The 202,660-nt window shown below is 40.3% G+C and overlaps 1 protein-coding gene and 4 pseudogenes across 3 annotated transcripts, besides 4 other annotated features; 4 read left to right on the forward strand and 1 right to left on the reverse strand.

Moving 5' to 3' along the window:
• TRPM6 (transient receptor potential cation channel subfamily M member 6) lies at window positions 368-165,794 on the reverse strand. 3 transcript variants are annotated; one of them, NM_017662.5, is made up of 39 exons: window positions 165,697-165,794; window positions 136,542-136,621; window positions 133,400-133,438; window positions 120,039-120,216; window positions 117,897-118,110; window positions 111,871-111,995; window positions 105,651-105,822; window positions 99,542-99,710; window positions 98,177-98,300; window positions 94,765-94,837; window positions 94,542-94,642; window positions 90,172-90,306; window positions 88,688-88,741; window positions 85,907-86,047; window positions 81,667-81,759; window positions 79,771-80,048; window positions 78,127-78,355; window positions 74,614-74,766; window positions 70,497-70,643; window positions 66,487-66,615; window positions 63,747-63,998; window positions 60,552-60,726; window positions 60,235-60,349; window positions 53,756-53,949; window positions 49,576-49,708; window positions 39,872-41,007; window positions 39,569-39,681; window positions 33,226-33,346; window positions 30,150-30,241; window positions 28,537-28,595; window positions 25,762-25,787; window positions 21,968-22,018; window positions 20,434-20,499; window positions 17,596-17,882; window positions 17,240-17,322; window positions 16,280-16,485; window positions 10,558-10,609; window positions 6,112-6,218; window positions 368-2,619 (listed from the first exon to the last, which is right to left on the reverse strand). In NM_017662.5, exons 1-39 carry the CDS (start codon window positions 165,727-165,729, stop codon window positions 2,486-2,488), a joined length of 6,069 nt encoding a protein of 2,022 aa, NP_060132.3. In that variant the 5' UTR covers window positions 165,730-165,794; the 3' UTR covers window positions 368-2,485. The 3 variants fall into 3 exon arrangements, with proteins under 3 accessions (NP_060132.3, NP_001170781.1, NP_001170782.1); NM_001177310.2 differs by lacking the exon at window positions 165,697-165,794 and adding an exon at window positions 165,504-165,593; NM_001177311.2 differs by lacking the exon at window positions 165,697-165,794 and adding an exon at window positions 165,104-165,220.
• Window positions 49,048-49,097: an enhancer, noted in NCBI's record as "active region_28467". NCBI's record gives its function as "activates an Ori minimal core promoter by ATAC-STARR-seq in GM12878 lymphoblastoid cells {active_cell/tissue: GM12878}" and the evidence as "EXISTENCE:reporter gene assay evidence [ECO:0000049][PMID:35858748]".
• On the forward strand, window positions 77,768-78,014 carry RN7SKP47 (RN7SK pseudogene 47; annotated as a pseudogene).
• RPSAP75 (ribosomal protein SA pseudogene 75) lies at window positions 82,337-82,716 on the forward strand (annotated as a pseudogene).
• Window positions 116,266-116,560: a silencer, noted in NCBI's record as "tiled region #9148; HepG2 Repressive non-DNase unmatched - State 24:Quies, and K562 Repressive non-DNase unmatched - State 22:ReprW". NCBI's record gives its function as "represses a minimal TATA promoter and a strong SV40 promoter by Sharpr-MPRA in HepG2 and K562 cells {active_cell/tissue: HepG2 | K562}" and the evidence as "EXISTENCE:reporter gene assay evidence [ECO:0000049][PMID:27701403]".
• On the forward strand, window positions 125,379-125,472 carry RNY4P1 (RNY4 pseudogene 1; annotated as a pseudogene).
• Window positions 135,550-135,649, forward strand: RNU6-445P (RNA, U6 small nuclear 445, pseudogene; annotated as a pseudogene).
• Window positions 153,454-153,955: an enhancer, noted in NCBI's record as "NANOG hESC enhancer chr9:77490497-77490998 (GRCh37/hg19 assembly coordinates)". NCBI's record gives its function as "activates a minimal SCP1, AML or CMV promoter by ChIP-STARR-seq in primed H9 embryonic stem cells {active_cell/tissue: H9 hESC(primed)}" and the evidence as "EXISTENCE:reporter gene assay evidence [ECO:0000049][PMID:30033119]".
• Window positions 164,886-165,180: an enhancer, noted in NCBI's record as "tiled region #214; HepG2 Activating DNase unmatched - State 4:PromP". NCBI's record gives its function as "activates a minimal TATA promoter and a strong SV40 promoter by Sharpr-MPRA in HepG2 cells {active_cell/tissue: HepG2}" and the evidence as "EXISTENCE:reporter gene assay evidence [ECO:0000049][PMID:27701403]".

Consider the following 202,660-nt stretch of genomic DNA (forward strand, 5'->3'; position numbering starts at 1 on the left):
CTGAATTTGACATTTGGCCAGAAGTTAAATTTCTTTAGCATTAGCTAGAAATCCAAACGTGGAACAAAACAAACAAACAAAAAGAAACATGAGACAAAGCTTTCTGAGGGCAAAAACATGCCATGTGCACCACTACATCCTCATCACTAACGCAGTTCAGAGAAGGCACTTAATATCTGTTGAATAAAATCAACCTACTGAATGAACACTCCACCCTTTTGTGGTCATGGTTCACTCAAAGTCAAGACTGCCACACTGGTATTTGCATGCAAGTATTCCCACAACGACTTTTGCTCAGCAGTTCATCTTTTTAAAATGTTATTCTGTTGATTTTTCTTAAAACAAACAAAAGAAAAGGCACACCACAGAAATTTGAAATCCAAATGTATTTGCTTTCAAGTTCCATTCCAGGTAACAAATATTTGACCAATGAACTGATGTCTTTAGTTTGGCAATTGGGCAAGCAAACTCTGCCTCTTTCCATAGTTGAGTGCAGCACTGAGGTGAGTACCAATTGTTCCTTTACTGACTTGTAGAATAGGATAAAGTTGTTAAGTCCCCAAAAAAGTATTAACATTTTATCCTCATTGCCAATCAACAAATCACCCAAATTTCCCGCTTTCCACCACCCCAAAACCCAAGTAAAAGGGGAATAAATTAGCCCTTGTGGAACTCAAACTTACAAGAATCAGAGGCAATCATTGGCAAACTAAATTCTTGGTTTTCCACCTTCCTTTTCAACATTTCCCCTGTATGCCTAAGAATGCAAGAGTGTAGATTTTTAAAGCAAGCTCACTAGCAAGTCAGCTAATGTCAGGATTAAAGATAAAAATAAGTTGGAATTTTTCAAACCCAGGAGGTTTGCTGCCTGTGAACTGGAACAGCTTATAATAAGAAAGGAGATGCAATAGGATGGGGAGAGGACTCCCAGCCCCACATCTCTCCTTGTGTGAAAAGCTGGTGCTTGTTCGAGGTAGGGCAACCAGGCCCAGCATACAAGAGGGATGACTGATCCCTCAAATACACTACACAGTGTGGCTGCCAGGAGTGCTTCACCTTAGGCCTCACAAACCAATGACATGTTCTCAGCCATATTTCAAAATATATATACATTCTTTATGCCAGGGGAATAGGGAACTCTGCTCTGGAAGGAAGCAAACACCTGTGAAACATGTTTTCAGTCTGAAACCGTATCTTTCTTCATAGGACCTGACATAAAGTAATTTAACCTGCAATATTATATATACAACTTTGGAAGGAGGAGTGGTGTTTTACAGGTTGAGTTAGTCAACTCCTAACTAATAGTACCCCTGAGCTTTAAGGAAGGGAAACCCTTTCTTAATGATTTCCAGTTCTTCATATTCTTGTTCTCGTTTAAAAAAAAAAAAAAAAAGGCCAGGCGCAGTGGCTCACGCCTGTAATCCCAGCACTTTGGGAAGCCAAGGCAGGTGGATCATCTGAGGTCAGGAGTTTGAGACCAGCCTGGCCAACATGGTGAAACCCCATCTCTACTAAAAATACAAAATTAGCCAGGCATAGTGGTGCACACCTGTAGTCCCAGCTACCCGGAAGACTGAGACACAAGAATCGCTCAAGCCCGGGAGGCAGAGGTTGCAGTGAGATCGCATCATTGCACTCCAGCCTGGGTAAAAAGAGTGAAACTCCATCTCAAAAATAAAAATATATATATATATATATAAAATATATATATTCCATATGTATTTTATATATATAATATATATATTCCATATATATTATATATATAAAAATATATATAATATACATATTCCATATATATTATATATGGAAGGGTATTTGTTTTAGGTTTCCCTTTCTTTTACAGAAACCTGAAATATCCAGGCATCATATGATTCACTGACAATATCTGAAACCCATCGAGATTTCACCAGTATACTTGGTAGTTTGTGCAGGAATGTGCTCCAATCTGTGCAAACCCACCCTTGTTCCATTGTTTTTCCTATCATTGCTATTCAAAGTCCTATGTTGTGGAAAAGACAGAGGAGGAAATCACATAACTTTTTATGAACATATATATAGACATAAATACAATCTGTGGGTGAGGTGACAAATAGTAGTAGGGGGTCCAGTCTGCATACATAGTGAGAAAATAAAATAAATGTATCCCCCCCAACCCCATCCTTTAATGTGCAGGATTCTGCTCCAAAGTTCCAAGTGACCAGCTAAAGCAATGAGGTACACAAGAACAATATTCCCAGCTGACTCATCCAAGCATCTTCGTGTGGAACTTGAGGATGGAGCTGCAAAGTGCCCTGGACAGAGGTCAGTGTCTAGGAGAACCCATTGATCATATACCAATGAGGCCTTTGAACAGAAGGAGATGTGAGGCTCAGAAGGCGTGTCCCAAGGAGACGCTGATGTAATCAACATCACGTTGATCAATCTATGTTATCACAGAGTTCCTGGCAGGCAGGGCAAGCACTGGGATCTTCTTGCTCCTCCCTTTTTATAGTTGCATATCATCTTCTGGGGAATTTCTACCCGTCTCCCTTGCTGGAGGCTCCTCAGCTGATTCTATTTTTATCTCAAGTCCAAAGGTGGAATTTATCCTTTCAGGGGAATAGTCATTTCTTTTTAAATCTGCAAGGAGGACAAGTAAAAAGGTTATAGTGGAACCCCAAGAACCTACTGTTCATGAAGACAAATGGGACTTTAGGCTTTGCCAAGTGTTCAGAGAGATCTCCTCTTCCTCAGACCATAGATATGTGGAACTCAAACCCTCAACCATGTCTAGATTAAGCCTCCTTTCCCACCCCAATACCCCCCTTCCTTCCCTATGCTGTTTGGGTGCTGTTTATGGGAGCAGGGAAGAAAGACTTGGTTGCTTGCTTCAATACACAGTGCCCTATAAGGCATAATCTGGCCAGAGTTAAGTAAGACCAAATGGGAAATGGGGCATTTTACTACTGAATGACAGGCAGAGGCAGAGAGGTCAGCCAAGAAGGCTGACTCCTCATCTCAGTGGTCAGTTTTCTGTGACAAAAGCTCCACCTCAGGTTTGGTACAGCCAATAAAAGCTCCATCCAGTTATCAGATCCTATGCTTCCTAAGCCCTCCTTCCATTTGAAAAGAAAAAAGTTAAAAGAAAATATTAATAGGCATAACCTTTGTAAGACATGTACGGAGGAAAATGGAGTTAAAATGTTTGTGACCTTTTTGTGCTGTACTTATTGTATTTGCTAGCCTAGAACATGTATTTCTTATTTTTTTAATGTTAAATGAGGATTATGTGGAAATAAAACTAATACATATTATATATTAATAATAAAACAATCAACATTTATTGAACATGTAAATTGATATGGTTTGGCTGTGTCCCCACCCCAAATTTCATCTTGAATTGTAACTCCCACAATTCCCACGTGTCATGGGGGGAATCCAGTGGGAGGTGACTGAATTATGGGGGTGGATCTTTCTTGCACTGTTCTTGTGATAGTGAATGAGTCTCACAAGATCTGATAGTTTTAAAAACGAGAGTTTCCCTACACAAGCTCTCTCTTTGCCTGCTGCCATCCAGGTAAGACGTGACTTGCTCCTCCTTGCCTTCTGCCATGATTGTGAGGCCTCCCCAGCCATGTGGAACTGTAAGCTCATTAAACCTCTTTTTTAAATAAATTGCCCAGTCTCAGGTATTTTCTTTATCAGCAGCATGAAAACAGACTAATACATATACTACCTAATTCAATCTTCACACAAACTTTATGAAACAGGTGCTATTATGCCTGGTTTACAGACAAGGAAACTGAAGCCCAAGGTCATATAGCTGGTAAAAAGCAGAATTAAAATGTTTGAGTTCAGCCTCTCTGGCTACAGAGCCTATGCCCTTTATACTATCCTAAACTGCCTCTCATATAAAAAAATATGAAGGGAAACGTAGTCAAACAAAAATGAAAAATCACCTCTAATCCTATTTTCCAGACAAAACTCTTTTTTTATTTAGATTACCAAATGTCTGAATAAACAAGGATATTTCTTATTTCCACTTAAATGTTGGTCAAAAACTAAGGTTTTGAAAGAAAACATGAATTAGGACTAGATGTGGTGGAATTATTGAATTACTCAAAACCTACCAGTGTATCACACCTGTAATCCCAGCACTTTGGGAGACCAAGGCAGGTGGATAACCTGAGGTCAAGAGTTCGAGACCAGGCTGGCCGATGTGGTGAAACCCTATCTCTACTAAAAATACAAAAATTAGCTGGGCGTGGTGGCGGGCGCCTGTAATCCCAGCTATTAGGGAGGCTGAGGCAGGAGAATCACTTGAACCCGGGAGACGGAGGTTGCAGTGAGCCGAGATTGCCCCACTACACTCCAGCCTGGATGACAAGAGCAAAACTCTGTCTCAAAAAAACAAACAAATAAACAAAAAACACCTACCAGTGTAGTATAAAAAAATTATCTCAACCTTAATCATACAGGACCACTAACTGAGCTCAAGGATTGGAAGTAGTGAGTTCTGTCTCAAGTCTCCCTGTGTCCTGGCTCCTTAGATGTAGTACTTGTGTCTTCAAGAATGCAGGCTGCCCTTCCAGGGTAGGAATGAATCAGACCTGGGAAAAGGACAGTATCGGAGGATGTTGAGTGAATGAGCCGGACTCCAGCCTGCCATCATGGAATGACTCTGATCGTTGTCAGCTCCTGCCTTCCAGAGGGCCCTTACCTGGAGGTCCTGATGACTCACAGTCCAGTCCCAGCCCCTTCCTGAGCTCCTTTTGACCAGAGAAGCCAGTGGGCAGCTTGGCTGTGCACTAATCTCTTTGCTCACATCAGGTATGTGATTTGTGAGAGTGAGTCCTGGCCAGTTGTGAGAGTTATGGCCCTCTGCTCTCTGACTGCTGCATTTTGATCTCCCCACCCCTGGCTGACCACTATATTCCCAGTGGAACTGGAAGCCTGCTCCAACTCTGTCTTTCTATGCCTTCACCACAAGAGCTCCCCCTACCTCTAACTCCAACCTGTAATCCCAGCACTTTGGGGAGGCCGAGGTGGGTGGATCATGAGGTCAGGAGATCAAGACCATCCTGGCCAACATGGTGAAACCCTGTCTCTACAAAAAATACAAAAAATTAGCTGGGCATGGTGGTGAGCACTTGTAATCCCAGCTACTCAGGAGGCTGAGGCAGGAGAATCGCTTGAACCCGGTAGGCGGAGGTTGTAGTGAGCTGAAATTGCGCCACTGTGCTCCAGCCTGGGCGACAGAGTGAGACTCCGTCTCAAAAAAAAAAAAAAAAAAAAAAAGAAATCTCCTTCGTTTGTTATAAGTTTACACCTGTCCCATCCCAGGTTACGATGGATGGTGCTCTTTTACTGACTTCAAATTCGGGGTATGATCATTTATTATAAGGCAAGAAGAGCTACTCAGCTTAAGATACGTGAAATCCCACTGTAAGGACAAGTCCGGTGTGACCAAAAGTAGTGGGCAAGCTGAGGCACACATGATGCTTCCCTTCTGGGACAAAAGAAAGGAATGAAACAGAGCCAGGACTGCCCATTTGGAGGGCACAGGCCTCCAGCTGCTTGCTTTTATAGTAGGAATTTTTAAGTATGTCATATTATCAAATCAGATTTAAAAAAATATATGTTGCAATGTGTGTTCAAAGTAGCAGATTTTTACAGTGAAAAGCACTACTTTAATTGAGGGTGTCATTTCCCTCCATACCACACCCTCCCAAGTACCCAATGGCGAAATTAGAATAGAATAGAAATGCGGTGGCCAACACCCTGTGGCCATCCGCAGCTGGCAGGACCCAAATGTGGGGGGTGGGGCGGGGGCAAAGACCAGCCTCGGTCAGATTTCATCCCATTTAAGTCGGTGGAACTTTTCTTTTGGAGTGACTGTGACAAGTATTGGGCCCCAAGTTGTTTTATCACATTTTGGCAGAACCTAAAGTAAATCCCTGTCCTTTTAATCCCTTTAGAGACTTGAAAATTTTGCAGTCAGAGAGTCAGGCTCTGCGAATGACGGTGAATGAGATAAAAATGTGATTACGATTTTCTACTTTATCCCAGGTTACAAAGGATGTTGTTCTATGAGAGATTTACTTAGAGAAAAAAGAACTGTTAGTGGCATACCCGGGAGTTTGAGCTTCCGGCAGCAGGAGTTACAATGATGTTTTGCAATGAAGTTTCTAATTGCATCTTCCCCCAAATTGGCCGGTCCAAACACCATTCCTCTTGATCTAGAGGAAATATCAGAATATCAATTAGATCACAGCTAAGAAAAAGGAGCTCAACTAGGATTCTCCGAGATACCGAACAGTATCCCATAGTAACCCAGTAAACTTGAAGGAGCCAACAAAAAACAGAGCACTTTGGGGAAACAACAATGTTAGGTTTGCAAATTTAAAATTCAAATGCACTTAAATCTTTGCTCCCAACTCCAAGACCTACTGTGAAACGCATTTCAACGGCATTTCAACGCTAATCTGATAGAAGAGTGAATTTTCTATGTACCACATTAAAACAAAATACAGCGAAATCCTTTTTAATGCATATGGGGTGAAAGAGTGACATTCATTACCAAATGTTCTACTAGAATACCCCAAAGGTAAGATATAAAGTAAAATACATTTGCTTTTGGGACACGCCTTCTAAAACGATGCATAGACATTGTTTCAAACCCAAATACTTTTCTGAAAATAACCGTCCTCAAAAACAAATTCCTGACTAAACCCTAGATCCTTACTCATGGCTCTTTCAAAGCCACTTGCTCTCCTGCAAACTGCTAGAGCTGGGCTTTTTGTGGAAAGACAAGACTATGACACAATGTGTTGGTGGAAGTAAAGTACATATGCTCGATGTAGGTGACAGAGTTACAAATAGAATCAGTATATATAAGGCACCTTTTGAATACTCTATAATCATAACAAATCCCTAGCAGATTCTAAGATCAGTGTTCATCCGTTATCATATCAAAGGCGACCATCATTCTTTGGATTTTGACACTGCACACCACAGAGCAGAGCACACCAGAAACATTTCCCAAGAAACTTTATGAAAGCTAATATTTTATTTTAATGACATGCAGAGTGGAAACAGCACATTTTAAAATCTGAACTCAATTACCGCTCTTAAATACCACGTCTTAAGAAAAAAGAAAAGCAAACTATCACAAAAGGAAACAATAAACTTCGCTTCTAAGGAATGCGGTTTTTCAAAAGGGACGTGGTGTAAAAATGGACTTTTTTCCATCCAAGGATTGAAACATTTATCTCAATTTCCACTTCCTTTTGGCAGAATAACAGTAGCTGCTCTGAAGATGTGCCAAGCTCAGAATGAGGGCTGATGTCAGTTTGATCTCAGATTGCCTCTTTGCTCCGAGGCGAGTAGGTGGAGGAAATCTCTTGGGAAGACAAAGTGAACAGACACACAGGATTAACTTTCCTGGTCACTCAATCGCTCTTACAGAGTACAGCTCTGGGGGTATTTACCCGGCTGCCTAAGCTGCCTCTTGTTAACTATTCCTCTCTCTTTGTGTCCATCTGGTAAGGAACCACTTCAATAAGGTGAAACTGAAGGTGGCAAAAAAAGTCGAAGCACTCAGCATTTAGACCAGGATTCTACGATGCCAATAAAGTGAAACACAGTGTTTATTTTAGTCGTTTAAATTGAAGAATGCCTTTTCATAGTCTCTCCAACATGACCCTGTTAGACTATTTCACTCATTTGCTTTCCATACCTGCCATTTCTTCCTCCCAGTAAAACATAAAAACCCCCAACTTAGAGATGCAACACTGAATCTCAGATAAAACCTGTAAGTTAAATGATTTCCCTCTATGAGCTTTGGGAAAGTTAAGACAAAAGAATCAAAATTAATACCAAATGCATATAGCAGGAGTTCGACCACTCCCAGTGTAGGGGAGAATGAAGGAGAGTTGTAAGGAAATTCATTTGCATCTACCCGCTACAGCACGCCTAGAGCCTTGCAGTCTTAGATAACCAGGTTTTAAAAAAAATACAAGTAGCTGTTTTCCAGATTTTTCACAACACAGGAAAAGCAGGTGGTAGCTTGGTTCCACATGCGAGGAAACGCTAATTAGTGCCATCTATACATAGATCTACTAAAGAACATCTCATCATCGTTTCATACTTGTCAAATGCCCAAAACTATCAAAGCAGCAAGCTAAAAAACTGTAATCCCAAATGACCAATAACCAAGGCAGAAGGTTAGGGAAAGTTAAGAGACAGTAAGCATTAGAAACAATATGAGAATTTATACCACAAGAATATCTTCTCTTTTGGTAGAGGGTTATCCTTTCATTGACCCCTTCTCCTCATAGGAACGTTACCATCTTCACTGAGCCTAAGTTTTCTCATTTTTGAACTGGGATTGAAAATGCTTCCTTTCATTGTTGTTGCAAAGGCTAAAATAAATAACCCGTGAAAGCACTTGCTTAAATCAGTGCTTCCCAAACTTTAATTTACACCGGATCACCTGAGGATCTTGTGGAAATTCAGATTTTGGTTCAGTATTTCTGGGGAGGGTCCTGAGATTTTGCATGTCTAACCATCTTCCCGGTGATGCTGACCTTGTTGGTCCACGTCCCATGCTTCGTGTAGCAAGTGCTTCAGACACGTAAGGCATTCGAAATGTGAGCCCCATTGAACTAATCAGACGTAATTCCCCATGATCATGGGAAAATAGTGCTTCTTGTTATCTTGACCATGAAGGCCAACTGCATCCAAAATTGGGTAACCCCACAAAACCAGGAAGGCCACAATGAAACCATCCTATCAGTTTCCAGAGTTCCTATCCTTAAGTCATAAGAAAATAAAGTTGCCCTAAGACAGAGTTTCTCAACCCTGGTTGCCCATAGAATCACATGAGAAACTTTAAAAAAATACAGATATCAGGGCCCTATCTTCAGAGATTCCAATTTGATGCCAATCCTTGGCTTTTGTTTTTAAGTTCCCTAGGTGACTTTAATAGAAATTGAGGCCCACTGGCCTACAGCATGCAATTAAATACCTACCTGTCAAGTGGGATAATATAATCTTAGAATTCTAAATGATAGAATATTCAGGTCATATTAAGTGACATATGCCAAGGTCAAAATTTAATAAATGATAGATGGGGTATACATAAACTTGGTTCATTATATATGCAAAAAATTTCCACTGCAAAATTATAAAGTACTTTTAGTACAAGATTCCTACTACTAACCCTTAGGCACACAGGACTACTGAAGAAATAATATTCTTAGCTAAAAACACTTTAGCAGAGCTAAAGTGAAACATAATAAAGTCTTTATGTATATAAGAGTGGTAACACGGTCTCCACAGTCAAATAAATATCATAGGAATTAGATGTGTATGTTCAATATGGATCACCTTTATTTTCTCTAGTTCACCTAGTCCAATTAAATATCTAATACACTTTTAGATGGGCCTCTTTGCATAGAAGCCTACATGTTTAGATTAAATCACTCAGTAAAATAACACAGCACTAAAGCAGTGAATATTTATGAGTTCTTGGGGAGGGAAAGTAAAAATTTCAGATTTTATTGATTGCCCACTTATGTAGTTATACATATAATATATATAATATATATAATATATATATAAAACTACCACCCAGGGGTCAAGTATAGACAATTATGACAATTAAGAAGTAAAAATGTATGCTGGCAGTTCTCAAGAGTGGTCTCTGGACCAGCAGCATCATAATTCCCTGGGAACTTGTAAGAAATGCAGATTATTTGGCCCTACCCCAAACCTACTGAAGCAGAAACTCTGGGAGTGGGGCCCAGCAATCTGTGTTTTAACAGGCTCTCCTGGTGATTGTGATGTAAGCTCTTATTTGAGAACCATTTTTGCCAGCCATATTGATCAGTGTTTAACCCTCACTATCACTTCTTTCTACCCCACCTTTAATAGAAGAATACAACCTGAGATCCTTTACTGCCAAGTCTTCCCAAAAACCTGCTTCTGGGATAAAATATCCATGGGAATTCAAGGGGCAGGTTGATGAGTCATCTCTCTATAGAATTTAAACTTCAGCTCTTATTTAAGTCAGATAATCTGATGCTTCATATTTAAGCTCCATTGTTTTGTCCTCTCATAAGATTTGCTGTTACTAAATAGCACACTTTATGCCCCTAGCTTTCATTTTATAAGCATATGATGGAAGATGCTGCCCATGATAAGATGCAATGACTCCATTGTGAAGACAAAAAAGGAAACTGTGCTTCTCCTATGACACTGCTCTCATATCAAAGCCACAGAGGCTAAACTTACACATTGGGAACTCAGTCAAATTTGCATTAGTCCTTATAATTTCCATTTATGTGTATAAATCTAACTGCAGATTTAATATCATTTTACATATTTCCATATTTTCCCCCCATTTCCTAACCTATGCTTTTTTATAATCTTATTGTTTTTGGTCTATATACATAAGCTACCTAAAAACCTTTCTAGGATCTAGGCAGGGAACATATATGTTTGTAAATTATTTTTAAAACCATTTACTATATGTTAAATGCAATTTTCTAAATGATAACACATAAATTAACTTACTGTTTGACTTCAGGTTTTATAACAGATGGATCTGTCAAATTTTCTCCAACACCTCAAAAGAAGAAACAAAATTCGTTTAGCAAATGGAGATTTCATTTTCTTAGAAATTCAAGAAAATAATAATTAAATTCTAATTTCTTAATTTAAAACTCACAGTCACTCTGTAGTAAATTAAACATCATGAGCCCATACTTCACCACTAAGCAATACTGGCAAGTAAAAAATCTGGCTGGGCGCGGTGGCTCACGCCTGTAATCCCAGCTCTTTGGGGGGTGGAGGTGGGCAGATGACCTGAGATTAAGAGTTCGAGACCAGCCTGGCCAACACGGTGAAATCCCATCTCTACTAAAAATGCAAAAATTAGCCGGGTTTGGTGGTGCATGCCTGTAATCTCAGCTACTCGGGAGGCTGAGGCAGAAGAATCGTTTGAACCATTGAATCGTTGAGGCAGAGGTTGCAGTGAGCCGAGATCACGCCACTGCATTCAAGCCTGGGCAACAGAGCTTAACTCTATCTCAAAGAAAAAAAAAAAGCACGTAAAAAAAATCTGTACTTGTACCCCCAAATATATGAAGATACATAAAAACTAAATATAAAAAATTAAATATTTTAATTCTCAAAAATTCATGTAAATTAAATGCACTATAAAAATTGTTCAGAAATGTTTGAAAATTTTAGTTAATGCACTGTTTCCCACAAACCCTCTGTTATAATAAACTTCTAGGCCTCAAATGATTGTTTTAGTGGTGTGTTCACAGTTACTGATAGTGGCATCTGTCATTCATTTACCACTTGTATATAGCAGATATTCTAATTTTATTTTCTGTAATTCTCAGCAATTATAAAAGAAAAGTGTTATCCTCGTAGCCTCGTTTTACATTTTATCCTCATTTACATCAATGAGTACACTGATGTTCAAACCAATTATGTCATCTGTCAGAGTTTGCACAGTCCATACATGGTCAAAACAGGATTAATGCTGAGCCAAAGTTTGTGTTCCTACTAGCTGGACTACAGGCATGTGCCACCATGCCCGGCTAATTTTGCACTTTTAGTAGAGACCAGGTTTCTCCATGTTGGTCAGGCTGGTCTCCATCTCCCGACCTTAGATGATCTGCCCACCTCAGCCTCCCAAAGTGCTGGGATTACAGGCGTGAGCCACCATGCCCGGCCACATACTTATACTTTCATTCTACTTATAAACAGTAGAATAGAAACCACCAAATTCTTGATCTGGGTGATGGTTACACCTGTGTATTCAGTTGTGAAAATTCTTTGAGATGTATGCTTATGGTATGTGAATTTTCTAAACGTATATAAGTCTTCAATAAAATTTACCTTTGAAAAAAAGATGACACTAAAGCCTAAAAAGGTAACATAGGTGCAATGTAAAGCTAAAATTTATCAAAACAGGAATCAGCACCTAAAGTGAATCTCTTATAAAATACAAGTGGTGAGGAGGCTGATTTCCACTGATGGAAATGTTCCAGGCCAGCCAGTAAGATTTGGGCACAATCCAGCGATTTCTGAGATCATTCTCTAATCAACCATGCTTCTGTTTGCTTGAAAGCAACTAACCTTGTGGGAAGATTATTTTAAAATTATATAAAATTTGTAAATTTTAGTGTATTTCTACTTGTTGAGAAAACTCATGTTTTCTAGCTGGTATGTTTTAAAAAGATTTTTGCTATCGTCTGTAGGTTTTACAATATGCTAAACCTTTCATAAGAAAATGTAATCCTTATAGACTTTCACCCTATGAAACTGACTTCCTTAGAAAAATAACCTAGAGCTTGAAATTGGGTGACCTGGATACCTCCCTTAATCTCTTTGAACCTCAGTTTTATCATCTGAAATTGTGAATAATAATGGGCCTAATCTTACAGGGTTACTGGGAGGATTAAATTAACTACTGGACACAAACTGCTTAGCAAAGTGTCTGCCCCCTAGGAAGCTGAAAAAATGTTCAGTTACTTGTATTATTTTTCTCCTATCAAGAACTTCTTGTGAAGTGAAATTTTATTTCCTTATCACTAGTAAAATCATGTTTCTGATTGATTATCTCATTTCCCTAAAGTGCTATGCTCCCTAAGGAACAGAACTCCTTATAAGAATGAGGGTAAAGAGTATCCACAAAACTTTATACCCCTAAACCCAATCTGACAATCCAAAGATTAACTAATAAATACATATTTTGGGGCACACAAATGGCAGAAGGACCTTTCAGTGTGTGAAAATAGAGAATAGGCCAGGCACGGTGGCTCACACCTATAATCCCAGCACTTTGGGAGGCCGAGGTAGGCGGATCTCTTGAGCCCAGGAGTTTGAGACTGGCCTGGCCAACATGGTGAAACCCCATCACTATCACTACAAACAAATACAAAAATTAGCCAGGTGTGGTGGCGTGTGCCTGTGGTCCCAGTTAACTCGGGAAGCTGAGGTAGGAGGATCGTTAGAGCCCAGGAGGTTGAGGCTGCAGTGAGCCATGACTGCCACTGCATTCCAGCCAGCCTTGGCTACACAGTGAGACCTTGTCTCAAAAAAAAAAACAAAAAAGGAAGAATTGGAGAGGAGAGGAGAGCAGAGGAGAGGGAAAAGAAAAGAAGAGGAGAAAAGAGCAGCCCCAAGTACCAATCTGACTTCAAGAGAGTAAATGCTCATGTCAGGTAATATGCAGCAACCCTTTATGAGGAACTCAAGATTGACATTCTGATCCCAACCATCATTGAGTACATCAATGAACTTGTACATTGGTGGAAAGAAGCTACCAATTTATGTAGCTTGGTGGAAATTTTTTTATGTAGTAGCAGAATTGATGATGATGATGATGTCGATGCCAATGCTGACATTCTGGAATCTGCTTTGTTGAATAAAAAAATTAATATCTCTAAAAATTAATATTAATATCTCCAAATTAATGTTGAAAAATACAATGAGCTAAAAAAATGCTATAAACCACTGTAATTTGAAATACAATTGTTTTTAATTCCTGTTGCTGGGAACTAAAGGTTGGATTTTAATGATGATGATTCAGGCCCTCACATGTAGGATTTTTTAAGTGGAAAGAGAGCAAAAAACTTCAGCATAATTACAAGTGATTGGAAATTGGTCAGGTCTCTCCTTAGAGTACAGTTTCTGACCTGGTGTGGCAGCTTCTGGGGTTAGTTATTGGCACTCCCTTGGAAGAAAGCAAAGAGAAGAAGAAAAGAAACTGAAAGAATAAACTGCTCGAGTATTTCACACTCCTTCTTTCTCTCAAAGCGGTAGGGAACCACAGCACACTGAGCAGGGCCTTCTTCTATAGAAGCTGAAGCTGCAGTCTCTCTGCAGCACCAACAGGACCACACAGCTGAGGGCGGACTCCCTGCAACTGCAGATTAACCTCCATATTAAAGAGTCACACAGAGATTAATGCTTACAGCAACAATTACTAACATTTACTGAAGGCGGTGTATCAGGAACTTGTCTCAATTCTTGCCCTTAACAACTCTATGGCTTAAGTGCCTAATACTATTTTCCCCATTTACAAATGAGGGAAGTGGGACTCAAGGTGGTTGCTCCTCCGTGTTATGCAGCTAATTCACAGTGGAACCAGAAGTCAGACTCCGGCATTGCAACTCCAGAGCTCCTCCTCCTAACTGCTGCTGGTGAGCCTCTGTCTCCACTTCCACCACCCAGACAATGTGCATTATCTCTCCAAAGACTAGAAATACAAATAAATTAAATACAATATAAAACTGAACTAAAACCATTAAGAGATTTTAAAAATACATTCTATTTTCCCTTTCCAACATGGTTTGGATTAAATATAATAATGCACGTAAACCTTTAGCCAAGTGCCTGGCACAAACGTAGTAAATGTTAGCTAGTAGTAGTGGTGTAACTGTTCATAATTACTATTATAGGATTCACATTCTTCCATACATCCAGGTCTAACCAATTGGCCAAAACTCTCTGATAAATATCTCAAATTTCATAACATTCATTCTATGATGTCCACTCTTTCCTTCTTTGAAGGTCAATGTTTTGACATCGTTTATTTGGAGCGGCCTATTTCTGCAATTCACATAATTGCCCATTAAAAGAATAAAGTTAATTCTCTTTTTCCCTCAAGACTGTCAACGCAGCATTTGTTCTGTTTAATGTTACTTTGGATTACTAAGAGACATAAAAATCCCCAAACATAAACATCATTAAACAAAAACCTATTCAAGTGGAATACAAAACACACTGAAGAGTCATCATTAATTCCTTAAAGTTTTTCTTTCGTTGTTTTTTTTTGTGTGTGTGTTTCTGTTTTTCCTTTTTAAACAACTCCACCCAAAACTCAAAGCACAAACAGTCAAATACAGATGAAAACAATCAACCTCTCTCCAATTTGAGCTACAAAAATAGATGCCTTGGGCATCAATGCTCTGGGTTTATAGGGATCAGGTACTTGCTGGTCTAAAAGCTGAATCAACTTGGTCATTTTAACTTTGTTTATATTGTTTCCTAAAATATTGGGTTTGAATTGAATTAAATATAATTCAACTGTGAGCAGCATAAATCTGAAAGGACAGAAGCACCTATATGTCATTTAAAAAATGCACTTATATGTAGTTTAAAAATTTGTGTCACATCCTTGAGCATGTGACACAAGTTTCAATCAAAGTACTTTGCAGTCTTACCGGACATTGCTCATGATGCCCCAGGACTGTCTGCTTATCTCTACATTCTCCAACCTCCAAGCCTGGCTTTCAGCATAGAATCCCAGAACCAGAGAGCTGGGAAAGTCAGACAGGACAAGAAAAAGGCCCAAGTTGTTTAAACAAACCATAAGATGGTTATACCCTCTACATATGAAACTCTTAAAAGAAATAAAAGAACAGTGAAAAGAAAAGAACAGGGATGTCTTAAGAACAGCTTAAGTCTGCATCCTGGCTCCCCCTTAAGCAGCTGTGCAACTCTGGGCAAGTTATTAAACTTTCTGGGCCCAAATTCCTATAATATTTACCTCAAGGTGCTGCTTCTAGGATTAAATGAGGTAACTTCTATGAACTTCCTGGACTAAATCTCTTATTTAAAACCAAAGCCCTAGTCAGTGAGCCTAAGGACTAAACGTTGACCTCAATACATATTTTGTTCTGTCCCTGCAAGGAAAGCCTGCTGGAGATACTCTGTTTTGTGCCGCAGGATTATAAGTCACATGTGAGGTATTGATAGCCAGGAGATGTGCTGACCAAAGGCTTCCATTAAATAAGAGTGTGCTGTGTTGCCTCTCTCAGTCTGTGTATTTTCATGAACTGTTGTAACAAGGGACACAGCAAAGAGAGCAAGCTAAATTATAAATTGCTAAAGCAATGAGCTCAAAATCATGAAAAACACCCAGAATTTAAATGTTCCTATGTGTATAAATGCATGCCTAAATATTAACATAAGGCTAAGTGAAGTCATAAAACTGAAAAATTTGTTACAAAAATCATTCCCCATTTTGCTCAAAAATTTAGATGTCTTTACATTTTAAATAGATAATCATCTGCCTACATTTTTCCCCCTACCTAAGTGGGAAATAACATAGCAGATTCCATGATTATCACTGTACAATGTCTCTGAAATAAATGTGCCCACCTCCCTTCAAAGCTAAATAGAGCAACTCCATATATTACCCATCCTGGTTCTTGCAAGATCTCTTTACACTTTGCCTCATGCTTGTTGTATCAAATCCTACATCATCAATCACCTTGCAAATCTAAAACCAGCAGCTCTCCCCGAGTGTACTCATAGGTCCAGTGAGAGAAAGCCAACATCAGCTCCTCCAGGGTGTTGGTGGGGGTGATTTCATCACCATTGTTGTTGTTATACTTCCGGAACTCCCCTGTCATATACTTCTCAATGGTCAACCACTGGTTGGCTGAATGGCAGTAGATTAAGAAAACTTCCAGGAACCTGTTAGGGAAAAAGAGGCCATTGATCCCCCACAATACAGCAAAAGTGGGACTTACCTTACTGAGCAGTCATCAGCAGGGAAGATTACCTAACTCTGGTATGATGCAGCCTCAATGCACATGCCCTTGCCCTTTCTATGGAAGGGATAGGATGCAAATATTGGGAATTTTTCTTTCCATGCTTACCCACCTCCCTTTGCTTTGAGGTAACTTTCCAACTCTTTTATGAGTACCAGACCCAACTCTTCTTGCTGTGCTCTATAAAGTTCCTTGTAAATGAAAGAATGAAGCTTTACTCTGTCCAGCACCAAATTATGATCTGTGTCTCAATAAATGAATGCAAGTGTATGAAGACACTCAAGTGAAAGTAACATGAGTTTATTCTTACAAAATTCCTACTTTCTATAAGATATTGGGGGAAGAGACCATGCTTACAATAAGAATAATTTTTCTACCATAATGCCCCTGGACATTAATAACACCCAAGATCTGTCTGTTTCCCATAACTGAAATCTTAGTTACAGCCTCTGAACCTCTTTTTTCCACTCATGTTTAAGTCCAGTGATTAACACCAAGGTATCTCTGGGGTCTCTAATTCTCCTTTTGCCAGTCTCCGAAATTATGGAAGGAAGAATCCAAAAATAAGATCATGGGGAATTTCCCCATGGATAAGATTTCTCATGAGTAATGGGCTGAGAAGACGTGATAGAAATTCCTACTTGAAACAAAGGGCCAAGGTGCCAAGATTTTCTTACCTTGGTGTGTAGGGTATGGTTTGTGGTTTCACTTGGTTGAAGGTATAGATCAATTTTTGAGCAGCTCTTTGTTGTTGAATTTCCTACAAAATAGGGAGCACTGATAAAAATACTGATTTACTGTTGTACAGCTATGATCATGAAATTACTATAGGCTACCCCAATGTGATTTTTAGCCTTATTCAACTCCCACCACTGCCTGCCCCAAAAGCAAAAGTCCTACAAAGCAATACTACCTCTAAAAAATAATAGGCTCCCCTTTGGGTTGAGGATAATGGCCTTAGATAAGGATGTAGCCAGATCTCTTTTCTTTGACTTGTCCCTCTGGGCTATGGGTCTCTGAGTTTCAGACTTACCCTGAGGCAAAGATGAAGCACAGTGCTCTCCTGGAAGATTTTATGCCATGTCCGCACAACCTCAGGAAGAAAGGACTTGACAATGAAAACTTGTCCCGGCTTGAGAATGTCATCCTCAGACCAAGTGCTGACGACTCTCATAGCTTTACGGAGGCCCCCATCCATCTCCTCTCGGGACAATACCTGGATCATTGCCGCTCTCCCACGCTGAGACCAAGAGGACATGCTTTTATCAAGGTTTAAAGGGGAACTCTCCTCCAACCTGTAGACAGTTATTTCTTCTCCTGCTGCAAAGAGAAGTGAAGGCTAGGAATTCAATAAGATTGCCATGTCTGTGACATGAATAGTATCCTAAATATCAATGCAGAATCAGTTCAGTTACCCAAATGACCAGAGGAGAATGGGACTAGCAGGGAACAGAACAGAATAAGGACATGTATCAGGCTGGCCATGTTTCCATGTTATTTATTGTCTAGTAGATGTGGGGAAGGGGAGAAGGGACAAATATCAGAGGATACAAAAGAATTAAGCTGTTCTTACTGTAGACTATAACTGGACAAAAACAAAGTGGTAAGGATATGCTTCTTTTGTTAAAGACAAATACTTCTAAAGAGACGGTTTAACCTGATGGTGTTGCTTATTATCATCCTCCTAAGGAGCCTAATTAGACATTCTTTTCTAATTGTTCTTCTCACAACCTATTAATACAGGTTGCATATCCCTTATCCAAAATGCTTAGGACCAGAAGTGTTTCAAATTTTAGATTTTTTCAGATTTTTGGAATATGTGCATATACATAATGACATATCTTGGGGATGGGACCCAAGCGCAAACACAAAATTCATCTTTTTCATATACACCTTATACATATAGCCTCATAGTAATTGTATACAATATTTTTAATAATCTTGTGCACAAAACAAAGTTTTGACAGTGTCTTGACTCTGACCTGTCACATGAGGTCAGTTGTGGGAGTTTTCCACTTGTGGCATCACATTAGCACTCAAATAGTTTCAGCCTTTGGAGCATTTTGGATTTCAGGTGGATTTCAGCTTGAATTTAATACAAGCTCAACTTGTATTAAAAATATTCTGTATATCTGTTTATGTGTACTCTGTAGATCTGTGCTTTATATCATAAAAAAACTTATTTTTTTCTAGGGGTGATATTACTTCATTGAAAATGCATGGTTTAACTCAGCTGGAGTCAAACAGTACCAATGTCATACCCCAGAGCCTCTCCTTCCTTCCCTTGTGCCTTTGGACGAGTTACTTAAAGCCTCAATTTCCCCATCAGAAAAATGGGGATGAAAATACTGTTCTCATTGGGCTGTTGTAAAGGTTAAATAGGCTAACATGTCTAAAGTGAATTACAACCTCAGATACAAACTCAATCCCACTTAAAGGATTTTAGACACAAAATACTACTTAACTGCTACATAGCTTCCACTTTTAGGCTGTTGAAGAGGGAAAAATTCCTGTTGAACCTAAACACTACCAAGTCAGTGTTTAATGTTTCTTAACAGAGCAACATAATCTATATACAACTTCTGTCCAGCCCCAGCTGGTGTTTCATTTCCCCCTTACACCTTTGCTTCTATATATATATAGAAGCATATATATATATATGAACACGGTACTGGTTTACCAAGAAAGGAATCCATTCTCTCCCTCTTGCATCTAATTCCTCACCAATAAACACATCTAGGTAATGCTCAGTAACAACTTTTCAAACCTTTCAAATATTTATTCTTGGTGCCCAGATAAATGCCACTGAAGATCTCTTTGGAGTTCTAAATCCCTAGAGGCTTTAGAGCAGAGCTATTGATTTGCAAAGCCAGCCATGGGGCCAAATGGAAGGGGAAGGCATCTGCATTAACAATCAGAAGCCAGGCCGGTGCGGTGATTCTGTAATCCCAGCACTTTGGGAGTCTGGGGCGGGTAGATCACCTGAGGTTAGGAGTTTGAGACCAGCCTTAGTAACATGGTGAAACCCCATCTCTACTAAAAATACAAAAATTAGCTGGGCGTGGTGGTGCACGCCTGTAATCCCAGCTGCATGAGAGGCTGAGGCAGGAGAATCACTTGAACCCAGGAGGCAGAGGTTAGAGTGAGCCAAGATCCCGCCATTGCACTCCAGCCTGGGCAACGAGAGTGAAACTCCATCTCAAAAAAAAAATAAAAATAAAAATAAATAAATAAAAACAATCAGAAGCCAACCTGGTCTGCCCCCATGTGAACAGTGTGAGAAGAATCAAGATCAAGGACACTTTGGGGACCCTTGCTATATTGTCAACTTGCTCATGTCTTATCCTGCCAGACAGAGAAATTTTGATAGCTTTAGCCAGGGTGAGATTGTTTTTCTTTACTACTCCAGACTTTTAAAATGACATTTGCAGTCTGAGATAAGAGCAATTAGTGTACACAAAACAAAATAAACAAAAAACAATACACAAAGCATTTCTCTTCAGATGCCTGTTGGCTTTCACCATATTGACATTTATCGCTTTCTCCTGTGCTTATTATAAATGGTTGGTTTGTTCTTTTCTTTCCTACTTACTTCCAGCCTTGAGTCAGTGAATGCCAGGTGCAATATTATTGCTTTCTTCCCAACTGCTGCTCATTATAGGTCTTATTCCCATAGTATTAGCTTTTGTCCCTGAATGCTGGCCATGACAGTTAACAAGAATTTCCATTTTAGGAAATGAATCTCACTAAACTACAACTATCAACAAAACAAAATTTTCAACTAAAATAATGCAATGTGGTTTCCTTTGATTCACTCAGATTTTATGCCTCTGTCCTGGCATAAACTCAAGAAGGTAGAAATGCTACTCACCAAACAGTTGGACTGGTGTAAATGGTATGGTCTGAGAAAGCCTCATTAAATTATTCCTTTCAATGGCTGCAAACAAAAACAGATTTTCTATTTTAAGTATGCATCAGTGGCTGAATTTACAGAAAGCCTCTCCACATCAATATATTCATATAATGCTATTTAATTTCAAAGACCTCTTATTTTTGCCATTATCAAAAATATAATCTATAATACAGTCTTAAAAATAAACTATGCCTTAAACAGGAAAGAAATCCCAATTTTAGAGGCATTTAATATGAGATTATGTCACATGGTCTGAGGTAGGACTATCACCTCCACTCTCCTGAATACCAAATCACATACTAATCCATACATATGTGGAACTTTCTTTTAAATGGCATTTTAATCCGTGGACTTTGGTTTTCCTTTCCGAAGCAAATCCAAAGCACGGTGGGCTGTGGGGACACCTACTGTTCACTTTGCACAGTTCATCTTCTTTTTCCAGAGAGAGCCGAAGACCGATTTTAATTAGAAGCGAGTGATCTGCATTTTCCTGTTAAGAGCTATAGCCTAACAGATCAGAGTCAATATGAGTTACAGTATTCCTCACTAGAGACTTTCTTAAGTTGACAGCTGGAGTCAAAATAATAGATTACTGCCGAGCTGAAAGACTCAGTTGTAAGAGCCTGGGTTGAGGAGTCTGGAATCCACTGCAACTCTATTCACTACAAAGGAGAATTCAGGATAAGGCAATCTATTACTAGACCCTGAACAAACAACCTTATATAATTATAACAGTAATTATCGCACCAATAAGCTCTTACTCATGTATTGAGCTTTAGATTTGTAAAAGGCTTGCCCATGTATTATCTCATCCAATGCTGAGAGCAATGACTCCCAAGAAACCATCCAATGGCACAAGTCCAGTTGGTTTTTATATTGCTTTGCATTTCAAAGTGTTTTCCTCTTAATTCTCAACTAGCCCTTTGGCAGACTGTTCCTCAGGAAGGGCAAGTACAATTATTCCCACTTTGAAAGAAAGACAACTGAAGCACTGTGAAGTGATGTTGCTTAAGAGAGTCAAGACCCTTGACATCTTTGTTTAATAACATCTTTGTTGAACTCACTTTGTGGGGTTGGCCTTCATTCAGTGATCATACTCACTGAGGCCCCATTGAGGGTACAAAACCCTCCCTCAAGGAACTACTTTCAGGTCTGCCTTTTCCCCAGTCCAAAACATTGAGATCTCTGGCTTGGGGCTGCTTTGAGCGTGCAAAGAATTTTTAGATTTCAAGGTCATCTTTCTACTTTGCAATCTGGAACTTGAGAATGCAAACATTTTGCAAAAATGCAAATTCTCTTAAATTCTGAAAACTTGTTTTCCCAAGTCAATGGCAAAGTTAGAAATTGGAATGTTCTTCCCATCAAAGTGAACAATAACTTTTCAAGTCGCGAGCCATGTCAGTAACACAGAATTTGTCAGTGTTTCTGTTTACAAATGCAGAAGCACAGACATTTAGCTCAGCTGACATGTCTATGTGCATATGCATCCTACCTGAATAATGATGGTGAGGCTCTTGAGGGCTTTTTAAGGAGGCTGAGATCTCTGAAATTAGAGAGGAGATTGGCATTTTAATTACATGGCTGGAGATAAATACATGTTTATGAATATATTGCCTTCAAAGTTATTATTGAACAGGTTAATCAGAATGGCTTCTCAGTATTCGAAAAAGCTTGCCTAATATTTTTTAACCACAGTATTGCGCATGGTATCCTGACAGCTTCCAATCATCAATGTAATATCTCCAAACATATTTATATAGGGAATTGAAGAAAGGCAGGTAATATTAGCCTCAAAGATGTATTTCCTCTGAATCAATTACACCTCTGGGTTGCAGAAGGCACTCAGCTGCCCATCATACTTCACGACATCCCAGAAGCATGATTCTCTGAGCTCCCTACCAAGATGCAGTGCCCGTAGAAAGACAGTATTAATACCAAGTTATTAACAGACTACTTCACTGACCTAAAATAACAACAAAATGCTGAAAACACATTAAAAGCTATATACTGGAAACAAAGAAGAGGGTGGATAATATAGCACCAAGAGATTTGTTTGGTTATACAAGGACTATGTGTTGGGAACACCTCTTCCAAGTTTAACTCATTCTCTTCTGTCTGCTCCAGTCCTAAATTACAAGGCTCTAGAGAAATCCCTTGCAACAGTTTTGCTATTTCATAAAATCAAAATTAAAGTGGAGAACTTTGGTCTCATGATGGCAACTGTTTTATACCTCGCAGAGTAAGCAGCATAATGAGCCCAATTTCGCAGATCTCTCTGGGTTTTTGTTGCTGGATAAGGAAAGGAACGAGAATCACTTCCTTTAGGGAGTGTTGGCAAAAAGTAAGATCAGCAGAAAAGACTGTTTCTTTCTGAAGTCATCAATAAAAACAAAAAGTATTCCTCTCCCACTATGGATCATACTAGGCATGAGAGATATGGGTAAGGTGTGGTTCCCACCCTACCGAAAAGCAAATGTATTAGGAGAGAGAGACAGGTAACTATAATCACAATACAGTTAAAGTAATATACGTAATAAAGGTATATACAGAGGTTTATGGAACACATTAATTCCACCTGGAAGGTAGGGCCTTCATAAACAGTGTGAAATGCTTAAAGTGTATGGGCATCTGAGTCTGATAAAACTGAGTTTCAGTCCTGGCTTCACTGCTTAAGGAGCTGTGAGACCACATTGGTATTTATTCAATATACATTTATTGAGTACCTACTATGTGCCAGGCACTGGTCTATGCTCAAGAGGAAGAGCAGTAATCAAAACAGATAAAGTCTCTAGTTCCATTCTAGTAAAAGGAAATAGAAAATAAATATATAGTGCATATAGTATAGTGTGTGTGTGTGTGCGTGTGTGTGTGTGTGTGTGTGTATGCATCAACTTAAGAGAGTTAGAAAGCATGGGGAAAGGAAAGTTGCTGTTTTATATAGGGTGGTTAGGCAAAGCCTCTCTCATAAGGTGAAATTTGAGCACAGAGTTGAAGGAAGAGAGGGGCAGCAATATGTATAAATGAAGAGTATTCCAGTGATAAGTAACAGCAAGTGTGAATGCCCTGGGGCAGGTCCATGCTTGTCATGTTTAAGGAGAGTGTAGCCACAGTGAAATGCACTGACAGAAATGAGGTTGAGGGGTGGCTGGAAAGCAGAACAGAGTATTGTAGACTCTGTTTGGACTTTGCTTTTGCAAAGTGAGGAGGAATGCCATTTGAGCAAGAGTGACTCAGTTCAACTTTCAGTTTAAAAGGATTATTCTGGCTGTTTCTGGAAAAAAGACTACTAGAGAACAATAGTTTGGAGGCCATACTATAATCCAAGGAAGAGATTACAACTGCTTAAAAATGGTATTATGGCCAGGCGCGGGGGCCCACGCCTGTAATCCCAAAACTTTGGGAGGCCGAGGCGAGCAGATCACGAGGTCAGAAGATTGAGACCATCCTGGCTAACACGGTGAAACCCCATCTCCACTAAAGATACAAAAAATTAGCCGGGCGTGGTGGGTTCCTGTAGTCCCAGCTACTCGGGAGGCTGAGGCAGGAGAATGGCATGAACCCAGGAGGCAGAGCTTGCAGTGAGCTGAGATCGCGCCACTGCACTGCAGCCTGGGCGACAAAGTGAGACTCCATCTCAAAAAAAAAAAAAATGGTGTTATGTGGAAATGGCAAAACATTATCAGAGTCTTGATATATTTTGAAAGATTTACTGATAGATGGGATGTAGGGATGTGAAAAAATGGAAGACAAGTATTCCAAGACTTTGGCCTGAGGAACTGGGAGGATAGAGTTGCCATTTCCTGAGATGAGAGAGGACAGTGCTGGAACATTTTGTTTGAGACACCTTTTAGACCTCCACATGGAGATGTTACTATGTGGTCAGTCATATTCTGCAAGGCAGAAATAATGAATGAAAGGGATCATGCCTATGGGCCTGGAAATTTGAATTGAGATCCAGCTTTCAAGAGCATTGAGGAAAAACTCAGGGGTTTGCAGTCTACCTTTGGGTAACAGGGAGCCATTGAAGGCTTCTACCTGAGTGATGATTTAGCATTCATAAAGATAATTCTGATAGAAACATAGGAAAGTTTAAAAGGAGACAAACCAATCAGACTAAGACAAACTCAAGGGCAAACGAAAGCATACACTTCTGTTTTGGAAAATAAATAATGGTGGCTTTAAGGCAGGAGCAGTAGGGTAGACCAAACAGATCACTCTGAAGATGAGGGGGTGGGGAGTGGCGGGGGAGGGACGGAGTTAGAAGGCAAGGTTAATAGCTAAGAGCAATGGGGTGGGAAGGAGATTGTAAATGACTTAAGATTTCCAGCTTGCACGAAGGAACAAGAGGCTCTCAGAAAGACCAAAATAAGTCGACAAAGAAGTAGAACAGCCAAAGAAGAAGAGCCTCAAGGAAACATAGAAAAGAGAGGGTGCCATGAAGGAAAAATGGCCAATATCAAATGCCATGAGTTCAACAAGAACTGAGAAGAGTCAAGTGAGTTAGCAGTTGTAGTGGAGTTTCAGAAAAGTGATGGGGCACACCCCATGGGCTAAAGATCAAATGTTAATTGCTCTTTCAATTAATTTGGAGGTGAAGGGTTGGAGTGGTAGCTTGAAAGCTAGGTAAATCAAGAAAAAGACTATTTGTTTCCTTTGTATAGAAACAACCTAAATTTGTTAGTAGGCTGAGGAGAAGGAATCAACTGCAAAGGAGGTGGGGGAGTACTGGAAACCCAAGAAAGTGTGATGGAACAAGAACACAGAAGATGAAGGTGCCTTTACATCAAGGAGTCAAGAATATGGAAAGGAGTTTGTAAATTGTAGTCAAGTTTGAGAGTAATTATAGTGGCTTTACCAGGGAGCTGTCTCACATGACCTAATCCTATTTAGCCATTTGGGGCCCCAGATCTTACTAAAACCCTACAGGAAAAGGCACCCATATAACAATCTTATAAATGGCTCTTAATGAGTAATGTGTGAAAAAACAAAAGGACAGTAAGAGTTGGTGAGCAAAATGAGCTCAGTGGTTATACTCTCATTCACACAGAAAATGGAGAAATAACAGTCAGAAACAGTCATTCAAAAAGTTTTAAACCAGACATCAATCCCAATTTGTCTGAAGAAAGATATTCAACTTTCTACTCTTCTACTGAACTTTCTACATTGCATGATGGACAAAAATCATAAATACAATTTCAAGAATGACAAAAATATCAGCAGGACAGTGAACCTCGCATTAAAAAGATGAAAAAATAAAAAATAAAATGTTTAAACAGAAAAACTTACTGTCAACTCCAATTGAACTTTTCAGCCTGTTTGAAAAAAAAATGAAGTTGTTTAGATAATGCTGCCTTAAATCTTACAGTTATCAAAAAAAGGAAACAGCACATGGAACAGTAACAACACAAAGTATATATTTTATATACATGTGAAATACATATACAGTCATGTACTGCCTAATGATGTTTTGGTCAACAACAGACAGCATATATTACAATGGTCCCATAGATTATAACAGAGCTGAAAAATTCCCAACACCTAGTGATGTCTTAGCCATCATAATGTCACAGCGCAATGCATTACTTATGTGTTTGTAATTATGCTGGTGTAAGTAAGCCTACTGTGCTGCCAGTCATATAAAAATATAGTACATACAACTATGTACAGCACATAATACTTGATGATCATGATGGATGACTATGTTACAGGTTTATGTATTTATTATATTATGCTCTTTTTCATTCTTTTAGCATGTACTCCTTATATTTATGTTTTCTTTTTAAGTTAACTGTAAACAGCCTCTGGCAGGTCATTCAGGAGGTATCCAGAAGAAGGCATTGTTATCATAGGAGGTGACAGCTCCATGTGTGTTATTGCCCCTGAACACCTTCCAGTGGGACAAGATGAGGAGGCAGGAGACAGTGATATTGATGATCCTGATCCTGTGTAGGTCTAGGCTAATGTGTGTATTTGTGTCTTCATATTTTTAAAAAGTGTAAGAAGTGAAAATAAATAAATAATTTAAAATCAGAAAATGGCTTCTAGAATAAGGATATAAAGAAAGAACATATTTTTGTACAACCATACAATGTATTTGTGTTTTAAGTGTTATTGTAAAAGAGTCAAAAAGATTTTTAAATGTTTTACAGTTTATCAAGTAAAAAAGTTACGGTAAAGCTAAGGTTAATTGGTTATTTTAAAAAGAAAAAAATTATAGAAATTTAGTGTAGCCTAAGTGTACACATAAAGTCTCCGCTTGTGTAGAGTAATGTCCTGGGCCTTCACATTCTTTCAGCACTCACTCACTCTGACACCCAGAGCAAGCTTCCAGTCCTGCAAGCTCCATTCATTGTAAGCATCCTATACAGGTGTACCATTTTTTATCTTCTATACTGTATTTTTACTGTACTTTTTTTGTGTTTAGTTACACAAATACCATAGCTTACAGTAGTCAGTACAGTAACATACTGTACAGGTTTGTAGCTTAGGAACAATAAGCTAAACCATATAGCCTAGGTGTGTAGTAGGTTAGACCATCTAGGTGTGTGTAAATGCACTCTACGATATTTGCACAACGATGAAATCACCTAATGACACATTTCTCAGAATGTATCCTGTCGTTAATTGATGCATGACTGTATATATATTTGAAAGAGAAGTATTAGTTACATCTAATCCCTATAGTATCAATAAAGAAGTAACTTTTCAGCGCTGCAAGTGTTTTTATAGAAAAATGAGCACCAGATATGTATGTAAGTCATTTACTGTGTACATCCTAAGCTAATTGAAAAGCAGTTGTTGTTTTTTAATTAGCTTTGTGATCACACAATATATATAAGATGTAACTGTGTTTGTGTTCTTCTGGATCAATTAAACTAAAGGATTCCTGAACTATGCAAAGCAGATGCCTACAAATGAGTCTGTGAATGTCTCTGGACAAGCCTACAAATCAGTTTCATTAGCCCACGTGGCTGCTAAATGTTCACAGGCTGAAATTAGTTCTCTTTAAACTGTTACTTGCCCTGCTCAAATGCACAAGTGGCCACAGGCGAGTCTGAATAAATACATTCAAATAATATCTTCAGCATTTAAGGTCCTTAAGAAAGAAAGTACAATTACGATTATTGTTCAATTTCATGCTGCAATAAACCCCTACTCTGCATGAGCACAAACTACTGAACCTTTGGGAGAAGAAAGTCATGTGTCCTTTAAGTCTGGAGGCAGGCTTGCACAGGGTCCATGATGGGAGCCCTAGAGAAAGACCATCTCTAAACAGAGCTGACTGCAAACTGAAAGTCACCTTCTACCTGCTGGGTATCAACTGGCACTTCCATAGAGTAGATGGTTTTGAATTCTACCTGTATGAATAGTTAATGTGATGATGCAACTAGGAAAGTCCAGAAAATACTACAAATAAAATAGAATTATCTTTGCTTGGTTGATTTACAACTTTTATTTCTCTAGATATATACTAATAAAATTCCAGGAAGACACTCAAGTGAGTTCTCTATCTTCTTTCTCTCTCCAACCAGTCTTCCTCTCCCTCTCTGTCTCAATCTTTCTCAGAGTTATTGCTTTGATGATTAGCATGCTACTGAGAAACCAAAAACAAAAAAGATATGCCTTATAAACTAAAAGGAAAAAATAATTATTTTTAAAATTAAAGAATAAACGTAATCAGGTGTTCAGTCTAAGTCTGTTTCTTTAAGCAAGACAGACTGATTTCTACTCTTTTATGCAAATTCACAATCTTATCTATCCAAAAAGATATGATAATCATTATTCTATGTGTGTTTTGACACTGAAAAGGCAAATGTTTAATTTGTTGTAGGAGTATGTGTTTCGTTATATTCTTAAAAGGAACTCAGGTGAGATCTTGTTGCCAGAAACAGGAAAACTTGGAGAAGAAATCATTTTCATTCTGCTAACAAGAGAAAAGTATTGTCATTTGACACACACTTCTTTTCTCTCCCTTTCTGACTAAATTAAACCTTTGCTCCTAACCAAGTTAAAAAAATGGAAGCCAAAGATTCTTAAACATAAACATTTAGAAATACTCACAGGGAGTTCCTATTGAGGTTGGTGCTCCTGGAATTCCACAAAGAGTTTTTGCTGAGATCCTGAGCAGAAGGGAAAGGCCGTTACGTGTGTGCTCAACATAGTCCCACCCCAAGTTTCTAGGAATGATCTGCCAAACACGCTCCTTGGAGAATCCTTCTTTTTTCTTCATCTACCTGAATATTCTTCTTTTAAAAAACATACTAAACCCAAGCTAGAAAGATGCATAATGTTAGAGCAATGTCAGAGTTACTCAGTGTGTTGATGGACTTTAACAGAATGAAATTACCTTTAAGGAGATATCAAACAGAAAATGTAATATATGAAATTTTTTACAGACTGAACATAGAAAATCAGGACTAAACATACACAATCAGTTAATCAGGACTGAACATACACAATCAGCTAATGACATGGAGAAAAATGAAAGTACAAGTTGACAGACAACACGGATCATCACATTGTTATGTCTTATGAAAAGATTCTCATCTCAGGTCATGATGATTATTTAAAATAACATTACCTTGGATTTACCTCATTTGATTTCCTACTCAAATTCAATTATTTCCTGAGACTTAGTATACTCCAGGCATTACTCTAGGTAGGCCTTTTCATAGTTGTTATTTTTGCTGTCCATTAGCAATAATCTTATAAGGATGGCATTAGTCCCACTTTAGAGATACAGGTAATGAAGCTCATAGGTTAACTGATGTACATAGCTTTGAAACGTAGAAAGTGGCAGAGCCAGAATTTGAACACAGGTCCCTGCTTCCAATTACCCTCAAGTAGTCTGACACTTTACTTTGAAAATCTTTCACAGATGCTATTCCTACAAGAATATCTGAGGTTGTTAGCCATAAAGGTCATGTCTCAACAGTTCTCAAGTTCAAACAGGTAATATTCAAACAAAGACTTAAAATTAGGTTTCTTGGGTTAAGCTAACTATTCACACTTCCCACGTGGCGGATGGCACAAAACAAGGCCCATATTTTTAGACAGCAAGAAAAACAGACTGCAAAACCGGAGAATCTCAGCATTGAAGAAACACTAAGGGTCTTTACCCTGCAAGGCTTGAATCCCCTCCATCATGCCTGCAAAGAGGTTTGTTCAGCCTATGCTTGACTGATCGCACTAGTGAGGGACTCACTACTTCCAGAAATAAATCATTCCATGCTTGGAAAGCTCCAATTGCTAAAAATTTCTTCTCAGATTGGGCTGAAATCTGTCTCCCAGTAGCTTCTATATGTTGATTCTAGATCTACCTCTTAAAAGTGTATAGAAAATAGCTTATTTTTCTTCCACATGACAACTTTCATATATTTGAAAACAGTTTCGAAAACTCCTGAATTCTTTCTCTCTCATGCTGAACATCCCCAGGATAAATTATTGAGTGGATAGGTAAATTGCATAAAGAAAAATGTCAAAGAAAGAATAATGTGGAGGGGATTGAAAAAATAGAACAGAAATTCAACTGAGCATAGCTTCAAAACAAAGATTAAGCAGACTGTCAATAAAAAGTAGAAGCCAATTAAGGGACATAAAGGTAAAATGGGCGTAGTCAAGAGTAGCACTGCATGCTCGAATGCTTTTTTTTTTAACTCCTAAAATATTTTTACCTCTTGAGACTGCTTTAGGTAATCACTGATTTGTATAGCACATTGTCCAATTTCTTTAGTTTTCATTTTCTGATGTATGTAAGGTTCTACACCTTGTAAAGAGGAAGAGAAAGATTAGAAAATACATGAAAATGTGTTACATTCAAATCACAGTTCCCAAATAGAAAAATCTGAACACAGTACATTCATTTAAACTTGGATATAGTTTTCCCTTTCTGTTTTTAGCAAGTTTTACCAAGTTTCCTTTATCCTTTTTTTCTCAAGAGGTTGAAAACTATATATTCTATTTCTATTCTTCTATAGTTACTTTCACATTTATAACAACTTACACTTCTCTATTGAAGTCAAGAATTAAATGATCCATAAACTGTCCTCTTATAGGACAACACCTTTAGCAATTTTTATATCTACCTTATCCTGCACACTATTGCACATGCTTTATTTAAAATATGTGAAATTTAATTCCATTCCTAGTCTAGTTAGGAATCCTTCCTTAGCAACTGCATCAAACATCATAGTAGGCTACTTAAAAAGAACAATAAAAGAATAATAGAGGCCAGGCGCCGTGGCTCACACCTGTAATCCCAACACTTTGGGAGGCCAAGGCGGGTGGATCACCCGAGGTCAGGAGTTCAAAACCAGCCTGACCAACATGGAGAAACCCTGTCTCTACTAAAAATATAAAAATGAACCAGGTGTGGTGGTGCATACCTGTAATTCCAGCTACTCAGGAGGCTGAGGCAAGAGAATCGCTTGAACCCCGAAGGCGGAGGTTGCAGTGAGCCAAGACTGTGCCACTGCACTCCAGCCTGAGCGACAGAGTGAGACTGTCTCAAAAAAAAAAAAAAAAAAAGAAAGGAATGCCATCAAATAAATAGATTTAATTTTTAGCCTTTTATTAAAAAGGATGATGAGGTTCATTACTGTTATTCTTTTTGTAGCTGGTACCTACAGAGTTACTACATATAGTAGATGCATAATAAATATTTAGTGAATACTTGGTTGGATTAATTCTGAGAATAATACTTATTAGGAGTCCTGACTAAAAATAGGAGATAACGGTTGCATTTTTCCTAATGATTTTGTGCTGGAAAAAAAAAAGTATACAAGAAGTATAAAAAATACTATTTGAAGGCCAAGTGGAGTAGCCGGCTCATGCCTGTAATCCTAGCACTTTAGGAGGCCAAGACAGGAGCATCACTTGAGGACAGGAGTTTGAGACCAGCCTGGGTAACATAGTGAGACCCCCATCTCTACAAAAATAAACAAAATTAGCCAAGCATGGTGGCACATGCTATAGTCCCAGCTACTCGGGAGGCTGAGGTGGAAGGATCGCTTGAGCCCAGGAGGTCAAGGCTGCAGTGAGCTGTGATCACGTAACTATACTCCAGCTTGGGTGATGGAGCCAGACCCTGTCTTTAAAATAAAAACAGAGAGAGAGAATGCTACCTGACAGGGCATCTGCCTATTCACAGACTTTTATTTTTTTAATTCTTTTTCAATTAATTATTAACTCAGACACGTTTCAAAAAAACAAGCTTCTCAACTCTGGATGTGGTTCAAGAAAGACAGTGGGCCTCATTACTCACTCAGATTAGCCGGGCACTCGGATCAACCTATTTCCCTAGCTTTACCTCTCCCTCTGATCATCTGACTTAATGAGATTCTTTCCCAGAAACCTCCTGCCACTTGTATCTCTCGATGTTTGAAATTCGTTGGAAAGAACTTAAATGATTTAAGAATGATATATAACATCCTAAACATAAATTATACTATTTATAAAAAATATAATACCTAATATATATAATATAAATATATGACACTTATAAATAAAATCAATCTATTTATAATTGGTCCTGGAGTCATGTCTTTAGGTGTGGGATTTAATTTATCCAAATTTATGGTCTCTAGTAAATGGTATGATTAAAGTCAAGGTAAATTAAGCTCTCACGCTATATCTATAAATTGAGGGGGTGCTGACTAATTTAATCTCTAAATGTCTCTTTCAGCTTAGAGACCACTTGATTCTCAGTGATTTAACAGACAACTGAGTATTTTTAAACATAAAATCAGGGTTTCTCCACCTTAGCAATGACATTTTGGGCTGGATAATTGTCATGAGGACCTATCTATCCCGTTCATTGTAAGATGTTTAACAGCATCCCTGGCCTCTACTCACTAGGTGGCAAGAGCATTCCCCCCACTTTAGTTATGACAACAAAAATATCTCCAGATATTCCCAAGTGTCCCACGGGGAAAGTGAAGGGAACGTGTAAAATCACCCCTTGGTTGAGAACCATTTACCATATGAACAAGCAGATTTTTAGAAAAGTCTGACAGCCTAAATTTCAATACAATGTCTACCTGTACCTTAAACTTAGTATTTTAAATATTTTTAAAACCTTATGACTACTTAATCACTTAGTCCTTTCTGTTTAAAAATTGGTAAATGTCTCTTATCTAATGCAAGAAGTCCAAAGTTCCTATCATTGCTATCTTTTCTGTTCACAATCTGCCCTCATCTTACCTGTCCAGACCTATTTCACCGTCCAGGCCTAGCCCATAGTATTCATTCCTAGCTGGTTGATCCATCTTCTCTCCTCTACAAACACCATTATTAAGCTTATTAAGAGATAATTGCCCACAGAATAAACACTAAATGTAGACAGTAGTAAATAACCAAATATAACTTAACCCACTGAATTCTGTGTAGCAGTCCATATCAGTGTCATGTGTACTTTAAGAATTTATAAAATTAGACAATCCCCTATCCATAAATCAGACTAAATGAATGCTGTCTCGATAAAACACTCTGAGTCAGGTTCAACAGCTTTGAATACAAGAGACTATCTAAATCTTAATTTTTCTTTTCTGGAGTCCTTTAGACAAACAAAATTTTGTCCCTTTCATAAAAATGAAAAACAGAAAAATGCTATTTTCCTTACAGAGTGTAGCCATCTTCTCTTTCCCTCATCTCCATGTGAAAGAACAGGAGGAACCGCCAATGGTCTAAAGACCGTACCCTGAGAAAACCCCACCAGGGTTTTTGGGATCCAAAATTGTAGATGTTACATACCTGTGTGACTAAATTTGGACACTGTGAACCAGTTCTTGCTGTACTCCTCTTCAGAGATGCTGTTTTCTCCTGGCTCTGGATTCAACTGGTCACTCTGAGAGCAGGCATTGACTGTTATGATCTGGAGAGAAAGACACTTGTTGGAACACAGTGACATTAATTCAAAAGCACTGTGAGTCACACTAACAGAAGCACCATGGTGAAGGGCAGTGTCTGTTAACACTGGCTGCATATGACAATTGCCTGGGAAGTGCTGACAAATCCCATCACTTAGGCTGGCAGGACACAAGCATCCATGTGATTTCTCTTTGCAGTCATGACTGAGAACCCCTGCTCCACACCTTGGTTCTTAATCTTGAGTGCACATCAGAATCACCAAGGGCTTGGGGGCTGGTTTAAGCCACAGGTCACTGGGTCCCACCTCTGGAATCTCTAATGCAGCAGGTCTGGAAGGAGGAAGAATTTGAATCTCTATTAAGTTCCCAGGTGATGCTCATGCTGCCAATAGGAGATCATATTTTGAGAAAATATTAGAATCCAAAGAATTTGTGTTGGAATTCTAGCCCTGTCATTTAGAAGCCATGTGAATTTGGGAAAATCACTTAATGTCTCTGAGCCCCTTTTCCTTCATTACTAAAATAATAGATAGCCAATAATATGACCGTCCTATATACTTCCGAGCTGCAGAACAAATGCGGTAAATTGGTAACTCAAAAGCAATAAATAAATAAATCCAAGCTTGAATTATTGAACTCAGTTGCAATTTCTAGTTGAACTCTGGACATTTGAACTATTCCAAAAATAAATCTACTTAAGTGCATATTTCTTGGGATTCCAGAAACTCATGGCATTTTTCCTGAAAGAACAGCCTTTCTTATCTCTCCCCTAAAAGGTTCTTTTATGTAATTGTCTCAATACTAATCTCTTTGCTTCTGCTTCTCATTCTAAAAAAGGCTGAGGTATTTTTTTAATGCATCCAGATTATTATTTGGAAAAATAAGTGTAAACATTTTTTAAATAAGGCAGAGCATTAAGATCATGAAAGGTGAATTCTTACAGAATTGCTACTTGAGATCTAAAACTTCCAAACGAAATATAAAAAGACTCACTGAATGAAAATAAAAACAACACATCAAAATTTGTAGGAAAGAGCTAAAACAGTGGTTAGAGGGAATTTGATAGCACTAAATGACTACATTAGAAAAGAAGGCCAGGCACAGTGGTTCACACTTGTAATTCCAGCACTTTTGGGAGGCTGAGGCAGGTGAATAGCTTGAGCTTAGGAGTTTAAGAACCAGCCTGGACAACATGAAGAAACCCCGTCTCTACAAAAAAAAAAAAAAAAAAAAATAGCCAGGTGTGGTGGCACACCTGTGGTCCCAGGTACTCAAGGGGCTGAGGTGGGAGGATCACTTGAGACTGGGAGACAGAGGTTGCAATAAGCTGAGATGACAACTGCACTCCAGCCTGGGTGACAGAGTGAAACCCTGTCTCAAAAGAAAAAAAAAAATTAAGAAGGAAGTCTGAAATCAATGACCAAAGTTTCTACCTTAACAAACTAGAGGCTGGGCGTGGTGGTTCACATCTGTAATCTCAGTACTTTGGGAGGTGAGGTGGGCAGATCACCTGAGGTCAGGAGTTCAAGACTAGCCTGGCCAAAACTGAAAATACAAAAGTTAGCTGGGTGTGGTAGTGTATGCCTATAGTCCCAGCTACTTGGGAGGCTGAGGCAGGAGAATCACTTGAACCCGGGAGGCGGAGGATGCAGTGAGCCAACATGGTGCCACTGCACTCCAGCCTACACGACAGAGAAAGACTTTGTCTAAAAAAACAAACTAACTAACAAAAAAAAACCTAGAAAGAGAAGACCAGAGTTAAACCCAAAGTAAATAGAACAAAAGAAATAATAAAGATAAGAGCAAGCATGAATGAAACAGAAATCAGAGGCTGGGCATGGTGGCTTATGCCTGTAATCCCAGCACTTTGGGAGGCTGAGGCAGGCGGATCAATTGAGGCCAGCCTGGCCAACATGTCGAAAACCTGTCTCTACTAAAAATACAAAAATCAGCTGGGCGGGGTGGCACAGGCCTGTAATCCTAGCTACTCAGGAGCCTGAGGCAGGAGAATCACTTGACCCTGGGAAGTAGAGTTTGCAGTGAGCTGAGATTGCACCACTGCACTCCAGCCTGGGTGACAGAGAGAGACCCTGTCAAAAAAAAAAAAAAAAAAAGGAGGGGAGGGTAGGGGAAAACCCAAATTTAAAATGTTAGGAACAGGCCAGCCGGGCATGGTGGCTCATCCCTGTAATCCCAGCACTCGGGAAACCGAGGCGGGTGGGTCACCTGAGGTCAGGAGTTCGAGATCAGCCTGGTCAACATGGTCAAACTCCATCTCTATTAAAAATACAAAAATTAGCCAGGCATGGTGGTGGGCACCTGTAATCCCAGCTACTTGGGAGGCTGAGGTGGGAGAATCGCTTGAACCTGGGAGGCAGAGGTTGCAGTGATCCAAGATCAAGCCACTGCACTCCAGCCTAGGCGACAGAGCAATACTCCATCTCAAAAATAAATAAATGAATAAATAAAATAAAATGTTAGGAACAAAAGAAGTGATGTCACTAACCACAGATCTCAAAGACAATAAATGAATAATAAGAGAAGATTATGAACATTATGCCAATAAATTAAACAACTTAAACAAAATGAATAAATTCTTTGACATACACAAAAAAAGCTCATTCAAGAAGAATTACATAACCTAAATAGCTCTATATCTATTACAGAAATTGAATTTGTAGTTAAAAGCTTTCCCACAAAGATGGTTTCATTGGTTAATTCTACGAATACTTCAGACTGAAATAATATCAATTCCTTACAAATTCACCCAGAAAACTGAAGAGGAGGGAATACTTCCCAACTCACTAAATAAACCAAGCATCATCCTGATACCAAAACCAGACAAAGATATTACAATAAAAGTGAACTAAAGACAACTATCCCTCAATAATTCTGATGCAAAAAAACTAATGAAAAGTTTAGCAAAATGAATACAATATGAAAAAAAATACATCATGACCAAGTGGGGTTTATCCCAGTAAGGTAATTTAATATTCTAAGAATTCTAACATTATAAAATTAATGAATGAAATTCACTGTAAAATAACAAAATCAAAAGGAGAAATATCTGATCACCTAAGTAGATACAGAAAAAGCATTTGACAAAGGCTAATATCCATGAATGATAAAAATTCTCTGAAAACTAAAAACAGAAGGAAAGTTTTCACCCTGATAAGGGGCATCTATAGAAAAACCTATAGCTAACCTCATTCTTAATGGTAAAGGATTAAATGCTTTTCCCCTAAGAACAGACACAGGAAAAGATATCTGCTTTTATCACTTCTAGTCAATATTATACCAGAGGTTCTGTTCAGTGTAATCAGGCAAGAAAAGGAAATACAACATGTCCAGATTGAAAGGAAGAAGTAAAACTATCTATGTTTGTAGATGACATGGTCATGTATACAGAAAATTCTTAAAAAGCTACACAATATCTACTCAAGTAAAGAAGTTTAGCAAGGTTGCAAAATATAGGACCAGTATTAAAAAATTTCTATATACCATAAACAAATAATCAGATATTAAAATTGTTAACTAATGGCAGTTATAATAAAATTCAAAAATATGAAATAGGGATGCATTTAACAAAATATGTGCAAGATCAGTAGTCTAAAAGCTATAAAACATTACTTCAAGAAGTCAAAGAAGACCTAAATGGAGAAATACATCATGTTCGTGAATCAGAAGACTCATTATTGTTAAGATGTCAACTTTCCCCACATCGACATATAGATCTATGGCAATTCTATTCATAATCCCAGTCCACTTCTCTATAAAAATTGACAAGCTGATTCTAAATTTATATGGAAATGCAAAGAACACAAAATAGCCAAACTTTTGAAAAAGAAAGAAAAATTGACCTTTAATATATGACTCAAAATTTATTATAAAGTTGTATTCAAGATAACATAATATTGGCATAGAGATAGAAATTGATCCATACATATTGTGATCTATATGGTCAATTAATTTTTGACAAAGATGTCAAGGCAACAACAGAAAAAAGATATCTTCTATTATTGTTAATATGGTCAAGAACAGAATTGAAAAAGATATCTTTTTACCAAAAAATGGTAGAAAATTTTGATATTCATATTCAAGAAAGAAAGAGAAGGGCAGAAGAAACTCAATTCTTAGCTATCTTCATATACAAAAATTACCTCAAAATGGATTATAGACCTACAAGCAAGAGCTAAAACTATAAAATTCCTAGAAGAAAACATGAGAATAAGTCTTAGTGATCTTGGCAAAAATATTTTAAATGTGATACAAAAAATCATAGACTATAAAAGAAAAGAATCAAACACTTCATCAAAAAAATTATGGTTTCAAAGGACGTTTACGAAAATTAAAAGGCAAACCACTGAGACAAAATATTTGCAAAAACATCTACTCAAAAAAGGATTTATATCTAACATATATTTTAAAATGCTCACAACTTTATAATAAGACAACAACCCAATTTTTTAAATGGGCAAAGATCTGAACAAACATGTCACCAAAAATACCGTCATGCCCCGCATAACAATATTTCAGTCAATGACAGACCACTAATACAACGGTGGTCCCATAAGATTATAATGCAACTGAAAAATGCCTGTCACCTAGTGACATTACAGCTGTGATAACATCGTAGCACATTTTGTTTTTTATAAATTTAGTGTAGCCTAAATGTACAGTGTTTATAAAGTCTACAGTAGTATACAGTAATGCTCTAGGCCTTTGCATTCACTCACCGCTCACTCACTGACACTCCTAGAACAACTTCCAAGTCCTGCAAGTAAGTGCCCTATATAGGTGTACCAATTTTTATCTTTTATACTGTACTTTTACTGACCCTTTCTATGTTTAGATATGCTTAGATACACAAATACCATTGTGTTACAATTACCTAAAGTGTTCAGTACAGTAACATGCTGTACAAGTTTATAGCCTAGGAGCAACAGGCTACATCATACAGACTAGGCATGTGGTAGGTTAGACCATCTAGGTTTGTGTAAGTACATTCCATGATGTTTGTGCCATGATGAAATCACCTAATGACACATTTCTCAGAAAGTATCCCCATCATTAAGCAATGCATGACTGTACAGAGGGCAAATAAACATATGAAAAGATGCCTAGTAGCATTAGTCACTATGGAAATACAAATGAAATTGTACCATGAGATACCACTACACATTCATTAATATGGCTAAAATTTAAAAGATTGAGTATACTGAATTGGCGAGTGCTATGATTTGAACGTTTGTTCCTTCCAAAACTCATGTTAAAACTTAATTCCCAGTGTAATCATATTAAGAGATGGAGACTTTAAGAGGTGACTGGATCATGAGGGCTCTGGCTCATGAATACATTAATTCGTTCATGAGTTAATGGACTAATGGATTATGGAGGGGATAGGTTATTTATCATGAGAGTGGATCTGTTATGAAAGCCTGTTTGGCTCTCTCAGGAGCCTCCCTTGCCATGTGATGCCCTGTGCCACCTAGGATTTTGCAGAGAGTCTCTACCAGCAAGAAGTCCCTACCAGATATGTTCCCTCCACCCTGGACTTCCCAGCCTCCAGAACTGTAAGAAATAAACTTCTTTTCTTTATTAATCACCCAGTCTTAGATTTCTATTATAGCAACACAAAACAAACTAAGACAGTGAGGATGTAGAACAGCTGAAATGCTCATAAATTACTGGTGGGCATGTAAAATGTTACGATTACCTTGGAAAGCAGTTTGGAAGTTTCTTGAAAAATTAAAAAACACTTACCATATGACTCTGACATTCCGTTCCTAAGTATTTACCAAGGAGAAATTAAAACATATGTCCACAAAAAGACTTGTACACAAATGTTCATAACAGCTTTTTTGGAATAGCCAAAAATTGAAAACAACCCAAATGTCCTTCAACATGTTAGCAGATAAGTAAATTGCAGTATATCCACTCTAATGACTCTTAAATTTATATCTGGGTGTGGTTGTGTATGCCTGTAGTCCCAGCTACTTGGGAGGCTGAGGTGGTAGGACTACATGTGCCCAGAGGTTCAAGGTCAGCCTGGACAACATAGCAAGACCCCACCCATCTCTTAAAAAGAGGAACAAATTATATCTTCAATCCTTTCAACACAATGTTATTTTGTGTAGATGGCACTTTACAGTAAAGATAAATCAAACTAAGATAGGCCACTACCTTGACTGCTCAAAACCTAAAAGACAGAATAACAGTACACTTACTGGCACCTGGAGTCCTTGAGTATTCTTCTTTTTCTTTGACAGTCTCCTGTCTTTGGTTAGCATTTTCGCTTTGACCCATGCTCCCTGCCCTATTTCTGAAGAGCCTGAAAGATCTGCAAGGAAATGGTCTACATGAGAAAGTTGACAACAGTAAGTGGGGAACATTTTGTTTTACAGAAAAAGCTGAGAGAATGGGGAGAATGACAATGTGGTTAAGAGTCACAGATTTAAAAAACAAAACAAAACAAAACCAGTAGCAATGCAAAGGACTTAATGCTGATATTTTAAATGTTTATTCCTTACTTTTAATCTTACAGATCTTCATCAATTTCTCCTCCTTATGGAATCTAAAACTATGACTCCTAGCGAAGGGCCTGTATCTGCGGAGAGGATTGATCCAAAAGGATGTGTTTGGCTGAAGCCATGGTCCCACCTCTGAGCATTCACTACTCTGGGCCGATCTTGTTGAGTTATCAGATAGGGAGCTGTCCTGGGCCTGCTTCTGGTGCTGTTCACTCCGAGAGGAATCACTGTCACAAGTGGAGGGCAAGCAGGTTTGCCACTTTTTCTTGATGCTAAACACACCAGTTTCATCACCTTCTGAAAATGCCCAGTTTACATATCCACCTCCAGTTTGCATGATCTTGGCTTGGGAAAGAGGGGAGCTCATTGTCATGGGTTCAGGTGTGCAACTCAAAGTGGGTAGCACTTGCTCTGCCTTGTCTTGTCCATCCAGTAAGTGAGCAATAGGCTCGTGCTTTTCCTTGGGTTCATCCACTGATGCCCAGTCAGAGACAACTGGGGTCTGCCCAGTCAGATGAACAAGAACCTCAGTCTGGATGTCCTGTTCAGTTGCCAGCACATCTGGCACAGAGGGTCTGGACAGAGGCAAGACAGTTTCTGCTGAAAAAGGAACTCGCTTTAGATTAGAGGGGACCAGAAGAAACTGGCCATACTTTGAGTGTGCTTGCCTGTTAGGAGACACCCCAGAAACCACTATACTACTTTGTGTTTCTTGCCTTTCCTGGTCATTTCTTACATTTGTAGCCTCTCTTTTACTGTTTGTAATCTCAAGAAGTGCCCCCCTCTGCACTCTTGGGGGATGCCGGCCTCCAGCCAGGCTCCTCAGCAAAGAAGAGGGCATGCTATAATACTGGTATTTCTTCTCTCCAGCGATCTCCATGCTGCCTAGAACCTCTGCACAGATGACATTGCTCCAGCTGTGGGGAAGTTTTTTGCAAGTAGAATGCTTTCTCTTGGCCAGGAGAGCCTCATCCTCTTGCAAAGTGTCAACAGCAGAAAGGACTTTCAGGGTATCCACAGTCAGGGCAGAGAGATCCTGCAGGTGTCCCACCTGGCTGTCCAAAGACAGTAAGGAGTCCTTTATAAAAGACACCTTTTCATTCATTTCTTTCAGCTGGAAGTACATCTCTGTAACCCTAGTGGTGAAGGAAGGGAGAAAACCAACAAGCACATTAAGCCAGTGGGAATTTGCTCTCTTCCTACCCTACTTCCATCCTTAAATGGCTCCTGAGCCTCAGCTGCTTCCCTAGGTTAAGTCTGTCTTTTGCCTTCTTCTTCGCCCAATACATAACTCTCAACTCAGGTGATCTCATCCACTCCTATAATGCCCACTACTACCCATAGGAGAGGAAAAACTTACATATCTACATTTCCAGCCCTTATTTCTTTTTAATATTTCAGAACCACATTTCCAGTTCCAGCTAATGATTCCTTCAATTGTGTGATCAATCATCCCATTTTTACTCATTAATATATTTATTCATTTACATGACAAACACTTGAATACTTCCTAACAGCAAGCACCGTACAATTTTAATGCATGTAGGAGATCCTGAGGAAGAAATAAGAATGACAGAAACAGAATCAATAATCAAATATGTAATTAAGAAAAAGAAAAAAAACACAGATCTTTAAAATTAAAAAAAAAATCTCTAACTCTACTGTTCAAACAGGCTTCCCAAGTTTCAAACAAAATCCATTTTAGAAGACTTATATTCAGAAAAAGCCTAATGCAAATTTTTAAAGTTGTTTTGAATACTTTAACCCAAGATTATGATGTTCAGTCATTGATTCATGTAAAAGCAACACAACACATGTTCACCTTTCAAATGTAAATGTAAGTTGCAAGTAAATTGAATTAAATGTAACAATTAGTCCAAGTGCAATGGCTCAGGCCTGTAATCCCAGCACTGTGGGAGGCAGGTGGATCACTTGAAGTCAAGAGTTTGTGACCAACCTGGCCAACATGGTGAAATCCCATCTCTACTAAAAAATACAAAAATTAGCTGGGCATGGTGGCAGGCACCTGTAATCCCTGCTACTCAGGAGACTGACGCGGAGGTTGCAGTGAGCCAAGATCACGCCACTGCACTCCAGCCTGGGCGACAGAGTAAGACTCCATCTCAAAAAAAAAAAAAAAAAGTAAAAATTAATTTAATTGAGAGATGGCTACTATTTGTCTGTACATTTCTTTGTAATTATCTCTGTATGTGGATGAGGTTGGTTTTGTATCCCCCAAAAAGGATATGTTGAAGCCTTAACCCCAGAACCATAGAATGTGACCTGATTTGGAAATCAGATATTGATAGAGTAATCAAGTTAAAATGTGATCATCAGGCTGAATCCTAATCCAATATGACTGGTGTCCTTATAATGTGAAATCCTGATACACACACACAGAGGGAAGACGATATGAAGACACACAGGGACAAAATGGCCATTGACTAGAATGATGCATCTACAAGCCAAGGAACATCCACGGTTGCCAGCAAACACCAGAAGCTAGAAGAGGCAAGGAAGGATAGCAACATCGGAGAAAGCACGGCCCTGCCAACACCTTGATTTTGGACTTCTAGCTTCCAGAAGTCTGAGACAATAAAGTTCTGTTAGAAGACACATAGTTTTTGGTATTTTGCTGCAGCAGCCTGGGAAACTAATGCAGCTATCTAAACTTCATGAGTGATGGAATAAATTACAACATGTATGAGTTGATTACATAAAAAGAAACTTGTACGCAAAAATAGAATACAAAGGCTTAAAACAAAAATAAATTGGAAAACTGTGTTCTAATAAATTTGATGAGGCATTGATATCTCTTGATTAAGCAAAAACTTTCACAATTTATTGAGGAAAAAAAATTACAAAGACTCCCAAGGACATGAACAGATGAAAGGATACAATACAAAAGGTAAGGAAACCCAGTAAAATAGTCAACCTCATTATGTAATCAGAGATGAAAATTAAGATAATAATGAGTTCATCTATATCATAACAGCATTTGTTTTAACCTAGCAAATTAAAAAAAGAAAAAGTGAAACAACTCAGTGGTAGCAAGGATGGAACATAGGGACACAATATTATAAAGGAAACATAATCTTACTATGCTAAAGCAGACAGATATGTTTGTTATATTGTGAGATAGAATATTATGCATCCATTAAAAATCATACATTGTTGATAATTATTTTCTTGGGCTATTTCTAGTGGTAGAGGCAGGGCTGGGGATGTCTATTATGTTCGGCATTATGTTTTCAAATTTGGTATAAAATTTTAAGTTCAGAAACAATAGTTAAAATATATTTACAAAGTATATGTAATTAATTGGAGAAAATATTTTTGATGTGTTAAGAGCAAAAAAAAAAAAAACAGGATACAAAATAGTATCATTTTAACTGGAAATATGTGGAAGACTAAATTTTAAAAAGCCAAAATTTTCACAGTGAACTCTGGCATATCACATTGTTTTTTCTTTCTTTTCTTCCCTTGTTTCATTCTATTATTTGGGGGAGAGGAGGTATAGTTTCAGTTTCTCAATAATGAAAATCTTCAATAAACAAGATTAAAATAAAGAAACAGCATGGGAAGGAACCTAACCAATTGTGTCATGGCTGACGTGACCATTGCAGAAATGAAAAATGATTCCCGCTCTTATCTGGGGGCAGGGAGAAGTCGTGATTATGCCATGAAGAGTTTAACACTCAGCTGTAACAAGCACTTCCCAAAATAGTGTTAGACTTCCCATCAGGTTTAGAACACATCTCAAGTCACAGGGATTGAAAGAAAGATCTTCCACTTCCTCTTTCTGGGACCTTTGTAAATAGAAATTAAAGATAAAAAGAGTGGCACCTTCCATTTTTATTATATTCTATGTGAGTAGAACCCTCTCTTTCTTGCTTCTGCTATAGAATTCAACTTCTATAACTCAATAGAGGCTTAACAAATGCTTCCTGACCTTCTGGAATCTGCAAAATTAGAACTGGCAAGGATGATGTGGGAAACAGCACAAAATATATGTATACTCTCTTCCAAATATGCTTAATTAGAGCCTCTCCAACCAGTGAACTGTTTCATCTAATTCAAAAACAGTACAGTCTGAACACCAGTAATGGAGACTCATTAAGTTCCATTAGCAGCAGTCACATCGAATGGATACAATAGAAACCAGCAACTATTCACAGCCACAGGTAACATGCTACAATAGAAACCTGTTAGACAAACAACGTGGTCACCCTCAAATCAGGTCCCTTGCTTTTATAGACTTATTTTCTAAAACTTGATGTCCCGTGAAACATATTTTAATTATATTGCTGGACCACCAACGACATTAATTTAGCCTTTCAGTCATTCTGACACATAAAATTTATAATTTTAGTTTCCTCCATGCAAGGTACGAGGATGGAAGAAAGATGAGAATGGTAATTGTTTTATTATGGGCCTTTAGGCAAGATGCCTTAAAATGAGATAACGGCAAGTATAATTACAATCATCATGAAAATCACCATATTCACTGAGTGCTCACTATGTGCCAAGCATTTTATAAAGGTTCTACCTGTACTGTTTTATTTAATCCATGTAACAACCCTATAAGGTAGGAATTACTATTATCCTTTCATAGAAAAGAGCCTGGGTCAGCCGGGCACAGTGGCTCATGCCTGTAATCCCAGCACTTTGGGAGACTGAGGCAGGTGGATCATCTAAGGTCAGGAGTTCAAGACCAGCAGGGCCGATATGGTGAAACCCCATCTCTACTAAAAAAAAAAAAATAGCCGGGCGTGGTGGCAGGCACCTGTAATCCCAGCTACTGGGGAGGGTGAGGTAGGAGAATCACCTGAACCCAGGGAGCAGAGGTTGCAGTGAGCTGAGATCATGCCATTGCACTCCAGCCTAGGCAACAAGAGCGAAACTCCGTCTCAAAAAAAAAGAGAGGTTAGGTCACATAGCCAGAGTCACATGGCCCATGAAAATGTCAGGCATCAAACCTAGACAGGCCGACTCCATATTCAGTGGCATTGACCACTGCCTTCTGGTACCTCTCAGCAACTCACCTAGGATCCAGGCAATTTCTTTTGGGGTTTCCTAGAGTACCATGAAGTACTAAATGAACAACAATTCTCATGCTGGGAGGTGTCACAGATGTTCCTCAGTAAGGTTTCATGGTCAAATAGTGGTGGGACCTGCTTAAGCTATAACTGTACTGATGAATTACAATGCACATTATGTTAAATATTTTTTAAAACCACAGCATTTCCGAAATATAATGTACCAAACATGCTTAATGTGGAAAAACACCTAAAAGCATCTTACTCCACAGAACAGAGAAAGGGAAAAGCTGACTTACACTACTAGAATCAAAAAAGAAGTTAGAGTCCCAAATAGGGAAAGTAAGATTTAAAACAGCCTTGCTATGTTCTCTTTTTCCACTGTCGCAACTCACTTGATTCGAGAAGGATATAGCAATCTCTTCTTCAGAAGTAGGCTAATGTGCAAAATCCTCTGAATCTTTTTCCCTTCCCTCTTCAAACTATTGCTCAGTTACCTCAGGAAATATTCTCCCCTCTTTCCCATACCTCATTTATGAGGTCCATATAAATGACCTCAACAAAGATGACAGTATAAGAACAGTGCCACTGAGATAGCTCCATCAAGAGGGAAAATAGATTCTATTTTGAAGTTTAATTAGAGCTGCAGGCTCAGATGCGGTAACTCACGCCTGTAATCCCAGCACTTTGGGAGACTGAGGCAGAAGGGGTGCTTGAGGCCAGGAGTTCAAGACCAGCCTGGGCAACATTAGCAAGACCCTGCCTCTATAAAAATGAAAAAATTAAAAGTTAGCTCAGCATGGTAGCATGTGCCTGTAGTCCTAGCTACTTGTAAGGCTGAGGCAAGAGGATCGCTTGAGCCCAGGATTTCAAGGGTGCATGAGCTCTGATCACTCTATCTAAATAATAATAATAATAAATTAGAGCTTCATAACCAAATTCTAAATCTCTTGGAAGTACCCATAATTTTCAGACGGTACATATCCATTTAATTTCTAACCCTCTACTCAAATCCCAAGAAAAGAATCCAAGAGAAAGACAATGCTTTATGATGGTTAATGTTTTTAGGATTTTATCATTGAATTGTTTATGTCTGCTTCTCAATTTTCACTCTATATTCCCTTAGTTTATGATACCGCCTTCTTCTAGTTCTCTTTATACTCCTCTGAATGGTTATTTATGGTCTTCTCCATGAGTTTCTCTTTGCCCATTACAGGTGTTGGCACCTCCCAGGTTTTAACTCTCAGCTCACTAGGTTCCCTCACTCTTGCTTCCTGGGCATAATCGCTTCCTCTGTCATACTTTTAGTTTCCTACAATAGGCAGATGACTCCTACAGTTGACTGTCCCAATAAGCAGATGAGCTCCTCCACCAGTTCAAATGCTCCCCGGGGGCTTCAGATGCACACATCCAAAGCCTCCTGAACATCTCTGGCTAAATATACTACAAGAATCTCAAGCTCAAGAAATCTACAACTTATTGCTTTCTCTCACACCTCCTGTGCCTTCTTTATTTCGGTGGTGCCACCTTTCACCTGATTACCCCACTCTTTTCTGAAAGTCGTGCTGGACTCTATGCTCTCCCTTAGCTCCACATCTGATCCTTAACATGCCTAATGAATTGTTCTTTCTAAATGTCATATTCACCCCTTCTTTTCAATCCCACCACCACCAACCTTGGCGAGGCTGTGGACACATCAGTGCACTGCACTATTCTCTCAAATGGTCTTCGTGGTTCTTATTCTGACCCCCTCAAATCCACACCATTACTGAAGGTAAATCTGTCCATATCTTTGTCCACCTAAAATCCTTCCTTAGTTTATAGTTTAGAGTAAACGGCTCTCCATAAACTTATCCCAGTTCATAATCTTGGGGAGGCAGGGAGGCTATCCTGTCCACATCTCATCTGTTCATCCCCCTTTCCTTAAGGGTTGGAGGGGAATTTGTATTTAAAAAGAAATTATACTAACAATTTTGAGGGGCCCATTTTTACTTAATAATAGATAACTTTCATTGTACTCTTACTATGAGTCAGCACTCTGCCACACAGTTCATCTATATTATCTCATTTAATCCTCACAGCATCTCTAAGAAGCAGGGCTATTTCTGGGGTTTGTTTGTTTGCTTGAGACACAGTCTCATTCTCTTGCCCAGGCTGGAGTGCAGTGGTGCGATTTCAGCTCACTGCAACCTCTGCCTCCTGGGTTCATGTGATTCTTCTGCCTCAGCATCCTGAGCAGCTGGGACTACAGGCATGTGCCACCACTCCCAGCTAATTTTCTTTGTATTTTTAGTAGAGACGGGGTTTTGCCATGTTAGCCAGGCTAGTGTTGAGCTCCTGATGTCAAGTGATCCACTTGCCTCAGCCTCTAAAAGTGTTGGGATTACAGGAGTGAGCCACCTTGCCCGGCCTCCATGTCTATTTTACAAATAAGAAAACAGCCTGGCATGGTGGCTCATGCCTGTAATACCAGCACTGTGGGAGGTCGAGGGGGGCGGATCATGAGGTCAGGAGATCCAGAGCATCCTGGCTAACACGGTGAAACCCCGTCTCTACTAAAAATACAAAAAATTAGCCGGGTGTGGTGGCACACACCTGTAATCCCAGCTACTCGGGAGGCTGAGGCAGGAGAATTGCTTGAACCCGGGAGGCAGAAGTTGCAGTGAGCCAAGATCACGCCGTGGCACTCCAGCCTGGTGACAGAGTGAGACTCCGTTGAAATAAAGGAAGGAAGGAAGGAAGGAAGGACGGAAGGAAGGGAGGGAGGGAGGAAGGAAACCAAGGAGGTTCAGTAAATTTGCCTGTGTCCATATAACTAGTAAGTGCCTAAAGCAGGACTTCATCCCAGCTCCGTAAGCTCCTAATACGAGTCTATGCTTCATACAAAACGGAGAACCAAGCTTGCCCGTCGGACTCAATGAGCATAGCTATAAAGGGGCGCAGAACGTGTAGAAGAAGGAAAGAGAAATTCATATAACTATGGACTAAAGATATTATGTAGGTGAAATCAATTTTTGTGGACTCAATCTTTGATATTCAATTTTTTCTCCATATTAAATTTAATCTGAAATTCAATCAGGCACAGAAACACAGATTTATATAAATATGGTACCAATAGAGAAGTCCAGATTTATATAAACATGACTTATGCCCATAGTGAACCATTTAGAAAGTTCTTCATGTGATTCAGTTTAAGTAAAGCCATATTTAAGGATTCACATCTCTCTACCTGATATTTGACATCAGAAAAAAACATGCATAATTAGATATAATACATCATAGTCAGTTCCATATATGTTCAAAAATAGAGGAACACATTTAACTTCTGTCAATTTGCTTCCATTTACAAGAACAATTCTGTTTTAAAAAAATGCATTTCATCACATATAGCCTTCCATATTTTCACACGATGCCATGCACCCACAATTAGTAATAAATCCAACAGTAACTCAGATCACATTATAGCTTCCTAATATGTTCAGTCTCTCCAGTGTGTCTCCTCCTCTTTCCTCAAACTTCTGAATGTCCCCCATACCGCCTGCCTCCCTCAAAATCCCACACATAGGCACACCCAGCCGACGACTCTGCCTCGAGACCTGGGTCCCCACCAACCTTGTCTGCCTTCCCGTCTACTCTGGCCATATCCTGTCCCGTTCCCCTGCTTCGGGCAAAAAGCCAGACCCTCCATTTTCCCAGCTTCTTAGGGACTTCTCTTCAGCAAATGGCCTCCTCCCTCCACTCCTGAGTTTCTCCCTTGCTGGTGGATCATTTTCAGGACCATGCTGTTTTATTTATTGCCACATTACGCAAAATCCAACAAAAAAACCTTACCGTGTCCCCATACCAAGCTTCCCTGCACCGTAATACTTCTCCCAAAAGCCACCTGTAATTGCAGTCTCTGCTTCTCCTATTCTGTCTTCACCCACTTCAGTGAAGCAGCCGCCAACTCCACTGCACAACAACCGCCGGTCAGACGCCCTGAGAACCCCACTCCCCATCCAACCAGCACCCTCCATCTACCTCCTCCTCCCCTCTGGCTGCTGCCAGACACACCATGTGGCCTCAGGCGGCTGCGCTTGCTGTTCCTTCCGCCAGGGGCGCTATTCCACCAGACGCCCCTGCCTCGCCCACTGCCTCACTTCTTTCAGGCCTCCACTCAATGCCCTCAGAGCGACCTTCTAGAACCAGACCATCTAAACAGTCCACTCAACCCCCAGCTCCGCTAGATTTCACGCCACCATCATTTCCTGTTCTCTCCAGCTACTTTATTTTTCTTCATAGCTCTTTTACTGCCTGATAATAAATTACAAATCTATTTTTGTGGTTCCTTACTTAGGTTTTGTTCTCCATCCACTTCATTTCTCTCACCACCTACACACATGCGCACACACACACACGCGCGCGCGCATGAATGTAAGTCCCATGAGGACAAGGATTCTTATGTCTTATTAACCACTTATTCCTAGTAACTAAAAGAGTGCCTGGAATATAGTAGATGCTTAATAAATATACTTTGATTACATGAATATTATATGTTGTTAAATGTTTCAAATTATAAAGAACTCAAACCTCTGGGATTTGAAAGATCTTTCTACACCTTTAGATATTCTAGCAGAATCACGTTGTGTTAGTGGTTTCAGAATGGAAAAGATTTATATCTTTTACCTTTCTGATGTCACTCGGATTCGTTCCTCACAACTACAATTCACATCTTCCATCTTCTCATGGAAGTATTTTTCCACGCACTGCTCCTCAAAATCATGAAGTTTTTTCAGATCCTCCTTACTGAGGTAGAGTTCTATAGAAATAAGTATGAAACACAGAAAGAATCATTATTCACCTCAGGGCATGAGTGGCTTTTCTTCCACTTGTATTGAAAATGAGAAACTATAGCCTGTTGTGATAAGTTTGTCACCTTGTCAAACTATTTCTAATATTAATGCAGAAACAGCACCAATAAACAACTGGGAGCTGGGCGCAGTGGTTCACGCTTGTAATCCCAACACTTTTGGAGGCTGAGCAGGGGTGGATCGCTTGAGCTCAGGAATTAGAAACCAGCCTGGGCAACACAGGCAGACCCTCTCTCTACAAAAAAATTTCAATATTAGCTAGGCGCCTGTGGTCCCAGCTACACAGGAAACTGAGGCAGAAGGATGGCTTGAGCCTGGGAGGTCAAGGCTGCAGGAGCTGTGATCACGCCACTACACTCCAGCATGGGCTAAAAAGCGAGACCCTGTCTCAAAAAAGGAAAAGAAAAGAAAGAACTGGAAACACCAGCCTGGGTCTCTCCTACTCATTCTTTGAAAATGACTCATATATAGAATTCTTTCTCTTCAATATTTTCACAGGTTAGAATGCTTTCACATTTAAGAAAAATTCACTGCGTTTATATGAAAATGGGGAATCTGTCTTCTTTTCTCTCTGCCAACACTTTCTAAAATTAATTAAATTTTAATTGATTCATATTAGATGTACCTATTTTTGAGATACATGTGATAATTTGATACATTCATATAATCACATCAGGGCAATTGGTGGCACAAGCCTGTAGTCACAGCTACTCAGGAGGCTGAGGCAGATCTCCTTAAATATTTACCTGTCCTTTAAGATAGAAACATTTGAATTATTCTCTTCTAGCTATTTTGAAATGTATAATCAATTAATTTTAACTGTAGTCAACCTACTGATGGCAGGGCATGGTGGCTCACACCTGTAATCCCAGCACTTTGGGAGGCCGAGGCAGGTGGATCACTTGAGATCAGGAGTTCAAGACCAGCCTGGCCAACATGGTGAAACCCCACCTCTAGTAAAAATACAAAAATTGGGGGTTTCCTCTCTCGGCTTTGGAGCCCCCCTCCCTCTATCTCTGTACCGGGGAGCTTCTTCCTTCTTATTTGCCTATTAAACTCTCAGCTCCTTAAAACAAACAAACAAAAAAAATTAGCTGGGTGTGGTGGTCCATGCCTGTAATCCCAGCTACTCAGGAGGCTGAGGTGGGAGAAACATTTGAACCCAGGAGGCAGAGGCTACAGTGAGCCGAGATCGCTCCACTGCACTCCAGCCTGGGCAACAGAGCGAGACTCCATCTCAAACAACAACAACAACAACAACAACAAAAACCCTACCAATCTATTGAACACTAGGTCTTATTTCTTCTATCAAAGTGTATATTTGTGCTCATTAATCAACCTGTCTTCCAACTCTTTTAGCTATTACAATGACAGTAAATAACCAATAGGTTAAATGCAAGATTAGAAGAAGGCAGTCTATTGAAATTAATCCAGTAAGTATAAGAAAGTTTCACCTTGTTACGCAGAGTTTGTGCATACTAAATCCTTCTACTGAAGAATGAGATGTTATTATTACCATTCAATGGCCAATCACAGCTGTATACCTTCTCTGACACAATTATAAATAACTCATTAAAAAGACACATCACTAAGTGATATTATAAGGCTAACACAATTCTTCATCAAACTCCAGCATTCACATTTGGTCTATTACCTTGGCTTTCACTGTTGCCTAATAGAATAATATACCATCTTTTAAGCAAGTTTATAATACTTAGAAAATATATAATGAAGTGATGCTGCTAAAAGGATTAAATTGGAAAGTTCTCTTTCTTGAATGGTTTTGCTTACATTAGGAGAAAAAGAACTAATACAATTCTCCAGAATTTATTTAAAATGCAATTGTTACATTATTTTCTGTTAAAATTAATGACAAAAAATCTGAATTTTAAATTGAAAACATGGCTAAAAGTATTATTCAGCTGTAAAATGTATTCACAACTCAGGTATACAGTGCTTTCTGATTTAAATGGCAGGAAAAAAATTTTCAGACACTGAAAAGATTCGGTATCTCCCACCCCCTACCCAACTCTAATGTCTTCTTTCACTAAAGAATCTCCTATGAGCAAGAAACTTTACAGGTGTCATGATGTGAACCTTATGTGGATCCCTGAGAGCAAACAATCCAGAGTAATTCCAATGACAGGCGCAGCTTGCAGTATGTGGCGCTTTCCTGTAATTGTCCGCAAGGTGGCACTGCTGCCCCTTGTGTAAATGTCTTTATCCTCAATATAAAGGATCAGAAGCAATGTTATGAAAATTCAACAATGTTCCACAAAGCTCAGGGTGAATTCATTTTAAACTTTACTTGAGTTTTATATGAATCATCCTATAAGCACAGACCAAGGTGAACCCAGGAAACGTTCTTTCATGTGGTACTAGGAAGTCTGGGCAAATCCTAGTCAATTCCAGGATTTATCAAGTGATTCACATTCTGCTATTAGGTTGCAATGGTTCTGCAGCCAAAGCCTGGGACGTCTCTCTATTAGCGGCCTGAAATTTACAGTATAATTATAAGCCTTCAAGTTAACTTCAGGTATGCTTTGGCTTTCGTACAAAGGCTGAATCTCTTGGTCAGGGAGCAGGGTATGAAAAAGAAAAAAAAATCTTCAAAGTGACTTAGGAGGAGAAAAAATACTTCACAGAGTCACCTACCACCAGCAAAAGCATATCACCCTGTCAACCCCATAATATACTGCAGGGGATGACCTGTCCCCCTAAGGACCTACCTAAACACATAAATAGCCCGCTATCCCCTTAGCTGAAACTCCTGGAGTCCAGAGTATTTTAGAATTCAGAACTGTTTTTTTCTAGTTTCAGAAAATTAATATAGTGAGTATGTCATAAATGAAGTGAAATCCCTAGTTAAGATTAAAGCAATCCCTAAAATCAAACATATTGCTATTTTCTGCAGCCAACATCAATGAATATTCATACTACAAGAAATAAAGAGAATAAATGGCTTCGCATCAATTCTCATCAGCCTTTTTTGGCCAAATGAGTCTTTCCCCAATTTGTGAAGAAAAAAGGATTTCAGTTTTCAGAGGTATTTTAGATTTAGGAATTGGGAAGAGGATTGCGCATTTATGCCCCCTGCTTCCTGTATTTCTGGGAACTATCTAGAAATGGGCCTGGTACCAATTGTGGAACTGCTTGACAGGAACTACAGAATAAAACCACCAAACGCAATGTTCTCTGACAACAATTAGTACGATAGTCATATCATGCAGTGAAGATCTGGCTAAACAAGATGAATTAGGAAAACCTCAAAATATATAAGCTTATGAAAAAACACAAGTGAGAACCCCTATTTCCGCATCCTGACTCACAGTGTTGCCCAGGCCGAAGTGGCTATTCACAGGCATGATCATGGTGCACCCCAGCTTTAAACTTCTGAGCTCAAGCAATTCTTGTGCCTCAACCTCCTGAGTAGCTAGGACTACAGGCATGCACTACCGCACCCAGTTTCTGAGTTGAGGTTCTTGAAAATAAGAAACATCCATTTCAGAATCACCTCCATGCTCAGTAGATTAGAGAACCAGAGGATCGTGACTCTGGTTAAAGCCCAGCTTTGCTTATCTTTTCTCTTAGACCCCAAGGCCTTCTGTAACTCCATTCTGTCTGAATTCCATCTTCCACAACAAGGAGAACAGTACACGTCACATGACCACTCTCTAGGAGTTATTCTGATGAGTTCTCCGGTCAGCAGAGAAAACACAAGTTTTCCATGTGACATAAAGCCTTTACACAATCAAGCAGAGATTCTCTTCCTACCTATCCCTTTCTAAGTATCCGTTCATCTTGGCAAAAGGCACTGCGACCTCATAATGAGGTCAATATATTTACTCAGACCCAGAGCATCAGCTGATATTCTATTGTCAGGGAACTCCCAGAGCCCCACAGTGCCCTGAACTTAATTTATAATACTCCAGTGCATCTTTGCCTTGAATCCTACTTTTTGCTCTCTTTCTCCTGCCTCACATAGAACAACTTACTTAATCCAACGTCACCCTCTTCTTGGTCGTGAGGAGCTCGATGACAGCACAGGCGGCGGAGGAGAAGGCCCACGTGGCTCAGCAGGATGAGAGGTGGGGGCAGCCAGGGCTTCTCGTGGTAGGTCATGATGTAGCGATAGCGGTTGTATTTCCACAGGTTATTTGAAATGGATTCCATATCTAAGTAAACGTTGCTGTAAGATGAAGTAAGAGAGGGACAATGTTTTAATATGAAGTCTTGAAAGGTAACAGAGTCTATATTTTCCAACATTTATGATTGGCTCACCTGACATTACCGGCAGTTACCCAATACAAATACTATCCACGTGTTTACAATTCTTCTTCCACCAAACAAAATATATTAGCTACCTTCTACAATGAAACATGCTAATCAGAATAACAAGCAGAAGGCAGACATTACAATCAGAGAAAAGAAAATGCCAACATTTTCAGTGTAATGAACAGAAAATCCATTCTGGAACTCAACACTACTCTCAAGTCACCATCTCTTCTCACATAAGAAGCTCTTTTCAGTCCATAATTCATCGTTTATGGGAAACAGCTTTAATGTTCCTCTGTATCATCTACCTAATGTCAAATGTGAGAACTGCTAGAAAAATCCCAGTTAAAATATGCAAACAGTACAGTGTTAGTGAAGAAACGGAAGAAGAATCAATTCATCTTAAAAAACAGAGCTTCTATTAAAATCCAGACAAATTATTTACATTAACTTTACAATAAAAGTAACTCCTTATTGGTAGGTCACTTTGTAGTTGTAACATGGAGATAGGATGGTGAATGTTGATATTATAGAACTTGCCATGGGGGTAATGATTGGAGGTACAGTTATTCTGAAACAATATACCATCCTTAACTACTTAACTTTAAGTATATAATATGATATAAGAGGAACAAAATAAGATGTCCATCTTAATATTTTGCATAGACTAACAAAATTTAGTTTCTTTTTAAAACAATTCTTCTTCTTGCAGTGTCAAAATTTTAGTTTATTTAGAGAAAGATAGCAGAGTAGAACTGGAGGAAGGCAGCCAAATTTAGCAAATAAAAACACAGATAACCCATAACTTGAACAGTGATAAAGAAAAGGAACCAGGATTATCCTGGAGAAAGCCATCTTTGGGTAAGAATAGAAGTTTCTCAGAATCCATAAAGAAGGTGATTGAAACATAGATGACTGGGTTATATCAGGAGTTCTCAAGCATGTTTTCTGAACCAGCAGCAGCAGCATCACCTGAGAACATGTCAGAAATGCACATTTTTGGGGCCTGGTCAATGAGTGGGAAACTCTAGGGTTGCACATGCTATTAATAGCAGTTTCACTCCAACGTGACAACAGCCTTCCACCAGCAGGTGGCGACTTAACAGTGTATTTAAATTTTGGGGGTTGGTTGGTTGGTTTTTGTTTTTTTCAATTATTTTATAAAGAATTGTCTGTAACCAGCTCCTGGACAAGTAGTCAGATCTGGGGTTGGTCACTTTGTATGGTCTTCAGTGTGTTCATCTCTAACGTGAGAAATTTGTCCTATGCGAGGATTTCTCAACTTCTTTTTTGACACTGGACATTTGTTGTTGTTGTTGGCCAGGAGGCTCACAAAGAGGCCTTTATTTATCTAGCTCAAAGTATACACTACCACAGTCTTGTTTGCTACTCCTTCTACTAAAATAGTTCAAATCAATGTTTCTACCACACTATCAAAAAGTTATATTTCTTTTTGTCTCCCCACATCAGAGTGGTTGAATAGAAGGTAGAAACAGGCCAAGAGTCCATAGGCTCCCAGCTCTAAACCGTGCCAGGGCAGGAAGGGGTGGCTCCAGGTCTCACTGTGGCACCTTCTACAGAAAATAGACGTAGCTGCCAGGCCCGGGGACAGAAACCAGACATCCCAGTATATCTCCAAAAAGCAGCACAAATACTTTCCCCCACAGTATGAAAAATACACACCTCTAGCACTCTGCAGTCGTGCATTTAGTTTTCTTTAAGAACAAACAAATCAGTAGTTATGTATCCTGTTTCCTCAAGTTTCAAGAAAAAAAATGAAAGGTCACTCTTTTCTCTTTAAACACTGATGTGTAGCTAGCAACTTGGATAAAAAGGTGCCACCCTACAAAATGCCGCTCAGCATGTTCTGATGCCAGGATGGGCTTGGCCGCCTGGGCTGGGGCTAGAAAGGAGACCTCCAGCTGTCCCAGTGGAAACTGAAGCCGAGTGTCGGTGCTGCATTTGGCTTCAAGATCGAGAATCAGAGCCTTTGAAATGGAAAGGGGGCATCTGAAAGGGCACCCCCACCAGGGGCTTTTCAGAGCTAAGGCTCCAGAAGGAAGGGGTCGCCCTGCTAGTGACAGAGCTGGGAGTCACTCTGAGCTGCAGCCCCCACAGGATCCCCCTGTGGGAGGCCCCATCTGACCCTCTCCAGCCCATGGCTCTCTGCAACTGCCACCTATACTCAGGTATATGGCTTTGCTGCTGCTGGCTTTTAAAATCAGCTATTATGTTTGAGATGTGACTGTCACCAACAGAGTTCTGTCCTAAAAAGCCATCCCAGTGCCATGTTGGCTCAGGGGGCACCAGCTTTGTGCTGCCTCCATAATAGGCAGGAGAGTTCTCAAAGCAATGTTCCACTGATCCCTGGACGCCACTGCAGCATTAGGGACAGGGTCAGTCCCCTGGAAGGGAAAGGTGGCTTCAAGGCTGTTCTCTGGGCCGTTTGCAGGAGATCTGCAGGTACCAGGAGCCCATACTTATCACTTCTTTCAGTGGTGGCCAAGCCAACCAGACCCAAACATGATGCACACGGGCTCCCAGACTTGGCTCCCACTCAAAATTGACCCACACCCCTTGGGCTGCTCTACAGTTCTTTGGACTCCAAGATCCAGAAGGGCCTCTGCCCAGCTGCCTGCTTGGGCAAGACTCACTGGGTACCATGAGCAGCAGGTGTTCACCCAACCTCGAGTGTACACCCCTAGTGACTGGGAGTGCACCACCTCACCAGGCAACACTCCTTCCCAAAGAGTCCAAAGAGCCTCCTGGTGACACCCACAGCAGGAGCATCACACCATCCCATCAACAGCCCCCACTTACCTTCCTGGGGCTAAGATGCGGGGTGTGAGCCTTTCCCCTGAGAGCAAACGGGCAGTGAGACACTGGACATTTTTAATAAACAAAAATCTCAGACTACCAGCCTGGGCAACATGGTGAAACCCTGTCTCTACCAAAAATACAAAATTTAGCTGGACATAGTGGCATGCACCTGTGGTCCCAGCTACTCGGGAGGTTGAGGTGGGAGGATTGCTTGAACCAGGGAGGCGGAGGTTGCAGTGAACTGAGATCACACCACTGCACCACTCCAGCCTGAGTGACAGAGTGAATCCCTATCTCTCCCCATGCCCCCACAAAAAACTCAGATCCTTTTATTATCTGATCTATAAAAATAGCTATTATAACTAAACACCAGCAAATATTCCAAGTTCCTAAAATGGTTGGGCTAAGAGAGATGATGACTATCATATAACCAGCAGGAAGGTATGTCTTCCCCATGTTTAGGTAACAACACAGCAGTCACTTTTTTTTTAAAAGAATTTTGATTTACTTTGCTGACTCTCAACCCCTGTCTTCCCTACTTTTGTTACTTGTTATATTTTCCTCTTCAGTAAGATAAGCAAGGAATCAAATACCTAGCACAGTGCCTGACAGTTAAGAGGCATCTAGAAAATATGAGTTTCTTCCCATTACTTCACTTGGTTTCTTTTGTCTAGGAAACAAATATGTGTCAGGCACTCTTTTCAGTGTTTGAGGTAAATTGCTTGCTTCTGAGCAAGACGAGAAGAGGTGAGGAAGTGGCCCATACTGGTAGCTGCAGGAAAAGCATTCTAGGCAGAGGGAATAGCAAGTGCAAAGGCACCTGTATGGTCTGAAAAACTGAGGGGCCAATGTGGTTGGAGAGGAATGGGTCAGGGGAAGACTAGTGTGATGCATGATTTAAGAAGTGACGGCTGGGCGCAGTGGCTCACACCTGTAATCCCAGCACTTTGGGAGGCCAAGGTGGGCGGATCACAAGGTCAGGAGTTCAAGACCAGCCTGGCCAATATGGTGAAACTCTGTCTCTACTAAAAATACAAAAATTAGCCGGGTGTGGTGGCATGCACCTGTAGTCCCAGCTACTCGGGAGGCTGAGGCAGAAGAATCACTTGAACCCGGGAGGCAAAGGTTGCAGTGAGCCGAGATAACACCAGTGCAGTCCAGCCTGGACAACAGAGAGAGACTCAAAAAAAAAAAAGTGACAGGGGCCAGGCATGGTGGCTCACACCTGTAATCCCAGCACTTTGGGAGGCCGAGGTGGGTGCAGGAATTTGAGACCAGCCTGGCCAACAGGGTGAAACCCTGTCTCTACTAGAAATACAAAAATTAGCCAGGTGTGTGGCACACACCTGCAATCCCAGCCACTTGGGAGGCTGAGGTAGGACACCTGCTTGAACCTGGGAGGCAGAGGTTGCAGTGAGCTGAGATCGTGCCATTGCACTCTAGCCTGGGTGACAAAAGTGAAACTCCGTCTCAAAAAAAAAAAAACGAAGTGACAGAAAAGCCAACTCACATGGGGCCATATAAGTCATTGTAGTGACTTAAACTTTTACCCAGAAGTAAAATGGGAGGCACTGAAGAGTTTGGAGCAGAAGAGTAATATCCTCTGATGTCTGCTTTTAAAGGGTCATTTGGACTACTGTGTTGAGAAAAGAATATAGGGAGTCAAAGACAGAAGCAGAGAGATAAATTAGAGGCTCTGTGGTAACAGTGGGGTAGTGAGAGGTCATTAAATCAGTTATCTATTTGAAGGTTGAGTTAACAGAAGTTCCTGAGAGTTTAGAGGTAGAGGTTCAAGAGACATTAAGAATGACTCCATGTACAGAATCATGGTGTAGAGCAGAGAAAAAGTAAGAAGGACTACTTAGTTTTTGGTGTAAACAACTGAAAAGCTGGAACATCAACAAAAACTCGTGTTCTTCCTCACAGATTTGGGAAAGACTACATTAAATATTATAAATAAAAGTATGTTGGGAAAGAGGGGAGATGAAGAGTTTGGGTATTTTAAATTTTAGAAATCTATTAAATTTCTAACTGGTGAAGGAAGGGGCCAGTTGGATCTCCATGGCTGGAGTTTAAGAAAGAGAACTGGGCTGGGGATATAAATTGGGTGTGCTCAGGATATACAGGAAACTGAAAGAGATCACAAAAAGCATAAATAAAGGAAGAGGCAGGTCCGGGCTCAGGGACATTCCAATGTTAAAAGGTTGGGGAGAAGATGATCCAGAAAAGAAGATTGAGAAGTAGTGAGAAGTGACAGAGAAGAAAACAGAGGGCCTGGCACAGTGGCTCACTCCTATAATCCCAGCACTTAGGGAGGCAGAGGCAGGTGGATCACTTGAGGTCAGGAATTTGAGACCAGCCTGGTCAACACGGTGAAACCCCGTCTCTACTAAAAATACAAAAATTAGCCAGGCATGGTGGCAGGCGCCTGTAATCCCATCTACTTGGGAGGCTGAGGCAGGAGAATTGCTTGAACCCAGGAGGCAGAGGTTGCAGTGAGCTGGGGTCACACCAACTGCACTCCAGCCTGGGTAACAGAGCAAGACTCTATCTCAAAAAAAAAAAAAAAAAGAAGAAAAAGAAAGAAAGGAAAAGAAAAGAAAAGGAAACGAAAGAGAGGAAAGGAGAGGAGAGGAAAGGAGAGGAAGAAAGAGAGAGAGAGAAAGAGAGAAAACAGAGAACAGGGGAAGCTGGGAGCAAGTGAAGAAAGCATATCAAGAACTCCTTAACCAACTTGCAATTCCATCACTTGCTATCCTTTCATAATTCGAACTTACTGCCTAATCACAACTCAAGATCTCCTTGCATTTTGATGTTGTTACATTGTACTTTCCCCCCACAGTCAGTTCTCCATATCTGCGGGTTCCACATCTGTGGATTCAAATAACCACAGATTGAAAATATTTGGGGAAAAGAAAAGGATGATCGTGTCTGTGCTGAACATGCAGAGACGTTTTATCTTTGTCATTATTCCCTCAACAATACAGTATAGCAACCATTTACATCGCATTAATACTATATTAGGTATTATAGAGAATTTAGAGATGCTTTAAAGTATACAGGAGGATGTGCCTAGGTTATATGAAATACTACACCATTTTCTATAAGGGACTGGAGCATCCATAGAGTTTGGTATCTGCAGGGGGTCCTAGAACAAGTCCTCCACAGATAACGATGGATGACTGCATTTATTATTTCACTGTTTCCCATGCTCCATGTCCTTCTTATCAGTAGTTTTATGTGCATATTTCAAAACAATAATAATAAATATAGAACACACAAAAATCAAAGGTTACATACTCAAAGTACATGTGAATCTACTCAACATATCTGCCCACATTTCTTATTTAAATAATCATATTTAATTGAAATAACCTACTTGAAGAAAGCAATCAACAGGTTCACCATGATGATATATTGCACGAAGAGGTAGACAGCTTGCAAGAATGGAGTAAGAAAAGAACCAGGAGGGCAGGATGGCTGGCTTGAACAAACTACAAATAAAGAATTTTAAAAGAATGAAAGATAAGATGAATCACAGTCCTGCCACTCTAGACACACATTTAGCACATTAACTGCACAGAATACCATAAATTCAAACATTTTTAAGATTTAGATGATTGTTTTTCAGATGTATTTTACTCTTGTTAACTATGAAGGCACAATTTCTGCATGACGGTAAAATCCCATACACACCATCTATTTCTCCAGCATAGACTTCTCCGTATATCATCCAGTATGGCTCAAATACAATATCTCGAGCTAGACTCCAAGATGGTGGCTCTTTTGGCGAAAGGATGGCCTTGCGTGCCACTCCAAAGCTCAGCAGGACTATGGCCATGATGATCACAATATAGAACATGTTTGCTGTCTGCAAAAGAGCATAGTACAACCAGAATTTTACCACAGATTTGAAGTTCAAAAGAAACCAAACACCAGCAGCCATCATAACTATACCTGCAAATAATAAGATTGTCTAGTCATTGACTAAAACACCCTTGTGCAGGAACAGCTAGACTTTCTTTGGCTAAACTCTTGTTTTCTCACACAGTATGCATTTCAAGTCAACTTGGTCTATGGAATAATATAAATGTGCTGAGAGGAGAGAATCTGTGCTTCTTTGTTTAAGCAGTAATGAATTGTGAACACTTTTTGATTAGCTAATATCTAAGTTTGCCCCCAGTTGGACCATAGGTTAGGAAAATAAAAAAAAAAAAATAGGGTATTGTTGAATTAGTCCAATGGCTCCTTATTCCCAGAATTGTCTTCAGGAATTGATTAGAGTCTAAGAAACTGATCAAGCCAGTTTAATTCCATCTACTAAATGTACATCAACTCAGTCCATTAGTTTACTGTAACAGACAGAGCACTCACCACAATTCCCATCATTATTTCAAGAGCTACTCTACATCTCTTAGCTTTCCTTCCATTAGGCTGGGGCTGTGAAACGTATTCAAGCCAGTGGGCTGTGGTTTGATGGTGACTTGGGCACTTCTTGTCCAGAGCAGTTAAAAGCCATTAGACTTTCTCCATCCCTCTCACTCCCTACCATAGACCTTAGGAGCTAAATGTTCACATAGCTATGTCACAAGACAAAGGGATCCCAGATTCCTGAGTCACTGCATAGAGGACAGCCCCCATGAGCACTCACCAAACCTTGCATTAGGGAGAAATACCTTTGTGCTAAGTCATTGAAATATATTGGTTATCTCGGCATAGCCTATCTCATAAAGACTAATGTCACCAAGACAAGAGAAAACATTTCTGGTCTAAGAGAAAAATGTCAAATAGGAAAAATCTTTGGAGTCCTGGAGGTTGTCTCTTTTCTGTCCTCTTTGTTTGTTTGTCTCAGCACTACCCTTCAATCTCCAGAACTTGCCCCTTCCCTGCCAGTAAGTATCCTAGAAGGAAAAGCCAAAGATGATCTTGAGACACTGTACTTATTAAAGCGTAGGTCTTAGGTCCTTGTGAACAGCCAGATGGAAAAAGCCGGCCGGGCTCAGTAGCTCACGCCTGTAATCCCAGCACTTTGGGAGGCCGAGGCGAGCGGATCACTTGAGGTCAAGAGTTTGAGACTAGCTTGGCCAACATGGTGAAACCCCGTCTCTACTAAAAAATAAAAAATTAGCCGGGCATGGTGGCAAGTGCCTGTAGTCCCTACTATAGGCTACTCAGGAAGCTGAGGCAGGAGAATCGCTTGAACGCAGGAAGTGGAGGTTGCAGTGAGCAGAGATTGCGCCACTGCACTCCAGCCTGGACAACAGAGCAAGACTCCATCTCAGAAAAAAAAAAAAAAAGAAAGAAAAAGAAAAAAAGAAAAAGCTGACACAACTGTACGGCAAGCTCAGGTGACAGACTGGAGCTAGGTGGCCCAATTTTGAATCCTGGCTCCCCATATATTCCTTTGAGGAATTTGCTTAACCTCCATTTCCTTGTATGTAAATGTGTATAATAATACTACCTATCTCCTAAAGTTGTTACTAAGATTAAATGAGTTAATACATACTAATTACCTAGAACAGTGTGTGGCCTATAGTAAGCACGATTTAAGAGTGTGATGGTAGGGGAGAGTCAGTGAGTGATACAAGAATAAACGGATATTTTAGCAGAAAATATCATTGGTGGTAGCCTCACATGAATCTCGTCCTTGGGAATTACTGTGCTCAGAGACAGATTTGACTCAATCCCATACCATCTGGTCCTAATCAAAAGGGTAAGCTGAGTGTCCCAACAAACTAACTATGCAATATACTATCCAAGGTCATTTGCTAATACTAGTTTGTGGTTATATGGAAGGCAGTGGTGACATGATCTTGCTCGCTGTGCTTCTATAAATAATTCCAAGATAGCGAGGCACAATGGCTCATGCCTGTAATCCCAGCATTTTGGGAGGCTGAGGCAGGAGGATCATTTGAGCTCAGGAGTTTGAGACCAGCCTGGGCAACATAGTGGGACCCTGTCTATATAAATAATAAAAAATAATTAGCTTGGCATGATGGTGTGTGCCTGTGGTCCCAGTTACTCAGGTGGTTGAGGATTTCTTGAGCCTGGGAGGGTGAGGGTGCAGTGAGCCGTGATCGCACCACTGCACTCCAGCCTAGGTGACAGAGCAAGACCCTGTCTCACATAATGATGATAATAATAATAATAATTTCGAAAGTTAAACTATCGGATATAAACGATGAAGAACCATTAAAAAGAAGCCAGGCGTGATGGTGCATGCCTATAGTCCCAGCTACTCAGGACACTGAGATGGGAGGATCCCTTGAGCCCAACAGTTCAAATCTAGCCTGCACAACATAGCATCTTTACAAAGAACACTAGAACAACAGGGTGACTATAGTTAATAATAATTAAATGTACATTTAAAAATAACTAAAAGAGTATAAGTGAGTTGTTTGTAACACAAAGGATTAATGCTCGAGGTGATGAATACCCCATTTACCCTGATGTGATTATTATGCATTGTATGCCTATATCAAAATATTCCATATACCCCGTAAATACATACAGTTACTTATGTACCCACAAGAATTCTTTTGAAAACCTTTTTTTTTTGAGATGGAGTCTCGCTCTGTCGCTCAAGCTGGAGTGCAGTGGCGCAATCTCGGCTCACTGCAAGCTCCGCCTCCCGGGTTCGTGCTATTCTCCCGCCTCAGCCTCCTGAGTAGCTGGGACTACAGGTGCCCACCACCATGCCCGGCTAATTTTTTTGTATTTTTAGTAGAGACGGGGTTTCACCCTGTTAGCCAGGATGTTCTTGATCTCCTGACCTTGTGATCCGCCCGCCTTGGCCTCCCAAAGTGCTGGGATTACAGGTGTGAGCCACCACACCTGGCTAAAAATAATTTTAAAAAAGAATACCAGGATATAAAACTAGACTGTACTCACCATTTTTGCAATCATGGTCACATATGGACCTGCATGTTGATTCACAGCAAAGAAGTCCAGGAGCCGTGAGAACCAGAATATGATGTCTATGCAGTAGATCAGTCTTCCCGCTGTGTGAAAAGGAGGGTCACCCCATCGAAGGACGAAGCCAGCTGAAAACAGGCCAATGGCCACAGTTTCTGTTAAGTTCCAGTACTCACTAATCCATACCTTCACCTTTTGGGTAAACTTCCCAGGTTCTGAAATACAGATCTAAAAGAAGGAAGAAGGAAACTTTAAAAAGGAGGTACAACCAAAGAATCCCATCAATATGATCTTCTTAAATACACAAACCATTCACTGAAAGAGTAATCTAAAACCTGCCAAACCTTAAATCACTTGCGGATTTCAGAGACTTAAGTTATCATCAGTAATGAATTATTTAAACAATGCTATACAGATATAATTTAAGTCATTTGATAATACCAGATTGTCACTTGAAACTCCAACTAGAAGTCAAAAAAATAGAAAGCACTTTTTCTAGCTTTCAATAATCCTGAAATAGCATGAGAAAACACCAAGACATTTTAAAACTCAATACTGCAGGCTGGGCGCGGTGGCTCATGCCTGTAATCCCAGCACTTTGGGAGGCCGAGGCAGGTGGATCACGGAGGTCAGGAGATCGAGATCATCCTGGCTAAAACGGTGAAACCCCATCTCTACTAAAAATACAAAAAATTAGCCGGGCGTGGTTGCGGGTGCCTGTAGTCCCAGCTACTCGGGAGTCTGAGGCAGGAGAATGGCATGAACCCGGGAGGCGGAGCTTGCAGTGAGCTGAAATCGCACCACCGCACTCCAGCCTGGGTGACAGAGCGAGGCTCTGTCTCAAAATAAATAAACAAATAAATAAAACTCAATACTGCTGTGGATCTGTATAGCTACGATTTCATTTCAGGAGGCACAGCAGGGTGCAAAGAACACTGGATGGAGCAAGGAATCCTGTAATCCAGTCCGACTACTGCTATTTAGTGAGTTGTTGACAAACTACTAAGAATATGATATTGGGCCGGGTGCAGTGGCTCACGCCTGTAATCCCAACACTTTGGGAGGCCGAGGCAGGTGGATCACTTGAGGTCAGGAGTTCGAGACCAGCCTGGCCAACATGATGAAACCCCGTCTCTACTAAAAATACAAAAATTAGGCTGGGTGCAGTGGCTCACGCCTGTAATCCCGACACTTTGGGAGGCCGAGGCAGGTGGATCACTTGAGGTCAGGAGTTCAAGACCAGCCTGGCCAACATGGTGAAACCCTGTCTCTGCTAAAAATACAAAAATTAGCTGGGTGTGGTGGCAGGCACCTGTAATCCCAGCTACTCCGGAGGCTAAGGCAGGAGAACTGCTTGAACCTGGGAGGCAGAGGTTGCAGTGAGCCGAGATCTCACCACTGCACTCCAGCCTGGGTGACAGAGCAAGACTCTGTCTCAAAAGAAAAAAAAAAAGAAAAAAAAAGAATGTGATATTGGAACTCACTAAGATAAGAAAATACCCCTGAAACACCGTGTCAGACAAACAGAAATGTAAAATAGTACACCGATTTTCCCTGAAGCATTAAAAAAAAGGGTACAATTCAGATAACTATCTGTTTCTCTCCTGATTTTCTATAATCTATAAACTCCACATAGGAATTAGCAGGCAACATAGGTATAATTACAAAGAAGTATACAATGTTGGTTATATTACCTCTAAGACAAAATAAATATAGGTAAATACACAGACACAGAGGCATACATTGACATCTAAAACAGTCTGAGTCACAAATATTTATGATTACAGTTATAACTGATAGGAATGCTAGTTTTTGGTTTTGTTTTTGTTTTTGTTTGAGACGGAGTCTCGCTCTGTCACACAGGCTGGAGTGCAGTGGTGCGATCTTGGCTCACTGCAACCTCCACCTCCTGGATTCAAGCAATTCTCCTGCCTTAGCCTCCCAAGTAGCTGGGATTACAGGTGCATGCCACCATGCCCGGCTAATTTTTTGTATTTTTAGTAGAGACGGGGTTTCACCATGTTAGCCAAGATGGTCTCGATCTCCTGACCTCGTGATCTGCCTGCCTCGGCCTCCCAAAGTGCTGGGATTACAAACATAAGCCACCACGCCTGGCCCCCTCCTTTTTTTTTTAAAGTAACTCATTACGAACTAGAAATTTTTAAAAGTTTTGGTTTTTTGTTTCTTGGACTATTTGCCTCAGAGAGATTTCCAGCTTCAATTTTCAAAGTGTTTGGTAGGAGCTTTCAAAAACTATAAACATATTCCTTAGATATTGCACAACTTCAGCCATTTATGCCACTCATTAGATGAAATTGATAATATGAAAATAATGCTAGGCAACAAAAATCAACCCCACCAAACAAAAACAAACAAACAAAAAAACTTGGGGAAATCAAATAGTTGGAGGGTTTAATACAATTCTATGGCATCATCTATCCTTTAGGATTGGTAAACACACCAAGATATCCACTTCAAAGATAACTGCTTCCAAAGTGCACCAACCAGCAGAAAGCAGCTGACAAGGATAAAGGGCTGGAATCAAGGATTCTCCCCCAAATAACCTTTATGCAGCATGTAAGTCAAGGTCAGTGTGTCCTGTCTTCCCCCACCCTTGACATGTCCATTTTCATCACCAGAGCCAAGGAGTCTTTCAGTGGACACCTACAGAAGCTGAGGACATATGCAGAAGATAAAGGTAGATGGCATAACTCACCTCCCTGACCACCTCAATAGCATTGGTGAAGATGTAAATGCTAACAAGCCACTCCTGCACGCTGGGCTGGGGCTGCATCTCCACCAACACGGTGTAAGTGAACAGCATGAGGAATGCCAAATACGCCATCTGTGAGGGGGACACACATTCCCCAGATGTGAGTGAGAGCAAGCATGGAGCATGCCAAGGAGACGCAGATGGAGCAGAAACCCAGGCATGAACTTCAACATGATAACACGAACACAGAACTAGGACCACCTTCGGGTTATTGATGACCTACTATCAAGGAAAGCACAACAATCCATGGTGTTCTAGTCTAGGATTTAGAGGCAGGAATGAAATCACTGTTCTCAGATGCATGGAAGGACACATTGTGCCTTTCTGCTGGCTCGTGACTGGCATTTCCAGGACCCTGCACATCCAACAGGGGCACTGGCAAGCTAACAGCAAGCCCAGGAGGAATCACAGGTCTTCCCCTCCATCTTAAACACAGAAAGAAAACGTGTGAAGCATGCCAGATCCGCAGTGGCAATAGATGCTTATTTTCAAATACAATGAACTGTGGCATTTACCACTGCTGGGAGTTCTATTTTATGTTGATTAAAATACTCTGTTTAATAGAAAAGTTGTGTCCAACTGTGAGCCCTTTTAATTAAGGACCGTTTGTCAATATTTATATCTTCAGCACTCAGCACTCAGCACTCTGCTTGACACATGATAGACATTCAATAAATGTTTGTCTAATTACTGTGTATATATATGTATGCCTAGATTTCCAAAGTCTTGAAAGAATTAAGACATAGTGATCACACATATAGATACATAGTGATTAATAGCTTTGTAATCTTACCTAATATTCTTATCTTCTTAAGATATAGTCCCAGAAGCAGAATATCTGTCCATGCGCATTGAAAACTGTGACAAATATTACTAAATTTTCTGACAGAAGGGCTTTACCAAATTACACTATTATCAACAATGTATGAGACTGCAGTCCTCTAAATAGCCTCAGAGACAACACCCAGTGCTCACTGATCAATACTTGCATTTAAAAACCTTGTATCGGCTGGATGCGGTGGCTCATGCCTATAATCCCAGCCCTTTGGGAGGCCAAGGCGGGTGGATCACCTGAGGTTAGGAGTTCGAGACCAGCCTGGCCAGCATGGTGAAACCCCGTCTCTACTAAAAATACAAAAAATTAGCTAGGCATGGTGGTGCACACCTGTAATCCCAGTTACTCAGGAGACTGAGGCAAGAGCATCTCTTGAACCCAGAAGGCCGAGGTTGCAGTGAGCCGAGATTGCACCATTGCACTCCAGCCTGGGTGACAGAGCAAGACTCCATCTCAAAAAAAAAAAAAAAAAAAAAAAAAGAAAATCAGTTGAGAGAAAAATGTGTGTGTGTGTGTGTGTGTGTGTGTGTGGGTTCATTCTCACAAGTCATATTATTTTAACCTTGATTCCTATTTCTCATACATTTTTATCTACCTAAATGGATAAGTCTGCTTCTAACTTTAGTTCTGCACAGATAACATAGAGAATAGCTTAAACCATTTCTAACTATGTAAGAATGGTATTATTGGCAATAGGTGGTCTTTTAGGCAGTCATAATGGATATTAGTGCCTATGATTTAAGGAAGTGTAGAAGAGAAGCATATAAGAAAGTAAAGGTAAATTTCAATAATTCTATACTTCTCTTGGTCTATATCTCAAAGTCTGAGTTTTTTTGATGACTCCTTAGGGACACACTTTAAGTTAATTTGTTCTTTCAAGCAACTTAAAAGTTTTTTGTCATTGGTTTCAGCATAGTTAGACAATTTACTCCTTAACTTTTACTCCGAGGTTCAGACCTTAGCCCATTTGTCTGTATATATTTTATTATTTGTATTTTGTTATCTCCTTATACTGATTCCTTATACTGGACTCATTTACGTACATTAATGGTCTCCCCTACATAACTGTAAGCTGTTTGAGGTCAGTATTGATGTTTGGCAACGTCTTCTTCTCACCGCCCCTCTGCTGCCTAGTATACTATGTCTTAAAGACAGCAGTTAGGTCTCAGTAAAATCGAATTGAATGACCTGAATCTTAGGTTACCCTCAGCCATAACTTTCTTTCTATATAGTGTACAACTATACGAATCTGGAAGATTTATAAGCAAAAGACTACAAACATATTCGATAAGTAGATATTCAGATTGAGAAAGCAGCACAATTCCTCTACTTGAGAACAGGTTGGATTCCTAAAGGCTATGTTAAGTCCACTTACTCTTTAGTCCAAAGTGGCATCACATAAAGGCTACAAGCAACCAAAGTACTCACACCTAGGTAAAATTAAGCACTAAACACTCTGGACATTGGCAGTATTGCTTCTGACTCTATTTGTTTCTTTCCAATTATTAAAAACACCATGGTGGGCAGATCTGGCTGGTTTTGTGCTATTGCTTAGCTTTGTTCCTGTTTCTTAAAGCTCCTGAACTAGAAATTTCCAAGGGAAGAAATGCCTAAATACGCTTTTCCCAATGGTATGACTATGGTTAAAACTCTCCCAGCACTCCTGTCAGAGTCTTTCGTATATGTTGTTGCGCATTACAAAAATAGCAAAACCTCATTGTTTGAAAGCAGATGTGATTTTTGGAAACAGATAAAAATCATACACAGCTACGTACTTATTCAATAAGTATAGGAAATAAGTGTGTGGTTGGCCAGGTAAATATTTGGAAATACAACACATTTAGATAAATATCCTTTTACAGTCACACTTCAAATGTTTTAGATATACAAACTCTTGGCCATGAGCTATTTAAGTATAGATAAGCATTAGAAAAATAAATGCTATGGGAGCACATGTTCTCAGATCTCCTGAGGGCTGTGTTACGGAAAAAAATATTTAAAAAAAAAGAAAAGAAAATTCTATGAAATAAATGTGAAAAGCACCAAACACATCTAAAGCACAGCTCATGCTTTCTCTGTAGCTCTACTATCCATAATAGATTTAGTATTTGTTCACACAGTTCAGCTTCTAACATTTTTCATTTTCTCTCTATATTTATAAACATATACTACTGAAGGCAAAAAAACCAAACACTTGCATCATTTTCTACCTATATAACACATTCCTACAAACAAAAAGCTGATTCAATTGCTGATTTTCTTTTTTTTGAGATGGGGTCTCGCTCTGTTGCCCAGGCTGGAGTGTAGCGGCGCAATCTCGGCTCACTGCAGGCTCTGCCCCCTGGGGTTCTCGCCATTCTCCTGCCTCAGCCTCCTGAGTAGCTGGGACTACAGGCGCCCGCCATCACGCCCGGCTACTTTTTTTGTATTTTTAGTAGAGACGGGGTTTCACCATGTTACCCAGGATGGTCTCAATCTCCTGACCTTGTGATCTGCCCGCCTCGGCCTCCCAAAGTGCTGGAATTACAGGCGTGAGCCACCACGCCTGGCCTCAATTGCTGATTTTCTAAGAAGAATCCACCCACCTATTGCTTAATTCTACAAACACTGCTATTAATTTGGTTGTTCCACAAATCTTTGAATGCTGTCTCCCTTCAAATGGTGAGGTTTTACCACTTTTGTGGAATGTGCAACAACATACTTGAGGGACTCTGATAGGAGTGCCGAGAGAGTTTTAACCACAGTCACACTGTTAAGAAAAGAATATTCCAGTGTTTCTTTCCGTGGAAACTTCTCGCTCAGAGTTTTTAGAGACAGGAGCAAAGCTAAGCAATAGGGCAAAGCCAGCTAGATCTTCCCACAATAACAGTGCTAACTCTTAGCACTCAAAGAGAGAAGAAAATGCTTGTTCTCAAACTCCAAAAAGTAGGTGAGCTCCACCCTAACTTCTCCCTGCCTTCCTCCAGTCCTCTTTGCTACCTACTTTGTCATGCCCTCACTTTTTTTTAACTAGGTTTCTACATTTTTAATGCAAAGTGGCAAATCAGGCATATTATCAACATCATCACTAGCTATCAATCATCATTAATCCGACATATATTGTTGCAATGAGACCAACCGTATAAAACCAAAACTTGACAATTGGAGCACTGTAGAACTCATAGACTTTCCTGGTCCACGGAAGGTGTTGGTGCCCACTTTCCAAACCAAAATGCTGATTTTCATCCAGTTTCTCATCATGGCCCCTTTCCAAATCATACTCTTTCTATAAAATAAACAAATAATCATTTTCTTGTCAGCAGCTTAACTAAAATAGTGACAAGCATGAACATCCAAAAAATATCATAAATAATATATTAGAAATTAGTTGGCTGGGGGCGGTGGCTCACACCTGTAATCCCAGCACTTTGGGAGGCCAAGGTGGGCAGATCATCTGAGGTCAGGAGTTCGAGACCAGCCTGGCCAGCATGGAGAAACCCTGCCTCTACTAAAAATATAAAAATAAGTAGAGTGTGGTGGCACATATCTGCAATCCCAACTACTTGGGAGGCTGAGCAAAAGAATCGCTTGAACCCGGGAGGCAGAGGTTACAGTGAGCCGATATCATGCCACCGCACTCCAGCCTGGGTGACAGAGTGAGACTCTGTCTCAAAAAATAATAATAATTGGGCACCCACATGCCAAATTATAATCTTACCTTTGAAGGGAGAGAAAACTGCATGTACTGTATAAATTACTGACCAGTTAAAACACATGAGGTATTTCTGAAATACAAGCTGACTCTGTAGTAATCAAACCCAAAGTAAGAATAGTTCCAAGGATTTAAAAATTGGTCCCTGTTCCCAATATCCTTTTTTTTGAGATGAAGTCTTGCTCTTGTCGCCCAGGCTGGGGTGCAATGGCGTGGTCTCGGCTCCCTGCAACCAACCTCCGCCTCCCAGGTTCAAGAGATTCTCATACCTCAGCCTCCCAAGTAGCTGGGCTTACAGTCACCCGCCACCACACCTGGCTAATTTTTGTATGTTTTTAAATTTTGGAACCTAAGGATACTCCTAAAATCCCTGTGAAATCAGTAATGAACAATACAATTATTTCCTTAACACAGAAGAAATTGAGCATACATTGATGATGCATGGCCATTCCTTGTCATAGGAAATTCAGGCACTGCATTAGTTTTAGGATTCTGACCTTCGATAGCATCCCCACTGATTTATAGCAGAGGGTCTGTTTGCCTGCAGTTCATGTGCTCTCTGAGCTTCCAGAGTTCCTTGAACACCCTGCAACCATGTGCAAGTATTTGTGTTGTACATGCATTTTTCTGGGGAAAGAATCAGATTTTTCATCAACTACCAAAAAGGTATGTGTCAGTCCAAGGGAATTAACTCATGTAGAGAATTAGCAATGAGTATATGTAAGGCAGAGCAGGAGTTGCCTGAATGTGACTATACAAACACCCATGCAGAATGAGCTTTGAAAAGAGGAAGGAAAGGAAGAGAAAAGAAAAGAGAAAAAGGAAAAGAAGAGACAAGACAAGACAAGAAAAGAAGCATTTATAGCCTGGCTACCTTTAAGAAGCAGCAATGTAAGGGTAGCGAAAGGAAAGCAAAAGCGATATCACTCTACTGTGTAGATTTCTAGGTGGTTTTAGTTTTTTAATAGGAAACACATGTAATTTTTAATTTTTTAAAGTAATATTAAAAGAAAAGAATGTTCTCTGCTGCCTCTCAAACTAGTCCATTCTTGCAACGTAGCCACAAAAGTTATCTCTTTAATGTCAGACCTGCAAGATTAGCAAAATTTTTTAAGCCAAGGAATGAATCAAATTTTGCTTGAGTTGTCCATATAATTGCAGAAAAATGTGACTTTTAAGGCCTCGGGCATCTAGATGGGTTATCGTCAGTGCCTAATTAATTATTCAGTCATTTATTTCACTTTGGGCAGTGAGGTTAGGATTGACTTAGAAATGTAGGAATTGGCCCAATTCCTAGCAGGTTTGAACCAGGCTAGAATTAAAATGGTGTAAAACCAATTAGAAAAGTCATCATTTATGAGCTTTTAATGACATCAACACCACATCAGAAAGACCCCAGAAAGCAATTTAAGTAATGACTTTATTATTAAATAACTTCTCTTATTATTTTTCTAGGAGTGTTTCATTAGCTCTTAATTGCTCTTGACAGTTTGGAGTGAATTATAAAGTGCTGATCGGGCCTGTCTCTGAGTTGAATTCAAAGACACCAATTGCTATGATGAAGACAACCTGAGAACATAAATTCAGATTTTTTTTTACTGAGAAGAAGGTAAAGACAAAAACATGTGACTTGAATAACTTTTATTATATATATACAGCTCCCCTCACCCCCCACACCCCCTGACCACCCCACACTCTTTTTTTCTAATTGTAATCTGATACACAGATTAAAATTATGACTACAACAATAAGTCTTCCCCCCATATCTGTTTTGCAGTCATATTTCCCACTTAATTATGCTCTGATAGAATAGATTTTGTTATACAACTTTCTTAGTATTATTTCACTGTGATTTATCGACCTGTCTAAGACCGAGCTCATCTTTCCCCTTCCAAACCCACTCCTTCTCCAGTTATCCTTGTGTCCCTTCAAGACGGCCTTGTTTAAAAGACCCTCTTCCTCTCCACGTCCATTGCTACTGACTCTCGTTAAAGGACTTATTGCTTCTCACCTGGATGGCTACCCTGGCCTACCCTGCTTCCAGCCAGTCTTCTTGCTAAACCATCCTATGCCCTGGAGGCAGAATAATTTCTCTAATAGTCAGATCATCTCACTACTCTGGCATACACATTCACTGGCTGTCCGTAACCTACAGAATAAAAATCATACTCCTTCACAGGATATACAAGATTCTACATGATCTAGCCTCAATCTACTTTCCAGCCATTCCTACAAGTACTCCCAGCTTGTCACATAACCCTCATAACCTAGATTCCAGCTGAACCATACCACTTGCGATGCTTTACATATACCTTGCCACTTCCCAACTCCATGACCCTGTTGATAGTCTCCTTCTCACTGATATGCTCTTTTCCCTCACCACATCGTCAAGTCAGGCTCAAACACCAACCCAATCATAAAACTGTCACTAACCCCTAATCCTTACCTACTGACTCCTAATGGGAAGAGTCTTCTTCTGCTGTTGGTTAACCCATTCTGCCATCTTACTGTAATTTAGTCCTAAGAAAACTCAAGTCATCACAGGTCATGTTTTCAAGAGGTTATCAGCTAAAAAGATCTAAATTTCACATGGCAAAGTTATTCTGCCTGTAGAAATTTCAGTAAGGAGTTTTATAAAACCTCAGTGAGTAAATGCAGTATTTGATGCTATACAGCTTCAGCTCCAGAATAATGGCTTTCCTTCTCTAATTACCAGAAGTGCCTTCTTTATATTCATTATTACCCACTATTACCACAAGAAGACAACACAGTGACACTCTAAAGAGCATCTAAGTATCACCTGCCTTCAGTTTCCTGCCACAATACGTAATGCAAATTATGTTCCTCAACTAATAAATTGCATTACTTAATCAGTGTTATGAAATCTTATCTACCCCATCAAAAGTGCTGCCTCCACCCCTTACACCATGCCTAGAAAATTCTAAAAACATAGCAGCTTATTAATAATTACTGCTTAAGTTAAATTCAAAGACAAAAGAAAGATTGTTGTTATGATTATAAGCCATTTATAGTGAACAGACTTGAAACACTTTTTCAATACCTGTTTTAATTGAACAATGGTGAGATATTGTGGATATTCTGATTGTAAGCCCCACAGTTGAAAAGGCTGCATCTGCCTTAATTAATTCAGTGTCCACAGAACCTCTAGCACATGTAAAGTGGCCACAAATGAGTCATTGAATTAATAAATTGGTATATGGCTATGTCCAAACCACGTCTTTGATTTTGGCTTTGAAGTAGAAATAGAATATTTTGCTTAATTGTGTACAGGGCTTAATTAGTTCTATTGTACATAATATACCTGACCATAGCATAATATGATTAAGATTAAGAGAACTAAATGCTTGATTGGTCAGAGGCATTTTAAAATAATGTACCCCAGGACCATATGTCATCACAGGCCTGAAATATAGGCAACATAACTTTTGTTTAATAGATGGCTATATAAGTAAACTTTAAGGATGTGTATATTTGCGTGCAGTCAATACAATGAAAATTCAGTTCATTATGATTTTGCACTAACCACAGAAGCACTTTCTTTGGAACTGCTGGCGTTCTGGTCACTGTAATACCACATAAATTGGAAGTCCTGGGACTGGGGAACATGTGACATCTCAGCTTTGCTTTTAAATTCCAGTGTCAAAATGGTGGGTGGTAAAATAATGCTTATAATAATCTGTAAAAGAAAAAAAAGCAAAACAAAGTAGTAGGGACTACAAAAGCACATACTAGACAAATAACAAAATTAAGAATTTCAGTGTATATAAAATGCCAGACCCATCCCAGTCAATTTTCATCGCATTTCTATAAATAATTTTTTGACTCGGCAACTTCAGTTCTAGTGTTTCTCTCAGAAATACTCATGAGTACAAGCATTTGCAGATAAGAATGTTCATTGCAGGACTATTTGGAAAAGCAAAACACTGGTGTCAACCTAAATGTCTATCTAGAGAGGGACAGCTGGTCTGGAATAACCTAATAGTGGAATACTGTGCAACCATTAAAAAGACCAAGGCAATGTTGAATATAATGAAAAGGTAGCCACGCTATATTGTTAAGTGAAAAGATCAAATTACAGTTACCTCTTGGTGTCCAAAGGGGATTGGAGCCAGGACACCCCTGACCCCCGACCCCAAGGATACCAAAATCTGAGGCTGCTCAAGTCCCTGACATCAAATGGTGTTGTATTTCCATATAACCTATGCACATCCTACCCTATACTTTAAAGCATCTCTAAATTACTTATAATACCTAATACAATGTAAATGCTATATAAATAGTTGTACTATATTGATTTTTCATTTGTATAACTTTTATTGTATTGTTATTTATTTGGGGGTGTTTTTCCAAATATTTTTTATCTGAAGTTGATTAAATCTGCAGATGTGGAACCCATGGATATGAAGAGCCAACTGTATAGAAGAACATAGAGTGATCCCATTTTTGTTAAAAAATAAAATTAAAAATCTTAGCTATTTATATGCATATAAATATGTATTTAAACGTTTAAAAATATGTATACTACACTGTAATTATTTATCTCTAGGAGTGGCAGGACAGGGCAGTGACAGGTATTATTTTTCAATGAGCACACTGCTTTAATAATATTTTAAAGCCATTAAGTAGCTATTACCACATAAAACACATTAAAATTAGTTGATATTATAAAATCAAGAATCTAAAAGTATACCGTCACCTTCTGTTAGATCCATCTCCCATCCCACACGTATCTTTTCTCTACTAGTAAAACCCAAGGAGGGTATAGATCCAGACATCCACAAGTTTTTTTCATTATATTGCTATTATTCATTAATTACTAACAGTCTTTTCAAAAAAAATTTTTAAGTTCAACTTGTATGGCCTTCCAAGGTAAAGAGTTTAAAAGATTTACTAAATGCTCTGATATCAACTTGATGAACACTACTTCTTTCAAGCTAAAAGTAGGCCTTAGTATTCTGGTATTCAGTGATGAAAAAGAAGATTTAAATTGACTAGTTGGCATTCATTATTAAGTATGGTAAACCGAAGTCATATCCTTGTCAACCTTCTTTTTTTTTTTTTCATGATGAAATTATCTTTTGTCACCCTGTTTTAAAGCTTGATCTCCTAGGAAGATTCTCTGGACTTTCTCCAGTTCTAATAGGATTTTATTTGTGTGTTTGTTTTTTGTCCAGATGTACAACCCAAAATACGTGCAATCTTCTAGGTCTGGAAAAATCGCAGTTATCATGCCCAGTGGTAATATTGTACTAATTAATCTCTAGACAACTTCCTGAAGAGGCCCCACATTCTATTGCCCTTGTGCATTGCAGAACAGCTGGCTTATGAAATAGTATTTGACAACATCAGTATCCCATCTCTAAGGGATTTGATGGAGCATTACAATGAGTTTTCCCATCCACATCTCTCTACATGGTTTTCCTACAGTATTCTTCTACTTGGAATTAGCCTAGCCAGGACATCTCACAATTATTTGCAAATGTGTTTCTAAAACTCACCAACCAAGCACTGATAAAGTAGCATCTAAACACTGGAGAAGAATGTTTACTGCAGCTTAGAGACTTTAAGTAGCTAACTCAGCCTTTTTTATTATTAACTCACTCTATCTTTTGGGGCAAAACATTTAGTCTTACTTCACAAGTCTCCTTTTTGGTATGAAGTATATGAAGAACAAGAATTCATTAAGTTCTCAGAAATAAGGATTTCTAGTAAACTAGAGTATATACAGGACAGAAACATGAGGAAAATTATTTCTCAAACTACCAGCTATCTATATCTTATCTCACTCCCTGAACATTGAACTTATGTAGCTAGAGGTGAACCCATTCACATCTCTGATTCCTCAGTTCCAAGGGTGCAATCAAAGCAAATCATTGGAGAACTTCTGAAAACAATTATTGTTTCTGATATTTTCTTTAAAAGGATTTATGTTGAGATCCTTTTTGGTTGACATTTCTCTTATTTCTATAATTTCATCAGTGGAAAAATAGTCATGTTTGGGACACATCATATTTTTAAGAACTCTAGGAAAAATAAAATTAAAATATAAAATACAGACTTATGTAGTTCTTAATAGTCACTCTTTGTCTCTTTTTATTTATTTGGTTTCATAAGTATATGTACTCCTTAAGCTTGTCCATAACCTAAAGCCTTTAGACTTAGGTTTGATGTCAAAGATTAAATGTCCTTAGCAGTCAACTAAATTATTCTTGATAATTTAAGATAATAGATGAGGCTGAGAAATTTGAGATGGTTAGTCATATGAACAAATGTATTGGAGGGCAGCCTTATGAAACAGTCACTTATTCTCTCAAAAAAAAACACACACACATACACACACACACACACACACACATTGGGTAAGCAGAACAACAGAAGTTATTAATTCTATTTAGTTTATTATCTGTTAGTATTCTTACACCGAGAAAAAAATTCAGTAAAAAGTCTCATTTACTTTTGTTGTAATTATTGGAGGCAATAGCAACTAGTAATAATGAAATCTTGCATGTTTGTCTATGCTTTTAATGTGTAAGCACCCTCACCTTTGTGGTGGACAGGGCAGGTAAAATTATACCCATTTTTCAAAAGGAAACTGTGGCCATGGGAGATAAAAGTCGTCTTCACAGATTCCTCTGGGAAGACCCCAGATCTTCTGTGAGAATCAAATATATTAACTAGGATGTGAGGGCGATCTGGCTGTGACATCTGTCACCCCATTGATCGCCAGGGTTGATTCAGCTGATCTGGCTGGCTAGGCAGGTGTCCCCTTCCTCCCTCACCACTCCATGTGCATCCCTCCCAAAGCTGCACGCTCTGTCGCTCAGTCGCAGAAGACGACCATCCCCGATAGAGGAAGACCAATCTTCTGTCAAGGGTATACGAGTAGCTGCAGTCCCCTGCTAGAACCTCCAAATGAGCTCTCAAATATATTAACTGGTTTTCCTGAAGACACAATTCTGGAACAAAATGTAACTCGAGTACAGAATTTTATACAAGACTAACATTAAACTCCATAAGACAAGTAAAGTAAATTTACCTTTAACCAAGAGTTTTTCCTCATTTTCAGCCTCCCCATCCACATGTCTGTCAGTAGCATCTGGGTACAAGTATGTGAAACAAAGGGTCGTAATCCTCCCGACACGGCCAGTTTAAGGCAGGTCGAATTGCTCCAGTTCCTGAGTTCATACGTCAACAGCGTCATGGCCATGCGCTCATTCTGCTTGAATGCCTTCTCCAACAAGTCCAGAGCCAGCTGGCCAAACTGTCTGCCATGAGGGTGGCCAATTAAGAAAACAAAGGCAGGTGAGAGAGCTGCATTATTAGAAACATTTTAGAACATTTAGAAACATTGTAAAAGATTGGATGTGAGGCTCAGAAAATATCAATTCATAAGGCTTCCTTTAAAAAAAAAAAAAAAGCCAACAACACCAAACAGCAACTTAATAATCTTAGTTTCCAGAAACTATTTGAAAGGAATTACAGCTCAGGAAAGGGATTTTTCTCCCTTTCCTGAAGGAACAGAACTAGGAGGTTTACATTGTAGCATACAGAATTTAATTTACACCTGAGCTATTCATAGGGAGTAGCCACTCCACACTATTGGACATAGCTTGGTTTGGGACTTATACATAGGCTTATACATAGCTTGGTTTGTTTGGGACTCCCTGATAAGACCTAATAAAGTGTGTTTTTTTTTTTTTTTTTGACAAAAAAAACTATTCAGAACCCAACTAGCAAGTAAGGAAAGCTGTGGAGTCACTTGTTTTTTTAAGATTTTATAAAATATCTACATGACTTAAGAAAGCTATAGACCTAGACCTAGAGACACCCCCATGTGATTTTCGAGGAGAATGTTTCCTCTGAAAGGTAGACATTGTCATGCTCTGGAATTTGTCTTTTTGGTAGAGACAGGGTCTTGCTGTGTTGCCCAGGCTGGTCTTGAACTCCTAGCCTCAATCAATCCTCCCACCTTGGTGTCCCAAAGTGCTGAGATTAAAGGTGTGAGCCACTGCACCAAGCCTGGGAATTTTTTTTTTTTTTTTTTTTTTTTTTTTTTTTATTGACGGAGTCTCACTCTGTCGCCAGGCTGGAGTGCAGTGGCACGATCTCAGTTCACTGCAACCTCTGCCTCCAGCCTGGGAATTTTTACATCAAAATTATAAATTAGTTTCCATTGATTCTAGCTTTCATTCTTTCTTCATTACTATAACACTTTAGTAACTTCAAAACCAAAAGCATTTTTAACTTCTATTTTCCACCATTACTCTCTGGCTCTTTAAGACAATGCATTTATTTGTTTTCCCACCTGAGAGATACTTAATGAAAACAATGTCTTAATTTAATTTAGCATCAAAGACTTCTAGAGTTAGGGGGAGCTTTCAAAATCATTAATTGAACATTTCATAGTTAGGAAACTAAAGCCCCGAAATCTGGTCAACTGACTTGTCTAATTAGTCAACAGCTGGACTAGAACCCAAGTCCCCTGACTTGAAGGTCACCTCTCTTTTCTTTACTTCACAAAGCTCCTTAGAATACCTGAAGACCCTTTTAACAGGAGAGTCCATAAAATGCATGGCGGTAAGTCCATTTGTCCTACAAGTTTAAAGATGAGAGAGATAAAAGTGTCTAACCATTCTAAGAAGTGTTGATGTTTAGTATGAAGTGAAGAGAGAACACTTACTTTGAGTAATTCTTCAACTCTTCTGAGGCATCATCCACCATGTGACTCTCCTTAGCTTCATGGGCCATTGCCCGGTAGAGGATACACGCAATCACGGCTTTAACCGTGGCCTCCTCTCCATGCTGCCAGAAGAACATAGCCATCTTCTGCCTTTTCATCAGCACAGCCCAAACCAGCAGGTCATTGTAAGGGTAAAGAAAGCCAGTAGACTCAGGGTCATCTGATACATTTTGTTCTTTTGACTTCTTCCTTGATTTATGAAGGACTATAGACTTTTCCTGTTGGAAAATAAAATAGGAATGAGTTTTCAAATACTCAGATGTATGATGTTTTACCTAATTCAACACAGCAGGTGTCCTAGAGATTTTTTTTAATCACTACTAAAAAAGAGATGGAAATAATAATAAGATTTTACAAGCCAGCAAGCAAAATTTAGACCATAAAAGGTAATCTACTTCTTGTTGCATTTAACAGATCCAGAGTCCCTGAACTGATATATCTTAAGGTCATTTAGCATAACTTAAAGCAGTGCCTCTTTAGGATATACCCAGAGTGCTTAATTGAATTTGAAAGATGGGTGGGTAGGGGGAGACATAACAATGCCTGAGAAATGGTTCCATCTTCCTCAAAGTAATAACCACAGAGCAGTACGATGAGTGCTGAAATAGAGACTACATGACAACTTTTAGTTTCTCAAGGAAATGGGTCGAAATAGCGTATTGGATACATGGGAGTGATGTATTTTTAAAAAGCTCTAACCTCACTTAGCAAATAGATTCATTATCTTCCCTTTGGGAAAACATCCCTAGTGTAGCCAACATGTATCCAAATAGATTGATTTGAAGTTTCTTTTCCTTTATTCTGATTATATTTATCAGCAAAGGTAACAGGTGATCATGAAATACCATTCTCCACCTGATAAATCCCCATTCATCATGCCATTCTACCTCCTCACATAATCCTGTATCATCACTTTGTGTGTCTTTATCTCTGGGCTCATCATACTGCACTACGGTTATGACTTTGAGGAAGATGAGACCATTTCTCGGACACAATTATATCCTCCCCTCCCCACCCACCTTCCAAGTTCAACCAAGCACTCAGTATAATGCCTGGCAAATACTAAAGATTCAATAATTACTCCTTTTAATTTGAGAGGTCTTAGCAAAAAATTATAATCCATTTCCTCTATTTCTATAAATAAAAGGAATTCATGTTCATTGATGATGACCAAGAGTAATTTTATAAAATACCTCTTTCATACCAGGAGCTATGGAAAGCAAACCTCTTTCAGCTAACATAATAACCATTTGCATGGAAATTCTTGAGCAAAAGCATTTATTCTCAGAGTAAAGTGGGACTGGAGGAGTATGAGACTAGGAGGAATAACAATGTTGTACACACACACACACACACACACTCATCATCATTGTCATACTGTAATATTAGATTCATAATAATTTCAAGAAAGCCTCAAAAAGGAAAAAATTTTTAAAAAAAGATGCAAAAAGTCAATGCGGCAGAGAAGTGAAGAAAAGAAGGAAACAGACTTCACATCCAACTGGCCTTAGGGAACAGCACATAAGAGTATGGTGTTGGGTTAATGATCACATTTTTTAAGTACCATCCCATAGATCACCTGACTGAGTCACTGTCTAGACACAGCAGGGATAGCAGCAAGGAAGAGAGGCTAAAGTGCAAGTCCAGAGAATCACTGTGCCTTTGCTCACTGTTGTTACTGGACAGCTGTGTTATGCTTTTGACTTGCACCATCTGTTTATGGCACTTATAAATGGTCCCTCTATTTGCACCTCCCTTTCTTTGATGTAAATGAAGAAACAGTCTCGAGCTGCAAAAAACATTTTCCTTTCAAGTTGAAAAACAAGTAAATGGTACCTTGAATTTGTATGGCTGTGCAGTTCTAATGAACTGGGAGTGCAGCGTACTTTCTGCAGACTCATTTCTATTTCCTGAGGAGTGTCTCTGGTGCTGGGAAAGGTTTTGAACAAAGCTGGTCACTCTCTGGCACGTTATTATTTTATTTTTAAAATAAAACAAAAGGAGGGGAGATTATAGTGGTAACAATATTTTATTTCTAGACAATAATGAAAACCAAATATAATGTTGTGTCCTACCAAATATCCATGCCTCTGTTTCTCTCCATGATTAGCACCCAACAAGAGCCTCTAATGATCTCATTGTGCATTTTGTTATTTCCTAACATCTTAGAGAACACACTCTTTTGTTCCCTATTATATATCTGCATACCTTCACTACGTGGAAATTCCATTAGAATGAATGGATGTTCTCTCCCTGGAACGAGTTCAAAATAGGCAATAAAGATTTACAGTTCTGATAAGAAAAAATTCCCATTCACAAGCAGTTCCAAGGTTAAGGTTAAGTCAGAAAGTTATGGAATTTCTCAGGTATTATATAATATCTCCACTGGAACTCCAGTGGCCAGGCCCAATAACAACACAACTCATTGCCATTAGCAGGAAGTTTTCATCAACAAGATACAAAAACAAAAAGAAGCATTCTTAAAGGGACTAACATAAAATATGATAAAAACCATAAGCTTGCCTGATCTCTATTTCTACAGAGATCCTGAAGAGATTGAAAAAGAAGAGCAGGCTGCTGCTGCAAACGCGGTGACCAAGGAGGAATTTCAGGGTGAATGGACTGCTTCAGCTCCTGAGTTCACTGCTACTCAGCCTGAGGTTACAAACTGGTCTGAAGGCATGAAGGTGTCCTCTGTGACTATTCAGCAGTTCCCTACTGAAGACTGGAGCTCTCAGCCTGCCATGGAAGACCGGTCTGCAGCTCCCACTGCTCAGGCCACTGAATGGGTAGAAGCAACCACTGAATGGTCTTAAGCTGCCCTTGCACGGGCTCGTAAGCAACATGGAAATAAGCTTAATGTAAAATAAACATCAGTTTCTAAAAAAAGAAAAGTCCGAAGCACAAAAAATCCCAAAATATGCACATAGCAAATGAATGATTATAAATATTTATGGAAAATAAAGTTTAAAGAGGGAGAACTTTTTAATAGAAAAATAATAAAAATTTTGTTTGAAATGTCATCTTAAACAATTAAAGACTAATTAAAATTAGTTTAATTTTACATTAGCTGTAACAAAGGTTAAATGATCATTGCAACTGAGCACAACTCCTTCAAATGAGCAAAGACTGAATCAAGTAATTTTTCTAACATAATTGGATAAAATCTCCAATCCTAATTTGTGGTTAACTTTAGAGGCAAAACCATAAACAGGATGCTTTTGGCATGAATGTTTCCATTTTTCCTAAGGCCTCTGTTAGTTTTTGATACTTAAGTCATTCTCCTAGGAAGAAATACAGATTCATTTTCACCTTGCTATTGATTTGGAAGATCATCCGCAAACCTATGCTCTGTAATGCAATTTCTTAAAAAGGAATGTCTTCACTTGTTGAGGGAGAACGTTTACCACTAGATAATCTGCCCACACTAAGAGCCCACAGGTTCAGTAAAGAGTGGCTCTGGCCGCTAATCCCAGAAATTACTCCCTCATTACTGAGGAAACTTATAAAGAAAATAGAAACAATTTTCAGACAATGCTACTCCAGAACCAAATGAGGAGGCCATAGAACTGAGATGTTGCTTAAGTAACATGTCTCAGAATGTGACAAATACGTGCTATCTGTGAATGTGAATTTTTCACATTTTCACCTGGACGAAAATTTGAAAGTTGAAGTTTAAGATCATTGGTGTCCTTAAAGCAAACTATACCTGGGTGACTGTGGCAGGGATGCCCAGGAGCCCCAGGCAGGCATTAGGGTGGTATAATGACTTGGGGATGAGGAGGAGGTGAGGAGAGCCCTAGTTGGTTTTTCTTAAGTATCGAAAAGACGACTGGAAAAAAAAAAGTGCCTGCCTATTTTGAGGTTGGAAGTCTTAATACAGAAAACACAAAGAGTCAAATGCAAGCAAGCAGTAGTTAGACCAGTTCAGAAAAGCTGGAACTGCTTAAATTGAAACCCTCACAGCTGAATCAGAAAGCATTGTGAATGTTGATTGGATATTTCATTATATTAAGGAATTATTCATTGATTATATTAAGGAATTATTCATTTTTTATGTATGATAATGGCATCATAATTACATTTTCCTAAGTACATTTCATTTAGAGATATTCACAAGAATTTATGAATGAAATGATATGATGTAAGATTTGATCTTAAATAATCTGGGGGCAGGAGGTTGGCCATTGTTGCTATTATTGAAACTGAGTGATAGGTACATGTGGATTCATTATACTATTCTCTATTTTTGTATGTTTAAAATTTTCCATTAAAAAATACAACTGAGAAAAAAAAACCATAGGCTTTTTAAAAATTTATTGTATTTATTTATTTATTTATTTATTTATTTAGAGACTGGATCTCACCGTGTTGCCCAGGCTGGTCTCGAATTCCTGGGCTCAAGCAATCCTCCTGCCTTGGCCTCCCAAAGTCTTGGGATTACAGGCGTGAGCCACCATGCCCAGCCCAAACTACAGGCTTTGAACTGCTTTATTTAAGTTTCTGTTTTGTTGATAAAAATTGAACATAGAAATGATGAGGTGAAGACTTTTTAAAGGCAACACCCAAATTATTATTACTATTGTAATATGAATTAATAGTGTCATTATAGTAATTATCATAATGACCATTATTACTAACGATGACTCTGCACCCTCTGTGTATCAGGAACATGGATTTTTCATATATTATTTAATCCTTCTGACAAATTTATAAAAGGGTCATTACTATTCCCATTTATAGATGAGAAAACATGCACAGAGAAGTTAAGCTTATTGTTCAAGATTACACAGCTACTAAAGAGCAAAATTGGAGGCAGTCCTAGCCAGATGTCTCTTGACTCCAAAATCATGTGCTTGTAACTACTACAGTCTAGTTTAATATGACACACAATAAACTCTGCACTCCACTGGAAGACAATCCAAGAAATGGGTGACTTCGTACTGGCAGGCCATTTAAAGAAAGGGCACTAAGGGAACTTCCCTAGCAAGCTCCACACTGGGCTGCACCAGCGCCACAGTCAGTCCTCCTACTTGTCACTGGGAACCTCACAGCAATGTCTGTTCTGTTTAAATGAAGTAGCTGATACCTCCTTAAGTGTATCCTTATGCCTTTGAAATCTTAATAGAGAACATTTTTCTGTGTCAGATTTGGCTTTCCTGTTTTGCTTTTTCATTTCTGAAAGCCAAGCTGGGCTTTCACGTCACTTGATTCTTTATAAAGGATCCCAAGTAGCTTGATATTCTAGGCTGTTTATGGAATCTTACCCCAAACTGCCTTTCCAGTCTCCTCCCTTAAAACCATATGACACTGATTCTCCAGCAACAAAGGTCTCCTTGTCACAGCAGAAACATACCTGAATATCCAAAGGCTGTGCCCTTTACTGCTCCTTCTCTTCTCTCAACAAAAATACCCAAAACTACATTTTCTAATCCTCCCCTCATCTTCTAATAAGAATGAGTCTCCTCAGGTTGCTAATCCATAATGGCAATTTCAAGAAATAGGCAATGTTTCCTCTGCTAACTACTAACCAACAACTCTAATTTTACATTCCTAGATTCTCAAAACTATCATGGAAAATAAAATATGTATCACTTATGTTTTTAAGGATATTCTACACGCATCTTTCAATATAATCACTACATGCTTATACCAAGTTTGTTATCTCCAGACTATGGACTAGGATGAGTTTACATATCTAATCTGATTAAGCTTTTGATATCAGTATTTTCGGAAGAAAAAAAGAAAAGAAAAAAAAAGAACTAGTCATCTCTCCCTCTAACCTGCCTCATCACATTATTTCTATGTCACTATAGCATGTATTATATACTGTTTTGTATTATGGCTAGTTACTCATAAATCTGTTTAAGAGTTTCTAAACTTCTGATCCTTACGCATCCCAAGCCAACACTGCAACACTTAGTACAGTATACTTCACATACAGCAGATAACAAATGTCCATAAATAAAATGACCATTTTAGGAGCTATTTTTGTCTGAACTTCCAAGGCCATTTTTCCAAAACAACAATTCCTAATCATTCTCAATTTTACTTGGGCACTTTTCAATTACTCTACCTTGTATTTTCTGTAGAGGTTGTTGTAGAGGGCTCTGAAATGTTTTCTAGTGTAGTTGCTGCGATATGCTCTACCAATGAGGTATTCTACTACTAATCCAATGTCAATCAAGGTTATTCGGTAGCCTGAAAGAAGGGTATGCTGCAACAAAAACATGCAACGACTTTTAACTTTTAGTTATCTTCTTTCATTTCTCTTGCCATGCCATTAGAACATAATCAAATTAATTGCAAGAAGGTAGACATACCTTTTAAATATCTTTACAAACTGATTAATTTAAGTGACCAGCCATTGATACAATCTGCTAGTTCAGAAGGAAAAATATCTTAGCCTTAATGTTTTCTCATTTCATAGACATTAAATGTGTGCTTCCATCTATGCGTGCTCTCTCTCTCTTACTCTTGCTCTCACTCTCCTTATCATGCACACAAACATATATACACACACGTTTGAGTAAAATACATTTAAATATTTTTTATTCCATATTGAGTTCCTAATTGGAAGAGAAAAATATTAAACAAGTAGAAAAACAAATAAATATGTATATAGAGAGTTTTTTAACTAGAAATAATATAGCTACTCCAACAGAAGTAAAATCTTAAAGTCTACACTGAATGTGTGTGATCCAAAATTAACATTGGGTTAGCTTTTCAGCTTCTCTCTTTGTTGAAATGGATATAACACTTTGCACTGCGTTGACTACATCATATGTAAAACAAGAATATGGGAGGAAGTAGAACAAATGAAAACAAGGAATATAGAATGACAAAGTCAAATTCAATACCAAAACATGAGGCTTATGCAGCCACGTTCTTCCTTGAATTGAACTTAATCCAGTATAGACAGTATAGTGTTTTCTATATTTCAGGGCATATTTGGGGGTCTTTGTGTCTATAATCCACTTTGCCTATGGTCCAAAATCCCACAGGATATATTACAAGGGTATTGAAGTTGTCAGCTTGCATGTCTGTCTTCCTTTACAGACTATGTGAAAGGGTCTGTCTTTGTCTACCCAGAGTTTAGCATATGCACTTGGCCAAGCTGAGTAACTATCTGAAACTCCATACAGGCATACCTTAGAGATATTGCGGGTTCAGTTCGAGACCACCACAATAAAGAGAATATTGCAATAAAGCAAAACAAACAAACAAAACCATGAGGCTGTGCCAAGACAAGTGTTATGATTGGTTGGCAGGAGGGCTGAGTGGTAGATTTCCAAGTATGTGGGTCTTAGTCTAAATGAAAATTATTTTGACTACTTAAATTGCACCTTACTACCTCTTCATAACTGTTCACTTTTAAACTGCCCATTTATAGTAAATTTTTAAAGGCACACAGAGTGTTGAACAAGGTCTCCGAAATGAAGATTGTGACTAATATTCACAAAGCTTGGAACAAGAAATAAGGTTATATATGAATGAATGTAAATAATTTAATTTTTCTTTTTCACATGCATAATTTACTTTTTTCAAGGAATGCCAAAAGTAATGCTCTTATTGCTGCTAGTTAGAACATATTTAACCTAGTTCATCACTTTTTTTCAGTTTACTGTGGCACAGTTTAAAAAAAATAAATAAAATCATTTTTATATTGCATAAATCAATACAAACTAAATTTACATGAGCACGGACACTTTTGCTTACTGCTAATTTGCCAAGGAATAGGTGGAGCACGATGGACCATGCCTGTAATCCCAGCACTTTGGGAGACCAAGGCGGGTGGATCACCTGCGGTCAGGAGTTCGAGACCAGCCTGGCCAACATGGTGAAACCCCACGTCTACCAAAAATACAGAAAAGTTGCCGGGTGTGGTGGCAGGCATCTGTAGTCCCAGCTATTCAGGAGGCTGAGGCAGGAGAATCACTTGAACCAAGAGGCGGAGGTTGCAGTGAGCCAAGATCCCATCATTGCACTCCAGCCTGGGCAAGAGCAAAACTCCATCTCAAAAAAAAAAAAAAAAAAAAAAAAAACAAGGATATGTCTTCCTTTCACTCTGGCTCTCTCTCCACGTCAACATAAACTGAAAGCTCACATTCCTTCTAACAAGATATCAGACTTTGGAAAAACAAGAGAATTTTAAAAATGTGCCTTGGATTTTAACCATAGTGACAAATAAATAAAAAGTACTCCCAATTTTCAGGGGATGTGGATAAAAGTCACTGGTAATGGAAAGAAAAGAAACTGAGGTATAAAAGTTTGTTAAAGTTGGAAGGCTTTGGTAACTAATGGGAAATCAAATACTTTAAGTTTGACCTAACTCACAGTTCAGTGAGAACACCATGAGCAAAACATGACCAAGAGTATAGAACAGGGAGGGGAACCACCTGACTGCCTAGAACAATGCAGACTCACAAAAGCAGCAAGAGAGTGCCAGAACTATCACTGATATCAAAAACAATGGAAATCACATATTAGTCCTCCAATAAGGATAACACAACCACAAAGTTATTTATTTCCAGCTGGTATCATCATCATAGGCACCACCACGGTATCGGGGTAAGCTGAAGTTCTGATTAGAAGCATTGCATGTCTCTGATTCATGGCTTTTTATTAGCAAATATCACCTAACTGATGGATCAAGTCTTTTAAAACATAAAGTAAATTAAGGAAAAAAGTGTACGAATGTGGTTTGTTGATGAACTTGTTCAAATCAAGGTAAAGAAGATAGGTAATTAACAAAACAATCCAAATCTGCATTTTACAAAGCAAAATTCAGTGACTCCTCCAACACAAAGCTAAGGCAATACACAAAGACATGTTCACGCCTTCTTAATTAGGTTACCTGTTTCACATCTTGGACGAGATGATGCAAGAGTGTATTAGTAGGTCCTTGTTTCTGAAATAAAGAACAAAAGGAAGAATTATTCTCTTTAATTACCATGTGCTGGGGGGTAAAACCTTTACTTCAGAATGCATAAGTAACTGAGAATACTGAAAATTGTGTTCAATATTTTTAGTAACAATGCTTAAGCCAATTAATTCTAAAGAAGGTGTTTTCCAAGAGAAGATGTATTTATATGAAATATTTTTCAAAGCAAGATGCAAATATGTAGATAATAAAGACTTTATGTGATAAGAGATAGAAATGAATCTTAGGTAATTTATTACTATCCTTTATCATACAATTACAAATCCTATCACACGAGCACATTCCAGCAACAAATATTTATTGAATACTTACTATATTCAATTAGGGATTCAATGACAAATATAAGCACTATTTTCCTGGAGTGTTTATAATAATAGAAAAGAGTGGCTACTTACACTAAAAAATAACCAACAATATGTGTGGGCTCAAAAAGAGTTACAAATAATTGGTACTCTAGGAACAAATCACTGTGAACTAACTGCAGTAATCAAGAAGACAAGACTTGAATAAATCATTGAAGAAAGAATAAGATTTAAAGGACAAGGAAGGCTATTTCAAGAAGTGTCCATGGCTTGAGCAATTGGTGTTTTCACAGTGTGTAAGTCAGGCTAGTTTCAACAAAGGGTTTACATGGGAAAGGTACAGGAACAGTATTTTAATAGTGGCCTTAGGTTGAGATACTTCCAATAACTCAATAAAAGGTAATTTGTTCTTATTCACAATTTAGTCTTTAACTATGTTTTACTAGGATAAAATAGAATTGGTAAGAATGTTTCTCCTTTGGTTGAAGAGTCTATCTATAAACTATCTTTGTACAAGAATATTCAAGGAGATAAATAAGTCTTAAGCTGATCAATAAATAATTACCAGGCAAGGTGTCAGACCCCTGGCAATGGAAAGTGACTGGCTTGCAGGTAGTAAGAATAATTTACTGACAACAGTATAGATTTTGAAAAAGGAACGTTTTATTAGAAGGAAAGAATGCTGGAGAAGAGTGCAGAAGGGAGCTTCAGCAAGAGAGAACTGAGCTCACAGCAGTGGATTTTCCTCAGGAGTATTTATGGACCTTAAAGTGGGAGCTTAAGGGTAATTTGAACCATGTTAGCCATGTAGGTCATGATAAATGATTGCATTTGTAGCCATTTTGGTGCCTTCATGTCAGGAAGGGTTGCACAATGAGTTTTAACATGTATGCATTTTGAAGATGTACAGAAATTCTAGTTACTTATAAATGTTGGGGAAAGAAGCCTGGAACTAGATCCAGCTTCAGATAATAGGGAAGTCCAGCTACTTCTAATTTCCTCAGATAAGGAGTTTTGCCTCTGCATGGTCTGCTTGATGATCCTTGCTCTTCTTGAATCTGGAGGGAAATGATTGATGAAATGTTCCATACTCACTGTATTGTAGAGCTCTTCCAGTCGAGGGATGGTAAGAAAGCGATGGAGGTTCACTCCATATTCTATTAAGAGCTTCACAAAATCCACCCGATCCATCACTAAAGCATCTGACATTGCTTGTTCCAGGGCATCAGGCTTCAGAAAGCACAAATAAGAAATATAAAGACAATTAAGAAAGTAGAAATAACTAAAGAATTACATGTTTTTGAACTCAAAATTACACAAACACAATAATTTTAAAATAAAATCCTGCCATCAGTGGGTACAGAAAAAAAAAAAAAAGGAAAAAATTTAAATACAGTCTTACTAGGCCAGGCTCAGTGGCGCACACCTGTAATCCTAGCACCCTTGGAGGCTGAGGCAGGTGGATTGCTTGAGTTTAGGTGTTCCAAACCAGCCTTGGCAACACAGCAAAACCCTGTCTCTACGAAAAATACAAAAATTAGCCAGGCATAGTGGCATGCACCTGTGGTCCCAGCTAATTGGGAGGCTGAGGTGGGAGGACCAATTGAGCCCAAGGGGTCAAGGCTGCAGTAAGCCATGAATGCATCACTACACTCCAGCCTGGGCAACAGGGCAAGACCCTGTCTTGAATGAATGAATGAATGAATAAATAGTCTTACTAAGAAATGTGCAGGACTTAAGTGAAGACATCTTGAATAAATCAAAGAACATCCCATGTACTTGGATGGGAAAACTGATTATTGTAAAGATCTCGAAGCTTCCCAAATGAATGAATGTACAGGCTTAATGCAATTCTGATAGACATTCAAGGTTTCTTCTTCTTCTTTTGTTTTTGTTACTTGTCATGTGTCCATTTAGACTCTACCTGGCTTCTAGGCACAAATGGCAAGTTGAACATGCTCATCTAATTTTTCTCCCACTCAAAACTTCATTAAAACTACAGTAAAGGGATTTTTGTTACAAAATAAATCTACAAGGACAAGGAGGACAAGAGTGGAGACAAGAATGCAACATTTTGGAAGCTGGAAAGCAGATGGTCAAGTCATAATTGACTGAGCAGTCACCAGAAAGCCAAATAGTAGAAGTGGAAAATGTCAAGAGACAAACAGATTTATACTACAGAATTCCAACAAAAACAAAATACATGTATACATGCTGAATCCCTAATGTTGGGGTCTTTCCAGTCATCTTTCCCCTTTGAGTCCCATAACACTAGCAACAAGGCTTACACCTTCCAGTCAGGGAACTAGAGGATTCTTTTCTGATAATGTCACCAATACAAGAGAAAAGACATGAATATGTTGGTATCTGGGGGCCCCTGAACTAATGGCAGTCAGATCACCCTACTGTGAAACTCAAACCTATAGGCAACCTCCAACTACAGGCTCGGAATTTCCAAAGAGTTTTTTATCCGCTACACTTAAACAAAAAGACCAAAACAAACAGATCAAAAAACATCAACTAGCAGGAAGCAGACAATCCAAGAAGAAGAAAACTTCAAAAGAGCTCTCATTCATATCCTCAAAAAGGTAAAAGAAGATATCGTATTCTGGGCCGGGCACAGGGGCTCACGCCTATAATCCCAGCACTTTGGGAGGCTGAGGCAGGCATATCACCTGTGGTCAGGAGTTCGAAACCAGCCTGGCCAACATGGTGAAACTCCATCTCTACTAAAAATACAAAAATTAGCCAGGTGTGGTGGCAGGAACCTGTAATCCCAGCTACTCGGGAAGCTGAGGCAGGAGAATTGCTTGAATCTGAGAGGTGGACATTGCAATAAGCCAAGATTGTACCACTGCACTCCAGCCTGGGCCACAGAGTGAGACTCCATCTCAAAGAAAAAGAAAATATTGGATTCTGGATGCTAATGAAAAACATAGGGGAGGGTGCAATCAGGGAGCAAGTTTGCTGTCACAAATTAATAGACTGCCAGGCATAGAAAGACAAATTTACATGTGCTCAATAATTCGTAGGAGCTGAAAATGAAAACAATTGAATCCATGGAGATGGAGAGCAGAAGGATGGTTACCAGAAGCTGGGAAGAGTACTGAGGGGGATAAGGGGGATAATTAATAGGTACCAAAAAATAGTTAGAAAGAATGAATAAGATCTAGTATTTGATAGCACAACAGAATGACTATAGTCAATAATAATTTAATTGTACATTTTAAAATAATTAAGTATTATAATTGGATTGTTTGTAACAAAGGACAAATGCTTGAGGGGATGGATACCTCATTTACTTTGATGTGATTATTACACATTGTATGCCTGTATCAAAATATCCCAGACACCCCATAAATATATACACCCACTGTGAGCACACAAAAATTAAAAACTAAAAAAAGAAGAAATTAATAGATTCATAGTATGCTACCAGAAAAGAAAAGCTTCATAGAAGGCTTGAAAATTAAAGTTGAGGCTCAGCCTATAATCCCAGCACTTTGGGAGGCTGAGGCAGGTGGATTGCTTGAGCCTAGGAGTTCGACCAGCCTAGCCAACATGGCAAACCCCTGTCTCTACTAAAAATACAAAAATTAGCCTGGTGTAGTGGCACACACCTGTGGTCCCAGCTACTCAGGAGGCTGAGGTGGGAGGATTGCTTGGTGTGGGAGGTGGAGGTTGAAGTGAGCCGAGATCATGCAACTGCACTCCAGTATAGGTGACAGAGTGAGACCCTATCTCAAAAATAAATAAATTAGTTAATTGATTATTAAAATTAAAATAAAAAAATAAAGTCCAGCAAAGCTACCAAAGGAAAGATAGGGAACATGGGAGGAAAGAGATAAGAATATTAGAGGAGCAGTCCATAAGGTCCAATATTCAAATAATAGGAATTACAAAAGAGAACAAAGGTTGGGGGTGTTACGGAAGAGAAGGGAATGGAATGCAATGAAAACATATGATTGCCAAGTTGAAATCATGTGCCCAACAAAATGGATACAGAGACTCACAACAACACACAGCATAACACTGGAAAAGAAAGATTTTTTTAACTTCCAGATAGGAAAAAAAAATGGTGACAAAGAATCTGAAAACAAAAAAGAAGTGTTTACTTCTCAATAGAAATTCTGGGTGCTGGAAACTAGGCATTCAAATTTCTGTAGGAAAAAATAGTTTAAATCATGAATTAAAATACACCCAAACATGTAAGTCCTCAAAATATGTATCTCTCATACTCCCTTTCTCAGGAACTTATTGACACATGTATACCATCAAAATGAATGAGTAAACAAAGAGGAAGACAAGGACATAGAAGACATGCCCTCTAACATGGGAAAGAGGCAAGGGAATCCCCAAGATGATGAGGGTGCATCCCGGGATGACAGCTGTGCACCAGGAGGAGAAGGAAACTGGTCCACATTGCAGCCGTGAGGCCCACAAGACAGAAGTGTTGAAAAATTTCTGAAACTAAATGAACCAAAATATAGCAATATGACATTATTTAGAAATATGGAGATTTATAAGTGTTAGAAAAATCAAAAACATCTTAAGTACTAGCTCTTGTGATTAGCAGGGCAGAGAACTACCATCTTTTAAAATTGCCTTTTAATATCATTTGATATTTTAAACAATGTGCATGTATTAGCTTGGCCCAAAAATAATATACCTGTAATACAGCCACAACTATAATCTTTTAAAATGAATGTTAATAGTGATTATCATTAGCATTATGGGTAATCTTTCTTCTTTTTTATGTTTTCACTAATTTCTAATGTGAGCACCTACTACATTTTAAAGCAAAAAGTAAACTTTGAGTTTTAAATAACAAGATAGAAATCTACCCAAAAATAAATTAAAAATTGTACGCCAGGCACAGTGGCTCACGCCTGTAATTCTGGCACTTTGGGAGACCAAGGTAGCAAGATCATTTGAGGCCAGGAGTTCAAGACCAGCCTGGGCAATATAACAAGTCGTTGTCTCAAATAATAAAATAAAATACAATTTCCAAAGAAATTAGTTGGGCATGGTGGCATGCGCCTGTGGTCCCAGCTACTCAGGAGGCTAATGGGGGAGGATTACCTGACCCCAGGAGTTAAAGGTTACAGTGAGCTATGATCATACCATTGCATGACATCCTGGGCAACAGAGTGAGAACTTGTGTCTAAAAATAAAATAACATAAATATATTAAAATAAAAACCTTCCATTCTGTCTTTCACTCAACTTCCCTTTTCAGCTTCAGGTAGATTGCAGAGCCAGGAAAAAAAAAAAAAAAAAAAAAAAACAGATGGTTTTCAGGAAGGCAAAGTCGATGGGAAAAGTGTCTTAGCTATCCCAGCTACAGAGATGCTACCCCACACTTCTACCAAACCAATCAATATCTCCTCTCATTTTCTCTTTTGCCCCTTCCTAACAGACCATCACACAAAATATTTTTTCCGAATAACTTCATTTTCACTATACCTTCCAGTGTTGTTCATAAATTAGGATATGTTTCTTGGCAATGTCCACCCTGTCCCAAGCCATTGCCAGATTTAATTGCTCTGACGCTGATAAATTTGTGCCTAGGGTAAAAGAAAGGAACAATCATATATTCTTTTCAAGATATCTACGCAAGAAGCACAAAGTACTGTGGAACATGAGAAGCGTAAATGAGGAACAATTGCAACCCCATCCAGATACTCACCCTTCAGCAAAGCTGTTAGGATTGCTAAGTCCAGGTCTTGCTGCTCTTCAGAGTCAGCATCAAATATGGTAATCTACAACAGTGAAAAACAGAGAGCCATACATTTGGGGAACTACCAAATAAATGCTTTCAAAGAGTACCCACAGAATTCAGACTGGAGCTAATGAATTGAGGAAAACATTCTTCTTTAAAACCTTTTTTTACTTACAGGAGAGAAAACTTTTAAATAGGGTAACAAAGAATTATGGGCACTTGGGGGGGAAAAAACTAAAAATTCCACATATCCAGAGGAAACATTTATGAAAGAATGTTATTACATGAATTTACTATGTACATGCTACAACAAAAAGAACCTCAATGTTAATTTCTGATGTAAATAAAATCATGTCTCCTTTCAAAGAGACAACGAATGAAATCCTTCATTCACCTAGCCTTGGAAACTAAGACTTTTGCTTTTTTTTCTCTTTTCTTAATTTTTTGTAGAGACAAGGTCTCACTATATTGCCCAAGCTGGTCTTGAATTTCCTGGGCTCAGGCGATCCTCCGGTCTCAGCCTCCCAAAGTGCTGGGATTACAGGCGAGTCACCACGCCCAGCCAGACTTGCTTTTTTACGAGAAATGAATCCTCAAGGGTTTGTCATAAAATAACTGAGGTAATTACAGTGGACCCAATGAGCAAGTACCCTGGGCAACACAGACGGTCTTTGACTCTTTTAAAGACAAGTAAGTTCGTTACTTATGGTTCCAAAGGGTCACCTATGGGCCCTTGAGGCACTTGCTCACCCGTTCCCACCCTGTGGGGTGTGCTTTCATTTTCAATAAATCTCTGCTTTTGTTGCTTCAAAAAAAGGGGGGGGGAGTCACCTGTTATTAATGGCTATATCTCAGTCTTTTTAAATTAAAATACATTTCATATAGTAGAAGGAGCTATTTTAATGAAAAAGCCAAGATTGGCAAGACCTAGTCCCAAGTATGCCACTAACAAGCTAGTCCTAGGTAAATATCTTGAGGCTGCTGCTGAATCTCAGGCTCCTCATCCATAAAATGAGAGGAACCTGTTGAATAATCTCTAAGGTATCATAAAGATAAAAAACTATGCTTCTATAACTTCACACATTGTTTCCTTTCACCTGACACGCCCTCTATGTGCACGAATAAAATCAGTCCTCAATTGTACAACCCAATTCCTATCACCTGCAAGCCCTTTGCTGCCTTCTCTTGACCCTCTTGGTCATTACATTGCTTATTAATTATTCTGCTTGATGGCAAGAAGAGGCAAACATAAGGGCAATCCCTTTACCTGTCCTTTTCTTAACTTACTGATTACTGTGGCAAATAGAAAGTGCAATAGACTAAGAAGATTTCAACTCTTCTGAAACTCACGTTTCAGATCTATCATTTCTTTTTTTTTTTTTTTTTTTTTTTTTTGAGACAGGGTTTTGCTCTTGTTGCCCAGGCTGGAGTGCAATGGTGCGATTTCGGCTCACCGCAACCTCTGCCTCCCGGGTTCAAGCGATTCTCCTGCCTAAGCCTCCCAAGTAGCTGGGATTATAGGCACCCGCCACTATGCCTGGCTAATTTTTGCATTTTTGGTAGAGACAGGGTTTCACCATGTTGGCCAGGCTGGTCTCAAACTCCTGATGTCAGGTGATCCACCCACTTCGGCCTCCCAAAGTGCTGGGATTATAGGCGTGAGCCAACGTGTCCGAGCATATCTGTCATTTCTTAACTGCATGACTGCAAATCCCTTAAATTCTCTAGCCTTCTGCTTCATCATTTCCAAACTGGAAATAACCACTGCCATACTGAACTCACTCACAGGGCTATTTCAAATGAAAAGAATACATTTAGAAGCATGCTGCTAATTAGAAACATGGTTGCTATTATTGTTGTTATTGGGCCAACTAAAACCCCAAAGAGTTTTCCACATAGATTTCGTCATGCTTCCTCTAGCCAGAACACTTCAGTTGGTTTTTTTTTTTGAGGCCAGGTACTCAAATATTACCAAAATTCTTATACAATTTGCTCCAGCCTTCAGATTCTAGAAAGATCACCTTGAATCATGACATATCTGTATATTTACTGTAATTGTCAGCTTCATATCATCTGAGTCATTGATATGAATTGATAATTCAGCCGGGCACAGTGGCTTATGCCTGCAATCCCAGAACTTTGGGAGGCCGAGACAGGCAGATCGCTTGAGGCCAGGAGTTCGAGACCAGCTTGGCCAACATGGTGAAACCCCATCTCTACCAAAAAATACAAAAATTAGCCAGGCATGGTGGCATGCACCTGTAGTCCAAGCTACTCAGGAGGCTGAAGCATGAGAATCACTTGAGCCTAGGAGGTGGAGGTTGCAGCGAGCCAAGATCTCGCCACTGCACTCCAGCCTAGGTGACAGAGTGAGGCCCTGTCTCAAAAAAAAAAAAAAGAATTGATAATTCATATCATCCAAGTCATTTTGTTCATAGGCTGGCCATGGTGGCTCATGCCTATAATCCCAGCACTTTAGGAGACCAAGGCAAGAGGATCACTTGAGCCCAGAAATTCAAGGCTGCAGTGAGCTATGACTGCACCACTGCATTCCAGCCTGGGCAAAAGAGCAAGACCTTGTCTTTACCAAATAAATTAATTAAATAAATTAATCTTTTTATCACAGTACCCTAAAACACTAAAAACTTTTCCTGAGTCTACATTATGGTAATAGCCCATAGTTTGTGGGCTCCATTTTTTATCCCAGAGTTTATTCTCACTTTTCCCATTGTCCAGTACATTCCCAATGATTTCCTGCAGGATTTACTCAGGACGCTGTGAGGCAGTCATGTAACTCAGCACCATGAAGCTGTGTTCATTGAAGACATGGAGCTGTTCCTTTACCCTCTGAAAATACTTCTGTGTAATTTTCACTAAATCTGATAACTTTTCTGGAACATTGTTATACTAAGTGCTTTTTCTGTAGTAGAGTCTAGTATTTGAAGCATGGAGAGTGCGGACAGCAGTGACAGCAAGAAGTCAAGTTTACTCAACGAAGAATCAAATTCTGTAGAGCTAGATACACTCAAAATCAAAATGAAAAATCCACATTTTTTATTTTTTATTATTTTAATTTTAAATAATTTTACTTTATTTTAAGTTCTGGGATACATGTGCAGGATGTGCAGGTTTGTTACACAGGTAAATGTGTGCCATGGTGGTTTGCTGCACCTATCAACCCATCACTTAGGTATTAAGATCTCCATGCATTAGCTATTTATCCTGATTTTCTCCCTCCCCCCTCCACCCTGACAGGCCCCTGTATGTTGTTCCCCTTCCTGTGTCCACCATGTTTTTTTTTAATTGTGAAAATAAATATTACAGTGTTTATAAATTAGCAGTTCTTAAGTCAGTTGAATCATCAACTCGTCATACTCACACAATCCCTGTGAACCATACACTCCATTAGAATTTGGAAAAGGTGCTTGGACTGTTTAAGACTAAAGTTGAAAGTGTTCTGAATCATGCAGATGATCTCCTCTTTCACCTGAGGTCGCAGCATCCTGGAAGAGAAATAAATGGTCTTGACACAACCCAGAGAGGGGAATGAGCCGGCAACATCAGTACAAGAAAACACCCCATCAGCTCCCCAGACTGAAAAGGTGTCTATGGACAGTTCTGCCAGAAGAGCAAATGAGGGGGAGCAAACGGAAGCAGGAGCTCAAGAAGAAAGCTGAATTTGAAAGTGGGAATGGAGCCGGGCATGATGGCTCACACCTGTAATCCCAGCACTTTGGGAGTCCCAGGTGGAGGATCACTTGAGGCCAGGAGTTCGAGGCCAGCCTGGGCAAAATAGCAAGACCCTGCCTCTATTTTTACATTTATAAAAGAAGAAAGAAAGTGAGAATGGGTTGATCTGCCACATCCTGAAAAGAATATACTCTGAAGTGGAGTTCTGAAGCTGGTAGATTTCCAGAGGGCTGGAAATCTCCAGAAATTATAGGTATTATATTCTCTAAAGGATCTGAAACCCTAAAAGGTTTAATAACCACACATCCAGGATGATTTTAGAAAAGGGAGAGGAGTGAAAGCAGAGGGAGATGGTAGAGGGCGGAAGTGGAGGCAGGAGAAATGAACAGGAAGAGCAATCATAAGCAAAGGCACTCCAGAGAGCTGTTACAGTATAAGCAGCAAATAACTGTTTACTAAATAAATTAGTGGGGTCAACATTTTAGTTCTTAGGCACTGTACTTATTTATACAGTAGAAATATCATGCTTTTGAAATTGGAAGAACCACACTGGCTAGAGGGATGGCAAGAGAAAAATTATCTTCTTATTTGAGAAGGGGAAAGAATTAAAGCCTGAAATAAGCACGACATATGCTATGAAAATGTCAGGATGTAGACCTTCCCAATTTCTGCTATTTCCATTAAGGGCAAATGAATTTGAAGGTGCTCTGGGCCCAACACTGGCCACCTCCCTTACAAGGTCCTTACGGCTGTAATGGCCAATTGCTCAAGCCACACCTCCCTCACTCCCCCTGCAAACACCTTTTCCCCAAAGTTCAAGCAAGACTCAAGCTTCCCTTTAAAGGCAGGCCATTCTTCAGCTAAGAAAATAGCAACTCTCATCGCTGAAGGGCATTTTGATGTTGAACAACAAACACAGTCACTGAGAAATGAAATCCAGTCTCAACTTCTATAATCCAAGAATATCTGGCTCACATAAATGCACAGCCAAAAGAACTAAAATGGAGGAATAAACAGCCCCTATAGTTTCAAAAAAGAAGAGCCAACAACTCACCCTTCATCTGCCAGGTGTTTGTGTGTGAAGGCCAGGAGGTCAGCCGCCCTACCTGTGCCCTCACACACCACCACTGGGTCCTTGTCCTTGACAGTCTCCCACACTGACAGGATGACGTTGGGACCGCCTTCCACCACCAGCCCCACGACCGGCACGCCTTGTCTTGAGCCTATTCCAGACCACAAACAATACCACACTGTTAGAGAATCCCTAGCTCAGCCAGTCGGCCGTTTTGACTTCCAGACACAAGTCTCTCAATTACCACCTATGTTCATTCCTCACACTGGCCCCTCTCTCATTTTACCCTGGTTTGCTTAGATCAAGACCAAGCCAGAAACTTGGACTTCAAATAAAATGTGGCATAAATATGGTGACAGCATCTTCAAGCTTTTACCAGGTAAAAAGGCTTTCAATAATTTTTCAAAAAAATAAGTATTGCTTAAGAAATAAGTATTCCATTACGGGAAACTCCCAAAGTATCTAAAAGTAAACAGAACAATATAATAGATCCCAATGTGTTCATCACTCATCTCCAAAAATGAACAACCTTAACCAGTTCAACAAACATTTTAATTATTACTTATTTATTTATTTTATATAAGACAAGGTCTCACTCTGTCAGCTAGGCTGGAATGCAGTGGTGTGATCACAGCTCACTGCAGCCTCGACTTACCAGGCTCACGCAATCCTCCTGTCTCAGCCTCCTGAGTAGATGGGACCACAGGTATGTACCACCACACCTAGCTTTTTTTTTTTTTCAGTTATTTGTAGAGATGGGGTCTCCCTATGTTGCTCAGGTTGATCTCAAGCTCCTTGTCTCAAGTGATCTTCCTGCCTCAGCCTCCCAAAGTCTTGGAATTACAGGTGTGAGCCACCACACCTAGACTCTATAAACTTTTAATGGTGGTTATTTCTAGGAACAAGGTAGGATGACAACACTCAAAGACTTTTGCATTGCCATTTATTTCATTTTTTATTGTTTGAATTTTTTATCATGACTATATATTACCTTTTTTTCTTGCAGACTACGTGACCCAAGCCTATATATATATTACTTTCTTAAAGTAAGGGAGAAAGAACAGAAAGGAATAACTGCAGAGTCATTCTTTTAAAAAAGATGTAAGCAAAAAAGCTTACAGAATAATATGCACAGTATTATCCTATGTATATTTTTTAAAAATATACTTACATACATATTTTATATGTATATATGCACATACCTGTATGTATAGCATGTTATATAAATGACCAGAAAATTCTGGAAGGATACACATCACACTATGAACAGTGGAAAAGAGAAGGGAAGGTTTAGGAAAATGTTGAAAAGGGACCTTGTCTATTTATTCTGTAGATTTCTTATTTGCTTTATGTTTTCACACCACACATATATTGATATACTACATTTAAATCACTGTATTTTATTTTATTTTCCAAAAGAAGAAAATTTGGCAAGCAATGCCACACTCACCCCTGAGCAAAAGAGGACTTTACTCTGAGCCCCATGTTTTCAGGGGCGCACACTGGCCTTCCTCTGGCCACACCCCTGCCCTCATGGTGAGACATCTACAGGGTCAAGGGTCAAGGGAAGCCTGTGCTCCCTCCCCAGCTTACTAGGATGCCCAAAGAACACCACGTTGCTAAGTACTTCCAAAAATCCAAGGTTTCCAAACTCAAGTCTGGCCTTCCAGCTATATGTGTCAAGATAAAAGGCTAGGACATATTTTATACAGTTATCTAGATTTAAGGCATTTAAATATCTAGACGTATAGTATGTGGTCTTCCATGTGTATCCTGTGTCAGGCTCTCAAATGTTAGGGATGGGTCAGTTAGCAACCATCCAAAAACTTCACTCCATCGATTTAGTTGCTTTGACATTCTACTCCTTTTCCATACACCTCCACCTCATTATTTTCTCCATATCACTAAAAAGCATATCTATGATGTACCAACTAATAGACATAGGGTTTCTCTAAATAGTCTTATAAAAGCCAAATGAGGCGGCAAAAATAGTATAAGGCACAAAAGTAATAGAAGAAAATTTCGATTAATATTTTATTGATTTTGGAATAAAAACACTTGTAAGTGAATTTTTTGTATCTTGTGCAATAAAACGTTATTCAGCCATTAAAATGTACTAAATTATACTCATTGACATGGAAATAGGACCGTGTTTAGTGGGGCAGGGGAAAAACTACAAAAGAAGCATTATGAAATCACCCCAGTTTTTGCTTAAAAGATGTTGCTTGTGTGTGTGTGTGTGCGTCTGCATGTGTGTGTAGAAAATTTGTGAAAATATACATATGAAAAGGTTAAGAATGGTTAGTTTTGATAGTGAGATTACAGAAAACTGTCCCTTTCTTCTGTTATATGCTTTCTTTGCATTACCTGAATGTGGAAGTATATAATACTTTTACCATCCGAAAAAGAAAAAAAAATTAATATGGGCATTTTTGTGGAAGAGGAAGAGAATTCAATTTCTGTTAGGTACACTTTTTTTTTTTTTATGGAGTCTCACTTTGTTGCCCAGGCTGGAGTGCAGTGGCACCATCTTAGCTCACTGCAACCTCTGCCTCCTGGGTTCAAGTGATTCTCCTGCCTCAGCCCCCTGAATAGCTGGGATTACAGGTGCGCGCCATCATGCCCGGCTGCTTTTTTGTATTTTTAGTAGAGACGGGGTTTCACCATGTTGGCCAGGCTGGACTTGAACTCCTGACCTCAGGGGATCCATCCACCTCAGCCTCCCAAAGTGCTGGGACTACAGGGGTGAGCCACCACACCTGGCCCACTTCTCTTGAAATAATAACTTATGCCCACAAAATCAAATATATTTATGGCTTTTTCTGAAAAAAAAAAAAAAAAAAAAAAAAAAAAAAAAAAATCTTACTGATACACTAATAAAAATTGGTTTAAAAAGAAAAAAATGTAAAATTCTTGCTGAGAAATCTCACTAGAGAGCTGCTTCTACTGTAAGGTCCCAGGGTGAGGCAGGAATACAATATTAGACCTCCAAATTAAAAGTTCCTAGAACAGACATTCCAGGAAAGAGCACTCTTCTCCCTTGAGACTTGGATTACGAAAAGATACAGAGGCATCAGAGCCTATGTTTCCTATCTTGAAATCACATCCTTAGAGTCTTACAAAACAGAAGCTGACATTGGCCACATTTCAAATGGCTGAAAGCCAGGGATTCCTACAGCAACTTTATAATGTGAGTCTTTTTTTTTTTTTAAAGTATTCTCTGCCAACAACAAGGGTTTGCCAGAGTCACCAAGAAGACTGGCTGAAAAGCAATAAAATAAATCAACCACAGGCTGGGCATGGTGGCTCACACCTGTAATTCCAGCACTTTGGGAGGCCAAGGCAGGTGGATTACTTGAGGTCAGGAGTTCGAGACCAGCCTGGCCAACATGGTAAAATCCTGTCACTATCAAAAATAGAAAAAAATTAGCCGGGTGTGGTGGCAGGTGCTTGTAATCCCAGCTACTCAGGAGGCTGGGGCAGGAGAATTGTTTGAACCAGGGAGGCAGAGGTTGCAGTGAACTGATATCACGCCATTGCACTCCAGCCTGGGTGACAAAGTGAGACTCAGTCTCCAGAAAAAACAAAAAAGTCAAATAAATCAACCACTAGTTAAGTATTTTCATGCCATCAAAAATAAATCCCTTTTTGATCAAATCAACAACAAATACAAATATGGTAGCCAACCTCCCTCATAAGTATGTTAGGTATGAAGATCAGCTTGATACATAAGAATTTTGAGTTTCTTGAGGGCATGTCTTCTCTTTCTTCCGTGTGTGTGTGTGTGTGTGTGTGTGTATGTGTGTGTGTATAGGTGGCTTCTTGTTTTTGCTGTTTTTATATGGGTTCTCCTTAGAATAATAAATGTTACCAGTCCACTGGAATTGACTCCATAGTCAGCAAAAGCCTCCAGATAAATCCTAGGTTTCAAGGTCTTTGAAAGTAGAAATGTCATCTGCTACTATAAGCAAGCTCAGGGTTGTTGCATTCTTACTAAAATGGGCAATCAGCAGGGAATAAGAAAGACAAAGACTCTCATACCTCCCATGGAGCATACATTATAGCGCTGCACAGAACCCCACGCAATTTAGGTGGTGGGCAAAGGTCAACAGAGGCAACAGGACATTTCAGGTAATATTTCAGGCCCCTAATGGATCCCTCTCTATACGGATTCTTCTTCAAGGTCCTTCTCTGACCTCTCTTCCTTCCCTCTGCTCTGCTGGTCTCCCTTCTCCCAGCCATTCCTACCCCGCAGAAGACCACATACCTGATCCTCTCTCCCCTTTTCCTGACCTGCATAAGCCTCAGAATCCTTATTCACACTAAGAGTTAAGTGAACGACCACAATTCCCAGAGTCCCTCCCCTCCTCCTACCCCACAACCATGAGATGATCACTGTACCAAAGGAGGGAAAAAGGAAGGAAAGAAACAGACATTTATTAAAGACACACCGTGCACCCAACACAATTCTAGACATCCCTAATATACATCTTCTCAATTAATTGTCACAACAAACGTTAGACGTAGATAGTTCTTTTCATTTTATAATAAGAAAACAGTTGACAGATGTTAATGCCATCTGGCCAAGGTCACAGGCACAAAATGACAGCGCTTCAATCTGTCTGACCTCACTACATTCTGCTGCCTCCAGGGATCAAGGCCAAAAACTAAATGGACTTCCAGTCTTTCATTTTTTCAGCCCAATGCTCAAAGGCTGAAGAGGACTTGAGCCTCCTGAAGGCATTCCCACTCCCTGGCCCTTTGTCCCAAGGAAGTATTTTGTGGAAGATTTAATTCGGCACAAGAGGCAGGGGTCGACTTTCTGGTGCCTTGAACCAAAAGTCTACAGTTTTCCAGGCAGCACTCAGCCCTCCTGCTCTCTGTAAAGGATTCACACTTCCCTGCCCAGTGGTGCATGCTGATTCTGGCCCTCCCTTCTCCTTGCCCTCCTCCAGATAAAACTACCAAAATGGCCCTCTTGAAGCACCACTGTGAGCATGACACAAACTTGACACTTTCCAAGGTCCCTATTTCTTTTTCTTTTTCTTTCTTTTTTTTTTTTTTTTTTTTGAGACAGAGTCTTGCTCTGTCACCTGGGCTGAAGTGCAGTGGGGCGATCTCAGCTCACTGTAACCTCTACACCCCAGGTTCAAGTCATTCTCCTGCCTCAGCCTCCTGAGTAGCTGGGATTACAGGCATGCACCACCACACCTGGCTAATTTTTGTATTTTTAGCAGAGACAGGGTTTCACCATGTTGGCCAGGTTGGTCTCGACTCCTGACTTCAGGTGATCCACCCGCCTCAGCCTCCCAAAGTGCTGGGATTACAGGCGTGAGCCACCACACCCAGCCCCAAGGTCCCTATTTCTAAAAATCCTGTCTGGTCTTAACCCCTTCCCTGCCTAGGGCCACCCCACCAACACATGAAATGTCATCTTCCCTGACCATCAAAGCTCACACCCCTAGTCCCCTCAAGCTAGCCTCCTTAATGCTCTTCAGCCACCCCCCTTCCCACATGGGTATCTCCCCTCCTCTCTCCCTCCATCTATCCAACCCAAATGACTCTTTGAGGATCCACTAAAGTCTTCATCCCTCCATCATCCCCCAAACATTTCTTCCTCTCTCTCAACTGTCACCCACAAGTCTGCACGGTCTTATATCCTGCTTTCTTCTGGCTTCGGGTTCCCTATGTTAACTTAATCCCTCTGGCTGCTCTAAGGCAGGGGCCAACTTCGGCCTCTACTCTGTGCAGGTGATAAGTGAGCACCTTGACCATGGTGAACCCACAGCCGGAAGAACACAGGATATCAGACAGTGCAGACTTGTGGATGACAGTTGAGAGAGAGGAAGAAATCTTTGGGGGGATCATGGAAGGATGAAGACTTTAGTGGATCCTCGAAGTGTCATTTGGATTGGATACATGGAGGGAGAGAGGAGGGGAGATGCCCATGTGGGAAGGGGGGTGGCTGAAGAGTATTAAGGAGGCTAGCTTGAGGGGACTAGGAGAGTGAGCTCTGATGGTCAGGGAAGACCATGAAAGACCTCAGCAGGCCTGCAACCAGACTGGGTGACTGAGCCCCTGTGATACTCACGGCAGTGTATTTTCTGCAGAGAGAGGTACTTCTCCAGGTTCCTTCTGAGCTTCATTTCATTTCCATACTTGCCCACGGTCCCATCATCAGACAGGATGAAGTGCGAGTGCATGCTGTTGAGTGTTGTGAGCTTGCTGAGGGGGTTATCCAGAGTCTGGTACAGGCACACCACCTGAGAGACAGCAAGGACAAGGGAGGGTCAGAGCTCTAGATCCTTCCCCAGGCTCACCTGCTCCAAAGGCCTATCTTTATGTGCTAAAAGAGTTCCTGTCTAGTTTAAAAAGTACTACTTGCGGCCAGGCATGGTGGCTCATGCCTGTAATCCCAGCACTTTGGGAAGCCAAGGTGGGCGGATCACAAGGTCAGGAGATAGAGACCAGCCTTACTAACACGGTGAAACCCCATCTCTACTAAAAATACACAAAAAAATTGGCCAGGCATGGTGGCAGGTGCCTGTAGTCCCAGCTACTTGGGAGGCTGAGGCAGGAGAATTGCTTGAACCCGGCAGGCAGAAGTTGCAGTGAGGTGAGATCGCGCCACTGCACTCCAGTGCAACAGAACGAGACTCCGTCTCAAAAAGAAAAAAAAAAAGTATTACTTGCAATTTAGAGCAGTGCTTCTCAAACTATCTGTGGTATCAATTTTTTAAATTTCCCATGTTTTAATGGACCGATATGTGATCCCACTATGAATAACTAGTAGGCAGCTTGTGGTACATGAGATTCACAACACAAGTTCAACAGTATTGAAACAAACCCTGTTCAGCAAGATTAGCCTGCTTTCCACGTGCTTGAATGACACAGCATGGTCACATTGCTGGCAGTGGTTCTAAATATTTTTTTTTCCTTTCTTTCTTTTTTTTTTTTTTTGAGATGGAGTCTTGCTCTATTGCCCAGGCTGGAGTGCAGTGGCATGATCTCAGCTCACTGCAACCTTAGCCTCCCAAGTTCAAGCGATTCTCCTGCTTCAGCCTCCCGAGTAGCTGGGTCTACAGGCACACATCTCCACGCTTGGCTAATTTTTGTATTTTTAGGAGAGACGGGGTTTCACGCCCAGCCTTCGTTTTCATTTCTGTGCTTACCTTGTTTCAAATCATTAAAAAACAGTTCAAGGACTGGCACCAGTACATAGACCACACCATTATTCAAAAATAGTGTCTTTTTATAGATTTATTCCAGAATAATATTTTGACACTGACTTTTCTCTAGTATTTCAAACAAAATAAAGAGTAACAGCTGGCCAGGAGCGGTTATGCCTGTAATACCAGCACTTTAGGAGGCCGAAGCTAGCGGATCAGTTGAGGTTAGGAGTTCGAGACCAGCCTGGCCAACATGGTAAAACCCTATCTCTACCAAAAATACAAAAATTAGCCAGGCATGGTGGCATGCGCCTGTAGTCCAGCTACTCAGGAGGCTGAAGCACAAGAATCACTTGAACCTGGGAGGTGGAGGTTGCAGTGAGCCAAGATCTCGCCACTGCACTCCAGCCTGGGCGACACAGTGAGACCCCATCTCAAAAATAAATAAATAAATAAAACAGTGGAACAGCCAACCAGCCAAACAGTATTTCATTCATTATAAAACATCAAAATCTTTATTACATTAATGGACATTTTCTTAAGCTGCTCCACTTCGTATTTGCTTTTAGAGGCAAAAGCACAATATTTAGAGTAAGAAAGCCCAAGTTTAAGTCAAGGCTCTTCTACTTACTAACCTTAACTCTGAGTAATTCTTGCTTTCTTTCTCAGGCTTATTTTCCTCAGGTATAAGTAAGGATGATGATACTGATAATTTTTATTCAGAGGGTTGTTGTGAGGCTTCAAAGAAATAATGGATGCAAAAGGCACTCTGAACTTTATAAACATTAGGCTTTAAATGTTACCTTTATAATTTCGAAGCATGACACTGAGGCAAGAAACCAAAAGGAAAATAATTGAGAGATTTAATACATATTTTGTATTTATTTTAAAAAGATAAGAAATAATATAAAATAAAAACTATGAGAAATGCAGCATACTTGACAAACAAAATTGTTACTAGGCTGAATTATAGGATCTTTCAAGGCTAGACACAGAGAGAGGCTCATTCCTATAATCCCAACACTTTGGGAGGCCAAGGCAGGAAGATCACTTGAGGCCAAGGGTTCAAAACCAATCTGAACAACACAGCAAGGCCCCATCTCTAAAAGAAAAAAATTTTTAAGAATTAGTTGGGTGTGGCGGTGCATGCATGTAGTACCAACTACTCTGGAGGCTGACATGGGAGGATCACTTGAGCCCAACAGTTCAAGACTGCAGTGAGCTATGATCATGCCATTGTACTTCAGCCTTGGCAACAGAGCAAATTTTATCTTAAAAAAACAAAACAAAACAAAAAAACTTGAAGGTTAAGAAGTCTAAAATCCCTGCTTGAAAATGTACAAAAACCAGATGAAGAGATGTTGAACCTCACTAGCAATCAGGGAAATGTAAATAAGAAAAATTAGGTATTATTTTATACCTTAACAGAAGGGTAGAGCTTGAAAAAAAAACAGAATACTCAGAACTCAATGGGCATCCACATACCCCATTGAAAATAATATGAATTGTTTTGTTTTGGGGTTTTTTTGTTTGTTTGTTTGTTTTGTTTTTTTCTTTTAGACAAGGTCTAATTCTGTCACCCAGGCTGGAGTACAGTAGTGCCCATCTGGGATCACTGCAACCTCTGCCTCCCGGGCTCGAGCGATCCTCCCACCTCAGCCTCCTGAGTAGCTAAGATCACAGGCACATGCTGCCATGCTGGCTATTTTTGTTTTTGTTGTTGTTTGGTTTGTTTGTTTGAGACAGGGTCTTACTCTGTTGCCCAGGCTGGAGTGCAGTGGTGCAATCACAGCTCACCACAACCTCAACTTCCCAGGTTCAAGCAATCCTTCCACCTCAGCCCCCCAAGTAGCTGAGACTATAGGCGTGCACCACCATGCCCAGCTAATTTTTGTTTTTTTTTTTTTTTTTTTTTTTTTTTTTGTAGACAAGGGTTTCACCATGTTCCTCAGGCTAGTCTCAAACTCGTGAGCTCAAGCAATCCGCCGGCCTCGGCCTCGGCCTCCCAAAGTACTGGGGTTATAGGCATGAGCCACCATGCCCAGCCAAGAATGTGAATTGTTACCACCCTTCCAGAGGCAATGTGTCACATTTTAAACGGTTATACAGACTGGTCCAAGCATTCCACTTCGAGAATTAATTCTAGGGAAATAAGCAAGCTAGTATCAAAGATTTACATATCTTATCACAATATTATTATTATTATCCTCAAAAGTGAAAAACAGAACATGACCTAAATGGACAATAATAGAGGAATCATTGATTCAATACAGTACAGTATGATACTAGCTGACATGAAAAATCAAAATGTTTCCTTGGCCTCCAGATGTGCTCTGCTAATACTATGTCTCACTGACCAGGCACAGTGGCTCCCGCCTGTAATCCCAGCACTTTGGGAGGCCGAAGTGGGTGGATCACAAGGTCATGAATTCGAGACCAGCCCAGCCAATATGGTGAAACCCCATCTTTACCAACAATAAAAAAATTAGCTGGGTGTGGTAGCGGGTGCCTGTTATCCCAGCTACTTGGGAGGCTGAGGCAGGAGAATCGCTTGAACCCAGGAGGCGGAGGTTGCAGTGAGCTGAGATCGTGCCACCACACTCCAGCCTGGGCAACACAGCAAGACTCCATCTCTGGGAAAAAAATAAAAATAAAAAGCTATGTCCCACTAAAAGCAAACAGCCTTTACTCTGAGAAACAAAAAATATACACAATGAGCCTGGAATATTTTTTCATACTAAAAAGCAAGGAAGTCATGATAGACAATGGAATTGTATGAAAAGAGGAGGAGACATCTTGAAAACACTCCACCGGCCAAAATGGGATAATTTGAACATTATTAAGAATAATAACTGTATTGATTCATGGATTGAAATATGACAAAGATGTTTACATTTATGAGTTAAGAAAACTCATCATTCACCTTTCATTATTTTGAAAACTGGCAAATAAAAAGAAAAGAGTCAAGCATTTATTCAGCCCTTCCTATACAACTGTACCACAAGGTAAACCAAGTGATTGGTGAGAAAACGTTTATCTATATGGAGTATTTAAGTATTAGAGTGTTAAGTACATAGAGCATGTAAACTAATAAACAAAGGACATTATAATTAAATGTCATCACGTTGGAACTCTGTTGAAATAATGAATCTATGCAACGACTGCTAACATTATAAAAAGAGAGACCCCCATATATTACAAGGGAAAGACATACCTCCTCCTATGGCATAAACTTACACAGAAAACCTGAACCTGATCATACCTCTCAATCAAACTACCAATTTACAGAAAAGAAGCAAAGAAACATGCTAAACACCACTACAAAAGATTAAATCTGGAAAATCCAAGCTGGAGGAAACTCTTCAGAACAAATGACCCAGTTTCCTCAATAAATAAATTACACACACATAAAAAAATGAGATGGAGGTAAAATCCATAGATTAAAAGTGACAAAAATAAAAGCAAGTCAAGAGATATAACAACCCATCACAATATATGAAACTTTTTTGGATAATGAAATCAAATCACTAAATAATGAAGACTTAAGAAACCCTGTTTTTGAAAAAAACATTATGAGGCAATGAAAAACTTGACTAGACTGGATAGTCAGTGATACTCAGAAATTCCTGGTAATTTTTTAGATATAATAACTTCATTGTGATTATATATTTTCATTGTCCATATATTTTAGAAAGAACTACTAAAATATTTATAGATGAAATTATTTGATGTCTCAAATTTGCTTCAAAATAACGGAGGGTGTCGGCTGAATGGATAAGGGAAGAGGCGAAACAAAATTGGCTATGAGCTGGTAACTGTTGAAGCTGGAGATAGGTACATAGAAAAGAGTTCATTTTTCTAACTTCTCTACTGCCTAATATGTTGCAAGTTTTCCAAAATCAAAGTTAAAACAGGCTGGGTGTGGTGGCTCACGCCTGTAATCCCAGCACTTTGGGAAGCCGAGGCAGGCAGATCATCTGAGGTCAGGAGTTTGAGACCAGCCTAGCCAACATGGTGAAACCCTGTCTCTACTAAAAATACAAAAATTTGCCGGGCCTGGTGGTGGGTGCCTGTAATCCCAGCTACTTGGGAGGCTAAGGCAAGAGAATTGCTTGAACCCAGGAGGTGGAGATTGCAGTGAGCCAAGACTGCGCCACTACACACCAGCCTGGGCAAGAGAGCGAGACTCCGTCTCAGGAAAAAAAAAAAAAAATTTAAAACAACCCATAATCATGTCTGTATTAATCGACATGGAGAAATAACTACGGCAAATAGGTAAGCTGAAAAAAAGCACATTTATAGCAATCAGTTCTGTTACTATTTTTAAATACACACTTTTTTTGCTGTCCTTATACACACATACATAGAAAAAATTCTGAAATGATCCTGACAGAAATATTAACAGTAGTCATCTTTCTTCTTTAGAACATTTTCTCATATCTAATATTTTACCAAAAAATTATATTAGTCTTACAAAGAGACTGAGACAAGTCCGTTCCCTTTGAAAGAATACTTAGGAACAAAGAATCAATACACAAGAAGGAATGAAGCAGAGTAATACAAGATAACAGATGAGAACTAGGAGGGCCAAATTAAGAATGTCCCTTGTTTCACTACGGGCAAACCACTTCAAGAACCTTGGCTACTACCTTAAGTGAGACAGAAGTCCTTGAAGTGTTTTACACAGAGGAATGGCGTGATCTGATTTGTATATTTTTAAAGAATCATTCTGGCTACTATGTTGAGACTATGCTGTTAGGAGACAAAGGTAAGAGTAAAGATGGCTATTGCAATCATTCAGGCAACAGATAATGGTGGCTCGGATTCACTCAGTAACAGTAAGGGCAGTGAGAAGAAGAAATCAGATTTTAGATATATTTTTAAAGTGGAACTGATAGATCAAGTTTGAGTGTGAGACAAAGAGATCATTCCAGGATTAGTCCAAGGCTTTTGACTTGAGCAACTGCAAGGGTGGGACTGTCATCTTCTAAGACAGGGTGAGGGAAGCAGCAGAAAGTCAGGAGTTGGTAGTGAATATATTACATCTGTAATGTTCATTCATTAGACATCCAGGTACAGTGTTAAGCTGGCAATTTGCACACGTGTTCGTTTGCTTTTGTTATGAAAGGATTGTCTACTTACATCTTTTCCAATAAGGTCTCTCTGGTTCTCAATGACACCCCAAGGAGGGATTCCAACTGTCCAGATTTTTCTCAAGGAATGAGAGGAATGGGATTTCAAGGCATCCCCAACATGCTTGGACACTCCTATGAACAACCAGTTTAGAAGTCAAACTTTAATTCACAAATCGTGCAAAACAAAGAGACTGCCAGAAACAGACAAATAAATAGGCAAGCATATGCAAGGGCTATTCTTAGGGAGAGTTGCTGGTACAGTGGAATTAGTTTCTGATACCTTGGCTTCCTCTATTCTTTCTAGACACATCTTCCTCTTATCATTACCTCTCTCTACCTGAACAATGTTCCTCTGAGCCCTTTGGGCAATTTCTGCCTACAACTTCAGATCCGATCCTACTCTTGCCTAAGCAAAATGCTGTGCACTGTCCTTCCTCAGCAAGCCCAGCCCTAACATTATGAATGCTTATTATTATTATTATTATTATTATACTTTAAGTTCTAGGGTACATGCGCACAACGAGTGGGTTTGTTACATATGTATACATGTGCCATGTTGGTTTGCTGCACCCATTAACTCCTCCTTTAGGTATTTCTCCTAATGTTAGCCCTCCCCCAGCCCCCCACCCCCTGACAGGCCCTGGTGTGTGATGTTCCCCACCCTATGTCCAAGTGTTCTCATTGTTCAATTCCCACCTATGAGTGAGAACATGCGGTGTCTGGTTTTCTGTCCTTGCGATAGTTTGCTCATCTATGTCCCTACAAGGGACATGAACTCATCCCTTTTATGGCTGCATAGTATTCCATGGTGTATATGTGCCACATTTTCTTAATCCAATCTATCCCTGATGGACATTTGAGTTGGTTCCAAGTCTTTGCTATTGTGAATAGTGCCGCAATAAACATACGTGTGCATGTGTCTTTATAGTAGCATGATTTATAATCCTTTGGGTATATACCCAGTAATAGGATTGCTGGGTCAAATGGTATTTCCAGTACTAGATCCTTGAGGAATCGCCACACTGTCTTCCACAATGGTTGAACTAGTTTACACTCCCACCAACAGTGTAAAAGTGTTCCTATTTCTCCACATCCTCTCCAGCACCTGTTTCCTGACTTTTTAATAATCACCATTCTAACTGGTGTGAGATGGTATCTCATTGTGGTTTTGATCTGCATTTCTCTGATGGCCAGTGCTGATGAGCATTTTTTCATGTGTCTGTTGGCTGCATAAATGTCTTCTAATGAAAAGTGTCTGTTCATATCCTTTGCCCACTTTTTGATGGGGTTGTTTGATTTCTTCTTGTAAATTTGTTTAAGTTCTTTGTAGAGTTTGGATATTAGCCCTTTGACAGATGGGTAGACTGCAAAAATTTTCTCCTATTATGAATGTTTTTTTTATGCCTAATCTTACCCAATGTCCCAGCACAACATCCTGCAGATATGTCCCTTGCTCATTAAGGCAAACTAATTTAATAGCTTTATATGCACAAATATTTCAAAGCTAATACATTGAGGAGTAATATGTTAATGTTCGCCCTTCTGGAATTAATACTAGTAATTAGTACAGTAGCCAACACTTACTGGCCTACAGTAAGATTTCAGTAAGTGTTGGCTACCTTTGTATGTATTTACACTTTAAGTAGGAATGTTTTTAGTCCACTTTATAGGCAAAAAATTGTGGCACTGAGAGTTTAAATAAATTGTCCAAGGTTTGTAGAGCTTTGGACAATTTATTTAGAGCTTGGATTTTGTAGAGATTGGATTCCAATTTAGGCAATTTGACCTTTTTCAAGAATAGACTTTATTTTTTAGAGTAGTTTTGGGTTCACAGCAAAATTGAATGAAAAGTACAGAAAGTTCCCATGCCATGCCCTGCTCCCACACAAACACAGCCTCCCCGACTATCAGCATCCCCCAGGAGACTGGTACATCTGTTACAATTGATGACCCTACATTATAGGGTCATGACAATAGAATATCACTATTCTCCATAGTCCACAGTTTACATCAGTTTACATTAGGGTTCACTCTTGCTGCTGTACATTCTATGAGTTTTGACAAAGATACAATGATGTATATCCACCATGTTAGTATCACTGGCCTGAAAATATTCTGTGCTCTGCCTACTCATCCCTCTCCCCCCTCAGCTCCTGGCAACTGCTGATCTTTCTACTGTCTCCATAGATTTGCCTTTTCCAGAATGTCATATACTATAGTTGGAATCATACAGTAAGTAGCCTTTGAGATTGGCTTGATCTGACCTTTAAATCACAATACTGCATTGTAAGACTTATTCTTCCTATTCTTCCTATGTGTGGTACTGACCTTATATGTGTCATTAGCACAGAAGGAAAAATAACCTGCATATGGCATGGATCTGAGGCTTAGCAGCTAAATCACTTCCTCATTCCTGGCATCTTCCCTTCCAACTCATTTTCTGACCCTCTCCCAGAGCCATCTCTAGAACCTGGGATCTGGATCACAGGCACACATCAATATCAAGTGTGGAGCCATCCACCCCAGTAGAGATTCTGATTCCATGGTTTGGCATGGTGTGCCAACACTGTTGTTGTTTTAAGCACCTTACATGTGATCCTAACACATATCGTTGTTTGAGACTCTCCGTAAAACCCAATTTGACCATGTTATTCCCCTATTCATCCTGCTGTTCAAATTCCTTTCAGGGCTCCTTGCTATGTAGAGAATAAGACTTCAGCATGGCACCCAATCTGGCTCCAGTCTCCTTTGCAGTCCCTGTCCCCTGCCACATGGCACACACTCCAGCCAGGAGCTTTATCACTTCTTTCTACACATGCCTTCACCTCTAGCTGTGTGCCTAACCCTGAGCTGCCACTTCTTACTAATGCCGCTTCCTACCTTTACCACAAGACCAATGCCAAGTGCTATATCCTTCCCAAGACTTCCAAGGTGCCCTCAGTTGAAACTAGAATTCATGTCCGTCTTCCTTGTATTCTCAAAACAGTTCCTTTGAATCTCAACTATAACCCAGTCAGCATCAATTTCTCACTAGTTGCTTTTTGTCTGTCACAGCCCAACCCATCACTAAATTCAGGGTCCGTGTTACTCCTCTTTCATTCCTAACACCTATCCAAATGCTTTTCACATAGTAGATTCTTAAGGCTTGTGGCATTCAATTTAAGTAAATGTCAAAGATTCATGCGAAATTATGTTCAACTATGGTTGAGAAGCCTGTCAAGAATAGACAGGAGCTCATAAGCAGAGTTCAAATTTAAACGTGCACGGGAATCATCTGGGGATGTTGTTAAAATGCAGGTTCTGATTCTGCAGGTCTGGGGTGGGGCCTGAAATAGGCACTTTCAGCAAGCTCTCAGCTGATGCTGATGCTGCTGGTCCAGGGACTAATCCTTAAGTAGCCAGGCCATAGAGGAGCTGTGGTTGAATCAGGTTAGCCTGATTGTTTTATGTTGTTGTTGTTTTCTTTTTTTTTTTTGAGACGGAGTCTCGCTCGTCGCCCAGGCTGGAGTGCAGTGGCACGATCTCGGCTCGCTGCAACCTCCGCCTCCTGGGTTCATGCCATTCTCCTGCCTCAGCCTCCCAAGTAGCTGGGACTACAGGCGCCCGCCGCCACACTCGGCTAATTTTTTGTATTTTTAGTAGAGACGGGGTTTCACCGTGTTGGCCAGGTTGGTCTCGATCTCCTGACCTTGTGATCCACCCACCTTGGGCTCCCAAAGTGTTGGGATTACAGGTGTGAGCCACCACGCCCGGCCCCCTTTTTTTTTTTTTTTTTTTTAAGACAGGGTCTTGCTTTGCCACCCAGGCTGGGTAGAGTGACATGATCATAGCTCACTGCAGCCTTGACCTCCCAGGCTCAAGTAAACCTCCCACCTCAGCCTCCCCAGTAGCTGGGTCTACAGGTGCACACCACCACATCCAGCTAATTTCTGCAATTTTTTAGAGATAGGGTTTTGCCACATTGCCCAGGGTGGTCTCGAACTCCTGAGCTCAGGCAATTCACCAGCCCTCAGCTTCCCGAAAGGCTGGGATTATAGGCATGAACCACTGTATCTGGCCTGACTGTTGTTTAGTGGAGATCCAAGTATTTCTCATGTCCCATTTCTTTTGTTTATATGAAGTATTTCAATCATCTCCACACTACTCTATTTGTGTTTCTTTAGGTTAACTGGCCATAAACTCAATGATCTTTTTAAGGCATTAAGTAAAATGAAGCACGACATGCAGTTAGTTATTCAAAGAAAAAGCCTTGCCCAAGCCTGTCTTTTCAATGAATTATGTGAAACTTCCCTACCCACCCACTTCACTGGAAATCAAATAAGAACTATACAATGGACTTAGAACTCTGCCAACTTCAGTTTCTTCCAAGAATGTGAAACAATCTCTATAAAATATGTATGATAAAGTGTGCGTTACCTATTTGTGATGGGCCAAATCCCTTGGTTTTATTTTACTTTGTTTTTTCAGTCATTCACTTCCTTCATTCCTTTTCAGTCAAAAGGAACTTTGTTATGTCAGTACAAGGTGCTAAATGCTTAGGCAGATGCTCAGGCCCTTGCCTCTAGTACACAACCAGAAGGAGAGCTAACACACTGACTCATCCTAGCCTGTAAGGCAAAATACCAACATTCTGCAAGTGCTACAGGCAGTAAATGCTGTAGAAATTAAAAGACAAAAGTGAGTAGCTCTAGTTGAGATATTCAAGAAGCTGTTTGACGAGTGCGTTGGCATCTCGTGTAGATCTTAAAACATGGGCAAAATTTGATAGGAGACACTGGGCAGGGCATGCCAAATCAAAAGAGAGAAAAGTAAAGGGAAGATAGAAAACCACAGGTTAGGCCAGACATGGTGGCTCACGCCTGTAATCCCAGCACTTTGGGAGGCCAAGGTGGGCAGATCGCCTGAGGTCAGGAGTTCGAGGCCAGCCTGGCCAATATGGTGAAACCCTGTCTCTACTAAAAATACAAAAATTAGCCAGGTGTGGTGACAGGCACCTGTAATCCCAGCTACTTGGGAGGCTGAGGCAGGAGAATCGCTTGAACCTGGGAGGCGGAGATCGCAGTGAGCCAAGACTGCACCATTGCACTCCAGCCTGGGTGACAAGAGCGAGACTTCATCTCAAAAAAAAAAAAAAAAAGAAAAAGAAAACCACAGGTTAGTAACAAACTGGTAAGAGACAAGAGTTTATGGAATCACTAGTTCTCAATCCTGGCTGACATACTTCAGAAGCTCCTGACTAAAAGCCTCTAATTCATCTGGGGAAGAGCCTGTACATTTGTATTTTAAAAGCTCCCCAGGTTGTCCTTATGTGCAGACAGTTCACAAACACTGAAGCAAAGAAATAAGGTCAGAGCCCCCCATATACAATTCTGGAATTTCAGATTTTAAGAAGTGTAGAAGAGTCAGTGATTGAGACGGTGAGTGTTTTGGCAATCATGTAGTTAAAAAAAAAGTATCTACTCATGCCCAAAACACGCAATGCAAGTTTTACCCACATCACTGATTTCCCAAATCTGAGAAACTGACAATGATTATATGAGTTTAGTGAAAGTCCAGGCCCACACACACTATGCACTTGCATGGATTCGATGTCCCTTCTAGCCTTGCTGTAGTTGGGAGCTCAGGAAAGACTATTTTCTTTTCCAGAGGTTTATCTGAAGTTACATTAAAATAGTATATTCTGACAATGGTAAAAACACATTCCAGGAAAAATCTATGATTCTTCTGGGTTTATTTTCTAGTCACTAGGATTTTCATCTTTCTTCCTCACAGCACCACATATCCTAGGAGTGCTACAGAGCAGAGATTATGTGGCACACTACCTGATTCACAGTTAGAAAGAAAAAAGAAAAAGAGAAGAGAGAGAGGAAGGAAGGAAGGAAGGAAGGAAGGAAGGAAGGAAGGAGGGAGGGAGGGAGGGAGGGAGGGAAAGAAAAGAAAAGAAAGAGAAAGGAAAAAAGAAAAGAGGGAGAGAGGGAGGGAGAGAGGGAGGGTGAAAGAGAGGGTGGGAGAAATGGAGGGAGGGAGCTTTACCTGTATTGATGCCTTCAGTTATTATCCACGCTCCTGTTGTCTCTGCAGCTTTAACCAAACCTTGGCTGAAAATCTCTTTAAATTTAGAGGGCATAGTAAAGTTCTGGATGCCCCCATGGACTGAGATCACAAGCTTGGGCAGTTCCATTTTCCACTCTTTCAACATTAAATGTAACAGATGATCCAGTTTTGTATCATAAGAAGTTCTAATATACTGCAAGAAAAGCACATGTAGGTGAACAGAACATTGTAAAAAAGTTATGCCAGGCACAGAAACAATGAGCACACAGCAGGGCAACTGAAATGGCCAAAATCTAAAAGGAAGTATGTGGGATCTCTTTAAAGTTCATCTTCATGTAATGGAAATATTTACTTTTAAAAGATTCCACACTCCCATTAAGTTCCTTCTGGGAATTACAAGTCACTGTAGGAAAGCTTCCTCTGGTTTTCAAGGCTGGCCCACCAATGCTCTCCAGAGAACCTGGGGTGAGGCAGAAATACTTCAAACAGGCAGGGTGCGGTGGCTCACGCCTGTAATTCCAGCACTTCGGGAGGCCGAGGTGGGCGGAACACCTGAGGTCAGGAGTTCAAGACCAGCCTGGCCAACATGGTGAAACCCCATCTCTACTAAAAATACAAAAAAATTAGCCAGGCATGGTGGCACACATCTGTAATCCCAGCTACCCGGGTGACTGAGGCAGGAGAACCGCTTGAGCCCAGGAGGCGGAGGTTGCAGTGAGCTGAGATCATTCATCCACTCACGCCACTGCACTCCAGCCTGGGTGACAGAGCAGGACTCTGTCTCAAAAAAAAAAAAAAAAAGAAAGAAAGAAAAAAAAAGAAAAGAAAAAGAAATATTTCGAACAACTGGCCAAAATCACTATGTCAGCAAACCTTTTCATCAGAAGCTATAACAAATAGGTGAAATGGGATTTTTCATAAATGCTATGGCTTTCTGTTTACTTAATCATTTCACAGATTTGCATAATTTAAATTAAGATTCTAGAGCATGGACATTTAATTTATTGTAAATTTTACCTTCTAATTAAAATTGTAAATTTTACCTTCTAACCATTATCCCTCTGAAAACACTTTTGTTCTGAAACAAATACTTTTCACAAAAACAGTCATCTCTTTAATCGTCAATGTAAGCAAAAGAAAAGATGAGGGAAATCAAAGCCAGCAGGTAGCCCCAGAATCATTTTTTATTTTACCTAATATTGTATTGCACAGCTGGCTTGCTTTTTCCAGCAAATGCAGATCACTCAAAGGATATTGAGATGAATTTGCCTCCCTCAAACTTACACGAACCAACAGCAAGAATAAGCCAGATTTACAGGAAGAAGTAAGGACAATAAGAAACCATGAATTATGAAACAAAACCACAGGCAAAGATCTCCATACATGCAAATAGGAATTAACATATGATCCTCCAGAACATGACAGTAATTTAAAACAATTTCCAATTCATCTTTGAACTTCTTTTTTTTTTTCTTTTTGAGATGAAGTCTTATGCTGTCGCCCAGGCTGGAGTGCAGTGGTGCAATCTTGGCTCACTGCAACCTCTGCCTCCCAGGTTCAAGTGATTCTCCAGCCTCAGCCTCCCAAGTAGCTGGGATTACAGGCCTGTGCCACCATACCAGCTAAATTTTGTATTTTTTAGTAGAGATGGGTTTTCGCCATGTTGGCCAGGCTGGTCTCAAACTCCTGACCTCAGGTGATCCACCTGCCTTGGCCTCCCAGAGTTCTGGGGTTACAGGTGTGAGCCAACGTGCCCAGCCTGAACTTCTTGATACATAATTCCTTTATTCCAAAATTAAAATATTAAAATTTCTGAACATCAGGAACGGTGCAGCTATTGAAAAATGTGAAGGCACAAATACTTCAAACAGGCAGAAACCTGTTAGTAGAAACCCCGTCTCTACTAAAAATACAAAATTAGCCAGGAGTGGTGGCCCATGCCTGTAGTCCCAGCTACTCAGGAGGTTGAGGCAGGAGAATCACTTGAACCCGGGAGGCAGAGGTTGCAGTGCGCCGAGATCGTGCCATTGCACTCCAGCCTGGGCAACAAGAGCAAAACCCCGTCTCGAAAAAAAAAAAAAAAGAAAGAAACCAGCAAAACAATTTGGGTTATTAGCAAACCTTGGCATGATGGGTGTGCTCTCCATCTTGGAAATTAATCGTGCCAAAAGTATCTGTTGGGCTTTTCGTTGTGTGCTTTTCAACAGACCATTGTTCACTTTCTTTACCCTTGGCAGCTGAGATGGTCCAGGAATAATCTATCCCAGCATGGTCTCCAATCAGTCGGCCACAGTAACACCTTAAATTCAAGACCAAAAAAAAACTCAACTTCAAAATAGAAAATAGATGCAATATGTCTACCTTTTTCTAAAGTAATGTATAGATGCCATATACTATTTCTTAAAACTTCACATTAAGGTTTATATTAAATTTCTAACATAGGACTGTCTTCTAAGTTTAGAAACACTATTAGTGGTTCTCTCTCTTGGCTGCACATTAGGATAATTTGGAGAATATTTTTTCTTTAAAGGCAGGAATACCTTGGAGACATTGAAAGTTTGGTTCCAGTCCACTACAATAAAGTGAATATGGCAATAAAGCTAGTCACACAAATAGTTTGGTTTCCTAATGCATATAGTAGTTATGCTGACACTATTAAGTGTATTAAGTGTTCAATAGCATTACGTCTAAAAAACAACGTACATAACTTAATTAAAATAATTTATTGCTAAAAAACGCTACCAACCATCTGAGCCTTCAGTGAGTTGTAATCTATGTGCTGGTGAAGGGTCTTCTCTCAATGTTGATGGTTGCTAACTGATCAGAATGGTGGTTGCTGAAGGTTAAGGTGGCTGGGGCTATGTCTTAAAATAAGACAATGATGAAGTTGGCCACATTGATTAACTCTTCCTTTCACAAAAGATTTCTCTGTAGCATGTGATGCTATTTGATAGCATTTTACCCACAGTAGAACTACTTTCAAAACTGGAGTCAATCTTCTCAAACTCTGCCACTGTTTTATCAACTAGGTTTATGTCATATTCTAAATCCTTTGTTGTCGTTTCTACAATGGTCTATCTTCACCAGTAGATTCCATTTCAATGAACCATTTTCTTTATTCATCCATAAGAAGCACCTCCTCATCTAATCAAGTTTTTTAATGAGATTCAGTCACACCCTTCAAGCTCCAGTTTTAATCGTAGATGTCTTGCTATTTCCAGCACCTTCTACAGTGACTTCCTCCACTGAAGTCTTGAACCCCTCAAAGTCATCCATGAAAGTTGGGATCAGCATCTCTAAAACTCTCATTAATGTTGCATTTTGACCTCCTCCCATGAATCACGAATGTTCTTAATGGCATCTAGAATGGTGAATCCTTTCCAGAAAGTTTTCAGTTTACTTTGTCCAGATCCATCAGAGGAATCACTACCTACAGCAGCTAAAGTCATACCAAATGTATTCCTTAAATAATAAGAGTTGAAGGCCAGGTGCGGTGGCTCACGCCTGTAATCCCAGCACTTTGGGAGGCCGAGGCGGGTGGATCATGAGGTCAGGAGATCGAGACCATCCTGGCTAACGTGGTGAAACCCCGTCTCTACTAAAAAATACAAAAAAAAAAAATTAGCCGGGCATGGTGGCAGGCGCCTGTAATCCCAGCTACTTGGGAGGCTGAGACGGGAAAATGGCATGAACCCAGGAGGTGGAGCTTGCAGTGAGCCGAGATAGTGCCACTGCACTTCAGCCTGGGCGACAAAGCAAGACTCCATCTCAAAAAAAAAAAAAAAAAAAGAGTTGAAATTTAAAGTTATTTCTTGATCCATGGGCTGGGGCTGCAGAATGGATGTTGTGTTAGCAGGCATGAAAACAACATTCATCTCCTTGTAATATTTCCATAAGAGCTCTTGGGTGACCAGGTGTGTGGTCAATGAGCAGAAATATGTTTAAAGGAATCTTTCTTTTTTAAAGCAGTAGATCTCAACAGTGGGCTTAAAATATTCAGTAAACCATACTAAAGACAAATGTACTGAGATTCAGGCTTTGTTGTTCTATTTATAGAGCACAAGTGGAGTACATTTAGCATAATTATTAAGGGACCTAAAATTTTGGCATGGTAAATGAGGGCTGGCTTTAACACAAAGTCACCAGCACAGATACTGATAGACTTGCTCGATCCAAGGTTCCCACAAACCTCCAATTGTCTCCTAACAAGAGAGTCAGCCTGTCCTTTGAAGTTTTGAAGCCAGACATTGACTTCTCTCTAGCTATGAAAGTCTCAGATGGCATCTTCTTCCAACATAAGGCTGTTGGTCTACATTGAAAATCTTTGTTTAGTGTAGGTACCTCATCAATAATCTTAGCTAGATCTTCTAAATAACTTGCTGCAGCTCCTCTGTTAGCATTTATTGCTTCACCCTGAACTTTTATATTACAGAGACTGCTTCTTTCTTTAAACCTCATGAACCAACATCTGCTAGGTTCAAACTTTTCTTTTGAAGCTTTCTCACCTCTCTCAGACTTCATAGAATTGAAAAGAGTTAGGACCTTATTCTGGATTAGTCTTTCATTTAGGGGAATGCTGTGGCTGGTTTGATCTTCCATCCAGACCACTCAAACTTTCTTCATATCAGCAATAAAGTTGTTTCTTTTTTTATCATTTGTGTGTTCACTGGAGTAGCACTTATAATTTCCATCAAGCACCTTTCCTTTGCATTCACAACTTGGCTAACTGTTTGGCACAAGAGGCCTAGCTTTCAACCTATCTCAGCTTTCAACATGCCTTCCTCACTAAGCTTAATTATTTCTAGCTTTTGATTTAAACTGAGATATGCAAGACTCTTTATTTCATTTTGTTTCACTAAGTGGCCATTATAGGATTATTAATTGGCCTAATTTCAACACTGTGGCATCTCAAGGTAGAGGGAGAGAGACAGGATCGGTCAGTGGAATAGTCAGAACATATATAACATTTATCTAATTGGTTTGCCCCATCTTATATGGGTGCAGTTCATGACACTCCAAAACAATTACAATAGTGACATCAAAGATCGCCGATTAAAGATTGTCATAACAGATACAATAATGATAAAATAAAAAAGTTTGAAATATTGCGAGAATTATTAAAATGTGATGCAGAGACAAGAAATGAACATGTGCCACTGGAAAAATGGCACTGACAGACTTGCTTAATGCAAGGTTCCCACAAACCTCCACATTATAAAAAATGCAATATCAGTAAAGCACAATAAAGTAACATACATGAGGTATGCCTGTACTAAAAATCTCTTGCATACTCATGTTCATAGCAGCATTATTCTGAATATCCACAAAGTGGAAGCAACCCAAATGTCCATCGTGGAGAAGTGGACAAACAAAATGTGGTATATAAATACCATGGTATATGATTCAGCCTTAAAAAGGAAGAAAATTCTGACATATGCTATAACATGGAAAAACATTGAAGACATTATGCTAATTAAAAGAAGCCAATCACAAAAAGATAAACAGGCCAAGGGTAGTGGCTCACGCCCGTAATTCCAGCACATTGGGAGGGTGAGGTGGGAGAATCGCTTGAGGCCAAGAGTTCATGACCAGCCTGGGCAACATAGCAAAACCCTGTCTCTACAAAAAAATATAAAAAATTAGCCCTGTGTGGTGGAGCAAGTCTGTAATCTCAGCTACTAGGGAGGCAGGAAAATCACTTGAGCCTGGGAGGCAGAGGCTGCAGTGAGCCGAAATTACATCACTGCACTCCAGCCTGGGCAACAAAGCAAAACTCTGTCTCAAAACAAAACGAAAAGTAAGAATAATTTATCATTTTATGCATTATCTACAACATGTTGAATAAAACTAACAAAAATACAAATGTAGAGGGAAAGAGTTATAATTTAGATGAGTAATAAGAGCCTCTCTGACATTTTGGGATGGATGATTTAAAAAAAATTTACGTAAAAAATAAACAAAAATATCCTCCCTAGGAAATCAATTTGACATCAAGAGAGTTCTTATCTCTTCAAAATGAATATCAAGAAGCAGAGAAAATTTGTCATTTATTATAAATAATTGAGTACAGTTCCTACTGTGACTTTCACCTAACCTTGATTAATCAACAGATAAGTTGATCAGGTAAGTTGATTCTGCTTAGCTGCCTAGATATTAAATTTCTGTTTTCTTTAGATTTCTTGTCAATACAAACAAGTCAATTTATGGCCCAGTACATGAACAGACATTTAAGGCGCAAATTGTTTGCTTCTTTTTTTTCCCTATAATTAAAGCTCATTCTCTTCTTAAAGGGAAATTCATATTTCTACATTTATGTACCTCCTTTGCAAGAACGGCCCTATCATATTATTTTAAAGTTCTTGCTATACCTAATTCTCATTTAAAACAATTATATTGTTTTCTGGTATGAACTTCAGTGACACATTTTATATGAGAATTAGATAGGTATAGCAGGAACTTTAAAAACTGAAAACATTTTTCTTATCGATATTTTAGAATTTTTTTTCTTTTTTTTGTGAAACAGAGTCTCTCTCTCTGTTGCCCAGGCTGGAATGCAGTGTGACATGATCTCTGCTCACTGCCACCTCCACCTCCTGGATTCAAGCAATTCTCCTGCCTCAGCCTCCCAAGTAGCTGGGATTACAGGGGTGTGTCACCACGCCTGGATAACTTGTTTGTATTTTTAGTAGAGACAGGGTTTCACCATGTTGCCCAGGCTGGCCTTGAACTGCTGACCTCAGGTGATCCACCCACTTCGGCCTTCCAACGTGCTGGGATTACAGTCGTGAGCCACTGCTCCCGGCTATTTTACAATATTTTTCTAAAAAGCACACTTTTAAGAAATTATCTTCATCTATTAAAATCTTCAGACTTGGGTTTGTTTACACGTTCCAAAAAGCCTAGTCATCAGTCCTATGAGTCTACAAACCACACATGGCTCCATGCACTAATCCACCATGACATTATTCCTTTGCTACCTTGAGTACACAGACGAGGTGTTCTGCAAGCCAACAATGGTCTTTTCACAATTAGGTGCTGCTATTCACACACCATCAAGTTTTAACTGAAAATGGCTGACAATGTCAAGTACTAGCAAGGACACATTTCCTTTGTAAAAAAATTTTTTTAAATTATTATAACATTCTCACTTTTTAAAATTTTCACTGTTTAGTTTGAGATAAGGTCTTACTCTGTCACCCAGGCTGGAGTGCAGTGGTGTGACCATGGCTCACTGCAGCCTCAACTTCCCGTGCTCAATCAATTCTCCCACCTCAGCCTCCCATGCAGCTGGAATTACAGGCAACGACTATCACGTCCGGCTAATTTGGGGTTTTGCCATGTTGCCCAAGCTGATCTTGAACTCCTGGGCTCCAACAATCCTTCTCCCTCAGTCTCCCAAAGTGCTGGGATTTTTAATCATTATTTTAAGATGTTAATTTGCATTCAATATTGTCAAAGGCAGGCTGCTCTGATGGTAGTAGGTTATCAGAACTTACTAACATTAGTGTCACTAAAGTTGGTATACAACCCCCCACTGCTAAATTTGACTGGCTTTAATATATATATAGTCATATATATAGTCATATGTATAGTCATATACAGTCATATATATAGTCATATATATAGTCATATATAGTCAAAGTCATATATATATAGTCATATATAGTCAAAGACAAAGTATACTCTAAACCATTGTCATTCTTGATTTTAAGACCCATAAGTAACTTTGTGTCTCTGATTAAAGTTATGAAGCCTACACTCAGGAATTCTGAAAAATAGATAAATAATGAAGTTATGAAGCCCGTCTCAAGAAAAAATATATATGTAGCAGTAGTTCTCCCTTACCTTCAGGGCATATGTTCCAAGACCTCCAGCGGGTGCCCAAAACCGCAGATAGTACCAAACCTAATTGCTGTCAATCAGAACAGGTTTCTGTTCATGTCTTCCACCCACAAATGCAACGACTGTTTCATTTTAACTAAGCATTTATCAAAATTATGGCCCTGTGGCCATAATTTTGCAACTGAAGGTACAGCAGTAAAACTGGCATGAATTTCTTTTTCTTTCTTCGCAATTTCATGGATAGAAGATGGATTTGTACCACAGATCTTAGCAACCTCAGCTAACTTTTATTCTTAGCTTATTAAGCTGAGAACTTTCACCTTTTCACTTAAAGAAAGCACTTTATGGCTCTTTGGCATGTCCAAATTGCCTGCATCACTACTCTTGCACTTTGGAGCCATTATGAAGGGTTACTTGGATTCAAGTACTGCAATACCAAGACAGTCAATCAGATAACCCTGACAGCTACTAAGCCACTAACGGGTGGGGAGCGTCTGTAGCATGGCTAGGCTGGACAAAGGAATGATTCGTGTCCTAGGTTGGACAAAGCAAATGGCAAGAGATTTTATCATGCCACTCTGAATGGCACGCAATTTTAAACCCATAAATTGCTTTTTTTCTGGGATTTTCTATTTAATCTTTTTGGCCCATGAGAAACTGAAACAATGGAAGGTAAAATGGCAGAAAAGGTGGGACTACTCCTTCCAAATTTCTAAACCTTCTTTAATTAAAAATTGCATCCTGGTCCACAGTTTTCCTCAACTGCCCTGCCTCCAGCTAGATAGTAATGCCTGCAATGCCCCGCCTGAAAGAGTCAATATTCTTCTTGACAGCTTTTCATTCTAAATTTCTGTGTCTATATTCTGATGCACAATTAATTCCATGGACTACGTAAGGTGCAGTATACATTAGTAAATGTTATATTTAACTTCTATATATCTGCTTATCTGATGACAAATACATACAGTGAGAAGAAAAAAACGTAAAGAAATCTAGACAGGGCCAGAGCTCAATTTCCAAAATGTTCCAAAGAGACAATAGAGACAAATACATTTGAGTACATGGTGGAGAAATGTGGCTAGCTGTTATGGACTGAATTGTTTTCTGACAAAATTCATATGCTGAAGCTCTGACCCCTAATGTGACTGCATTAATTACCTCCTTAAAGTTTAGTTAAATTCAGCAGGGCACGGTGTCTCACGCCTTTCATCCCAGCACTTCGGGAGGCCGAGGTGGGCAGATCACCTGAGGTCAGGAGTTCGAGACCAACCTGGCCAACATGGCGAAACCTCATCTCTACTAAAAATACAAAAAATTAGCCAGGTGTGGTGGCAGGTGCCTGTAATCCCAGCTACTCGGGAGGCTAACACAGGAGAATCGCTTGAACCCAGGAGGCGGAGGTTGCAGTGAACTGAGATTGCACCATTGCACTCCAGCCTGGGAAATAAGAGTGAAACTTCATCTCAAAAAAAAAAAAAAAAAAAAGTTAAGTTAAATTAAGTCATAAGGATGAAGGATTAATTTGATAGAAATGATGTCCTTAGAAGAAGGAGAGATCCCCAGGATGTGTGCACACAGAGAAAAACCATCTGAAGACACAATAAGAAGGTGGCCATCTGCAAGCCAAGGAGAGATCACAAGAGAAACCAACCCTGCAAACAACTTGGTCTTGGATTTCTGACCTCCAGAACTGTGAAAAGTTCATTTCTGTTGTTTAAGCCACCCAGTTTGTGGTATTTTGTTATGGTAGCTCTAGGTGACTAAAATCCTGGCTATAGAACAGTGGATTGTACCTGACAAGCAGGGGAACCAAAAACAAGAGCTGAAGTGCAGGCAGCCTAGGCCATAAACAGGAAGCATCTAGGAAGCGATGTGTCCTGGAGCAAAAGCACTGGACCAGGAGATGGCCAACGTCATGCAAATCTCTACTCTCCCAAAGCCTCTATTTCTTCAACTGCAGTAATGTAAGGATTGGTTGGACAAGGTGGTCTCTAATGCCTTCCATTTCCTTTCATTGTGTAACTGAGAACCTGTAGCAATGCTCAGTGTTGCAGGACCCTGCTCTGAAAGAGGTGATCAGTGGGCTAAGGATACTTATTGTGCATCTGCTGTATTGAGCAGCATATGAAGTAGCACATGGTGAGAAGTTACAGGGGAAACAGAAGTGTCTACAACTTACAATCTCTTCAGAGAACTAGAACAGGGCTGGGCGCAGTGGCTCACGCCTGTAATGCCAGCACTTTGGGAGGCCAAGGCGGGCGGATCACTTGAGGTCAGGCATTCAAGACCAGCCTGGCCAACATGGTAAAACCCCATCTCTACTAAAAATACAAAAATCAGCTGAGCGTGGTGGCACGTGCCTGTAATCTCAGTTACTCAGGAGGCTGAAGCACGAGAATCGCTTGAACCCGGGAAGTGGAAGTTATAGTGAGGCGAGATTGGGCCATTGCGCTCCAGCCTGGGCGACAGAGGGAGACTCTGTCTCAAAAAAAAAGATAACCAGAACAAGCGCAGGTGATGAAAACTTCTGTGTATGTAAAAACCAACGTAAGGCCGGGCGCGGTGGCTCACGCCTGTATTCCCACCACTTTGGGAGGCTGAGGTGGGTGGATCACATGAGGTCGGGAGTTCAAGACCAGCCTGGCCAACATGGTGAAACCCTGTCTCCACTAAAAATACAAAAATTATCCAGGTGTGGTGGCAAGTGCCTGTAATCCCAGCTTCTCGGGAGGCTGAGGAAGGAGAATTGCTTGAACCTAGAAGGCAGAGGTTACTGTGAGCCGAGATCACACCATTGCACTTCACCCTGGGTAACAAGAGCAAAACTTCGTCTCAAAAAAAAACAAAAAAACAAACAAAAAAAAGGCAAAGTAAGAATATTGGGGTTCCATATGGAAAGGTTCTTAATGTAAAGGGAGGCACAGTAATCCCAAATGTACCGAATATACATAATCAGGATCTACTAGTTAGAATGGTGTCATCTGATCATCTTTTGGAACAAGGGTCACCCTTCAAAATGAAGCAGCATCTATTCAAACACAAGACAAATAATGATTCATCTGCCTGGCTTTTTCTACACAAAACATAAATTGAGGTAACCTCATCTGGAGAGATAACTCATTATGCTTTTATAAGGCAGTTCTTTAGTGCAAACCAACGTTCAGCTTAAGTATATTTCTATTCTGATTATCTATTTGATTTGAGTTGACATTTTATTCTTTTTTTTTCTAGTTCATTAAATTGTAGCAAGGTCCCATAGAAGAAACAGACCTCCAAAATTAAAAAATATATATTCATGTTTGTCTCTTTAATTACAACTTTTGAAGTCTCAAAGAACATATCACTAACAAGTACTAAAAGCTCACTTTATATAAATGTCAATTCCAGGAGGGGGGTTAAAAAAAATGTCAATTCCCTCTCAAATTGTTTTATAAATTCAGTAAAATACCCATCACTCAGAGCATTTCACAGCCATGTTAGAAACAAAGAATAAAATAAATTTAAAAAGAAAAAAAAATCAAAATCTCAAAATATTTTTCAGGGAACATGACAAGGTGATTCTAAAATTTATATTAAATCAGCTGGGCACAGTGGTTCACGCCTGTAATCCCAGCACTTTGGGAGGCTGAGGACGGCGGAACATTTAAGGTCGGGAGTTCAAAATCACACTGACCAACATGGTGAAACCCCATCTCTGCTAAAAATACAACAAATTAGCCAGGCGTGGTGGTGGGCGCCTGTAATCCCAGCTACTCGGGAGGCTGAGGCACGAGAATCGCTTGAACCTGGGAGGTGGAGGTTGTGGTGAGCCAAGATTGCGCCACTGCGCTCCAGCTTGGGTGACAGAGCTAGACTTTGTCTCAAAAAAAAAAAAAAAATATATATATATAATACATATATATATAATATATATATTACAGTCACTTATTGACAAGGAGATTTAGGATTATTTTTAAGTATTGCAATATAGTCCAGGTGCGGTGGCTCCCAGCACTTTGGGAGGCCGAGGCAGGAGGATCACTCAAGGCCAGGAGTTCTAGAACAGCCTGGGCAACATAGCAAGAACCCATCTCTATAAAAAATAAAAAACAAAAAAAATCAGCCAGACACAGTGGTACATGCCAGGAGGGGGGTAGCTACTCAGGAGGCTGAAGAGTGGGGATCACTTGAACCCAAGAGTTTGAGGTTGCAATGAGCTATGACTGTACCACCGCACTTCAGCCTGGGAGAAAGAGCAAGACCTTGCTTTTAAAAATTAGAATTTTTTTTTTTAATGATAGTATTGCAATGTAGCGGAACTACTTTTTAAAACATACTATTTTAAAGAAAATGTTTACTTTTTCTTTTTCTTTTTGAGACAGGATCTTGCTGCGTTGCCCAGGCTGAATGTGAACTCCTTGGCTCAAGCTATCCCCCAGCCTCAATCTCCTGAGTAGCTAGGACTACAAGCATGTGCCCACCACACTTAGCTAAAATTTTCTTTCAATAAAAAAAAAAAATTGTATAAATGCATAAAAGTGTCCCGCTCCCGCTCCCTCTCCCGCTCCCTCTCCCGCTCCCCCTCCTCCCTCTCCCTCTCCCTCTCCCTCTCCCTCTCCGTCTCCGTCTCCATGGTCTCCCTCTCCCCCTCTCTCCACGGTCTCCCTCTGATGCCTAGCCAAGGCGGACTGTGCCGCCACCATCTCGGCTCACTGCAACCTCCCTGCCTGATTCTCCTGCCTCAGCCTGCCGAGTGCCTGGGATTGCAGGCGCGCGCCGCCACGCCTGACTGGTTTTTGTATTTTTTGGTGGAGACGGGGTTTCGCAGTGTTGGCCGGACTTGTCTCCAGCTCCTGACCGCGAGTGATCTGCCCGCCTCGGCCTCCCGAGGTGCCGGGATTGCAGACGGAGTCTCGCTCACTCAGTGCTCAATGTTGCCCAGGCTGGAGTGCAGTGGTGTGATCTCGGCTCGCTACAACCTCCACCTCCCAGCCACCTGCTTTGGCCTCCCAAAGTGCCGAGATTGCAGCCTCTGCCCAGCAGCCACCCCGTCTGGGAAGTGAGGAGCATCTCTGCTTGGCCGCCCATCGTCTGGGATGTGAGGAGCCTCTCTGCCTGGCCGCCCAGTCTGGGAAGTGAGGAGCGTCTCTGCCCGGCCCCCCGTCGTCTGAGATGTGGGGAGCGCCTCTGCCCCGCCGCCCCGTCTGGGATGTGAGGAGCGCCTCTGCCCGGCCGCGACCCCGTCTGGGAACTGAGGAGTGTCTCTGCTCGACCGCCACCCCATCTGGGAGGTGAGCAGCGTCTCTGCCCGGCCGCCCCGTCTGAGAAGTGAGAAGCCCCTCCGCCCGGCAGCCGCCCCATCGGGGAAGTGAGGAGCCCCTCCGCCCGGCAGCCGCCCCGTCAGGGAAGTGAGGAGCGTCTCCGCCCGGCAGCCGCCCCATCCGGGAGGTTGGGGGGCGCCTCTGCCCGGCTGCCACCCCGTCTGGGAGGTGTACCCAACAGCTCATTGAGGGCGGGCCATGATGACGATGGCGGTTTTGTCAAATAGAAAAAGGGGGAAATGTGGGGAAAAGGAAGAGAAATCAGATTGTTACCGTGTCTGTGCGGAAATAAGTAGACATAGGAGACTCCATTTTGTTCTGTACTAAGAAAAATTCTTCTGCCTTGGGATGCTGTTAATCTATAACCTTACCCCCAACCCTGTGCTCTCTGAAACATGTGCTGTGTCCACTCAGGGTTAAATGGATTAAGGGCGGTGCAAGATGTGCTTTTTTAAACAGATGCTTGAAGGCAGCATGCTCGTTAAGAGTCATCGCCACTCCCTAATCTCAAGTACCCAGGGACACAAACACTGCGGAAGGCCGCAGGGTCCTCTGCCTAGGAAAACCAGAGACCCTTGTTCACATGTTTATCTGCTGAGCTTCCCTCCACTATTGTCCTATGACCCTGCCAAATCCCCCTCTCCGAGAAACACCCAAGAATGATCAATAAATACTAAAAAAATAAAATAAAATAAAATAAATGCATAAAAGTGTTTTGAAAAGTAAAAACAATTTTTAAAAGATAAATAAAGTATAGGAAACTTACCCTATCAGATATCAAGACATATATTACAAAACTATAATAATGAAACAGAGTGGCATTTGACAAGCATAGAAGTAGATCAAAATACTGAAAAGAAAGCTCAGAAACAAAGCCATAGATGGATGGAAATGTGGTATATAACACAGACAGCATCAGAAATGAGTGAGACTAGGAGAGACTGCTCAGTAACTCGTATTAGGACATTTGGCTCTCCCTATCAAAAAAATAAAACTAGTCTCATCTATGTGCAAAAATGACTAGTTTTTAACCATTTTTAATTTCTGAGAGGTATAAAAGTAGATGCTTTTCCAATATGTTCACGTTAGTTGTCTCTGAAGGTTGTGGGGTTGAGATTTTGGAGGACATTGAGAAGGAGAGTTTCTAAAGAATATAGTAGAAACTAGGTAGAATATATGAGGTCTTTTCTTTTTATTATATTCTTATTTTGCTTTGCATTTTATTAGGTTTATGCAAAATTAATTGTGGTCTTCACCATTACTTTCAGTAGCAAACACCGCAATTACGTTTGCACCAAGCTAAGAGCAAAATTTTAAATAATTACTAAAAGGAAAGAAAAAAATTGAGGAAAAAGTGAGAGGTCAGCCAAGTAGAAATTCTTCCTCCAGCAACCTCCTCCTTCTTCTCGTTCCATATCTGTGGATGCTGGTTTCCTCTCCCCATGATTTGCTAAACTGAGGGTTCCAATTTTTTATTTTATTTTATTTTTTATTTGAGACAGGGTCTCACTCTGCCACCCAGGTGGGAGTGCAGTGGCGTAATCACAGCTCACTGAAGCCTTGACCTCCCAAGTTCAAGCAATCCTCTCACCTCAGCTTTCCAAGTAGCTGAGTATACAGGCACACACCAACAAGTCCCGCTACAATTTTTTGGGTTTTGTTTTTGCTTTTGTACGTCGAGACAGGGTTTTACCATGTTGTCCAAACTGGCCTCAAATCAGAGCTCAAGCAGTCCATCCACCTTGGCCTCCCAGAATCCTGGGATAACAGGTGTGAGTGACTGTGCCTAGTCCCAAATGTTTTTTTCCAAGAATAAATTTAACTTTGGTTCAATCCATTATATAAACTTCAGGCTATGATCAGAATTAAGAAAATTTCATTTCCTTCTACTTACAAAAGAGAAAGGTAAAAACGGTCACATAGTTTAAAATGCAAATCACTGTTAAAATTTGTATTGCACTAAACAGCTTTTTGCCCATAAGCTTAGTATGCATACAAGGCACCTGCAATTCATACATCAATTACAGTCCCGTATGCGCATGCAGCATCTTCATTATCCAAATGTGATCATAAAACTAAAATGTAATGCTTTACAAGTGTTTCCCTTGGTAGAAATTCTTGTCGAAGGCCCTTAGCCAATTTACATGTCTCAGTAATTCAAGTAGTCTATTACGTTCGAATACTCACTCTCCATCAAAAACATCTTTTTAAAACTTCCCTTGGAAAGGTAAATGGCATGCACCATTTACTGAGTACATTCAAGATATGAGGAAACTGTCCCAGTGAATTTTAAATAGGGTGCCTAAAAGCTAAAAGGAATCTTGCTTATCTAAGTCTTACCTGATTAAATTCTGGCAGACTTGGCATACTGGAGTACATCTAAATTAAAGAAATAAAACCTCTGTTAGTTTGTTGGTGTATCTGAAAATACATTTAATGCTTGTACAGTAAATATCTATTATTTTCCATGATCTAGAAATCAAGGTTTGCTGAAATTCATATATCATGTTCCAAATATTCCATTATGGCATTTACCACATATAATTACTGCAGCAACTGTGATCTAATTAATACAACATTCAGTTTAGAACCAAAATACCTCAATTTAAATCTCATTGATTTAACAATTACTCTAAGCCCCAGTTTTTATATCTGAAAATAATATCTGCTTCATAAGGTTATTAAAATAATTATCAGAGATAATAATATGTAATGTGTCTTATGGTACCTGGTAAAGACAGTGTGTACAATAATGGTAGCTACTATTATTATTAAACTATGAAGATAACACAGATTTCTTGAGAATCAAGAAAATAGATATATGTAAACCACTTTAAAACCATAAAGCACTATCAAATAAGGGACATTTGGTATAATTACAAATTATCCTTTATTAATCTTTCTTTTTTATTATTCAGAAGAACCTTATAGATTTAGGGGTTAGCACTGTTGTCATCAGTTATATTTTTGGGCCAGGCACAGTGGCTTATGCCTGTAATCCCAGCACTTTGTGAGGCTGAGGTGAGAGGATTGCTTGAGTTCAGGAGTCCAAGACTAGCCTGGGCAACATAATGAGACCTTGACTCTTATAAAAATTCAAAAAATTAGCCCTGTGTGCTGATATGTGCCTGTGGTCCCAGCTACTTGGGAGGCTAAGATGGGAGGGTTGTTTGAGTCCAGGAGGTCGAGGCTTCAGTAAGCCAAGATCATGCCACTGTACTGCAACGTGGGGGACACAGCAAGATCCTGTCTCAAAATATGTGTGTGTGTGTGTGTGTGTCTGTGTGTGTGTGTGTGTGTGTGAAGAAGTATTAACAGGGAAGTCTAGTTAAAATAATGGAAGAAAAGGTAATGTTCCTAAAATAAGGGCCGCTCTAAGTTATTCAGAAACTAATATTCAGGACTTTTATTTCTTCCTGTCCCAGCCTTTTGGGAATGCCTTTTCTCAGAAGCTTTCCTTCAACAGTAAATTGAAAATGAGAAGGAAAAAGATGTTATAATCAAGTGTATCAGATTTGTTTCTTATTGGGAGCTACAAAAATAATAAAACAAACTTTTATCGATATTTTAAAAAGTGAATTATCACCCACTTCCTGTGCACCAATAATGAAGAAAACTGCAAAAAAGCCTCAATTCTGAGAATTTTACTAGGATCTAAAAAAAAGGCTGGCTAGAAGAAATAGCCATAATCATACCTTAACTTTTATCTACAATCCCACAATATAGAGACAGTTTTTTCACTTGCTAAAAGTACATCATGCCTTGGAACATTCATGGAATTACAATCGTTGATACTCTTCTTGAGTCTATGGGCTAGTAAAAGACTCAGTAATTTCATCACTTTTTTTTTGAGATTCAAGATTATTGTAAAAATGATTTTTTTATTCACAGACACAAAATGAGCCACCTGAATCAACTTGCATTCCATTGCAGTCACCACCACATGATGTCATAAAAAATGAAGGGGAAAAACAAGGTTATCTTGGCATACTATAAACCTTTCTTAAGCAGGTAAAAAGAGAATTTCCAATCACAAGACTTACAAATCATAGGTAATTCAATAAGGGTGGGACTAGTAAATATTTAACAAAGGCAAAGAACACTATTTCAGTCATCTCCAAAGAACTAGAATTTCAAAAACCTTACCTTGCTACCCTTCATAACACATAGTTATGAGTTCTAAACCTTAAAGGCATATAAGGACAAATGCCCAAAAAAATCTAAAAATAGGTTGGTTCCTTTACTTAAAATATTACTCTTCTATTTTCCTTTTAATTAATTTTTCCAAGGGCAATGTCAATCTTAATTTCACAGACCTGATTACCCAGAGGAATTTTCCATAGCCCTTTCTTCCCCTATCTTTCACTAGTTGCTTTTTTGACCTTTGTTTTACAAGTAGAGCTTCCAAAGCATTGTCAAGAACTCAGTAGTCAAACTCAAATTATTCCATTCTGCTACCGATTATCTGCTCAATCCAAAAGCCTATGGGCGCTCACTTCGGTAGCACACATATTAAAATTGGAATGATACAGAGAAGATTAGCATGGCCCCTGCTCAAGGATGACATGCAAATTCATAAAGCATTCCATAAAAATAAAGTCTATGGAAGGAAAACGGAACTGAAATTACCTGTTCATCTAATCTGGGCACAGTGTACTTAAATATACCAGTCACTATTTTCCACAGATACTTTAGTTGGGGATAAGAAACATTCACAATATTTTGAATATTCAGTATTCAGAAAATGTAATTTATTGATTCCAACCCACTGAAATGGATGTAACACTAGATATTTCTGTAACGTCTATCCTCCCATCAAGAGGAACAGAAGAATCAAGTAGAATGAAATCCACGACAATATTAACAGTGACGGCATTAAGAATAACTTCTTTGTACTTCATTAAATTCCTTAAACAGATATTTATCGCTCGGTGGCTCACGCCTGTAATCCCAGCACTTTGGGAGGCCGAGGTGGGTGGATCACGAGGTCAGGAGATTGAGACCATCCTGGCTAACACGGTGAAACCCTGTCTCTACTAAAAATACTAAAATTAGCCGGACGTGGTGGCAGGTGCCTGTAATCCCAGCTACTCGGGAGGTTGAGGCAGGAGAATCACTTGAACCCAGGAGGTGGAGGTTGCAGTGAGCTGAGATTGCGCCACTGCACTCCAGCCTGGAGGACAAGAGCGAGACTTCGTCTCAAAAAAACAAAAACACAGATATTTATCAAGAGCCTACTATGTGGCAGGCACTGTCACAGACACTGGAGTAAGAGTAAGGTAAAAATGGACAAGGTCCCTGTTCTTCCCAGATTTTCTACAATAATCATGTATTATTTTTATAAAGTGAAAGAAATAAACATTGAAAATTCTAACTTTATAGATATGATCAAAACTTCTAAACAAGTCATATTTCTAAGTTTCTATAAATAGTCCATCAGGTAGTGTTGCTTTTAAAAGAAGAAGGTAATTGAAAATTTTACCTGTGAGGATTTTTTGAGCTGGGTATGATTGTGCTACATTCTCTCTTGTCAAATACTCCTTTAATCCAGGATTTCTGGGACTAAAAAGAAAGTGTCATTATTTTATACTCTAATTATGTGACAAAACAATGTAACCATAGTAGTTCCTGCAGGTAAGAAATACTCAAGTATCATGAATGCTAATTAAAATGCCAAGACCAACCCCACACAGGCTAAGCATTTACCAGTTTCTATTACAGATAACATAGGCACAAATAAGCCAAATGTGAACATTAAACGACACGCAAAGTGAATATGCCCATAATCTCACTTTGAGTAACAAAAGCCCTACATGAACAAACCCCTAGCAAGGAAGTAAAGATGTAACTGATATATCCTCTTAAATCTGCCAAAAGTCACTTTTATATCTTGTACCATAATCCTATGGAATAAATACCAAGCTCCCGAAACTTCAAAATTTTTACCCATCAAGTCCCACTTTGGCTAAGATTTCACAGGAAGCTGGAAAGAGTGTCAGAGAAGAGATGTGACTCAGCAAGATTCGATACACATTCTGCAAGCATAGTTTTACCATTGGGTGTGTTGTTTCAGGTTGCACAGCCTAGAACTGTCCCTAAATCCAAGTGAGATGTTGATACTCACTCTTCCTCCTAATAAACTCTCTCCCATTCTACAGAATCCATATCATAGCCAAGCTCCTCCATAAGCTATATTACAAGTCCAGTGGCAGAGGACACTGGATGGACTATACATCCCAGCTACTTGTGAGTAGTTCTAATATAAAAATATTTTGGCTGTAAATGGTATAAGAATACGTGTCCTAGCTGGGCGTGGTGGCTCATGCCTGTAATCCCAACACTTTGGGAGGCCAAGGCGGGTGGACCACTTGAAGTCAGGAGTTCGAGACCAGCCTGGCCATCATGGTGAAACCCCGTCTCTACTAAAAATACAAAAAATTAGCTGGGCATGGTGGCAGGCAACTATAATCCCAGCTACTCAGGAGGCTGAGGCATGAGAATCGCTTGAACCTGGCAGGCAGAGATTGCAGTGAGCCGAGATTGCACCACTGCACTCTGGCCTGGGTGGCAGAGCGAGACTCTGTCTCAAAAAAAAAAAAAAAAGAATATGTGTCCATATTACTTTATACACACATAGATATTAGAACAGAGATGAAAGGAAGGCTTTCTAAAAGGGAGCTTTTTCAAACTCCACGTCAGTGCAGTCCCCACCTCACTCATATCTACTCCCATTCTACTGTGGAAGGAAATGCACTGGGCCAGAAAATATGCTACAAATCCAGCTGTGGTACCTCATTATCACACTATCCTCAAAAAAAGCTCAGTGGATCTTGTCCAACATGCACCAATCCTAAACGTAAGTGTTCATCACTGAACAGAACTGTAGATAATGGAAGTCCAGACTTTTTTAAGTAAAATAGAAAGGAGAAAAACAGAGATTAGTTGATGGGTTCCTGTGTATTTAAATCTTACCTATAAACAAGGAAAACTTCCCAGATCAAGGCCAGAGTCATCTTAAATCATTTTACTCTCTTATTCTTTTTGCATGCTCAGCAGCATTTTCTATGTATTAAAAGACATTCACTAAATTGGCAAAACACTAAAAAACTTGGGAAAACCCAGTCATACAATGTAATTATTTATTTATTTATTTATTTTTATTTTTTTATTTTTTTTGAGACGGAGTCTTGCTCTGTTGCCCAGGCATTCCAGCCTGGCTCACTGCAATCTGGCGCAATCTCGGCTCACTGAAACCACTGCCTCTAGGTTTCAAGCGATTCTCCTGCCTCAGCCTCCTGAGTAGGTGGGATGATAGGCATGCACCAGCATGCCTGGCTAATTTTTGTATTTTTAGTAGCAACAGGGTTTCACCACGTTGGTCAGACTGGTCTCAAACTCCTGAACTCAAGTTGTCTGCTTGCCTTGGCCTCCCAAAGTGCTGGGATAACAGGCATGAGCCACCACACCCAACCCAGAATCACAGAACTTAAAAGGAACTAAATGAACAGGGAATTCAAAATCTATATTTCAATAAGAAATGACACAATCCGGCTGAGCGCAGTGGCCAACACCTGTAATCCCAGCACTTTGTGAGGCCGAGGCAGGTGGATCACTTGAGCCCAGGACTTCCAGACCAGCCTGGGCAACATGGTGAAACCCTGTCTCTACAAAATACAGGAATAAAAACAGCCGTGCATGGTGGCATGTGCCTATAATTCCCAGCAACCCAGAAGGCTGAGGTGGGAGGATTGCTTAAGCCCAAGGAAGTCGAGGCTGCAGTGAGCCATGATTGTGCCACTGCACTCTAGCCTGGGCGACAGAGTGAGACCTTGTCACAAAAAAAAGAAAGAAAGAAAGAAAGAAATGACACTATCTTTTTGAATCAGTCAGCCCTGTCCCCTATTCAAAAACGTTAACAATTTCATTTATTCATTCTCCAAACATTTATTAAATACCTAATTTTTGCAAAGCACTGACAAACATGTTACAAAAAGTCAGTATGTCCTCAAAGAATTCTTCATTCTGAATTTCAAAATACCTGAATCTATGAATTCATTCAACAAATATTTTGAATAGGCCCCCACGCTGCATGCTGGGACTTCTATTGCAAACGAGACAAAGTTCCTGCTCTCAAGGAAGTTAGAATAAAAAGGAGGAAACAGATAAGAAACTGATATCATTAAACTTTATGTGCACCAATTAACTATTTTTTTAATTTTTTGTATTTTTCATGCCTCTGGGACAAGTTCAAGGCCAATTAACTATTAAAAACAGATGCTAAAAGGGTATCTAATGTAGAAGCCTGTATAGACAAAATAGGCAAGCTGTGCTCAACCATTCACTTCTTTCAAAATGCTGAATGGCAGCTTTGTAGTAGGACTACCTGAACAAATTATTCGATTTCTTCATGCCTGTTTGTCTATCAAAATGGGGATAATAATAGTACCTCATAGAACTATTGAAAGGATTAGATAAAGGTTTAGAATTCTTCCTGGGACTTATTAAGTCTGAATAAAGCTCAGGTATTATTACTAGCAATATTAAAAGTAAAAACTGGCTTTGGGTTAATGGTCTGGGAACTTAACTTTGATGTATTTTTTTTTTCATAGAATAATGCCTCCTGACCTCCAAATTTCCCTCACAGTTCCTCTCATACTATGATTTAATGACCTTTACAGGCTCACATCTTCCCTGGACTCCAACTCCTATAGGCCCCATGCCAGTCATTTCTATTGCCCCAGGGCCTAACCCAATGATTGTTGAATGAGCAACAAACATGCTGAAAATAGAACTTCAGGAACCCATGTATACTATTTTCCCTCCAAAGGTGTAAACAGGAAGCCCGTGTCATAACAAGAATGTGGAAACTTTCCTCCTTCAACTCCGGTTATCTTATCTCAAAACTACCAGAAAAAAAAAAAAAAAAAAAAAGCAGCCTTTAGCTTGAAAATGTTTCAAATAATTCTCAATTTAGAACTTTACTTCCCACCCTGCCAACCTCGTAATAGTTCCTTTGCAATATACTCTCCAGCACACTTCCGAGAGGCCTCCATGTTCAGTTCAACAGAGAACCAAATGTTTGTTGGTTCTGATAGGACAAACACCAAGTGTGCTAGCTTCTGCCACTAGAGCAGCAAATTTGTTGTGGTCGTGGTAGTTGAGAGTAAGGATTTTGACATTTCTGCAGCTATCATGGCAGTCTTCATCGACTGGATGTTTTTTGCTTTTTAATTGTTGTAATTTAGGGGAGGGAAAGGCAAAGGAGAAAGAAGGGAAATGGTGTGTTGGTCTCAATTTGTGTCATCCTAAAACATAATCAGATTTTATATCTAATCTTTGGCCTGAGGTCAGGCTGGGGAATTGCAAAGAAATGTTCACAGACTAACATAGTGAGATACCTTGGGGAGGGATCCAAGTCTGAATGTGAAATTCATTTATGTTTCATATACATCTTATATGCACAGACAAAAGGTAATTTTACACAATATTTTTTAAAAATTTATACATAAAATTGTCCGGGTGTGGTGGCTCACGCCTGTAATCCCGGCACTTTGGGAGGCCAAGGCGAGCAAGTCACTTGAGGTCAGGAGTTCGAGACCAGCCTGGACAACATGGCAAAACCCCATCTCTACTAAAGATACAAAAATTAGCTGACGTGGTGTCGGGCGCCTATAGTCCCAGTTACTCAGGAGGCTGAGGCATGAGAATCACTTGAACCCAGGAGGCAGAGGTTGCAGTGAGCCGAGATCATGCCACTGCACTCCAGCCTGGGTGACAGAACAGGACTCTGTCTCTAAATAAATAAATAAATAGTTTTATGCATGAAACAAAGTTTTTTTGTTTTGTTTTGTTTTTTGTTTGGTTTTGTTTTGTTTTTTTGAGACGGAGTTTCTCTCGTTGCCCAGACTGGAGTGCAATGGCACGATCTCGGCTCACTGCAACCTCTGCCTCCCAGGTTCAAGTGATTCTCCTGCCTCAGTCTCCCAAGTAGCTGGGATTACAGGTTCCTGCCACCACATCGAGCTAATTTTTGTATTTTTAGTAGAGATGGGGTTTCACCATGTTGGCCAGGCTGGTCTCAAACTCCTGACCTCAAGTGATCCACCCGCCTCGGCCTCCCAAAGTGCTAGGATTACAGGCGTGAGCCACTGTGCATGACTGAAACAAAGTTTTAACTGCATTTCAACTGCCACCTGCCACATGAAGTCAGATGTGAAATTTCCCGCTTATGGCACTCAAAAAGTTTCAGATTTTAGAGCATTTCACATTTCAGATTTTCAGAGTAGGGATGTTCAAACTGTATTTCCACTTTATGGCTTTTTAGGGTTCCCAGATAAATTATCTTGGGGTACTCTCTGAGAAGGCATAATTTCACAGATGTTCCTTAATCTTCAAAAAAGTGACTTTTTTTTTGAGACGGAGTCTCGCTCTGTCTCCCAGGCTGGAGTGCAATGGCGCGATCTCGGCTCACTGCGAGCTCCGCCTCCCGGGTTTTACGCCATTCTCCTGCCTCAGCCTCCTGAGTAGCTGGGACTACAGGCATGCACCACCTACGCCCGGCTAATTTTTTTTTGTATTTTTGGTAGAGATGGGGTTTCACCGTGTTAGCCAGGGTGGTCTCGAACTCCTGACCTTGTTATCCGCCCAACTCGGCCTCCCAAAGTGCTGGGATTACAGGCATGAGCCACCGCGCCCGGCAACCTTTTTTTTTTTAAAAAAACATCCACAAGTTTGCATGATTGGAGGTAAAGGGAGACAAAGATAACAGGTCATTTGTTTTCTTTCTACAACTTTTTTGCACCTTAAAAAAAATCTATCATCTAACAACTACTTCTTCAGTGGAACTGATAACTGACTCCGATTTTGATTTCCTGCATTCTCTCTTACACACATCACAGCACTAACAATGTTTACTTGCATTCACTGGACCATCTCTCTCTCTCTCTTAACCTTATTGTAATCCACTTCAAAAGAGAGCATTATTTTATTTATCTTGGAATTCACAACACTAGAATGGGTCAAATAGACAATATTTTCAGACTCCAGATCAACATTTGTTATTTTTTCTTCAGAGTGCCTCCCTTGAAGCAAGAATCCCTTCAAAGTGCCAGGTAGATGGACATCAGGATGTACCATCAATCAATCTGTTGGCTCAGGGAATCCATCAGTGCAAAGCCAGCCCATCCACTTTCAAGTGTCAGCTCAGGGCCTTCTATCTGTCCAAATTCTGCAAGGATACCTACCTGACACTTGATCCGAGAGGGGCAGTCTCAGAAAAACAGCATCCAGGCTAAAAATATCTAAAAACCAAGTTCCTGTTCCACCAACACTACCAGAAAGTGTGTTGACTGATTTTCCACTAAATAGTCTGTCCAGGAGGCAGAGAACACAAAGTAACCTTACACCTTCATCTCACTTTGGTGGTAAAAGGTGAGCACTATTTAGCTGGTAGTAATTTATTTTTGGTAACATCTCTAAAAATTGAATGTCAACTAAATAATTCACAATTCCCTAAAACGCCATTTCTCCTGAGTAGTTGAGAAATTTTACTAACATTTTCACATAGTGCTTTGCTAAGCAAAGGCATTTAGAACCTTGGAATGAGGCCTGGTGCAGTGGCTCATGCCTGAATCCCTGTACTTTGGGAGGCTGAGGTGGGTGGATCACCTGAGGTCAGGAGTTCGAGACCAGCCTGGCCAACATGATGAAACCCTGTCTCTACTAAAAATACAAAAAATTAGCCACGCGCAGTCGTGGGCGCCTGTAATCCCAGCTACTCAGGAGGCTGAGGCAAGAGAATCGCTTGAACCCAGGAGGTGGAAGTTGCAGTGGGCTGAGATCGTGCCACTGCACTCCAGCCTGGGCAATGAGAGAGAAATTCCCTCTCAAAAAAAAAAAAAAAATGGAACGTCAGAATGAATTTCTAGATTATATAAACTCAAGAGTTAAGGAGTAAAACATTTATAAATCTTCCTGGAGCCAAATAGGGGATTAGAGGAACTCAACAGTAACCTTCCAAGTAAAGTGCATCAGAAAGGTGAAAAGTGAAGTGATATCATACCCCTTCCTTCCTCTTTCCAAATTGGTTGAAGCCCTCATTATTTCAGCCCCAAAACCCAATTTCAAAATAGCAGCGAAAGACATCCTTTTCCTCAGTTGTCACTCACGCTTCAGGGTTTAACCAGTCTCCTGGGGAATAAAACATGCAAATGAAACATTTATAATTTCAGATCTTGTTAAATCATTCTGATAAAAAGGGAAGAGGAAATGGAAGTCTCCTTTATGAGTGTACTTTACAACTGTCCCTCGATAGTAAAATACAGAGATTTAACCAAATGCTGGGCCTATTTGTAGTACAACCACTCTAATCTGGTTAGATTTTCCACCTACATGCACTCAATTCTCTCCAATTTCCAAGCTCCAAAATGCTCACAAATTTGTTATCTATGTACACAGATGGTCTTCATTTATGCTCCAAATATCTTGTTAAATTATCCAAAACTTTACTAGTACTACATGCAAATAAACTACATGACCTAAAATAAAGTCTTTTTTGGAGTGGCTCATGAAACTATGCTTTTATTTTTGTTTTAATACAGAGTCTTGCTATGTTGCCCAGGCTGAAGTGCAGTGGCTATTCACAGGCGTGATCACAGCACACTGTGGCCTTGAACTCCTAGGATCAAGTGATATTCCTGCCTCAGCCCCCTGAGAATCTGGGACTACAGATATGTACCACCATGACTGGGGAAAATATACTGTTAAATAATTGACTTTTAGGAAACTTACCAACCTCTCAGACAATAAAGCCTTTATTAGAAGTTACATGTTTGGCCAGGCATGGTGGCTCACGCCTAGAATCCCAGCACTTTGGGAGGCCATGGCTAGAGAATCATTGAGCCCAGGAGATCAAGGCCAGCCTGGGCAACATATCGAGACCCCGTGTCTACGTCCAATAATATAAAAAATAGAAACATTTTTAAAAAGAAGTTACAGGTTAAATTTTATTTATGACATTCATAGTAAGGTTTATATAGACAATGGAGATTATTTGTCTTATTTTTTTCAGTATAGCACAGCACAAAGAAGACACAACTGGATTTTGCTCCTTAAAATTTGGGGGACACTCATACCACGTGTGTAACTTAGACAAATTCAAAAGCTTTGCTAAAAGAATGAGAGAAGGCTAGAAGGTGAAAAATAAGACAGAGAGAAAAACAGTTTTAATAGTGTGGGCAGTTTCACTGTCATTCCACTATCAGTAGGTTTGATTTTTTTGGGGGGGTTTTTTGTTTTTTGTTTTTTTGTTTTTGAGACAGAGTTTCACTCTTGTTGCCCAGGCTAGAGTGCAATGGCGTGATCTCGGCTCACTGCAACCTCAACCTCCCAGATTCAAGCGATTCTCCTGCCTCAGCCTCTTGAGTAGCTGGGATTACAGGCATGCCCCACCACACCCGGCTAATTTTGTATTTTCAGTAGAGACAGGGTTTTACCATGTTGGCCAGGCTGGTCTTGAACTCCTGACCTCAGGTGATACACCCACCTCAGTCTCCCAAAGTGCAGGGATTACAGGCGTGAGCCACCGCATCCAGCCTCAGGAGTATCTTATTTCCAAAAGCAGCAGTTCTGAAACTTCTTGAGCTTAGGATCCTTTCATAATCATAAAAACTACCAAGTACTCCAAAAAGTATTTTGTTTATTTAAATTATGTCTACCAATATTTACCACATATGAAATTAAAACTGAGACATTTAAAAATATTTACTTATTAGTTCATTTTAACCTGTTACATGCTAACACAAAAATTTTCCAAAAAAGTTCATAAACAGAGCACTGTCTTATGTTTTTGCAAATCTCTTTCATGTCTGGCTAAAGATGGCTAAATTCTCATGTTTGCTTCTGCACTCAATCCTTTGCAATAAGTGGTTTTGCTTGAAGTATACAAAGAAAATCTGCCTCACAGAGACATGTAGTTGAAAAGGGAGAGTATTTTAATGGCCTTTTTAGATCATTGTGTATTCATCATGTACCCTTGGGAAAACTCCACTGTACACTCATGAGAAAATATGTCAAAAGGGCAAATAGCATCTTAGTACCATTATGAAAATAATTTTGACTCTGAGGACCCTCTGAAAAGGTCTTAGAGACCTCTAGGAGTCCTTGGACCACATACAGAGAACTACTGCACACAAGTGACTGTGTGTAGACACTAGAGTGGAGTCTGTGAGAGCAAGAATATACCATTCCCCAGATGGTCTCAGTTCCCACATGCATATCTTAGTCTGCATACCTCATCTTAATGAGTAGATTCTAGATCCCCTGTTTAATCTGGTACTCAACTGAAGAAAGTTCCAACACAAGATAAAATCTTCATGTACTGTATTTTATGCTCAATGAAAGGGACTTTTCAAGGGTAGTTTGGAATGCATTCAATTTCTAAACTTACAGCCAACTTTAATGCCTACCACACCCACCCTCCAGAAGATGTCGTTAAATTCAGTGACCTTGGGAAGCTTGCGAAGTGTGGAACCAGCCCTTTACAATCCATAGGCAGGATACATCCTATCAGTTTATCCACCTCTTTTAAAACATTGAAACCTCGAAAGGAAGAAACAAATGAAAAGAAAAATTGATACCTCTAAGAATAATAGGTTTATTCATTCATTTAAAAAAAAATACTTTGATGGCCAGACGCAGTGGCTCACGCCTGTAATCCCAGCACTTTGGGAGGCCGATGCACAGGGTCACGTGAGGTCAGGAGTTCCAGACCAGCCTGGCCAACATGGCGAAACCCCAACTCTATTAAAAACAAAAAAAATTAGCTGGGCATGGTGGCACAGGCCTGTAATCCCAGCTACTCAGGAGGCTGAGGCAGGAGAATCACTTGAATCCGGGAGACAGAGGTTGCAGTAGGCTGAGATTGCACCCCTGTACTCCAGCCTGACAGAGCGAGACTCCGCAAAAAAAAAAAAAACTTTGACACCTCATGTTATTCTAATTAAAATAAATAAAACAAAAAAGTGTCCCGCCGGGTGTGGTGGCTCACGCCTGTAATCCCAACACTTAGGGAGGCCGAGGCAGGTGGATCACCTGAGGTCAGGAGTTTGAGACCAGCCTGGCCAACATGATGAAACCCCATCTCTACTGAAAATACAAAAATTAGCTGGGCATGGTGGTGCATGCCTGTAATCCCAGCTACTCGGGAGGCTGAGGCAGGAGAATCATTTGAACCCAGGAGGTGGAGGTTGCAGTGAGCTGAGATCATGCCACTGCACTCCAGCCTGGTCGACAGAGCGAGACTCCATCTCAAAAAATAAAATAAAATAAAATAAAATAAAAAGTGTCCCAAATGCCACCAGCAAATGAGAAGCACTTATGTTAACAAATGGATACTAAGTAAGGAAGTGGGTCATAAATGTTACAATCGTAGGCAACAGGACACTAGTGAAGGAGAAATTCCTTCTGCCTGTAGATACTTGAGATGTTTTCATGGAAGACATGGAATTTATGAAAGTTCTTGAAAGACAACAAAGGTTTTAAAAGGTGGCGAGGGTGTCCATGGTGGTTAGAAACGTGGAGATTTCAGCCTAGAGGAAAATTTAGAAGAGGTTCACTTTAAGGTGATGACAAAAGCCATGAGGTCACTGAAGGACAGATAATAGAGACGATCAAAGGGTCAAGAACTTTCAGAAACATCTAAACAAGGATGCAGAAGAAAGAGTTTGGGGGATAGAGAATAGAGACTTACTAGCCAGGATGGTGGTTTGATACCTGAATTAGGGAAGGGAGACAGTTTCTCAGTTTAGTAAAATGTTTGCATCATTATCAAAGTAGAAAATTTCAAAGAAAAACTGATAAGACATACTTAATACTAAAAAGAAGATAAGAAGAATGGCAATTTTGTCCACGATGAACAAATCAATTTCAAGAGATTCAGGAAAAAGGTTGTAAAACAGAGGAGATAGGTAGTTAGTGTAAGATTCTCTTGGGAGAAGCAATACTAAAAACAACAGTCAGGGCCGGCCTGTAATCCCAGCACTTTGGGAGGCCGAGGCAGGCAGATCACAAGGTCAGGAGATCGAGACCATCCTGACTAACATGGTGAAACCCCGTCACTACTAAAAATACAAAAAATTAGCCAGGCATGGTGGCACGCACCTGTAGTCCCAGCTACTCGGGAAGCTGAGGCAGGAGAATCACTTGAACCCAGGAGGCGGAGGTAACGCCACTGCACTCCAGCCTGGGCAACAGAGCGAGACTCCATCTCAAAAAAAAAAAAAAAAGAAACTGTCATAAATGGACGATATAAAGCAAAAGCCAACACTAAAGTAGTCTGTCGTATCTGCCAAAGGCTGGGAGGGCTAAATGTCTTAGGTGCTTTAGCTAAAGCAATATTCACAATTCTGTGGCTCATCACAGTACTATTTATTCCCTCTTCACCGAGAAGGAGCAGGTTCTAATGCTAGTGCCAGAGATCTTTTACATGACATTTTATAGGCACAGTTTATTTTATGTTGAGAAAACAGGACTTTGTAGACTAAGGGAGAAGTCAACAAAAAGAGAGAGAATGAAGATGCAATGAGCGAATGGAAATGACTGTAGAGATCTCGGAGAGCGGTGGGGAGGGAAGGAAGGAAGGAAATGGTATGGACAGCTGAAGAGGAAGGCTCTGCCTTGAAGTAATCTTATATCTCTGATAGATATCAGAAAGAATGACAAATTTTCCTTCTTGGTAAATTTGCCCAAGACCTTATTATCCATGTTCTATAGAAACTGATAGCCTGTTTAGCTCTGGAGGTTGCCAACTTCAGCATTTATTTTTGCCCCTCTTACCCAGAGAGAAAGGATGGTAGGAAACACCCATGTGCATTCACAGACCCCCTTTTTATTACCCACACTTCCCAGTATAGCAGCACAGTATAGGACATTTCCCAAAGTAGGTTCTACGGATCACAAAGCATATGAAATCCTCTCTCACCAAAGTATCTGCTAAATTTAAAATAGTTGAAAAAATAATGAATTCAATTAAATACCTAGGATACACCTACAGTATCTCATTGGATGCCCCATGGGGAATATAATATTCCTGAAACACAGCATTGCAGGAATTTCCCTAATAAGCTAATAACCTAAAAACATGTACCTTTGAATACGTGGGTCTGCAGACATCTACACTAAGGGAATAGGAGTTTGGGATAAAGGATAAGAGTAAATGTAACTGGGGATCATGGGCATTCAATAAATCATGTCAAGCTATAATGAAAGGAAAAAAGAAAGGGAGGAAAAACAAGATAACACTGTTTTCTTCTGTAGCCTGTAGGTAATCTCTACCAGCAAACTAGAGAAATCTTGTTCTCCCTGGGTGAGTGACCCCAGGAATTGTTAATTTCCAGCTGTCCAGCTATAAAGTTTCATGAACATTCCTTTAGCTGCACTTAGAAATAGGCACTCCACGGGCTGGGCGCAGTGGCTCACGCCTGTAATCCCTGCACTTTGGGAGGCCGAGGTGGGTGGATCACCTGAGGTCAGGAGTTCAAGACAAGCCTGGCCAACATGGTGAAACCCCATCTCTACTAAAAATACAAAAATTAGCTGGGTGTGGTGGTGTGTGCCTGTAATCCCAGCTACTCAGGAGGCTGAGGCAGGAGACTTGCTTGAATTCGGGAGGCTTGAATTTGGGAGGTTGCAGTGAGCCAAGATAGTGCCACGGCACTCCAGCCTAGGTGACAGAGAGATACTCCGTCTCAAAAAAAAAGAAAAGAAAAGAAAAAGAAAAGAAAAGAAATAGGCATTCCACTTCTATTTTTAAAAAATAATAATAATTACAATAGCTTCAAGTAAACCCTCTATAACTGTGTGCCTAAATTGCCACATAGCAAAAAACAACCAAAACAGATAGTTACAATGTTATAACTGTGACAAAGCTGCACTTAGTTCTTATCTAAGTCCTCACTGTATCATCCATGGGATATGCTAAACCAGCTCCTGGCAATTTTTTTCTAATAGATAATATTGCAAATGGTATAAAATCCGGGAAGTACATCAGGTGATACAGGGAAAAGTTAAATTTCCCTCCCACCCCTGTTCCCCAGCCATCCAGTTTCCCTCTCAAAAGTTAACCTCTATTACAGTTTGTTGTGCATTCCTCTAAAGATAGTCAATGTGTTTACAGGTATATCCCCCAAAAAATTCTTACATAGATATAGGCAAATTATACATGCTGTTCTGCACCTTGTTTTTTTTCTGATTAATAATGATATGTAATAACCTTATATATAGAATTGCTTCATTTTATGAGGCTGACCAGTATTCCCTAATATGGAAGTCCCATAATTGACTTAGCTAAGCACCTGGTCATGTATATATATGTTATTTTTCATCTTACACAACATACATACAGCATAGCTTTCATGTTCATGTAGATCTTCAGAATATACACCTGCAAGTAAAATTTCTAAGTCAACTCAGATTTCCACATTCCCCTCCATAGAGAGGTACCAATTTATAAGCACAATAGATGACTTACGAGCAACTTTTTTTTTGAGAGGGGGTCTCACTATATTGCCCAGGTTGGCCTTGAACTCTTGGGCTCAAGCAGTCCTCCCACCCTCACCTCCCGAGTATCTAGGATTACAAGCATGTGCGACCATACCCAACTCAGTAGTAACTTTTTTTTTTTTTTTTGAGACAGAGTTTTGCTCTTTTGCCCAGACTGGAGTGAAGTGGCACAATCTCGGCTCACTGCAACCTCTGCCTCCTGGGTTCCAGCAATTCTCCTGCCTCAGCCTCCTGAGTAGCTGGGATTACTGGTGTGTGCCACCATGCCCAGCTAATTTTTGTATTTTTAGTAGAGACAGAGTTTCACTATGTTGGCCAGGCTGGTCTCAAACTCCTGACCTCAAGTGATCCACCTGCCCCGGCCTCCTAAAGTGCTAGGATTACAGGTGTCAGCCACCATGCCTGGCTGCAACTTTTTAAAAATAGTGACAGGGTCTTGTTATGTTGGCCAGGGTAGCCTTGAACTCCTGGCCTCAAGCAATCATCCTGCCTTGTCCTCCCAAAGTGCTGGAATTACAGGCATGAGCCACCACACTCAGCCAACAGTAGCAATTTTTAAGCATTAAGGAATACACTGAGATGGGATCTTGCTTTGTTGGCCAGGCTGGTCTCAAACCCCTGGCCTCAAGCAATCCTCCCACTGCAGCCTCCCAAGTAGCTGGGGTTGCAGGCATGAGCTGCCATGCCTGTGAGCTCTTTTTGAGACAGGGTTTCTCATTCCTGTGCCCAAGCTGGAGTGCAGTGGCACAATCTTGGCTTACTGCAACCTCCGCCTCGCAATGCTCAAGCAATTCTCCTGCCTTATCCTCCCAAGTAGCTGGGACCACAGGTGCACACCACCGCGCCCAGCAAATTTTGTGTGTGTGTGTGTGTGTGTGTGCATGCGCGCACGTGTGTACATGTTTTGTAGAGACAGGGTTTCCCTGTCTTGGCCAGGCTGATTTCAAACTCCTGACCTCAAGTGATCTGCCAGCCTCAGCCTCTCAAAGTGCTGGAATTACAGGCGTGAGCCACTGCGCGGAACCTGATTCTATCTCTTAAACATCTCTTGTATCTGCCTACCTCTCTGCATCTATATTGCCACTGCCCTAGTTAAAGTCACCATAAACTTTTGCCTACATTGCCTCCCAGGCCTTTCTACCTCTAATTTTCTCTTCAATCCATTCTCTATAATAAAGCTTATAATCTTTTAAAATAAATAAAGTGAACAAGTCATTATCACATAAAACCTTCCAAGGGCTCGTCATTATTCTCAAGATAAAGTTGTAAAGTTCTTCACACGCTTTACAGAGCATTGCCTGCCACATCTTGGGTGCTCCAGCTCCTACCTGATCTCTTGCCCCTCCCTGCCTCCATCTCTACATTCTAAATATACTGAGCCATTTTGAACTGTCTGAATTCACCTACAGGTATTCTCTACACACTGTTCTCTCCACCTAGAATACTCTCCACTCCCTTCCTTTCTCCGCCAACTTAGACATCATGCCTCCTAGAAAACTTCTGGAAACTCTCAAGTCTGAATGAGGACCTCCTTCCCCATGCTCTCTCAGCCTGAGCCTTCTGTGCTTATCCCCTGCACTGTACTATCATGACCTAGTTAGACCCACTGTACTCTATGTCTCCAAAGACAGGGAACTGTCTGAAGTACAGCCTGAAGAAGATACTGTATTTCATGGAAGAAAAACAAAATGTGCTTTCCTGGGCAGCACATATACTAAAATTGGAAAGGAAAATGTTTTGTGGCTGTATAAGCACATACGAGAATTATGATTGTCCAGAAGGGAAACACTGTCTGTTTCCCAAAATATATTTGATCAAGGATTTTCTCTGAGGATATTACAGACTTGTTTCCACAGGATGCAATTTCGGGAGACTCTTTTCTAAGAGATTTCCAACAATTATCAATTAAGAATATCCCCTCCCCTAAATCATTTACCTTAAGATTCTTATTTTAATCTTTGAGGGACTCATCTTAAATTATAAAGATTTTTTATCTTAACATTTAGAATTTTTAACTTTTTAACAGAAAAAAATCTTTTAATTTAAAAGATCTTAAAAATCTTTGAGACTTTTATTGTAACTTAAAGATTTAGGGTAGGGTACAGACAAGTTTTTTATTCAGAAAAAAAAAACCCTCACATTCAAAATAACTGATTCCCCTAAAATTTTTAGGAGGAAAAAGATGTTTTAATAGAATTAGGGCAGTCCAGGCTGGGCATGGTGGCTCACAACTGTAATGCTAGCACGTTGGGAGGCTGAGGCAGGCAGATCACCTGAGGTCAGGGGTTCAAGACCAGCCTGGACAACATGGAGAAACCCTGCCTCTACTAAAAATACAAAAATTAGCCGGGCATGGTGGTACATGCCTGTAATTCCAGCTACTCAGAAGGCAGAGTGAGAAGAATCACTTGAACCTAGGAGGCAGAGATTGCCATTAGCTGAGATTGTGCCACTGCACTCCAGCCTGGGTGACAGAGTGAGAATCTGTCTTAAAAACAAAAAAAAAAAAAAAACAAGAATTAGAGTTGTCCAGGAAATTGAGACTCAGAAGTCTGTCAGTGGGATACCAAGAATCTTATGAGTTAACAGAGGTTGACAGATAGGACACTATCATCTGCTAGGCTGAAATTTCCCAACTTCTCTTTCTTGCTGGAACACATGATATTAAAAGTTCCAGCGTTGTTGTTTAGAGACTGCCTGTACTTTCAGTGCAATTCAGGAAGGAAAGGAGAGCACAGTTACCCATATAATGCCTTTCTTTAAGTCACTGAGGACCGCAACTCCAGAACAGGTTTCCATTTTCACTGGGTTTTGATGCTGAAGATGCTTCTTCAGTATTTAATTTCTTCTGATATTGTAAAGTGAGAAGAAATATATTTTATCCATAGAAAGAGACTTTGAAATGACCCAAAAAGGCAATCATAAAAGAGGGATTAAACAAAAGCAAAGCAGTTTTTCTTTTTCTTTTTTTTTAAGAATGTGTCACTCAAATGCTCATAACATTTTGTAATTGTATTTTTTTTTTTTTTGAGACAATGTCTCACTGTGTCACCCAGGCCAGAGTGTAGTGGTGCAATCTTAGCTCACTGCAACCTCCACCTCCCGAGTTCAAGTGATTCTCCTGCCTCAGCCTCCACAGTAGCTGGGATTACAGGCATGCACCACCATGCCCAGCTAATTTTTTTTTTTTTTGCTACTTTTAGTAGAGACAAGTTTCGCCATATTGGCCAGGCTGGTCTCAAACTCCTGACCTCAGGTGATCTGCCCACCTCAGCCTCCCAAAATGCTGGGATTACAGGCATAAGCCACCATGCCTGGCCTGTAATTGTATTATAAGAAGGAATATTTTATCTTAGCCTCTTCCAGTTGCAAACCCAGGCCACTAAATAAGTAAATAATTTTTAAAACCACCATCATCATCTGCAGGTCAGACAACAAAACTGATAAAACACTGGAATTCAGAGATGTTGGCCTGCACCTTACAGCAACTCTTCCCTTCCATTAAACTTGAAGGAGGGCTGGGTGTGGTGACTCACGCCTGTAATCCCAGCAGTTTGGGAGACCGAGGTGGGTGGATCACCTCAGGTCAGGAGTTCGAGACCAGCCTGGCCAACAAGGTAAAACCCTGTCTCTACTAAAAATACAAAAATTAGCCAGACGTGGTGGCGCACGCCTATAGTTACAACTACTCAGGAGGCTGAGGCAGGAGAATTGCTCAAACCTGGGAAGTGGAGGTTGCAGTGAGCCAAGATCGTGCCACTGCACTCCAGCCTGGGCGACAGAGCTTGACTCTACCTCAAAAAATTAAAAATAATAATAATAATAATAAAGATGCAGTCTATAAAGCCTTATGTCAATTCATTATTCCCTCCTAGTTTGCCTTTCTTAAGGCTGTCCTAAAAATGATAGTTAATTTTAGAAAGATTTTAAAATTTGAGGACTTTGGACCCCATTCTCTCTACTTGCTTGACCTTGGGGTGAAAGAGCAAAAACTGCCTATTTGGAAGGTTGTTTCTCTGGGCCAGATAAGGACAAAGGCTAAAATACGTTTTCTTTTGTTTTAAAATCCCTCTAAAGCAGACACTAACAGTGGTGACAAAGGTTAGAAAGGATTAACTTAAACAGGCCAAGGATCTGTAAAGTACCCTGTAAACTTAAGCTTATCTAAGAAGATAATTCTCTTTCCTGAGAAGATTACAAGATTCAATTTGCAGAAACTTCTTGGCCCTTTCAAAGATCAATAGAAGATATCTACATTCCCCAAGAAAAGAAAGATGTTTTCATATTCAAAGGTCAACCTGGTCTGTCATATAATATTAACTGCAGGGTAACAATTTATTTATTTACTTATTTTTGGAGATGGATTTTCGCTCTTGTCGCCCAGGCTGGAATGCAATGGCATGATCACAGCTCACTGCAACCTCCACCTCTCAGGTTCAAGCAATTCTCTTGCCTCAGCTTCCCAAGTAGTTGGAATTACAGGCATGCGCCACCATGCCTGGTCAAATTTCATATTTTTAGTAGAGACGGGGTTTCATCATGCTGGTCAGGCTGGTCTCAAACTCCTGACCTCACGTGATCCACCCACCTCAGCCTCCCAAGTGCTGGGATTACAGGTGTGAGCCACCGCACCCAGCCAGGGTAACAATTTATTCAGCACTTTCTGTGTGCCCACCTGGACAATGCAAAACATTTTGTTTATTAACTCACTTAAATTGCTCAAGAGTACCTGGGTGCAGTTATTAAACTCATTTTATGAAAGAGGATACTGAATCTTAGAGAGGCTGAGTAATTTCCCTAAGGAACACAACAGCTCATAAAAGTGACACTAGGATTCATATACAGGCAGTCTGACTTGAGTTCATTCCCTTAGCAACTTCACTTTACTATCGCTTACCCACAACACTTGTGCTTATACCAATCCCTGAAGCACTATAGTGTTTTAGGGCTGGCCAGTCACTTTCCTGAATATCTGATCATCACACAAATCTGGTACATAATAATTATGGGTGAGACTAACTATATAAAACGCCCTGAAAAACATCTGCCACATAGCATGTGAGAAGCCTCAGGCCTTTACAGATACTGGGAGGGTCATGAACCCTTAGAAACTGTATACTAACTTTTGTGTGGATGTGCACATTTTCCGGAAGAAAATCTGAAGCACTGGATCAAAAATAAGTGCCACACAAAGGATCTAAATAGTTCTCCAAAGAACAAATGTCGAATAAACCCATGAAAAGATGCTCAAAATCATTAGTCATAAGGGAAATGCAAAACCATGCAGTCTTCATACCCGCTAGGATGGCTATAATCAAAAAGTCAGACAATACAAAAAATAGGGAGAAACTGGAATTATCATGGATTGCTGGTGATTATGTAAAATAATACAGTTGCTTTGAAACAAATTCTGGCACTTCCTCAAAAGGACAAACACAAGAGTTATCATATGACCCAGAAATTCCACTCCTAGGTATCGCCCCAAAAGAAATGAAAACACATGTCTATACAAAAACTTGTATACAAATGTTCATACCAGCATAATTCATAATTGTCAAAAAGTAGAAACAACACAAATATCCATCAACTGATTAATGGACAAATAATATACAATGCAGCCACAGGAAAAAAGCACCTGGACTCCAGTGGGCCCTGAGACTAACAGGGAGCTGCCTGGAGACCATGTGATGGCATTGCTCCAGGGAGGGAGCTCACACTGAGTTCCACGCACACTATGAATTCTAAGCAGCTACAGCAAGGTGCCATTTTTAGAGTCCAGCCACCACCAGACTGCATCCTATCCTGGGACCCAACAGCCCCACATCTCCATATCCCTGGAGTCCCATTGATATCCCCTGCCCACAGCCCACCTCCACTGTTTGCTGCTGCCTACAGGGCCAAACCATGAGCCATTGGCAGTGACCCCACCATGCTCCATATTGGGGTCACCACACATTTAAAAATGCCCTGAGGAAAGGCAGCCTCATTTAAAGCCACCAGCTGGAGCCAAGCTAGCTTTCCCCTGCTGCCTGTTTACAGCTTCTGCCACTGAAACAACTCTGCCCTCCCCAGCAGCAGGGCCACAATGCAGCCGCTGCCACTCCAACTCAGGCATTCCACCAGGGGCCTGGGGATCACCTCACCCCTCCTACCACAGCCAGTGGCTACATGCACCATGAGGGGCCTGAGGAGAAGCCCACCCTGTCCAACTCCATCCCACCCAGTGCTGGAGCACACCATCCAGGGGCCTAGGGATCACCTGCCCCACCCACCACAGTTGGCACCTGAGCTCTCCTCCCAGAAACCTGAGAATGGGCTCACCCAACCTGCCACCAACACCACAGCTGGCACCCACACGCACACCACCTGCAGGCCTGGGGACTGACCCACCTAGTCCATCACAGTCAATTTCAACACCAGCATGGATCACTTGGGAACCAGAGGATTGTCTCACCACTGCTACTGTCATCATTCACACCACACCCACTGTCCAGGGGCTCAAGGACACACCTGCCTGCCCTTCCCACCATTGCCACTGACAGCACCCAAGAAAGTCACCTGCAGGCCCAAGAATCAGCTCACCTGGCCCTACTAACACCAGTGTCAGCATATGCCACCCAAGGGCCCAAAGACTGGCACATTCAGCTCACTGCTATCACCACTAGGGCCCAAGGACTGGCCCATCTTATGTCCCCATCCCCAGCAAAACCTCACCAAAGCCTCCACTAACAATCACACCTGAAGCCACTGAGCAAATCTCAGACACTACTGACACTGTTTATAGCTGAAGAAATCATAACGAGACTATACTACTGCACACACCCAGAATCAAAGCCAAAGTGCCCTACCTAAACACCGCCACATAAACGTCTTCAGAATACAATCCCCCCCGTGCAAGCAAATTCAAAAGATTGGAAGAAGCAATGGTTATGCCACATGCACAGATATCAATGTAAGGACACGAGAAACATGAAAAAGCAAGGAAATATGATACCTCCAAAGGAACATAATAATTCTCCAGCAATAGATTTCAATGAAGAAATTCATAAAACCCAGGAAAAAGAAATCAAACTAATGACATTAAAGAAGCTCAGCCAGGTGTGGTGGCTCATTCCTGTAATCTTAGTTACTTGAGAAGCTGATGCAGGAGGACCACTCAACCTCAGGAGTTCAGGAGTTCAATCTGCCATTGAGCTATGATTGTACCACTGGAATCCAGCCTTGGCAACAGAGTGAAACCTCATCTCAAAAAAAATTTCTTTTTAATTTTAAAAAAGTTTTATTTAAAAAGCTCAGTGAGATACAAGAGAACTTGAAAATACAATACAAAGAAATCAGAAAATTCAGGATACAAATGAAAAATTGACAAAAGACATAAATATCATTAAAAAAGAACCAAAAGAAATTCTAGAATTAAAGAATTCTCTGAATGAAATACAAAATATATTAGAAAGCTTCAACAATAGACTCAATCAAGCAGAAAGAATATGAGCACCTGAAAACAAGTGTGATGAAATAACCCAGTCAATGTGGTGTAATGATTTAAATACATATATTTGTATATGATTTATATATATATGATTTATATACATATATACATATATATATAACAAGGAACCATTTTATATATATAAAGGAACCATGGATATATATAGGGTTTTACCCATGGTTCCTTGTTAATAACTCCCATATCCTTTCTTTGAGTCTTTTGTTATAATGTCAGGTGTGTTAGGCCTCAGGGGAAGTTCTGAGGAAACAGAATTTGTCTCCTGCCTTTCTTATACCTGGCCCAATGCAGGATTCTAATCTTTCTGCTCCTTTCTGATTGTGGGCCTTAAGTCCCTTCCCAGAGAGGGTCCCACCCTATACCCTGGGAGAAGAAATTTTGACATCATGAAGCTTCCATAAAAATCCAAGAGGACCAGGTTTGGTGAGTTCCTGGATAGCTGAACACATAGAGGTTCCTGAAGGGTGATATGCCCAGGGAGGCATGGAAGCTGTGCAACCCTTCCCCCATACCTAGCCCTGTGCATCTCTTCATCTATATCCTTTGTAGTATCCTTTATAATTAACCAGCAAATGTGTTTCCCTAAGTTCTGTGAGCCGCCCCAGCAAAATTAATGAAATCCAAAGAGGAGGTCATGGGAACCCCAACTTGAAGCCAGTCAGTTAGAAGTTCCATCTGAAGGAGGCAGATGTAGTCTTGGGGAATGAGTCCCCAACTTGTGTGATCTGGCACTATCTTCAGGTAGATAGTGTCAGAACTGAATTGGAAGACACCTACCTGGCATCCGCTGCTTGATGTGATGGGAAAACTCCCACACACATATTTGTCACAGGAGTCCTCTGTGCTGATTGTTGTGGTGTAAAAGTAGAGGAGAAATGAGGATTTTTCCTGACACAGACAAAAATAAAGAAAAAATAATCTAAAGAATAAAGTCTATGTGACATATGAGGCACCATAAAGAAGCCAAATATTCAAAATTTTGGTGCTCTGGAAGGTGAAGAGAAAACAAAAGGAACAGAAAACCTATTTAATGAAATAATAACTGAAAACCTCCCAGGTCTAGCAAGAGATGTAGACGTCCGGAAACAGGAAGCTCAGAGATTGCCAGAAAGATACAATTCAAAAAGATCTTTTCCAGAGCACATTATAGTCAAACTGAAAGAATTCTAAATTCTAAAAACAGCAAAAGAAAAATGTCCAGTGATTTATACAGGAACCTCCATCAGACTAACAGCAAATTTCTCAATAGAAACTTTACAAGCCAGGAGAGAATGCAATGATATATTCAAAATACCGAAAAAAAAAGCACTGCCATCCAAGGATACTATTCCTAGCAATGTTATCCTTCATAAATAAATGAGAAGTGAAGTCTTTCCCAGATAAGCAAAAGCTGAAGAAATTCATCACCATTAAACCAGTCCTATAAGAAATGTTTCAGCAAGTCCTGCACATAGAAGCAAAAAGACAGTATCTACCATCATGAAAATACACGAAAGTATAAAACCCACTAATAGGACAAACACACAAATAAGGAAGTAAAAGTGCTTAAATGTTACCACTACAGAATACCACCAAACCACAATGATAAACAATAAGAGAGAAAGAAAAGAACCAAGGATATACAAAACAACGAGACATCAATTAATAAAATGGCAAGAATAAGTGCTCCCAGATCAATAATAACCGTGAAACTAAATGGATTAAATTTTCTACTTAACACATATAGATTGGCTGAATGGATTGGAAAAAAACAATGACCCTGGCTGGGCGTGGTAGCTTGCACCTGTAATCCTAGCACTTTGGGAGGCCCAAATGGGAGGATCACTTGAGGCCAGGAGTTCAAGACCAGCCTGGTCAACGTAGCGAGATCCCATCTCTACAAAAAAATTTTTTTAATTGAAAAAAAAGACCCAACTATATGCTACCTGTAAGAAACTCATCTCACCTATAAAGACAGATATAGACTGAAAGTAAAGGAATGGAAAAAGATATTCCACGCAAACAGAAACCAAACGCAAGCATAAATAACTATACTTATATCAGATGAAACAAACTTTAAGTAAAAAAAAAGTTAAAAGAGACAAAAAATGTAATTATATAATTATAATTATATAAGGCAATCAATTCAGCAAGAAAGTATAACAATTCTAAACATATATGCACCTAACAAAGCATGCACCCCAATATATAAAGCAAATATTATTCGATCAAACAGAACAAATAGACTCCAATACAGTAACGGTTGGGGACTTCAACACCCCACTCTCAGCATTACACAGATTATCTAAACAGAAAATTAAAATAATATTTAAATTGTACTTTAGACCAAATGGACCTAATAAATATTGACAGAACATCTCATCCAACAGTTCCAGAATACACATTTTTATCAGCATGTGGAACATTCTCCAGAATAGACTATATGGTAAAACACAAAACACATCTCAACTAATTTTTAAAAATCAAAATCATATCATGTATCTTCTCAGACCACAAGATAAAGTAAAACTAGAAATCAATAATAAGAGGAACTTTGGAAACTGTACAAAAGTATTCTTATAGCTATAGTAACCAAAACAGCATGCTATTGGTATAAAAAGACACATAGACCATTGAACAAAATAGAGAACACAGAAGTAATTCCACATTTTTACAGCTAACTGAATTTTGACAAAGGCATCAAGAACATACATTGGTTACAGGACATCATCTTCAATAAATCATGCTGGGAAAACTGGATATTTATATGCAGCAGAATGAAACTGAACTCCTATCTCTCACCATATACAAAAATCAACTCAAGATGCATTAAAGACATAAATGCAAGACTTCAACTATAAAGATACTAGAAGAAAATATAACGGAAACACTTCAGGACATTGATCTAAGCAAAGATTTTGCAGCTAAGACCTCATAAGCACAGACAACAAAAACAAAAGTACACAACTGATTCAGTGCTTCTTGGTTGGTTAAAAAGAAAAAAGAGAAACAAAAATACACAAATGAGACCATGTTAAACTAAAAAGTTTCTGCACAGTGAAGGAAACAATCAACAAAATGAAGAGACAATCTGTTGAGTTGGAGAAAATATCTGCAAACTATTTATTTGACAGGGGACTAATATCCAGAATATTAAAAGAACTCAAACAACTCAACAGTAAACACAAAACAAATAAGCCCACTGAAGAGTGGGCAAAGGACATGAATCAACGTTTCTCAAACGAATACATACAAACAGCCAACATGCATATGAAAATATGCTCAACATCACTAATCAGCAGTAAAATGCAAATCAAAACCACAATGAGATATCATCTCGCTCCAGTTAAAATGGTTATCATAAAGAAGACAAAAATTAACAAATACTGGCAAGGATGCAGAGAAAGGAGACCCTCATACACTGTTGATAGGAATGTAATTTAGTACAGCCGTTATGGAAAACAGTAATGGAGGTTCCTCCAAAAACTAAAAATGGAATTACCATTCAATCCTGCATTCCCACTACTGAGTATTCATCCAGCTGAAAGCAGATTCAACCACCTATTCAAAGTATAAGACAAAGCCCACTACAAAGGAGTCTGTGTGAGAATCTCTTTTTCCATTTTTGTTTTAATTGTGGTAAAATATATAATGTAAAATTTACCATCCTAACCATTTTTAAGTGTGTAGCTCAGTTTTGCTAAGTATATTCACATTGTTGTGCGGCCAATCTCCAGAACTTTTTCATCTCGAAAAACTGAAACTCTATACCCATTAAACAACTAAACATTTCCCCTCCCCTAGCCCTGCCAACCATAATTCCACTTTTTGTTTGTATGAATTTGATTTCTATAGATGCCTCATAAGTGGAATCATACAGTATTTATCTTTTTGTGACTGGTTTATTTTACTTAGCATTATGTCCTCAAGGTTCATCCATGTTGTAGCATGTGTCAGAATTTCCCTCCATTTTAAGGCTGAATAATATTCCCTTGTGTATATATGCCATATTTTGTTTATCCATCCAGAAAATCTATTTCTATGTCAGTGGTATTGTTCTGTTGGTCTGGTGGCACAACAGGTATTTAGCTCAATTTTTAATGATTGTGATTTTATACCAAGAGAAAAAGAGATGTGATTGTATATTTGCACTCTAGGAAAGGAAAACCAAATTAAAGCTGAAACTGAGCTCAGTTTCATCGAGAAGCATCTCACTATCCCTTTCTATCTCAAAAATAAAAGTTTTATTCACTGTATATTCCCAGATTCTGGAAGACAGTTTGGCACATAACACTCGGTCAGTATTTGTGACTGATTGTGAAGAGAAAATGCTATACCTATGATCTTGATCACTCCAGTTCATCTGAACATACTATTCAAGAAGGCACTAATGTGTATTGACATGGAAAAATCTACAGGAACTACTGTTAAGTGAAACAAGTTACAGATCAATATATACAATATGATTCAATTTATTTAAAAACACATGCAAAGCCAGGCACGGTGTCATGTGCCTGTAATCCCAGATACTTGAGAGGTTGAGGTAAGAGGATCCTTTGAGCTCAGGAGTTCAAGACTAGCGTGGGCAACATAGTAAGATTCCATCTCAATAAAATAAAATTAAATTAAAATAAATAGATCGGGTGCAGTGGCTCATGCCTGTAATCCCAGCACTTTGGAAGGCCGAGGTGGGTGGATCACCTGAGGTCGGGAGTTCGAGACCATCCTGACCAACATGGAGAAACCCTGTCTCTACTAAAAGTACAAAATTAGCTGGGCATGGTGGCACATGCCTGTAATCCCAGCTACTTGGGAGGCTGAGGCAGGAGAATCGCTTGAACCTGGGACGCAGAGGTTGTGGTGAGCCAAGATTGTGCCATTGCACTCCAGCCTGGGCAACAAGAGCAAAACTCCATCTCAAAAAATAAAGTAAATAAATAAATAAATGCACAAATCAAAATAATAAATACATATGTATGGCCAGGCACAGTGGCTCACACCTATAATCCCAGCACTCTGGGAGGCTGAGGTGGGCAGATCACGAGGTCAAGAAATCAAGACCATCCTGCATAACAGGTGAAACCCCGTCTCGACTAAAAATACAAAAAATGAGCCGGGCGTGGTGGCGGGTGCCTGTAGTCCCAGCTACTCGGGAGGCTGAGGCAGGAGAATGGTGTGAACCCAGCAGGCGGAGCTTGCACTGAGCTGAGATCGTGCCACTGCACTCCAGCCTGGGAGACAGAGCGAGACTCTGTCTCAAAAATAAATACATATATACATACATACATACATACATACATACATACATACATACGTATATAAAAGCACATCTAAATAATATGCTCCAAATCAACAGTTTGATTACCTCTGGGTCAGAGGGGGAGTAGTTGAGGGGTAGAAAGGGAACTTTCTATTTGGATTTCTATTTGTAGTATTTGAATTATTTACAACAAGAAATTATTTTTATATTGTTAGTGACAAAGTTTTTAAGGGAAAAACATCTGGAGAATTATTTTCTGTGATACACAATCAAGGAAAAAAACATATTCAATTCTGTTTACCTTACATGTACCTTTTCTTAGAAAGCTACTGGAGAATGTGCTCCATCAAAATGATAGAAGAAATCAAAAAAGACTAAGGTGTGGGATATAGGAAACAGGAGCCAGCATAACAGAGATGCAAAGTGAATCAGTCCCCAAATGATGGTGAAGAGAGAGCCCAAGGTAATAGCTGTGCATCAAACATCAAGAGCAACCAGTCTGGACTGGCAAAGCAGGTAAGAAAGCTGTGATAGAAATAAAATTGATTCAAATAGCTGTTGCATTGGACATCTTGAGGGAAGATTTAGACAACTAACAAAGAACTTGTGGTTAAATTGGTGAAAACTTTGCAAACACAGAGAGACAACTCTGGAAAAAAACAAGGAAGAAAGCTTTTAATAGCATGTAGGGAGGCATAATAATGTTGACCTAACTAAATATTGACCTAACCAAAAATTATGAGATAACTATATTCAGAGGATCTATGGAAGGAATAGGTAGGATGCATGTAAGTGGTAGTGGCAGGAAAACAGAAAAGAGTTAAATCCACACATTTCTTGCAGGAAAGTCAATGCATGATGACTAAACCTCAAAAACCAAGAAGGAGCAATTATAAGGAATATCTAGAGATACAGACAAATAGTAACTAGTTAAAAGAGATGAACATGATTACTTCTCTTAAAAAGCAGGAAGTGATGGAGGGTTCTACTGTTTTTAGATATTAACCCTATGGAATTAATTGATTCTGAACAATGAGAACGTAAAACTTCAATAAAACTAAGAAGTAAAGAAAAAAGGCACTAGTGAGACTCACATCATAATATCTTACCTAACAGTGATGGATTTTACAGAAAATAGTTGCCATGTAGACTTCTGATGTGTCACAAAGGAATAACTGAGTTATAGGTAGGATGGTCACTTTCAGTTCCAGCATGGTATTGATTCTACCAGAAGTATAATGAAAATCACTCAGATTATTTGGGCTGTTTATACTGAAAACTCATGATTTAAAACACAGTGAGGCCAGGCACAGTGGCTCAGGCCTGTAATCTTGGCACTTTGGGAGGCCAAAGAGGATTGCTTGAGCCCAGGAGTTCAAGACCAGTCTGGGCAACACAGCGAGACTCTGTCTCAAAAAAATAAAATAAAATAAAAAGTGAGAAATTTGAAAAAGAAGGAAAAAGAGAGAAGCCATATTTCAGGCACAGTATTTACCAAATGCTTGATAGTTTTGGCATAGATGTCCTATCCAAAAAATTAACTATGATAGATAATTGTAAATAGGCAAGATAAGACCAAAATTTGTGACAAATTGCAACATATTGCACGATTCTTTCCCTTCACCTCTGGTATAATGATCTCAAATGCTATTCATGCCCTTGTCTATCAAGACAAGTTTAACACTACCAAAGGGTACTAGTCTCCAGTTTTGGCCCAAAAAACAAAACTCATGCTAACTCCTACCCTAGATGGTTACCACTCCTGGTGGGAAACATAAGAAACAACCAGATTCTTAAAGTCAAGCCCAGATTCCAGTCTGGCCAAAATAGCTAACGCTTTATCAGTCCTGTAAGAACCCAAAGCAGATGACAGTGAAACATCAAAATCTGTATACAGGGGGAAAGAAATTGAATAACTCGTTTCCCACTTTAACAATTAAAGGTGATCATTTCTCCCTAGAACAAATAATCACAAATGATGTGTATGACTAGAACATCTATGTTCTCAGTGTCTTTTTTTCTCTTTTTTTTTTTTCTTTTTTATGTTCTCCGTGTCTTAAAGCACTGACCTGAGTTCAAATCTCAAATCTGCTTTTCTCCTTTGGTTTCATTTTCCTCACCTGTAAACCGGTGGAGATGGGAGAGACAGGATACTTGGACTTTATAGGATTACTGCCAGGATGAAATAGTTAAGAATCCCAAACTCTTACAACCTGCTAAATACGTCAGGCATTATTCTAAGTGCAAATGGCATGTAGCATTTCAATTCATCTTGAAACTACAAATCGTATTATCCCATTTTCCAGATGAGAAAGCCGAAGAACAGATGTTAACTCGCCCAAAATCACAGGTAGTGATGCAGCTGGGATGCTAATTCAGGCTACCTGGCTCCAGAGCATATGTTCTTATCAGAGCAGGCTGAAATGAGCTAACGTTTGCTAAGCTGCCTGGACTATTCCTGAAATACAATGTGCTCAATTATACTTATTTTTCATACACAGTGTGAGAAAGTCCAGACAAAATAGGCGAGACCAAGAAATTACCAGGATCTCCACTACTCTCCCAAGCGTCTCCAGTGCTCTCCCAACAGCCAGGAGCACCCTCCCTCTCCAAGCCCCCAGAACTTCCTGTTGCGCCATATGCCAGCGGTGGAGAGGAGCCAGCGGGGACTCCTGAGGTTGCAAGTCCGGGCGGCGCCGCGTTGGGGAAGGAAGCGGACTGCGGCGGGGCGGGTGTTTACCGTAACCGGCGCTGTCATCGCTCCGGGACTCCTGCACGGGGAACACTGGGCGCACGGGGACGCGCAGGGGCGCGGAGGGACGGCCGTCTGGGCACTTCTCCAGCCGCCTCGGAAAGCCGCGACCCCCGGCTAGTCAGCGTCCGGGTCTGAGATCTGTGCCCGTGGCAGCTCAAAACGCGCCTTCTCTCCTCCGGATTCTCAGCTCAAGCCACCTCCGAACTCCTCTCCCTCCGGCCCGGAGCGGAATCAGAGCTGCCTCCTCTCCCGGGGTGTTTCCCACCGCCCCGAGCTGAACCCCCGACCCCCGCTAGGTTTCCGCTCTGACACCACCTCCGCTATGGCCGCATCCCAGCTCTTGAAACGGGGGCTGCGGGACCTGCCCTGTAGTAGCGTACACTACCTTAGATAGGATAATCATCTTTGGGTGGAGACCAGAGAACTTGAAAGCCGGTATTTCATAAATCCTAGCTATTCTAGATCCTCGTTAGATGTAGTGTCCCTGGCCCCACCCACTTCTATCTAAGGCCGGGGGCGCAGATCTAGCGAATCGCCTAAGGTCCTTGTTCCCCGCCAGTCGAGCAGCCTGAGCTTACCTGCAAGCGCTCCAAGACAGGTTGTTCTTTCATCTTTGATTTGCAGGCCCTGCTCCCAAAGCCCTGTCTGAGCTTTTAACTGTGGAGGCAGAAACTCTGGGCTCCACCTCCACACGCTGCCTTTTACAGCCCAGTGGATCTGTCACAATACCTTTCGGCTTCAGTTACCTAACTGCCTAGAAAAGAAGGTGACTCTCAGTTTCCTTCGATAAAAGAAGAATAACGAGGATCAAATGGGATGGCCACTGTCATCACAGACATCCTTTGTAGTAATGTATTGTTACTGTTGAGTCAGTGTGGGGCGTGAGGAGATCAGAGATTTAAGCTAACGCACTGCTTTTACTACCTGTGACTTATTGGGCATGTCAAGCCTCAGTTTATTTATCTATGCAATGGGAATAATAGGGACAAAAATCCAGTTCCCTCACAAGGTTACAATGAACAAAGGAAATCACTTAATGTGCTTCATGTGTAACATACAATACAAATGTTTTGTTATTTCTGGTTTTTTTTTCATTTTTTTTGTTTGTTTTGTTTTGTTTTGGTGGATTCCTCTGGATAGGCATCTTCTCTTTCTTTCTTTCTTTCTTTCTTTCTTTCTTTCTTTCTTTCTTTCTTTCTTTCTCTCTTTCTTTCTTTCTTCTTTTTTTAGAGATGGAGTCTTGCTCTGTTGCCCAGGCTGGAGTGCAGTGGCAGGATCATGGCTCACTGCATCCTTGACCTCCCAGGCTCAAGTGATCCTTCCACTTCAGGCTCCAGAGAGTAGTTGGGACTACAGGCACACACCACAGTGCCTGGCTAATTTTATTTATTTATTTATTTATTTATTTATTTATTTATTTATTTATTTTAGAAATGGGGTCTCACTATGTTGCCCAGGCTGGTCTCAAACTCTGGACTCAAGCGATCTTCATGCCTCAGCCTTCCAGAGTGCTAGGATTACAGGCGTGAGCCACCATGCCCGGCCTAGGCAGTCTTGATTAAGGTTGTGGTCAGTGATTTGGGGTGGATCCCAGGGTGTTGGCAGAGGTGGCACAAAGCACACAGGCAAAATGATGCTCACATTATTACAAGTGTAATTAACAATGCTAGTCATTCATCCCTGACAACCGACTTAAAATTAGGGACACCTACTCATTTAGTTTATTATGAATTTTTGCCTGGTGAATTCACATTTGCAGACAGTTTACAGGTTTTTTCCCCTCATTTCTCAATGTGGTTTTAATAAGCATTTCTTTGTTTATTGGAAAATTGTAATCTCTCATATGTGTATTGGCATTTTGTTGTTTTTCTTTTTGTTGTTGTTGCTGTTGTTGTTGAGCCAGGGTCTCGCTCTGTCACCGGGCTGGAGTGCAGTGGCACTATGTCGGCTCACTGCAACCTCCACCTCCTGGGCTCAAGCAATCCTCCAGCCTCAGCCCCCGCAAGTAGCTAGGACTACATGTGCAAGCCACTACACCTGGCTAATTTTTGTAATTTTTGTAGATACGGAGTTTCACCATGTTGCCCAGGCTGGTCTCGAACTTCTGAACTCAAGCAATCCACCCACTTCAGCCTCCCTAAGTGCTAGGCATTTGTTGTTCTTCTATAAACACATTTAATCTCCTTTCCTCTCCTTAACCCATCTTCTTTAAAGCGTTAATCTGTAAACAGTTAACAGGTTCTGAAAGCTCTTCTAAGGCAAGTAAATCCTTCTCGATCTCTGTCTTCCATACAATTTCTTTGTTAGGTCTCTTACAGTGACTGGGTCAGAGAGTTCTCAGAAATCTTCAGACCCACCAAGAAGAGTAGCCATTTGGAACTCAAGATTTGTAAGAAGTCTACCATCTTCTAGTTTACCATCTTTGGTAAACCTACATGTTAGGATGATCATATATTCTTTTCAGATCAAGCTTCAAGGCATTTAGAGCCTGAAATACAAGGGCAATGTGAAGTGCTTAAAGCATTGAATGTACTAGTTTACAAGCTGCCTTTGGTTCCCAAGCTGTATCAGAAACATCTGAGGCATTTGTCAAAAGTGCAGATTCCCAGGCTCCAACCACCCTACCCAGATCTCTTGTATCAGGATTTATAGGGTGGGGCCCAGGAATCTGTATCTTTCACAAGCACTTTAATCAGTTGTCAAACTTGTATATAAAACTTCTTGTCCAGGCATGGTGGCTCATGCCTGTAATCCCAGCATTTAGGGAGGCCGAGGCAGGAGAATCACTTGAACTCATGATTTCGAGACCAGCCTGGTCAACATGGCAAAACCCCATCTGTACAAAAAAAAAAAACAAAAATTAGCCACGCGTGGTGGCTTACACTTGTGGTGCCAGCTACTTGGATGGCTGAGGTGAGAGGATTGCTTGAGCCCAGGAGGTCGGGGCTGCAGTGAGCTATGATGGCACCACTGCACTCCAGACTGGGCAACAGAGTAAGACCATATCTCAAAAAATAAATAAATAAAAAGAAAACTATTCTGGGCACAAACATACCTATGCCCAGGGTAGCTGTGAAAATTAAATTTTAAAATATTCATTAGTAGTCTAGTGTGGTTTGATTCAGGCCAACAAATATTTCCTGAACATAGACTGTTTGTCAGGCATCATGCTGGGCACCAGGAAAACAAAGATGAATAAGACATTGTCCAGTCTACAAGTAGCTCAAGTTTATAAGAGGAAGATGAACAATCAAAAATGAAACTGGGAAGAGGTGGAGCAAGAAGGTGGAATAGAAGGCCCCGATCATCCCCTTTGTAGGAAAACCAAATTCAACAACTATGTACGCACAAAAAAAGCACCTTTCTAAGAACCAAAAATCAGGTGAGCACTCACAGTAACTGGTTTTAACTTCATATTACTGGAAGAGGCACTGAAGAGGTAGGAAAGAGAGTCTTTTTTATTTTTAACTTTTATTTTAGGTTCAGGGGTACAGTGCAGGTTTGTTTTATAGGTAAAGTCATGTCATAACAATAGCCAATAGTTATTTTTTCTGATCCTCTCCCTCATCCCACCCTCCACTCTCAAGGAGGCCCTAGGGTCTGTTCTTCCCTCTTTGTGTCCATGTGTTCTCATCATTTAGCTCACAGTGAGCTTGTAAGTGAGAACATGCCATATCTGGTTTTCTGTTCCTGCATTTGCTAAGGATAATGGCCTCCAGCTCCATCCATTTCTTGCAAAATATATGATCTTGTTCTTTTTTATGGCTGTATGGTATTCCCCGGTGTATATGTACCACACTTTTTAAATCCAATCTGCCATTGATGAGATTTAGGTTGATTCTATGTCTTTGCTATTGTGAATAATGCTGGAGTGAACATACGTGTGCATGTGTCTTTATGGCACAACAATTTATGTTTCTTTGGGTATATACCCAGTAATGGGGTTGCTGGGTTTAGTGATTGTTCTGTTTTTAGCTCTTTGAGGAACCACCACACTGCTTTCCACAATGGCTGAACTAATTTACACTCCTACCAACAGTCTATAAGAGGAAAGTCAGTATTGAATTGTGGATGCTACCCCTTCCCCACCCATCCACAGCAGCCACTTGGCATGGAGAAATCTGTGTGATTGGGAGAGGGAGAAAGCAGCGGTTGTGAGGCTTTGCATTGAACTCAGTGCTGCCTTGTCACAGCAGAAAGCAAAACCAGGCTGAACTCAGCCAACGCCTGCCCACTGAGAGAACATTTAGACCAGCTCTAGATAGAGAGGAATCATCCATCCCAGCAGTCAGAACTCAAGTTCCAGCAAGCCTCGCCACACCACAGACTGGAGTGCTCTGAGGCTCTAAATATTCTTGAAAGGCAGTTTAGGCCACGGGAACTGTAAATCCTAGTGCTGAGCTGGGCTCAGACCAAGTGGACTTGGGGGGCGTGTTACCTACTGAGACACAAGCTAGGACAGCTAAGGGGGTGCTTGTGCCACCCCTCCCCCATCCCCAGGCAACACAGCTCCTGCCAAAAGAGACCTCCTTCTTCCACTTGAGGAGAGGAGAAGGAAGAGTAAAGAGGGCTTTGTCTTGCACCTTGGATACCAGCTCAACCACAGTAAGACAGGGCACCGGTCAGAGTCATGAGGCCCCCATTCCAGGCCCTAGGTCCCAGATGACATTTCCAGACACACCCTGGGCCAGAAAGGAACCCACTCCCTTGAAGGGAGGGACCCAATCCTGGCAGGAACCATCACCTGCTGGCTAAAGAGTGTTTGGGTCCTGAGTAGCCAGCAGTGATACCTAGGCAGTATGCCGTGGACCTTGGGTGAGACTCTGAGAGGTGCTGGCTTCAGGTGAGATCCAGCACATTCCCAGCTCTGGTAGCTACAGTGAGAGACTCCATCTACTTGAGAAAAGCAGAGGGAAAAGTAAAGGGGACTTTGTCTTGTACCTTAGGCACCAGCTAGCCACAGTAGGGTTGAGCACCAGGCAGGCTCTTGGGGTCCCTAATTCCAGACCTTGGCTCTTGGACAGCATTTCTGGACCTGCCCTGGACCAGAGGAGAGCCCACTGCCCTGAAGTATGAGTCCCAGGCCTGGCAGCGTTCACCACAAGCTGACTTCAGAGACCTTGGGCCTTAAGTGAACATCAGCAGTAACCTGGCAATACTCCTCATGGGCTTGTGGTGGTGGTGGCCATGGGATGAAGCTCCTCTGCCTGTGGCAAGTTGAAGGAAGAATGAGAAGGGCTGTGTCTCATGGTTTGAGGCCCAGCTTAGCCACAGTAGAATAGAACAGGTAAACTTCTAAGGTTTTCGACTCTAGTCTCTAGCTGCCAGTCAGCATCTCTGGACCCACCCAAGGCCTGGGGGAATTCACCACCCTGAAAGGAAGGACACAACCCTGGCTGGCTTCATCACCTGCTGATTGCACAGCCCTAGGATCATGAGTAAACATAAGCAGTAGCCAGGTAGTGGTTACAGTGGGACTCGGGCAAGACCCAGTGCTGTGCTGGCTTCTGGTCTGACCCAGAGCAGTCCCAGTGGTGGTGGCCACAAGGGTGCTTACATCACTCCATACCCAGCTCCAGGTAGCTCAGCACAGAGATAGAGAGACTCCATTTCTTTGGGAGAAAGTAAGAGAAGCTAACAGGAGTCTCTACCTGGTAATCCAGAGAATTCTTCCAGATCTTATCCAAGACCACCAAGGCAGTACTGTTAGGAGTCTGCAAGAACCACAGCATTACTGGGCCTTGAGTGCCTCCTAATGCAAATACAGCTTAGATTATAACACCCAAATCCTTTTGAATTCCTGGAAAGCCTTCCCAAGGACAAATACAAACAAGCCCAGACTGTGAAGACTACAATAAATACTTAACTCTTCAATGCCCAGACACTGATGAATATCATCCACAGGCATCAAGACCATCCAGGAAAACATGACCTCACCAAATTAACTAAGGCACCAACAACCAATCTTGGGAAAACAGAGATATGTGAGTTTTCAGACAGAGAATTCAAAATAGCTATTCTGGGAAACTCAAAGAAATTCAAGATAACACACAGAAGTAATTTAGAATTCTGTCAGATAAATTTAACAAAGAGATTGAAATAATTTTTAAAAAATCACTGACTGCAGTAGCTCATGCCTGTAATTCTAGCACTTTGAGAGGCCAAGATGGACATATTGCTTGAGCTCAGGAGTTCGAGACTAGCCTGGGCAACATAACAAAACCCTGTCTCTACAATAAATGCAAGAAATTAGCCAGGCATAGTGTGCATGCCTGTAGTCCCAGCTACCCAGGAGGCTGAGGTGGGAGATTGCCTGAGCCTGGGAAGTCAAGGCTGCAGTGAGCTGTGATCATACCACTGCACTCCAGCCTGAATGACAACATGACACCTTGTCTCAAAAAAAAAAAAAAAAAAGCAGAAATTGTGAAGTTGAAAATGCAATTGACATACTGAAGAATGCATGAAAATCACTTAATAGCAGAACTGATTAAGCAGAAAAATTAGTGAGCTTGAAGACAGACTACTTGAAAATACACAGTCAGAGAAGACAAAAGAAATAAGAATAAAAAACAATGAAGCATGCCTACAAGATCTAGAAAATAGCCTCAAAAGGGTAAATCTAAGAGTTATTTGACGTGAAGAGAAGGTAGAGAAAGAGATGTGGGTAAAAAGTTTATTAAAAGGAATAATATTAGAGAACTTCCCAAACCTAGAGAAAGATATCAGTATCCAAGTACAAGAAGGTTATAGAGCACCAAGCAGATTTAACCCAAACAAGACTACCACAAGGCATTTAATAAGCAAGCTCCCAAAAGTGAAAGATAAAGAAAGGATCCTAAAAGCAGCCAGAGAAAAGAAACAAATAACATACTATGGAGCTCCAATACATCGGGCAGTAGACTTTTCAGTGGAAACCTTAGAGATTGGGAAAGAGAGTCATGACATATTGAAAGTGCTGAAGGAAAAAACTTTTACTCTATGATAGTATATCTAGCAAAAAGGAGAAATGAAGACATTCCCAAACAATAGCAGAGGAATTTCATCAACATCAGGTTTGTCCTACAAGAAATGGTAAAAGGAGTACTTCAATCAGAAAGAAAAGGACATTAACGTGCAATAAGACATCATCTGAAGGTACAAAACTCATTGGCAATAGAAAGTATACAGAAAAACACAGAATATTATATTACTGTAATTGTGGTGTATAAACTACCCTTTCTTAAGTAGAAACACTGAAAGTGAACCCATTCAAAATATTAACTACAACAACTTTTCAAGACATAGTCAGTACAATAACATATAAACAGAAACAACAAAAAGTGTAAAAGCAGGCCAGGCATGGTGGCGCACGCCTGTAATCCCAGCGCTTTGGGAGGCCAAGGTGGGTGGATCTCCTGAGGTCAGAAGTACGAGACCAGCCTGGCCAACATAGCGAAACCCAATCTCCAATCTCTACAAAAATACAAAAATTAGCCAGACATGGTGGCACATGCCTGTAATCCCAGCTACTTGGAAGGCTGAGCCATGAGAATTGCTTGAATCTGGGAGATGGAGGTTGCAGTAAGCCACGATTGCACCATTGCACTCCAGCCTTGGCAACAGAGTGAGACTATGTCTCAAAAAAAAAAAAAAAAAGTGTACATATATATATGTGTGTGTGTATGGTACACAAAAAACAAAAAGCAAGAAATTAAATTATACCACCAGAGAAAATCACCTTCACTAAAAGGAGGACAGGAAGGAAGGAAAAGACCAGAAAATAAATAACAAAATGGAAGGAGTAAGTCCTTACATATCAACAATAACATTGGCTGTAAATGAACTAAACTCCCCCATTAAAAGACTTAGAGTGGCTGAATGGATAAAACAAAAAGACTCAAGGATTTGTTGCCTCCAAGAAGCAAACTTCACCCATAAAGACACACATAGACTGAAAATATCCCACGCCAATGGATACAAAAAAAGAGCAAGAGTAGCTATACTTATATTAGAACAAATAGACTTCAAGAAAAAAACTACAAGAAGATACAAAGAAAGTCATTATATAATAATAAAAGAGTCAACTCAGCAAGAGGATATAACAGTTGTAAATATATATGCACTCAACACTGGAGCATCCAGATACATAAAGCAAATATTTTTAGAGCTAATGAAAGACTTAGACTCCAATACAATAATAGCTGGAGACTTTAACACCCCACTTTCAGCACTGGAAAGATATTCCAGACAGAAATTCATCAAGGAAACATCAGACTTAATCCACAGTATAGACCAAATGGACCTAGTAGATATTTACAGAACATTTCATCCAACAGCTACACAATACACATTCTTTTCCTCAGCATATGGATTATTCTCAGGGATAGATCATATGTTCGGTCACAAAGCAAGTCTTCAAACATTCAAAAAACTGAAATAATATCAAGCATCTTCTCTGGCCACAGTGGAATAAAACTAGAAATCAATAAAGGAGGAATTTTGGAAACTATACAAACACATGGAGATTAAACAATATGCTCCTGAATGACTAGTGAGTCAATGAAAACATTAAGAAAAACAATTGAAAAATTTCTTGAAACAAATGATCATGGAAACATAACATACCAAAACCTATGGGATACAGCAAAAGAGGTACTAAGAGGGAAGTTTATAGCTATAAGCTTCTGTATCAGAAAAGAGAAACACTTCACATAAACAGCCTGTTGATGCATGTAAAGAACTAGAAAAGTAAGAGCAAATCAAACCCAAAATTAGTAGAAGAAAAGAGATAATAAAGATCACAGCAGAGATAAATGAGTTAGATTGAAATTTACTGACATGGAAAGGGGAAAATAGCAACTAGTAAAAGTAAATACAATCCCATTTTTAAAAATTTACATATGTAGAATGGAATATTCACAGGAAGGTTGTAGAAGAAAATATGCAGAATTGAACTGTTAACAAGGGAAGACATACTTATAATAAATACATTATTTGTTGCTTATCTGCAATTCAAATTTAACGGAGCATCTTGTCTTTTTTTTTTTTTTAATCCAGCCCCAAATTTCACATCCCGGTCACACAAGATTGTTATGCAAGCCTAGATTGGTAGCTTCAGACAGCTGTGGGTGCTTTGCTTTGACACCAAACCTAAGCTTCTTTTTTTTTTTTTTATTTTTTCTGAGATGGAGTCTCGCTCTGTCAGCCAGGCTGGAGTGCAGTGGCGTGATCTCGGCTCACCGCAACCTTTGCCTCCCAGGTTCAAGCAATTCTCCTGCCTCAGCCTCCCAAACTGCTGGGATTACAGGCGTGAGCCACTGTGCCCAGCCCATATTCAGCTTTGAATGATTCCTAAAGGGCAGAAAGGAGGGTCATTAAAATTAGATAACTGCCACCAACAAAGCGCTAGACAAGCTGATAGATAACCATCTTCTTCCGCTCTTTTAAATCAAAATTGACAATGTAGATTGTTTAATGGCCACAAACTTTTCCCATGCCAGTTGGCACATACATTTGCAACAGCCCTCCCATGCAAAGGCAGAGTTTCTATTCACTCACTTGAGCCTGAGCTGGATTTGTGGCCAATAAAAGTGGCAAAAGTGACATGGTTTAAGTTTCTGAGCCTCCTCAGGCAGCCCCTGCAGCTTCAGCCTTCCTTCCATTTCCCATTTTTGCCTTACCCAGCATTTACAAGGTCCAGCATGCAAGAAATGTTTACTTAGCCCAATTAAATTGAAGTAGTAGCCTTATTATCTTTACATTTTTCTCCCCAAATTCTAAAAACCTTGATATCTTTATCTTTAACGAACTATCATACCTGTTCAAAATTATAATCTCTTACTTTAAAAGTTACCAAAAATGGGTCGAGCATAGTGGCTTATGCCTGTAATCCCAGCAGTTTGGGAGGCCAAGGCGGGCAGATCATGAGGTCAGGAGTTCAAGACCAGCCTGGCCAATATGGTGAAACCCCATCTCTACTAAAAAAAAATAATAATAATACAAAAATTAGCCAGGTGTGGTGGTGCTCGCCTGTAGTCCCAGCTACTCAGGAGGCTGAGGCAGAAGAATCACTTGAACCTGGGAGGCAGAGGTTGCAGTGAGCTGAGATCATGCTACTGCACTCCAGCCTGGGTGACAGAGCAAGACTCCATCTCAAAAAAAAATTAAAATTAAAAAAAAAAAGTTACCAAAAATGGAGGCAAAGTGCTAAGCATTTATATTTAATAGAGCTCAGGAATTTATTTATTTATTTATTTATTTTGAAACAAGGTCTTGCTCTGTCACCAAGGCTGGAGTGCAGAGGTGTGAACACGGGTCATGGCAGCTTCAGCTTCCTGGGCTCGTATGATCCCCCCACCTCAGCCTCCCGAGTAGCTGGTACTACAGGCACTCACCACCATGGCTGGCTAATTTTTCTTTAATTTTTTGTAGAGATGAGGGGTGTCTCCATGTTGCCCAGTCTGGTCTAGAACTCCTATGCTCAAATGATCCTCTCGCCTCAGCCTCCCAAAGTGCTGGGATACAGGCATGAGCCACCATGCCCTGCCAGAAATTCTTATTTAAAAAAAAAAAAAAAAAAAGCATGAAGAATAAGCAATCTGAAGCATTGTAGTTTTCTATGGCATTAGTACACTTAGGCCAGCATGATTGTATCTACAGGGAGAAAAAGGACATATTGCACATGGATTCGTATCAAATTTCTCTAAAGTATTTTACAAAGTTGTATAGCATGGGAAAATCAAAAACCACAAAAGGAGAAAATGATTACTGCAAATAATGCAACTCATCATCAAGATAAGCAGAGATTAGAAGACAAACACTCTTATTTGGGCTGTAAACGCTATCTAAATGACATAGAGTAAGTATTTGTAAGTATTTATAGTCTTAAAGTCCCATCTAGAACAACACAGGACCCAGGAAACCAAGTCACTGCTGTGTCAAGCTCAGGACAGAAATGGAAATGGTTCTGTGACTATGATCATAGGACCAAGTTCACAATCAGGACCACCAGGAAAGCAAATGTATTTCAGGAAGACATTATTCAGAGATATCCGGATACTTCCCTTCTTTTTCCCCTTGCTGAGAATGAGCATTTAATATCAGGTCTGGTTCAAGAAGGAGGAGAACTGGATATTTGTCATCATTCCCTTAACAGAGGGCAAAGTTTTCAGTATAACTTCTTCTGGAATAGTAATATAATCCAAGAGTTTAAAGGATTTGTGGTCCATAAGGAATTGGGTTCTTTTTTTGACTCTGGCAAGACACTGTCTGAGGGTGTCAGTGGTGACTTTGCATCCCATTGAGGGAAACAAGGAAAGGGCAGAATTGGTTCTGTCGCTACATAGATACTCCTTCTCTGTGAAGTTCTGAATGTGTGCATGTGTGTCTGCTGCACTCAGAAGGTTCTCCTATGATGCTGCTGGACCTAGCAACAACCTCACCTCTACTATGAAGGAGCACATTGCTCCATATTCCACCTCCCTGCCTTCAACTAGTACTAGAAACTGCTTCCAAAAAGTTGCAAAGTTGCATGTGTCTCCGTCATTCCAGAAGCATTCTTATTTTTCTTTTTTTGTTTTTAATTTGTTTGTTTGTTTGTTTGTTTTGAGACAGAGTCTCACTCTGTCGCCCAGGCTGGAGTGCAGTGGCGTCATCTCAGCTCACTGCAACCTCCACCTCCTAGGAGGTTCAAGCAATTCTCCTGCCTCAGCCTCCCAGGTAGCTGGGATTACAGGGGGCTGCCACTACGCCGGGCTAATTTTTCTATGTTTAGTAGAGAAGGGGTTTCACCATGTCGGCCAGGCTGGTCTCGAACTCCTGACTTCAGGTGATCCGTCCGCCTCGGTCTCCCAAAGTGCTGGCATTACAAGCGTGAGCCACCACTCCCAGCCAGCATTCTTATTTTTCTGATTATAAAAGCAAAATGGATCAGCAAAAAGCAAAAAGTAACAAGAGTGAAACTCCATCTCAAAAAAAAAAAAAAAAAAAAAAAGCAAAATGCCCCCACGTGGTAGATCATGCCTGTAATGCCAACAGTTTACGAGGCTAAGGCAGGAGGATTGCTTGAGGCCAGGAGTTCAAGACCAGGGCAACAGTTCAGCCTGGGCAACATAGCAAGACTCCCATCTCTGCAAAAAAAAAATAGCTGGAATGGTGGTACGCACCTCTAGTCCTAGCTACTCAGGAGGATGAGGCAGGAGGATTTCAGGAACCCAAGAGTTTGAGGCTGCAGTGAGCTATAATCATGGCACTGCACACCAGCCTGGACAGCAAAGCAAGACTCTGTCTCTAAAAGAATAAATAAATAAGTACACCTTGGTTGTAGAGAACTGGGGAAATTCAAAAGGGTACACGGGAAAGGGAGAAAGAGTGGTCTCCCACCACAGAGGGAGAGAGAGAGAAAGTGAATCACTGGTAATTCTACCTCTTCCAGATAACAACTGTCATTATTCTAGTGTATTTCCTTCTAGAAGCTCTCTTTTCAGTATTTCTTTGCCCACTTCTCATCGGTTCCCTGTCTTGCACTTTTAATGTCATGTTTTTAATAGAATTGATAGTTAAATATGTAAATGCTTTAATTGGGAGAAATTTTATTTTGTGATGTTAAATGAAATGTATAGGAGGCCATTGGTTTGGACTGAGCTCCTGCACTAGACCTAATAGACCAAACCAAAATCGAGTCACTCGTGCTAAAGTTCCATACCACCAAGCTGAAACTAAGTTGTTTATCCTTCCTTCTAAGAAATTAGGACAGTGAAAGATAATAGCCAAATCCCCAAACAAGCCAGTTTTAGTGGGCATGATAAGGATGTTTCTTCTGCTTTAACTTTACAAGGAAAGTCACTTTATTTTTTGGGTTTTTTGTTTGTTTTTGAAACAGAGTCTCTGTCACTCAGGCTGGAGTGCAGTGGCATGGTCTTGGTTCACTACAGCCTCTGCCTCCTGGTTTCAAGCAATTCTCCTGCCTCAGCCTCCCGAGTAGCTGGGATTAAAGGCACGAGAGGTCTCGCCAAGGCTGGTGTATTTATATATATATAGCATATGTCAATAAATGTTGTTGTTGTTTTTTCCATAGGCTTTTTGGGGAACAGGTGGTATTTGGTTACACGTGTAAGTCCTTTCTTTCTTTTTTTTTTTTTTTTTTTGAGACAGAGAGTTTCACTCTTGTTGCCCACGCTGGAGTGCAACGGCGCAATCTCGGCTCACCACAACCTCCACCTCCCAGGTTCAAGCGATTCTCCTCCCTCAGCCTCCCGAGGAGCTGGGATTACAGGCATGTGCCACCATGCCTGGCTAATTTTGTATTTTTAGTAGAGACGGAGTTTCTCCATATTGGTCAGGCTGGTCTCAAACTCCCAACATCAGGTGATCTGCCTGCCTCGGCCTCCCAAAGTGCTGGGATTACAGATGTGAGCCATCGTGCCCAGCTGAGTAAGTTCTTTAGTGGTGATTTGTGAGGTTTTGGTGCACCCATCACACAAGCAGTATACACTTAACCCGAATGGTAGTCTTTTATCCCTCACCCCCAGTCAATATATGTTCTACATACATTGTGACTTAAACCCACAGACATATATAATACTGTCTTGTTTTCTAACTATGTGATATGGGTACATATGTTGAATCTCCTAAGACTGTAAGCACTAAATCTTTGTACTTCCTTCCTTTGTATCCCAGGGCACTGAGCATTGCTAACTCCTGGTAGGTACTCAGAAAATACTATTCAGGTACCTGAAAAAGTAAGAAATATTAAAGGAAATAAAGAGATAGTTAAAACACTTGGCCAAGTTGGTTTTTTAAAAAAACTCAATATAATCTGGTGCCTAGAAAATATTTACTGGCCCAAGATTACAGTTTAAAGGCTATAGAAGCCTGTACATCTGTCTCCTTTGATCCTAATTATTATCAGAAACAGGCCATTATCAACAAAGAAGCACAAAGGTTAGTCACCAGTGTGTTGTTTTAACACTTGCCATAAAATATCTCTGAGAGTTCATCCAGGGAAATGCTGAAAAAGCAGTTTACTAACTCTACCATCCACCCTTCCCCCAGGTAATCTTGTCTGAATCAAAGTGTGAGCAGGTTTGTTTAAGCTGAGGACTTAAAGGGGAGGAAAAAGAACAGGTAAATTTTAAATTTTATGAGAAATGTGTACCTTCAAAATGAATGTGCATGCTATCTCTATATTGAGACATCTTCTGATTTAATGGAATACATTCTTAGGAAAAACTACCCACTTATTTAAACTGTTATATGTAAGTTAAAATATATTGGTTTTAACCTAGAAATTGAGACTGAATTCTTATCCCATTTGGCCCTATTTGGTACAGAATGATCTACAAAATAAAATATTCAGTAAAATAAGCAAAGAACAGAATATATGCATGGTATTGTAATTCTACCATTCATGCTTTTGAAATGAGAGAGGGAATTTTATACACACACACCTTGAATATTTTACTACATTCATGTATTATCTTCAGATATGTTGTTTTTTATTTTTTATTGTAAAACTAAAACACAGATCCAGAAAAATCCCATAATTCTAATTAATGTCTTAGTGAATTATTGCCAGGTAAACACTCTTGTAACTATCTACCAGGCCGAGAAATAAAACTGCCAGCCACCCAGAGGCCTCTCTCCATGTGCCACATCTCAATCACTGTCTTGTCCATCCCTCAAAAAGTAACCATGATCTTGACTTTTATAGAAATAATTTCCTTCCACTATTCAGACTTTTATACCTTCCTTGCATTTCTTTATGATTATATCAACAAAGTATGCACTCCTCGCTTCTGGAATTAGTCTTGACTATTTTTTTTTTAAACTGGGGCCGGGCGCAGTGGTTCACACCTGTAATCCCAGCACTTTGGGAAGCCGAGGCAGGTGGATCACGAGTTCAGGAGTTCAAGACCAGCCTGGCCAAGATGGTGAAACCCTGCCTTTGCTAAGAACTGCAAAAATTAGCCAGGCACAGTGGCAAGCGCCTGTAATCCGGGCTACCCGGGAGGCTGAGGCAGGAGAATTGCTTGAACCCCGGCAGCAGAGGTTGCAGTGAGCCAAGATAGCGCCACTGCACTCCAGCCTGGGCAATAGAGTGAGACTCCATCTAAAAAAAAAAAAAAAGAAAAGAAAAGAAAAAAATTGGTCTTTTCTGTTTCTTTTAATGTCCGGGTTCCCTCCATCCTTACACTTTTTCTATTGAATAACCCAAGCCATTTGGCCTATAGAGATTCTCTCCAGTATGGATTTTGCTGATTGCACATTTGGGGAATAGTGCAATACGTTCCTCCTACCTCTCTTCCTGCAAGTTGACAACTGAATCCAGAGGCTTCATCAGACAAGTTCAGTCTGTTTGGCAGGATCTAGTGGGTGATCTGTTCTTTCATCAGATGGCACTTAATGTCTGGTTTCTGTTCCTTATCATTAGCAACAACATTTGATGCTTAGTACCTAGATTCATTAATTTATAGGTGGCTTGTAATAGGAAATTCTAATACTGTTATTTAATTTTCATTAGCTGAAATAATTTTTTGTTGTTTTTTTTTTTTTTGAGACAGAGTCTCGCTCTGTCACCCAGGCCGGAGTGCAGTGGCGCAATCTCGGCTCACTGCAAGCTCCGCCTCCCGGGTTCACACCATTCTCCTGCCTCAGTCTCCTGAGTAACTGGGACTACAGGCGCCTGCCACCAAGCCCAGCTAATTTTTCTGTATTTTTAGTAGAGACAGGGGTTTCACCATGTTAGCCAGGATGGTCTCGATCTCCTGACCTCGTGATCCACCCACCTCAGCCTCCCAAAGTGCTGGGATTACAGGCGTGAGCCACCGTACCTGGCCAAACATTATTAGCCTCCCCGTTGGGGAATCGAACCCCGGTCTCCCGCGTGACAGGCAGGGATACTCACCACCATACTAACGAGGACCGCCTTTTTTTCTTTTTTTTTTTTTTTTTCTTTTTTGAGATGGAATCTCACTCTGTCACCCAGGCTGGAGTGCAGTGGTGCAATCTCGGCTCACTGCAACCTCTGCCTCCCGGGTTCAAGCAATTCTCCTGCCTCAGCCTCCCAGGTAGCTGGGACTACAGGTGCATGCCACCATGCCCAGCTAATTTTTTGTTTTGTTTTGTTTTTGTATTTTTTTTTAAGTAGAGATGGGGTTTCACCGTGTTAGCCAGGATGATCTCAATCTCCTTACCTTGTGATCTGCCCACCTCGGCCTCCCAAAGTGCTGAGATTACAGGCATGAGCCACCATGCCTGGCCCAGCTGAGATAATTTTATAAAGAGAAACGTTTACTCATCTATTATTTGGTTTTTGCTGTTGTTGTTTTGTTTCTTGTTTTTTTGAGATGAAGTCTCACTCTGTTGCCCAGGCTGGAGTGCAATGGCACAATTTTGGCTCACTGCAACTTCCGCCTCCCAGGTTCAAGCGATTCTCCTGCCTCAGCCTCCTGGGTAGCTGGGACTACAGGTGCATGCCACCATGCCCAGCTTATTTTTTGTATTTTTAGTAGAGACAGGGTTTCAGCGTGTTAGCCAGGATGGTCTCAATCTCCTGACCTCGTGATCTACCCACCTCGGCCTCCCAAAGTGCTGAGATTACAGGTGTGAGCCACCGTGCCCAGCCTAGCTGAAATAATTTTATAAAGAGAAACTTTTACTCATCTATTCTTTGGTTTTTGCTGTTGTTGGTTTTTTTTGTTTTTGTTTTTTTGAGACGAAGTCTCACTCCGTTGCCCAGGCTGGAGTGCAATGGCACAATCTCGGCTCACTGCAACCTCCACCTCCCGGGTTCAAGCGATTCTCTTGCCTCAGCCTCCCAAGGAGCTGGGATCACAGGTGCGCACCATCATGCCTGGCTAATTTTTTGTATACAGATGGGATTTCACCATGTTGGTCAGGCTGGTCTTGAACTCCTGACCTCATGATCAGCCCAAAGTGCTGAGATTACAGGCATAAGCTGCGCCCAGCCTATTTCCCCTGGTTTTTTGTTTGTTTGTTTGTTTGTTTGAGACGGAGTCTTGCTCTGTCTCCCAGGCTGGAGTGCGGTGGCACGATCTCAGCTCACTGCAAGCTCTGCCTCCCGGGTTCACGCCATTCTCCTGCCTCAGCCTCCCAAGTAGCTGGGATTACAGGGGCCCACCACCACGCCTGGCTAATATTTTTGTATTTTAAGTAGAGACGGGGTTTCACCGTGTTAGCTAGGATGGTCTCATTCTCCTGACCTCGTGATCCGCCCGCCTCGGCCTCCCAAAGTGCTGGGATTACAGGCGTGAGCCACCGCACTATTTCCCCAGTTTTTAAGATAACATATGGTTCTCTGTCATCCTTAGAAGAACAACTTTGTTTGCTTGTTTGCTTGTTTTTAGAGATGGAGTCAGCTATATTGCCCAGGCGGGAGTGCAATGGCTATTTACAGGCACCATCATAGCACACTACAGCCCCAAACCCCTGGGCTCAAAGAATCCTCCTTCCTCAACCTCCTGAATAGCTGGGACTATAGGCGCTGGCCACCGTGCCCAGCTGTTTGTTTTAAATATTATTGTGAACTCATAGATTAAAGCATATCTGAAGGGTTTCGGACTGTGAGAGTCAGTTTCCAAGACGGTCCCCAGTGACCCCTGTCTTATAATATTCACAGTTATAGAGTTCCCTCCCACATTGTACAAGCATTGGTCTGTATAACCAGTAAAATATAGCAGAAATGATGGCGTGTCACTTCTGAGATTAGGTGCGCACTCGCTGGACAACTCCCACTTTCTCTGTATACCCACTCTGCGGGGAACCATGTTATAAACAGCCATGTGAAGAAGCACACATCATAAGGAACCAAAGTCTCCTGCCAAAAGCTACATAAGTGAGTTTGAAAGCAGATCTTTCAGACCCAGATTCAGATTAATGTATCCCCAGCTGGCAGCCTAACTACAGTGTCATTAGAGACCTTGAGACAGAACCACCAGTTAAGCTGCTCCTAGGTTCCTGATTCTCAGAAACTGTGTAATACAATAAACGTGTTGTTGGCTTTAAGCAAAGCCCTGTGGTAATTTGTTATACAGCAATAGATAACTAATTGACAGTCTGTTGCAATTCTCATTGTTATTGAAATGTGATTTGTCCCATCTCTGGTCAGTGGGAGCCTTTTCAAATTGTCTTCTGAGGCTGGGCGAGGTGGCTGGCCCTGGAGGCCCAGTGGTACTGAGGTCTCAGGAATACAACCTGATGGTGCCTCTTGCCATCCCGAATGGCAGAGCAACTCCCCTCAAGGGAGCATGGAGAGAGTCACTGTGGCAAGGACTTCTCAGAGGTCAAAGAATATGGCGCCATGACATTGACACAGTCAAGAGCTCAGTTCTCAGCAATAAAGGACAAGCGAGGTCAACAGGTCACCAGCCTTAGGGTCTTACCAGAAGACCTGGCCTGGTTCTGGATGCCAGTGACAAAGAGGGCTGCCCCAGGACCCAGAGAGCTGGAGAAGTGCGTGGGGCTGAGCACAAGGGTCTGAGCTGGGGTTGGATGCAGGCTGGGAGTGAACAGATTCCGCAATGGGGGCAAGATGGTGCCCCATGGAGAATCTGGGGAGGTGGCCCTGCCTGGACTTCCCTCCAGTTTCCTTGCAATCTATTCAAATTCTGGTAGTCTCTGTGTCACCAGGTTAGGGGAGGAGCGGTGTAAGGGAGACAAAGGGACCTGGAGACAGGAGGGCCCCACTAGGCCAACATGGATAAGAAGAGCAGGAGGCAGCCGCTGGGCGGCAGGATACCCTGGAAGGAGGCTGGGTCAGCACTGGTAAGTGCAGGCAGTGAGGAAAACACACCTGTTGGGTGTCTGAGCCACGGCTCAGGTAAGCTCCCATGGTCAGGTCTGGGGTCTTCTGCTGCCCAGCCCTGGCCCACCCTTAGCTTGCAAAGCCAGAGCCTCCAGGCTCTCAGATTCCACTCCAGGGTGCAGGAGGAGCTGGCCACCTGTTGGCCCCTTTGAGTCTCTCCTGTTCTCAGTCCACCTGACACCCCATTGCTTCCTTCTGCTGTGTCCCAAATAGATGATAATAACATTTAGCCTGTGATCGTTGGTGATTGTAGTTTATAGGCACTTTTTGGTTGGTTGCAGGGGTTGGGGAGCAGAGAAGTAAAATATGTGTGTAGACTAGCACTTCCATTCAGCAGAGGAACATGGTACCTCTTACTCATAGTAAACAAACATATGCTCTGTGATCCAGCAATGCCATTCCTGGATCTAGAGTCCAAATAAATTCTCACACTAGATCTATGAAGAGACAGTATGAGGAAGTTCATCATAGTTTGTAGTACAGGGAATTGGAGGTAATATTAATTTCTATCACTGGAGGTGTAAATAGGTACAATGAATGAATTCACACCGTGGAGTGTATACATTATGTAGCAATTCAAAATAATAGATCTATACCACAGCAATATATATAGATCCTAAAATCCTTAATGTTTAGTGAAAAAGGTAAAAAGCAGATTAAGATCCATAACATATGAACATATTTATACAAATTGTACAATACCTGTTAAAAAAACAAAGCTACAGATTTTACAAAACCACATACATGAAGAGGATGCACATTAACCACATTAGAATGGTTGCTGTGGGAATAAGAAGGAATGACAATAGAGAATAAAGATAAAGAGGATTATATAAACAAATGAACAAAAAGATACACAAATAAAAACAAGAAGATAAATTGCAAAGATCAAGAAGATAAATTGCAAAGATCAAGAAGATAAATTGCAAAGATCAATGAACATGAAGTGCCCTAAACTCAGAAGTAGTTAACTCACTTGTCCACATCTGAGTTCCTACTTTAAATATTTTTCCTTAAAACTTAACTTTTTGGAATATCTCTAACTGCAAAGTGAAAATTATCTTCCCTGTCCTATTAGCATCTTCTCTATTTATTTTCCATTTTCTGACTTCCTTTTTCAGCAGTGTTTTCAATCTTATAACATTTTATTCATCTGACTCATTCATTCATTTATTCAATAAGTGCTTAAGTGTTTACTCAAATATTAAGTGTACATAAAGTATTATTCTGGGGACTAAGAGGATATGAAGGAAAAGTCTTATGATCCCTATTTCTGGGAACCTACAATGTAACGGTGGATGCAAAGCATTAACCCAGGAAACATTTCAAAATCGTCCGAGGCAGCATTGATTCCATGTCTAAAAAAAGTGGATGGGCCAGGCTCAGTGGCTCACAACTGTAATCCCAGCACTTTGGGAGGCCAAGGCAGGTGGATCACCTGAGGTCAGGAGTTCGAGACCAGACTGGCCAACATGGTGAAACCTCGTCTCTACTAAAAATAGAAACATTAGGCAGGTATGGTGGCGGGTGCCTGTAATCCCAGCTACTCAAGAGGCTGAGACAAGATAATCACTTGAACCTGGGAGGTGAGGTTGCAGTGAGCCGAGATTGCGCCACTGCACTCCAGCCTGGGCAACAGAGTGAGACTCTGCCTCAAAAAAAAAAAAAAAAAAAAAAAAAAGAGAGAGAAAGAAAGAAAAAAGAAAGAAAAGGGAGGGAACATGTTGCAAAAAGTAGAGACAGGGTTTCACCATGTTGGCCAGGCTGGTCTCGAACTCCTGACCTCAGATGATCCATCTGCCTTGCAAAGTGCTGGGATTACAGGCGTGAGGCACCGCGCCCAGGATTACAGGCGTGAGCCACCTCTCCTGAGGTCAGGAGTTTGAGATCAGCCTGGCCAACATGGTGAAACTCCATCTCTACTAAAAATACCAAAAAAATTAGCCGGGTGTGGTGGTGCACACCTGTAGTCCCAGCTATTCAGGAGGCTGAAGCAGGAGAATCACTTGAACCCACGAGGTGGAGGTTGCAGTGAGCCAAGATTGTGCCACTGCATTCCAGCTTGAGCAACAGAGTGAGACTCCATCTCAAATAAATAAATAAATAAACAAACAAATCAAGATCTGAATTTGAGAACTGACTTTAGGATTCATGCAACCTTTAGCACATTCCTAACCTTCTTGAATGTCAGTATCCATCCCTGCCAAGCAGGAACAACAATTCTCATTTCACAAAACAACACCTTCACCTCATGTGGGGCTCATGTGTTGCAGAATATTTTGTCATAAAATGTTCTATTTTTACCTTTCATTTCTGAGCCTCACATTAAAAGATGGATTATCACTTACACACTTTCTTAAAATTCCAGAGGTTTATAAGTAACATTAGCAGGATCTCTGTGTTCCCTCAGCCTTGTTTGTCTTCCCAACTATGCTCATTTCTAAAAACTTCAATGCTCTTTTGAATTGCGAGTAAGTACTCTTCTGCAGACCAAGGGTATGAAAAAAAGGGGAAGGACAAATTAATGGGTATACATAACTTGGAGGCACTAAAAAGTCATCAAATGATTATTATGTTTTCTTTAAATGGTTGTTATGAATGGCAATTATTATACTACACCATCAGTTCTTCATAAATGCATCTCAAAGAAAAAAAAAAACTCACCCAGGACAGAGGAATGGCAGATTTATTGTATTTAGATAAATTTCTGTCTAGCATCCTGTGAATAGGAGCTTGAGATGATATTGTAAATACATGGCTTCTCTTAGGACATACCGTGGCGTTCCACGCCACCAATAGGGTGAAGTGGATTGTGCATTTCCTGCCAAGCAGCCAATGAGAGTCAAAACTGGGTCTAAAATACTGTGCTGTAAAAAGAACTTAAGAGCTAGTTGTCAGTTGTGTTTATTATGCTATAAACTTTTAAACATCACTTTCCTGATCGCCCTTAGATTGCTAGTTTAGAAGTAGATTGATGATTCAGAGTTCTTATCATCCTTCCTGAGATATTCACCATGAATTGCCAAGTTATTTTTAAGAAATCAATGTGTGGCAGGTGCGGTGGCTCATGCCTGTATTCCCAGCACTTTGGGGCACTTTGGGAGGCCAATGCAGGCAAATCACTTGAGGCCAGAAGTTCAAGACTATCCTGGCCAACATGGTGAAACCCCGTCTCAACTAAAAATACAAAAAATTAGCCGGGCGCGGTGGCGGGCGCCTGTAGTCCCAGCTACTCGGGAGGCTGAGGCAGGAGAATGGCGTGAACCCGGGAAGCGGAGCTTGCAGTGAGCCGAGATTGCGCCACTGCAGTCCGCAGTCCGGCCTGGGCGACAGAGCGAGACTCCGTCTCAAAAAAAAAAAAAAAAAAAAAAAAAAAAAATTAGCTGGGCATGGTGGTATGTGCCTTTAATCCCAACTACTCAGGAGGCTGAGACATGAGAATCGCTTGAACCTGGAAAGCGGAGGTTGCAGTGAGCTGAGATCACGCCACTGCACTCCAGCCTGTGCAATAGAGCAAGATTCTGTCCCCCCCTCAAAAAAAAAAAAAAGAAGAAGAAAAAGAAAAAAATCAATGGATCTTTCTTTCCCTACCTCACTTCCCCTCATCAAAGAAAACAAATTTTAACTATTCTAGTGTTGTAAAACTATTCTAAGTAATTCAGCTAGTTCCTCTCTCTACACCCACATACTGCTTTTGTCTGTAAAATACAACAAGTGTTCTGGGTCAGTTTCCAATGTTCTATGCAGTGCCTAAAATGGTGGGCACTAGAAGGAGAAACTGAGTGATATGACTGACTAGAAGACCCTAGCATTCATCCCTTCCACAAAGAGAGACAAAACAACAAATAAACAACTACATTTTAAGAAAAATAATCAAAGGAGCGTGCTGGAATATGTCAAAACAGCAAGAGAAACCTTGGAGAGCATAGAAGCTCATGATATCCACATAGAGAATGGAAGGATGCACTGGACCCCACCACCCCATTCTCCAGCCAGGATCAGCCAGGAATCAGGAGGAACTTCTCCCTAAAGCAAAAAGGGAGGCAAGAGGATCCCAGTAGCTCTCACCAATATCTTGGATACCTACAGTTTTCCTTGTTGGGATCCCCTACAGCCCTCACAGGCCCAGCTGAGGGAGCTGCCTAGAGGCCACATAGCGGCACTCCCCCAGAAAAGGAGCCAATACTGTGCCCCACCCCCTGTGGCCTGCACAGCTACTGCACTATGCCATCTTGAAACTAGAAATACTGCTGGAGTGTGTCTTGCTCCAGAGTTGAGTAGCCGTGGCTCCTTTTCATCCTTGAGTCTAAGGAGCCACTGAATCACCTCAGCCTGGTGGCCTGACATCCCAGAGCCAAGCTGTGAGCAACTGCTATACCCTTCCTCATGGGGCCATGCAGTGACAGAACTGTTTCATTATCCCTCTGCCTACCCTCTGGACTGAGCTGAATCTGTAGAGTCCCTCCTGAAGAAATGGTACTTTGGCAGAACAACTCCATCTTCTGAATTCCAGAACCTGAGCTGCTGGGGAAGGGGACGTGCCTCAAAGACATAGATCCTGGTGCTGTTTACCTACATCCAACCCTGCACAGAACACAAACCTACCAAGACCCAGGTGACACAATAGGTTCATGAGACCCTGAGTCTAGGACCCCACAGCCACCCTAAGCACCTTGCACCTAGAACAGAGCACCACAGCAGCTGCTTGTAAACAATGGCAGACCTAATACCAAGAGGGATCCCCTTAGCTAAATCTCCCTATTGTGGGGAAAATGAGAATAGGAGAATCCCAAAAGTCCTTGCCACCAAGGACATTAACTACCTATAGTGATGATAATGATTACCCTACAAAAACTTCTGCAGCCTAGTCTTCGGAGGCACCCACAGTTGTTAGTGACATTGAATGCAGCTGAAAATCTGCATGGAGACTATACCACTGCACCTACCCATAAACAGAGTCACCACACCCTTCCCAACTGACACACTGAGACCCAATTGCAGGTGAAACTCTTCCTCTACAAAAGCCACTCTGGAAAGTTGGGAAGAAGTAATTCTTCCACCAGATGCACAGACATCGATTCAGGGACACAAGAAACATAAAAAAGCAAGGAAATGTGACACTACCAAGGGAACATAATAACTCTCTAGTTACAGATCCCAATGAAATGGAAATCAATAAATTGCTACAAAAGGAACTCAAAGTAATGGTCTTGAGGAAAATCAATGTAATGCAGGAAATACAGATAGACAATTCAATGAAATCTGGAAAACAATTCATGGGTATGAATGAGAAATTCAGCAAAGAGATAGATATCATTAAAAAAAAAACCTCAGAAATCCTGCAACTGAAGAATTCAATGAATGAAATAAAAATACAATACAGAGCTCCAGTAGCAGACCTAATCAAGGAGAAGAAAGAATCTCTGAATTTGAAGATGGGTTGTTTAAAATTACTGGGCGCAGTGGTTCACACCTGTAATACCAGCACTTTGGGAGACCGAGGTGAGAGGATTGCTTGAGCCCAGGAGTTCAAGATCAGCCTGGGCAATATAATGAGACCTCATCTCTAAAAAATAAATAAATAAAATAAAATTATCCAGTTAGAGAATCAAAAAAGAAATAAGAGAAAAAGAGAGTGAAGAAAGGCTACTTATAGGACTTATAGGACACTATTATTAAGTGAACAAATATTCAAATTTTGTGTATTCCAGAGGGAGAAAATATGGGAAAAGCCATAGAAAACCAATTTAAAGAATTAATAGCTGAACACTTCCCAAGTCTAGGGAACAGTATGGATGTCTACATCCAGAAATCTAAAAAGTCTCAAATAAATTCAACTCAAAGGGTCCCCCAACTTCAGACATATTAATAGTCAGCAGTTAAAAATCAAAGACAAGGAGATAATTCTAAAAACAGCAATAGGAAAGTGTTAAATCACATATGAGAGAATTCCCATTCGACTAACAGCAGAATTCTCAGCAGAAACCTTCAGGCCAGGCAAAAAAGAGATATATTCAAAGTATTGAAAGAAAAAATTTGCTAGTCATGAATACTATACCCAGCAAAGCTACTCTTCAGAAACTGGGGAGAAATACTCTTTCCCAGATAAGCAAGAACTGAGAGAATTCATCACCACTAGATTGGACTTACGACAAATGTTCAAGGGAGGCCTGCATCTAGAAGTAAAAAGATAATAACCATCATAAAAATGTGAAAAAGTATAAAACTCACTGGTAGAGTCGATACACAAAGGAGAAAGAGAAAAGAATCAAACCTTATCACTGTAGAAAACTACCAAACTGAAATTATAAAAATTAAGAGAGGAAGAAAGAAACAAAGAATATACAAAACAACTAGAAAACAATTAACAAAATGAAATAAGTATTTACCTCTCAATAATAACCTTGGGCCAGGTGCAGTGGCTCACGCCTGTAATCCCAGCACTTTGGGAAGCCAAGGTGGGTGAATTGCTTGAGCCTAAGAGTTTGAGACCAGCCTGGAAACATGGCAAAACCCCATTTCTACTAAAAATACAAAAATTAGCCAGATGTGGTAGTGTGTGCCTGTAGTCCCAGCTACACAGGAGGCTGAAATGGGAGGATCGATTGAGCCTGAGATGCAGAGGTTGCAGTAAGCCAAGACTGCACCACTGCACTTCAGCCTGAGTGGCAGACTGAGATCCCATCTCAAAATAATAATAATAATAAACAACTTTGAATGGAAGTGGATTAGATTCTCCATTTAAAAGATATAGCCTAAGCAAGGTACAGTGTTGCATGCCTGTAGTCCCAGCTACTTAGGAGACTGAGGCAGGAGGATCTCTTGAGCCCAGGAGTTTGAGGCCAGCTTGGGCAACATAGCGACATCCTGTCTCCAAATTAATCAATTAATTAATTTAATAAAAAGATATAGACTGGCTGAATAGATTTTTTTTTAAATGACCCAACTACTTGCTGTCTACAAGAAACTAATTTTTCACTTTTAAAGACATATAGACTGAAAGTGGAGGGATGGGAAAAAGAAATTCCACACAAACAGAAACCAAAAGCAAGCAGGAATAACTATATTTATATCAGATAAAACAGACTTTAAGTCAAAAATTGTAAAAAGAGACAAATAAGGCCATTATAATGATAAAGGCATAAATTCAGCAATAGGATATAACAATTGTAAACATATATGACCCAACGTTGGAGCACCCACATATAGAAAAGCCAATATTATTACATTTAAAGGGAGGTATAGACTCCAATACATCAATAGTTGGACATTTTAACACCCTACTCTCAACATTTAACAGATTATCTAGACAGAAAAATCAGCAAAAACCATTGGATTTAAACTGCACTTTAGAACAAATTGACCTAACAAACATTTATAGAACATTTCATCTGACAGCTGCAGAATATATATTCTTTTCAGTAGCACATGAGACATTCTCTGGGATAGATCATGTTAGGCCACAAAATAAGACTCATCAAATTTAATATAATTAATATCACATCAAGTATTTTTTCTGACTAGAAAGGAATTCTTATTCTTACTGGAATAATACTAGAAATAAACAACAAGAAAAAGTTTTGAAATGGTACAAACATATAAAAATTAAACATCATGTTTTTGAACAACCAATGGATCAATGAAAACATTAAGAAGGAAATTTTGGCCAGATGTGGTGGCTCACACTTGTAATCCCAGCACTTTGGGAGGCCAAGGCAAGAAAATTGCTTGAGCTCAGACGTTTGAGAATAGCCTGGGAAACATAATGAGACCTCATCTGTACTAAAATTCAAAAAAATTTAGCCAAGTGCGGTGGTGCAAGCCTGTGGTCCCAGCTACTTGAAGGGCTGAAGTGGGAGGATCACTTGAGCCTAGGAGGTTGAGGTCACAGTGAACCCTGATCATGCCACAGCACTCCAGCATGGGCGACAGGGTGCACCTCTGACTCAAAAATAAAAATAAGAAGGAGATTTAAAAATTTCTTAAACGAAAATAGAAACACAGCCTACCAAAAGTTATGGGATACAGCAAAAGCAGTATTAGAGAGAAGTTTACAGCAATAAATACCTACATGAAAAATATTCAAGTCTGGGCGTGGTGGCTTACGCCTGTAATCCCAGCACTTTGGGACACAAAGGCGGGCAGATCTCCTGAGGTCAGGAGTTCCCAGCCTGACCAACACGAAGAAACCCTGTCTCTACTAAAAATACAAAAATTAGTCGGGCGTGGTAGCACATGCCTGTAATCCCAGCTACTCGGGAGGCTGAGGCAGGAGAATTGCTTGAACCCTGGAGGCAGAGGTTGCAGTGAGCTGAGATCACACCACTGTACTCCAGCGTGGGCAACAAGAGTGAAACTCCATCTCAAAAAAAAAAAAAGATTTCAAATAAGCAACATAAAAATGCATCTCAAGGAACTAGGAAAGCAAGAAAAAATCAAACACAAAATCAGTAAAAGGAAAGAAATAATAAAGATAAGAGCAGAAAAAAAACAATGAAATGAAAAGTTAGTTTTTTGAAAAGATAATCAAACAACCATTAGCTGGACTAACCAAGAAAAAAATCCAAGTAAATAAAATCAGATATGAAAAAGTAGACATTGCAACTAATACCACAGACATACAAAAATTCATTAGAGACTATTACGAACAACTATATGCCAACAAATTGGAAAACTTAGTGGTAATAGATAAATTCCCAGACATATACAACCTACCAAGATTGAACCAAGAAAAAGTAGAAAACCAGAACAGACAAATAATGAGTAAAAAAATTGAATCAGTAATGAAAAGTCTCCCATAATTTTTTTTTAAAACCCAGGACCTGATGGTTTAACTGCCAAACATTTTAAAAATAACTATTAATACCAATTAGTCTCAAACTCTCCCAGGAAATTGAAGAAGAGAGGATTCTTTTTTTTGAGAGAGAGAGACTTGCTCTCTCGCCCAGGCTGGAGTGCAATGGCGCGTTCTCGGCTCACTGCAAGCTCCGTCTCCTGGGTTCACGCCATTCTCCTGCCTCAGCCTCCTGGGTAGCTAGGACTACAGGCGCCAGCCACCACGCCCGGCTAATTTTTTTATATTTTTAGTAGAGATGGGGTTTCACCGTGTTAGCCAGGATGGTCTCGATCTCTTGGCCTCGTGATCCGCCCACCTCGGCCTCCCAGAGTGCTGGGATTACAGGCGTGAGCCACCGCACCCGGCGGGAATTCTCCTATACCCATTCTACAAGGCCAGCATAACCCTGATACCAAAACCAGATAAGGACATAACAAAAAGAGAAATCTATAGGTCAATATTCCTGGTGAACATAGATTGAAAAAAAATCCACAAAAACATACTAGCAAATCAAATCCAGCAGCACATTAAAAAGATCACTCACCATGGTCAAGTGGGATTTATCTCAGAGATGCAAGAATGGTATGACATACACAAATCAAAAAGTGTGATATATCGCAACAACAGAATGAAGGACAAAAACCACATGATCATCTCAACAAACACAGAAAAAGCATTTGATAAAATTCAACATACCTTCATGATAAAATGTCTTCACCAACTAGGTATAGAAGGAACATACCTCAACACAATAAAAGCCATGTAGGACAAACCCTCAGCTAGCTAGCACTATACTAAATGTGGGAAAGCTAAAAGCTTTTCCTCTAAGAACTGGAACAAGAGAAGGATGCCCACTTCCACCACTTTTATTCAACATAGTACTGGAAGTTCTAGCCAGAGCAATTAGGCAAGAGAAAGAAAAAAAGGGGCTCCAAATTGGATAGGAAGAAGTCATATTTGCATATGTCCCTATTTGCATATGGCATGCTCTTATATATAGAAAACTCTAAAAGCACCATCAAAAAACTCTTAGAACTGATAAAGAAATTTAGTAAAGTTTCAGGGTACAAAATAAACATGCAAAAATTAGTAGCATCTGGCTGGGCACAGTGGCTTACTTATGTAACCCCAGTACTTTGGGAGGCCAAGGGAGGAGGATCACTTGAGGCCAGAAGTTTGAGACCAGGCTGGGCAACATAACGAGATCACATCTCTACAAACAAATTGAAAAATCAGTAGCATATTTATACATCAACAATGAACTACTGGAAAAATAAATCAAGAAAGCAATCCCATTTGTGATAGCTTAAAAAAAAATACCTAGGAATAAATTTAACCAAGGAGGTGAAAAATCTCTATGAGGAAAACTATAAGACACTGATGAAAGAAATTGAAGAGTTCACAAAAAAATGAAGACGTTCCATGTTCATAGATTGAAAGAATTAATGTTATGAAAGTGACCATACTACCAAAAGCGATCTATGGATTCAATGTAACTCCTATCAAAATATCTGTGATATTCTTCACAAGAATATAAAAAAAAATCCTGAAATTCAAATGGAATTATAGAAGACCCCTGAATAGCCAAAGAAATACTGAGCAAAAGAACAAATCTGGGAGCATCACACTACTTGACTTCAAAATACATGAGAAAGGCATAGTAGCCAAAACAGCATCATACTGGCATAAAAACAGACACATAGACCAGTGGAACAAGATAAAAGACACATAAATAAATTCACATATTTACAGCCAACTGATTTTCGACAAAGGTGCCAAGAACATTCAGTGGTAAGGGATAGTTTCTTCAATAAATGGTGCCAGGAAAACTGGATGCCCATATGCAGAAAAATGAAACTAGATTCCTATCTCTCACCATATACAAAAATGAAATAAAAATGGATTAAACACTTATATGTAAGACCTGAAACTGTGAAACTACTAGAAGAAAACATCAAGGAAATGCTTCAAGACTTTGATCTGGGCAAAGATTTTTGGGTAATAGCTGAAAAGCATGGCAACAAAAGCAAAAACAGACAAATGGGATTACATCAGGCTAAAAAGCTTATGCACCACAAAGGAGAGTGAAGAGACAACCTACAGAATGGGAGAAAATGTATGTAAACTATCTATCCAACAAGGGATTAATAACCAGAAAATATAAAGAACTCAATTCATTAGGAAAACAATTCAATTTAAAAACAGGCAAAAGGTCAGTCTCACTGGCTCACACCTGTGATCCCAAGAATTTGGGAGGCCAAAGAGGGAAGACTGCTTGAGCCCAGGGGTTTGAGACCAGCCTAGGCAACATAATGAGGCTTTGTCTCTACTAAAAATTAAAATTAAAAAATTAGCTAGGCATGGTGGCAAGTGCCTGTAGTCCCAACTACTCAGGAGGCTGAGGTGGGAGGATCACTTGAGCCAATGAGTTCGAGGTTGCAGTGAGCCATGATCACACCACTGCACTCCAACCTAGGCAACAGAGCGAGACCCTGTCTTTTAAATAAATTTTTAAAATTAAAAAAAATTAATGGGCAAGTGATCTCAACAGACATTTCTCAAAAGACGTACAAATGGCCAATAGGCCTATGAGAAAATGCTCAACATCAATAATCATCAGGGAAATGCAAATCAAAACCACAATGAGATATTATCTCACTCCAGTTAAAATAGCTATCATCAAAAAGACAAAAAGTATGCATTTCACTGCTATCTAAATAAATAAACTAAAACCAAACAAAAATGACAAAAAATAAATACTGCAGAGAAAGGGGAACCCCCATTCACTGCTGATAGGAAGATAAATTAGTATAGCCACTGTGGAAAATAGTATGGAGGTTCCCCAAGAAACTAAAAATAGGGCCGGGGGCGATGGCTTATGCCTGTAATCCCAGCACTCTGGGAGGCAGAGGCAGGCGGATCATCTGAGGTCGGGAGTTTGACACCAGCCTGGCCAACATGGTGAAACCTTGTCTCTACTAAATATAGAAAAAAAAAAAAGTTAGCTGGGTGTGGTGGTGCCTGCCTGTGATCCCAGCTACTCGGGAGGCTGAGGCAGGGGAATCACTTGAACCTGGGAGGCGGGAGGTTGCAGTGAGCCAAGATCGCACCACTGGACTCCAGCCTGGGCGATAGAGCAAGACTCAGTCTCGGAAAAAAAAAAACAAAACTGACAATAAATCTATTACATGATCTAGCAATCCACTACTGGGTTATATCCAAAAGAACGGAAATCAGTGTATTGAAGAGATATCTGCACAACCATGTTTATTGCAGCACCATTCACAATAGCCAAATCAAACTAAGTGTCCATCGACAGATTAATTCAGTCATAAATTAATTCGCAAGAATGAAATCCTGTCATTTGCCACAACGTGGATGGAATCAGAAGTCATTATATAGTGAAATAAGCTAGGCAAATATCACATGTTCTCACTCACATCAATTTCATTAAAAAGCTGATCTCATGGAGATAGAGAGTAGAATGGTGGTTATCAGAGGCTTGGAAAGGTAGGTGGGGAGAGGGTGAAGAGAGGCTGGTTGGCTGGAAGCAGTGGCTCACGCCTGTAATCCCAGCACTTTTTGAGACCAAGGTGGGTGGATCACTTGAGCTCAGGAGTTTGAGACCAGCCTAGACAACATGGCAAAACCCTATGTCTACAAAAAAATACAAAAATTAGCTTGGCATGGTGGTGTGTACCTGTAATCCTGTCTACTTGGCAGGCTGAGGTAAGAGAATCACTTGAGCCCAGGAGGTGGAGGTTCCAGTGAGCCAAGATGGCGCCACTGCACTCCACCCTGGGCGACAGAGAGAGACCCTGTCTCAAACAAAAAAGAAACAAAAAAAAAAAAAAAGAGAGAGAGAGAGGGAAGTTGGTTAATGGGTACAAAAATACGGTTAAATAGAAGAAATACATTCTGGCATTTGTTAACACAGTAAGATGACGAAAGTAATTTCTTGTGTATATTAATAGAACAAGAAAAAATATTTGAAATGTTCCTAATACAAAAAAAGTAATAGATGTTTAAGATGATGTATATCCTAATTACTCTGGTTTGAGCAATACACATCAGATGCATGTATCAAAATATCATATGGACCCCAAAATATGTACAATTATTATGTATCAATAAAAATGGGGGTACTTTATACATGTAACTATGTTCTCATTTCTTTTTGTTGGGCTACGTCAATTAGCTAAAAAGTTTGAGAAAAGTCACACACACACACACACACACACACACACACAGGAGCTTTAAGTCAACCTCATTGTTCAACGTTATAAGTGTCTGGCACATTGTAGGCACTGAATAATTAGTTTCCATTACAGTTGTCCCTCCAAATCTACAAGGGATAAGTTACAGGAACTCCCACGGATACCAAAATCCTTTTATGTTAAGGTCCCCTATATAAAATGGCATTGTGTTTACATAAAATCCATGCACATTTGCCCATATACTTTAAATTATCTCTAGATTACTTATAATACTTAATACAATGTAAGTGCTATGTAGTAGTTGTTATACTGTGTTATCTGTACTATTTTTTGTCTTATTTTTTCTTTTTTTAACATTTTCAATCTGTGATTGGTTGAATCTATGAACAAGGATCCTGTGGATATGGAGGGCCAATTTAATTATTCAGTTATCTAAAGGTTGGTGTCTACATAAGCACATGAAAAAAAGCAAAAAAATAAAATTTTCTGGAAAGGGAGTTTTCAATCTAGATTTTAAGGGGACCAAGGGTTCTGTGAACACCCTGAAATTGTATGTAAAATATGTGCTTGTGGCCAAGCGCGGTGGCTCACACCTGTAATCCCAACACTTTCGGAGGCCGAGGTGGGCAGATCACTTGAGGCCAGGAGTTCCAGATCAGCCTGGCCAACATGGTGAAACCCTGTCTCTACTAAAAATATAAAAATTAGCTGGATGTGGTGGTGCAAGCCTGTAGTCCCAGCTACTTGGGAGGCTGAGGCAGAAGAATGTCTGGAACCCGGAAGGTGGAGGTTACAGTGAGCTGAGATTGAGCCACTGCACTCCAGCCTGGGTGACAGAGCGAGACTCCGTCTCAAGAAAAAAAAAATTAAAAAAATTTTAAAAAATTATGTAGTTCCTGGGGATAAGCTTGGGAAGTACAGTCTAGACTTGGATTGCAACTTTCAGGGAAAGATTATATATTATCTCCATAATATGGCAAAGATCAATATTAACTATTTTGAGTGCAATATTACTCTTCTGCTTTTTGTTTTGTTTTGTTTTGTTTTGAGATGGAGTTTCACTCTTGCTGCCCAGGCCGGAGTGCAATGGCGCGATCTCGGCTCACTGCAACCTCTGCCTCCAGGATTCAAGCGATTCTCCTGCCTCAGCCTCCGGAATAGCTGGGATTACAGGCTTGCGCCACCAAGCCCGGCTAATTTTGTATTTTTAGTAGAGACAGAGTTTCACCACGTTGGTCAGGCTGGTCTTGAACTCCTGACCTCAGGTGATCTGGCCGCCTCGGCCTCCCAAAGTGCTGGGATTACAGGCGTGAGCCACTGCGCATGGCCTGTTTTTTTTTTTCAATTACAAACATTATAAGGTGACTAGTGTTATAGCATAATAAACACACATGAACAGATGATCGTGGTGCATGTTTAACTGAATCAGAGTCAATTAATGATAGCCACACTCACAGTGTTACAAGGTAATTAGACAGAGAGGATAATAAAATGTAAATGCCTGAAACCTCTGTTACTTTTACATGGTCGAATCAGATATCGCTCTTCATACTTTAATTTTTGTAATAGCTGCAGGTCCCCCTCTGTGAGAAACACCCAAGAATTATCAATAAAAAAATAAAAAAAAAAATAGCTGCAGGTAACCCTAATGCCAACAGTCCTACCTAAGATGATGTTGTCCTCACCCAGACAGGGAAATTGGTGTCAGGGAGCAGAGAAGTCCCAAAGAAAAGAACTCTATATACCTGGTATTTAAGGAGAGGAAGGAATTCCTTCCGGGTCCAAAAGATTATCCAGGGAGGGCAGAACATCAGGACAGGGAATGGAGGCCTGGAGCTGGCAGACAAAACTTAAGCAGGGAATGTCTTGTGCTAGAACAAACACTGCTCCATGTACCCCCACAGTGGCTGGGTAACCACAGATCCTTGTGGAACGGGGTGTCTGGAAGAGGGTAGGGAGTGTTTCTTCTCTCATGTCCTCCCTCCCTTCCTAGAGAGACTCCATCAGGTTTATCAGCTTCCACCTACCTGCACACACCCAAAATTCCTCCAACAGAAAAGAAAGCAGGTGTGGTCCTCCCCAGCACATGCTGCAAAGGGGAGAATCTGTATGAAGAGCCTAATCACCATCATTTATTGAGCAGCTATTAAACATGGGGCACTTGCTTTACCTTCGTTTTCTTATTTAATCCTCACAACAACACTATAAGGTAGGCACTATGATTATTCCCATTTAATAGGCTGTATCTTCTCAGGCTCAAAAGTAGTGCAGTTTGAAGAGAACTACACTAGAGCTCTGTAATTTTTATGAGTCAATCTTAATGACTCATCTATAAGTTCTTATTTATCCTCCTTTGGTGTAAATCTTTATTTCTTCACTTCTGAACTACTAGACTGTGCCTACCTGGTCTTCTATCCTCCATCGTGTACATCCAATTCATCCTCATCCTCCACACAGAGCCACTGAAGCATAAGGTGAGCCAGCCTAGAGGCCTCACCACTGCTGCAAGGGGTTGGAGTAGCCAAAAACAAACACTTCTGTAGCTTAATACAAAAAACTGGGATTGAGAACACTCTAATAGTCATGCTTCATTCATATTTTCAGTCAAATTTTCAGGTTTTTAAAAGGGAAAATGTGTTTTGGCATATTTAATCTTTAGAACACATTGAATATTGTCAACTACTTACTTAGAATAACTTAAATCTACTATGATTGTGATTATGGTTGACTGTAACATATGAGTGATTTTTCCTGCCAGGAAGACTGCTCTAGAAGCCTTCTTATGACTTGGCATCACTGAGTGACATTTGGTCAATTGAGGCCATAAACACTGTCATGTGATGGCCATTTTCTGAGGGATAGTTTGTTTCATAGCACTATCAGTACTCCACAGTAATGGAGTCATAGGCGGAGTAACACTTGATAAACAGCAAAGATGAGCTTTAAAAAAATTATCTTACACTTAATGACCAGCAATTAAAATAATAAAACAAGATCCATAGCAACATTGTGCACAGGTCAGAGAAAATGTGACAAATAAAATTCTCATAATATTTTGTGAAAAAAACAAATAGGACTATATCTGGTCTCAAGTTTGACTTTTCTCTAGAATTTTCAAATCTTAGAACCATGCATATATCAATATAATATGTTGATGGGTTAAACACAAAAACGAATATGAATCGGTGGTTGAGACATACCTAAGAGTGAGGATTCTGTTTCCTGATCACCTATCTCTATGAACCTCTGGCTTTCATTCTAGAAAAAAAAAAAAAAATCATTCCTTTTTTTTCTTGGAGAAATAAGCCAATACAAACAAATAAAGAAAAAAGAAAAAATCATTATTGAAATACAGAAAAGTCATTCTTAAAATCAATAACTTAATTTGACTTTTGCTAGGACAAATCTTTCCAATCTTCCTTGATTTCTCTTGACCTCTATGACATGTGTCCAAGTAGAAATTCTCCCCCTGCACCCCCGCACCTTGGTTTTAGAGATGTTGCCCTCTCTTCTTTCCTCTCTGACCACTCTTCTGCCTCCTACCATTTCTGTAACTTAAATGAGGTATTGGTCCTAGGTATGTGATAATAGTTTTCTTTCTCTCTTCTCCTTTAATAGCTCAAAAACTCCCCTTGCTTCAGTGGACATGTCCAGGCTAATAACTCTAAAATAAATATATTATTTCAGCCCCAAGACTTCTCCAGCCTGAGAGTCCTATGTGCTAAACATTTGCAACAACCACTGAGTCCAGTTCGATAATTCTAAGCTTGCCTATGATTATTCTCACCAAATTATCTTCCCATTCTCGTGTCCCTATTTCTAGTAATGATCCAATTACCCACCATCTTACCAAAACTTGAAACTTCAATATCATATTTTATTCAACTCTCTGTGTCATGGCCCCTTCCCAATCACTAGCATATCTTTTTTTTTTTTTTTAGACGGAGTCTCACGCTGTCGCCCAGGCTGGAGTGCAATGGCACGATCTCAGCTCACTGTAACCTCCACCTCCCAGGTTCAAGCGATTCCCCTGCCTCAGCCTCCCGAGTAGGTGGAATTACAGGTGCCCACCACCACACCTGGCTAATTGTTATGTTTTTAGTAGAGATGGGTTTTCGCCATGTTGGTCAGGCTGGTCTCGAACTCCTGACCTCAGGTGATCCGCCCGCCTCGACCTCCCAAAATGCTGGGATTACAGGCGAGAGCCATCACACCCTTCCTAGTATATCTACTAATAATCATTGCCAAACTTCAATGGATTTTTTTCCTGCATTAGAAAGCCTTTTCTTGCCAGCCATGGTGATTCACACCTGTAATCCCAGCACTTTGGGAGGGAGAAGCAGGAGGATCTCTTGAGCCCAGGAGTTCAAGATACAGCCTCGGCAATATAGTGAGACCTTGTCTCCACAAAAACCTTAAAAAATTAGCAGAGCATGGTGTTATGTGCCCGTGGTCCCAGCTAGTGGGGAGGATGAGACACGAGGATCACTTAAGCCTGGGAGGCGGAGGTTACAGTGAGCCAAGATTGCACCACTGCACTCCAGCCCGAGTGACAAGAGACCCTGCCGAAGGAGAAGGAGAAGGAGAAACAAAAAGAAAAGAAAAAAAAAGGCTTTTCTTGCATTCCTTCATTTTCAATTTTTTTTTTCATTCCTATTCTAGTTATCCTACTTCTGCCATTCAGCCCAAAATTTCTGGGTTACCATTATTTTCTCATAGATGGCATCCTTTGCTTTTCTCTATTTTTTGTTTGTTTGTTTGTTGTTACCAAATGCAATTTTCTTAGAGCACCACTTTGATAGTATCCTTCCTCTGATCCATAAGCTTCAACGACAGTATTATCATAAAGGTTTAGACTGGGGCTTCTCACATTTTAACATGGATACAAGTCAGCTGGGGCTCTTCCTAAAATGCAGATTGGGATTCCACTGGCCTGTGGTGAGTCCTGAGGGTCTGCATTCCCAGCTCCATGGGGGTGGGGGGTGGGGGTGATGTTGATACTGCTGGTTATGGGCCACGTGTTGAAGATTTATGACCTTGGTCATGTTCAAGTCTCGTTTTCCTCATCTATCAAATGGGGAGAACAATAGCTGATAACAGGCCTCTTGCCCTCACCTTTGCTGTCATTCAATCTATTCTCAATATAGCAGATAGAATGATTTTGTTAATGTGTAAGTCTGGTCATGTCCCTCCTCTGATCAAAGACTCCAGTGCCTTCATTCTCACTCAAGTAAAGCGAAGTACTTACTTTGGCCTGCAAGGCCTATACGATCTGATCTATCCTTTACCTCCCTGACTGCAACTCCTAACATCCTCTTTCTTGCTTATTCCACTCCACCCTCACTGCCTTCTTTGCTGTTTTTAAAACAACAACAAGCTTCTTCCTTTAGGGTTTCCTCTTGCCTTTTATTATGTCTAAAATGCTCTTCCTCCAGATAGTTGCATGGTATGCTCCCTCACTTTCTTTAAACTTGGACTTGAAGGTCATTTTCTCAGTCATATCTTCCTTAGCCATGCTATCTAAAACTGCAAACATCCCTCCTTCACCACCAGGTCCTCACATCCTCTTCCTTGCTTTATTTTTCTCGGTAACATTTATCCATATCTAATATAGCAAATATTTTGCTTAGAGAATATAAGCTCCAGGAGGGCACAGATTCTTGTTTCATTTAGTTATTCATACATTT

This window comes from Homo sapiens, chromosome 9, assembly GCF_000001405.40.
Source record: "Homo sapiens chromosome 9, GRCh38.p14 Primary Assembly".
In the NCBI taxonomy this organism is placed as follows: domain Eukaryota; kingdom Metazoa; phylum Chordata; class Mammalia; order Primates; family Hominidae; genus Homo; species Homo sapiens.

Excerpts from the sequence above, each read along its gene's own strand:
- TRPM6 (NM_017662.5), bottom strand. The coding sequence starts at position 165,729 with ATGAAAGAACAACCTGTCTTGGAGCGCTTGCAG. Across the intron at positions 60,350-60,551 it reads CTATGCTGGAGAAATAGATG|TTTGTTCAAGCCAGCCATCC; the intron begins GTGTGTATGGGA and ends CTTTATTTGTAG. Across the intron at positions 53,950-60,234 it reads CTGTTGATTGCTTTCTTCAA|CAACGTTTACTTAGATATGG; the intron begins GTAGGTTATTTC and ends TTCATCTTACAG.